The 206,177-nt window shown below is 34.8% G+C and overlaps 15 protein-coding genes, 1 non-coding gene and 3 pseudogenes across 21 annotated transcripts; 8 read left to right on the plus strand and 11 right to left on the minus strand.

The window, feature by feature from the left end:
- Nucleotides 1-2,168: 2,168 nt before the first annotated feature.
- Nucleotides 2,169-2,786, minus strand: LOC120133958. The gene has a single exon (XM_039150441.1). The coding sequence runs from the start codon at nucleotides 2,650-2,652 to the stop codon at nucleotides 2,278-2,280; it is 375 nt and encodes a 124-aa protein (XP_039006372.1). The 5' UTR covers nucleotides 2,653-2,786; the 3' UTR covers nucleotides 2,169-2,277.
- Nucleotides 2,787-3,281: 495 nt separating this feature from the next.
- On the minus strand, nucleotides 3,282-6,197 carry LOC120133955 (zinc finger transcription factor YY1-like). The gene is made up of 6 exons (XM_039150439.1): nucleotides 5,782-6,197; nucleotides 5,467-5,525; nucleotides 4,765-4,964; nucleotides 4,453-4,542; nucleotides 3,932-4,075; nucleotides 3,282-3,825 (listed from the first exon to the last, which is right to left on the minus strand). Exons 1-6 carry the CDS (start codon nucleotides 5,865-5,867, stop codon nucleotides 3,286-3,288), a joined length of 1,119 nt encoding a protein of 372 aa, XP_039006370.1. The 5' UTR covers nucleotides 5,868-6,197; the 3' UTR covers nucleotides 3,282-3,285.
- Nucleotides 6,198-8,067: 1,870 nt separating this feature from the next.
- LOC120133957 (serine/threonine-protein kinase-like protein At5g23170) lies at nucleotides 8,068-9,326 on the minus strand. The gene has a single exon (XM_039150440.1). The coding sequence runs from the start codon at nucleotides 9,289-9,291 to the stop codon at nucleotides 8,209-8,211; it is 1,083 nt and encodes a 360-aa protein (XP_039006371.1). The 5' UTR covers nucleotides 9,292-9,326; the 3' UTR covers nucleotides 8,068-8,208.
- A 27,059-nt stretch (nucleotides 9,327-36,385) lies between these two features.
- Nucleotides 36,386-38,313, plus strand: LOC120133833 (transcription factor TCP8-like). Its single transcript, XM_039150343.1, has one exon. The coding sequence runs from the start codon at nucleotides 36,438-36,440 to the stop codon at nucleotides 38,022-38,024; it is 1,587 nt and encodes a 528-aa protein (XP_039006274.1). The 5' UTR covers nucleotides 36,386-36,437; the 3' UTR covers nucleotides 38,025-38,313.
- Nucleotides 38,314-40,404: 2,091 nt separating this feature from the next.
- LOC120133998 lies at nucleotides 40,405-43,803 on the minus strand (annotated as a pseudogene).
- Nucleotides 43,804-69,859: 26,056 nt separating this feature from the next.
- LOC120134015 (WEB family protein At1g75720-like) lies at nucleotides 69,860-94,442 on the minus strand. Its single transcript, XM_039150493.1, has 3 exons — nucleotides 93,584-94,442; nucleotides 72,893-72,902; nucleotides 69,860-69,871 (listed from the first exon to the last, which is right to left on the minus strand). The coding sequence occupies exon 1, from the start codon at nucleotides 94,301-94,303 to the stop codon at nucleotides 93,596-93,598; it is 708 nt and encodes a 235-aa protein (XP_039006424.1). The 5' UTR covers nucleotides 94,304-94,442; the 3' UTR covers nucleotides 69,860-69,871; nucleotides 72,893-72,902; nucleotides 93,584-93,595.
- On the plus strand, nucleotides 77,499-80,680 carry LOC120134259 (annotated as a pseudogene).
- LOC120134260 (F-box/LRR-repeat protein 14-like) lies at nucleotides 94,302-100,214 on the plus strand. Its single transcript, XM_039150723.1, has 8 exons — nucleotides 94,302-94,374; nucleotides 97,608-97,679; nucleotides 98,316-98,387; nucleotides 98,746-98,817; nucleotides 98,904-98,975; nucleotides 99,237-99,308; nucleotides 99,536-99,607; nucleotides 100,009-100,214. The coding sequence occupies exons 1-8, from the start codon at nucleotides 94,302-94,304 to the stop codon at nucleotides 100,212-100,214; spliced, it is 711 nt and encodes a 236-aa protein (XP_039006654.1).
- A 12,096-nt stretch (nucleotides 100,215-112,310) lies between these two features.
- On the plus strand, nucleotides 112,311-135,648 carry LOC120134385 (DExH-box ATP-dependent RNA helicase DExH7, chloroplastic). 3 transcript variants are annotated; one of them, XM_039150816.1, is made up of 35 exons: nucleotides 112,311-112,718; nucleotides 112,836-112,941; nucleotides 113,244-113,434; nucleotides 113,577-113,630; nucleotides 113,897-114,047; nucleotides 114,131-114,537; nucleotides 114,814-115,032; nucleotides 115,940-116,051; nucleotides 116,303-116,500; nucleotides 116,936-117,015; nucleotides 117,737-117,859; nucleotides 118,019-118,105; nucleotides 118,586-118,686; nucleotides 119,850-119,907; nucleotides 120,915-120,980; nucleotides 121,278-121,360; nucleotides 121,494-121,677; nucleotides 122,038-122,184; nucleotides 122,271-122,372; nucleotides 122,468-122,620; nucleotides 122,741-122,845; nucleotides 123,571-123,711; nucleotides 123,805-123,894; nucleotides 123,979-124,035; nucleotides 124,331-124,414; nucleotides 125,076-125,174; nucleotides 125,270-125,410; nucleotides 125,745-125,815; nucleotides 126,339-126,408; nucleotides 126,487-126,579; nucleotides 127,171-127,377; nucleotides 134,647-134,739; nucleotides 134,837-134,959; nucleotides 135,164-135,273; nucleotides 135,342-135,504. In XM_039150816.1, exons 1-34 carry the CDS (start codon nucleotides 112,407-112,409, stop codon nucleotides 135,239-135,241), a joined length of 4,386 nt encoding a protein of 1,461 aa, XP_039006747.1. In that variant the 5' UTR covers nucleotides 112,311-112,406; the 3' UTR covers nucleotides 135,242-135,273; nucleotides 135,342-135,504. The 3 variants fall into 3 exon arrangements, with proteins under 3 accessions (XP_039006747.1, XP_039006748.1, XP_039006749.1); XM_039150817.1 differs by lacking the exon at nucleotides 135,342-135,504 and adding an exon at nucleotides 135,525-135,648 and having other exon boundaries at nucleotides 112,407-112,718; nucleotides 135,164-135,254; XM_039150818.1 differs by having other exon boundaries at nucleotides 112,407-112,718; nucleotides 135,164-135,254; nucleotides 135,346-135,504.
- A 1,464-nt stretch (nucleotides 135,649-137,112) lies between these two features.
- LOC120134442 (uncharacterized protein At5g49945-like) lies at nucleotides 137,113-140,316 on the plus strand. Its single transcript, XM_039150876.1, has 3 exons — nucleotides 137,113-138,210; nucleotides 139,564-139,767; nucleotides 139,854-140,316. The coding sequence occupies exons 1-3, from the start codon at nucleotides 137,221-137,223 to the stop codon at nucleotides 140,079-140,081; spliced, it is 1,422 nt and encodes a 473-aa protein (XP_039006807.1). The 5' UTR covers nucleotides 137,113-137,220; the 3' UTR covers nucleotides 140,082-140,316.
- A 1,233-nt stretch (nucleotides 140,317-141,549) lies between these two features.
- LOC120133866 (embryogenesis-associated protein EMB8-like) lies at nucleotides 141,550-148,148 on the minus strand. 2 transcript variants are annotated; one of them, XM_039150364.1, is made up of 14 exons: nucleotides 147,829-148,148; nucleotides 147,314-147,403; nucleotides 147,148-147,209; nucleotides 146,875-146,981; nucleotides 146,664-146,753; nucleotides 146,430-146,552; nucleotides 145,758-145,835; nucleotides 143,594-143,679; nucleotides 143,459-143,507; nucleotides 143,104-143,160; nucleotides 142,908-143,038; nucleotides 142,566-142,649; nucleotides 142,202-142,268; nucleotides 141,552-142,082 (listed from the first exon to the last, which is right to left on the minus strand). In XM_039150364.1, exons 1-14 carry the CDS (start codon nucleotides 148,071-148,073, stop codon nucleotides 141,645-141,647), a joined length of 1,707 nt encoding a protein of 568 aa, XP_039006295.1. In that variant the 5' UTR covers nucleotides 148,074-148,148; the 3' UTR covers nucleotides 141,552-141,644. The 2 variants fall into 2 exon arrangements, with proteins under 2 accessions (XP_039006296.1, XP_039006295.1); XM_039150365.1 differs by lacking the exon at nucleotides 143,104-143,160 and having other exon boundaries at nucleotides 141,550-142,082.
- A 62-nt stretch (nucleotides 148,149-148,210) lies between these two features.
- TRNAK-UUU lies at nucleotides 148,211-148,283 on the minus strand. Its single transcript has one exon. It is a non-coding gene; the product is annotated as a tRNA-Lys (tRNA).
- Nucleotides 148,284-159,368: 11,085 nt separating this feature from the next.
- LOC120134200 (putative DNA (cytosine-5)-methyltransferase CMT1) lies at nucleotides 159,369-160,816 on the minus strand. The gene is made up of 5 exons (XM_039150679.1): nucleotides 160,710-160,816; nucleotides 160,589-160,632; nucleotides 160,432-160,501; nucleotides 159,813-159,916; nucleotides 159,369-159,546 (listed from the first exon to the last, which is right to left on the minus strand). Exons 2-5 carry the CDS (start codon nucleotides 160,615-160,617, stop codon nucleotides 159,372-159,374), a joined length of 378 nt encoding a protein of 125 aa, XP_039006610.1. The 5' UTR covers nucleotides 160,618-160,632; nucleotides 160,710-160,816; the 3' UTR covers nucleotides 159,369-159,371.
- Nucleotides 160,817-162,566: 1,750 nt separating this feature from the next.
- On the plus strand, nucleotides 162,567-164,025 carry LOC120134091. The gene is made up of 5 exons (XM_039150566.1): nucleotides 162,567-162,849; nucleotides 162,934-163,137; nucleotides 163,249-163,340; nucleotides 163,431-163,538; nucleotides 163,651-164,025. The coding sequence occupies exons 1-4, from the start codon at nucleotides 162,832-162,834 to the stop codon at nucleotides 163,483-163,485; spliced, it is 369 nt and encodes a 122-aa protein (XP_039006497.1). The 5' UTR covers nucleotides 162,567-162,831; the 3' UTR covers nucleotides 163,486-163,538; nucleotides 163,651-164,025.
- Nucleotides 164,026-165,876: 1,851 nt separating this feature from the next.
- On the plus strand, nucleotides 165,877-169,430 carry LOC120134088 (bromodomain-containing factor 2-like). Of its 2 annotated transcripts, none has more exons than XM_039150562.1 (8): nucleotides 165,877-165,988; nucleotides 166,437-166,852; nucleotides 166,942-167,019; nucleotides 167,399-167,642; nucleotides 167,939-168,032; nucleotides 168,142-168,265; nucleotides 168,395-168,811; nucleotides 169,126-169,430. In XM_039150562.1, the coding sequence occupies exons 2-8, from the start codon at nucleotides 166,523-166,525 to the stop codon at nucleotides 169,294-169,296; spliced, it is 1,458 nt and encodes a 485-aa protein (XP_039006493.1). In that variant the 5' UTR covers nucleotides 165,877-165,988; nucleotides 166,437-166,522; the 3' UTR covers nucleotides 169,297-169,430. The 2 variants fall into 2 exon arrangements, with proteins under 2 accessions (XP_039006493.1, XP_039006494.1); XM_039150563.1 differs by lacking the exon at nucleotides 165,877-165,988 and having other exon boundaries at nucleotides 166,022-166,852; nucleotides 168,395-168,571; nucleotides 168,605-168,811.
- A 534-nt stretch (nucleotides 169,431-169,964) lies between these two features.
- On the minus strand, nucleotides 169,965-170,303 carry LOC120134261 (protein PELPK1-like). Its single transcript, XM_039150724.1, has one exon. The coding sequence runs from the start codon at nucleotides 170,301-170,303 to the stop codon at nucleotides 169,965-169,967; it is 339 nt and encodes a 112-aa protein (XP_039006655.1).
- A 1,017-nt stretch (nucleotides 170,304-171,320) lies between these two features.
- On the minus strand, nucleotides 171,321-176,382 carry LOC120134090 (tRNA pseudouridine synthase A-like). Of its 2 annotated transcripts, none has more exons than XM_039150565.1 (10): nucleotides 176,063-176,382; nucleotides 175,757-175,813; nucleotides 175,371-175,448; nucleotides 174,966-175,019; nucleotides 174,709-174,788; nucleotides 172,480-172,579; nucleotides 172,331-172,393; nucleotides 171,876-172,160; nucleotides 171,589-171,649; nucleotides 171,321-171,474 (listed from the first exon to the last, which is right to left on the minus strand). In XM_039150565.1, exons 1-10 carry the CDS (start codon nucleotides 176,294-176,296, stop codon nucleotides 171,377-171,379), a joined length of 1,110 nt encoding a protein of 369 aa, XP_039006496.1. In that variant the 5' UTR covers nucleotides 176,297-176,382; the 3' UTR covers nucleotides 171,321-171,376. The 2 variants fall into 2 exon arrangements, with proteins under 2 accessions (XP_039006496.1, XP_039006495.1); XM_039150564.1 differs by having other exon boundaries at nucleotides 174,709-174,791.
- Nucleotides 176,383-176,769: 387 nt separating this feature from the next.
- On the minus strand, nucleotides 176,770-180,310 carry LOC120134087 (leucine-rich repeat receptor-like serine/threonine-protein kinase BAM3). The gene is made up of 2 exons (XM_039150561.1): nucleotides 177,370-180,310; nucleotides 176,770-177,274 (listed from the first exon to the last, which is right to left on the minus strand). The coding sequence occupies exons 1-2, from the start codon at nucleotides 179,936-179,938 to the stop codon at nucleotides 176,910-176,912; spliced, it is 2,934 nt and encodes a 977-aa protein (XP_039006492.1). The 5' UTR covers nucleotides 179,939-180,310; the 3' UTR covers nucleotides 176,770-176,909.
- Nucleotides 180,311-204,038: 23,728 nt separating this feature from the next.
- On the plus strand, nucleotides 204,039-205,894 carry LOC120134262 (annotated as a pseudogene).
- Nucleotides 205,895-206,177: the final 283 nt, after the last annotated feature.

The following is a 206,177-nucleotide window of genomic DNA, read 5'->3' on the forward strand; positions in this document are numbered from 1 at the left end:
TTGGCAACCGAAATATTTTATTATTAACCATTCTCCTTAAAGTGATATTTTGTTCCTCCAAGGTGACGTTTTTTTCTTGAGAGTAATAACATTAAATATCTAATAATTTAATAATAAAATAATTGTTATATTTAATATCTAATAATTTAATGAAAATAATTTAATAACTTAGTCCTACTACTTTATAAAATTACATTATTTAATGAAGCAGAAATAAATACATAAACGCATTCGACACTATGAGCTAGTCTTTTTTTCTTCTCACGGCGACGCAGCCGATTCCAAGATGATGGCCTCCAACTCTGCATTTAAATGTATATTTAAGGGTTTAGGGTCTGTACATGCTGGCTTTTTGGACATTCCAATACAAGTTGCCTAGCACGTGCTTTGAATTGGAAGGCAACGTTCATGTATATGAAAAAAGTGTCGTAGGTTTCCATGAACATGACTCAAATGCTGGTTATAGTATTATCCCTGACCTTAAGTTTTAGTTATGCCATGTCTAATCATGATTAAGGCATTATTCAAATACCATGAGTAATGATAGAACAGATCGAAGGGTAAAATATAATTTACTTAAAAAGTGTAGGGGGCAATCTGTAATTAATCCATAATTTGTTTGAGGGCTTGGCAACCAAATTGGGCTTCCACTTTTTCAAGCGCAAACACTTTTGACTGGAAATTAATCTGCTGGACTCTAAGCTGCTTTCAAATCTTTTATATATAATTCAATGGTTTGGTTTGAGATTTCGGTGTTTATGGGATATTATTATTAATTATTTAATATGTTGAAAGTGAATTTCTTTTATAAATAATCTTAATTTATCATTACATAATCAAAATAGTAATAAAAAAATATATGACCTATATAAAAAAATCATGTATTGGGTTGACATCCTCAGGCAATGATGGTCTCAGTTTCAAAGATCAAAGTTTGAAACTTTCTATATTAACAGCCAACTCAGCACCGGAAATTTCGTCCTTCAAAACCTCATTATTTTCAGCAACCCAAGTACCTCATGCCCTCCGCTGCTTCAATTTCTTTATTTCACGCTTGACCCTTTTATCCAATTACATTTTCAAAAATATTTTTGAGAACAGTCATATATATATATATATTAATAACAAAAACATTTTATATTAAGTATATATAAATAAAATTTTAAGCTGGAGACTATCAGTAAAATAAATAATTAACATAAAAAAATTTGAATTTTAAAGTGGATATGTGTTCACCCTAGACAATAAATATAATAATAATAATTTTATAATTTTTAAAATTTTAATAACTAAAAGCTTATTTTAATATAATTTAATTACTTTCGTACTTTACCCATTAATCTATGACTTAAAACGTTAAACAAAGCTAATTCAGCTACTTGAGTCCTTATTGTATGAATAATAATATTAAGCTCCTTGACGACAAAAACAGGTTTAGACATTATCCAAAGCAAACATGCATGCAGTCTACCTTTTCTTTTAATTTCTTGTTCATTAATGGAAGCGGCAAGTGGGGGGTAATACAGATTTCCAAGACAAATTAATAGTTTATTTTGTTGGCAACTTTGAATCCCGGAATTCATTGTCAGTGGTCTAAGTTGATGAGATGAGAGGACTGGTTGACTGCATCTTTTAATTATTTTCTTTTTTGGTGGGACAAAATTAATATTTGTTTTGGTTGAATAGAAAATATGGACTCATATTTGTTTAATTACTCAAGCATATATGATACCATGAATCATACAGATGAAGTTGCATCACTAAATATGACCACACTGGCGTTTTCTTTAATGGTTGCCATATCAAACATTAACAATGAAAAATATATATATATTATAACCATGATTTAATAAAGTAATATAACATCAATTTTATATTTCAGTTCAATATACCAAATAAAATAAGATATCATTTTTTGTAATCTTATATTTCGTAATTTTATTTTAAAATTAATCTTACTTCCCAAGAATCGAACTCATTCTATATATTAGAAGTGGACTATTCAATCAAATAAATTATAAAAATTCATAATCAATGATGGATCAACATGATCTATTTTAACCACCTACTAAACTGCCTTACGCATCGTAATCTATTTTACTTTTCATGTATTCATAGAAAATTGTGATTTGAATTTTAAAAATAGCTCAAAATATACGAATTTAGTAGGGAATTGAAATCAATCGAAGTGCCAAATCCATGAAGAATGAAAGCAAATTACATTACAAATTTGCCAAAGAAAAGCAAGACATATTATGACACAATAAAAGGTTACCCTCACTCAGCCTCTTCCAAAGATGCTTCAATTCGAAGAAGAACGAACCCCACAGCAACTCCAACAAGAACAAGTCCATTCATGATCGCTGCAATCCTGAATATCTCACCCACCGCATTACAGGTCGAAGACAAGGCGCCGCCGCCTCTCCCTTTCCCCTTCGGAGGAACTTTGAGCGAGCTCATGACCTTTGCAAACGACTGCTCGAGGCACACCGACTGGCCTAGTGAGACCACATTGTTGTGAGCTTTTAGCCCATCAAAGGAATTCAATTCTGTGATGTAATTCACATTGACCGAAGCTCTTCTCCTCGGACCGCCAACCGTGGCAGCAGCCAATGTGGGTTGAGACAGTGCGGCTGAGATTGTTGTTGCCATTGCTGTATTTGGTGTAGGAGAAAGGTAAGGTTTAAATTTTATGAACTAAGAGATGAAAATTAATGAAAAAGGGATCAGAAGAGAGAGGGGATAAGGTGAGGTGAGAATGGATGGTTGATAAGGCGATTAGATGAACTTGAGTGGAGGAAAGGATTCCGTAGCTTTAAATGGTGGCCATAAGAAATTTGAGATTCAGAGTCGGATCGAATTGGATTTAAATTCGAAATACTTTTGGTTCAGAAACTGTCTGAATATATTTTGATCTCATATATTTATGTGTAATATACTAACGACAATGTCAATCAAACTACATTTTGTTTAGGTTAAATAACTATTTGATCAGATACAGGGACTCGAAAACAAAAGAAACTTAGCTCATTGTTTGATATGTGATTATTCCCTTGATGTTGATCACATACACTAGAAAAACTCAAACAGAGATATGCATCATCAAGCAAAAAAAAAATAATACTAAAATATATTAATAAATCATACCCTTAAACTGTAAAAGGCAAAAGAGAAGCTAGGAAGAAAAAGGTGAGGGATTAATTCTCTTTTCCCCAACATCATAGCTTCCTGTAACAGATGCTAAATACCCAACACCACATTTATTGAGTACTATGTAAGTCTGCTCTAGTCTTCGTATTCCGTCTCTTCGTCATCCTCTTCATTGTTTTCCCTATACCTCCATCCATCCTCTACATTGTTACGGTCTTCTTCTGTTTCTTCGCTATCCTCTTCCTCAAATACTTGTTCTTTGACTGGCCTTCGCTTTTTGGGTATAGGCAAAGTGGCAGGGGAAGGGCTCGAGCCTTTCTGCCTTGAAATCTTTGCAGGGGGCATCTTCACCTTTGGCTTGGCCCTACTCTGCTTCCGACTTTTTCCATTAACTCGCTTTCCAGCATAAGTATCATGATCGCTGCCTTCATCCATCTCATTATCGGCATTAGGTGTGGCATTCTCGGCATTCTCATCTGACATATGACCTGGATGCTCTCTCCTTAAATGGAGTTTTAGTTTATATTCATGTATGTAAGCTTTCTCACAACCTTCATAAGGGCAGGCATAAGGGCGATCAGATGATGCAGAACCATAGGCACCACCAGCAGACTTTGATGTTTTAATTATCTTCTCTACAGGCTGGGTATATTTTGCCACTTCTGATGTCGAGTTCTATCAAATGCAAAGGTGAAAGGATGTAATGTCTCAAGGTTAATAAGATGGCATGTATGTCATGTTATACAAAATAAGACCATGATATGACAGCAATGTTGCAAACCTTTTCATGGTGGGATGCAATGTGGTTCTTTAGCTTGTACTCATGAGCGTATCTCTTTGCACAATCTTCGTATGGACAGATATGGTAGTTTTCTTGTGAATGTGTTCTCATGTGCGACCTCAGGTTGAAATCCAAGGAGAATGCCTGTCATTCTCAACCAAATCCGTCAGAACTTGGAACAAATATAAAGGGCAAGCATGTTATGTCTATAACTCTATATGCCCATAGCCATAAAAGCAAATTAATAAAGAAAGCCTCTAAAGCAAAAACAACAGTTCTAGAAAACCTTATCATCAGGCACTGTACAAAACTACGTTTAAAAAATCACAATGTTCCACTTAGCGATTTCAACAAGTTTATACGGTTTAAAATTAAGGTTCAGTTTTCCCATCTCCTGCTATAAAAGAGCAATTCAGAATTTCACATCAAAAGAGAAGATGCCCAAGACAAGTAACAGAACAAGAATGTAAACTATACATATTAAAAAGAAAATGTTTAACAGCGTGAGATAGATTTAACACCTTTCCACAACCTTCATGTGGGCATATAAAATGTCTCTCTCCAGTGTGAATGAGGAAATGTCTTTTCAGTTTTGAACTATCCAAAAATTTCTGCAGAGTTAACAAACAGTATACCACATTAGCAACTACCAATGGAACAATATACATATATGCCACAAATACACAGTAACAAACATCAATGAAACACTTTAAAGGTGAAATTAAGCATTTACATAGTTCCCAAGAAAGCATAAATCAGAACTGCTTCATCATGTAACAGTGATTATTTAGGAATTTATCATTCATCAGAAGTAGAAATCTTAAACAAGATACCTTCCCACAACCCTCATAGTGACAAATATATTGTCTCTCTCCGTGAATGTGTGAATGCTTTCTCAAAGCACCAGCATCAATAAACGTCTTTCCACAGCCTTCATAGCTGCAAAGGAAAAGAACTTCAGTAGTAGGCTCTGGTTCAGGCTCTGGTGCTTCAGACTCTTTCTCCTTATCATCCAAAGCCTTCAAGGTGTGCTCTATAAACCAAACAATTGGGTGAGGAAGGTTAGGTCGGAGAAAAGTACAAAGAAGAAGATGAAAACAAAAATCCCCTATGGGATGATTCTTTCACCACTCCTCCCTATGGCCTTTAAATTATGCACAGAATCTATTATTTAAAATAAAATAAACTGTACACACAAGATATTAACCTTCCAACCTACAATGTAATGAAAATATAGTTAAGGGAGTCTCCAAGACATGCTAGAAAACCTAATCCGAAAACGAATATAGACCATATATCTATCACCAAACAAAAACTGTCAAGAGCTTTGGATTTAACTCATCACAGGCACACTTAAAGATTATATAAGAAACAATACTGCTTTTATCTAAATTCTATTCCAAAGCTAAACAAGTCGTGACACTTTGTATAGGAACTGTATATTTTTCCATTGCAAAAGAAAATAACTCAGGTCAAAGTTACAAATAACTATCAGATAACAGAAAAACATATGGGGAAAAAAACATCGAACTCACCATTTACCCATTTCAAAATCATGCACTTCCCACCAGTTGCTACAACATCTTGAGGTACCCTAAACAAAATTCCGGGTCAGATCATTGACATTGTCTATGATACAAAGAAAGAAATTGATAATTAAATCATGTCACAATCTTGGTTAAGATATCCAATTTGCATGCATGCTACATAAAAAAAAAATTGAGCGTACTCGAAATATCAAATCAATAAATAATAGCTCATTCAAATGAAAAATAACTCTTCAATTTGCAAAATAATCAATAGCAGAAAGCAATTAAAAGGATTTGATGACAAAAAGAGGTTTAATTTACCATCTTTTGAACCATTTAACAGCAGGAGCCTTAGATTTGAGAAGAGGCCGTCTCTCAAATATATTGTGAGCGTACTGCATCTCCATCCGTTGCCTTTACGATTACTAGGTTTTCTGTAGCAGTGTCGCGGCCGCTATTTCACAGTAGAGGCGCCGTCCGCCACCTTTGAAGAACCTAAATAGCGGTGTGAACAAATTTCACACCAAATAGCAGCGGATCGCGGCCGCAAATAGCAGAGTAAAGGAAAATAGTGGAGATATTTGCTATACCGGTAACTGTGAAAAAATTCTCCTTCAAAAGAGAGGGTGCAGATGAGACAGAGTAACAAAGCAGTAGAACCGAAAACAGAAAACCAAATATCATGACACGATTAGAAATCAATTTTGGAGTTAATTTTAGGGTTTCAGAAATCAACTTGTTTAATTCCCTCGTGTGTCGGAAACTTGAAGGAAAGAGAAGAGAAGGCTTGGGTCAGGTAATTTTGCAATTTTCCTACTAAGTTGGTAATAGGTTAACCGTTGATCAGGGATGAGCAAAAATTGCTCAATCTAAAATATTTTATTTTTAATAACAAAAACCTGACTATTAATTGAATTTGATTCATAATTTTATAAATTTAATTTATCTAAAAATTAAATAAAGGTTGAATAAAAAAATTATTAACTTAAAAATTTTAATAATTATTAAGTACAAGTCGAGTCACTCAACTTTGAATGATATACATATATATATATATATATATATATATATTAAGAAATATATATTTATGTTGTATGTGGTTATAAAAAACGTTTAAATTAGAATCAATTAGTATCATAACATTATAAATATTTACAATAAATTTAAGAATAAATTCAAACATCTTGACTTAACTTAATTCGATTTAAATTTCATAAACACTCAAAAAACTTTGAATAAAACATGAGTTATAAAAGAACATTCATCAACTCCATTAACTCAAAAAAAAATCAATTCGGCTCGAACGAATATTCACCCATTATTATTGATATTAAACTCAACTAAGAAAAAAAGTATGTTTAGTCGCATTATTACATTTATTATGGCGATCAGAAGAATAGAAAAAATGTAATTGAATGCCTCTAATTACATTCAAGAGTCATAAATTATAATAATTGATGAAACAAATCTCACGTGTATAATTACCTTCAATCATATACAAATTCAATTACATGAGGCTTTCCAAACACATTCTAATAATATATATTCCTTTTAGACTAAATCATATAATTAGTCTCTCAACTATTAAAATTTTTCATTTTGATCATTGAAAAGGAAATCAAACAAGTCACCAAAATTAGGATCTACTTCATTTTAGTCATTCAACAATCAAAAACATCATGGTTAAAGTTTATTTTATTTTATTTTACAGATTACTTGATTTAATTTTTTATTTAGAAAAGGAAATCTTAAAGCACAATTCTAAGAATAAGTAACTAATTGGACAGTTGCACAATGCTTACGTGCCGAAAGATACATCTTCCCTACCAAGCAACTAATGTTCAAAATGTGATGCCCAAAAACATATTTTAATGTCCATTACCTTTGCTTTCATATTTCCAACCCTTCACTTTATTCATTCTCTTGCATTTCTATTATCTTATAACAGTGTTGATTTTCCAAAATTAAAAAAAAAAATTATTATTAGGAAATACAAATAAAAATTTCTAAAATATATGAATCATTTAAATTTTTTATTGTCAGTCCATCATTATATCCAGAGATAGATTAAAGGATGTTGATATAACATCATATTTTTTGAAAATTTTTGAATTTATGTAATTTAGATATTTTTAAATTTTTAATAATAATTTAATTTTACACCCCTAAAATTTTATAATCTCACACCTCTATATTCTTAATAAATTCATTATGCTTCCTTCCATCTTCTTAATTGTTTTTATACAAAGTACAAATGTCTGATATATTACAAGTGCATAACTTATATATAATCAATGTATTATAAATGATATATCATTAAAATATTAGTAGATGAAATCAACAATATTATTAATGTATTATCCACTTACGTTTAGTGTAAATTTTTTAATTTTATATCATTTATGATCGTTATATGAGTAATTATTAAAATTATATTTTTTATGAATATATTCTCATTATCTACCGTTAATCTTAACGTTTATTTTTATATATTCAAATCCGCTTTTATATATATAAATAAAAGAAAAGGAATGGAGAAAAAGACATGAAGAGGGGGCATCCAACAAAGCTTTCAGGCTACCAACTTTTTGGGAACCTTCTGCTTGGAATGCCTGTATTTTTTTTAATTATTAAAACCTGCATTCCATATCCACAAAGCCAAAACCAGAAACCATTGACTCATCTCCCTCAACTCATATCACAAACCGAGTCAACTCATCCTTCACAAAAACAAAACTTCATTTCAATCTAACATCTGCCAGCTAATATCTCCTTTAGCAACACTACTTTCCCCGTCGAATTAACATAACCGCTATTCACATCACCTTGTTGGGTCGAATAAACCACCCTGCTGCATTTCCTACTCACCTTTCGCAGCCTCTTGAGTTGAACCAAATAATTTAAAACGCCTGTCCACGCGGTCATATTCCCCAGTCTGACTCGTTCAACGGAACAAGTCTCCATTGCCACGACAATTTCTCCAATCGGAGGACGGCGCTCGTGGTCGTCTAATAAACAACGTGACGCCACGCTCAGTATTCTCCTTATCATGCTCTCCATCATGTACGTCGGAAATGGAATCCTGGGGTCGTAGATTTTGACCATTCTTTGCTTTTTCACCAACGGAACCGCCCATTCAACGATGGAAGCCGGTGTTTTTGTGAGATCAATAACTCTTCTGCAACTAATGATTTCTAATAACACAACCCCTAAACTAAACACGTCGTTTTTAGTGCTTAATTCGTTAGGGGAAGTGTAAGAAGGGTCCAAGTACCCGATCGTACCGGCAGGCTGAGAGGCCTGACTCGACGAGTCCGCCGGCGAGATCGCGAGTCCGAAATCAGCCAGTTTAGCAGTCCAGTTCGAATCGAACAAGATATTATCCGATTTGATATCTCTATGGATAACCAAAGGCTTGCCTTCGTGTAAAAACTGAACCGCCCTCGCGATTCGCATAGCGACTTCCACACGTTTAGGCCACGACGGAGGCGTGACGGCGACGTGTAACAAGTCATGCAAAGAACCATTAGGCATCAACTCCATGACCAGAAGCTTGTCGTTCTTCTCGGCCGAGCCGTGACTCGCTCCGAGGTAGCCGATGACATTAGAACTTTTACTTAAAGATGACAATATGGATATTTCATTATCCAGCTTCTTCAAGTTGTCACGTTGCGCCTCGACGCCATTGATCGATGGCCTCTTCACGGCAACCACTTGATTATCTAGAAGAATGCCTTGATAGACCGCTCCATGACTGCCTTTCCCGATCAGCCTCGACGGAGAGAAACTTTGGGTGGCTTCCACAAGTTGTTCGTAACCAAACTCCGCCATTGTTACTTGTTTGTTCAGAAAAGAATAAGCTCTGATGAAGGAACATTAAAGGACTAAACAATAAATAAATAAATAAATAAAGGGGGCATTAAAAGGATAAATTATAATGGATGGATTATTGAGAGAAGAAAAAGTGGAAGAAAAAGTAAAAGGAAGTCTTACAAGTCCTAGTTAAAAGAGAAGTGCTCTGACAAGGCGAGATGAGTTGCTGATCCACCATAGCTGCTTCTTGGGACCCTTTTCTTTTCTTTCTTTAATTTCCCTTTTTCTTTTCTAATTCTAAGTGATATTTATGTTCAACATAATGAATCGACTGAGTATTTAACTGAGTTTGATGTAAGTTGATTGGTATTTAACTGAGTTGGAGTGATTGAGTATGATTCACCTGTGTGTATATATTGATCCAAACTTATAAATCAAAGCTTCTGACTTTTTAAAGAGAAGATAATGAAGAATTTTTTCCGAATATTGTGTTGAGTATTCAAGAGAATCTAAACAATATATATATATAGGATAATTATTATATATGAATTCGATTGTATAGTTTTTTTTTTTGGTTTCATTACCTGTTATAAAATAATAAATATTTAATTTTAAAAAATTGAGAATTTGGTTACCTTTTAACAGTATTCTCAATGCATAAAATAGAGATATCAGATTAATTTGAAATTTTACGTAATAAATACAATAATCCAATTAGTAGAATATTAATAGTGCAATGAGTCATGAAAGTATGTAAAACTATACTAATTGACACTTATATAAGTAAATCATTCCTTTATATATATATAAAAAAGATAACTTTAATAAAGGAAATATTAGGTGAAAACGTATGTAAAAATAAAAATAAAAAAATTGGGAACCAGCAGGGAGGCTAAAAATAACAGTTGCAAGTGTTTTCATGCACTAATCAGGTGATTCGAATTCTATATATATAAAAAAGGAAAGTAAAAAGAATAACATTTAAATATAAAAAAGATTACTTAAAGAATATATAAAAGTTGCTTATTTGGAATGGTAAATCCATTACTCTCATGCGTTGGGTGCATGACCTCTTTATACCTTTTGGAATCCCCGAGATTATCCACACACAAAATAATATTTTAAATATCACAGGTTGCTTTCGAATTTTGTGTTTATATAGATTTTTTTTAGGTTGCTTTAATATATTGGGATGTATTCTTAATTATTTATTTAAATATTAATTAAATACATCTATTATTAAGTTAAAGTTGTTAGCGATTCTATTTATTCTTAGTATATTTAGAGTTTAGGTTTAAGGTGCTCGAAATTCTAAACATTTATTCAGAAATTAATTAAGTTTTTCGAAAGAAAATTGTACTTAATTAAATCTTTTATACTTTAAATTTTTATCGATTTATCTTTAAATCAATATTGATAATTAAATCTAATATATATTTAGATTAATTTATATCACATGCCATGCCATAATATTATTAAGTGAAAATTCTAGAAATTTATTAATTTTTAATAATGTTTAGAATTTTAATGACTTGTTTTAGATTTTCTTTATATATTCTACAAATTCTATATGGCATATTATCAGTGTACTATATGGTATTAATCTCTCACGAAAAAAAAATTAAGACATAATAGTAAAAAAATTCAAATAACTTAATCGGTTTAATTTTTTTATTTGAGGTTTAATTGATTTAGTTTTTTCATTCGAGTACTTGACTGATTTAATTTATTGGTTTGAGAATTTAATTGAACGAAAGAAAAAATCATGACCTTAATTGGTTTTTTTCCCAAAAGGTTGATGGCTTCAAGTATTCTTAAGCCTATAATTTATATTAGATTATTATTAGGTACGAATTCATGTCAGGAGATACTCACTTAGGATATTATATTAGAAATTTAGAAAATGTGGTCTTATATCATCAGTATAAAAAAAAATAATACCTAGATTATATGAGGATTAAAATTTTCTAAGATACAGCTGCATCCCAGCATCCTATTGATCTATCTCTGATTATTATTAAGTATATTGAGAGTGAAAATTTTTATATCAGTAATATTTTTTGATTAATATGTAATAAATATAAGGCAATATCTATTCAAATATAACTTTCAATCTCTTGATATTGAACGTTTACAACCATGACATTTATGGTGCTGGAACCCGAATCCAAAAAGAATAACAATAATATCTTTATCATAGATATTACTTGGTTGGTACCTACGAATAATATTAAAATGCTGACAATTATTACATTTATTTATGTTTTAGTTCATTTTATATGTTCACGCACTTGATTTACTTAAAATGAAAAATCAGACCTAAATTCATAATAAGTCAATAACCCAACGTAGAGGCCCATTACAATTGATATAATTGGAGATGGGTCGTACGTTACTTCATAAAAGTTTTAGAATAATTAAACTGGATATTACAATAATGAATTGTCTGTCCAGCTCAGTTGATAGAGCGTAAGGCTCTTAACCTTGTGGTCGTGGGATCGAGGTAGGCAATTCATAATTCTGACTGCCGGAGGTCTTCCACGGAAGCTGCTCTCAACCTAGCGTTGGGAGCAGCCTACTACTCTACCTCCCTCTTACCCCATTACATATGGGAATAGAGTCAGCTAATTTTAAACTGAATATTACAATAAAGCACATTCCTTATCCACTCTAGTATGTTTATGATACTTATAAATGTGTTTATCTCATATGTATATGATAAGAGATTGTTGATACTACTTTATTTGTCTAATAAATATATTATAGCTAATGTTTAAAAAAAAGTAGGTAAACTATATTCATGACCATTAATGATTACTTATTTTCATTTTAACCCTTGATCTTTTAATATTATCAACCATATTATTTAATTATTCAAGTGTTACAATCAAACCATTAACTGTTAACATTAAACAGAAGAATTGGCGTAATTGTTAAAAAATATAATTAAATATTTAGTCCTCATTACTTATATATTCTATTAACTTAATCATAATTTTATTTAATTTATGGCAAAGTACATAAATAATCCCCAATTAAATGGTTCAATTTTGTTGAGTCCTTGATTATTGAATGTTACAAAATGATCCTTGATTTTAGAACGTCACTTTGTTGAGTCCCCTGACTATTAAAATGTACAAAATGATTATCCGATTATTCATATGTTCTAAACTTGTCCTTTTACAATTAAAAAAATTGATGGTCGTCTGAGCTGCACGTTAACATGTTGATTGAGATATGATAAAATTGTATTTTAATGATGTCTAATAGCACTGTTGTTGTTTTCAAACACTGGCTCAACCATATAATGAAAACAGAAGTTTCATCCTCAAAATACAACTCAAACAGTTATAGGATCATATTTTATCATATCCTGGTGAGCATGTTAACGTCAATCTCAAATGACCGCATATTTTTTCACAAAAAAAGACGAGTCTGGAATATATAAATAGTCAGACGACTATTTTGTAACTTTTAATAGTTGAGGGATTTAACAATGAATATCTTATAGTAAATGAATCATTTTGTAACTTTTAATAATCATAGACTTAACAAAATAATACCTTATAATCAAACAATTATTTATATACTTTACCATTTAATTTGATAAAATTTAATCTTTAATTAAATGATGATATATATTAATTAACTGTTATCTAAGTAATGAATTATTTAGCGGTAATATTTGAAATCGGTGGCATTTCGTCAAGCTGTTAACATCATCAAAATTAAAACAACAAACTTTTTAATAATTGTTTCAATAAGATTAGGATGAGAATTGGAATTTTCCACGTGGTCCCCGCAACGTAGACCTTCCGCACAGACAGTTCCCATCATCATTGATTCTTGTCTCTCACGCGCCTCTTAAATTCGTCAAGGATAAATAAATAAGGGTAAACTCTATGTTTAGTATACCAACTATCACTTTTGTTTTGTTTTCATCACCCACCTATTTTTTTTTAAATTAGTTTCATTTTGCTCACTCACCGTTAAAAAATGAATGGTGATGTTAATGTATCAGCATAAGATAATGACACGTTATCTTTGAATAAATTGGAAAATGCTACATTATTAGTTTTGTTAATTTTTTAATGGTAGATGACAAAAATAAAATCAAAAAGTAATTTTAGATATTACTTTAAAAATAGTTAGATGACCAAAAAAGAATAAAAGTGATAGTTGAGATACTAAACATGCAGTTTTTTCAATAAATAAATAATCACTTTTAATTTTTTATGGGTAAAATAAATGTTTAGTATTAAATTATCAGTTTTAATTTGTTTTAGTACCTAAACTTTTATTTTTTTTCAAAATCATACATAACGTTTAGTTTATGTTTCATTTTAGTATCTCGCTGTTAAAAACCTAAAGGGTGATTTGCATTAGCACCTTTTCTATGGGTAAATTGCATCGTTCAACACTCAACTATCTTCTCAATCAAATTTTGGTAACTAAAGTTTAATTTTTTTAATTTAATTACTTAACTTTCAAATTACTCCTTATTTAATCACTTTAGCTTTCAAATTTATTTTTAAATTTTTAATTATATATTAATTAAAAAAATAAAAAATGTCATTTTCAAAATGTCAAATTTTCCCATAAACAATAGTACTAAATGTCAAATTAGTAATTAAAAAAATAAAAAATAAATTAGAGTGATTAAAATAAGAGTAATTTGAAAGTTGAGTAGTTAAATTGAAATTTTTTAAACAATAGTACCAAAATAGTAGTGAAAAGATAGTTGAATAGTGTATAATGTAATTTTCCCATAAAAATGCAGTGTCAAAATGAAAAAAACTAAATGTTAGGTATGAATTTAAAAAAACTAAAAGTTTAAGTACTAAATGCAGAGTGTGCCCTTTCGTATTACATAAAAAGGAAGAATAGTCTCGTATCCGTGAAACTACGGGAACGGTGGTGAAAAAGACTACATTTATAAGCAATCAACCAAACAAAACTTTGCCTAATCAAGTGAGGGTCTATCGAATCGCACGTGACCTTTTTTATGATTAATATTTAATCATTACCTCGATTATGTTAAATTCTCTTACCTTTTTTATTTTTCAAAAATTTAATTTCGTAAGGTCAAATATGTAAACGAATTTATACGGTGGTACATTATTTGCTGAATTTTTACTCTCAACTCATTAAAAGTGATCTTGAACAATGAATTTTAAAAATTTAAAGATATTGAAAAATTAATATTTTTAAATAAATCATTTCATAGTGATATTTTATTTCGAGTCAATAATTTTTTATTAAAAATAAACTATTTTAATTTTAACATTTTCATATGTAAAACGAGGAAAATCTGATTATTGAGTTAGAAATTTAAAAAGAGGAAAAGAATCAGTGTCGTTTATTAGGATGGGGCTACTTTTTTGGGTGAATTTGTATTTAGTCATCTACTATTTCTATGGTTTTATTTTGGTCATTTAATTATTTTTTAAGTTATGTTTAACACTATATATTTATTTTATTTTGGTCACTTATTGTTAAAAGATTAATGATCAAGCTAATGTGATACCATAAGATAATACCATGTCATCATTGGGAAAAAAATAATCACATCAATAATTATATTTTTTTTAATACAGCGCATGACCAAAATGTAACTAAATCATAACGTAAAATGTGAAAATAGCTGGATGACCCGTTTATGTAGTTCACCCTTTTTTATCAAATAGGATCAAATTGGTCCCCGGCTAGACTGCATCATCTTAAATGCATCCACATGTGTAGCTCAAAGTACATCAATAGCTCTTATCGATGGTGACAAAGATAGCAGTAAATATCCAATTTTTTTACTGCTTATTTATCCATGTCAAAAAGGGGAAGTTTATTGGAACAGAAAGAAATCAAGATTCATTCAAGGCTGGAAATGTAGGGTATGGTAAAATAAAAAGAAATTTTATGGTCATTAGTGGGATTAATCATGGATTAGATTAGATGATGATCTGTTCCATTTCGGACTACTTCTTTATGTTTATTTTAAGTATAGAAAAAAGTGGGTCCATGGGGGTATTAGCTGGCTGGCTATTTGTAACAACCCGGAATAAAATTTAGAGAAAAAAAAATTTAATTAAGTAATTTGGCAAAATTTGAGGATTAAATCGAAAGTTTTCAAAATTGTAGGCCATTTTAGAAGTTAAAGGAAATTCAGGGACCAAGCCCTGCATTACTCCTTTTAGTGTCGGCAGAAAATTTCATTTAAACGTATGAATGGTTTTCTGTTTTCAAAACAGAAAACAATTGTGAAATTCCTCCTCCCGCACTCTACTTCAAAGCCGATTCCGACGCCGTCCGAATTCCGATCGTTGTTTTGAAACCACCGTTGTGTTCATCATCGAGCGAGGAACAAACCCTTCAAATTAATTGAAGCGAAACGCGGCCAAACGTCGGGAAATTCCAGTCAAAGTAGCGACGGTTTTGTTAGCTCTATCGCCGAGGAAATCTTAAATTCACCGCTGATCGTTGCTCCGTTTACGACACCTCCCGCACCATCGTGTTCCTTGTGCCGTTCCGAGTTCACCGGTGTCAACCTTGTCCGCCGTAGACGGCGGCGCGTGAGGAGGTGGTGCAGTCAAAGATTCGGCTGATTTGAAATCGAGCTCTCCGCCGTTCAAAAATTTGAACTGATCGTTGTAAGTATCTTGAAATCGCTCAAAATAATTTTTAGAAATTTTTCCGGGATTTTTAGGGCCCCGGAGGACGCCTCACGCGCCACACGCGCCGCCGCAGGGCGAGTGGCTGCTAGAAACCGGTTTAACCGGTTTTCAACCGGTTCTGACCGGTTTCAACCGGTTCGAACCGGTTTGACCGGTCTGAATCGGTTTGACCGGTCTGACCCGACCCGACCGTTGACCCGACCCGACCCGACCGTTGACCCGACCCGACCCGACCGTTGACCGTTGACCATTGACTTTCTTTGACCAAAACTTAAAATGGCTTTGACCGAGCATTAAAAGACCGTTAATCTTTTCCGAGTATACCTATCCTGATAGTTTTCGACGTGCCGAATCCGTTTCCGTGGTCCGTTTTGTCAAATTCGAATCCGAAGGTCTCCAAATCTACGGTCAAAGTGGTTGACTTTGACTTTGACCAAGAATTTGAATTTTCGAAAAGTCATAATTTATGTTTTTCGACGCCCTGATTCCGATTCCGTAATCCGTTTGGCCAAATTCAGACTCGAAATACCTCAAATTGATAGTCAAACCCGAAAAATGCGTATATACTTAAGAAGTTTAGCTTTGAACAATTAAATAGGATTTGAGACTGATAAATATTATTGTTTGAAGGTACAAGAGACTCTCCGGATCGTTCGACAGCTCGACCCAGCTCTTCTAGATCAGTTAAACCACGTGTGCCAGTATTTACCCGTTCGAAAACTGTAGCAGAGCGTGGTGAAACCAGCAATCAATAGATTTGTTATTTGAATCTATTATCGAGGTGTGTTCCCTACTTGTTATTGAACTGTTTTATTGGTTTTAATACGTGGTACACCGAATTCATTGGCTATTGTTTTATGGATGCACCAATTTAATGTGACAATTTATGGAATATGGCTGCTATCTAATTTTTGTTTTGAAATGGTATATGATTACCATGTTTTTGGATTTATGGAGTTTATGTCACGGTGCAATTGAATTTTGGAATTGAAATACGATGGAATAGCTCTGATCAAGCTAACTGGGCCTAATGTGACTCTTGAGGGCCCCAAGATGTTTCATTAGGTCGGCTTTCCTTTGCTGTGTGCTTAGGGTAAGCTATATGGACTTATTGACTTGGGCTTAAGGATACAAGCTTCAGAGCCTATCCTTAAGTCGGCTTTCTTTTTGCTATGTGCATAAAGTAAGCTATATGGAAAATAATTTTGGGAACTACTGATGGTGTACCAGAAAAGGGTTTAAACTATGATTTTCAAAAAGTTAAACTCTTTTACGAATTTGTGAGATTACTGGAATATGATTTGTACCTATTGTGATTTTATGGAAATGTTGGGACACACTGAGCCTAGCTCACCTTTTGAAAATGTTTTCCCCTTTCAGATACTGTTGGGTAGATACCTTGGTTCGAGCACTTGGAGGATCAACATATCTCTTGAAGTAAATCAGATTGTAATGTTTTTATCTGGCAAGTTTACTTTATTTTGGTGACATGGACCTTATTTTAAAATATCGGATTTTATAATGATAACACTTTTGCTACTACTGCTCGGTTTATTGTGATTTTGAATTTGAAGACATGTTTTAAATTAAATTATTATTTATTTGTACTATATTTACAAGTTGGATTTTGATAGTATAAATTGTTTATAATTTCATGTTTTTATAATGTGATTTTATATTGATGGAATAACGGTTGCGAAAATGTCTTTAATAATTATAATGTGATCCACTAGACTTAGTCGAAACGCATAGGCCGGGTCTAGGGGGTTACATTTATTGGTATCAGAGCTTTTGGTTTTTAACCCTCGGACTGTGTATGAGTCCACATTGAAAATACGGTTTTGAAATATTTTACAAAACGAGTTACTAAGGCCATGTCACAAAGTTATTAAGATTTTAACTATGTTTGAGACTCCAAGTGCTTATCTAACCCTAAGTTTTATCTTCTGTAGTAAACTTGAGATCCATCAAAATGAGTGCTAGACGTAGTCGTCGAACTAGCCGTGGACGAGGTCGAGTGGCTAGATTCGCAGATCCGATCGATGAGATACGGGTAGATCCCCCACCTCCGATAGGTGATCATGCTCCTACGACCCCAACGGATCTGCCTCCTGCCGCTGGTATTGGCATGACTACACCGATAATAGGAGCGACCGATATTGAGTTAGAGTCTACCGGAGTTGCTTTGGATGAGAATTTTGGTAGACAATTTCTGCAGTTAATACAGGGAGCAGTCAGAGCTACTGGTGTTGTATCTGAGGTTCCTATTTCGCAGACTTTGATTGCCAATGGAGTTAGAACTTTTGGGGGACAGATAGGTGGAGCTCCTACTGAAGCTGAGGATTGGCTCCAGGATACAGAGAGACGCATGGATCAGTTGGGTTTGGACTCAATTAAGAGATATCAGGGTGCTGTGGCGATGTTAGATGGCAATGCCTACACTTGGTGGGAGTCAGTGACCAGTAGTGTTCCTACCTATCGTTTGACCTGGAATTTCTTTAAGGATCGCTTTCGGAGCCGTTTTCTGGGAGAGCGCTACTTAGCTCAGAGACGACAACAGTTTCAAGACCTGGTTCAGGGAGACATGATTGTTTCTGAATATGAGATCGAGTTCCTGAAATTGCTGAAGTATGGATTCAGTATGGTACATACGGAGAGAGATCGATGTCGTAAATTTGTCCTTGGACTCAGATACGAGCTGCGTAGGCAAGTTGTAACCCATCAGGATGAGATATTTGATGTGCTGGTGGGCAGAGCCAAAGATGCGGAAGAGGTGGAGTTTTTAGTTTCTGGTAGAGAGCTTGTTGATCAAGATCGATCTAAGAAATTTTCAGGCTCGATGGAGTCATCAGCACAGTCCGGAAAGAGGACTCGTACTTCAGCTCCTCAGAGAAGCAATACACGTTTCAGGCCTGCAGCATCCTCACCTTTAGCTGTCAGTCGAGGCGGTTCCTCGTCGTATTATAATGGGCCCCTTTGTGAGTATTGTGGTAAACAACACTCAGGAGAGTGTCGTAAGAAGATGGGTCTTTGCTATCAGTGTGGATCTAGTGGTCATTATCGGAGGGATTGTCCTCAGTTAGTTTCGTTTGAGCAGACCACTACCCAAACTCCTGTGCGTTCGCAGACTACAGTACAGACCCCAATTAGAGATCGTAGTCAAGGAAAGACTCGAGGATCAGCGTCCAGGACAGACAGTAGAGCCCGACCTCAGCAAAATAGAGGGCCAACAGCTTCTGAGGCTAGACAGCCAGCTTTGGTTTATGCAACTAGACGTCGTGATGACAGAGATGAGCCTGAGGTTATTGCAGGTACATTTACTATTTATTCTATCCCATACTTTGCATTACTGGACAATGGCTCCACTCACTCCTATGTATCGAGCTCAGTATCTCGAAACCTTCAGATTCCGATAGAGAACACTGAAAATATTGTTACAGTTACGAGTCCAGTAGGACAAGCAGTATTAGTGAATAAAGTATTTCGGCGTTGCCCTCTCGAGGTTCAGGGAGAAATTTTTCTCGCTGATCTTATGGAGCTTCCTCTAGAGGAGTTTGATCTAATTCTTGGAATGGATTGGTTGAATAAACACAAGGTAAAGCTGGATTGCAAATACAAGCGGGCTACTCTGAAGACTTCAGATGGTCGGACTATTGTGTTAATTGGGGAACGGCGTGGCTATCTCTCCAATATAGTTTCAGCGATGGAAATTGATCGTATGATCCGAAAGGGATATGAGACCTTCATTGCTTGTATTTTGAACACCAAAGGTGCATTGTCCACGATCGAGGAGATTCGTACAATTAGCGAGTTTCCTGATGTTTTTCCGGAGGAGTTGCCTGGGTTACCTCCTGATAGAGAGGTAGAGTTCGAGATTGAGACTTATCCAGGATCTTCACCTATTTCTATGGCACCTTATCGTATGGCTCCAAAGGAACTTAAGGAGTTGAAAGTCCAATTGCAAGAATTATTCGATCGAGGATTTATCCGACATAGTACTTCACCATGGGGAGCTCCAGTTCTATTCGTGAAAAAGAAGGATGGGTCGCTAAGATTATGTATTGACTATCGGAAATTGAACAAGATGACGGTCAAGAATAAATACCCATTACCCAGGATTGATGACTTATTTGATCAATTGCGAGGAGCTACTGTATTCTCTAAGATTGATCTTCGTTCGGGGTATTATCAATTGAAAGTTAAAGGATCTGATGTTGCAAAAACGGCCATTCGCACTAGATATGGTCATTATGAATTTTAGTGATGCCTTTTGGTTTGACGAACGCTCCTGCAGCTTTTATGGATTTGATGAATCGGGTGTTCCGACCATATTTGGATCAATTTGTGGTGGTCTTCATTGACGATATTCTGATCTATTCTCGTACGGAGGCAGAGCATGACGAGCATTTGAAGATCGTTCTGCGGACTTTGAGAGAGCATCGTCTATATGCCAAACTAAGCAAGTGTGAGTTTTGGCTTCAAGAAGTGTCATTTCTGGGGCATATTATTTCTGCGCGAGGTGTTCAGGTTGATCCCAGCAAGATAGAGGCTATTATGAATTGGAAACGACCTAAGAACGTATCTGAAATCCGCAGTTTCTTGGGCTTGGCTGGTTATTATCGACGTTTTGTTGAGGGCTTTTCGATCATTGCTTCTCCTTTGACAAAGTTGTTAAGGAAGAATGTGTCGTTTGACTGGGGCGAGGCACAACAGGAGAGCTTTGAGAAATTAAAGGCGGTTTTGACTCAAGCACCGGTGTTGATTCAACCACAGTCCGGGAAGGATTTTACAGTGTATAGTGATGCTTCACATTCAGGACTTGGTTGTGTTTTAATGCAGGAAAGTAAGGTGGTGGCTTATGCATCCCGTCAGCTGCGACCGCATGAGTGTAATTATCCTACTCACGATTTAGAGTTGGCAGCAGTAATTTTTGCCTTGAAGATTTGGAGACACTATCTTTATGGAGAGAAGTGTTACATTTTCACAGATCATAAGAGCTTAAAGTATCTTCTGACCCAGAAGGAACTTAATTTGAGACAGCGTCGCTGGTTAGAGCTTCTAAAGGATTATGATTGTGTGATTGATTACCACCCTGGTAAAGCTAACATTGTAGCAGATGCTTTGAGTCGAAAGACGGTATCGGAGTTGAGGTCTTTAATGGCCAAGATGAATTTATATGACGATGGCACTTTGTTAGCAGAATTGCAAGTTAAGCTGACCTTGGTTGATGAGATTAAAGCTAAGCAGCCCCTTGATAGCTCCTTGCTTTCCATCTTTGAGCAAGTAGAGCAGGGGACAAACACAGATTACGCAATTGATCAGGATGAAGTTTTATGCTTTAAAGGTAGATATTGTGTGCCTGATGACGCTGAATTGAGGCAGACTATCCTTACTGAGGCTCACAGTAGTCCATATGCTATGCACCCCGGAGGAGATAAGATGTACCGGAATTTGAGAGAGAGGTATTATTGGACTGGTATGAAGAAAGACATATCTGACTTTGTGGCTAGGTGTTTGACTTGTCAGCAAGTTAAGGCAGAACATCAACATCCATCAGGTTTGTTACAGCCTATCAAGATTCCTGAATGGAAATGGGAGCGTATTACTATGGATTTTGTTACTGGCTTGCCTATGACTCCTTTGAAAAAAAATTCAGTTTGGGTGATTGTTGACAGACTTACAAAGTCAGCTCACTTCATTCCTGTGCGAGTAAATTATACTTTGGATAAGCTGGCAAGATTGTATATTTCAGAGATTGTCAGATTGCATGGTATTCCATTGTCTATTATTTCTGATCGAGATCCGAGATTTACTTCGAGATTTTGGAAGGCGTTACATACGGCTTTGGGAACAAGATTGGATTATAGTACATCCTTTCATCCACAAACTGATGGTCAATCTGAGAGAGTAATTCAGATTCTGGAGGATATGTTGCGGGGTTGCGTAATCGATTTTCATGGTAGTTGGGAGAACTTTTTGCCGTTGGCTGAATTTGCTTACAATAACAGTTATCAGACCAGTATTCGTATGGCACCCTATGAAGCACTCTATGGGCGTAAATGTCGCACTCCGATCTGTTGGACTGAGTTGCGTGATAGGAAAACGTTGGGACCTGAGTTAGTGCGAGAGATGGAGGACACAGTCAGATTAATCCGTGACCGTCTGAAAGAGGCATTTGATAGGCAGAAATCTTATGCAGATCAAAGAAGGAAGGATATACAGTTTGAAGTGGGAGATCAGGTCTTTTTGAAAGTTTCACCCTGGAAGAAAGTATTGAGATTCGGGCGTAAGGGTAAATTAAGTCCAAGATTTATTGGACCATTTCGTATCTTGAAGAGGGTAGGACCTGTTGCATATCAGCTTGAGTTGCCTTCTGAGTTAAGTCGTATTCATGATGTTTTTCATGTATCAATGTTGAGGAGATACCGTCCAGATCCAGGTCACATTATTCAGGTTGAAGAAGTAGAGCTAAGACCTGATTTGTCATATGAGGAGGAGCCCATTCAGATTTTAGAAAGAGATGAAAGAGTTCTTCGGAATATGCGAATTCCAATGGTCAAAGTTCAGTGGAGTAATCGAGGCCCCTCAGAAGCTACTTGGGAGACATTGGAGTCAATGGAGGCTCAGTTTCCTCAACTATTCTCATAAGGTAAATTTCGAGGACGAAATTTCTTGTAGAGGGGGAGAATTGTAACAACCCGGAATAAATTTAGAGAAAAAAAAATTTAATTAAGTAATTTGGCAAAATTTGAGGATTAAATCGAAAGTTTTCAAAATTGTAGGCCATTTTAGAAGTTAAAGGAAATTCAGGGACCAAGCCCTGCATTACTCCTTTTAGTGTCGGCAGAAAATTTCATTTAAACGTATGAATGGTTTTCTGTTTTCAAAACAGAAAACAATTGTGAAATTCCTCCTCCCGCACTCTACTTCAAAGCCGATTCCGACGCCGTCCGAATTCCGATCGTTGTTTTGAAACCACCGTTGTGTTCATCATCGAGCGAGGAACAAACCCTTCAAATTAATTGAAGCGAAACGCGGCCAAACGTCGGGAAATTCCAGTCAAAGTAGTGACGGTTTTGTTAGCTCTATCGCCGAGGAAATCTTAAATTCACCGCTGATCGTTGCTCCGTTTACGACACCTCCCGCACCATCGTGTTCCTTGTGCCGTTCCGAGTTCACCGATGTCAACCTTGTCCGCCGTAGACGGCGGCGCGTGAGGAGGTGGTGCAGTCAAAGATTCGGCTGATTTGAAATCGAGCTCTCCGCCGTTCAAAAATTTGAACCGATCGTTGTAAGTATCTTGAAATCGCTCAAAATAATTTTTAGAAATTTTTTCGGGATTTTTAGGGCCCCGGAGGACGCCTCACGCGCCACACGCGCCGCCGCAGGGCGAGTGGCTGCTGGAAACCGGTTTAACCGGTTTTCAACCGGTTCTGACCGGTTTGACCGGTTTCAACCGGTTCGAACCGGTTTGACCGATCTGAATCGGTTTGACCGGTCTGACTCGACCCGATCGTTGACCCGACCCGACCCGACCGTTGACCCGACCCGACCCGACCGTTGACCCGACCCGACCCGACCGTTGACCATTGACTTTCTTTGACTAAAACTTAAAATGGCTTTGACCGAGCATTAAACGACCGTTAATCTTTTCCGAGTATACATATCCTGATAGTTTTCGACGTGCCGAATCCGTTTCCGTGGTCCGTTTTGTCAAATTCGAATCCGAAGGTCTCCAAATCTACGGTCAAAGTGGTTGACTTTGACTTTGACCAAGAATTTGAATTTTCGAAAAGTCATACTTTATGTTTTTCGACGCCCTGATTCCGATTCCGTAATCCGTTTGGCCAAATTCAGACTCGAAATACCTCAAATTGATAGTCAAACCCGAAAAATGCGTATATACTTAAGAAGTTTAGCTTTGAACAATTAAATAGGATTTGAGACTGATAAATATTATTGTTTGAAGGTACAAGAGACTCTCCGGATCGTTCGACAGCTCGACCCAGCTCTTCTAGATCAGTTAAACCACGTGTGCCAGTATTTACCCGTTCGAAAACTGTAGCAGAGCGTGGTGAAACTAGCAATCAATAGATTTGTTATTTGAATCTATTGTCGAGGTGTGTTCCCTACTTGTTATTGAACTGTTTTATTGGTTTTAATACGTGGTACACCGAATTCATTGGCTATTGTTTTATGGATGCACCAATTTAATGTGACAATTTATGGAATATGGCTGCTATCTAATTTTTGTTTTGAAATGGTATATGATTACCATGTTTTTGGATTTATGGAGTTTATGTCACGGTGCATTTGAATTTTGGAATTGAAATACGATGGAATAGCTCTGATCAAGCTAACTGGGCCTAATGTGACTCTTGAGGGCCCCAAGATGTTTCATTAGGTCGGCTTTCCTTTGCTGTGTGCTTAGGGTAAGCTATATGGACTTATTGACTTGGGCTTAAGGATACAAGCTTCAGAGCCTATCCTTAAGTCAGCTTTCTTTTTGCTATGTGCATAAAGTAAGCTATATGGAAAATAATTTTGGGAACTACTGATGGTGTACCAGAAAAGGGTTTAAACTATGATTTTCAAAAAGTTAAACTCTTTTACGAATTTGTGAGATTACTGGAATATGATTTGTACCTATTGTGATTTTATGGAAATGTTGGGACACACTGAGCCTAGCTCACCTTTTGAAAATGTTTTCCCCTTTCAGATACTGTTGGGTAGATACCTTGGTTCGAGCACTTGGAGGATCAACATATCTCTTGAAGTAAATCAGATTGTAATGTTTTTATCTGGCAAGTTTACTTTATTTTGGTGACATGGACCTTATTTTAAAATATCGGATTTTATAATGATAACACTTTTGCTACTACTGCTCGGTTTATTGTGATTTTGAATTTGAAGACATGTTTTAAATTAAATTATTATTTATTTGTACTATATTTACAAGTTGGATTTTGATAGTATAAATTGTTTATAATTTCATGTTTTTATAATGTGATTTTATATTGATGGAATAACGGTTGCGAAAAATGTCTTTAATAATTATAATGTGATCCACTAGACTTAGTCGAAACGCATAGGCCGGGTCTAGGGGGTTACACTATTGTTGTGAGATTATAATTTATAATAAGCTTTTTTATCAGGTACATTTGCATTGTTAATTTTAAATATTATTTGTTCTCTTCTAAAAAATATTATTTGTTTTGAATCAGTTAAGTAATTTTGTCACACCCCAATTTAGGGGCTAAAAATTAAGAATTTTAAAGTATTGATTTTAATTGGTATCTTGGGAGAAATTGAGGATTAAATTATAAAATTTCAAAGTTGGCAGATCATTTAAGAAGTGCAGAAAATTCAGTGGCTAAACTTATAGTTTAACTATTTTTCTTATATGTTGAAAATATAAACTCATTTCCCATATGTTTCTGCAAAAAAATGTTTATATTTCCTCTTCCCCTCAACCCTCATTTGAATTCCGATCTACTCACCGTCCGATCACCGTTTGATGAACCGAAATCACCATCGTGTTCGTTGTCGACCTATGAACAAAACCCCTCAAGCATCTCGTCGTGAATCGCCGTCGTTCATCGTTAATTTCAATCGGAATCATCGTCGGTTTTAACTCATTTTCTGTTGGTTTTCTGTCGATTCACGTAATCCAACCATCCATTTCGACACCTCTTACATCATCGTGTTCCTTACATCGTTCCGAGTCCACCAGTGTCCTCCGTGTCTCTGTCGTCATCGGCTCATGGAGGGGTGAGGAAGTCAAAGTTTTTGATGTTTCGGAATCGAGATTTCCGCAGTTCAAAATTGTGAACCGAGCTTGGTAAGTGTCTCAAAATGCCATAAAATAATTTTTGGAAAATTTTTAGGATTTTTTCGGACACCATAACACTGTTCACGTGCCCCCACACGCAGCCCCTACGAGTGGGGGAGCTTCGGAAATTGTTGGGGCAGTTTGACCCGTTTGACCCGACCCGGTTGACCCGACCTGTTGTCCCGACTCGTTGACTCGACCTGTTATCCCGACTTGTTGACCCAACCCGTAGACCGACCATTGTCCGTTGACTTTGATCATTGACTTTGACCAAAAAGTTAAATTTTTCGAAAAGTTCAATTTTTCAAAAAGTCATATTTTATGTTTTTCGAAGTTCTGAGTCTGATTCCGAATGTTTTTTTTCAAAATTCGAACCCGAAAGCCTCGAAATTGTCATTCAAACCCGTTAACTATGACTTTAACCAAAAATTCAAAATTTTCAAAAAGTCATATTTTATGTTTTTCGACGTCCTGAATCCGAAATTCGTTTCGTCAAATTCGAAGCCGGTAAGCTATTTTTGACTAATTAATCACTGATTCGATCCATTTTTCGCAATTAAACTCCGTTTTTAATGAAATTTCTGTTGATATGTATCCAAAGAATTATTGGAAGTTGATTTCAAGATCGAAGATATGGAGTTTAAATGGTCGATCAGTATGACACATAAATCGAGGTAATATATTACTACATGTTTATGCTTTATAGAACATGTTGAAAATGGAAAATGTATGGATGTATATGATTGGACTATTATGAATGTTTGTTTATGGATGAACTCGAACCGAATACGGTTTAAGCAATAAATTATGAGAATAATTTAATTAGATAAAATTATGAAAATACCCTTATGTCGTAAAAAGACAAGAATTGACCATGAAAGTTGGATAAGAAGTTGTAAAGACATATTGATCTAATCAAACTACTGATGTGTATAGAAAATACTAGCTTTGCTTAGAAAATCTGGATAATCGATTTCTAAACGCAAGATGATTTGTACAAGATACTAGAAGTTTGATAAGGAATATTTGTAAAGTTTAAAGATTATCCGGAAAAGAGATAAACCTTAAAATCTCTGAATTATAATTATCTTTGTTAAGATTTTTAATACCTAAATTATATGGTTAATAAATTATGAAATTACCCTTGAGAGAGAAAAGTAGTCCGAACTAACCCTGAATGGAAAAATACTCAAGAAGTCATGCCTAAATCGATGAATTACTAGTTTTATCGTTAAGTTATACGTTTATACAGAAAAATCCTGATAATCTGTAAATCTCCGAGTTATGAGTAAATACATGAAGAATAATTTATCGATGATGGTCTTTTGACAGAATTGTTCGAAATGACTGAAATAAATGATAAGTTTGAAAAAAATAATAAGACCGGACTGAAGGAAATGATTGAAATACCCTGTAAGTGTAAAATGACCAAAATGCCCTAAAGTGTAAAATGGCCTAAAGTATCTCTAAAACATGGAATTTCTAATACCCATAGCTTTGAAATGAACTGAATGGAAGTATTGTATGTATCTGAATCGTTAAAAGGACTTAATTACTTTGGAAACTCTGAAGTGACCGGGATAGACTTGACTAATAAATAAACTTAGCAACTTCAATGATTGAAGATTAAGTAAATGATTTTGATAAGTCTGGAAACTATGATGAACTTACATGATGTACCATCTCTATGGGTTATGAACCACAAATCAAGTAAGTCGGTATTTCCTGATACAGTTGAAACGTAAAATTGAAATAAAGATCTATGGAATATATGTTTGTCTCCTTAAGATATATTCATCGATGATTCTAAAGATGATCTATGAACAAGAATTGTTGGTATTAAATAGTGAATACACTAGAAGGATAATGAATTGACCATTCGACATACATCAGTTTTGGGAGTTGTTCGATAATCCGATAAATCGACACAAATTATAAGTGCCCTAAATCTTCGTTTCTCCCTTATCAGCTCAAATCACTACGGTCATATATGAAAACACAAGTAACTCTGATGCAAATGATTCTGAATACCCCATTTGGTTCAATTGGACTAAAATCTTGTTAATTCAATACACACCCATGAATACCCTGATTGTTGGGTAACGAAATCAATCTCAGTAAATTTGAATCTAGAATTATTTTCTATAAAGGTTCCTAAACACTTTCCTGATGCACATGAATCATAGTGTGATTCTAAAAAATCAACCTTAAATATTAGATTAGTTCGGTTAGCAATCGATTCCCTTCAATAGGATCTCGTTCCTGGAATCTGATCAAACTACAACAGTTACATGTTATCCATTTTGATAACTATCAATTGTCTCTGAGAAATACTTGAATATCCTAGTGTGTTCCACATGTACTACATGACGATTTTATATGTTTTTAAATGAGTTTCATCGAAATTATTGATTTATTGGTTTATGAACCATGACAACATGTTATATGTTTTCCGATTATGGTTTTCACCGAAAAATATGAATTATTCCTGATTTACGACATCATGGAATATACTGTTTTATGATCTATAGTTACCTGAAATATGTTATCGGGTTTCCTGTTTTCACTGGAAAATATGATTCTGATAAATCACATACTGAAGATTTTTATGAGATAATACCCGATGTTCTAAATACAGTTTATTTTGATATCTAATTTACCACATATTTCTGATATGGTTTCTGGTTACGATATGTTTGTACCTGGTTTCTAAATATGGAACATTTTCATATTTTAATGGATTAATTACCGTTTTCACTCCAATACATACATGTTTATTATTGTCATTGACTGTATGATTGGAGGAAGTATTTCAGGCTCCTCTGCTATGTGCAAGGGTAAGTCCTTACCGTTACCGTATGCTCATTTGCTGTGTGCAAGGGTAAGCCTTATAGTTTCCCCATGTTCCTTTGTTGTGTGCAAGGGTAAGCCTTATAGTTTCCCCAGGTTCCTTTGCTGTGTGCAAAGATAAGCCTTACAGTTTCCCCAGGTTCCTTTATTATGTGCAAGGGTAAGCCTTATAGTTTCTCCAGGTTCCTTTGTTGTGTGCAAAGGTAAGCCTTACAGTTTCCCTAGGTTCCTTTGATTTGTGCAAGGGTAAGCCTTACAGTTTCCATATGCTCTTTTGCTATGTGCAAGGGTAAGCCTTATAGTTTCCCCATGTTCTTTTGCTATGTGCAAGGGTAAGACCTTATCGTTTTTGCATGCTCTTCTGCTTTGTGCTCAGGGTAAATATGTTTTAAATTGCTGTCGTTTTAAAAAAATCTGTATCTTTTCACTGGTTTTATGGGAACACACTAGATAACCTATTCTGATTTCCTGAACTCAATCATCCGAAATATTTTCTCTGAATTGAAAGCTCATGGTTCGTTACCACCTGAAATATCAGTAGGATATCCGCTCAACATAAAAATCTGTAGATGTCAGAACCAATAAGGAAATATATGTTTATCTATATCTGCACGTTCTTCAGCATCATCTGGTAGTTCTATATTACTGAGCTTTCCAAAGCTCACTCTGTTACTCATATTTTCAGGTTGAAAGAATCATATCAGTGCAATTATCGACTTCAGTAAGGGAGTTCTTTCGGCGTTGTTTGCAGAGTATGATACATATGATTAGGGGGCATGTAATTATATTTTGTTCTATACACGAGTCTGAAAATCTGTTTTATTTCTGAATACTGATAAATTTTATTTTGCATAAATCATTTTATGAGTTACATGTTTTGACAAAAGTTTTAAATTTTTCGAGATTTTTACAGTGGGTCGCTCTGGTGGCCCTAATGTGACACTCTAGATCGGACCGGGTTACCGCATCGGTCTGAGGGGGTTATAAATTTTAATAGTTAAAGAGGGTTACAAATTTTAATAGTTAAAGGGGGCGTTCTTATTCTTTGAGGTTTTGAGTTTGAATAGTTACATTTATAGGTTCGTACTGTCAATGTAAAAAATTGTAAACAAATACTATCATTATAATCACCCTAAATTATTAGAAAATATTATTTATTTTGATACGTCAGCTGGTGTTGGAAGATATGCAGTTCTAAGGATAATTTTCTAGGAAAATTATTAGGTTGAATCGAGATAAGGTTGAGAATTGACTAATTTGAGATGTACAATAAGTATAATGTATTCTTTAGGAATTAATAAGCTCTTCCGTATTTAAAATGAGATTCAGGAACAACAATAGTTCTCGACATGAATACATTATGAACTCAAGCGGTGGAGAGAATATGTAAGAGAGAAGACTGTTACACTAGGTGAAAGGTCATATGCATATAACCACACCTCATGTCTATAAGAGTATTCTAAAATAACTTAAACTCTTTGACACCAAGAGAACTTCCAAAGACATAAAGAGAATATACCCGAAATAATGATACCAAATACCTAACATCTCTTGAGAAGTCACGACTAGTTGATATGACCTCTAACAAGTCTATGTGACCTATGAGAGCCAAATCTATCGCTACATGATTGTACCCACATAGACAATCAACCTATGAATAATTGTAACCCTGAAGCTGACACACATACTAACAAGTCCTTATATAAGCCCTCGAGTATAGGGGTGAGCAAAACTCATATCGACTTGAAAAAAATTAAACTTTTTTTTATTAAACTCAAAGCTAAAAATGTAACACCCCAACCCGTACCCGACCCGGATACGAGTCTGAGGTGTCACATTGACTTTTCAAACTTTGACTCTTGATAAAATTCAAAGAATTTTTAAAATATTTCATTAAAGTAAAAGAGGTTTAGTTACATAACTTACCACAATAACCAAAATCAATCAGAGCATATTTAATTCAACCAATTAGTACATGCCAACTATACTCAAAATAACCAAAAACATTTAAATCCTCTATTTTTTGATCTGAAATTTTGTAAGGGAGGTGCTGACATGTCTTACTCTTCTTCTCTTCTCTTCTTGCTTCTGTACCCTACGTGTGAAACAATCACACGCTAAGTCGAAGACTTAGTGAGGCATAAAAACTTATAATGCACTTTATAACATATATCAATACATGCATGTTCTGTTCTATCATGTTATACCAAATTACATGATTTCCTCGTATCATATAAAATCATATCAGATTAATTACAGTAAATACATACATACACATAACTCATCATTAATATTTTATCATGTAATCACATACTTTTATGCTTAACCTTTTCAATCAAACACTATACACACACAACATCATATCATTTATATAACATTTATCATATCACTAACATATATTTGTTTATATCTCTTGATTAGCCCATGTACATATGTGAGAACTATAGATATGTGAGTTTATGGAGGTTGTGCACTAATGTTGTCACCACAGCTCATATAAATGCACCGAAGTGCCACATAGAATTGCACCGTAGTGCCGCGTAAAATTGCACCGTAGTGCCATATAATAATGTCCATAATGACCACATATCATTCCTTAAGAATCATATACATATACTAGGGATCAAGTATGTGTCTCACCAGACTTCACACATGTTCCAAAGAATACATATATGTCCCGAAGGACCACATATCATTCCTTAAGAATCATATACATATACGAGGGATCAAGTATGTGTCTCACCATACTTCACACATGTTCCAAAGAATACATATATGTCCCGAAGGACCACATATCATTCCTTAAGAATCATATACATATACTAGGGATCAAGTATGTGTCTCACCAGACTTCACACATGTTCCAAAGAATACATATATGTCCTGAAGGACCACATAGACCCTCGACTCTTGACATGCCAACTATACTCCTAGCTCTCATGACACATAACATGGGCATTGTCATTTATATCATTTCATATTCACACATGCATATTAATTATCTGTTATCACATGTCTGATCTCTTATAATCATGTAATCACATAACTCATGTCATTTCTTGTAAAATCACATATATCATGTAATACATATAACTTATACACTTTCTCATATGTTCACATGGTTCACATCACATGAATCATAGCTTTTCATATAGTTTATGCTTTATTCTCTTATATTCCCATACATGTAATACATATCAAGCATGGTTACACAACTCCTTTCGATATAACTTGCATGTACCTATATTCTTTTTCATATACTCACATAGTCATATAGTATAATATTTCATATAACCTCATGAAACAACTCACATGGATACATACTCAAATACTCATAGTTACATATCACTTAAATTATTCATATTTACCTAATCCATGGCCATATAGCTTTTATCACCAAGTCACTTATCTAATCTCTTATTCTCATATGTTCATATTTATCATATAACACATAAGTTTTATTGCATATTTATATCTCATTCCTACATCACTAATTCATAATATATTTTACATCATATCATCTACCTTATTCTGTATTTCTTATATACACTTACATTACCTAACCTACATTATACTTATAAACCTGAATATATTACTTCTATTATTTCTTTTATGTACAATTTAATATATTTACTTAATTCAATTCCGTACAACTCCTATAATCATTTCATATCACTCCATAGCTTCTATTATACAACTAATGTATCATAATTTTATTTAAGCATATGAATCTTTCTCCTCTATCTTATCTTATATGCTCATAGTATCACTGAAGTTCAAGTCTCCTAGTTAATATATTATTTATGTAACCTTTGCTTACTTAGTTCATATCATTTCTCATAAACTCACTTTTACCATATTCTCATATTATTACTTAAATTATCTCATAACATGTATTCACGTAGTAATATTTCATTTATATATATATATATCAAAGATCTTATCACATAACTTATCTTTTATATTCATATAATTTATTATCATATCATATGGTTTATATCATCATAACATATCACATATTCACATCAACCATATAATACATATATACAATAACATGTCAACACATATAAATCATACACATATATACTTCTATTTATGAATTCATGCATTTTACTATGGAAATAGACTTGTCGCAAGTCTTATTTCCATTTAACATCATATAATACTAATATGCACTCACCTGGCCTCACTAGTCAATTCCAATATCTTATCTTCCCTTTTTATCGATCTTACTTGTCAATGATTCCGGAACTCGTTTAGGCTCTGAATCTACATAACTATACATTTTAAGACAATTATTAGATACCTACACCTTGTAATTTGATACTAGCAACTTAAATGAACTTATTAAACCAATATTTACAATTTTCCTTTAGGGGGAATCGGTTCTCTCCTGTGGGGGTATCGGTTCCCCCTTGACATTATGTAAATTCTGGTTCGTTTAAGGGGGTATCGGTTCCCCTTGAATGGGTACCGATTCCCCTTGCCCAGAAATCACATTTTGAGCTAGAAAATCACTTCATTTTTAGCTCAACACTACATACTTCACTCCCTTTAATATTCATAACTTTCATACACATACTTAAACCAATAAATTTTCATTCAATATCTCTTCAACTTAAAAATTCACTCTTCCACATAGCATTCAAGAATCATACCAATTTTTCCATGTTATTCAAAATTAATTCTAACACTTATAACTTCTTACTCTTCCATATGACAAGTCAAATTCAACTTCAAAATCTATTAACTCATTCTATTTCACTAATTCACTTAAAAACTCTTCATATTTAATCTTTCATAACTCATCCATTTTTTAAGTTTCAACCTACTTTAATCTCTAAATAATCTTTCTTAGCACCCCAATAATCAAAACTAAGCTTAAAACTCAAGAATTAACCAACTGGAATTAAACTTACCTTTGCCATAGAGCTTACGGGAAGAGATGAGGAAGAAGATGACCCAAGCTCCAGATCTTTCTTTTCTTCTCACCCTTTCCACGTTTTTATCACCTTAAAAGAAAGATAAAAATCTTTCTGGTCAAATGACCATTTTACCCTTAATTTCCTTTAATAATTACTAAATAACCTTCATCATATATTTTCCAATAATCATTAAATTATTTCATTCTTCTACGTTAGTCACCAAATTTTGAAACTTTTCAATTTAGTCACTAACCCGGTATTGCGGATGTTACAAAAAAGCTCAATTCGATTTGACTCGTAATTTCATAAACTCGACTCGAAAAAAATTAAAATTCGAGTCGAGTTATAAAATAAAACTCGAATGACTCAAAATTTTTTTTATAATTAATTGATTAATCTTCAAGTTTAAGCCGAATCCATCAACTCTGATATATGATATCACATATGAATATATATATATATATATATATATATAGTTGTAAGTATGTATGTATATACACATATATATGTATGTATATTTGTTTGTATGTATGTATGTATGTATATCATATATAATTATAAAAAAACATTTAAATTATAATCAAATAGTACCATAACATTATAAATAGTTACAATTAAATTTAAATATAGACTCAAATAATTTAACTCGGAAATTTTGACTTCTATCAAATACTCTACCTCTATAATTTATTGACATCTACCAATGACAAATTTTCATCCAACTGTTGTTATTTGCTCAAACTAGAAATGATGAACGTAACGTGTTTGGGTTCAAAAACATGCATGAGTTGTTTAGTATAATTTCGTTAAAGATATAAGAAATGAATGAGCAGTAAGAGATGTTATATATATTATATGCATTTCATATCATATGGATTTTATTCCCGCTTGCAACAAACAGAAAATACACACACAGATCAGAATCGATAAACTTGTTCAATATAAAAAGGATGCAGTTGTTTCTGCAAACTTCTTTCACATGGGTATATAAACACGTTGGAGTTCGGCAATCGGCATCTTTTTCTAGAATGTAAAGCGAGGACAATTCGGTCATTTCAAGAAAAAAAATAAGTGGGCAGCTTATTAAAATAAGGGGTACCTATATTGACAGCAATCCAAATCCAAAAGCAAAAAGATATTATTTATTTTTATTTTTATATAACATTAAATAATCAACATCAATGTGGGGTAGGGTTGGGATGAGGTGTCCGACTTGCATTTGATGCTTTGTTATCCGATGTTTACCTTAAACTCTGCCCGTTGCTGACTTCATGGCATACTATTATTATTATTATTACCATCACAGTGATTTTATTTTATTAACACATTTTTTAACCTTTTTTATTTTTTTCTTCCCATAACAGCTGGTGTAATTTGCAAACCTTAATTGGAAACTAAGAAAGAATATTTAACCTCGGGATTTTCAAAACAACCGTAGAAAAGAAATGTTCCCAAAATGAAGTCCTGCAATTGTCAGTAGTTTAGTAATTTTTTGTTTGTCGACGACAGTTATTTTTACAAAAAGGGATGATTAGGGTTAAAAGTCTTTTAAGTATACTACGACAATGATTTGGGCAGGGGCACATCAATTTCTGTCTGAAAAACCAACTCACTGAAAAGACAATGTTATCCATTATGTGGACTGCCTTTGCTGAAAGAACCCAAGGTTAGCCAGGGCATTTCGCTTTTTTTTTTGGGGGAAAATCTTAGTCTAATTTTGAAAATCGATGGTATTCTTTTTCAATATATTTATTAAAACTCGATTAAATTTAAATTTTAGTTAAATAAATTCTTATACAGGAAATAAATTCAACGAAAAAGCTTGAGATGTATTATTTTTATCTACAAAATATTTAAATTATGAGATGTGATGTAATGTTTGATGATAATGTATACTAATCGTATAACATATTTTTACTTATAATAATTAATATGTAAATGAATCAATCGTAAACGAATAAGTTTGTGTTCGTATTCGTTTTCTATTTTTAAAAACGTTCATATTCAGTTTGTGTTCACTTAAATTTTTTGTATAATATTCACGTTTGTTAATTTATTTTTTAAGGTGTTTGCATAATTATATTTAATTTGTTTTAGCATTCATAAACATATTTTCTTAACGCCTGCAAATATGTTTGTTTAACGTTTGTGAACATGTTCATTTATATTTTTGTCAGCATACTGTAATCCTTAAGTTCCTTAAGCTTCATTGTTTGAACTGTAAAGTTCACATTTTGTTTATAATTATGTATCTAACTTAATAAATAAATATAAAATAAACATTATAAAAATAATTTACGAACAGATTGATTCATCGAAAGTTATGTTTAATTATACCCTTAAAAATAATAGATAAATTATTGTAAAAAATTGTTTATCTATTCAAAGATTACATGCCATAAAAGAATTAATCATTAATATCTATAATAAATATCATAATTTAGAAGGAAAAAGAAAAAGTGAAAGATTTACAAGACTACTTTACGAGACCCTACGAGTGGACTTCTTCTTGTACATGGCTAGACCATGTTCCCACCTAGAAGTAAAGGTCCCCAACCTGGTTGAGTTAGCCAGGCTATTAGATTTAACCCGGTGTGCGACTCGTACCACTTTAGTTCTTAACTCAGCCAAAATACAACACAGTCAATCAAAAAGCAAAAAAGGAAAGAAACCCGACAAACTCTTAGTCTTACTTATGTTCAGCCTCTGCAAAGAGAGAAAAAGAATTTAACTTTTTTATTTTATTTTCTCTCTCTATATTTTTTTTCGAGAAAGAGAGAGATTTGGAGAGAGGCAAGAAAGAAGAGAACAAGATGGGATTGATGATGGAAAACACATTTTAGTATATAAAAAAATCCTGCTCTTTCAAAAACCTGGAAACCCCACCAGATGGAACTTACAGATTTGCAAAACAATAAGCAAACCAACAACAATTCCGAAGAATCGAACCGCCATCAGTTGCAGCAAGAGCACCTGCAACATCAAAAACAATCTTCTTCTTCTTCTTCTTCTTCCCACTTTGTGGTCCCTTTTGATGGCACCAGATCTTCGGTTCCTTCTTCTGGTAACCCTTTTAATATGGGCTCCATTTCTCAACTTCATCACCTTCTTCTTCGTCCCACGACTAAGACCACCACCTCCGCCGCCGCAACGCTGCCTCTCCCGTCTTCTTCTTCATCGTCCTCAACCACTGCAACGAACGCGTCACCTCAGCTCGTTGACGCCTCTCTTGCTATCGCTACCAGATCTAGTTCTCTCAACATAGATTCCAAGAGCCAAACGAACTCTTCACTTTCATCCACGACGACGGCGACGGCGACAGCAGCCAACCCACCGGCGAAGCGCTCCACTAAGGACCGGCACACCAAAGTCGATGGTCGAGGCCGCCGTATCAGAATGCCAGCTACTTGTGCGGCTAGGGTTTTTCAATTGACTAGAGAATTAGGTCATAAATCCGACGGGGAGACAATTGAGTGGCTTTTACAACAAGCTGAACCGGAAATAATAGCAGCCACCGGAACTGGTACTATACCCGCCAATTTTTCAACTCTTAATATTTCTTTAAGAAGCAGCGGATCCACGCTTTCAGCCCCACCTTCAAAATCTGCTCCTCACTCCTTCCATGGCGCTGTAGCTTTGGCTTCTCATCATCATCATCATCACCCTTACGACGAAGGGTTCGCTCATAGCGCTTTGTTGGGTTTTCATCAGCAACAACAGCAGCAGCATCTTTTAACGGCAGATCAAATAGCCGAAGCTTTACCCGTCGGCGGCGGCGGAGTTAGTGGGAGTTTAAGTGAGAATTATATGAGGAAACGTTTCAGAGAGGATTTGTTTAAGGATGATAATCAGCAACAAGGCGAAACTGGCAGTGGTGGCGGAGATGATTCTCCTAATAAGGCTTTCAAAACCGGTTTAAGCCAATTACCGAAACCGCAACAACAAGATGTCGGATCTTCGGGTCTACTTCGACCGTCGAATTTTGTGCCTGCTACTGCCATGTGGGCAGTGGCACCAGCACCGAGCAGTGGAGCCGGAAGTACATTTTGGATGTTACCCATGACCACTGCTGGTGCTGGTGGCCCATCAATGGCTTCGGTTACATCTGGAACTGAGCAGGGTCAACCCCAGATGTGGCCATTTGGAACAGCAAGTGGGAACACAATGCAAGCGCCATTACATTTCCTGCCAAGATTTAATCTTCCAGGTAACCCTGAATTCCAAGGTGGTAGAGCCTGTCCTTTGCAATTAGGTTCAATGTTAATGCAGCAGCAACAACCTCCTCCTCCTCATCACCTCGGTCTAGGCATGTCCGACACCAATTTAGGCATGTTGGCCGCTCTTAATGCTTATTCTCGAGGCGTTCCGAACATTAACTCGGACCAAAATAATCCAATCGAACATCATCATCAACACCACCACCAATCTCAAGGTACAGTTAGTGGAGATGATGAAGACCCTAATAATTCTCAATGATGGACGGAGAATTAAATATACAAAGTTGGTCAGTAGGGTTTTTAATTAATTCCCATATATGTGACATGTTTGAATGCCTTGGATTTATTTCTTTTCTCCCTTGAGAAAAATGAATGCATCGAGTCTGTGCCAAGTGGGTGCCATTGTTAGTATTGTTAGTCCATTTTGTTTCTGGTTTTTATCAAGTCCGAGTTTGTAATTTATGTTTCATGTCCGAAGGGGACACCACAGAGAACAGTAATGAGAGAAAAGAGAGTTGTTTTGTATAGGAGGATATTTGTTTTGTGTTTTTAATCTGATTCGACTTAAATATATTTATCAAAATTTTAAAAATGGGAAACAAAGGCGCCACCTTTATCGTTTTCAAATAAACAATTCTATAAAGTGTCAATTTACTCCTTTTTCTTCTTCTCAAGTTTCAAAGTGATCCCCGGAAAGCATGTTCTGTCAGTAGTGTGTTGTAGTTTTTCCAAGTTCCAAGCCTTTGCCACTTTTTAATTTGGCTTATTTAATGTTGTTTTGTTTACACTGCTGTAAGCATGTTTCTTTTATTTCTACATGGGCAGTAGGCATGCTAGTTTCTTGTATTTTTAAACTAATTAATTAAGCAAACCCCACTTCTCCTTAGTGGTTCGGTCTGCCTGATTTCCGGCGGGGCGGGGCGGGCCGGGGGGGGGGAAGAAAAGAAAAAGGATTACTTTAATTGGGATGTTGCTTGTCAATGTTCCAAGGAAAACTAGAAATGGACGAGAATGTCTTTTCCCAATAATCAATATCTATGCAATCTTTTTTAATATGTGAATACATATGTATATTTTTGGGTTCTGATAACTTTATCTAGGGTAGACGTGGGAATTATTCGAGTTGGATTAATTTTGAATTAAATTAATTAAAATTTTTAAATTTGAATTGTTGCATGTTTAAAGTGTGTTACATTTTGAGTCATTTGAAATTTCTAATAATGTTGCTCGAGTTGAACATGGATAGAGCTACGTTGTAAGTGGAGGGCCATGATTCCAACTATGATGATTTAATTGCATTTTTTATTTAAATATTTTTAAGGTCTTATTAATTTTAAACTAATGAAATTAAATTTTAACTTTTATTTTTTTAATTTATTTATTTTGAAATATTTAGTTCTAAAATTAGTGAAATTAAGTTTAATTTCTTTAATTTTTATGATTTAATTATTTTCTAGGAATATGTTTGTTTTAAAATTAAATAATTTAGCTTTCTTATAATTTAATCTTAACTGTGTTCCTGACACCGGGTCATATCAAATTCAAGTAATTTAGCAAATGAGAGAAAATACAACGCTGGTAGGATTTAGAAGTATTGTTTCTTTTTATTTAGTAACATGTAATTAGGGGCGGATAAACTTGACTCTCTAAGGGGTAATCACGTCTCTATTATTTTGACAAAAAAAATGAAAAAAATAGTTTAAAGTGTTGAAAAAAAGAAATTTGCATAGTCGATATTTTTAAAAGAAAATATATTAAATTTTAAATCCTTATTTTTGAATTTTAAGATGTAAATTTGAAGTTGTTTGTATTATATTTATAAAGATATTTATAGTTTAGTTAATATTTATTAAATATTCTTTTAATTAGATTTAAATAACATTAAAAATAATTTCTAAATTATTAAACCCTGAATTGATTTTGCCACAGTTGTCGAGGGTCAGCCGCCTATTTTGAAACGCAAAAACCCATGGGTAATTTTAGTACAAAAAATAATACAAAAAGTCAGATTTCATTAGATTTGTGGTTATATCAGACAAATCTCCACTTTTATCCACTTAAACAAACAAACAAACTTGACATACTAAAATAAGATGAGTTGAAGCAGATTGTCCCATGGAAATTTGGGCATTGCCGTGAATGGCGCCGCACATTTTCAATTACCTCTAAAGTTAAAAAAAAACAAATTATTTTTGAAGTTAGCTAAAAGTTACGCGTTTTAGAAAAGTTAGATCCATATTATATGACAAAATAATTCCATCTACCGTTAGAGTCGAATTTTAAGTAAAAGAAATGATAATTTACTTGACATACAACTTTATCACACTGATTCAATATTTTGTCAATTATTCAACACTCAAATTGTTAAATATCAATTATATACAAAACTATGAAAATATATAAAATTCATTTGGTGAATCTCTCTTTTTATACAATATTACCACTTAATTATATTTTTTAACAAAACATTATTTCATTAAATATAAATATAAACCCACAAATTTAACGTTACAAAATTCTATAAATATAAATACTTATAATTTGTTTTTAATAAACATGATTTTATCTCACTAGATGAATTTGGATGAAACAAAATACTGAGCAAACAAATGGAATAAAGGCAAAAGATATGGGACTATATTGCATTTGATTTTTTTTTCTAAAGCACTCCTTGTTGGCACAGGGAGGCAGAACAAAGCAAAAAATGTAAAACAATAGCCACAGTGCTCAACATTACATATGGCCATATTTCCTGTATACAAAGGCAAAAAAAGCTTCAATCTACATATATATTTTCTCATGCTTCAAGCCAGAGTTAGAGAGGACCAATGAACCAAACAAAATCTCACCTTCTTCTGTCTCCAGAGAAATGAAAAATTACAAGTTGGCACCGAACAGGTTTCTCCATTGTTGATATTTTGAGCTTTTTAAGTAACGGGAGACCAACCTTATATTTCAATTACCATATTTCTCAATGTCTCCTGCCGCTTAAATGGGATGCCTTCACCAAAGCTATCCTCTTCTTCATGCTTTAATGACCTCATTGACAAAGATGATGATAAACCTGGACCTGATTAGACGCAATCCATCGATTGTTTAAGCGAAAAGTAGAATGATAAATGTTTCTTAACTTGCATAAAACATTCTTCAACGTCCCTGAGAACATACCCTCAACCATATCTTTGGTTTTGTGCAGAAGAAAAGTTCCCGAAAGGATGGTCACGAACCCACATATCTCGGTTATGATCTGAGTCGGACTCTGCCCATCCCGGTCCTGATATAAAAGAAGCTAAACATCAATAAGGTAAATTCAAGTTCTATCCAATTAAAAAATCTGAGATCTAAGTAAGCTGCTCAAACTATAGCAGCTCTAAGGGCTCAGCATCAAACTAAAACCATAAGGGAACCAAGTAGGAGTTCACTTTCATATCATAGCAGTCACAAACAGGCCCACTATACGAAGCCAAACAAGGGTATTACAACTTAGAACTGCCAGAATCACCAAAAGATTCTGCACTTCAGCGCATAAGAGTTCCCTTCCCCTAAAAAGAGCATCCACCGTACATACCGGGTTAAGCAACTCATTCCAAGACAATTTAATTGAGATAATGCCTGAAAAAGAGCTTGTGGAAGGTGGTAGGCAGTATCCAGTAAGATATTTTGAACACGATAATTTAGTATACTTTTCGAACCATTCTGATAAAACCAATGACTAGAAATTACCTTAAACATGATTACACTAGCCAGAAAGGTCGGTGACGTGAACATAACATAGTATATGGGAGAAACCACAGCGGGGTTGAAAGTATCAAGCGCCTGCAATTATGAAGAAAAAAAAAAGGAATCAAGGGTGAAACAAAACCAAAGTAATAGGATATTGTTTCCCGGGGCAAGAAAATCATAAATAGATAAATTCCAATTGATTTATTGTTTAAATCAATGATAAAGAAAACCATAATTGCAGCATTTGACACAAAAGTGTACTAGACCTTGAATCAAAATGATGAAATTCAATTCTCTTTGTTTGAAGGGCGATGTCAGAATTATTCATAAAAAAGGGCAAGAGTTTACAATGAGAGAAAGAGAGGGTACCAAAAAAGAGGAAAAATAACCATTACCTTGTTTAAATAATTCATTTGGGTAAAGCACGCAAACAATCACAACTAAAGTAAAGGCCCCCGTCTGTGGATATATGAGCTGATTCATTCCTGAAAAGGTTAACTTCAAGGCAATACCAAGTGCTTTAACACTCATCACCTGTCAAAGGATAATCTTAGAAGGGGGGAGGGGACATTGGAATGGAAACAGAATTAAGTTGGAGTATAATGGGTTGGGAAGGCCGCCCCATTAGTCGGCACAAGTGATTATACCCAAAAAAAGAAAACAGAATTATGTCTTCAACAGCCTAGTATAAGTATAACATGTGTATGTCCATATTTTGGAACAAATTGGAGTATAAGTATAAAGAGAGCTGTTAAGACCAAAGCTGTGTAAAACAGAAACCCTGAAAGAAATACCAAAGAGGAACTAGAATTATTTTCTTCCATTGCAGTTGAACAATTTACGTTAGAAAATATGCAAAGAGCTAAGAACAATATTATTAAGAAAATTGAACCTGGCTCCGTGGCAAGATCCCAAAATTCTGTTACAGATTCAATCTGGCGTTCTTGGGGAGCCTGCAACACAATTGTTGTAGAGCCACAACACACAAAACACAACCAAGAACCCCAAAAATAAGTAACCTTTCCTGCAAAATGACAAGGGCAAGTGCCGCACTGCAAGAGAAACAATGATTAGCAATCAACACCGAAACCCAAACCTAAATATGAGTAAAAACTTTCTTGCCTGATGATGATGCTGAGGGCACCTAGAGGAGTGACCAGTATAGCTGGTGCAAATGCATAAGATGCAAAATTAGCAATTTCCCCCATGACCACTGTTGCAAAGCCAGTTACCAGTAAAAACCACATTTTTCTTCAATAATCATGAACCTTTAGCAACCAAACAAGTCATTATATTTAAAGAGAATGCAGGGTTTGATCACATTAAGAAGTACAGAATGAAGAACTATTTTTTATAAATGCATGATATACAACTGATGAGAGCATTCCACTTTTAATTCGTGCTAGATAACTTATATTAGATCATCTTTCAGGGATAATATTTGAAAAGGAAAAAAGTGAAAAGGAATATAAAGAAAAGAGTTTTCAATATGAATGAAAAATTCATGAGTAGGAGTTAATGATCAACGAGAAATCCATAAAACTTACTCGTTATCATGCCTGGCCACCAAAGTGGCTCAAGCAAGTAAGAATACCCTCCAAATCCTGCATAAAAAGCAATAAAACAAAGTCAATTCACTATGCAATGCATTAGAACAATAAAAGACTCCTCGTAAAAAATGAGCAGCCGAACAAGCAGTAAATGGTATCAATCAAGCAAGTAATAATTGATGAATGGAAAAAAAAATCTATTCAAAAGCAACAAATTATGCATGAAAAAACAGCAATCATCTGGAATTTAAAACACCCAAGCATATCATTTTCTCCAGTTGCATCCCATAAAGACATATCATTAAGCATAATTTCTGCACAAAAAAAAAAAAAAAACATCGGGAGATGGCCATATTCCAACAGTTTGAAATCAATAAGTTAAAAGATATAAAATCAAAGATGCCAAGCAACTCAAAGTTCAAAAAGGATGGGCACTAGATTGGTAATAGCGCAAATCAATAAATTCAAAGGGAAAATTAATTTCCAACATTTACGGTTCAATCAGTTTCATTTTCTGGACGAGGAAACAATTATTCAGTATCCATGCAAATCATTTTACAGCAAAACATTAAAAAAAAAGAACAATTAAGTATAAAACTTTGATAGAATTACAGCACCTGCCCCGACACCGGAAGCAGCAGCTTTCTTCAAACCTTTTTTCTTAACGATGAAACTTGCCCCGATAAATAAACTATACGAAAGCGCTAAAACCAAACCCTTAATATTATCCGAGGACATACCCTCGCTCCACTCACGGAGAGTCTCCGTACTCGAGCCCTAAACTTTAAAAAGAAAACCCTGATTCTAGAGGGAATGCTGCTCTATTCTATGTCATCGGAACAGGGACACGATCCTCGATTAACTCTGAAATTCGACTGAGTCTAAGAAACGAGTTCATGGATCGCGAAAGAAATCGCAATTCAACCCAATATTGGAATCCGATTTACACTTGAACCATGTCAGGAGAACACGGGATAACGGATCTTGGCCCCTCGAAATGGTTGTCGGCGGGATTTGGTGGGAAACATAACTTTATGCTAAAACGGAAGTACAATATATATAGGTAAAATATGTACAATTGAGTACAACTTTATGCTAGAAACTAATTTTGTTGAAGTTAAAATATAAAAAGTAAACTAGTATTTAAACTATTAATTTTATTTTATTTTAGTATTTAAGCTTTTATTTGTTTTAAAATTAGACCTATCATTTATTTTTTTTTCATTTTAATGTCCCGGCGTTAAAAATTTCTGTTGCACGTGGTATTTTTTATGGGTAAATTATATCATTCATCACTTAACTATCTTTTTACTCCTATTTTAGTCACTAAAGTTTAATTTTTTTTAATTTAACTACTCAACTTTCAAATTACTCATGTTTTAACCATTATAATTTATTTTATTAATAATTTGTGTGTCATGAAATTTTTATTATTAGTTTATTAATATATAATAAAAATTAAATTTGAAAGTTAGAGTGATTAAATTAGGAGTAATTTGAAAGCTAAGTAATTAAATTAAAAAAACTTCGATGACCAAAATAGGAGTAATAATATAGTTGAATGATGAATGATGTAATTTAACAATAAAAAAGTGTATTGTTGTAATAATTTCGTTAAGTTTTTAACAGTGATGTACTAAAACGAAATAAAAAGTAAACATTAGGTATGATTTTGAAACAAATGAAAGTTTAAGTACTAAAACAAAATAAAACTGATAATTTAGGTACTAAATATGTAGGTTACCCAATATAAAAGGAAAGTATAATATATATAGGTAAAATATGTAGTAATATGCAGTGCGAATGGTTAAAGTGATTAAACAATTTGGTTGTGGATTTCAGTGTGTGCGCGGATATTATTATTATGATTTGGGTCGGCATCTTGTATGCGGATATAGGGGCTTGAGCCATGATGTGCCAAAAGAAGAGAGACGTGAGTGAAAAGCTCTCCACCATTCATCAATGCTACAGCATGCTCCTTCCACGAACACCTTCTGGCTGAATCAAACAACACTATCATCCACAGATCACACAGAAATCTCCATACTCCACCATCAATCTCGCTGGAATAATCTAACAATTGAGTGCAAAATTCGTTTCCCTTGACAAGTATATCATCAGGATATGGAAAAAACATTTTCCTTGCAAATACCTGAGACATGAATCGAAGAAATGGATGATGCGGAACAACATTAAACCTTGGAGTTCTACCGCGAAGCACTTGTCTGATGCAATCAGGTCTTTTTTTGTCAGGTATAAAACTTTCTCCTGTCATATCCCCAAAGTCTTTGGGCATCATCATAGCATGCACTAGAACAAGGTACAACATATAATCGGACAAGATATTGCTTTTCCGGCGCCATGATAAATCATCAGGTCCTTCATATCCAAATTCATTGTTAAACCACTTGGTAGTAATATAGAAAATAAAGATGGCCTTCGTTGAACTTGTGGGCATTTGTTTGCTTTCATCCTTCCCATGTTCCAGATATTGCCGCAAAGATGCATCTAGTTCCTCAACCCGCATCCTCCGTGGGGCATTACACGATAAAGAACCCGTAAGCTCCTTTTTCAAACCACTGTAGATGAGTTCCTTCATATCACTATCGATTTCCATCCAAGTTATAGAACGATACTTGCTTACAACTTCGTTGTTGTCAATAAGATTTATGAGTGGGGAGAAAATCTTAATCCAACATGTAGGTGGAAAATCCTCGAACAAATCATACCGTGCTATTTTTGGAATTGTTATTGAACGCAACTTGAAAGAAACCAACCGATTGTACAACTTACCGCCGGACTTACTACCGAATAGAACCATTGTCAGATAGGACCACATGTACAAAACAAGTGCAAAAATGTCCAGGAAAATAGCCCCAACCAACAGCATGTAGGTGATGGTAATGTCAACACTTGATATGTCCCTCTTACTCACACCACCAATATTATTTTGCATTGAGAAAGCAATCAGTACGTATAAAGGAGACAAAATGTAGAAGCCACGAAGAAATGCACTCAGTCTCCTGTAACGGTGTTGCAAGGGATTATTGGTGAAGAACAAATCATAAAGGAATTGTAGCTCAATGTTCACCAATCGGAAGGCTTCCTCAGCAGTTTTGTTTTCTAAGAAAACTCTCCCCTCATGGTACTTATTGGAAACCATAAATGGGAGGTCCAAAAACAATGGTTTAAAAATTTCAAACGACTTGCAAGCCTCACCAAGAAATCTCAAATGTGGATCCATCTCATTTTTTTCCTGTCTCAGGCTGAGCCGACTCGAACAACCCCGTTCTAATCATTTCACTTCCATGATTACGTTCTGCTTCGGAGTACAAGGTATTCCGGAGCTGTTCATTGCTTGCGGATCTCAATGCCACTATCCTTTCCGCATACTTGAGAATTCCAACAACTAATAACAGAACCATCACAAGATCAAGGTGATAGAGGCTTCCATTCATTGACGAGCCGCCTGTTCGAAACTTGACGTAGATGTAAACTGCTTCTGCAACATTGGAGACTAGTCCAAGAAAGTGCCTTAGCCACAACTCGTTGTCTTCTAAGGAATAAGCCGTGATGTTAGCAGGCTGCCAAGGTGCCATAGAAGGAACGGTACCCAAAGCACCATAACCGCACTTTCCTCAACAAAGGTGCCCCTAAGAATGGTGGTCATGGCCAAAGTCGCAACCCAATCAGCTCCCATATATATTGACCACACAATCGCTGCTACGTAAGGTAAGCATCGTCCCTTGTAATTTTGTCGACCGTAGGCTGATAGGATGAGAAGCAGCTGCAGGGAAAGACTCAACGTAACTAAACACCGGACTTCCCATTCGCTCCAATCTTCTGCCAACTCTTGAAATGATTGGATTTTCCCCACCGCCCAATTTTTTATTTCCACGTAAATAAGTTAGAGGGCAACTGAAAAATAAAATAAATATACTTAATTCATAAATAAATGTCTAAATTATACTGCTTATTTATTTTAAGTATCTAGTTTTTATTTGTTCAAAGTACATGTTTAACGATTATTATGTTACCATTTTCAGTGCCTAAAATTTTATTTTGATATCATTTTAATATCATCCCGTCAACGACTATTTGAAAAAATAATAAATTTCTATAAAAAAATCTTAACTCTTCTCAAACCCTAAATCCTCTTTAGAGATCATGCAACGAGAGACGATCGAAAATTCGAGCAGCTGTGTAGCCTCACTGATGGCAATGAACAAATAATATTTGGGTGAAAAATGATTTTGTGCGACTAATTTAGGGATAATGTGTGACGTTCTATGATTTCGGGTGACAATGTGCAACGGAAAAGGGAGGTAACCAACCGTTTGGAGCCTTTCAATAGAACGAGTGACCAATGGTGGTTAATTCGATAATGATATATGAGATTTGGAGATTTAAGCTTAGGGATTTTAGAAAACTAATGATTTTAGGATTTTAAAAAATAAAATTAAAGGAAAAAAATATGTTACATGTCTAATACTTATTGGATAATATTATTTCAACTGTAGTTAATATTCAAGTACCTTAAATAATAACTTTGAAAATATTAGACACATATTTTGACAAAAAATTGAGTATGTAAAATAGGTTAGCTTTCTAACTTCAAACAATAATTATGAAACTATTTAGGATAAATTATATCAATAGTCATCAATCTATTATTTCTTATAGTTATCGAATTAAACATTTTTTGACAAAAACATCATCAATATTTATTTTTCTATTTTAATCACCGAAAGCTAAATATTTATCGAGAGCATTTATATGTTTTTCTTAAAATTTTCACATTATTTTATTAATATTTTATTTGACCAATACAATGATGACACATGGCATTGTTGTATTATTAACTTATTTATACTATGTCACCACCTTAAATTCTTGTCAAAATGTAATTTGGGATGGATCAAATCAGGGGTCATTGCGTAATGGATCAAACGTTTAAACACTAGATCAAGCTATATAATTATTATATTTCTAATCGAACTAATATTTAACATAAATTATGATTAAAATTAAAGACCGAATTAAAATTATTTTTTCACTTCATTTTAGAATAAAATAAACCAATTAAATAATTATTTTTCTATAAAATTAATATTAAACTATTCTAAAAATCAAATGTACACATTTTGTTTAATATACAATTTTTATTTTTTAAAATAAAATTAAAATCAATCATTTTAAATATAATTAATTGTATGTAGGGATATGAACATTCAATGTCAAATAATTGAATATTTGAACAAATATTACCTTGTATTCACCCAAATTAATAAAAAAATGTATTCAATAATATGAAAAAGTACAATATTAAATACATAATAATTATTGACAATTATAATATATAAATATGTTATTTGAAAAAAGCCAATTTCTATTAAAAATTATTATATAGTGTATTTTGTGAGATTTAGTCCATTTTTATTTTAATACTTTACATTTTAAAATATATATTTTCAGTTTGAAATTATTTTTAATATAATTAAATAATTTGATATATTTTTTAAATGTGACATTTACCATAATATTATTTGATGAAATTAATAAAAATATTAATTTTATAACTGATGATACTCATATAAAAATAAAATATCAATATAAAAAAAACTAAATCGTCATAAAAATAAATAAAAAAAGAGAGTAATTTTTTAAAACGAATTATTATTATATTTTAAAAATAAATAAAAATATTTGATTAATTTATTATATTACTAAATGAAGTGAGAAAATAATATTAGTTTGGTCTTCAATTTTAATCATAGTTTAAGTTAAATATTAATTTAGTTAGAAGTATAATAATTATATAACTTGTTCACAGGCTAAACATTTGATTCCTTTTGTAAGGAGCTTTTGATTCAATATATTTTGATTGTATTTTGATAAAATTTTAAAGTGATAATATAATATAACTATTTTTGTTAACTCATGATAAATATAAGGTAATATATGTTCAAAAATAACTCTTAATCATTTTACATTGAACACTCATACTCTCTTTACATTTCTGATACTCGAACGTGGAACCTGAAGAATAACACCTATTCATAATATGACTTAAATGTAATTTTTGATAAAATGTTAACAAAATACTAATCCAGCTTAATGGCTAGGTGTAAGATCTATATGTATATGGTCTAAGTTCTAAATCTTTTCCTTATCATTCAAATAACTTTAATTTTCTTAACAGTATTATCGTTAAATTTTTAACTACCTACGATAAACATATAATATTTAAAACACTTTAAAAATAATATACAACGAATATAACTCATCTAACTATTTTTTTATAAAAAGAAAAAGCATATTTACTTATAATTCATAAGGAATCGTTTTTTCAAAAACTATGTTGCACTATTTAACTTAGTAAGATAATTAATAAAAATAATTTTATTTTGACTATTAATTAAATTATGTAGACACACGTTTTTGTCCGGATAAAAAATATTATTAAATATTATTATTATTACCCTACCCACTCAACTTTCCACCATACCTAGAAAACCCATTACCATTATCCACCAAATCATCCACAAAATATTAAAATTATACCCCCACTATACCCACTAAAGCCACATTCCATAAAATAACATGATATCACCATTGAAAAAGGGGAAGCCATACGTGAGAGAGAGATAAGAAAATTAAAGGAAGAAATAGAAAGAAAAAAAAGAGAAAAGGGTATTGAATTCTGTCAGATTTTCGCCGGTGATCGAGATGTCCGATCAACGTCCCGAACGGTGAAAAGTTGCACAAGGCCAAAACGAACAACATACTGAAAAATCAGAACGATCGGACGGTGGATGACGATGGATCAGAGAAAATAAATCAGAACGGTTTTAGCCTTTTTACGACAAACGAAGCCGATTTATGCAAAACCGACTTTAGATCCAAGATTAAGAGGCCAAGAAGGACTTCTCGATAAAATTTGGCAACCAACAACCACCGGTGGCGGTGGCGGCGCGGTGATGGCACGACGATGGTGGCCGGCAACTCTTTTATGATGATGTTATGTATTTTTGGTATAATTTATGTTTAGTCCATGAACTTTTATGCATGTTTTCCATTCCAACATCTAAATATATGTGTTTTCCTGATTTTGACACTTTAGTTTCTGTTATTTTATTTTAGTCACTTAAGTTTCTGTTTTTACTATTTATGTCTTTTAAATTTATGTTTTAACTATTTTAGTCTTTTAAGTTTCTGTTCTTACCATTTTTAATCCTTTAAGTTCATGTTTTTGCTAGATCTATTATTCAAGTAAAACAATTTCTTTAATTAATTAATTTAAAGCAAGTTAATTAATATTTAATAAATGGATTATATTTTAACTTGATATTTGATTCAGGATTTCCACCATTACGACAACATGTAAGCGACACAGTACCACTTTTGGGGGTTGTGGGGGTGCTAATCCTTCTGTTGAGCTATGTTTTGATATAACAATTTAAGGCAAAATGGTTTTTGGACTTGAATTGAATTTACAAAATGTTTTTGGACTTAATTGAATTTATTCAAAGTTTTAAAAGGTTTCAAAAATAATTCAAAGTCCATTAAAATTCGAATTTGAGCAAAAATGCTATAGGGTACCGATACCCCCTGCAGGGGTATCCATACCCCCTAAAGGCTCAAATTCCAGATTGCTCGGAGGGTATCTATACCCCCAGGGGTATCCATACCCCGGGTATCAATACCCCCAAAGTATCTATACCCCCTGGCTGCAACGGCTAGTTTTATTTGAATATAATAGAGTACCAATACCCCCTATTATGGGCAACCTTTTTGAGCAGAAAAATCATCCCCAAATGGCTCCAAAACATCCCCAACGGCTATATACGATTTCAAACACATTTCAAGCTATAAATACAAGCTGTGGACACTTGATGAAAAAGAGAACAACTATCCAAGCAATCAAACACAAGAGAAGAGTTTTTCATTCTTATTTCATCTTTCTATTGTAAATATTTTGTTCTTGTGAGCTCAATCTTGTAAACACCTACCTTAGAGAGGTTTTCTTGTTTACATCTTTCATCATTTTGTAAAGGGGAAAGGTTCTAGCTTAGCCCGTGTAAAAGCTAGAGAAAGGTTCTAGTTTAGCCCGGAAAAACTAGGGAGTTTGTAAGGTTACTCTTTGTCCTCAAAAGAAAGAACAAATTAATGAATTTGTTGGAAAATCCTTGGTGAGGAGCTAAAGTAGTGGATGTAGACTTGGTTGAGAAGTCGAACCACTCTAAATCGCTGTGCAATTCTCTATCTTTTAATCTTCTTACTCTCTAAACACAAAAATCGATCCCGACCCTTTTTACAAGCAATTCTGATTATCGATTCGAGCTTCCGAAAATCCCAATAATTGGTATTAGAGCCTAACTCATTAGAAGGTTTAACCACCTTGAGACGATCCTAGAAGAAGCTCTACCAATTCCGACACAACCGAGAAGATGGCTTCCACCTCCGGCCCGTTCCACATGGAAGACTCCCTACCAACCGACAAACCTCCATACTTCAATGAAGTCAACTATCATCATTGGAAGAAATTAATGAATGTATTCATACAATCCAATGATCTTGATACATGAGAGATAATCGAGAACGGCTACTCTTCTCCAAAGAAGAAGGAGAAGAAGAGGAGTGACAAAGAATGGAAGAAAGCTAAACTTAATGCCAATGCCATGCACATGTTGTTTGTGCATTTGGTCCTGAAATCTATGAAGGGGTTTCTTCATGTTCAAGTGCCAAGGAGCTTTGGAATAAGCTCGAGGAAATCCATGGAAACAAGAAAGAAGAACCAACAAAAGTGGTGTCTTTAATGGCTCGTAAAGAGCCCGAGGTATATTCTAACTCAAATGAATTTAATTCATATATGTTTGATGAGTTACAAGATGCTTTTAATAGATTATATTCGGAGTTTGAGACCATGAACTCCAAATATAAGAAAATGATTTCAAAACTTAAAATCGAAAACGATTTTCTTTTAAAAACAAAAATAGATTTTGAAAGCCAAAATGAAATTTTGAAAAATGATTTAGAGCTTTCAAAAATAAAATTTGATTGTTTTGAAAAAGAAAATTTTGATTTAAAAGTTAAGCTGAATGCTTAACAAAAGAAAAAGAAATCATTTTAAACAATTCATTTAGTTCAATAATGAAAATATGCTCACATTGTCATTATCATGGTCATTTGGAACATACTTGTCATTTGAAGAAATGAAAGCGTTTTAAAATTAGGCAAGTATGGGTTCCGAAAGGAACAATGGGCATTGAAACTAACGTCCAAGGATCCAAAGCAATTTGGATACCAAAATCGAAATGAATGTCTCTTGTAGGTGTGTGGGAGCAATGGTGATGAAGATGATGATATTCAAGATGCTCTAGCCACACATGAAAAATGAATGGGTAACCTCTAAGCTTAATGCTTTTAATTTTGGTTGCTCATTTAATTTTAAACATGCATGAGTTTTGATTTTAAATAATTATGTATTATTTTTAATCTCATGTATGTTAAAAGGAAGTTATGATGAACATTTTAATGTTTTAATAATTTTTCAGAATTTTTAGTTCATCATAATGAATTTTGGTCAAAATTGGTTTTAAATGCAAATTATATCTCTCTAACAATTGATATCAACTTTTCAAATGTTTTGAATTTACAAATTTTAAATTTTTGACCTAAATTTAAATGATTATGCATATGGTTTAAATGAAAATGATATCTCTCTAACAATTGATATCAAAATTTTCAAAATGCATAATATTTTTGGAAAACTTTATGCAAATGCACTTAATTTTAAACAATTTGTATTAATATCAAATTTCAACAATCGATATTGCATAGAGTATTTTAGACTTGGATACATTGAATTTCATGTGCTACTAACATGTTTGTTATTCTTTTTTGAAATTCAATTTTTTTAAAAAGTGTCAAGACCTTAAAGCTTAATTTTTGTTTGAAATGCATTTATTGAGGGGGGGAGCTTTGATTTTTAAAATGATTTTTAAAATGCCAAATTTATCACTTACTCTCCAAAGTTATTTTAAACTTTAAAGATTGAATTATTTTTTATATAATAAAAAGGGGGAGAAGTTTTAGTTTGAAAAATTCAATTTCTTAATGAAAAGGGGGAGCTTAACATTTTCATATATTTTCCAACGATTGGTAAGAATTGATTATCTTTTTGACAATTAGTATCCTTTTGTAATAATTGGTATATTTTTCATTAAACATTTTATTAAGGAGGAGTTTTTCCAAAAACAATTTTTCAAATGTTTTGTTATATCAAAAAGGGGGAGATTGTTGAACTATGTTTTGATATAACAATTTAAGGCAAAATAGTTTTTGAACTTGAATTGAATTTACAAAATGTTTTTGGACTTAATTGAATTTATTCAAAGTTTTAAAAGGTTTCAAAAATAATTCAAAGTCCATTAAAATTTGAATTTGAGCAAAAATGTTATAGGGTACCGATACCCCCTGCAGGGGTATCCATACCCCCCTAAAGGCTCAAATTCCAGATTGCTCGGAGGGTATCTATACCCCCAGGGGTATCTATACCCCCTGACTACAACGGCTAGTTTTATTTGAATTTAATGAAAGAGTACTGATACCCTATGATAGGGTACCGATACCCCCTATTATGGGTAGCCTTTTTAGCAAAAAAATCATCCACAAACGGCTCCAAAACATCCCCAACAGCTATATACGACTTCAAACACATTTCAAGCTATAAATACAAGCTGAGGATACTTGAAGAAAAAGAGAACAACTATCAAAGCAATCAAACACAAGAGAAGAGTTTTTCATTCTTATTTCATCTTTCTCTTGTAAATATTTTGTTCTTGTGAGCTCAATCTTGTAAACACCTACCTTAGATAGGTTTTCTTGTTTACATCTTTTATCCTTTTGAAAAGGGGAAAGGTTCTAGCTTAGCCCGTGTAAAAGCTAGGGAAATGTTTTAGTTTAGCCCGGAAAAACTAGGGAGTTTGTAAGGTTACTCTTTGTCCTCAAAAGAAAGAACAAATTAGTGAATTTGTTGGAAAATCCTTGGTGATGAGCTAAGGTAGTGGATGTAGACTTTGTTGAGAAGTCGAACCACTCTAAATCGCTGTGCAATTCTCTATCTTTTAATCTTCTTACTCCCTAAACACAAAACCCGATCCCGACCCTCTTTGCAAGCAATTCCGGTTGTTGATTCGAGCTTCCGAAAATCCCAACACCTTCCCTACGCGTAACAGACTCCCGAACTCGTTTTAATCGAATTTTTGGTAAATGCATACCAACTTTTGTCTTAAAAACGATTTTTTTCTAAAAATTGTTTTTAAAAGACGTTTTTAGGTATTCAACCTACCTAACCCAAAGGTTGATGGCGACTCTATCCAATTTTATCCAATTTAATTCAAAATCACCCATTTTCCAAAATTAAAAGTTGTAATTGTTTTTAAACAATATTTAATTGTTCCACCTAAAAACGATTATGACAACTTGGTGACTCCACTGGGGACGTTTTAGAGAGTCAGGCTGTAAGTCGCTTACACATTGTCGTTGTAATGGAAATTATGAGTTCGAGTTTTTAGTTAATTTTTTATTCATTTATTGAAGTTTCTAATTGCTTCATTTTTTGTTATAGTAACATTTTGATTTTTGCTTTCAGATATGTCCAAGTTTTTATTGAGTGGTTTCGTTTTACTTTTGAGTCAAAGGGTTGAATGTTCCTCCTCACACACATCATGGGCATTTACATAACATAAGCTCTATACCCGAGCTCCGAACCCTTTCTAAGTGGGGGCAAAAGCGACGCCTTCGTGAGAATTTATTATCCGTGTAGGCCTAGCAAGTAACCTTTGGGATTCATATACCTTATGTCTTCGTGTGAATTTATTCACCGTGCGGGCATAAGGGAATGTATCCTCTCGAATTGAACTCGATCCATTTAAGCCTATAATGGGTGAGGATCGAGAGTTTGACAGCCCAAGGGGGCACCGACATCAAGGACAATTCGAGTATATTTTTCTTCATAGAGCCGAAACCATACATATAGTGAACCGTAGAACGATTACCATAGGTATAGTCAAATCGAACCTCTGTCCGTAAGTAGGTAGCCAAATTAAGTGTACACAAAGGAGGATCATTTCTGAACCTTTTATTTTGCTTTAAATTTGGTTGAATGACTGCATGCGAATTAGATACCATGCGGTTAGGATTAATTTCTTGTAAATACATCTTTATGGGTAGAAAACATGTTTCAGTAGGATTACTATCTAATAAAAGCATGCTTGGGTAGATATCATGACTGGGTAGGTGTTATATTCATCTTTGAATGACATTTTAATCTGTACCAATTATCTTACATGTACTAACTAATTTCATTTTTTTGTTTGAGTACACTAACTTATCTCGCTTCTTTTGTTTGTGTCATTTTTTTCATTATTATCTACATTGCATTTGCATTGTCATAATATAATGCAAGAGGTGTTGATCCACAAAAACGTGTTTGTTAAACATGAATAATTTGCATTAATGGACAAAGGGGTTGTAATACAATAGTTGAAAAAGCACAAAGGTCCGGTTAGGGTCAGAGAGACAATCTGCAAGACCATTCAACCAAGAAGATACGGTACCCACAATTGAACAGTATACCACTCTGATGCATTATAAAGGACTCAAAATAAACCGATTTTACACCGAGCACATCAAAAGTCAACCTTTTGAATTGGAAAAATTTGTAGGGGCAAGACGAGAAAAATGATACTAACCTGGAGAGTCACTTCAAAGACAAAAAGAGCAGGATGACAAAACGATAGCTGAAATTGGAGGCCATTGTTGACGAGTTCAAGAAGCAAGCAAGTGAGGTCCAGATAGTTCCTTTTGATGGAGGGCTCCAATGACATATTCGTCGGGAACAAGTTCAGCAAAATATGAAAACCATAGATGCAGCCATTCGAGACTTTTTGGAACAAGTACAAAGAGTATCTCATCACTTGCACAGTTTAACCAGAGAAGCCGGAACGGTTCGACAGGGTATCCAACCGGCGACAAACAAAGGGAGAAGACTACTCAACCTGTTAGAAGCCCTTCGGGGTCTAGAGGATTTATTCAGAATATACCTTTGATATTTTTGTCTCTTAAAAGATAAAATACTTTTGTCCCCAATAAGGATTATTTATAATAACATACATGTTTTCTGATCAATACCTCGAGCATTTCATACATTTTTGCATCTATATTTCATTTTAAAGCATTTTTATAAACATGGAATCTCTTAATGGAGGATTTGATGGAGTGTTCTTAACTACATGACACCAAATAGAAGTAAGATTTGATTAATTAAAAAAACAGAAATCAGTACAGTGGGACCCTATTCAGCTGATTGTAGTGCTACGCTTGCCAGGATGATCTGAGAAAAGAGTCCCCATATCCTAAGGGCTACGATGTTGAAGTTGTGTACAATTACCACATAGGAAGCTCCGGACATTCCTCTGAGAAATATAAGGCACTGAAGCGCTAGATCCAAAACATGATGGATTCATGAGCATGGACAATCGAAGAAATGGGCATTGCATCTACCTTTAACATTGAGAGCATTGTTTTGTTTGAAATCGTTTTTGTCCTATCTTTCATATTTGTTTAATCTTTTAAACGACTAAATTTATGCTACATTCTAAAGTGAAATAATTGAACGAGTTTTAATCTTTAGTTCTTCGAATATTAAATGAATTAAATATTCTTTTAATTCTTCAAGAATTATAGATTTTTGACATATAGCAAGAATAGACATTTCTTATCCTATCTAAAACCAAAAAAATCCCTCGATTCTTTACCCAAAATAATCCATGGAGAGTCATACTGATACCTTTGAGTCAATTAAGTCACACCATCGTCATTTTAGACGTAAACCCAACAATTTTTACCAATAAAACCTAAGACATTGAGTGCAGGATGTTCACTTGAACATGAACCTTTCTACCAGAAGATACACCTTGGGGTATCTCGCATCGATTTTCTGAAGTTGAGCTTGTACAATTGAAGCATGCTGGGAGCAAGAAGCATAAAAAGAGAATTAATTCGAAATAATTCTATCATGCATTAATTACAATTTTTCATGTGAATATGATTAATCCTGAAAATATATCCCCTAGGGATACCTTTTCTGCGAGAAATTTTGTGTATGAGATGATGAACGACTTTGTTTCATTTATTCATATATGTATATATATATCCCTTGTTGTCCCCTTTTGAGCCTATAGTATTTTTTTCTAATTCAACCCTAACCAATGATCACCCTCCACACTGGGGGCAAGGTGGAAGAAATATGCTCACATGAGTGAAGACATCAAATCATAGGAGATATCAAAAGGTGAATCAAATGACAAGTGCGAAGATCCAATAAAGAAAAAAAAAGAAAAAAAAGGGACGAGAATCGACTCAAATGACACATTGAGCATCAAACTATGAAATTGATAAAACACAGTTATTCCAGAATCACTTTACTCGAAGATCATAGAGCATCAAGAGAGAGACATACGAGCATATTCAAACTGAGCAATACATGATTGAAGGCATCAGAATGAATTGATCCTTGGTTCAATACCCTGAAACACTTGTTTGGGCCCATTTCTCATTTTCTTTCATAACCATGAACCATGGCCTACATTACGTGCCTTAAAAAGTCCCTTTTAATCATACATGAATTTCTAAACAGAAGAGATTATCCTCAGATTTCATCCCACCCATCAGGATTAATTTTTATTTGCAAAAAGTTTTCTAAAATCTTTAATGCATGATAGAGAAAAATAATAAAGGGGGTTCAATATGTAAATTTTGAATGACGTTTTGAAACCAAAAGAGGATTCAAGTTGAAAACCTGAACATGCGACTCGAATATAAAAATGGTGCAACTGAGGCGATCACACAAATTCTTTGATAAGGCATTGCATAATCCGAGTGTGACCATGAGAGTTGGGAGCCGGAGAACACTTCCAGTAGATGAGCATACAAGCTACCCCATCAAATCAGTGAACATCAAAGAAATAAGAAGGTCAAACCATTGACCAAACACAATAACTTGAGACTTTTTTTATCATTTCTTTACTTAACCATTTCCCAAAAATAGCTTTGATATTGACATTTGTCAAATAGCTATAATTTATTGAAGGATTAATAGTGTAATTAATTCTTTGATGTCCAATGAAATCTAGTTTTATGATTCATCTCAATTATGAAACCGAGATAGGGATAATATTTTCAAAACTTTTTGATCAAACATTTTTCAAAACTCTTCTAATTGATATTTTCAGATCTCGAAAATAAAATAAAAGAAAAACACTTTTCAAACAAGACAATCTCTCTAGAGTGGATCTTGGTATTTGACATGTGACTCTCAGATATAAAGGTTATGCTTAGAATTAGTGCTGAAGCAATAGATGAGGAACGATGAGGGCATTTTTGAATCATCAAATGTTAGGGCATCTTTTGAGATTCAACATCGAATATCGGGGCATCTTTGGGAATTCAATATCATGGTGCGACTTATCAGATCTTCTGAAGGTCTTTCCTCCACATGCAGGAACAAGAAGACAAAGCACGCATGAGATAAAACAAGAGTTAATTCATATTACATGCATCTTAGGCATACTTAAGAGTACCACATTCATCAATTTTTGCACACATAATTTTTTGCAGCTTTCAAAGCCAATTTCAACTTCACATCGAATGATATTGGACTCAACAAATAACTTTCCAGCTTTCAGAGCCAATTTCAACTTTACAACGAAGGATATTATACTCAACAAACAACTTTCCAGTTTCATTCAGAGTCAATTTCAACTTCACAGCGAAGGATATTGGACTCGAATCAACACCATTTACTCGAGATTTGATTTTAACTTCACAACGAAGGATATCCAACTCAAAGGCAATTCTTGGATTTCAACTTCACGACGAAGGATATGTCCACCAGGAAGAACGAGCAGCCTATCGATCGCCTTTGAGATTGTTTCTCTCGAAACAAAGTGTTGTCTCGCTAGAGATAGTTTTTCTTGAAAAATAAAATTTTGTCTCACTTGAGACAATTTCTATCAAAACAAATTACGTATCGCTCGAGACAATTCTCCCTTGAGATGCAAATTTTGAAAACGAAGTTGATCTCACTTGAGATTGTTTTTCTTAAAACAAACTTTGTCTCACTTGAGACAATTTTTACTCGAAAGAAGATATTTCATTTCACTCAAGATTGTTTTTAAAGAAGATTTTGTCTTGCTTGAGATAGTTTCCCTCGAAACAGAAAGTTTTGTCTCTCTTGAGACAATTTCCCTCGAAACATAAACTTTGTCTCCTTTGAGACAATTTCTCTTGAAATATAAACTTAGTCTCCCTTGAGACAATTTCTTTTGAAACATAAACTTTGAAAACATTTCCCTTGAAACGAATTTTGTCTTTCTTGAGATAGTTTCGTTGAAACGAATTTTGTCTCTCTTGAGATATTTTCCCTTGAAATAAATTTTATCTCCATTGAGACAATTTCTCTTGAAACATAAACTTTGAAAATGTTTCCCTTGAAACGAGTTTTATCTCTCTTGAGACAGTTTCCCTTCAAACACCCACATTTGAGACATTTTCTCTTGAAACATGTTTTGTTCCCCTCAAGACAGTTTCTTATGAAACACCAAACTTTGATATTGTTTCCCTTGAAACAAGTTTTAGTTTCTTTGAGATCTTTTCTCATGAAACAACAACCAAACTTTGAGATGTTTCTCTTGAAACAAATCGTATTTTCTTTGAGATCGTTTATCATGAAACAAAAAATATCTTTGAGATTGTTTCCCTTGAAACAAATTTTATCTCTTTTGAGAAGCTTCTCTTGAAGCATCATCTGTGAGTCAGTTTCTCTTAAAATCGTGTTATCATCCCTAATGATGGCCTGTCGTCCTCATCACGTAGGAACAGTGTCATTACCCGACCTAATCTCCTCATCACTTAGGAGCCGTGTCAACCACAGATAACCAGACATCCTCATCACGTAGGAACCGTGTTATCACCCTTAGATGGCATGTCATCCTCATCACGTAGGAACCGTGTCATCAACCGACCTGATCTCTTCATCACGTAGGAGCCGTGTCAACCCCAGATAACCAGCAATCCTCATCACGTAGGAACCGTGTTATTACCCTTAGATGACTTGTCGTCCTCATCACGTAGGAACCATGTCATCACCCGACCTGATCTCCTCATCACGTAGGAGCTGTGTCAACCCCAGATAACCAACCGTCCTCATCACGTAGGAATCGTGTTATCACTCTTAGATGACCTGCGTCCTCATCACGTAGGAACTGTGTCATCACCCGACCTGATATCTTCATCACGTAGGAGTCGTGTCAACTGTTAGATGACCAGAACTCTTCATCACGTATGAGTCGTGTCGTCCCCACAACACAAACATATAAAGTCTCCGAAACAAGAAAGCGAATCGGACAAAAATTGTTTGTCTTTTTCGTCTTTGCCATATTCTTGTTAATATAAGAATGTGCAAAGAGGGGTGGCTGTAGACACACGTTTTTGTCCATGTCAAAAAAATAATAATAATAATATTATTATTATTATTACCCTACCCACTCAACTTTCCACCATACCTAAAAAAACCCATTACCATTATCCACCAAATCATCCACTAAATATTAAAAATATACCCCACTATACCCACTAAAACCATATTATTCTCCACTCAAAAAGACCCATAAAATGACATGTAATCACCATTGAAAAATGAGAAGCCATACGTGGGGGAGAGCCATACGTGAGAGAGAGATAAGAAAATTAAAGGAAGAAATAGAAAGAAAAAAAAAGAGAAAATGGTCTTGAATTCTGCCGGATTTTCATCGGTGATCGAGATCTCCGATCAACGTTCCGAATGGTGAAAAGTTACGCAAGGCCAACATGAACAAGATATTGAAAAATCGGAACGATCGGACGGTGGACGGCGACGGATCGGAGAAAATAAATTTGAATGGTTTTTGGCCTTTTTACGACAAACAGAGTCGATTCATGCAAAACCGACTCTAGATCCAAGATTAGGAGGTCAAAACAGACTTCCCGGTGAAATTTGGCAGCCAACAACCTACGGTGGCGGTGGTGGCGCGGCGACGGTGGCCGATGACTCTTTTTATGATGATGTTATGTATTTTTGGTATAATTTTTGTTTAGTCCATGAACTTTTATGCATGTTTTCCATTCAGCATATGTATATATATGTTTTCCTAATTTTAACACTTTAGTTTATGTTATTTTATTTTAGTCACTTAAGTTTCTGTTTTTACTATTTATGTCCTTTAAATTTCCGTTTTAACTGTTTTAGTCTTTTAAGTTTCTGTTCTTACCATTTTTAATCTTTTAAGTTCATGTTTTTGCTAGATCTATGATTCAAGTAAAATAGTTTCTTTAATTAATTAATTTAAAGCAAGTTAATTAATATTTAATAAATTGATCATATTTTAACTTGATATTTGATTCAGGATTTCCTCCATTAAGATACGTGTAAAAGAACAAAAGCTCTCGCCTTTGCAGTACTCAAACTGGATTAATCGATCAATAGATCAGATACCAGTGATTATTTAAAAAAACAAAAGCTCTACTTTATTGATCTAAATGTAACGCTGCATAAAGCCATAGCCATCGTGAAGCAAAGTATTATTCTAGATTTAATATTTTTGTTCATAAATTATTTACTCGCGTGAAACATAAAATAGGCTGATATCATAAGTAAGTTACTAAAATTTATCAATTTTTTATTTGAATATGTAAAGTATTTTTATCAAAATAAGTATTTAAAGTTGTATTTTCTTGTTAAAATAGATACTTAAAGTATTTGATCTTTTTCATATAAATTTTAAAAAATTGACACGTGTTATTAATTAAAGAGTACTTTAGATACTTAGATGAAAAAGACTTAATATATTACGTATCTATTTTGATCAAAAAAATACTTTAAGTACCTATTTTGATAAAAAAAAAGATCTACCTATTTTAACCAAAACGATAACCTTTAAATATTTACTTTGATAAAAAAATGATATACTTTAAATACTTACTTGATATAAACCTATAAAATAATACATAATACATGTACTGATACAAGGTTTACAAATTATAAAAAAAACAAACTACTTTATACAATATGCTTGATTATATCATCTTTGTCTGTGTTGGTATCGTATTGCTGATGATCAAATATCAACAGTTTAAGCTCTCCTCCTCGGTAACATCGTCATGCTTTTAAACACTATATATATAGCTTTTGAGTAATACTGAATCAACACACAACTGTTCTATTCTGCTCTGTTTTCTTTCTTCTTTATAAAAACTCTGACAAATTTTGAATTATTTGTGTCCAGTTTTTAATGTATTTCAGCAGGATGATTGGTATGGACAATGAGGAAAAAGGCACCGATGATAAATGCTATCAGGAACTGTGAAAATGTTATGAAATTAGTAGGAGAAAAGGTTAACCGATCAAACCAGAAATCAACATGTATTACTTTTCGGTGTATTTACCAAGGCATTTTAGAACAGAATCACGACGTGTCCTACAACAACATAGTAAAACAGAGCTATGTATAGTATAAAGTTCACTAGACGTAAATTAGGATGGGCGGAACAATCATACTTTTAAAAATTTCAAAATCTCATATAATTGAAATTTTCTTTATATATTTTTGTTAATAATCAATTTTGGTCACACTAAAATTTTATAGACTTCGTCCGTTCATGGCCAGCATAAATTGGTTTGTGACCAAACACCACACCAAATACTTTAACTCCTTTTTCTATTTTGACACGATACTTAACACTGCCGGCAGGTTCTTTGTCCATGTAAAACGCAACTCTATCACCGATACAAAGCTGTTTGCTGCAAACGAACTCTCGCCATCCCTTGGTAAGAACCGGCTTCGGGTACTTTTTGTTCGTTTTACGAGTGTAGATTCGGAACTTCCAAACATGACCGCACTCGTCTCGCACTTGAAAATCAACCATGTGCCTGTCGCCACTTAAAGGAGGGAAACACTTGAGGGACTTGCTCGGGAGGGTCATTCGCTTCTCGATATCGGTCTTCTTAAGATTCTTTAACACGATTGGTGCCATTGTTGGAGGAGGAGGACAATTTGCTTATGTTTTGCCTTTTGTTACTTTAGCTGGAGATAAACGATGGGGCTTAATATAGAGAGAAAGCGCCTGAAAATGATGAAAATATTGGGCAGTCGGCAGTGGGTAGCGCGGTTTTGCTACGGTTTCTGGGAGTGGCTCGCGTTTCTCTCTTCTTTTTCGCTATTCACTAGTCAACATCTTGAAGTGCTAAGTTTTGAGATATTGGTTTTTGGTTCTTTACTATGATAACATCTTGAGACATGGGATCAGGGATCTAAATGCGTCGTATCAGATTAAATTTTGAGTTATTTGAATTTTATCTGAATATAAACTAAATTTTATAATTTAAATTCAATTTTTCAAAAATTATTTTTTTAGGCCAAACTATATGTGTAGTATCTCAACTATCACTTTTGTTATGTTTTGATCACTTAACTATATTTTGTTTTAAAATCATACCTAATGTTACGTTTTTGTTTCATTTTGGTCACCAACCGTTAAAAATTAATGGTAATGTTGATGTGTCACCATAAGTTAATGTCACATCAACATTGAAAATTTTTAAAAATGTCACGTGAACAGTTCTACTTTTTTTTTAACCGTAAGTACGTGGGGAAACTTATTGTATTATTTCTCAATCACATGACTTTACCCCTTTTTTAATAGTAGGAAGAAAAAAAAAAAGAAAATTCCAAACTTGGGACCAAACTTGTGATATGTAGCGAGATATGGAGTTAGATTGAGTTGTAAGAATGTTATATCGCGCGATGTTGGCGAAAAGATAAGCCGATAGCGTTTGAAAAACAAAGCAATGTGTTATTTCTGGATCGCACGGCCATAGAGGTACCGCGCGAGTGCACGCAGTTGCTTTATTCTCTTGTTTTCTTATTGCGTTATATCCAATAAATAACAATGAACACATTTATGAGCCACGACAAGTAGAGCAGAACATTTGTCAGTTTAAACTGATAAAATCCACACAACTACTATTAGGGATGGGTATGGGCCGGATTTTTGTCCACCCGATCCAACTCGAGAGCAATGATTCCTCTCCCGAGATCTGACTCGACCCACATGAAATAAGATTTCACCCGACCCAAACTCGATCCGATATATAACTTAAAAAATCGACCCGACCTGAAATAATAAAAAATATTATTTTTATTCAATAAAAACGACTTAATTGAAAAAAAATATTTAGAGGAAAATTATTGTAATTATTCCTAAATATATAAGATAAATTTTTCCCAGATCAGATCGGGTATTTTTCACCCTAAACTCAAACCCGACCCGATTTTTTAAAAAAAAAACGACTCGATTGGGTCAGGTCAGATCAGAACCCTTCGGGTTCGGGTCTCATACCCATCCCTAACTACTATATTCAATTAAAAAAAGAGATGCTTGTTAGGGTTCTATCATGATGTGGATTTACAAAAAAAGTTTTAAGAGTTACCATGGTTTTTCACTGACCATCTTTCGATCATGCATGAAATTGACGTTAGTGCATATGGATCTCGAGGAAGGGTGGAAATTAGGGATACTTTCAGTACGATATATATTGATGCTCTGTGTATATATGCAAGGCATATTAGCCAGAATTACAAGTGTCTACAAGTTGAAACCAAACTCAACAGAGGGTTTGTTTCTCATGTTATATATAAAACATACACTAAACTATGCTAGCAGTGAATTGGCTTGTGACCAAATACCACACCAAATACTTTAACTTCCTTCTCCACTTCCACATTATACTTAACACAGTCGGCTGCTTTGTTGTCCATGAAAAACGCAACTAGATCACGGTTTAATTATGTAATTATGTAACATGTTTTTTATTATAAATAGAGATGTAACCTAAACCTATGAGACATTAAATAAAATTTCTAGTGCCGCCTAGACACCGAGGACGTAAGCACATTGCCGAACCTCGTTAAAATTCTTGTGTTCTTTCGTTTACTTTTCCCGATTCTTCAACAATTGGTATCAGATGTCAGGAACAAAATTCGAAGTTGCAAAATTCGATGGTCAGGGTAACTTTGGATTATGGCAAACGAGGGTGAAGGATCTGTTGGCGCAGCAGGGGATCCTGAAGGCTTTGCGACCTACAAAGCCTGTGTCGATGAAGGAGGACGATTGGGAAGAATTGCAACAGCGAGCGGCAGGAACCATACGATTATGCTTGGCGGACAAGGTTATGTATCACGTCATGCATCTGTCGTCTCCAGACGAAATTTGGAGGAAGTTGGAAAGTCAGTTTATGTCCAAATCTTTAGCGACAAAATTATATCTAAAGCAGTGGTTGTATGGGCTGAAGATGCAGGATGGTCATGATTTGATGCAACACGTGAATGTCTTCAATCAAATCATTTCTGATTTGGCTAGGCTTGATGTGAAAATTGAGGATGAAGACAGAGCGATGATTCTGTTGTGTTTGTTTCCTCCCTCTTACGAACACAAGGTGACTACTCTTACATATGGGAAAGAGACTATCAATGTTGAGGAGATTACTGCAATCTTGTTGGCTCACAACCAGTGGAAGCAGAAGGCAGGGTCTGGCAAGTGGAATTCCAGATCCAAATCTAGGGATAAGAAGACAATTCACTGTTACAAGTGCAAAGACGCGGGACATATGAAGCGAGACTGTCCGAAGTTGAAAAAGAAGACTGATGAGAAGCGTGATGATTCATCCAAGTCTGTGAATGTGGTCGAGGATGACAATTTTGATTGCAGTGAGGGTGATATGCTCTCTATTTCAACGACTCAATTGACGGATGTTTGGATTCTTGATTCTGGATGTTCCTATCACATCACGCCAAATAGGGAATGTTTTTCGAAATACAAGTCGGTTAATTATGGTTCTGTTTATTTGGGTGATGATCGATGTTGCAATATTGTTGGTATTGGTGATGTCAGAATTAAGATGTATGACGGCTCTGTTCAGACGTTGAGTGGTGTTCAACATATCCCATATTTGAAGAAGAATTTGATTTCTTTGGGCACTTTGCACAAGAATGGTTTTATCCCTAAGGCTGATGAGGATAGGGAGACCATTCGGATTGTTAAAGGAGCTTTGATTGTGATGAAAGGAAAGATGACGACGGAGAATATTTACATATTGTTAGGGAGTACCGTTGTAGGTGGAGTTCATTCTATTGAGTCCTGTGATGATACTACAAAACTGTGGCATATGCGTCTTGCTCATCTTAGTGAACGTGGTATGGCAGAATTACACAAAATAAATTTGTTGCATGGTGTCAAAAGTTGTAAGCTCGATTTTTGCAAGTATTGTGTTCTTGGTAAACAGACTAAAGTCCGTTTCAAGACTGCGAAGCACACAACTCAAGCGATTCTTGATTATGCACACTCTGATGTATGGGGGCCTTCCACGACATCGTCTCTGGGTGGATATAGGTATTATGTTACTTTTATTGACGATTTTTCACGGAAAGTTTGAGTGTATTTTTTGAAACAGAAGTCAGACGCTTTTGAGAAGTTCAAGCTATGGAAAGCTGAGGTAGAAAACCAAACAGGACAAAAAATCAAGTGTTTACGGTCTGACAGTGGTACGGAGTACACAGATTCACAATTCTTACACTTCTGTAAGGAGCACGAGATTAAGAGACATTTTACAGTGCGCAAGACACCACAACAGAATGGTGTTGCGGAACGGATGAACATGTCATTGAATGAAAGAGCCAGATGTTTGCGGTTGAATGTGGGGCTTCCCAAACACTTCTGGGCCGAGGCTGTTATTGTAACATCTTCAATACCGGGTTAGTGACCAAATTGTAAAATTTCAGGAATTGGTGATTAAAGTGGGATAATTGAATAATTTAATTATTTATTGGAAAAATGATGAAGGTTATTAGTAATTATTGAATTAAGTAAAGGATAAAATAGTCATTTGACATGGAAGATTTTTATTTTTCCTTTATTAGATAAGGACGCCACGTGGAAGAGAAAAGAAGGCAAAATAAATTTCCAGAGTTCTCTTCTTATTCTTCAGCCGTGAGTCACCATGGCAAAGGTGAGTTTTGTGGTTAGTTGATTATTTGTTAAAATAAAAGTTGGTTTATGGTTATTAGATGATAACTAAGCTTAAGGAAAGCTTAAGTTATCTTAAAATCAAAGTATGATGGAGTTAGGAGGGATTAAAGATTTGAGGTTCTTGGGTGAAATCTTGAAATAGAGTTCATAACTAGAGTTGGAAGTTAAATTTGACTTGTCAATGGCCTAATTAAGAAGTTAGAAGTCATAGAATTGGAATTAAAACCTATTGCAAAGTTGGTTTAATTCTTGAGTTACATATGAGGAAAAGAATTTTGAAGTTAAAGATGATTTATATGGATATAAATTGGTTTAAGCATGTGTATATGAGTTAAGAACATGAAAGGGGTTGAAAGATGAAGCATTTGAGTTGATTTGAGTTGATTTTCGGGCTTAAAAATGAATTTTGGGCTATGTGCATCGATGCACATTCGAGGTGCACCGATGCATCAAGGGTAAATTTCCAGAAATTGTTCAGAGTGTATCGATGCACAGGAAGTGCATCGACGCACCCATTAAAAATAGAAACATCGAATGCAATTAGTGCATCGATGCATAAGGAGTGTATCGATGCACATGTTAAGGGATGCATCGATACACTGTAGAATGCATCGATGCACTTCAAGGGAAATAGAATTATACCTTTCTTTTGGTCTAAGAAATGATATATTAGTGTATATCAATTGGATACAAATATGTATCAATGTATGATTATATAGATATCGAGCACGAACAAGTCCCAGAGCGATTATCAAGTTATGATTCGATCGCCAGAGAGGAAATTATAAAAATGGATTGGAACTTAATGAGGCCAAGGTGACTGCGTATTATTTTATATATGATGTTTAATGGGAAATAAGACTTGTGACAAGTCTAATTTCTATAGTATTGTGCATGAAGCATGAACATGAACATGTGTTTGTTATGAGTGTCTGAGTTATATGTTATGGTATGTGTTGACATGTTATTGTATATGTATTTCATGGTTGATATGAATATATTCTATGTTATGATGATATGATAAGAAATTATATGAATATAAAAGAGAAGTTATGTGATAAGATCTTTGAGATATAGAAAAATGGAATATAAGATTATGCGAATACATGATATGTGATAAATTAGGTAATAATATGGGAATATGGTAAAAAGCGAGTTTAGAAGAAATGATGGGAATGAAGTACTCAAGTGTAAAGGTTATATAAACAATAAGAATGTGAGTTGGGTAAGTGAATAGTGGTATGAACATTTATTTGAAATAGTAAAATAGAATTATATCATTGAATGAGAATTGAAACAAGATAGATAATATTGACCTATATGATGATATGAGACTTGAACATAAGTGATAATAGGAACATATAAGATGAGTTAGATGGGAAAGATACATATGCTTCAATAGAATTATGATATATGGGTTGTATGATGGAAATCCATGTAATCATATTAGAAAGTTATAGGTACTATATGAATTGAATTAGGTAAATAGATTAGATTAGTATATAAATGAAATAATAGAAGTGACATATGTTTATGAGTGTGACAGATGTGATATGATCTAGGTGAATATCATAGAATGAGGTATAAGCTATATGATATGAGATAAGTTATTTTATACATATATGATATAAGCTATTAATCAGGACATATGAGATTATGAGAAGGAGAATATAAATGATGTGAATACAAGTATAGGAAAATGATATATATATATATATATATATATGAAGATGAATTATATGAATACACATTTAGATGATGAAATGATGGATTATATGAACATGAAAATATCTATATATATATAGGATAAGACATAAAAATAAGATATAAGCAATGTGACAAGGAATGTGAAATAGTATGAAAAGTGAATATGAGCTACGTGATATGTGAAAGTGATTTACGTGTTTATATGTATATGTGATTCAACTTATGTGACATAATCTACGTGCTATGTGAAAGTGAACTACGTGTTTATATGAAAATGTGAAATGACATAAATGATTATGCCCATGTTATGTGTCATGAGAGCTAGGGTATAGTTGGCATGCCAAGAGTCGAGGGTCTATGCGGTCCTTCGGGACATATATGTTTTCTTTGGAACATATGTGAGGTCTTTTGAGACACATACTTGATCCTTGGCATATGTATATGATTCTTAAGGAATGATATGTGGTCTTTAGGGACAACCTTATATGGCACTTCGGTGCATTTCTATGCGGTACTACGGTGCAATTCTACATGGCACTTCGGTGCATTTATACGAGCTGTGGTGACAGCATTAGTGCACAACCTATATAGACTCATATATCTATAGTTCTCACATGTGTATATGGGCTAATAAGAAAAAAAACAAATATATTACATGTGATTTGTATGCTTTTGTGATATGAATGGTATTATATGATGTATATGATGATATGTGGATTGTATGATTAAATGAGGCAAATGTTGGTTAAAATGCTAGGTATAAGAGGATATGTATTAAGTGATATAAATGATAATAATATTGATAATGAAATAAGGCTAAAGATGGAAATGATGAGTGATGAATATATATGTGTATATGTTTTTATATGTAATTATATATATTGCATATGTGTTATAGGGATTTGTTACATGAATAAGGGTATGAGTGATAGTAATAATTGTTCATGCATGATTACAAGCTATAGTTATATTTTATGTTTATTGCCTCACTAAGTCATCGACTTAGCGTGTGATTATTTCACACGTAGGTTACCGAAGTGAGAAGAGTAAAGAGCAATGTGGAGCAAGATAGGTCAGTTCTCCTTACCAAAGGTCAGATCAGAAGAAAGGTGAATAATATGTATTTTAATACATAAAGTTCTAGTTGGTGTATTTAAAATAACATATTGTATAAGCTCAGAATAGTTCGATAAAGGTTTTGAATAAGTTATATGTAATAATAAATTTTAATTACTCACTATTTTATACAAGTAAAGGTTTTTGAAAAGTCAATGTGACACTTCGGACTCGGATCTGGGTCGGATACGGGTTGGGGGTGTTACAGTTAACATGGCGTGTTATCTTATCAACAGATCGCCAAGGGCATCATTGGCTGGGAAAGTTGTATAAGAGGTATGGACTGGTCATGATGTTAGTTTTGATAACTTACGGATTTTTGGTTGTCCTGCTTATGTGCATGTACCTGCTGATGAGAGATCCAAACTTGATGCAAAATCGAATGAGTGCATTTTTCTTGGTTACAAGAAAGGTGTCAAAGGATTCAAGTTCTGGGATCCAATTGCGAAGAAAATTGTGATCAATAGAGATGTTGTTTTTTATGAATAATCCATGTTGTAGCAGAAGAAAGACACAACAGTGGTGGATTTCGAGCTGTTTCCAGTTGAGAAACCAGAAACTTCTCAACCGACTTCTGGTGGTTCCGCTACGGATGATTTACAGGATTATAGTCTCGCCAGAGACAGGGTGAGATGGACGAATATAAAGCCCCCGAGTAGATTGGGTTTTGAAGACTTGGTCTCTTTTGCACTTACTGTTAGCAGTGATGATCCGGTTCTTTTCATTATGTCGTTACTAGTCAGGAAAACGACAAGTGGATGGTTGCCATGGTTGAGAAGATAGAGTCTTTGAATCACAATCGTACATGGGAGTTAGTTCTCCTTCTTGAGGGTAAGAAGTCAATTGGTTGCAAATGGGTGTATAAGAAGAAACCAATAGTAACAGAAAAAAAGGAGGAGAAGTTCAAGGCTCACTTGGTAGCAAAGGGTTTTTCACAGAAGAAAGGAGTTGATTATGATGAAATCTTTTCTCTTGTGGTCAGGCACACTTCAATCCGAGCAGTACTTGCATTGGTGGCTAGTTGGGATTTGCATTTAGAGCAGATGGATGTTAAAACTGTTTTTTTTTCATGGTGATTTAGAGGAGCAGATCTACATGCGATAGCCTGAAGGTTTCACTCAACTTGGAAACGAGCATTTAGTTTGTAGATTGAAGAAATCTTTGTACGGGTTGAAACAGTCTCTGAGACAGTGGTATAAACGGTTTGACTCATATATGATCAAGATTGGCTACAACCGATGTGAGTATGATTGTTATGTCTATGTTAAGAGCCTTGATGATGGTTCTTTTATTTTTCTGTTATTGTATGTTGATGATATGTTGATTGCTGCGAAAAACATGGATGATGTTATTGGTTTGAAAACCTTATTGAGTCAGGAATTTGATATGAAAGATTTAGGTGATGCAAAGAAAATTATTGGAATGGAAATTTGCAGGGACAAAGACTCAAGGAAACTGTGGCTATCTCAACAGGGTTATATTGAGAAAATGCTAGAAAGGTTTGCGATGAGCAGCGCAAAACCAATTAACACTCCATTGGCGAATCACTTTAAGCTCTCATTAGAACAGTGCCCGAAGACAGATAAGGAAGCTGAAGATATGGCAAAGGTTTCGTATTCTAATGTTGTTGGCTGCTTGATGTATGCAATGGTATGTACTCGTCCTGATTTAGCTCATGTTGTTAGTCAAGTTTGTAAGTACATGTCTAAACCTGGTAAGCAACATTGGGAAGCAGTCAAGTGGATTTTTTGGTACTTAAAGGGTACTGTGGGACATGGAATTGTTTTTGGTAGTCAGCGGGATAATCCTTTGGTTGTAGGATATGTGGATTCAGACTATTCAGGTGACTTGGATAATAGAAGATCTACGGCAGGGTATGTGTTTACTCTTGGTGGAGGGCCTATTTGTTGGAAGTCTATTGTTCAATATGTTGTGGCACTATCTACAACTGAAGTTGAATACATGGCAGCAGCTGAAGCTGCAAAAGAAGCTTTATGGGTTACTGGTTTAGTGAAGGAGTTGAGCGTTCAACAAGGTGGAGTTCAGTTGTTTTGTGATAATCAAAGTGCTATTCACTTGGCTAAAAATCAGGTGTATCGTGCTATAACTAAACATATTGATGTAAGGTTCCACAAGATCAGAGAGTTGGTTGCATCTGGAGAGGTTTTGTTTCAGAAGGTACATACTGATGAGAATGCCGTTGATATGTTCACCAAGCCAGTTACGACAAACAAGTTCAAGCATTGCTTGGACTTGTTGAATGTTTTGAGTTGTTAAAGAAGTAAGGTTACTCAACCCACATTGAAGTTTCCAAGGGGCAGGATATTCGCCAAGGTGGAGATTTGTAAGGTATGGCTCATAAATGTACCAAGTTTTTTATTATAAATAGAGATGTAACCTAAACCTATGAGACATTGAATAAAATTTCTAGCGCCGCCTAGGCACCGAGGACGTAAGCACATTGCCGAACCTCGTTAAAATTCTTGTGTTTTTTCATTTACTTTGCCCGATTCTTCAACAATCATCGATACCGATCTGTTTGGTGCAAACGAACTCTCGCCATCCCTTGGTAAGAACCGGCTTTGGGTACTTTTTGTTCGTTTTACGAGTGTAGATTTGGAACTTCCAAATACGACCGCAATCGTCTCGCACTTGAAAATCGACCATATGCTTGTTTCCACTTAAAGGAGGGAAACACTTGAGGGACTTGCTCGGAAGGGTCATTCGCTTCTCAATATCTGTCTTCTTAAGATTCTTTAACGCGATTGGTGCCATTGATGAAATAGGGTGTTAAAAGTTTATTGTACGTTTGGTAGAGAAACGATGGGTCTGGAAATATATAGAGAGAAGAACAAGAGTGGCTCAAGGACTAAAGTTGCCTACTATTTTTCTTCCACGGATTTTCCTTCCCAACCGCGCGGTTTCTATTTTATGTTGTTGTGAATCGAATGTCTTATTGTGAAGTAGCGCGATCTTACTGCAGTTTCTGATTGTGACGCGCTTTTGTTTTCTTTTTATAAGCTCCAAATACGTCATTATTTAAAAAATGTTGAAGTTACAAGTTCCCCGCCCAAACAAATTATATTTAACCTTCCAATGACGTCGATGATCACAAGTTTAGATGCTTCTCAAACGTGGGACCAAACTTGTCGTGTCTTAATTCAATTCTAGCAATGAACTCGCGCAATGTTTGCCAAAAAGAAGCCCTCATATTGCGCTTAAGTGCGTTCCAAAGACAAAACAAATCTTAATTATCAATACATCTGATTTAGATGGTTAATCAAAAAATATTGTACCGGTTATACTAAAACAAACTAGGGTAGATTATAATGATAGTCCCTACTTTTAGATTAATTTCACATCAGTTACTAGACTTTTAAAAAATTTATTATGATCACTAAACATTTAATTTATTTTTATTACATGCATAACAGCTAATTGTTGTCCAGAAAACTTGAATTGACAACAAAAAAATTAAGGTATTAAATTGACAGTTGTCATAAATGTCAAGTTTTAGATGAATAAAATGGCCGTCGGTCAATATCAATTTTTAATAGTGAAAATATTTTATTTGATTAAAAGATTAACATGTTCTAATTTTAAGTTGATTCTGCGATTTACAATAGACAAATTTAAAAGTTTACACTTTTGGTTGTAAAACAATCATAAGATGACATTCATAATAATAGTTGATGATGAATAATGAGAGTCCCAATGCATTACCTACATATTTAGAAATAACATGCTTTTTTAAATGTTGTTGCAAAGAGCTTAATTCATGACCTGGTGACGAAAGGAGATATGGTGAAATGAAACAACGCTATTTAGAAGAAAGAAGACAAAAACAAATATGCTGTATCCATCGATGTACAAAGCAAAAGATGTCGCAAAAGTTGTCATAATTCATTTTATTAATGAAAAAATTACAGGAACAAAAGCAACTGGAAATGACATCGCGATGCGATAGGCGTACCGCACGAGTGCGCGCGTGGTTTCTTTATTTTTCCGTCTTCTTTTGCTAGACCAATCACGCTGACGCACCGAGTCAATGCCCGATAAATAACACATTAAGGAGTCACCGCGGGACAAGAATAATAAAAACATGTGTGAGAATGGCGTCATCTCCTAGATAAGTATGAAACTAGAATCTAATAAGTTTTTGATACGATTCGATTTTATCCTATCAGATTTTTGAAAAATTCGAATTTAGATCTGGTCCGACTCATGCCCATGTTTACTCATCTCTATTACAAAATTATCTAATGTAGAAAAGAAAACGTCGCTTTCCAATTCTACTTTAACTTCTTCTATACAATTTTTTTTATTAATTTAGAGTAATTAAAAGGTAGTATTTATTCTAAGGTAAATATCATACTCATAACATTTCTGATATTCGAACACGAGACTTCAAAAAATAACAACAAATCATTTACCACTGAAGTCGTTTGAGTTTACACCTCCTACACAAATTAGATCTCATAAATAAAATACTTATCATGGAGCTATCATTAAGTATGGACATGGGTCGGGTCGGATTTTCGGTCAACCCGATCCGATTTGAAAATTATACAACATTCACACGAACTCAACCTGACTTTTTGAGATAAAATTCGAACTCGACCTGAAATAATATATTTATTAAAAATTATTTTTATTCGATAAAAATAAGAATTTAATTGAAAAAATAATATATAGAGGAACATTATTCTAATTATCCCTAAATATAAAGGTAAAATTATATATTTTTCTCGCATCAAATCACATATTTTTTACTTTAAATTTAAACCCAATTCGATCGAAACACAATTTGCAAAAAAACTCGATCTGAACTCAAATTTTTTAAATGTCCATCCCTAGCTATCACACGTACCTTTAGCGAGCACTGTGATAAAATCTAACAATCGCGCGTTCTCAACATTGGACTAATTAATTATTTAATATAACATCATCTCATATTATAATTTTTGTATAGTAAAGGAGGTTGAGGCGGCCATTACATTATCGCTTTATATAGAGATCATCTTTATATATTCGTATTTCATAAGCACTCAAAAAATTTAAAAAATTTAAAAAATTTTAAACCTTCGACATTTAGGGGTTTCGAAGAACATACAAAATAATTTCAGAAAAGATATATTGAATATCTAATATTCTTAAAAAACAATTAATTGATATGATCTTTAATAACTACATGTAATCTATCATAATCAAATTTATCAACTAATTTGATCTTATTCATCTAATTTGATATCATATAAAAAATTATAATGATTCAACGACTAACACACGTGAAAACCTATTATAAAACATCTTAATTAAAATTGAAAGACAAAATATGATCTTAATAAAATCATCTTACCCTCATTCATCGTTATTCTATCTCTTTATGAGGATAAAATATTTTAGCATTGATTAATGATCAATCCACCACCAATTATAAGATGACGTTTGATTGTCATGAATCCTTTGGAATTAAAGAGAATTGGAATTCAATTCCACCATTTTCTCATGTTTGGTTCAAGTTTTCCAAGGGAATTGGAATTCCGCATGGCTTCAACTTTCCATCAAATGAGGGAAAGTGAATTGATATTTGACCATACTACCCTCATCAATCTTTTGGTAACTTATTCATATATTGAATAAAATTATTTTTTTATTATTTCGGGTCGGGTTTCTAATTTATATATTCGGGTCGGGTCGGTTTTTTTAAGTGTGATATTCGGGTCGGGTCGAGTTCGGGTTTAGGGTGAAAAATACTGACCCGAAAATATATATAATTTTACTTTATATATTTAGGAATAATTACAATAATACCCCTCTATATATAATTTTTTTCAATTAAGTCAATGTTTTTATTGAAAAATAATAATTTTTTATTATTTCGGGTCGGGTCGGATTTCTAATTCATATATTCGGGTCGGGTCGGGTGAAACTTTATTTTGGTAGGGTCGGGTTCGGGTTTAAGGTGAAAAATACCCGACCCGACCCAAAAAATATATAATTTTACCTTATATATTTAGGAATAATTATAATAATACCCCTATATATATATATATATATTTCCAATTAAGTCACTGTTTTTATTGAATAAAAATAATTTTTTTATTATTTCGGGTCGGGTTTCTAATTCATATATTCGGGTCGGGTCGGGTGAAACTTTATTTTGGTCGGGTCGGGTCTCGGATGGAGGTTCCCTTGTTCTCGGGTCGGGTCGGGTCAGGTGGACCAAAAACCCGACCCAACCCGACCCATGACCATCCCTAATTTGGATAATTTAACTTGTGATATTTATTAGCATGATTTTTATAATTTATTGAAATGAATAATCAATCAATAAAATTAAAATTTATTTTTTAAAATTTTTTATAATATATTGCTACATGTAATTTATAAAACAAACTAAAATTAAGCAAAAAAACAAGAAGGGCAATCATGTCATTTTACATTACTGAAATCAAATTCATCTGACATGTCTGCAAACCAAACAAAATATGGAATTGGATTCCAATTCAATTTCTTGCCAACCAAACAGAATATGGAATTAGATGTCAATTCCTGACAGATTCTAATTCCCTCAGAAACATTCCAACGAACCAAACGTTACCTAAGTCTCTGTTCAAATTGAAAAGAAAGAACCGTATGTAATTATCACAATCAACCTATTACAATAAACTACATTATTATAGTGATATTTTTTATTAATTATATAAATTAATCATATAGCGTCACAAGTTTATAAATATAAAAAATTCTTAAAAATATAAAAAAGTTTAAAATATTATGTGGTGTGACAAAGCCATATCCATACAAGTCAAGTGGGGCCGTTCTAGCTGAAAGGAAAAAAAAGTGCGGCATTTTTTTTCCTTCTTAATTTCTTCGAACGCTGTCGCGCGATCGCCTCTATTTAGCGAATGATGGCCAAAATATCAAGCAACACCCTTGGTTTTAGAGATCAAACACTTAAATTTAAAAGAAATGCTAGTAAGAGAAGATCGACAGATCAAGCTAAAATGCTATCAACGATGTGAAAAATTTCTGGGTAATCAAACTGTCACGGTAAGAGGAGAAGCTATAAGAATCGGAGTAAGAGAATTGGGGAAATCAGAAAAAGGGTTAGAGATTTAAAATTGGGACTGGACCTAACACGTTTTACAGCTCACTAAGGATAATAAACATCTTGCTTAGCTGTGTAGGTGGTTATAATCAGTACAACAAGAACTGCCAGCTGTAGGGTAACTATGAGAACACTATAATTATATAAACCATGTACTAGAGGAGGAGAAAGTATACTTTGATTGAATGAATTCTAAGCTTCTTAAATCTATTCTTTTCTCTCCTTAATCTTAATTCTCTTAATTTTTTGTCTAAATTCCTTCTCTAATCTCCTAGGGTCATAACAACTGGTATTCAAAGCCATCATTTACTGGTAGCTTGAAGCAAAGAAACAAACCATGGCTGAATCTTCTGTTCTCTCTGCAATTCAAAACCAGATTGACGAATTATCAAAGCTGGTGAAGCAAGATCAGTATATGGAGACAAGGATTACAAAGAATAAGGGTTATTTCGAGCAGATTTTAAGGGTCTTGACAGGAAAGACGGTAGAGCAAGACCAAAACAGCCCTAAAACGGGGTCGTTACTTGCTGCAATTGAAGGCACAAATGATGGGTGTCAAGTGTTTGATAAAATGTCATCCATCACTAGTACTCAATACTTGGAAAGTGGTTCCGACCGTGAGTGGACTGAAGAACAAAAGCTGGAATGGATGATTACGCTTGATGCTTCGGGTTTTATTTCAATTATGCAACATGCTCGTAACCGTGCTTTGCGTGAGGAAGTTTACCGTCCTTATATAAAACGGGCATCAAGTGATGATTTGGATAATACACCAATCATCAATCATATATTGAAACTTCGGTTGGAGATGGCTAAGCTTCTCAATTACAATAATTATGCTGAGGTAAGCATAGCAACAAAAATGACAACTGTTGATAAAGCTGAGGAACTATTAGAAAAGCTTCGGAGTGCTTCGTGGAATGCTGCTGTCCAGGATTTTGAAGACTTAAAAAGTTTCTCCAAAAGTTAAGGTGATCCAGAAGCTGATAATTTGAGCCATTGAGACATGAGTTTCTGGAGTGAGAAGCTTTGTGAGTCAAAATACAACATCAATGAAGAAGAACTCCGACCATATTTCTCATTTTCAAGGGTTATGGATGGCCTTTTCAACCTTTCCAAGGTACTTTTTGAGATTGATATTGAACCAGCTGATGGTCTGGCTCCTGTCTGGAACAATGATGAGCGGTTCTACTGTGTCAAAAACTCTTCAGGTAGTCCAATTGCCTACTTTTATTTTGTTCCATACTCTCGTCCATCAGAGAAAAGAGGAGGTTCATGGATGGATGAGGTCGTTTCTCGAAGTCGAGTATTGTCACGTAATGGTACCACCTCAAGATTACCTATTGCCCACATGGTGTGTAATCAAACACCACCATTCGGGGACAAGCCAAGCCTCATGACATTCCGTGAAGTAGAAACTGTCTTCCATGAATTTGGCCATGCACTTCAACATATGCTGACTAAGCAAGATGAGGGTCCAGTAGCTGGCATTCGGGGAATTGAATGGGATGATGTTGAGTTGTCATCCCAGTTCATGGAAAATTAGTGTTATCACAGGGATACACTGATGAGCATTGCAAAACATTATCAAATAGGGGAGAGCCTGCCTGAAGAGGTATATTTGAAGCTTCTTGCTGAAAGGACTTTCTGTGTTGGTTCTCTAAGTCTTCGTCAGATTAAAATTGCTAGCCTGGATTTGGAGTTGCATACAAAATATATACCAGATGGGTCTGAATATGTTTATGATGTTGATCAGAGAGTTTCTAGAAAAACACAAGTAATCCCTCCATTGTCGGAAGATAGATTTCTTTGTGCTTTCAACAATATATTTGCAGGTGGATATGGTGTTGGATACTACAGTTACAAGTGGGCAGAAGTTTTGTCTGCAGATGTTTTCTCAGCTTTTGAGGATGTTGGATTAAAAGACAACAAGGCGGTTAAAGAAGCCGACCACAAGTTCCGAGAGACTATTCTTGCTCTTGCGGATATAAGATATGTTGTTGCGAATGTGTTAACGGATGCGACATCAGTTTTAGGCGGCGATGCAACGCTGCAAATTCTGTATGTGAAGCTATTAGAGGCAATATCTTGTTGTGGAAATGAACAAAGTGAATGGCATACAGCTGAGGCTGCTTTATTTTGCATTCGAGCTATATCAAGTTATGTGTCTATCGTTGAAACAAACGTAATGCCTCATGTTATGGATCTGCTTCCGAAACTGCTTCATCAGCCGCAGCTTCTCCCAACGGTTTGCTTAATAATTGGAGCATTTTCTAAGTGGCTTGATGCTGCATCAAATGGTTTCTCTAAGTTGCCTTTGGTGATTGATATTCTCATAAGTTGGGTGCGTAACTCTGAAGATTCTGCTGCAGCTGCTGCTTTGGCATTTAGACACTCTGTGATGATTGCAGTAAAAAGCTTTCTACATATTGTAAAGAGATTTTCCATATATACTATACAACAGTTAATGGCGAAGGTAGTTTTAAGGGCTCTGTTGAAGATTCATTACACTTAGTTGAAACTTTAAGCATGGTTATTACTGAACTTCCACCAGAGCCTGCTAAGGCTGCTTTGGAGGAACTATACGCATCATTTGTTACTCCTTTACAGGCAGTTATTAACCAAGGTCCAGAAGTTTTAGAGAAGAAACATGCTAGTGAATTAACAGTTCACATAGATTGATTTGCTTATATCTTCCGGTTTGTAAATCATCCTGAAGCAGTTGTTGATTCAGTTCACAGGCTTTGGCCAATATTCAAAGCCATTTTTGATCTTCGCGTTTGGGACATGAGGACCATGGAGTCTCTTTGCCATGCTTGCAAATATGTTGTGAGAACTTCTAGAAGGTTTATGGGAACAACAATTGGAGCAATGCTTGAAGAAATCCAAGGCATGTATCAACAACACCACCAGTTGTGCTTCCTTTATCTCTCTAGTGAAGTTATAAAGATATTTGGCTCTGACCCTTCTTGTGCAAGTTACCTAAAAAATATGACTGAAGTGCTCTTCAAGCACACAGCGTCCCTTCTCACGAGTATTAAAGAATTCACTACAAGACCAGACATCGCATATGATTATTTTCTACTGGCATCAAGATGCATTCGTTATTGTCCTCAATTATTTGTCCCTTCTGTTGTATTTCTGGCAAGGGCATTACCGAGGAAAGATAGAGGTATAAAGACAGAGGACATAATTTACTTGAAGTTTCAGTCTTACCATCAAACCTCAATTGCTCTTCGAAAGGGATTAAAGCTGGCAGCAAGGTTCTATGGTTCTATAATGCTCGACAAACGTCGGGAGCATGAACACAATCAAATACAGTGGATGAAATTAGGACTGGAAAATGTCACTGTGGTAAATTATATTGTACTTCCAGCACAATTCTCAGATTTTGATCCTTGGGGAAAAGTATCATTTCGTGGGGAGGGTATTGTCACTATCAGAGGAGAAACGATAAGAATCGGAGCAAGAGAATTGAGGAAATTAGAGAAAGGGTTAGAGATTTGGAATTGGGACTGAACCTAACACGTTTTCCAAACCACTAAGGATAATAAACATCTTGCTTAGCTGTGCAGGTGGTTATAATCAGTACAACAAGGACTGCCAGCTATAGGGTAACTATGGGAACACTGTAATTATATAAACCATGTACTAGAGGAGGAGAAAGTATACTTTGATTGAATGAATTCTAAGCTTCTTGAATCTATTCTTTTCTCTCCTTAATCTTAATTCTCTCAATTCTTCGTCTAAATTCGTTCTCTAGTCTCCTAGGGTCATAACACAAACTTAGACGATGTTGGGTTGGGAGGCAAAAATCCAGATTCAAAAACTCTTGGATTTAATATACTTAAGTGACAATGTTTGCTCCGCCGTTAACAAGGCCAAGTCCTTCAAAAGGGAATGCAGTGAGGTAGGGAAGCCGGTGAATCAGCTGTCTCAAACGATGAAGATTCTTCTTTGCTGCATCCGTTCAGCTCGAGCTCTACTTTACTTGCGCCCGCTTCATTGCATACTGCCCGAGGTCAAGCGTCACTTTGAGCTCGCCCTCTCCCTTGTTCACAAATGCAAGCAGCGGAACTTCATATGGCGGCTCTTCACCGGCAGCAATGGAATCCAATTCAGGGAGCTCTACAATTTTTTACATGATCCCATTGAGGATATGGAATGGTTGTTTTCTATATACGTCGCAGGCCGCCACGAAACGCCGTGCAAGAAGTCGCCGAAGTATCTGGTGTGGTCTTACATTGCTACCGTCAAAATGGGGCGTGAATTAGACGATCGGATCAAGGCGACGGATTCTCTGACGTTTCTCGCTCTAGAAAAAGATGAGTATAAGAACATTGTTTATTAAGAAGGTGAAGTACCTCCTTTACAAAAGCTTCTGAAAGAAAGCATTTCTTTAGACGCTCAAATCAAGGTTGCCAAAACACTTTGCCTTCTAGCTAATGAGAAGGGAAGGGAAATGGTGATCATGAAGGAAATGGTTTCTATGATCTTAAACCGTTTATCGAGAACATCTCCGATATGGGATCGAATCGAAGCGGCCGATTTGGTAGCCAGCATTGCGGAACATAAGCCGAAAATAAAGGAATATCATTTAATCGGGGAGAATGTCATATGGAGACTGGTTGCATTGTTGTCATCTGCTAATGATCATACGCCGACTTCACTTAAGCTGCAGTTGAAACTCAGTTGTTCCAAGGCTTTGCTGATCCTTGTTCGAGGGAGCGTTCAAAATTGTTCGACATTCACCGAGACGAAAGGTATGTTGTGCTTGGCTAAGTTGTTGGGAATGGAAAAGAATGAATTACAGTACAATTGCTTAATGATTATAAGGGAAATTACAGTACAATTGCTTAATGATTATAAGGGAAATCACAGCCATTGCTGAATCAGATAACGATTTCAGACATTCCACTTTCAAGAGCTCTTCTCCGGCTTCGAAGGCGATTGTTGATGAGCTATTGAGGGTGATCGAAGAATATGACATCACTAAACTGCGAATCCCGGCGATCGAATTGGTCGGTTCATTGGCAAGGTCTTTTTCAGTAAAAGAGAGCAGAGTAATTAGTCCATTGGTAGCACTACTAGGCCATAAAGATCGAGAAATTGCGATCAAAGCTTCTATAGCCTTGCAGAAGTTTGTATTCTCAACTAATTACCTTTGTTCCGAGCGTTCAAAGTCTATAATCGAATTCAACGGCGTACCATTGTTAATGAAGCTATTACTTAATGACTGAGATAAAGAGTTGCAGTCGCACGGATTAACTCTCCTGTGCCACATAGCAATACACGAAGGGGAAAGCGATGTTCTAATCAATGCCGGAGCATTGAATGTTCTTCAGACAACCGGTCGGGCAGTTGCCGAAGAACATCCCGAATTAAAGGTATTGATTACCGAAGCAATATCGAAACTACAATCCAACAACACAGAGAAACAAGAAGCATCGGATAGCTCGCCGGGCATTAAACGATCTATTACAGAACAGAGTAAAATGTTTTTCAAATTTATGCGACGTCAATCGAAGATATTGTTACAGAGTCTTAACATATACCTTCAAGGGATATTGAATCTCCTGAAAGAATCATGTAAAAAGGGAATTGCAGAAGCAATACGTTCATTGAAGAACAGGAGAATTCGGAGGCTTAAGAAATCAAAATGCTTGGAACTGAGTTTAACTAGAAGGCCGGTGATGGATTCATGGATGAAGGAGATTGCACGGAAGCTTAGAGTGATGAAGAAAATTGTTAAATCAATGGATAAGAAAGAGATCAGACGAAGATTTGGATATATATTTCATAAAATCAGAACCGGCAATCGAACGATTTCTAATGAGTTATTTCAAATCCACATATTCTTGAGTTTGGATATTTTGGTAAGTTTTCTGGGATTCGGATTATTTTTTATACAGATTCAAATTCGAATTGCTCATATTAAATCGAATTTGAATTCGAACTCATTTTTCTAGGGATTAATTCTAGGTATACATTAAATTATGTAAATTTTATTACTATTTAATATAATGATCTTTTCAAATCTTTTATTTTATTTTGTCAATCGTTTAGGCCCAGAATTTAACAAGGGTTGGAGATGGGCCGAACAGGTAATATAACCCGCGAACCTCCCTTGTAAATCCGTACATGAAGAAGAAAATGAAGCTGCAAATATAAAAAGCCTTTGATTTATTTAATTACGAGAGATGGTGGTAGTAAAAATTAAATGCTTAAGATATAAATTGGTGCATGTAGTTATTAATTCTCATTAAAATTGCTATCGTAAAGTTATGACTGAAACTGATAGCTTGGAAGTAATGCGACTGTTAAACAAAGATTCAAACTATTCATGTAATGTCCCTTTGGTTGATACTATTAGAATGACTTTAGAAAATTATACATAGATCAATCCCAATAGGTGCAAACGGCTTAGCTGATATATTAGCGTCAATTTCCTGTGGGAAGAGTATTGGGGAAATCCAATTTGTCCAACCTCCTCTCGAAGCTGTCAACCTTATTATTCGAGAAGCTAGGTGTTAAAAATAACACGTGTAAAAGAATTCCTCAATATTATTCAAACAATTATACTATTACAATACAGTATTTATATACAAACTAATGAAAGTAATTGTTCTACTAACTAATTGCTAACTAAATGTTAACAAACTGTAACAAACTAACTGAATGAACTAAATTATTTCTTAACACCCCCTCAAGTTGGTAGTCTAAAGATATCTTTGACTCCCAATTTGGAAATTAAATATCCATGTTGTTGTGTTCCCAAAGCCTTGGTCAAAACATCAACCAATTGATTTGCCGACGAAACATGATCTGTTTGAATTATCACTTCTTGTATTTTCTCCCGAATAAAGTGACAGTCTATTTCAATATGTTTTGTTCTTTCATGGAACATTGGATTTGCTGCAATCTGCAACACTGCCTTACTATCACAATAGCGTTTAGCTAGTTGCAAGTCCTTTTACTCTCAATTCCACCAATAAACCTTTTAACCATATAATTTCAGCTGCTACCATTGCCTTACTTTCTATATTCTGCCTCTGTTGATGACCTTGCTATGGTATTGTGCTTCTTTGATTTCCAAGAAACCAAAGAATTTCTAAGCTTAACACAAAAATCAATAATTGATCTTCTTGTCATCAAACAGGCTGGCCAATCAACATCACAAAAAGTTGTCAACTGACATTGTCCTGTAGAAGATAGCAAGATTCATTGACCGTGATTCTTTTTAATATACTTAACCACTCTAAGTGCTGCTTCTAAATGTGATCTTTTGGGCTGCTACATGAACTGACTTAGATGATGTACCACATAAGTAATATTTGGTCTTGTATGAGTAAGATAGATTAATCTTCCTACTAACTTTTGGAAGGCTTCTTTTTCATTCTGCAATATTTAATCATCAACCTTTTGCTCACTACTTTCAGCCAATTGAGAGTAATAATCAATAGTAGTAAATTTAACATTCTGCTCCATAGGAGTGTAAGTGGGTTTGGTCCCTCCTAATCCTATTTCTTCAATGAGCTCTAGTGCATATTTCCTTTGGTTTAACAAAATTCTTTCACTTGATCTGAGTATCTCAAAACCATGAAAATACTTAAGTTCTCCTAAATCCTTCATTCTGAAATTAGCATGCAAGATTCCTTTCAATTCATCTATCATTGCAGCAACATTATCAATAATCAACAAGCAGAAAAGAAAAAACAAAGAAATCACAAAGGTCGAGCAAAAGATCGAGACATTTTCTCTGATACCATGTTAAAAATAACAAGTGTAAAAGAATTCCTCAATATTATTCAGTCAACTATATCGTTACTGTTAAAAGTTAGTTCAAAGTTTGGCAACCAACTTTGAAAAATGTTTTTCAAAATTTGGTAAATGTTTCTTTGAAAAAATGTTTTTCAAAGTTTGGTAAAGTTTGGTAGATGGTTGTTGAAAATAGGAATGGGTAAATTCACTTTAGTCATTTCACTTTAGGGTATTTTCAAAGATTAGTCTCTAAGTTTCAACTATAAATACCATAGCTCATTTAGCTTCAAAATCATCCCAAAATCCCAAAAATCATTTCTTTCTCCCAATACTAGAGAGTTTTCTTGTGAGTAGTGAGTGTTTTGTAAACACCTGTAAATTTTCTCTCTTAGTAAAAGATCTGCAGCAGTCCGGAGATGTAAGCACAATTGGCTGAACTCCGTTATCAATTTCGGGTATTATTTTTCCGCTTTTATTTCGCATTCTCACTAATCTGGTTATAGGGAAATTACTCGTACTCGATTTATTTCCCAACAACTGGTAATCAGAGCTATTGGTTGTGAATTTTGTCAATTTTTGCGAGGTTACTATTCATGTGAATAGTGAATTTCGTGAATAGTAAAAATTTTGTCGGCGATACGAGTTTGTCGATGGAGGTGTTATAATACACGGTGGTTCGCACAAATTGTCAGAAACGATTCGAAGAAGCCAGATTCGAGTGGGAGCGATGGCTGCAGACGAAGGGAAGGTGAAAATTGAAAAGTTCGATGGTGCGGACTTTGGCTTTTGGAAGATGCATATTGAAGATTTTCTGTACCAGAAAAATCTATATCAACCTCTATCAGGAAAGCAACCAGAGGGCATGAAGAATGAAGACTGGGCTCTTCTCGACAGACAAGCCCTCGGAGTTATCCGACTGACGTTATCCCGCAATGTTGCTTTCAACATAGCAAAGGAAAAGACCACGGCGGGTCTTATGGCGGCTCTCTCCAGTATGTATGAGAAGCCATCAGCCTCAAACAAAGTTCATTTGATGAGGCGATTATTCAATTTGCGGATGACGGAAGGGGCATCGATGGCACAACACCTAAATGAACTCAACACAATCACAACCCAGTTGAGTTCAGTGGAAATTGAATTCGATGATGAAGTTCGAGCTTTAATTATCTTATCATCTCTACCAGACAGTTGGAATGCTACTGTTACAGCAGTCAGCAGCTCATCGGGAAACAGCAAATTAAAATTCAACGATGTTCGGGATCTGGTATTGAGTGAAGAAATTCGACGGAGAGAATCGGGTGAAGCATCAACCTCCTCAGCCTTACACACGGAGTCCAGAGGGAGAACTTCAAAAAGAAATTTAAATCGTGGCAGATCCAAATCCAGAATGGGAAAATCAAGAACGGGAAAGAAAGATTTTACCTATTATAACTGCAGTAAGAAGGGTCACTTTAAAAAGGATTGTCGAGCACTGAAGAAAAATATCGGCGCACAGGAATCTGCCAACGTGACAGAGGATACAGGTGATGCCATGATTCTAAGCGTCAACAGTCCGATTGAATCATGGATATTGGATTCAGGAGCATCTTTCCACTCAACCCATGCTGATAAATCATGGAGAACTATGTCAGCAGTGATTTTGGGAGGGTTCATCTAGCTGATGATGAAACCTTGAAGATCGTCGGAAAAGGAGACATCCGATTAAAGCTGCCAAACCAGACCACCTGGAAGCTGACAGGAGTGAGACATATTCATGGCCTCAAAAGGAATTTGATTTCTGTAGGACAGCTTGATGGAGAAGGATATAGAACCTTTTCAGGCTGTGAATGAAAGATTACCAAAGGAGCACTCGTCATTGCTCGTGGTAAGAAAACTGGTACTCTCTATATAACCTCAAATTTAGAGAATATCATTGCAGTAGCAGATGCTGATGGAAAATCAAACCTATGACACCAAACGCTTAGCCATATGAGAGAGAAAGGGATGAAGACACTTTTGTCAAAGGGGAAGTTATCGGATCTAAAGAATGTAGACATCGGACTATGCGAGGATTGCATCTTTGGCAAACAAAAGAAAGTCAGCTTTGCAAAGATTGGTAAGACACCCAAGGCTGAAAAGTTAAAGTTGGTTCATATTGATGTATGGGGACCATCTCCAGTTCCATCTCTTGCAGGCTCATTATATTATGTCACCTTCATCGATGATTCTACAAGGAAGGTGTGAGTTTATTTTCTGAAGAAAAAATCAGAAGTCTTTGATACCTTCAGAAAATGGAAGGCCATGGTGGAAAATGAGACTGGTCTGAAAGTCAAGCGGTTGAGGTATGATAATGGAGGAGAGTACAAAAATCATAGATTCAGAGAATTTTGCGCAAACAATGGGATCAAGATGGAGATAATAGTTCCCATGACACCGCAACAGGATGGCGTAGCAAAGCGCATGAACAGAACTCTGAATGAACATGCCAGAAGCATGAGGATACATGCCGGATTGCCAAAATTTCTATGGGCTGAAGCTATCAACACTGCAGCTTACCTGATCAACCGTGGGCCCTCAGTTCCTTTGGATGGCAGAATACCAGAGGAAGTTTGGAGCAAGAAAGAAATAAACCTTTCACACTTAAGAGTGTTTGGTTGTATTTCTTATGTACACATAAACTCTGCTGAAAGAAGTAAACTTGATGTCAAGTCCAACAAATATGTCTTTGTTGGTTATGGTGGTGATGAGTTCGGCTACCGGTTTTGGGACTATGAAAATCGGAAGATCATCAGAAGCAGAGATGTCATTTTCAATGAGAATGTGATTTACAAAGACATGTCAACTGTAGAATCAAGCAGCTCCGATACCAAAGTTGAAACAAAGGAATTTGTTGAGTCCGAGGAGATTTATGGAAATGATGTTCAGATCAGTCCTGAAGCAGTTCAAGAAGAACCATGCACACCGAAACTAAGACGCTCCTCCAGAATTCCTAAACCAACCCAATGTTATTCTCCTTCTTTGCAATACTTGTTGCTGACTGACAATGGTGAACCAAAGTGCTATGATGAAGCAATGCAGGTGGAGGATTCAGTCAAGTGGGAGTCTTCCATGAAAGATGAGATGGACTCGCTTATGTCAAATCAGACGTAAGAATTAGTTGAATTATCACCAGACAAGAAAGTGCTCCACAAAAAGTGGATTTACAGGATCAAGGAAGAGCACGATGGGAGCAAACGCTACAAAGCAAGATTGGTTGTCAAAGGTTTTCAGCAAAAGGAAGAAAATTTATATATTGAGCAGTTAGATGTAAAGACATCTTTCCTTCATGGTGATTTGGAGGAAGAAATCTATATGAGGCAGCCAGAAGGCTTCATAGAGGCAGGCAAGAAAAACCTGGTATACAGGTTGAAGAAGAGCTTGTATGGTTTAAAATAAGCTCCTAGACAGTGGTACAAGAAGTTCGATAACTTCATGGGTAGCAGTGGTTTTACCAGATGCCAAGCAGATCATTGTTGCTACATTAAGAGGTTCGATAATAGCTTCGTTATTTTATTATTGTACGTTGATGACATGCTCGTTGCAGGCTCAAACATACAAGAGATTATACACTTGAAGCAAAAATTGTCGAAGCAGTTTGCTATGAAGGATCTGGGTGCTGCAAAGCAGATTCTTGGGATGAGGATCAAAAGAGACACAAAGTCGGGGACTTTGATGTTATCACAGGCTGAGTACATCAACAAAGTACTCTCCAGGTTCAACATGCAAGATTCTAAACCCAGTAAGTACACCTTTAGTTGTTCATTTTAGACTCTCCAAAGAACAGTCACCAAAGACGGAGGAAGAACGTGCACACATGGTAAAGGTGTCGTATGCCTCAGCAATTGGAAGTCTGATGTATGCCATGGTATGTACCAGACCAGATATTGCTCATGCAGTGGGAGATGTTAGCAGGTACATGAATAATCCGGGCAAGGTACACTGGGAAGCAGTCAAATGGATCCTCAAATATCTGCGAGATACCACAAACAAAGCACTTTGTTTCAAAGGTGGAGATACGATATTGGCAGGCTATGTAGATGCTGACTTAGCCGAAAATATTGACATCAGAATGAACACTACAGGGTATGTCTATTCTCTAGGAGGAACTGCAGTGAGTTGGGTTTCTCAACTACAGAAGATAGTTGCTCTCTCCACAACTGAAGCAGAATATGTCGTTGTTACGGAAGCTAGCAAGGAGATGGTTTGGCTCCAAAGTTTCTTGGAAGAGTTAGGCAAGAAACAAGAAAACAATGTCTTATATTGCGACAGTCAAAGTGCTATCCATCTAGCAAAGAATCCGTCTTTTCATTTCAGGACGAAGCACATACAATTGAGATATCATTTTATCCGATCTCTTCTGGAAGATGGGATTTTGAAACTTGAAAAGATTAGTGGAGCTCAAAATCTGGCAGACATGTTGACAAGACGGTGACTACGGACAAACTGAAGTTGTGTTCAACTTCAGTTGGCATGCTAGAATAACAAGACCAGAAATACTGCTGCATTGATCGAGGTGTGAAGACAGATTAAAATCAGTCTTCAAGTGGGAGATTGTTAAAAGTTAGTTCAAAGTTTGGCAACCAACTTTGAAAAATGTTTTTCAAAGTTTGGTAAATGTTTCTTTGAAAAAATGTTTTTCAAAGTTTGGTAGATGTTTGTTGAAAATAGGAATGGGTAAATTCACTTTAGTCATTGCACTTTAGGGTATTTTCAAATATTAGTCTCTAAGTTTCAACTATAAATACCCTAGCTCATTTAGCTTCAAAATCATCCCAAAATCCCAAAAATCATTTATTTCTACCAATACTAGAGAGTTTTCTTGTGAGTTGTGAGTGTTTTGTAAACACCTGTAAATTTTCTCTCTTAGTAAAAAATATGCAGCAGTCCGGAGACGTAAGCACAATTGGCTGAACTCCGTTATCAATTTCAGGTATTATTTTTTCGCTTTTATTTCGCATTCTCACTAATCTAGTTATAGGAAAATTACTCGTACTCGGTTTATTTCCCAACAGTTACAATACAATATTTATATACAAACTAATGAAAGTAATTATTCTGCTAACTAATTGCTAACTAAATGTCAACAGACTGTAACAAACTAACTGAATGAACTAAACTATTTCTTAACACTATGATAATAGCTTAAGTTTTTTCTGCCTCCTGTGTTTGCAAAAAAAAATGCTACATAAACTTTCTTCTATCTCAAATTTATGTGTTAATTTTTGAAAATTTCTTAAACCGATATTTAATTTTAATGTGATATTTCGATAAATAATCAAATTATGAGATATGATATTTAATGGTGTCAAGATTTTAATCACGTATGTAATCTAATTGGTTGTTGAAGTGATATGTCATGACGGGGCTAATTTGAGAATTTGGAAAAAATCCAGAACCACTTTGAAATTTTTACCAACTTCAAGTACCAATTCGTAGAATAAGCAAAACCCAAAACCGAGTCACCCAGTTCAGCCAAATGATCAGTCATCACCCAAATTTTCAAACCTCTAGAACTAGTTTGAATCTTTGGTCATTGAAAACGATGCGGATGCCCACACCAATCATTTACACTTCCAATATATAACAAAAAGATATATAATAAAATATAATCACACTGAAAACTATGAGAAGTCATATGATCATGCATTCCTGCTATCCTCATATTCCGATGTTTTTTTGATGTCAAATGACATAAAATTATGTTTTAAGAGTTTATTTTGATGTTTAAATAACAGAAAATTTATTTTTATACATTTTATTAAGTGATTAGTTATATTTTTAGACATTATTATAGGAAGATGTTTGAAGTTGTGTTTTCTTAAATGGATTTTGGAGAACAAGTCGAAAGATAAAATATGATCTTAAGATTATGTAAGGTATAAAATATTTAGTGTAAGTATTACACGATGATTCGAATAAGAATTTAATAATAATACAACTTCAATTTAACTCAAACTAGAGATCTTATTTAAACGATATCAAGTTGTTTATCACTTTTATCAATTCATATTGATATTAAAGATAATTTTTAATTGAAATGATTAATGTGTTAATTATTTAAATTAAATGTACGATATTATAAAAATAAATAATTAAATTGTTTTGAATTAAAATAGATTGAGTGGACTGATTGAGAATTAAAGTATTTGAAATTAATGGTTTCATCTAATTAATATGGTAACTAAGAGGGAAAAAAGGGTAAAGAAACGAGTGACTGATAGCTTTAAGACGCCTCCGTCAAAGACTGAAAATTTGGAGAGATTTTACGAGACAAACTCCATCAGAATTGGCATTCAACGGTAAAAGATGTAAAACGCACGTGCGGTGGACTTGGGTACTCACCTCTCATCACTTGGTACTTTAACCCCCCTAAAATCCAGCATACAATGATTATTCTACATAATTATTAATAAAACATTAACAGTATCGGTGGCCCAATGTCAAATCTAAATCGACAAAATTCCCATGAATCGGTTGACCGAGAATTTGATCGGTTCTGTAAAATGATGTGTTGCAGCTATGTCGGTCACGAACCACCGTGTTACCACCCGCAGTCAAACCGAGACCGAAATGCTCGAGCAACGCAGCCGCCGTCTCTTGTTTAGCACAGTCATTAGCTCTGCCATTACTATCGACGAGTTCACCGCCGCCGACATTAGGTAAGTCGGACTGCTTCGGTTCTCTCTTCACTTGAACCTTTTTTCCCCTACTTGCTGCTCTCTCCAATTCAACCCTATAATGCAACGAACTCAACTCATCCTCCTCCTTGTGAAATGTGATTCGATCACCGACGTTCAAGCCGTTTCCAAGAACGAACCGCCTCCAACCCTTGGAGAGAACCGGTTTCTTATATCGTCCTTGCCTACGAACGGTGCACACAAGCGGCCACTCGACGGTCTCATACGTGACTAGCAATTCCACTGCATGGCCGCCATTGAACTCGGGAAAGGAGCTTAAAACCCTACTTGGGATGGACAATCTTTTGAGACGATCGGTTTCAGTTAGGTATTTTGAGAAGATCTTCATTCTTAAAAAGAAAGAAAAAGAATCAGAGTGGGTTTTGGTAAATATAACTTTGTTGGTGAGACTAATCCCTTCAGTTCAGTTATTATATACATATGTGTGGGTGACTTAAGTGATATAAATTGAGTTCACTAAGGAAACAAGTTGGGGGAACCCAACGCTATCGCACGATTGTGTGGAATGAGCAATGGGTTTTGTTAGCTACTCGAACGCTTATCGCACGATTCTCTCTGACGTGGCATTAGGCATGCTGTGTCGCACAAAATGTTGTCAACTGCTATCGCAAATGATATTTTTTTAACTTAAGAAATTAAAATAAATTAATTTTATTTATGATTTATTTTAGTCAATAGAAGCAAGTTGGACAATGTTCGAGGGTCAAGATAATCAAAATATATAGGACTCAAAGTGATGCTGATGCAACCGACATGAGCAAGCGTACTTTGAACGACATTAAAATCACCCTCTGCCGAATGTAGGGTCTATTTTTTCCTACTTCTAGAACTCGAGGGAAAAAAGAAACTCTTTCCAGAACATCCATCCATTCCAGGCCACGTCTCTGCTTATTTCTGCTTGCCTCGATTTAACGGTTCGTCAATGAACAGTGAACGGCGTCATATGTTAACAAATCCAATTTGTTCACGCAAACTCTGGGAAGACAATTACCTTCCTAACCATGATTTATTCCACATTCCACCACAGCTTACAGTTTTCTTTGTCAACATATTTAAACTAATTTCATATGAGAAAGTCTAAAATATTCACACAGACTAATACACAGAGAAAATATTAAGAGAGATTAATTTACTTTATAATAAGAAAAATAAAAATCTATTAGATATTTAGATTTAAAAATTAATAAAATAAAATTTTTCTTCAAGACTCCAAATACTATTGTACCCAAAAGAAAATATAAGGGAGAAGAGACTCTTTTTGTGAATTGAACTGCTGCAATGCTTGGAATTTTGTGTCGCAATTTTTGAGCAACAGCCACTCTCACAGTCTGCAGGACCCGTGATTCGAACTTTCACTATTGGCTCATCCAAACCCAACTAATTCAAGATATGATTTATAGATTCTTAGTTATAAGTTGAGATTCATATAAAAATAAGTCCATCAACCATTAAAATAACGTTGTACATTCACCAAGGATATATGTGTTCTCATCCATGTACTTGAGGTTTTGATCAGAAGAAACCAAAACAATTGACAAAAATGGATACGAAAACACCATCTCACATCCATCCGGTTCAATTGACATCTATATCAGCTCTTTAAAAAGATTCTTTAATTATACATTGGCCATTGGCCATTGGCCATTGGGCTTCGGCCGCTTGTTTAGACAAAGGCAAGGCAGAAACGTGATGAATTTCTTTAATTATACATTGCACAAATACAATTACAAAACACCCTCAGGATATATATTACACATGAACTCCCACAACTTTTACAAAAAAACAAAACAGCCATGCTTTCGCTCCATATTACGACCAACGTTTACCTTTGCGTTCCAACTTTACAAAGATAGAACATGTAAAATAACAAAATAAAACAAACACTTCAAGAGATCAATCGATATTTTTAAAAAGAAAAATTATAATTATAATTATAATTATAATTAAAAGATACATTTCATGATGCATAAAGAGGATTCTGAAGAGTAGTATGCGACCCTTTCTTCTTGAAAATCCAATCACCCACCAGAGGAACAATGGGCTTCTTCTTCATCAACTTCCTCTCTCTTTTCCCCGCAAAATACCCTTCTTTTTCCCCTATACTCAGTATCTGAGACAACGTCGGGTTATTCTCCATTCGTTTCATCAACTCCTTTCTTTTCGCTTCTTCCCTCGCTATATCTTCTCCCTTCCCCATCTCCAAACTCACCGTCCTCGGCATCGGCGTAGTCTCCGCCGCCTTTTTAGCTGCAGCAGCCTCGGCTATAGCCAACTTCGACATGTTCTTATGGAGTTCAGCGTTCAATGAAGCCAACGCAATCTCTGTTTCGGATTCCCTTTCCTTCAGAAGCTTCAGCTCCGCCTTTGTTTCCTCAAGTTCGGTCTCGAGCTTCTTCAAGGTATCGAGAACCTCTCGGTGATGGGTATTATTCTCTCGTTGATCATCTTTACGGCTTAGAGGAGTACCGGGTGAAAACCAGGTGATCTCTTGGCTTGGAGGGCGGCTGTAAGTGTAAGGCTTCGGAGTGTATATCTCTCCGACGAGAAGCCGCTCGCCGAAAACGGCAACAGCTTCTTTGACGGTGCGAAAAGGACGGGAAGTGTCGACGTTGGAGCGATAGTCTTTTGGTGGTTTTGTAGCCGGAACTTGGACTTGGGTTTCCATGGAAGAAGCTGGAGATGAAATGAGAAGAATTGTATGTGTTTTCGCGTGTAGATTATGGAGAAGGAGAGGATGTATTTGATAATGAGTCTGAGATTTCTTTGCTTTTACTGCAAAAGGTTACAGAGAGAGAGATTTGTTGTTTGAAGGTTAAGCCTTGGAGGTAGTGGAAGTGGACTGCTTAACTACTGGGTCAATGAATGAAGGGGTATAATTCTGATTTTAGTTTCCATAATTTTGTCTTTTAATTTTATACTAGTACATTGAATTATTAATATCTTAAAAATATTAATAATTTTAATTTTTTATTGACTTATCAAATTCTTTTATTAAAAAATAAAATATATAAAATTAAAATGAATGCTTATAATTATAAATGTAAACTAAACACTTAATTATGATATTTTCTTATGATTACAAAAAAATAGTCACTTAAAATTACATAATGAGCATACAATAAAAATGTTAAAAACCTAATAAAAAATTCAAACAATATATATATATATATATATATGAACAAAATGAGATAAAACTACTGAAATACTAATAAATAACCATAAATCAGAGTCGAGCAATGTGAAAAAATAATCAACGAACACAAATTACGTATCTAAATCCAATTTAATAGTCTAAAACAGATAAGATCATCATAATAACAAATAAGTATCATCTTAATTAGTCACGATGATGTTAATTTCAAAAATGAAAAAAAAGATAAACTAAAACAGCGAACGAAACGTATCATAAAAACAGAAGAAAAAAAACATACCATAAAGATATAAAACAAAATCTCATAAAAATAAGATTATTAAAAACTAAAAAAAGAAAAAATGTGATATGAAAAAAAACAAGAAATATTAATAACGATAACAAACACAAATATTAATGCTACCGCATGTTAACCAAAATACAAAAATAATAAAAGACTTTAAAATTTTTGTGAGGTAAACTGGTAGAGTTTATAAAATATAAACAAAAATTAGGTTAAAATTTTCAATAAAAATATTTACGAGTGTTATAATTTAAGCCTAGTCGAATGAAGTGTTACATAATTGAAATAATCATAAAAATTTAAATTATAATATTATAAATGATATAAATTAAGTTATAATAATCATTTTATTAAATTAGACTGAATTAATAAATTAATTAGATATCATTTATATTAAAAACATCAAGATAATAAATCTTCAATTTTGACATGATAGAGGGACTAAAATCATAATTAAACCTTATAATGGCATTACATGCGGAATATCTGAGAGACAATTATAGAGCTTTCCTAATCAAACAGCAGCTTAATTTTAGGTGCTTGTAACTTTTGTAATTATAACTTCGTAATCATTGTTTGTGTCACATCCTGGAACAAGACAACACAACGCGAAACTCGGAATTTAATACAAGAGTGAAATTCATTGTTGTCTGTTTGAGAACAACTGGATTGATTTAAGTAAGCATAATGAAATGTAAAATTATCCGTACGAATAAGATTATTGAGAATATTATATTTTGTGTTTGGTTGATTTAGTAAGAATGTAATATTATCGTATTTGATTAAAGGAATAAAAGATTATTAGAATATATATTTGACCAAATTATTCTTATTATATATTTATTTTTTAACAAGTTGAAAAATATTTTTATATTTTATTTAAAAAATTTAAATTTATATAATTTTTTTACAAAATTAAAAATATTAAAAGATTTAATAAAAGGGTAAAATTTTATTTTAACCCCTGAACTTCATATAAAAGTTTAATTATATATATATTTTTTAAATCTAAAATAGTTTAAGGATAAATTTGTAATTTAACATTCGTAGAATTTTTATTATTCAATGACATAATAAGGATATTTTTGAAAAAAAGTAAGGGCATTTTAGTCCAAACACCGGTAATCCAACAATACATAAGGGAAGGGGTAATGATATTCCCGGTAATATACCCCAAAAAATTCACTATTAATAATAAAACATTACCGAGAATGAGATTCCCGACCAACCAAACGAGGAAATACAAGTGTTTGATATACATTAGAAAATTACTTGAAATTATGGTACCGATTAGTTGGATAAGGGATGAATGATGTGAAGTGAATTGGGCACTCCTCTCTTATAAGTTTTATATATTTTAAACATTTTATTCATATCTTTTATTATAAATTCATTTTTATTTTTTAAAATTTATAAGTTTATCATTCTTTAAAATTTTATAAATTTATTCCATTAACATAAAATAACATGTTCGTCGTCAATTTTGATCATCTAATCAAATTGAATCGGAGACAAAAAAAAGTATTACATGACAAATAAATCATTTGGAGAATATAGTAGAAAATTATGAAGATTCATAAATTTATTGGTTAAAGGGATGATTGTTATCCTTAGAGATCTTATATCCGAGTATTAAAGACTATAAGACCCCGTTTGATTCACATCATATTTCATTCCTGGAGGGTATGTTTTTTCTTGGGTAATGATACCCATATTTGGATGAGCTTCATTCCCAAGTGCAGGAAAAGAAGAAATACCAACAGTGGTATTTTTTTCCCGTTTTCCCGGGAATATCAATTCCCATTCTCTCTTAGGTATTTACTTATTCTCGGTTCTCATGTATAAAATACCCTTCTCCCCGCTTGGTTCTGGTTGAAAGAAAATATGTTTCTTCTTTGATTTGGCGTTCAGATTTGCTTTTAGCGTATTAGTCTCCCTCTCCCTTTTAGGTATTTGCTTATGGCGTTGATATTTCAATTTGTTTCATTGTTCAATTTTTATGGGTTTTTCACTCATGTTTATGTATTTTTTTCTACTACTACACTGATCTGCCCATTATTTTTCTAATTTTTATGGGTTCGTGGGACTAATTGAGATGCACCATTTTTCAATTCACCCATATTTGAGCTCACTTGAGTTGTAGCAGTTAAACCCATTCAAAATCTAAGGAGTTATCCATCTTTCATTGAAAAACCAGGTATATTTTCATAGATGTGAACTTTTTCTTCTTCGTTTATGAAACTGATGCCATCTCTAATTCTTTCGTTCTCTTGAGTCTTGACCTCTAGTTGGCTATATATGTTTCCCAACAATTTCAAATCTGTTACCTTTTTAATAGGATCCAACTGTTCAGACCTGTACATATCTATTAAGGCACATCTTTATTTGACAAGATCATTGCATTTCAACTTTCAAAAGGCACTCAAAGAATTGTACACTTTTTGAAAGTATTTTCTCTCTTTTGATTTTCCTTCACCTCTATTTTTGCTTTTCCTTTTTGTGCTAATGCATAAGATTTCTCTTGTCATGTTTTAGGGCTTACAAACTTGAAAAGCTTACAAATATCCTGCAGTAAGGTCACAGATTTCGGCATCACCTGTTTAAAAGGTACCTTGCCAATACTTTCTATCTCACTTGCTATCATTTCCATAAAAAAAATAAGTTGCTATCATGACTTAGTATGAAAAAGAATTTTTCATCTAAGATTGCTAGTTTGTTGTTGTTGGATTATTGTGCCTGCGAGAGGATTTTATTATTGTACTGCATGGTGTGGAATGTTATGGTGAAGTTATCATTCAACTAAGAATATACATCATGCCAACAAACCTTGGCCCCTTAAGTTGTTCAAAGAAGTCAAAATTTTTAAACCTTTTAAGTATGTAGGTTGAATGATACAGAATAAACGTCTTTCTTTTTTTTCTTTAAAAAACTTCCTATTATTACTTTGGGAATCATTGATTTATTTTATATTTAATCTTGTTTATTTTGATGTAATCTGTGATACATTGAAATTTTGTTCTATGACAACTGTATTTGTACTAACATTTTATACTTTCAATGTTCTTCACCATAATTTTGGTGGTGGTGTCATTGACCTGTGTATATTATATGCCTGTTCAATTTAATAGTTAACACTCGACCATTTTCTACTTATTATCAGGTTATAGGAATCATGGAATTGGTTGTTACTGATTATTAAACTTCTATTCCTTGAAATTATTTATACTTTCAAATCTGTTTCAGGCCTGCAAAAGCTTTATATTTTGAACTTGGAGGGCTGCCCGGTTACTGCTTCATGCCTGGATTCTTTTTCTGGTATATATTCTTGGCATGTATATTGCAATCGTTTTCCTCTTAAACTGATTGCATCAGGAGCTGCTGACTGCAATTTTGCTTTTGCATTAAAAGTTGATATTTCATTTAAATAATCTTTGTGCTTTTCTTTTCCAATTTTAATATTTTCCTGCTGATGACAGAAACTTGTGCATTTTCAATTTAGAAACTAGTTTTTGTAATCTCCTGACGGTCTTCCTTCTTTCAACATACATCATGTCATTCTGAGGAAATATTCAAAATGATTGATTGACCATAGAAACTCTACTTGCATCTTCTTTTGATTACTTTGTCTTCTACATTAAACATGATATTGACTTGGCCTTTTTACTTTGCACAGTTCTTGTATCTCTGTTATATTTGAATCTTAGCAGGTGCAATTTCTCTGATGATGGATGTGAGAGGTTTTCTAGTAAGTTGGCTTCATGCTTTCCCCATTACGCATATGTAAAAATTCTTAGATGGCGTTTGGCTTATTGCATTTTTTTGTTTTGACAGAGCTAGGTAATCTGAAGATATTAAACTTGGGTTTCAATGACATCAGTGATTCGAGTTTGATACATCTGAAAGGTGTTCTCCCTCTTCCCTTGTGTTGTTTGGTAGAATATTGATCTATATAATGTATTTGCTTCATATATGCGTGTTCCTTATTTTGGAGGACTGATAATGAAGTGAATATAATGGAATAAAAATTATTTATCTAAATAATGAGTGGTTATTCTTTGCAAAACATATAATAGGATCTCGTGATATGGTTTTCTTTATGAAATTTGTTCCATGTTTTTAGTGGTGGTTGCCATCCATAATTTGATTTTTTTTGCTTGGATCCAGGTTTGACAAATTTAGAGAGCTTGAACTTGGATTCATGTAGAATTGGTGATTATGGGCTGGTTCATTTGTCAGGTTGTTGGTCTAACTGCTACCATCTTTCTTTGTTTATATATTTGTTCATTTTGAAATAGAAATAATTAATTTAATTTAAATGTTTCTACCTACGTTATTTTTCTTCTGTTGTGGGAGGATTGTCATCTTCATTAAACCATCCTATTACCTCAACTCATAATAATTCTCCGCTATCTTATAAAAAAATAGACGACAGTGGCTGAAAACAACCGCTTTCATTTGTTTAGGTCTTCAACGATTGAAATGTTTGGAGTTGTCTGATACTGAAGTTGGAAGCAATGGCCTTCGCCATCTTTCAGGTTAGATATCCTCCTTTCTCATAGTATGACATTCTCTATATTTTGCAGTTGTTGTTACTTTCTGTTTCTAGTTTTGGTGGTAAAGTGCTTCTTTAACTCTTTTGTTGCATATAATTATTTTCTTGATTTGATTCTCTGTTATCGCTACCCTGATTTGCTATCCTTCTTTGAAGACTTCTCAAAACTCAGATGATTCTACATGGAAATTTTTTGAAAACAATTGAAGGCACCTATGTTAGACATATACCTGGATCTGGCATTCTCATATGAGTCTGCATAACAACATTGTTCATTTAGTAGTATGAGGAGCTTTAATCATTGAATAAGCATATAAAACTGATATCTTCTCAAACAATTGATTCTTATATATGATCATTCGATTTCTTTTGGTTTACTTGTAGGTTTGGTTAATCTGGAGAGCATAAACCTGTCATTTAATGGAGTTACAGATGGTGGTTTAAGAAAATTGTCTGGACTCTTGTCTCTGAAATCACTCAACCTGGATTCTCGTCAAATCACAGATGCCAGACTTGCAGCTCTTATCAGTATGACTGTTCGGAGTGCCTATTTCAGTTCTTTGAATTGTCCTTTTAGTTCTTTAACATGATTCATTGTGAAATAATAAGTTTTGTCACTTATTATACTGATGATTTAATTTTATTGTTGTCAAAGATAATAAATTAGTTCTGATTAGTCCTTAGTTTATTGTTGAGAAAGAGATTACTGAAACATTATTTTTAGTAATTATGCTTATAAATATGTTTTTTATTATTATAATAGCGATCATGCCAATCAAAGTAAATATTTTAGGTTATATAATAAGGATAATTCACAGCTTGAGAAAGAAAAAGTAAATTATTAGTTTTAAATAATTTTTAAGTAAAATAATATTTTTAACCAATCAAACAGGGCCTTTAGGTTATATAATAACAATTAAAATGATTAATTAATTATATTTTTTCAAATAAAAATTTAATTGATCAATAAATTTTCAAATATGAAATATTTTTGTTTAATACTGGCTTATAATTAGATGTAACGTGAAACAATAAATTTAAACAACTGTACTCGGTAATAATGTGCCAGAACTAAGATTGACGAATTTGAAAGTACTTCATTTGAAAGACAATTTCTTCAACAGTAGCAATATATCATCTTTTGGCAAACTTCCAAAAATAAAGCCTTTGTCTTTTTAATACTACTAATTGAACAGACGACACAGTTAAATGTTGATGTAAAATTTTAATATATTTTTATATAAATTATATAAAATTTAATATTAATTAAAATTAAAATAATACATGATATCAAGTAATATATTATCAACAAATAAAATTTTTATATAAATAATTTTTATTTAAATATTTAGAATTTCACTTGTTAAAAAATATAGAACAAGGACAATATGGTAAAATATACATTCCAGTAATCTTTTATTCCTTCAACCAAACACTGTAATCTTACATTCCTGCCAAATCAACCAAACACAGTAATGTAACATTTTCAGTAATCCTATTCCCTGGTAATCTTTTATTCTCATTGGTAATTTTACATTATGTGAACAAAACGCACCCTAAGAGAATATGAACTTTCATTGTCAAATTGTTAAGAATATTTAAAACATATATTATATTGTAATCATCTTATATTAAATAAAAAATATTAGACAATAAGGGGTGGAAACGAAATTTCCTTTACTTTTCCCTAATAAACCGAGAGAGAGGGAGGGAGTGAATAATCCTTCATCTTCCCAAGCTTTCCCATTGTTGAATGTTCAAACATTCAAATGAAGAAAGCTCAATTTCGCCCAATTTTCATAAGGAATCCAAACATAGTTCTATAACCCTTAGGTCATTGTCTATCCTTTTAGCACCTTTTATAGTAGACTCATAATAACAAGTTTAGTAAGTAAAACCCTAGACCCTAAATTAATATTTAGGATGAATAAAACATGCTAACTCATAGTATGAATTCAGATTTTTGTTGTTTATATTTGGCATTGGTTGTGTTTTTATTTTTAAGAACAATTGGAATTGGTAAAATCCTCCAAGTAACGAGAATTCGTTAATCTGAGAAATGTTATAAATTCGAATCAGGTGAGTGTAATTAAAATCAAATATGTATTTGTGTTTATTAACAAATGGAGACTATAGACGTGTCATTGTCTTATATTACTAAGATTCATTATTATTGTTAAACAAATAGGGAATTTATTGAGTGATAAAAGTGATGAAAAAGAATATTATTTTTCTTCTAAGATTCGAGTTTAAGTAACTATGTATATTACTCTGGAGTGATTGTCTATCGTTTTAGCACATTAATTTATAGTAGGCTTAATGTAAAAATAAGTGTCCAAACTATACACAAAGTTAACTTTAGGTGTTTAAAAAAATTTCGTTAAAAATAAATGATTAACTTCAAACGTTTCTTTTTTTGTAACACCCCCAACCCGTATCCCAACCCGGATACTAGTCAGAGATATTACATTGACTTTTAAAACACAACTCATTACAAATAATAGTAAAATACTTGAACTTATATTACGAAAAATACAATAATATACATATGGTAATATAAGTTTACCAAAATATTCAGAGCATACACAACTTAACTCTAAAATTACATGCCAACATCTATTTTCATAACAAAATGACCTACTGATTAAGTTGCTTCTGATCTTATAGTTGCAGGAGTAATGTTGTCCAGCTGCTTAACCTCGATCGACTTTATCGGATCCTACGTGTGAAACACTCACACGCTAAGTCATCGACTTAGTGAGGCAATATAATAATAATATCAATAAATATAAAGTAATTGTCAAAATGAGATGGGTTGCAATAATAAGATGTATGTAAACAATGCAATAACCAAAACCATGTTTCTTACACATATACTTATCACATTCACATTCATAAGTTTGCCTTAGTAAGTTCATTAGCCCATGGTACCATACAGAGAACCTAAGGTATGTGAGTATTGTGAGGTTGTGCACTATGCTGTCACTACAACTCATATAATTGCACCTAAGTGCCACGTAGAATTGCACCTAAGTGTCACGTAGAATTGCACCGGAGTGCCGCGTAGAATTGCACCGTAGTGCCATATAATAATATCCATAAGGACCACATATCATTCCTTAAGAATCATATACATATGCCAAGGATCAAGTATGTGTCTCACCAGACTCACACATGTTCCAAAGAATACATATATGTCCCGAAGGACCACATATCATTCCTTAAGAATCATATACATATACCAAGGATCAAGTATGTGTCTCACCAGACCTCACACATGTTCCAAAGAATACATATATGTCCCGAAGGACCACATAGACCCTCTACCCTTGGCATGGCAACTATACCTATAGTTCTCATTTACACAACATGGGCTTTCACAATTTATCTAATTTATATCACGTAGACATATTATTTCCATACCTTTATCATATAACTCATGTAACTTTTTCTTTCATATTCATGTCCCATAATGCATATGGTATGGATTCATGTCATATATCATCATATGAACTACGATCATGTATCAAAATATTGAATTTAGACTTATCACAAGTCTAGAACTGAATAAATTACATATTCATGCTATGCATATGCACTCACCTAGATTTCTTTGTCTTTCCCTCGATTGATCCTACTTGTCGATGGTTCCGGAACTCGATTAGGCTCAATATCTACATAAGTAAAATTTTCAAGATGATTATCAGATGCCTAAGTCTTGAAATTAACCTCTAATAGCCTACCAATTTAAGGGATTGATAGTTTAGTCTCTCTTCTTTCTTTCTTTTTTTCATTATGGGGGAATCGGTTCCCCCCTGGGGGTATCGATTCCCCTCTAGCATTCTGGAAATTCATATTCGTTTGAGGGGGGATCGATTCCCCTTGAATGGGTACCGATTCCCCTAGCCTAGAAATCCCATTTTGAGCTCGAAAATCACCTTATTTCAGCTCAAACCTTCCTATTTCACTTCCTTTAATACTCCTAACTTTAATACACATACTTAAACTTATTTCTATTCCATAATCACTTCTTTAACTCCAAATCTAGTCATTCCTATGTAATTGCAAAAATTATACTAGTTTTGCAACATGTTCAAATTTCTATTCTAACACTTCCTATCCCTTAATTAACTTGATGCCAAGTCAAATCTCACTTCCAATTCTTATTATGAACTCTAATCTAAGATTTCACTTTTCTACTTCCTTTCTTTAATTCTTCATATACTTCTCATCTTGAGGTTTTAAAACAATTTAAACTTCCTTTAAGCTTAACTATTGCCTAATGGTCATGAATCAACCATAAATTCATCAAGAAATTCACTAACAAGAGAATCTTACCTTAGCTTGGGTCTCACGTATGAAGAAGAAGAAAGAAGAAGAGGACTCTGGAAGCTTATTTTTTAATTTCCTATACTTCCACGTGGTTAATATAATACTAACCCCAATAATTATATTACTATAAAAAGACCATTTTGTCCTTCTAATCTTCATTCTTTATAATTCAATCCTACACAAAATAACTCAAATAAGTCATTGAACTTTTCCATCATTCTACTTTAAATCACCAAATACTGAAACTTTACAAATTAATCACTAACCCGGCATGGAGGATGTTACAAATCTCTCTCCCTTAAGAAAATTCATCCTCGAATTTTCAATAAGAAAAGAGATGGGGATACTGATTCCTCATATCCTCCTCACACTCCCATGTTGCTTCCTCTACTTCGTGATTCTTCCATAAAACTTTAACCAATGGGATAATCTTGTTCCTCAATTGCTTAACCTCATGAGCTAAAATTTGAATCGGTTCTTCCTTATAAGTCAAATCCGGTTATACCTCGATCTCTTCTGGGTTTACGATATGGGAGGGATCCGATCGATATCTCCGAAGCATTGAGACATGGAATACATTGTGAATCTTTTCCATTTCTGGTGGTAAAGTCAATTGGTATGCTACGGGTCCCACTCTTTTTACAATCTCATATGGTCCAATAAACCGGGGACTTAACTTTCCTTTCCGACCAAACCTCAACATATTCTTCCATGGAGATACCTTTAAAAACACTTTATCCCCAACTTCAAATTCAATCTCCTTTCTTTTAAGATCAGAATAGGACTTTTGCCGATCAGAGGCCACTTTGAGGTTATGCTGAATTTCTCAAACTTTCTGTTCTACATCTTGAATTAAATCCGGACCAAGAATACTTCGATCTTTGAGTTCATACCAATTTAATGGAGTACGACATTTTCTTCCATATAATGCTTCATATGGGGCCATCTTTATACTAGACTGATAACTATTGTTGTAAGCGAACTCTACCAGCGGTAAATACTTTTCCCATGATCCTTTGAATTCCATTACGCATGCTCTCAACATATCTTCCAATATCTGAATAGTTCTCTCTGGTTGCCCATCAGTCTGAGGATGAAAAGCCGTACTAAAGTTTAAACGAGTCCCCAACGCTCCATGCAAAGATTTCCAGAATCTAGAAGTGAATCGAGGGTCTCGATCAGAGACTATGGAAACAGGTACTCCATGCAATCTAATAACTTCTCTAATATACAACTCTGCATACTTTTCCATAGAGAAATATGTTCTAACCGGAAGGAAATGCGCTGACTTAGTTAATCGATCAACAATTACTCAGATTGATTCTCTTTTGTTCGGAGTCAAGGGTAACCCTGAAACAAAATCCATCGTAACATTTTCCCATTTCCATTGAGGAATGAAAAGCGGTTGCAATAATCTTGACAGAACTTGATGCTCAGCTTTGACTTGTTGACATATCAAATACTTAGACACAAATTCGGTGATGCTTCGTTTCATCCCTGACCACCAAAATCGATCCTTCAAATCTATATACATCTTGGTTCCACCCGGGTGCATCGTTAACGGACTGCAATGAGCCTCTGTTAATATTTCTTTCTTTAAGTCGTCATTGTCGGGTATTACAATTCTTCCTTTACAATATAGATTTCCATCTGACTTAATCTCAAAGTCTTTAATCTCTTTGCTCTTTACTTGCTCAATTATTTTCAAACACGTTTCATCTTTACTTTGCAATTCTCCTACTCGTTCCAACCATGCTGGTTTAAGGGTTAACTCTGCACAAAGACCACCGTCTCCCGTTAAAGATAATCTTGCATCCATAGCTTTTAAAGCTGCAAACGTCTTTCTACTCAAAGCATCTGCTACCACGTTAGCCTTTCCGGGATAATAGTCAATTATCACATCATAATCTTTTAAGAACTCTACCCATCTACGTTGCCTCAAATTCAACTCTTTTTTAGTCATCAGGTACTTCAGGCTCTTATGATCCGTATATAAGTAACAACGCTCCCCATAAAGATAATGACGCCAAATCCTGAGAGCGAATACTACAGCAGCCATTTCTAAATCATGAGTGGGGTAATTCTTTTCATGTGGTTTCAACTGTCTCGATGCATACGCTACCACCTTCCCTTCTTGCATTAATACACACCCCAACCAGTTCTGGGATGCGTCACTGTATACTACAAAATTCTTGCCAGATTCCGGTTGAACCAATATCGGAGTTTCTGTCAGAATTCTCTTTAAAGCTTCAAAACTTTCTTGACATTCAGAAGTCCAAACAAACGGTACATTCTTTCTCATCATCTTTGTTAAAGGCAGCACTATCATCGAAAAATTCTTAACGAATCTTCGATAATAACCGACAAGTCCAAGGAAACTCCAAACTTCAGATATATTCTTTGGAACTTCCCAGTCCATTATAGCTTTAACCTTCTGAGGGTCTACTCTAATCCCAACTGCCGAGATCACATGCCCTAAGAAAATTACTTCGTTTAGCCAAAATTCACATTTGGACAATTTCGCATAGAGATTTTTATCCCTGAGAATTTGCAAAACTAGCCTCAGATGTGCGCTGTGCTCTTCAATGGACTTCGAGTAAACCAGTATGTCATCAATAAAGACAACAACAAACTGGTCCAAATATGGCTGAAAAATCATGTTCATGAGATCCATGAAAGCAGCTGGTGCATTCGTTACTCCGAATGGCATTACGATGAATTCATAATGACCATATCTCGTTCTGAAAGCCGTCTTCGGAATATCTTTCTCCTGAATCTTCAATTGATGATAACTCGAACGTAGATCGATCTTCGAAAATACCGAAGTTCCTTTTAGTTGATCAAACAAGTCATCAATGCGCGGAAGGGGATACTTGTTCTTCATGGTCACCTTATTAAGTTGTCGATAATCAATACCTAGATGCATTTATCCATCATTCTTCTTAACAAATAACACCGGAGCTCCCCAAGGTGACACACTTGGTCGAATAAATCCCTTTCCTAACAACTCTTGTAATTGATTCTTTAACTCTTGCAATTCTTTCAGAGTCATCCGATAAGGTGACATTGCAATTGGAGCAGTTCCTGGCATTACTTCAATTTGAAATTCTACCTCTCTATCTGGAGGTAATCTTGGCAACTCAGTCGGGAAAACTTCAGGGAATTCTTAAACTATTGGAATCTCCTCTAGCCCTTTCTCTATAGCTCTTAAATCTATTACATTTTCAAGAAATCCTTGACATCCCTGTAGCAATAGCTTCTTAGCTGACATTACATTTTCTAAGGGATTAAACTTTTAACTGCTCACACTTATCTTTGTTTCTCCTGGACTTTTCAGGGTTACCTTTTTCAATCTGCAATTAACATCTCCATAGTAACGGAACAACCAATCCATTCCCATAATCACTTCAAACTCGTCAAAGGGTAATTCCATCAGATTAGCAGGGAATTCAATTCCCTGAACCTTTATGGGACACCCCTTATAGACTTTATTCACCCGAGCACTATGGCCTAACGGAGTTGTTACTATAATCTCATTACTTGTAGCTTCTAAGGGAATCCTCAATTCCTTTACTAACTTACTTGTAATATAAGAATAATTAGAACCCGGATCAATCAGTACCAATACTAATTTATCGTACAACTGAAAAGTACTTGCTATAATATCAGGGTCATCACGGTCTTCACTTGTCTTTAGATTGTACACCCGTGCAGTTGATCGAACTTCAGGTTGAGCAGAGAATTCAGACGGGTTCCTTCCTCTGCCTCTTCCTCGTCCTCTTTGTGAGGAAGAACCAACTCTTTCAGATGGTGCAGGCTCACCAACTATCAATGGACAATCCCAGATAAAATGTCCGGCATCTTCGCATCAAAAACAAGTCCCAGCAGCCATCCGACAAGCCCCAGAATGGTTTTTCCCACAATGCTGACACTGTCTCGCTTGACTCGGAGTAGATCTCCCAATACCATATCCCACTGACTGCGTCTGTCTAGGTCTTGCCTGACTTGCTCCCCTAGCAGACGATGCAACTGATTCTGATCTAGCTTGTGATCGAAATCCTGAGTCTCTTCCCCTTTTTGATGGTACTGAGCTAGAAGAAACACCCGTTCTCTTTGATGTCTGAACTCTAAAATCCCCAAATCTCTCATTCTAAGCTCTTTCAAGAGCCTTGGCACGATTGATCACCTCTTGGAACGAGGACAAATTCAATACTATCAGCATCGCTTTCAATCTAGGGCGTAAACCCTCCACAAACCATTCACAAGCCTCTTTTTCAGTAGGCACATGCTCGGATGCAAACCTACTCAACTTGTTGAACTCACATTTATACTCATATACAGAGCGGTTCATCTGTTTCAAATTCAAAAACTCCTGCTTCATTTGTCGAATAAATTGATCTCCAATGTACTTGTTTTTAAATTCATCTAAGAATAAAGACCAAGTCAATTGGTCACTGGGCATCCTCATGGTGACGTTAGTCCACTATATTATCGCCTGACCCGTCAACAACGAGACAGCTCCATCTAACTTCTCCACTTCAGAACAGTGGAGACCATCCAACATGATTTTTAAATCATTTAACCAAAGATCTGCCGCAACCGGACATTCTTCGGTTTCTCCCTTAAATTCGGAAACTCCTAAACCTCTCAACTCTTTTTCTACATTCATCATTTGAGTTGATGGAGCAGGAGGTTGAAGACGCATTAGAATAACGTCTAACGTTCTGAAGAACATATATTGATCTTGCACAGGCACTCTTTGAGATGTCTGTTCTTCACCTTGCATGGCCAGGGCAGGTGAATTACTGCTTTCAGCAGGCCTATCTTCTTCCGCTTCACTTCGGGAGCTATTATGTCCGGACATCTAATAAGAATAAACACATTGTTCTATTAGCAAAACAACATACTCATACTATACCAGATCAGAAGTTCTCACTATTTATTGGCATGTATTCCATTTAAAGACTCTATAGACTCTGGTTTATGCCTAGAATCGGCTAAATCATAGCTCTGATACCATTAAATGTAACACCCCCAACCCGTATCCCAACCCGAATACTAGTCAGAGATATTACATTGACTTTTAAAACACAACTCATTACAAATAATAATAAAATACTTGAACTTATATTACGAAAAATACAATAATATACATATGGTAATATAAGTTTACCAAAATATTCAGAGCATACACAACTTAACTCTAAAATTACATGCCAACATCCATTTTCATAACAAAATGACCTACTGATTAAGTTGCTTCTGATCTGATAGTTGCAGGAGTAATGTTGTCCAATTGCTTAACCTCGATCGTCTACTTTATCGGATCCTACGTGTGAAACACTCACACACTAAGTCATCGACTTAGTGAGGCAATATAATAATAATATCAATAAATATAAAGTAATTACCAAAATGAGATGGGTTGCAATAATAAGATGTATGTAAACAATGCAATAACCAAAACCATGTTTCTTACACATATACTTATCAAATTCACATTCATAAGTTTGCCTTAGTAAGTTCATTAGCCCATGGTACCATACAGAGAACCTAAGGTATGTGAGTATTGTGAGGTTGTGCACTATGCTGTCACCACAGCTCATATAATTGCACCTAAGTGCCACGTAGAATTGCACCGGAGTGCTACGTAGAATTGCACCGTAGTGCCATATAATAATATCCATAAGGACCACATATCATTCCTTAAGAATCATATACATATGCCAAGGATCAAGTATGTGTCTCACCAGACTCACACATGTTCCAAAGAATACATATATGTCCCGAAGGACCACATATCATTCCTTAAGAATCATATACATATACCAAGGATCAAGTATGTGTCTCACCAGACCTCACACATGTTCCAAAGAATACATATATGTTCCGAAGGACCACATAGACCCTCTACCCTTGGCATGTCAACTATACCTATAGTTCTTATTTACATAACATGGGCTTTCACAATTTATCTAATTTATATCACGTAGACATATTATTTCCATACCTTTATCATATAACTCATGTAACTTTTTCTTTCATATTCATGTCCCATAATGCATATGGTATGGATTCATGTCATATATCATCATATGAACTACGATCATGTATCAAAATATTGAATCTAGACTTATCACAAGTCTAGAACTGAATAAAATACATATTCATGCTATGCATATGCACTCACCTAGATTTCTTTGTCTTTCCCTCGATTGATCCTACTTGTCGATGGTTCCGGAACTCGATTAGGCTCAATATCTATATAAGCAAAATTTTCAAGATGATTATCAGATGCCTAAGTTTTGAAATTAACCTCTAATAGCCTACCAATTTAAGGGATTGATAGTTTAGTCTCTCTTCTTTCTTTTTTTTTCATTATGGGGGAATCGGTTCCCCCCTGGGGGCATCGATTCCCCTCTAGCATTCTGAAAATTCATATTCGTTTGAGGGGGGATCGATTCCCCTTGAATGGGTACCGATTCCCCTAGCCCAGAAATCCCATTTTGAGCTCAAAAATCACCTTATTTCAGCTCAAACCTTCCTATTTCACTTCCTTTAATACTCCTAACTTTAATACACATACTTAAACTTATTTATATTCCATAATCACTTCTTTAACTCCAAATCTAGTCATTCCTATGTAATTGCAAAAATTATACTAGTTTTACAACATGTTCAAATTCCTATTAACACTTCCTATCCCTTAATTAACTTGATGACAAGTCAAATCTCACTTTCAATTCTTATTATGAACTCTAATCTAAGATTTCACTTTTCTACTTCCTTTCTTTAATTCTTCATATACTTCTCATCTTGAGGTTTTAAAACAATTTAAACTTCCTTTAAGCTTAACTATTGCCTAATGGTCATGAATCAACCATAAATTCATCAAGAAATTCACTAACAAGAGAATCTTACCTTAGCTTGGGTCTCACGTATGAAGAAGAAGAATGAAGAAGAGGACTCTGGAAGCTTGTTTTTTAATCTCCTATACTTCCACGTGGTTAATATAATACTAACCCCAATAATTATATTGCTATAAAAAGACCATTTTGTCCTTCTAATCTTTTTTCTTTATAATTCAATCCTACACAAAATAACTCAAATAAGTCATTGAACTTTTCCATCATTCTACTTTAAATCACCAAATGATGAAACTTTACAAATTAATCACTAACCCGGCATGAAGGATGTTACATTTTTAGATACCTAGACTGTAATCGCTGTTAAATTTGATCGTTATGTAACATATATCAGGCAAGTAAAATTACAATTTTTTATTAAAAAAAAAGACACTTAAAATTTTTATTTTAAAAAAACTCAAAACTTGTTAAAAATAAAAAAACCCAAAATCCCGAAAATCTATAATTTCAATCCCCCATCACCATTGACAGCCACAACCATCACCAATTGGTCAAAATCTCAACGGCTCACACCTAACGGTCGAACCCTCATTATTCAAGCGATGATTGTAGTAAAAAATTGACGATTGCAACAACTTACTAATTCCTACTAAGGGCGATGATTCCAACGATTTAGGCGACGATTCCTCCCGTCATGCATTGAGATCCGATTAGATAAAGTGACCGATGATAAAAGACGACAACCAAGACAATATCGTCGACGATCGACACAAGTAAAGGAGTTTGGAATTAGAGTTTTTAGAGTTTATAATCCTTTTTAGATTTAAGAAAAATTTAAGTTTTTTTATAAACAAATTATATATATATATATATATATATATATATATATTAAAATATATTTTTTTAAATATTTTACATGTTACATATTATTTAACATCATCCAAGTGTAACTATGAAAATGTTAAATACTTAGGGGTTGTTTGTTTGGTTCTGAATGGAACCATTCAACGTTGAATGCTGAATCGTTCAATATTCATCGCGTTTGTTTCGCACCTCTGAATAATTCAGTGCTGACTGATTTAGCAAAACAATGTTGAATGATTCAGCACAGAAGTACATTTTGAATAATTCAGAGCCATTATCAAACAACATGTCACATTCAGAGCTAATTCATACAGAACCTCTGAATCATTCAATATTTGAATCATTCAACGCTTAATCATTCTGAAGTAAACAAACATCCTCTTACTTTTTAACTAAAACTTCTTTTTAAGACACCTAAGAAATTTTGCGTATAGTTGTACAATTATTTTTGCATTAAGCCTGTCAAACAAAGAAATGTGCTCAACTGTGGCGTCGGATCCAAACTTTTACCGCAAGTTTTTGAAAAATGCACATGAAAGCCGACTTCAATAGGTTAGCAATTTAACGGTTACAATATTTTGCCTCTATAAAGTAGACGCGGCTTTTGGAAATTTGGACGGTAGGGTTTCGGTCATCGCTCCAGAAATTTTCTCTTCCTCTTGACCGATTTCACTTCAATCATTCACTGCGTTTAACGCAATCCCAAAGTGAAGCGAGAATATGGCCCCGAAAAAGAAGCCGCAAAACCAAAGCAGCCGAAAAGCCACTTCCGCTTCTTCTTCTTCTTCATCTAAAGGCAATCAATCGTCATCGTCTGCCCCGCGGCTTCAGATATCGGCGGAGAACGAGAACCGACTCCGTCGACTTTTACTCAACTCCGGTCACTCCACCCAATCACAAAGCGATCCGAATCATCCTCAAGATTCTCTATCCAAAGCTCAAAAGGCAAAGAAACTCAAAGCCGTTTACGAGAAGCTTTCTTGCGAAGGTTTTTCTAATGATCAAATTGAACTGGCCCTCTCCTCTCTCAAGGTTCTATTATTTAAGTTTTTGATATGTTTTTTCTTATAATTTTCTTCTTCTTCTTCTTCTTCTTATTTTTCCTTGTGAATATATTGATTGACCAGTTGACATGTTTTCATTGAGTAGGACGGTGCTACTTTTGAAACCGCTCTCGATTGGTTATGCTTGAACTTACCTCGACATGAGCTTCCTCTGAAGTTCTCGAGTGGAACTTCATTGCATTCAGATGGAGGTATATTATAAATGTATATGTGCATTTGTATGTGAATTTCTAATAAAATGTGATGATCGCGTGCAATGCCTAATGCGTCTCGTCACTGATGTTTTAAGATTATGAATTTTTATTATCTTTATCTCTGGATAAATTTTATCTTCCAGTATAATATTTTATTAGTAGTTAGTTACAAGTGTTAAATAGGGGACATATGTATACTATTACGGCAGATTAGAAAGGAAGTAGAACTTCAGTTTTTATTTTTCTTTCTGTTTCTCTTCTGTTTACTGTAGTTTAAATAATGCGATTTAATCTGTTAGGAGGGAATATTGGTGTTATATCAGTCGAAAAGGAAGACTGGACTCCTTCGGTGGATGCATCGACAAGGATTAAAGAAAACTTACATGGACTTTCTGTTAGAACCAAGGGCAGTGAAGATGAGGATTCTCTAAACACGTGTCAACCATCACAAGCAGATTGGATTCGGCAATATATGGAGCAACACGTGGAGGTAAGGGAACAGAGTCTAGTGTCACTGATGTTGTATTCTGTTGCTGTCTATGCTGTTTTGGTTTAGGGTCTATTTAATTGAATGCTTTATTCCTTTGCTGGAATTTGTTTAAAATAGTTTTGACAAATAGTTTGTCCGTCAGGATGAATCCAAAACTTGGGAGGATGATGCAAGTGATGAAGGTTCAGCCAAAGAGGTATTGCTAACTTCTTTTTTCATTTTTATTCTTTCCCTAGCTTTTAATTATAAAATAAAGGAATCAAAGTGAGTTCCACTTGATGACTAACATTTCAGTCATTTATAATTAATCATGATGCAGCTTCTAGAATGTATTTTGCATTAGTTTTGTTGTCTTTTTTGTCGCCCTCCCCTAATAGTAGATACTTAGATTTTAATTAGTTACTATGACAAGGTCTAATTTAATTCTTTATGCAATCTCTCTCTCTCTACATATATTAATAGGTTTCTGGACCAAGGCCTTATGATGTTATTGCAAAAGAATACCATGCAGCACGATTAGAAGCGACAAAAGCTAAGGAAAAGAGGGATAAAAAGGGCCAGGAAAGGGCAGGCAGTATAATCCGCAAACTCAAGCAAGAGTTATCTGCCTTAGGTGATTTGTAGTTCTTTTTATGATTTATGTTAAAAAATGTCTCTTGATTTATTTGTAATGAATTGTTTAATTTTTCTGATCAGGATTATCAGATGATATCTTAGCATCAGAAATTTTGCATGAACGTGCATCTGCTTGTGTGTCTGAGGCCACAGCCACTAGTTCCATGCCTGAAGAGCAGGCTGAGATAATATCTTTTGGGTATGAAGAAGGCAATTCTGCAGCCTCTGTGATAACTTTGGGTGACACAACAGGCAGTGTAAATGTCACAGAGACTTCTACCAAATCTGTTCCTTCTTTATTGCCTGATCAAGAAAAGGGTGACTCCGAAAATATGTCAGAAGATGTGGAGATCGGTGATTTCTTCTTAGAAGAATCTCCAATTAATGATGCTGTTGCTTCTGAAGTACTAAAATTGCAGAAGAAAGAAAAGATGAAAGAACTATACAATGAGAACAATTTGGAGAAATTGGATGGAATCTGGAAGAAGGTAATGCCCAAAATGCAATGATCTTGTGAGGTTAATATTACTGATGATTGGTGATAAGGTATTAAGTATGCATCTTTTTTAACTTTACATATATATGACTGTGAACTTGCAGCGCGATGATTTTAGAACTCTGCTGAGTATGAGTCCTGATTTTTATATTTTCAGTTTCATATGTGTGCCTTATCAATCCCTTTCTTAACTTCAAATGTTTTACTTTGGCCTTGTTATATCCAAATTCATTCTCACTTTTTTAGGATATGATCTAAATAATGACAGGGAGAATCAAAAAAGATTCCTAAGGCTGTTCTTCATCAATTATGTCAAAGATCAGGGTGGGAGGCACCAAAATTTGATAAAATACCTGCCAAAGGTAAAGGTTTTGCTTATTCTGTTAGTGTGTTACGTAAAGCTAGCGGGAGGGGCAAGAGCAGAAAAGCTGGGGGGCTAATCACCCTTCAGCTTCCTAATGAGCAAGAAGCTTTTGAATCTGCTGAGGTACTTGTTTGTCCTTATGCTTCATGCTGATAATAAACTGTGATTAAGAACGAACAGTGCAATGCTATTGGTGTCAAAACAATTAGAAGATGAAAAATCGTGGAGAACATTGGAGGAAAGTAGCTTCCCAGAAACTTGGATGCATTAGCCATTTATTCTTTCTGCATACAGACATGTTGATTCACAAACTTGTTCTGAATGTGAAAATGACAAATAAACATTTTTTCTCTTCAAGTGAATGCCTTAAATGGTAAATTCAGTCCTTTTACTCTGATTCGTGGTTTCTGGTCCTCAGATTGGTCAACCGTAATTTTTGGTTTATGTATTCCATAGAAGTGGTGATGGACTAGAAATATTATTTTCTACATTTTCTAAGGATTGGTAGCAATTTTTTTTAGAAAAACATGTCTTTTTTCTTTGATATAGGGTAGGTACTGAAAACTAGTTTAGTTTCATCCTTCAATAAAGTTTTTATGAAAAGTCTCAGGTGCTCTGTAAACATGCTAATTTTATATTACCAACTCTCTTCACCTTCACTTTTTTACTTCTTAATATTTATTATTGTGAATAACATTTTTATTATTAATGTGTGAAATGGCTTGTCTGAGTATGCTGCGCGAGAGGGTGTAATCTAACAGTGTGCTTGAAATTTTATTTGACAGTTACAAATGTGATTTAAGATATATCCTTCCTTCTTTTGGACTGGTCTTTGTCATGCTATCTTGTGTCCCTTTTTTATTTCCCCAATCTATGTTGCGTCTGTTCTGTTAAGGCTGTGTTATGTTAGTTCTCTGTTATTGGTATATGACTGAATGTGAGCTTTTTCCTTTCTCTTCTCTAGTAAATATGCATGACTTACAGGTAAAATATTTAAAAATGGTTATTTACCTCCTTGATTTAACTACAGGATTCACAGAACAGAGTTGCAGCATTTGCTCTTTGTCAGTTGTTTCCAGATCTTCCAATTCAGCTAATAGTCACTGAGCCATATTCTTCTCTCATTTTTCAATGGAAAGGAGGTGATGATATAAACATTCATTTTCTATTCAGAAATGCAAAATAACTCCAAGCAACTTTGTGTTATTTATGTTAATGGTGTTATGGCATCTTTTCTAATAGTGTGCTGGATCTTCTTTTAATTTCTGGTTTAGTTCATATGCGTTGATGATTTCCTATCAAATCAACATAAGAATAAAAGAGATATTTATCAGATTGCTAAAAGCAAGGTGTCACTGCTTTCGATTTTATTAACATATTTGAACACTTTCAGGGGAATCATTGACCAAAATAGAAGACAGTGAGGCAGATCGAAGGGCTGGTTTTGTGGATCGGTTATTGAGTGCCGATGATTCCAGGTCAAAGGCTCCTAGTCATGATACTAATTATTTTGCTTTAGAAGAGCTCCAGAAGACCTACATTGAAGATAATAAAGTCCCTATTTCTTCTGTAGCTGATCCAATATCTGAAAGTATGCTATTTTATTCTTTTGGCACATTTATAGTAGATTATATGGCCAAATTTGCTGCTGACATTGGGATATGAAACGTTTTAAGTTGTTTAACCCCAATGTTTTTTTTGTCTTTTCAGTTTCTTTTTCCATTTTTCCTTTTCTTTCCTCCTTAGGAAGTGCTCTTTTAATCCATGTATGAAAGACCCTTCGCAAAATAGTTAGAATTGACTAGGAATTGTGATGGATATTCCGTTCATGAATTTTTAGATATTGTTTGGTAACTTTGAATGTGCTTACATACTCGATTAAAGGAGGAAATATTGGGTAGATTGCTATGAGGATCGTAGAAAATAGTGTAATGGTTCAATTTGAGCTGAATATCTATAGTGGTATTTTGACAAACGGTGTTGTAATAAACTAATAATCTCTTCAATTTGACACATCATATTGCAGGGAGAAGCCATGCAAAAGAAGCAGAAAGTTTATATTTGAGACAGGAAGCAGAAAAGATAAAGCATACACAGAAATTCAAGGTTGGTGTATTTTTATAGCTCTCTCTGGAAAATAGTAATTGGATTCATTAAGAATTGAGTATAAACTATATATTTACTTGTTTTTTGAACCGATTCTATTATTTTTGTTGCTATTTAATTGAATTTTCTTTTGAATATTGGCTGGGGGGATCTAATAGTTCAATTGCACCACATTGAAGTAGTTTTAACTTACTATCTGGTAATGAATATTATGAAGTTAACTAGCTTCCTTCTGCTGAAATACATGTTATAGTTTAGTTTAGCTCTGATTCTGTTGGAGGGAAAGTGGGGGGATAGATTCTGAATTTTGTGGTTCCAATCTCATTATCTAGAATCTGATGTCAGAATTTATTGATGTATGTACACCAAGAGACTAAAAGTAAAAGGATATGATGTTTGTTGTAGTAGATTATCAACCTTCCACATGTAATTCTTGGTATAGTTTTATAGCTGCACTTGTATAGTTCTCAAAACTAAAGTTCTGGTGTTTTGGGAATGTTATAAACACCTTGACACTTAAAGAGCAATATGATCCAACTTGGTAGTGATTTAGTGATCTAGGTAGTCTAACTCATGATTTCTTTTCTGATTCATATTGAGCATTTTATGTTGTTGATGTGAACATCATGCCTATTCTTGCAAATTGTACTGTTACTCAGTTTGCAATGCATTTGATTATGGCCATTAAGAGTTCTATACCTTTTCTTGTTATTGTTTTCAGGAGATGTTGAAAACTAGAGCTGCTCTTCCTATTGCTGGGTTGAAAAATTACATTTTGCAACTGCTAAAGGAAAATGATGTTCTTGTTGTTTGTGGTGAAACAGGATCTGGAAAAACTACGCAGGTTTAATCTTTTATTTTCCTTTTCTGTGTGCAAACCCTTATTTATGAGCATCCTTGGCTCACATAGCTTGAGTTTCATGTTTTTGGTGAGGTTTGTCACATTACTAATATCTTTTTTCCTTTGAAAATTAGAGTTATGTTTTTTTTCCTCTAAATGTAGGTTCCTCAGTTTATATTGGATGATATGATCGAATCGAGACATGGTGCAGATTGTAATATAATATGCACGCAACCAAGGAGAATAGCGGTGGGTGAATAATATGCCAATAAATGCTTAACTCTAAATTTTCATCCACCCTCATTACTAATTCACTCTTCGTTAAAAATTCAATTACTTATGAGAGGTTAATTCTATCCACCTTTCTCCTTTATCTTCTCTTTGTCGCTCTAAGATGTTTCTGGAAGATTTAAATACATTATGCAGATATGATTATAGAATAGAAGAAGCCTGACTCTGTTTTCACAAAGAAAGGAAACTCATAAAGTACCAATTGTATAGTACTGTCACTACTGCACATTAAGTTTCAAATAATGCTTCTCATAAAGTACCAATTGCAACTAGAAAATCTGATGTAATATATTGTATCAACGGAGTTCTTTTTGTTTTTCGAGTTTGCCCCTGTTATGTGTTATTGCAAATTTCATCTATGTTTTCACATATAAATATAGATATATATATTTCTACAGATTTGGTAAAAGTTTTGTGTGGTTTGTCTTATCATTGCAGGCAATTTCTGTTGCTGAGCGAGTTGCTGATGAGCGTTGTGAACCATCTCCTGGTTCTAATGGGTCTTTGGTTGGTTATCAAGTTCGTCTAGAAAATGCTAGGTGTTTACCTCCTTATCTCATAAGTTACTATAATGTGCTAATTGCAATTATTATTATTTTGATACGTAAAATTTTATTATCCAAATAGAAGAGTTCAGTACAAAAAAATCCCAATCATTGGTGACTTTGCTCTCAGAAATGAGCTGCAATGATGAATTCTGCCTATATTCTTTAAACATTTTCTATATGCTATTTCTTAATTAAATCTATTTGGTGTCAGATTTGTTTTGTGCATTGTGGTTTGTTCAGGTTTTTTAATCTCACAATTAGTGGTTATACGATGAATACTTTTTGTACAATCATTCTTCATATACTGATTTTGCTAACTGCATGATGGTGGTTAGGAAGGCTTAAGATAGTTGCTTGTTAAGGAGCATGAAAAACATTTCCTTTGATTTTCCACCTTTTGAATTGCTTAGTGGTGCTGACATTTTGTTTATGTTAATTTATGATGATTTTTCTGTCTTTTGAATCATTCTGTAAGGTAACAAACATTGTGATTATGGCAATAAAGAAGGGCTTATCTTTCTTCGCTTTGATTCATCAGAGGTTTAAAGAACGTTTAATTGTTGAATCAGACAGTAAACTAGCAGTGGAGTGGATAAAAAATTATGATTGTTGTCCTTGTGTCTATAGAGTCTTTGTGAAAGACATTGTTATTCTGTTAAGAGATCTTAATGGTATTATTAGATGGGTTCCTAGATCAGCCAATGTTGAGGCTGACAGCTTAGCTAAAGCTGGTATTGGCTAGTTACACAGCTTTCTATTAGGCTTTAGTTAGGATTTGGGTTGATTATTGTAAAGGGTGTGTTTTGTTTTTAAACATTATGTATCTTTCGGTTTTTAATGAATTAAGGCACTCTTTTCCTCATTCCGCTGATTAAGGAGCACTTTGTGCTCCATTAATCATGAAGGGGTTTTTTAACGAGGCCTACCTTCTTATAAAAAAAAACATTGTTCCTACCATTTTTTAAGCTCTACATTTCTTTTCTTATGTTGTAATTGTTCACTTTGTTTAGGTAGAATTGTATTTGCCTTTATAGCCCACTTGTTTTTTTCACTTATAAAGTGCATATAAAAAAACCATAAAGACTAATGTGCTATCTCTCTCTCTTTCTTTTCTTGAATAACAATTTTCTTATTGGTTATACTGTACTTTCTAGGAATGAGAAGACAAAGCTTCTTTTTTGTACAACTGGTATTCTTCTGAGGAAACTTGCAGTAAGTCCTTGTCAGACAATTTTTTTTTACTTACCGACTGCTCTGAATCTGTCATGGCTGATTTTGAATGAAATCTTTTCTTGTTTTAGTTTAGACCATTTAACATTTGATTCTGGCAGTCTTAATACTTATTTTATTTATCTGTTGGGCCTGTTCTGTTTTTCTTTAACATGGCCATCTTTGTGATCAATTTGTTGGCAGTTTAATAACATGAGGTGTATGCTGGCTTATCATTTCATGAACTTGCTAGTCATTACATTATTCAACATTAGTTTGGCCTTTTAAGCTGTTACTTCTCTTCCTAATTCTATAGATGTGAAAGTTAGCATTGGTTTGAGCAGTGAATTTTAGACCTGCTTCCTAGGAAGTCTGCCTTGAAACTTGACATGGTAGAATTGGCATTAACCACACACACTCACTAGCTTTTAGCGTAATGTTTGACCACTTCAACATATTTCTGTTTCTATTGATTTTTGGACAAAATGTGAAATCGCTTTATCTTGTAATGGAACTATGGAAGTTAAGACATATATACAAATGTCCCACTTAAAACTGCTTATCAGATAAGCTGCTGCTTTTGATGTTTGAAGTCTTCTTCTCCTGCTTTTACTTGTGATGCTGAAATGTGATATTGGGACAGTGAACTGAATCTTTTTGCGAAACCAGAAATCATCGGCTAGTTGTTGACATTTTCACTAGTAGCTACTGTCTCTAGGTTCCTCCTCTTATGATTTTAATTTTAATATACCATGGGGATTATTTAATACTATACAGAAAATATAGTTCATACTAGAATATGTTTCTATGGATGCTGATATAGCTCTGGGATTTTATTTTGACCTATAGTCTCGGTTATTATTTGTGGTCATGTATTTTACGTGAAGAAACTTAGATGGAACTCGAGTGGTTATGTCAAGAATTTTTTTCAATATATGTATATTGTAAAATTAGCATATAGAGAGCTCTCATATTAAATTTTCATCCTCAACTTCCCTTAACATTCACAGGGGGATAAAAGCTTGACTGGTGTTACTCACATTATAGTTGATGAAGTACATGAACGGTCTCTTTTGGTAAGTGGATGAATTTTAAGTTCAACTAACTATGGCTATTTCTGGTGGATTTTTTGTAACACAAGTTTCTTTTGGTTTACAATGTTGTTTAATGAATTAACCTGACTTTGTTGAGAACATTTGTAACAATCATCTCCAAGTTCCGTCCATAAAAAAAATAACTCCATAATATAATCATAAAGAATGTGTGGGGGATGAACAATCTGCCAATAAGGGAAATGAACTTTCAATTCTAAATTTTTAGCCAACACTGAACTTTGTAAAATTAACTTGACTTTGTTTCTTTTTCCTTAACAGGGTGATTTTCTACTCATTGTTCTGAAGAACCTGATTGAGAAGCAATCTGCCTCTACCACACCCAAACTGAAAATTATTCTTATGTATGTATATGTTTTTTTTAATTTTCTGTAAAATTTAATGGGTTTCTTTTGGTCGTGGTTGTGTAAGCATGTCTTGTCCTCCATGCCGGCTTCCTTTTTCTTCTGTTTTCTGAATTATGCTCTAAATGTTTAGGTCTGCAACGGTTGATTCTGATTTATTCTCAAAATATTTTGGTCTTTGCCCGGTGATTACTGCACAAGGCCGGACACATCCTGTGACAACTTGCTTTCTTGAGGATATATATGAAAGTATCAATTATCACCTTGCTTCAGATTCTCCTGCTTCTCTAAGAAATGAAACATCCACAAGGGATATGGTAATTAAAAATTGCTTTTTATTATCCTTACTGTGTGTTAGCTATCTACTTCTAGAATTTGGAGCTGGATAAAAAGTACACTATTAAATGACTATGTGATCAGACACATGTCTTGACTGCACTTGTAAGTTAAAAAACCAGCTAGGTTAGGTGTGCCAATTGTTGGTGATGCTTTAATTGTTTTCTTGCATTTTGATGTTTTTTTCTCATTGTCTACACATGTTAACTAACGTTTGCATTTTAAGCATCATGTATAAGTCATTCTAAGTTATCTCTCTGATAATTTGAGTGTGTTATGAAATACGAAGAGTTATCTTTATTTCTGTCATGCAAGTAATGAACTCTTGCATCCTCCTGCAGAGAGGTCCGGTGAACAATCGTAGAGGAAAGAAAAATCTTGTCTTGTCTGCATGGGGTGATGATTCCATGCTTTCGGAGGAGTATGTAAATCCTAATTACATTTCAAGTAATTATCAAACATATAGCGGGCAAACACAACAGAATTTGGTAAACTCTTTCAGAACAAGCAACTTGGTTTATTCTATTTTCCTCAATGATTGGATGAGTAATAGGCTTACTATTTTTAAAAACAGAAAAGACTGAATGAAGATATTATTGATTATGATTTGCTTGAAGATTTAGTTTGTCATGTAGATGAAACATGTGACAAGGGTGCTATACTAATCTTTTTGCCGGTAAGCTATCCTAAGTGCTTTTGATGTCAATAAATGTCACGCTTTGATTTTTCATGTTTTGATATTAGTATGAGACATATTCCATGGTTTAACAGGGAGTTGTAGAAATTCATATGTTACTTGATAGGCTAGCTGCTGCTTATCGATTTGCTGGACCATCTTCTGACTGGCTTCTGCCTCTACATTCATCAATCGCATCGGATGAGCAGAAAAAGGTTTTTTTAAATCCTCCTGATGGTATACGAAAGGTCAGTTCTTCAGTCTTGTTTAAGATTTTCATTTGTTATCAGAACTTTCACTAAGACTGATTTAAATTCTTCCAATATTTTTTTTTTTGATAAGATTCTTCCAATATTTTTCAATTTCAGATTATTGTAGCTACAAACATTGCGGAGACTAGCATAACAATTGATGACGTAGTCTATGTGATCGACTGTGGAAAGCATAAAGAGAATCGTTATAATCCCCAAAAGGTTTGCATTCATATGTTTTTTACAGTGTAGTAACCTCCCTTTTCATTGATGTTTATGTTGCATGGAGTGCAAATGGTTTGAGTCAGGCCTATACTATTTTATGTTTTTAAGTGCTCATAAAGAGGTTTTGCTGAGAGAATCTTAAGTTTAATTCAACTTTTGTATCGATCTATTGGAATAATTAATTTCTACTTTGAAAACTAATTTATATTCGTCAATTTCCTATATTTTGGCTATAGAGTATCACTGTAATTGCATCCTTTCGTTGACTGAAGCTTATGCTAGATGCCATGTTGGGTGTCTTCAGTAGTCAAGAACGTCTAATTACGAGTATTAAAAGAAAAAGTACAGAGTTCTAACAGGAGTAAACATCATTAATTGCTAGTCTGAGGAAGGAAAATTCTGTCATTTCTGCTTTGGGCTTTCAGTTTGGACTTGAGAAGTTATTAGAAAGTGGAGAAAGACTTTTGTAGCTGGTAATGCTTGTTTATATTGGAGAACTCGGAGGGCTGCATGCTTATGAAGTTGTAGGTATAGCAAGTTGAGCAGAAATTTGGAAGTAATGCTTAAGCATTTTACCTCAATTATAGTTGAATTGTTGCCTCTATGCTTGCATCTCCTTTGTATCAAAGAAAAAAATGTCATGTGTTGCTATGTATGAATCCCTTCTATTAAGTCACCACTTATAAGCTTAGTGTTCTTTTCCCTTCAAATTGTTTCTGTAGAAATTATCAAGCATGGTTGAAGATTGGATTTCTCGAGCAAACGCTAAGCAACGGAGAGGAAGAGCTGGCCGTGTTAAGCCTGGAATTTGCTTCTGTTTGTATACACGGCATAGATTTGAAAAGCTCATGCGTCCATATCAAGTGATTTCTTTATAAACATACATCTTAATGTGCTAATAACTAGGCATTTTTTTTGCCCTGAAGCTTTTAGTTTTTTCCTGAATTATTATCTAGGTGCCTGAAATGCTTCGGATGCCTTTAGTAGAGCTCTGTTTACAAATTAAGCTACTTAACCTAGGTCAGATAAAGCCTTTCTTATCCAAGGTATTAATACATATTTACAGTAAACATAAATTGTCATCTATGTTCTCTTCTTTGGTGTTCTAATGACATATCTTTTGATTTCAGGCTTTGGAGCCACCCAAGGAAGAAGCTATGAACTCTGCCATTTCATTGTTATATGAGGTAATTTCCCTTAATTTAACTAACAAATTACATACAGTTCATGGTGATTAAAATTTTGGGCTTCAAGGAAGAAGTCATGTTTTCATCTTGTCTTCACTACTTGACTAAGGTTTTCCCTGTTTAGGAGCATTATTATTTGCTCATCTTTTCATCCTGCTCAACTAGCAGTTAAGTACCTGGGCTTTGTAGTGGAGGAGCCTAAATTAATAATAGTATACCAATTGCTGCTTTAGTTTATTTCTTGTTGGCAAATGATGATGGCCTGTGAATTTTGGTAATAAGTGCTTATTTTCAGGTTGGTGCCGTTGAGAGAGATGAAGAGTTGACACCTCTAGGGCATCATTTGGCAAAGCTTCCTGTTGATGTGTTGATCGGAAAGGTGTGCTTAATATTTTTAATCCCCCTCAATTCTTTTGATTTTTTTACTATGGATGTTGTTTGCTCTCCATTAAAAAATTTTGAGTCAGGAAATGTTGTTAATGATATTTTTGTCTCTTCTTTGTACCTCTTATTATGTTTAAACTCATTGTCATCAATTTTTGGAAAAATGTTATTTCTTTTGAATGAAATTACGTCTTTTCTGATCTGCACGCTATACATTTATAAAGTACGTACTATTAGGAGTTAATTTATACTGCCGGTCTGCCCCCTGATAGAAGGAATGCTAATGGGACATGCACAGAGCTAAAGTGTTTTAAAATAGTACAAACATAATAAATTAATAATATTGAACCTAGATTTTAAATTAGGGCTTTCTTGTCAAATTACCTAGAGAACGTGCCAAATCTGAAGATTTTTATAGGCCGTGAGTCAAGCTATGTTAGCTGAATTTGAACTCCATCCTTTTGTTTATTCTTGTCAAAGACTGCTGCCTTTTGTTTGCTTGAAGTTCTTACATGATGAGGGTGAATGGTTTTTGTAAACCCCAAAATCCTCTCTATATAATATGGATTCTCAGATCTTTTAATCTTTTGTTGCAATAAACTGTTATAGTATTTCTGTTTACCTGAATTTACTAATTGTTCTTGGGTGAAGTTCAGATGCTGCTCTATGGTGGAATATTTGGCTGCTTATCGCCCATTCTGTCTATCTCTGCATTTCTCAGCTATAAGTCTCCATTTTTATATCCAAAGGATGAGGTAGTTCTTTTATTTCTATATCAAGCTTCTGCTGTTCTTGCTTTCAGAAAAGAAAGAAGTAACAATACCATCATTATCTTCTTTTTATATTACAGAAACAGAATGTTGAAAGAGCTAAATTGGCTTTGCTAAGTGACAAGCTGGACGAATCTAGCAATTTAAATGATGCTGAGAGGCTGTCTGACCACTTGCTAATGATGGTTGCATATAGGAAGTGGGAAAAGATTTTCCGTGAGGTATGTCAATGATTGTGTTAGGCCTTTTGGCAGTTATTAGCTCAAAGGAAAAGTGATCAGTGTTGTCTGCTTATTAATCTAAAACAAAAAAAAACGAAGAGTCTGCAATGCTATAAAAGTTTACTTGTTTGGTATATAGCACCCTGGTTGATCTGCACTCTGATATTTAGAACCTTTATCCAGCAAAATTTGGGGGGGAAGAGAATCATGTTCTATTTTGGGAGGGGTTTCAGTTCTAACTACCCATTTAATTTAATGGGTGCTTGTAATAGATATATCTCGTGGCACTTCAAACAGAATGACTTACTCATATGTAAAATTTATATCCTTGCAGAAAGGAGTAAAAGCTGCTCAGCAGTTTTGCAAGAAGTACTTTTTAAGCAGTTCGGTTATGTCCATGACAAGGTTCAGCTTTATTCTCTCTCTCTCTCTTCCACCGCCATTGTTGAGATGCTTACTTGGCTATTTGTTTCTGCGTCCAACCTGTATCATTCTATTTTTGTCATTTTATGAATATGGAATGAATTCTCTAACTTACAGTTGATAGTTTTGAGTTCTGTGCAAGTTCTTAAGTTATCAATTGTAATGGGATGTATTGCCTTCTGGTAGTGGAATCTTTGCCAATTTGCAGTTAGAAAATATGCCATGGTGCCTGCTTATTATTGGTTATTTTCTTTAGTAGTTACAATCCTTTGGATATCCCACTTAGAAGTGAAAGGAGTAAATTGCTCCTCATCATATTTGTCATGGCTATCCGAGTCAAAGGTAGCAAGTTAAGTGTCAGTATGATAGTTGCCCGACTTGCTTCTTCTTTCTAGCCCTCCCATATGCATAAGAAATAACCTATGTAATCATGATAATATCTACTGAAATATTCTGTTTCTGTGCGCTACTAATCTTGAACTTTTGACTTTTCTTAAATTCTCAGAGACATGAGAATACAATTTGGAACACTGCTAGCAGATATAGGATTCATCAATCTTCCAACTAATCTTCAGGTATGCAACCTGTGATTTAATTGATACAACTTATATGGCATTTGATGCAATGTATGTTTTCTCGCTCTTATCTTACAGATTGGGAGAAAAAGGAAGGAGAACCTTGATGGTTGGTTTTCAGATTACTCACAACCATTCAATATGCATTCACATCATTCTGCAGTTGTGAAGGTAATCATGAACATTTTTGTCTGGCTGCTTTTGAATTAGTTTACATTTTAGTTCTACTTTTGCAGTTACTCAAATCTCTTATGTTATGGCAGAGGTCATCTTTTTGGTCCTTTATTCACTTCATTTGTTTGGATTATGTATGTCCTCTATTTTATTTTTCACGATGCTATTAGGTGCTTAGTTATATATCTGTCCCCAAAGGGAAGTTGCATGTCCTTTGTAAGTGTGTGTTAGAGACATTCTATACGCTACCCACTTGTAAACTGGGGCCCTCTTTTTTTTATTATTACTAATTTTGTTTTTCCTGTTTTCTTATATCACTAAATTTTCGTATTTTGTTTTTGTAAAATTCTATATCTTAATTTTCCTGTAAATTTACATATATCTGTTGAACCACCATTCTCCTCATGTGTGTTCGATAATTTGATAAAGGGCTTGAAATATCCAGAGTTCCTACTTTCATCTACCGACTTATGAGCATGATGATGTGCCGTTAAGTGTGGTTTATTTACAAGGTGTATGTAACAAAGGATGATTATAACCACAAAACTGCATCTAATTCTAGATATAATTCTAATATTATCTTTGAAGGCAATACTATGTGCTGGTTTATACCCCAATGTCGCTGCTACGGAGCTGGGCATTACTGAAGCAGCTCTCAACAGACTTAAACCTAATCCTACAACAAAGGGCCATCCAGTCTGGTATGATGGAAGACGAGAGGTTCATATACACCCTACTTCCATTAACAGTAGCTTGAAATCCTTTCAACATCCATTTCTCGTCTTCCTTGAAAAGGTATGTAGACTTCTATCTTGTGGATTTAATTTAATCCACTTTTGTCTTCTAATTTTCTCATTTCTCTAATTTGTGTCTTCTCCGATTTGTGAATAATACTTATTTCATAGACATACATAGGGTTGACAAACCAGTGCATGGTCATTTCCTATTGAGAGAAAGAACTAGCCTAACAAAGGCTAATGTAAAAGATTAGCTTCCTTTTTCCTTGAAAAGTCTGTTCATTCATTTACTATATTTGTTTGTTATAGTGTAAGTTTCTTTTTTTTTTTGATAGGAATAGTAGGCCTCACTAAAAACCCCCTTCATGATTAACGGAACTTGAAAATAGTTCCTTAATCAGCGGAAGGAGGAAAAGAGTGCCCTAGGAGTTCATTAATCTTAAAACATTACAAAGTAATACAAAGTCTAATCTCCCTCCAGAGATAAAAAGCCAAAAAGAACCAGCCCTTAACAGAACATAATACTCAACCAATACCAGCCTTAGCTAGAACATCCGCCTCTATATTGGCTGTTCTACTAACCCATCTAATAAGACCTTCATAAACACTAAGCTTTTGAATAATTTCCTTAACAACTTGAACATAAACGACAGGACAAGAACCAACATCCTTGACCCAACCAATTGCCACCTTACTATCACTCTCGATAATCAATCTCTCTTTAAATTTGTGGCGAATAGATTCATAATAAAATAACCCCTTTAGGATAGCTTTCAATTCCTTCAAAGTTGGAGGTCCCGGACCAGCAGGGTCTTTGAAGGAGCCAAGAATCAAACCAGAACTATCTTTCAGAACACCACCTAAACCACTCCTCTTCCAATCACTAGAAGTAGCCGCATCCACATTAAGTTTAATAAAACCCTTTGGAGGAGGGGACCAAGGAACCTTAGTTGAAATCCGATTAGTATGAGACGAGCAAGAATCCACTAAGGACGGGTCGGCAATAAGAGCATCCTTGGAAATAGAAATCTGAGTTTCCCTAGCTAGAAACCATGAAGCAAGCCTGCACCTAGCTAGATAGAATATTTCTGCTCGATCAAACTTCCCTCCTTCAAACACTATATAATTCCTAGTTTTCCATATTGTCCATAAGACCACTCCAGGGATAAATGACCACATCAGAGAGTTGGTCTTTAAGTTAGTCCATGCTACTAGGAATTTTTTTGCATCTTCATGAAAAACAGACTGAAAATTCCAATAACCCATGAATTTAGTCCATATTGGCCAAACAACCGAACAGGAAAAAAATAGATGAGATGAAGACTCTTCTTCTAGATTACAAAAAAGACACATAGAATCATTTATGCCCTGAACACCTCTCTTAACCAGAGCTGTCTTCACTGCCAGCTTCTTTAAGATAACTTGCCAAAGAAAAGTCTCCACTCTTGGAGGCAGCAGGCCCCTCCAAACAATAGATTTCCAAAAATTAGCTTCCTCCAAATCAGAAATACCCGAATAATATAGATTGGCACATGATTTAACATTGAAAACCCCTTCTCCATTCCCCTTCCACAACAGTCCATCAACAGCATCAGTAGAAACAGAAAAATCTGAAATAACAGCCATCAAGTTTGACCATTGTTCAAATTCCCAGTCATTCAACTCCCTTCTCAACTGGACGTTCCAAAACCAGCCCCCAGAACTGTAATCCCCAAACTGAAATAATCTTCCAGTTTTGTTCACTGCAATAGAGAATAGTCTAGGGAACATGACCATCAAAGGATGATCCAATGCCCAATTGTCTTGCCAAAACCGAATATTCCTCCCATTGCCAATTTTGTAGCTATAATTGCTTCTGATACTACAGCCCATCGAATCATCTTTAAAATGATTATTCACCAAAGATCTCCATATCCAAGAAAATTTAGGAGAAACCTTACTATCAAGCTGCATCAATGAAGAATCCATTTTGTATTTAGTGCAAATCATTTCCCTCCAAATCGCCTTCCTCTCAATAGCAAACCTCCAAGCCCACTTTTCCAATAAAGCCCTATTCATCGTATTTATATTAGGAACTCCCAAGCCTCCTTCAATTTTTGGTTTACAAACGCTGGACCAGCTTACCCAATGGATTTTCTTCCTCCCACCTCCTCCACCCCATAAAAAATTTGACATAATAGAGTTTAGGGTCTTGTATACTGAAGCTGAAACCTTAAATAATGACAAATAGTATATAGGAAGTGAACATATGACTGATTTAATCAAAACCAGCCTGCCCGCCAGTGACAAAGAAGAGCCTTTCCAGCCTGCTAACCTCTTATTGAAGCTTTGAACCACTGGATCCCACAGAATGTTAGAGTTCCTGTGTGGACCAAGAGGGAGTCCCAAATATTCAGAGGGAAAATAACCCACTGAACATCCAATCGTAGCTGCCCAATCCTTAATTTCCTCTTCCCTTAAATTCACCCCAAACAATTTGCACTTCTTCAAGTTCAACTGAAGTCCAGAAATAATCTCAAACACTCGAAGCACCCTCTTCACATTCAAGATCTGTTTTTTCGACGCACCACAGAAAATTATAAGGTCGTCAGCAAATTGTAGATGTGTTAAATTAAAATTCTTCTCCTCATTTCTAATCATCAAACTCGAAAAGAGACCCCCTGAAACAGCTTTAAGTATCAATAAATTCAATAGTTCCCCAACTATATTAAACAACAACGGAGACAAAGAACAACCTTGACGAAGACCCTTAGCCATTGGGATTTCCTCGGTTGGAACCCCATTCACCAAGACTGAAACAGTTGCTGAAGTGATGCACTTCGAAATCCACCCTATCCATCTAGAACCAAATCCCATTTCCTTCATAATTCTGAACAAAATAGGCCAGTCAAGTGTATCATATGCCTTCTTGAAATCAGCTTTAAAAACACATCCTTTTAAACCATTCTTCTTCCAAAAGTCAATCCCTTCATTGGCTATAAGGGAACAATCCAAGATTTGTCGACCGGGAATAAAAGCGAATTGACATGGACTGATCAAATCTGAAATGCAGCTCCTAAGTCTCCTTGACAGACATTTAGAGAGGATCTTGTACAAACCACCAACTAAGCTAATAGGTCTAAAATCGTCCAAACCGCCAATGTTTGAAATTTTCGGAATAAGAGTGATGAAAGTGTGATTTATTCGATGTTCCCAATCCTTCCCCAAGTAAAATTTCTTAAAGAAGATCATAATATCTTCCTTAAGGACCTGCCAAAACCTCTTGAAAAAACCCATATTAAAGCCATCAGGACCCGGAGCTTTGTTACTTCCACAAGACTTCACAACATCCCAAACTTCCTCCTCTGAAAATTCCTGCTCTAAGAACTGATTCTGCTCCAAAGAAATTCTGGAAAAATCCAGATTTAATTCATCAATTTCTAGAGTAGATCGGTTATTGTAGATTTTAAAAAAATAATCCTTCACAATGTCCTTAATAGCAATTGGGTCTTCAACTATTTCTCCTCTAAAATTAAGTGCCACCAGTGCATTCCTCTTCTTCCTAACCGTAGCACAGGTATGGAAGTATTTAGTGTTGCGATCCCCGTCTTCAATCCATTTAGATCTCGAATACTGAAACCAAATCTGCTCTTGGATCTTGTGCAGCTTCCACAATTCTGCTCTACAATTATTCAACTCAGTTAATACCTCACTATCGACAACACCCTGCTTTTGTTGAATATCAGCCTCTATCTTCGAAATTTTCTTATCTAACTCAGAAATCAAGTCTCCTGGATACTTATCTCTGTTTCCAGACCACTTTTTAATTGCATGTTTGGCACTCCTTAAAAGACTAAAAGCACCTGCCTTCTTCCGACTTTTCTTAGAACTTTGAATAGAAGAAATAACCATATCCTCAAAACCCTCCTCATCCATCAAATAGTTGAACATTCTAAACGGTTTTTGACCCCAGTCCACTCCTTTATTCACAAGAATTATGGCATTGTGATCTGACAATGATCTTGGTAGAAGAGACTGTAAAATGTCCGGAAATAACGCTAGAAATTGACTGTCAACCAAAAAACGATCTAATCTTACAAACGTGGGATTCTCTTGGTTATTACACCAAGTGAACCTTCCCCCATTCATAGGAAGATCAATTAAGCCCGTATGAAGAATGAAGTCATTAAAGATCTCCATTGAGCTCCTACTTTGGCCTCTGCCCATCTTCTCATTTTCTTGTAAATAAACATTAAGTCCCCTCCCACACAAACGGGAAAATTCTGTCCACTAAGAAAACTGCTTAATTCTTCAAAAAAACCAGCTTTCTCTTCCTCCACTGCTGGACCGTATACATTGATGAAACCACAACTGAAGTTTTTATTCCGGAATTTACCAAAGGTAGCTATAAATCTCCTACTAATAAACTGACTCTCCAACTCAAAGATATGTTCATCCCAACAACACAACAGGCCCCCCGCTGATCCAACTGAAGGAGATTCCAAAACTCCTTTAAGCTTATTAATCCCACTTCTCCTAAAGAAAGACCTCTTAAATTTTTCAGTCTTAGTTTCTTGCAACCAAAGGAAAGTAGGATTTAAGCTAGTGACTAAATTCTGAACAGCCCTCTTTTTTTCATTTTTCCCCAGACCCCTAACATTCCATGAACATATTATTAACTTTGACATCTTCATAAAGGGAACAAGGTACAAACAAAACCCTCAATCAACCAAACCTTGATTAATCCCAATTAATCCTTTCTCTAGAGCTATGATTTTTTCCAAAAATGCTTCTTTCCCTTCCTTAAAAGATACTCCCAAAAGCTTACTAACCTCCCAAGTTTCTACAGCTTCTTTCAATAAACTCGAGAAAGCTGAGGAGGATGCTGTATCAATGCTCACCTGGTCAAGAGCTTCTCGAAACAGGATCCTTCTAGCTCTCCTCTTCCTTCTAATTAACAAACTAGATTTGGGTCTTAAGCATTCACCTTCAGAACAGTAACCTTCAATCTCCCGCTCTACGGTCCCATCCCCAAGACCATTAACAAAGCTAGGAAGAAGACTCCCATCAGCAATGAGCTCTGTTGAAAAACAAATTTGTTTTGCAGTGCTGGAGTCCACATCCAACTTCCTCTGCCCAACCTTGGTGCCATCTATTTCATTCGTAAAGTTCAACAAATCTCCATACCAATATCTTCTTTCCCTCGACCTGCTATAGACCCTTTTGCAACTGCTCAAACTTCTAGTTTCCAGCACCTCACTCTCAGATGAGACCTTTCTTCTAGAACGGTGTAACTGTCTCCCCCTTGAGATGTTTCCTAAATTAGTTGTAACCGGTTCAACCAACCTTAAACTTTCTTCTTCAGCCTCTATTTCTGCATTAACCACCTTCTCTGTAATTGGGCTCTTCTCCAATACTCTAAACGTTTTCCTGTTTTTTCCTGCTAAATTAAGGTTCTCCACAAAATCCCCACACTTATTAACTATATATGCTGGCCCAGAAATGAAACCCGAAAAATCTTTTGACCCAGACTGCCCAGAGTCTTCAGAATGGGCCTGAGACCCATCAGCCGAATAATGTTGACTTCTAATCCCCAAACCTGCAAACTCACCAACTTTTAAACTCCCAACCTTTTGACTTTCTGGCAGACTACATTTAATACCTTTCCTATCTAAGGGAAGCCTTGCTAGCTGTCTATTCTCACTAACTCCTCCAGAACCACTGAACACACCCTGCTCAATCCAATTGTCCACTGACAGACGATTTCTCCTTGCTGCACATGCCTCCCCTTCCCCATGATCTGACAACAACCTGTCTACATCCTCCTCAGACCTAATTTCTTCAGAAAATGCCTCATCGGAATCCTCCACCGGAAAATTACTGAAAAACGAACTTGAATACTCACTTGCTGATCCAATCTTAATACTTACTTTGAATGATCTTCCATAAGATCCAAGAGTGATCACCTCTGGAACATCAAAGGGGCTTTCCACCCTCAATAAAATTCTTGCCATTGTAAGGTCTTCTCTTTTCCTTGTACTCTCATGAATACCTACCACTTTGCCCCATCTCCCAGCCATTTTCTCGAAGAAAGATTCATTCCAGCATAACAAAGGAACCCCTATTAATTCTGCCATGCAGAAGGCCATGAGAACTCCGGCCTCATTCAGTAAAGGTTCCACTCGTTCAAACCACTGTTTTAAAACCTCTTCCTTTTTGCTCCACAAATCCAGCATCTCCTCATGGGAATTGAGAACTAAAACGCAAGAGTTCCAAACATAACCCAATCTAGCAATTTGAACATCATAGCCTTCCTTAAATAAGGCATTCCGAATGAACTCAACTTGAAACGAGTATTTGAGAATCCCTGTTAACGACCTCTTCACCCAATTGGCACTTTCTGATGGAATATGCATCTCCATAATGTTTTTCTTGACATTCCTCCTTTGGACATCCTCAGACAATAGTTCTTTGTACCCCCTTGTAATCCCATTTGACATCAGAGCATCCCTATAAGTTCTATCGTCCCTTCTACTTCTGATAATATTTTCTCTTTCTCTTGATTTCGAAGAATCTGCATTAATCTGACCAGAAGCCTCGTTTGAAGAAGTATGCACCACCCTTGACCTTGAACGATCATCCTTAAATCTGGCAGGACTAACTAAGATCTTCCTTCCATCAATCACAACCCCGTTTAACTCATCAACAGCCCTCCTTAAATCTTCCTCCCTCTTAAAATGAACAAAAGCAAAGGTGGAAAATCTGTACTTAGGATTTCTAATTTGATTGGGAATGAAAACTCTCATAACCGGACCATGGACTAAGAATAATTCCTTAAGAGTATGACGAGAAACCCTCCTACTCAGGTTGTCGATAAACGCCGACCAACACTCATCGGGAACTGACTTTTTTTTAAAATTCTCTCTCTCTACGTTTTTCTCTCTCTCACTCATTTTTTTTCCTACGATTTCCTTTCTTTTTAGTGAGAGCCAGGTTTGAAATGCTAAATTGCTCTTACTAATTTAATGGCGTCATGTTGCGCAATTTTATCGATTATAAGAATAAACCATCCTAGCTAAATTATGAGCTGCAATATAGAAGAGGCGCATCATTTTGGTTCTTACTTCTTACATGTTTAAGGTTCAACATAATGATTTATCTTTTTACTTATGCTTGTCTAGAATGTTGCACTTCCTGATTACACTACCAGTTTTGAGATTTTGTAAGACTGAAAATGGTGAAATTCACTTTTCCATGGTTAAAAATGGGAAGGAAAATGAAAAATTGTTAAGAGCAAGCTCCATCTTCAATTTGCTTTTGTACTGCAATCTAATTTTGGCATTAACAGGTTGAAACCAACAAAGTCTTTCTGCGAGATACTACCATCATATCTCCCTTCTCTATTTTGCTGTTTGGTGGGTTAATTAACATTCAGCATCAGGTATTTTCTGTAATCCTTAGTATTTATTCAAAACTCCTGTTTTATATGCCGCTCCATTTCGGTTTTTAGGTTTTTAACATCTTTTTTTTTCTTTTAGTCTGGATTGGTTGCTATAGATGGATGGCTAAAGTTGACAGCGCCTGCTCAAACTGCTGTTCTGTGCAAGGAACTTAGATCTGCTCTTCATTCAATTTTGCAGGAGCTGATTAGAAAGCCTGAGGTTTGGTTGTGTGTGATTATTCGTAGTTTAGCCATCTTCTCTGGATTGCATAGAATTTTGAACTATGTTTCTTGGTTATCTAACACATACGGTTGCCTCCATATAAGTTTCTCATTTGTTTATCGTCTCTCTCTGGTAAAGCTTGTGTGTTCAATGCTGCCTGCTTAACTAGTTCTTTTCTTTTTTTTTTTTTTGCCTTGATAGAATGCTACGATTGTAGATAATGAGGTAGTGAAGTCTATGGTTCATTTGCTGCTAGAAGAAGACAAACCTCCAAAATAGTTCAGCACCGTAGGTATGTTGCTTCGAGCTTTCATAATTCAGCTCGAGACTATGTGGCTAACTCGCTAAACTTTGCCTTGTGGCTTCGTTTTCATTGTGGTAAGTTATGGTGGCTAAACTGCAACTACATATATTTTTGAGAAGTGATCACTGGAAGTATGCAAGTGAGGTTGAGTTTAAAGGCTCGCCCTTGGTAGCATCCGAGTTCTCAAAGGAATTTTCTTTCGCTTAAATATTCTGTTGGCCTTGTTTATTTATTTCATTTTTTTCGTATCCTTTCTTGGCATGAACGGTTAATGAAAATGGTTGAAATTTTCATGCAAGTACAATCAACTTGGATTGTCAATTTATAATTAGGGTGTCTTTGTTTCACATAATATAACAATATGATTAAAATTAAGATTACGTAATGTAAGATTATAAAATAGCATTATGTGTAATCTTATATTATTTTATTTCGTTAATCAATTTGGTTGAATTGTAGGATTACGATGGCTGGTTAGAAGAATTTACAATATGATTTAAAATTAGGTTGTATAATGTAAGATTACAAAATAGAATGATGTGTGATCTTGCATTATCTTATATGGTTAATTTGGTCTAAATATAAGTATGATGGTTGATTAGAAGAATCCAAGATTTTAACTTTAAGTATGATTTTTTTCAAAATTTAAAAATAAAAAATATATTAATATCTACTCAGAAATTGACACGTCATTTTTTCTAAGAAAAATCTATTTACGTAGGATATAATAGTAAGATTATTTCTCAATGTTCCATTTAAGATTATTTCTCAATGTTCCATTGATTCTTTTTATTTTCACTTTTAATTTCTTTACAATATTAATCTCACTATTAAAAAATTTCAATATTCTTTTATTATTTTCTTAAAATTTTCAATTAAACAAGTACAAAAAGAATTTTCAATTAAAACCAAGCTTCCTTTTTTATATTCTCCAATCTAACTAAACCAAGCATTCAAACCATTCACATGTAACACAATCAATATTCAAAATTATTCTCATTTTGTAAAGTGCATTTTATAATAAATCTTTGGAGACAAAAAGTAAACTCCCAATTCTTGATAATTATAAATCATCTTAGATTATCAAAAAGTATATTTGATATATCTCTTCTGATGTTTAATCATTTTAAACATTATATCATAACTAGAAAGTCATAAAAATAAATAAGAAATGCTTAGAAATGAATACACTTTTGTTCGAACGAAAACTCATAGCTTTGTTGATACATAATTCACGACTCAAACAAAAAAATGCACACTCAATGCTCTCCAAACTCAAATACAAAAGAAACAACATTAAGAAAAATCAACAATTTTTTTAGAATATTTTTTACTTTAGAGAAGGGGAAGAGAAATTTTGCTACAAATGAAAATTGAATCCACAACTTAAAGAAGAGAGAATGAATTAATTGAGAGTTTTTAATTTCTTATTCTAGAGAATATTGACAAAGATATCCTATCTAAACTCATTCAAATACAAGAAGCTGAAAAATCATATTAATACAAAGTTATTTACAAAAAGGAATATATTTTGCGAAGTACAATCTCACGGACTATTATGACAATTTTTTATTAGTATAAAATAATTATAAAACAATATATTTTTTAATTATTTAATAATAAACGTTTAAATAATTTTATAAATATAGTACAAAAACTCAAAACTTTAAAAATGATAATTATTTTTTTATTATTGAAATAAATTGATTCGTGTTATAATAATAATAATAATAATATTCCACGAGCTATGATCGTTCAACGTCGAAGTGTAGAGTGCGGTGACAGCTAAAGATGGGTCTAATATCCGACTGTCTTATCTCCATCACTTGGGCCGTCTCCTAATACATCGTAGCCTCAGGCTCTCAATTCCATAGCCGCTAACGAAGCCTTTCCCTCTTAAAATAACGAATCAGATACTCAAAAGAAAAGAAGAGAAAAATCTGAGACTCCAAAAATGAACTTTTCTCTCTTCCATCTGCTTTTCCTCCTCTCTCTTTTGATAACCTACTTCTCTTTCTCTCACGTCCTTGCTGACTCCCACTTTGAAGGATTCGACGCCGAAGATGATGAAACTATTGAAGAAGAGATCTTAGATCACCACTCGATTCGATCGCCGCCTGTGACTCAGTCAGATTCACAGCCCCTTACGGATCTTGAAACCCGAACCGACCCTGATCCCAACCCTGTTCCCGCTTCGGATACTCCGTCCCAATCGGATCTTCAAAAGCCATCCACTACATCATTTGAGTACTGGGATGAGGACGAATTCGAGGGTTTGCCTGTTGAACAACCGCCACCCGAACCTATAAAGGATACTGAAAACGCTACTCCCAAGGACCTAGATCCGAAAACGACCTCGAAATCCCAAGACGCGACGGTTTCGAAGAAGTCGTTTACGGTGGAGATTGTCTGTGGGTCTTTCCTGATTGTTTTTGCAATCAATTACTTCACTGGTAAACGTGAAAACGAGAATCTTGCTTTGGCATGGGCTGCGAAGTTTGCCACGAAAGGTTCTATATTTGAGAAAAATTTCAGTCTTTTGGGTGTTGGAGAAGGGGAGGACTCGCCTTTGTTGTTGAAAGAAGGGCAAACCGTGTTCAAATTCTATGCGAGTGGGCGAAGGTACTGCCAGGGATTGCTGGCAACGATGGAGTTAAAGAGCAGGCATGATTTGATATCGAGATTGTTTAATTTGGTGGTTCCCTGTAAAGATGAGATCACTTTTGAAGTTTATATGAATGATGAAGCCATGGATCAAGTGATTTTAGCTGTGGCAAAGAAGAAGGCGGCCAAGGGGATGCAAAAAGAGGTGCGAGATTTGCAGAGGTTTGCAGGGTTGATGCCGAATCCTAGTGGAAGGAAATGGGTGGTGGGTGAACTATCCGTGATTTCTGAATCGAAGGAGGTTGCTGGAGATTTGATTACCGAGGCTGTGCTTGAGCAGGTTAGTTGGTCTAGCGTATTCATTTGATTTGATGGGATAGTTTTATCTGCTAGTGCGTTGCAGGATTTGGATTTCTGCCGTATAACAATGGTGATTTTAGTATTTTAAAGTGATAAATTATAGTTTTTAATTTATTAGATTCTATGGCTTTCTTTGTGCTACATGCATGGCTCGTATGGCTTGATTGTTTTTAGCTTACAGTTTCATGAAATAATCTTCTCTGAGTTCTTGTTGTGCTCATGTAATAAGCAATTCGTTAGTGCTGTAGGATATTTTGTATTGGCTGCATGTTAGCCAGATTAGTGACGCGTATCAGTTAAGAGGTTAGTGTTGAAAAAATAAGTCGACTATATTCGAAGAAGTTGATGCTGAATGAAACAATACTCGGTTTTGTGGTAGTGTTGAAATTATTTAAGGGTGTATTTTCTTTAATAGTGTTTTGAACATACATGAACATGGATCTATTTGAAATAGATTAGTGCCTTACCTAGAAGTGGAATTCATAACCCTTTTTAGTTGTTAGTTTGGTGTTCCGTTGTGTGGGTGGGACGTTCTGTATGTGTTAAAACACTCTGCAGGTTGTGTGGAATAGTTCACTGTAAGTTGGAACCAACCAATAGGATTTTCATGTAGTTCTATGTTTTGTGGGGGCTGGCGGCAAACAGTCGCATTTATTTGTTTTGAAACATGTATTTATGCTAGTATGATGGAATGAATATAACATCGCTGCATTAGTAGCTAAAATCACAAGTTGGAATGGTGGTATGTTTGCTTGTGATTTTACTTTGTAATTAAATTTCTAGTGATCAGACTTTATCAAGAATTTCTTCCCTGTTAGATTCCTAACTTTGTAAGGTATGGGTTCTTGACTTGATCGAGAAAACAATGGCTACAGACTTGTGACAGTTCGTATTAGTTTTCTTTTTCTTCATATTTTGATGGTCTTCTGTTGCTTCCTGTTATCTCTTCTAAGTTTTTCTTACTAAATCATGGTATAAGTTCTGTTTCAACTCCATGCCTTATGGATAAAGGCAAAGTTGACCAGTTATTAAGTTGCTACCCGACTATCATACATATTATTACTATCAGTCGTAGCAGATTTTGGTTGGCGGAGTTGAAAGAGTGGGAGATACGAAAATTTTACTAGGATTCAAGAGTCCATATGTTTAGCGAGGATTAGGACCTTGTTGTCCATTACATTTTGTGGTTCTTGTGTATGCTTTGGTTGTTCCTACTAATTCTTTCCCATAATATCTGACCTCTCATTGTTCTTTTACCATTTGCACTGAGTTCTCTTGGCAGCTCTACCATTTTTTTTAACATTCAAAATCTATTGTGATTGTCAACCTGCAGGTTTTTGGTGACAAAGCTTATGAGAAATACGGAAAGAATTTCATTTCGATGCATTTTTCAGATCAGCATCTCGGCATCCACAGGAAGATGCTCGTCTTTAAGTTTGCCCTCCCTGATGCCAACAACATGGCTGACATGACTCGCTTGGTGGCTCTTGTACCATACTACATTGATTTAGTTGGGCGATATAAGCTCAGCTCACAGGTTTTCCAGCTGGAAGTTAGATTATGTATCAAATGCTCAATATATGTCAACTTGTTAATCTTCTCAAATTCTTTTTCTTATCGCAGGCTCGATCCAAAACCGAAACTGCAAGAGTGAAAGCTGCACAAGAGGCATACAAAGAACTTCAAAACGCTAGGCAAGAAGCATTGCAGAGAAAGAAGACAGAGAAGAAAAAGATGTTGGAGGAGGCAGAGGCGAAGCTCAGCGCAGAAGCGGTTCGCAAGAGAGAAGCGAAAGAACGTGCTCGGCAGATGAAGAAGGCAATGCCGAAAATGAAGATGACCCGTGCTTGACGTTAGTGGTATTAAATCCTTACTCCGTAGTTGGCTATTATTTCTCCCTTGTCGACACTGGGAATGTATTTTAGTTGTCAACTACTTTAGCTACTATCCAACATCACCATATGACTGGGATTTTAAATCTACTTGAAGATGGTGCTTCTGAAACTTAATAATCTTTTTTCCATGGATGACATTTAAGCTTTTGTTTGGGGCAATTCCGATTAATGATTTTGATGTGCTGATCATCACTTTTCGAAAATCGAACCAAACTCATTAAGGTTGGTCCGCTCAAAATTATTTAAATCACATTTTTTATTATTTATGTAAATAACACTTGAAGAATTTTTTTTTAAAATGACATTTTTTACGGATTAAAGCACTTTTTAGTTCTTAAATTATATCTTAGAATACAATTTGGTGTTTAAAGAATTTTTTACTAAAAATAGGCGATTAACGCTTTTTTTGTTATATTTTTAGGTGTTTAATGTTATATTTTATAATTTTTTAATAATAAAAATATTGTTAAAAAAATCAAACCACCTTGTATTGTCCCTCTCCCTCCCACCACCTCCAACAGCAAGGAGTCACCACCTATTGAATTTTGTTTTAAGCAAGGAATTCAATGGTGGCGGCCATATAACGTACGGATGGCTGTAATTGTCGAAATTATCAGAAAATAGTAACGAACAACCTAAAAATTCGACGATCCTTTGTGGTGTTTTTTCACGATGATCGGTGCAATTTTACGGTGGATGAGAGACTGAATTTTGATAATGATGGAGAGACGATTCTTATGGTGTCAACAGTGACGGCCACGGACTAACAATGATCGATTGACGGAGGAAGATGTAAAATTTAGGGGGTTTTAAGTTTTTTAAGAAAAATTATAATATTAAGTTTTTTTAAATAAAATAATTTTAAAATTTTATGAGTAACGCGTGTCAGATAACGATTAAATTTAACGATTATTACGGTACATATATCTAAAAGTATTATATTAAAAAAGTTAAAACACATTTTTAACGAAAAAATATTTATCCATTAAATCATATTTTAAGATATAATTTATTACACACGGGACAAAGGCTACTTCAGTGCTCTATAGAGTGCGTCCTTTAATAGGAAATGAGGCAGAATTTTCCCGACAAGTTGATGAGGAAAAAAATGGAAGAATAAAAGTTGACAAAAAAAATGTAGAACGTTATCTAAAAAGAAAGAATGCTTATGATAAAGACGTGTTTATGACAAAACAAAATGTAGAATATATATTCTAAATATGTCGGTGTTAATGCATATTGCATTTTGGGGGAGAGAGTATAAGTTTAAATTTAAAATATAATACTATAAAAAGAGATAATCACAAACTCTAAATTGATGAACTTAACATTATAAGGTCAAATTCTACGTTTGAAAGGAGACTAGAAGCTACAACAAGATGAATGCCACTTGTAATCATATAACAACTGATACTTACTGATCAGAGCAGAGCAGTTAGTATCTTTTATTGTCCCTCAAGTTTTGGGGCATCGATGGTTTTCTATAGATCGTATTTGGTGACCCCTACTAGAAGTAACTCTATTTTCTAAGCAACGTGCCTGGTATAAAAGTTTTGAACCTTTTCTTGAGAACTGAAACAATAATGGAGCCGACGAACGGCCAAGTTGTTATGACGGCAATGTATGCAAGTAACCAGATCGATTGTCTGCTCCGCCGTGAAAGCTTATCGATGCGTGCTTGAACAGGGACGATCAAATCCTTAACGTTTTTCTCCACTTTCTGCTCGATTCGCTCGTCGGAGTTTATTTTATCTATTGACTCGAAATTCGTTCTGTTATCGGAAATTGTACCTTCTTCCTTACTATGAATCATATGCTCGTTGTTCGACGTGTCTTCTTGTAAAGCATCTGTTGGTTCATTGCTCATTGCGGTCACCATTCCATCTCCCATAACATTCAAATAAGGTGCCCGATCAATTGAACTCTGCAGTGGCTTGGGCACCGGAGAACCCTGCATCTGCAACAAAACATAGAAGTCAAATGATCGGATCCCAAAGTCGAACGGATATCGATATGTCCTTTTTTTCAAATAAAGTAAAATTGTTTCCTACGAAATTAGATTACTGAGAGGTTTACCCTCTGTCTTTTGATAAGAGGGCTAGTCCTTAGAACACCAAAAAACTCGTTAACAGCTCTTACCCACCTGCAATTCAATGAATAATAAACCATGTAAATTGACACAATGAACCTTACATTACAACTTGTGCCATAATCAGAAAAGGCTGCTTGTATGACAAATTTATGTCACACGAGATGCACAGTCACGAATACTACGGGTTAATTTTCATTAACAAACCCACCAGCTCCAGGGTAAAGTAGAAACTTGAATACGAGTTTTCTGGTTAGATATGTGAAATTGTTAAAATGATATACATAAAGATGTGTGTTTATATTATTGAACATGCCAATTATAGGTATCTTGGGATAAAAAAGGGATTACCATATGCCAGAAGCTGTTATCCCCTCATAGTAAGCCAGATGTCCTCCATGTGGCGTAGTAGCTAGGACAATATTTTCATTGACCCTAGACGTAAAACCAAATGGATGGTTAGCTTTTAAAGAAACAAGTGAAGTATAATGTTATCCTTCTTGTAACTGCTTTATTAATTGAGATGTCATGGAGGACATATAAATCTATAATGTCATGCTCATACTGGAACTGCAAATTTAATTCATTAATATTATTAAGGAATCAAGTGGTTTCTCTCACTAGAATCAAGTGCCCCTGAAAAGGGAGACGGCAAAGAAAAGGTAAATCAGAGAATGATGAGTCATTTCTTACCTACATTCATCCCATGGAATAGCTTCACTGGTGCATACTGGATCATCCATGGCGCTGACACAGAGAAGAGGCACTGACACATTTTCTATATAATTAATACTGCTTGATCGCCTATAATACGTATCCACAGTCTGACACACAAGGAAGCCTTTATTAGATTGGAAGTATGGAAAGAAAAAAAAATAGTTTTTTTTACCTCAAATTTTCCAAGAATTCGAGTAGCATGGTTGTCAAAGTCCCTAAGAGAGCTTGACTGCGAAAACAGAAGAAGAAAAGAATTAGGAGACTTTTCAGTGGGATAACTGACAAGCAGAAAATTTCTTTCAAACAATGTTACGACTAAAGTAGTATGAAATAATATGAGGTGAGGCATTTGATTTGGTGCAAGAGTTTATTGCCATTTGAGGACCTACTAAATTTATTTCTAAATAAATACTATCTGCACTAAAGAAGGAAGCAATTTAACACCAACTTATTGTATTATCCCTCTAAAATGCTTCTGCTATGTGATTGGCTTGCTTGCTTTCACATACAGCAGGAAACTTGAGTACCTTTTCAACTCCTTCCCAATTTACAAGACGAGACAAGATAGACTGATGTCTGCATGAAACCACAAAGTATATTATGTAAATGTAACCTCTAAAGTAAGTAAAATGATTATGCAAAATGAAGTAATGCGGACGTACAATTGTGCATAACCTTGCAGGCCAACTGTTAGTGCTCTATCATAAATTTTCTGCATAGGTCGACGGTTGATGAACCTATCACATACCTGCAGGAAAAATATTGACAAACCTTACTAAAACAGGAAGAAGTGGCAGCATCTTGGTTAGGAGTTCGTGAGATAAACGAAGACACAGAGTAAGATAGATTGATTTTAAGCAGAAAGTGGTCCTACTGCTGCCACTACAGCCATTGGCCATCCATGACAGACTTGGCAATGGTGGCAGTAGCAGAACTGCAGAAGGTGTTCTCTCCTTATATCTGCATTAAGAAATGATGACACATTTAAGCGCAAACGAAACAGCATGTTTTCAACTGATATAGTTACTGTAAGGCAGGGAATTAATTGGTTACTAGGTTAGGTCATCAAGGACCATATTTTTTTTTATAGGAATATTAGGCCTCATTAAAAACCCCCTTCATGATTAATGAAACTCTGAAAAAGTTCATTAATCAGCGGAAGGAGGAAAAGAGTGCCTTGGAATTTATTAATAATAAACTTAATACAATATATTACAAAAACCTAAAACTCCTTGAAGGAAATCAAAAACCTAAATAGTTACAACCTTAAAAACAACATAAATATTAACCAATTCCAGCCTTAGCTAGAGCGTCCGCCTCTAGATTTGCTGCCCTATTAACCCATCTAATAACACCTTCACACAGTCTAAGTTTTTCAATAATATCTTTAACAATGTAAGCATAAACAGCAGGACATGAAACGAAATCCCTAACCCAGTCAACTGCCACCCTGCAGTCACTCTCAATTATCAATCGATCCTTTAATCTGTGTCGTATAGTGTGAAAGAAAGATAAGCCCTTTAGGATAGATTTCAATTCCATCAAAGTAGGAGGACCAGGACCTGCGGATTCCTTGTAAGAGTCAATGATTGTCCCGTTATCATCTCTCAAAACACCACCTATCCCACTTCTCTTCCAGTCAGTAGTAGTAGCAGCATCGACATTTAATTTGATGAAGCCCTTTGGGGGAGGGGACCAATTAATCACAGTTGGAATCAGTTTGGAGTTAGGAGAACATGAATCCCCTAAGGAAGGATCTGAAATAAACAAATCCTTAGAGATCGAAACCTATTTGTACTTAGCTAAGTACCATGAAGCTAGCCTGAATCTAGCTAAAAAGAAGAGTTCTGCTTGATCTACCTTTCCTCCTTCAAAAACAATATAATTTCTGAATTTCCAAATTGTTCATAGGACAACCCCTGGAATAAATGACCATATGGTTGAATTAATCCTCAAATCAGCCCATGCTAGGAGAAATATTTTTGCATCAACATGAAAGACAGATTGAATGTTCCAGAACCTAATGAATTTATTCCAAATGCTCCAAACCACCGAACAAGTAAAAAATAAATGGGAGGGTGTCTCATCAAACTGCTTGCAAAAAGGACACAACAAGTCATCTATACCCATCATACCTCTTTTAACAAGAGCTGACTTCACTGCCAACTTCTATAGAACAACTTGCCATACAAATGTCTCCACTCTTGGAGGCAGTAATCCACTCCAAACAACATTCTTCTAGAAATTAACATCTGATGAACTTGAGGTCCCTGAATAACACTGACTAACACAAGATTTCACAGTAAATACCCCATCTCCAGTGCCTTTCCAGACCAATACGTCAGATGAATCAACCGAAAGGGAAATATTTGAAATAATTGTCATCAAATTAGACCACTGCTCATATTCCCAATCATTCAATTCCCTTCTTAAATGTATATCCCAAAACCAGCTGCCTGAGCTAAAATCACCAAACTCAGATAATTTTCCAGTTTTGTTTAAGTCATCAGGGACCATATCAACAAAATGCCAGTTAACTCTCCCTGTTTGTTCTTCTAAACTTCAACCATCGGATGGGGTTTTGAAGAGCAATTGCCTCACAACAAAATGCAGGGAACTTTATTCTCAATAAGGATAGTTAAGTTCACTTATTATTTATCATCTTTCTCTCTCTTTACCTGTTCTTCTATTTTAGGGGAAAAGTGGATGTATTATTTGTGATAAAACTTTACAGAGAGTAGGAGCAAAAGAGGATATAAAATTTGAAAAATGCAGATGAAATAGAGATCAGAGACTTGGTTGTGCGATAGTAATAAAAACACTAACCAAGAGGTCCCAAGGAGAGCATATAGCCGCAGCCCCAACAACAGGAGTATTTGCGCCATCCTCTCCAAGATATTTAACCTGAAAGGAGAAAGCATATATTTAGGCTTTCAAACAGTATATAAAACAATTAAACAACTCTGTATTTATAAAAACAAAATGTTAAGAATTTAGAAGTACGGAGATCATTAGTCAAACAGGACAAGGACATTACAACAATTACATTGAACCTAAAAGGCTTGGTCTAAACCACAATTGTCTCTTATAGAAAATATTGTGCATTACGAACAAACAGAAAATGGGTTTATATTCATAATTTAAAATTAAAACCAGTATAAGATTTGACATTTCTTTTACCTAGCCTGACAGGAGCAGATGGGACAAAAAGTAAATATTCATCTTAAAGTTAAAAGTAGTAAATTTTCAGCTAAACTGCAATAGATCTTCACAGATTATGCAGTTAGAAAAGAAAAATAGAAGCACGATCATGTCCAAGGAAAATTTTCAAGATGAAATGAAAGTTCTAATGCTTTTCCACTTTTTTTTTTTGATAAAAATAGGAGGCCTCATTAAAAAACCCATTCATAACCATCAGGCTACGAAGATAGCTTGACGGACATTGGATCTTTTCCACATTTGTGATTCTCATAAATGTAATCAGAAGAATTCATATACCAGAATATTGGCACCAATGCTAGTTCCGACAGCATATAGAGGAGCTTCTGGATATTCACAACGTATATGGTCAATGACTTTCCGTACATCTTCAGTCCATCCAGCATTATAACAGCAATCAGACTGAAAATAAAATCATTTAGGTAGACTTCAGAAATTTGAAAATGGTAATTTCTCATAAGACTAAGATGATTCAGAATCTAGGCCAAAAAGGGGGTTCCATAAGAAACTCACTGTTAGAGATACACCTCCTAGACCACGATGATTGCTTACAACAACATTCCAACCCTGTCTTGCCATGTTGAATGCAAGATGCTTCACATACTGTGAACACAGCAACTCTTCTTTAGGTACTTCAACGGAAAATATAAATAAAATATCATATCATATATATATAAACTTCTATCAAAAATATATATATATATATATATATATATAAACCTACCGCAGCAATAGAATCGCTGGTCAAGCCAGGAATGACAATGACAATAGGAGTTTTATCATCTTTACGAGCAGTGGAACCATCAATTACGCCATCGGAACCCTCCAGAACTGTTATTAGTTACAGATTCATAATATTAAAACTTAAGTCGTATCTATCATATTAAAGAGGGAACTCACCCCCATTCTTTAAATTTGAATTACATAAATGTTCTAAATGACCAAGCTAATTAAAAATAAAAGAAATAAAATAACGGGAAGATGAATAAAATCTAACCATCCGAATAAGTTAGCCAGTCCAGAGCAATTGTTCCACCATCAAAAGCACGGAATAAATGTCTAAGAATAAAAAACACTTTGCATATTAACATTCCATTCCTCCCAAAAAAAATGAAGTTCAAAACATGGATTTAAAAAATGAAATATAAAAGAATTGAACTAACCGTCTATAAGTAACTGGAGGAGGCCTTCCGTGAAAAGTCAAGAAGGCCGTCTGAATATGAGGACTTGAAAGCCATGGAGTGACCAAGTACCTGCACAGTTGTTGAACAAAATCGCAAACAAGTAGAAGATGTAAATTCTATTTCGACTAATTAACAGAGAAATCTCGCCACAAAAGTAAAGGTATAATTATGAAATTCATCCTACACTTTACGAAAACTGAGAAGCTAATCCTCAAATTCGTCCGAATGTAAATGTAATCCTCAAACGCTATGAAAACTGAAAAAAATAGTTGAAACAAGTAATACCAAACCTTATTGTTAAATAGCTAATATGAAAATCCTCTCAGTTCAGTAATGCCAAAAATAACAAAAATCGGCAGTTCAGTTCAATAATTTTATATAGATAATTATTGAGTGTAAATCAGCTGTTAATACTAAAGTTGAGGACTAATCTCTCAGTTATCGTAAAGTAGAAGGATAGAATTGATAAATAGACCTAAAACTAATAGTGTTACCTTTGTTGGAATATCTTACACTTGGCGGCTACTGATCGGCCGAGGTCGGAGCTTGAGTTGTAAGTTAATGTAACGGGATCGCCTCTGAAAAAAGTGAGCAAATCGTGAAGGAAATGAATCTCCAGAAAGTTGTACAGAAAAACGAGGAATACAAAGAAGGCGGCGAGGAAATAATGGGAGACGGGGATTAAAGCAAGAGCTTGGAAGAGAAGATAGTAGGGAGAGATGGCGGACTCGCAATCCATTGTTTTTTGGAAAAGAAATCGAAAGCTGAGAGACAGCTTTTGTTATTCTCAGAAATAAGCAAAAAAGGAAATCCAAGAATATTGGGTGGATAATAGGAATTGCTAAATTTTGTCTTTTATGGGGAAAACTTTAAAAGCGCCGTCTGTGGGAATCGAACCCACGACCACGTGGTTAAAAGCCACGCGCTCTACCGGCTGAGCTAAGACGGCTTCGATTGGTTTCTGACTTCGTTTTTTATAGTCTATTTGTAAATAAATAGGAGAAAATTACATGTGTAGTACCTAAATTATCATTTTGGTTTCAGTTTATCCCTTGAACTTTATTTTTTTCAAAATTATACCTAACATTTAGTTTATGTTTCAACTTGGTATCCTACAGTTAAAAACTTAGCTTAAGCGATGATGCAAAATTATTTTTCCATTTTTGATATTCTACATGTCTTATAATGTAACTTTTATGTCATCATTGTCGTTAAGTTTTTAACGATAGTGTATCAAATTAAAATTTAAACTAAATGTTAAATATGATATAAAAAAGAATAAAGTTTAGGTACTAAAATAGATAAAAGTGATAGTTTAAGTACTAAAATGGAATAAAAATGATAGTTTAAGTACTAAACATATAGTTTACCCTTATATGTTTACATAATGATTATAAAAGAATCAAGGCAGAAACCAATCGAAATCGTCTAAGCTTAGTCGGTAGAGTTAGAGTGTGTGGCTTTTAACCACGTGGTCCTGGACACGTCATCGATGCCATGAAGTTTTTAATGGCGGGTATCAAATTAAAACATAGACTAAACGTTAGATATGATTTTGAATAAAAATAAAATTTAGCTACTAAATGAAATAAAAAAATAATTTATATACTAAATGTGTAATTTACCTAATAAATAAATCTAAAATTTTCCCAAATACTCTTATCTTGTTGAAAGGGGGCAGCTTTTGGCTTTTCTCATAAAGCAGTAAAAGAAGGAAATTACCTATAACTTATCTTAAAAGCTGTCCCTAAGGCCTAAACTATGTAGGATTTGAGTTCTCAATTAACTGCTGCTATGTTACAATTCTCTTCTATTAAATTCTTATTTGGGTAACTTTGAAATTTTCTTTAGGTTAAATTATAAGAGAAAATCGCCTCAGTGACCAAAAAAAAGTTATAATATACGATTTTAACCAACTTTTTTTGGATTTGCCAAAATGACCAACAAAATCGCAACGCGAAATAAAAATCGCAACGCGATCCCCAGAATCGCAAATCAGTTTCCAAAATCGCAACGCGATTCTTGAAAATCGCAATGCGATAGTACAAATTCGCATTGCGATTTTCCAAAATCGCAACGCGAATATGAAAATCGCAACGCGAACACATAAATCGCAACGCGTATCCGTAAATCGCAACGCGTATCCGTAAATCGCAACGCATATGGGTAAATCGCAATGCGTATCCGTATATCGCAATGCGTATCCGTAAATCGCAACGAGAATCTGTAAATCGCAACGATAATCCGTAAATCGCAACGAGAATCTGTAAATCGCAACGATAATCCGTAAATCGCAACGAGAATCTGTAAATCACAACACTGAAATTTTGGGTATATAACACTGAAATCATAAACTAAATCCCTAAATCGCAACTCATTCCATCTCCATCTATCACTCTCTCCGGCGACATCCGTTCCTATATCCAACGACATCCTTCCCAATCCGGCAACAGGTTTTAGTTTCGCAGCTCGTCTGTTTAGTAAATTAATTTACAACCATGAAATCATCTAATGTTGATCATGTTTGGATAGATTTGTGTTTTGGAGGGTCATGGGATAATGTTCATGGTGTTTTACAATATATGCCTTTACCCATGAATCTTCAACTAAAATTGTCTTTACAAAAGTTAACTTATGAAACTCTAATGCTACGTGTTTCAAATAAATTGAATTTAGAGCCCCTAAGTGGATTTAGGCTATCTTATCAGAGAAATGGTAAAGTTTATTTGTTAACCGACAATGAAGATGTTGAACGATTCATTGCTTACATTAGTGTTTCACAAGATGATGTTACATTGTATGTTGTTGAACCTAGAAGTAGTATTGTTGGGTCAGTAGCGGGTAGTAATCAACTAAGTTTTTCTCAAAACCCACAACCTTTCTCTAATCCAAATCCCAATCAACTTTCAGCACCAAATTCCGGTTTTCGTATTGACCAGTTAGACGATGATGAGCCAACAGAAAAAATTGTGAGTACTAGTCAGTATTCGAAATTTGGTCTTGGTCAATATCCGGACTTTGATATTGGTCAATACACGGATTTTGATGATGTTTCAGAAGAAGAAACAGACCATGTGTGTAATGATTTTCATATTGGTCAATACCCGAATTTTGATGATGAAACACCCGTTGCCGAGGAAGATGTTGTTGATGATAATGAGGAGGAAGTTACGACTGTGAATGAACATGTTGAACATCTTGGTCAAAAGTTGCTCTTCATTTAAACCAAGATGATTCAAGCGCATACGCTATGGATTGCTACACTACAGAAGTTTATCGACAGACTTATGCCGAGATTGTCTACCCTATTCCACATCCTTCTGAGTGGGACATACCAGATGACTTACAAACAGTTTTGCCACCAGCCATGGACAGAAGGCTACCTGGCCGACCAAAAAGTCACGATCGTATACCGTCTAAGGGTGAAGAGAAGAAGAGATCGACATGTAGTCGGTGCAAGGAAAGTGGTCATACAAGGTTGACATGTGGATCACCAGTGCCATCAAAATCATCTTTTCCTCTACCAAAATATGGATCCTCATCAAAATCCAAAGCTCATATGGTGTCAAGCAAAAGGCAACCATCTTTAAAATCCCAATCACAATTGGCTTCACCTTTTGGGACTGTTAACTTAGGTGATTTTTAAATGCAAACGTTGTATTATGTGGATTTTATGTGTGAACTTTTAACATTTTCAGTTGAATTAATGACTCAGGCCAACCATTTTGACTTAACCAACTCTTGTTATTCAGTTGTTATCACTATTAGGCATGCATTTGACTATCGCAACACGGAAATTACAATCGCAACGAGAGAATCGCAATGCGAAATGAAAATCGCATTGCGATTCTCTCGTTGCGATTTTCATTTCGCATTGCGATTTTCATTTCGCATTGCGATAGTCAATTTTGCCTTCAACATAATGCAGATTGAAATCAACAAAATCAACCATTACATTTCGCAATGCGGAAATGAAAATCGCAACGAGAGAATCGCAATGCGAAATGAAAATCGCAACGAGAGAATCGCAATGCGAAATGAAAATCGCAATGCGAAATGAAAATCGCAACGAGATAATCGCAATGCGAAATTAAAATCGCATTGCGATTCTCCCATTGCGATTTTCATTTCCGCATTGCGATTTTCATTTCGCATTGCGATTCTCTCGTTGCGATTTTCATTTCGCATTGCGATTTTCATTTCGCATTGCGATAGTCAATTTTGCCTTCAACATAATGCAGATTGAAATCAACAAAATCAACCATTACATTTCAATCAATTAAACAAGCACAAATAAGAATTATATTCGCATCAATTACACAAATCAACTTTTACAAATCATCTTTTACAAATCAATTAAACAATCAAAAAATAAGCAATAATTCTTATTTCCGATCATCTACTATTGAATCAACTTTTACAAATCAATTAAACAATCAAAAAACAATCAATTAAACTATTGAATCAACTTTTGCAGCTCGACATCATTTTCACGCAGTTCACTTCTGAGATTAACCTGCAGAAACCAAACATTTGTTCAAACAACACTTTCTACACATCTAAAACCTACAAACAGCAAATTATTGAATTCTAGGTACTTAACCAAACATTTTCAAACCAAAAGTATATAAACTTACCAATTGTTTATGGACATTTTTATAACGCGGATGCAGGTAGGCAGCGTCTCGTATATATCGATTTAGCCATATAATGTCGAAACCACAAGCCTACTGCAGCTTTATCTCTATCGGTGGGAGGTAGATACTTGATGCTTCCCGTCGTCAAACGCTCCAACGCCAAGCATACGAGAGGACCACAATCTCCTCTGGCTCCGCTCGTTTGTTGTGGCGCGGTCTCGTCTCTAATAACTGTAATATTGAGCTTCTTTGGCTTCTTGTTTCCAGAACGAGTCCAATAATTGATCGCATCCAAGAATTTAGCCAAATGAGAGCTCCATCCCTTAATAACATCTCTTAAATCAGCCAATGATATGTAATTTATCATGCTGTCATACACTATTGTCTTAAGGGATGGGAGCTGAAGCTCGACGAGAATCCAATGTTTACGTTCCAAAACAGGGATAAACACCTGCAATCATAAGTAATAATTCATTCATTTGCGCACTTATTTCATAAAACCTTTAAACTCAATCTAAAATAAATACTAACCTTATCGACCTCCCACCATGCAGGATAAAGTTTAGCTTGTCCATTGCCCAAATCAAATGATTCATTTCGTGCATTCTTCAAGTGAACGGCGTGAAAAGACGTCGGCATAATTGTATATCGTATATTTTTATTTTTCTTAAGTTTTCTTATTATTAGAAGACGTGTCACCCACGCATCGATATGCTGTTTTACAAAAAAAGACATATATTAGTGACTTACATAAATTTAAAAAAAAAATTAATCAAATTGAAATATAAGAAAAATATAAGACTTACCCCCCCATCGAAATAGCCATTGTCTTCGACCCCTAATAATACGCCCCACCAAGACCGATCAAGCAACAAATAGATATCATCGGTGAGCTTGCATATGTCAGTGAAACACCCCTGGCTCCGCTCATGTAGATAAAAATCAACAGCGGTCTTAGCCCAAAGGGTGTTATCCAGAATTGTGTCCGGTAGTTGTTCCCTCTCCTCTTCAGATACCGGTATGGTACTGGCCGGTAACTCATACAAGAGCCAACTTGAATCCATCATGTCCGGCACGTCAGAGGGTTTCTCAAGAAGCCTACATATGACGCCATGTGAATCGGGCTCTTGAATGGTGGGAGGGACCTCTTCAATGATGACAGTGGCCTCTTGAACGGTGGGAGGGGACTCTCGAGGAATGATAGGGGGGGCCTCTTCAACGATAGGAGTGGACTCTTGAGGGATGACAGGCGAGTCGGGCTTCTTCTTGCGGTGTCTTCGCACTATTGGGGTGTACGGAGACTTAATAGCACGTGCACGCTGTCTGATGCGTGAACTCCGTCGTGCAAGCATAACCCGACGTAAAGCATCCACTCTATCGGGCCGCTAAATAATTAAATACAAAAATCAGTAAATAAACAGACATGATATTTAAACAGTGAAAACAAAGACAAATATGTTTCAAACTTGCATTGTATTCACCCAAGTCATTATTCTATCATAGTTCACAAAATGCATCAGATAACAAAGAAAAATATGTTTCAAACTAATACCCTGAAGTTAGTATTTGTCTTTGTTTTGTCTTTTGGTTGAAAGTAAATTTATCCATTCAAGTTTCAATTTGCAGAAGAAGAAATAGTTTACTTTCGCAACACGAAACTTAAAATCGCAACGCGAAACCAAAATCGCAACGCGAAATGAAAATCGCAACGACAGAATCGCAATGCGAAATGAAAATCGCAACGAAAGAATCGCAACGCGAAATGAAAATCGCAATGCGATTTTGGTTTCGCGTTGCGATCTTGTCGTTGCGATTTTGGTTTCGCGTTGCGATTCTGTCGTTGCGATTTTCATTTCGCGTTGCGATTTTGGTTTCGCGTTGCGATTTTAAGTTTCGTGTTGCGAAAGTAAACTATTTCTTCTTCTGCAAATTGAAACTTGAATGGATAAATTTACTTTCAACCAAAAGACAAAACAAAGACAAATACTATTTCACAGTGTTAAAGAATACACAGTTTAGCAGAATTGGCAGTAACCGAACAAATTTACTTTCAACCAAAAGACAAAACAAAGACAAATACTATTTCACAGTGTTATAGAATACACAGTTTAGCAGAATTGGCAGCAACCGAACAAATTTACTTTCAACCAAAAGACAAACAAAGACAAATACTATTTCACAGTGTTAAAGAATACACAGTTTAGCAGAATTGGCAGCAACCGAACAAATTTACTTTCAACCAAAAGACAAAACAAAGACAAATACTATTTCACAGTGTTAAAGAATACACAGTTTAGCAGAATTGGCAGCAACCGAACAAATTTACTTTCAACCAAAAGACAAAACAAAGACAAATACTATTTCACAGTGTTAAAGAATACACAGTTTAGCAGAATTGGCAGCAACCGAATAAATTTACTAAGCAATCTAAGTGAAATGGCTAATCTAAGTGAAATTACGAGTAAATTTATCATTAAGTTAAATATGGAAAATCTTAAACTTACCTCGTTGCGTAGAGTATGAACCTCATTCTGCAACGATACTATCATCTCACGTAGAGCGGCAACCTCACCACGTAAAGTTGACACCTCCACACGCCATGCACCATCGTTATCGCGTAGAGTACCGATCTCCTCACGCAAGGCATTGACCTCATCACGTAACTCCCTTGACTCATCCCGTTGAGGTGGAGGTGGAGAACAGGGAGATAGGAGTCGTGGCATCTTTGCCGGTCGCCTATCATGAGGTGATGGTGGAGAAGAGGCTCGATGATGTGACGGGATAGGTGATGGCTCTCGTTCTAGAGGTGTATAGTCGGGTCGATCGGGTGATGGCTCTAGGTGAGGTGATGGCTCTCGAATTGGAGGAAGTGGATGCTGCTCATCATCCGTGCCATCAAAAAAATTCAGACTAGCTTGCCACCAATCAGTGGCAAGCTCTTCCTCCGTGGGTGTCAGTCTTTGTAATGGAATGTTAGCCTCCTAAAATATAAAAACTCAAACAAAGTTAAACGTCTACTATTAATAACTTGTTTATATATTATATGAAAGTATTTGTGTTAACTTACATTATTTATTGTGGCATATGGTATTAAGTCTTCCCAATCCAACAGAGTTTTCCTCTTCCAGGAAATAGCCCTGGGAATATCATTTGACGTTTTTATTGCATATGTACGCATGCTGGGGAAAGCCTCGAATATCCAAATCTACAAACAATATAATAACAAAATTAGTAATTGTTAAATAATTAATTATAATTTTAGAAACATTATATAGAAATTCTTACCTTAAAGGCCCAAACAAAGCCTGACAAAGTGTATTTGGACCCATCGCCCCGCAAACTTTTGCGGTCATCAAAGGCAGACGACAACTTAGTCCAAGTAGCTTTCCATATATACGAACCCCACGGAAACAGATTCCATGCATTCAGGTCCTCTACCAATATTATTAGCTCCCGATGAATAGGTTGTCTGGCCTCTCTGCCTAAAAAGCCGGCATACACAAGTAGTAGAAGGCATACTCGGACAACATCGACGTCATCCATCCGAGTGAAACCAGCTTTCTTATTAAACAATTTCTTCAGGTCGTCGACATGTAGGTTCGGCTTCTCCATTGACTCATCCGGAAAAACCCGGGATAACCATGATGGGCGGGCGATATGACGAGTGTACCGGCCTACATCATCGTGTCCGAATCGTAGACCAGTGATTAAGCAGAACTCCTTCCGCCCAAAACAAGTATACGCTGGTGGAAAATGAAACCATATCTCTTCCTCACCACGTTGTATACTGTCGGGTAGATTTGATGTCATGGTCTGAAGCCACAAATGGGTCAAATTAGCATCTCCACCCGGATGTTGTACTCTCAGCCATGGCCCGAAGCAGGTTTCCTCAAACAATTGTCTTTGAGCAGGTGAAAGCTTCTTTGCAATTGTAGTGGCCAGGCTGACTTTATTTCTCAAGGTCAATTGAGCCGAAAAAAATTTCTACAAAAACAATAAACATACCAAGTTAGATATACCAAAAACTACACTGTGAAGATATAACAAAAACAATAAACATAAAAGTAGTAGTTTATTCTTGAAACTAAAATTTGCAACACTGTTTTGTCTTTTGGTTGAAATGAAAATCGCAACGAGAGAATCGCAACGCGAGATGACAATCGCAACGAGAGAATCGCAACGCGAAATGACAATCGCAACGAGAGATTCGCAACGCGAAATGAAAATCGCAATGCGATTTTGGTTTCGCGTTGCGATTCTCTCGTTGCGATTTTCATTTCGCGTTGCGATTCTCTCGTTGCGATTGTCATTTCTCTCGTTGCGACAGTCATTCTCTCGTTGCGATTTTCATTTATCTCGTTGCGACTCTTCTGCAAATTGAAACTTGAATGGATTGCATTACTTCAACCAAAAGACAGAACAAAGACAAAGACAAATACTAACTTGAAAATCGGAACGAGAGAATAGCAACGCGAAATGAAAATCGCAACGACAGAATCGTAACGCGAAATGAAATCTAAGTGAAATGGTTAATCTATTATTGAAATGACCAATAAACTTATCATCAGTTTCAATATGAAAAACCTACAATAATGCAAACATTTCAAAATAAAAATAATTAAAAAAACTAACCCTCGGAGGTTGATTTTCCATTTCTGAATATTGTGAGGGATTTCTGACCGTGAATGGTTGTGAGGGATTTCGCCGGAGATGGGGACGGAAATCTTCGGAGATGGGGACGGATTTCTTCGCCGTAGAGAGTGAGAGATGGAGATGGGACTGAGTTGTGATTTTAGGTTTTAGGTTATGAGTTGCGATTACGGGATTTTGTCTTAATATTCTTTTTGTAATTTGAAAATAAAATACGCGTAGCGATTATAATGGCGCTTTAAATATCGCGTTGCGATTTACGGATTATCGTTGCGATTTATAGATTCTCGTTGCGATTTACGGATACGCGTTGCGATATACGGATACGCGTTGCGATATACGGATACGCATTGCGATATACGGATACGCATTGCGATTTACCCATACGCGTTGCGATTTACGGATACACGTTGCGATTTACGGATACGCGTTGCGATTTATGTGTTCGCGTTGCGATTTTCATATTCGCGTTGCGATTTTGGAAAATCGCAATGCGAATTTGTACTATCGCATTGCGATTTTCAAGAATCGCGTTGCGATTTTGGAAACTGATTTGCGATTCTGGGGATCGCGTTGCGATTTTTATTTCGCGTTGCGATTTTGTTGGTCATTTTGGCAAATCCAAAAAAAGTTGGTTAAAATCGTATATTATAACTTTTTTTTGGTCACTGAGGCGATTTTCTCAAATTATAATTGTGATTCTTCTATTATATATAAATTTAGAATTTAATCCATATGCTTGAATCTAATATAATTTAATCTTATTTTTCATATTGTCATTCATTCATCCAAATAGATAATAACAATATTAAGGGCTGCTGTTAAAATGCTAAATGTGATATTAAATATTTTTACATAACAATAAAGAAAAATGTTGTTTTAATTAGTAAATAAACTTTTGAAACGTTAATAATATTAAATAATATTTAGATAACTTCAATAATTAATACGATCCTTATAATTCAATTATTCAGCAAGGAGCCTAAGATGTTAAATAATATTATTGAAATAATATTAAATAACATTTAGATCACTTCAATAATTAATACGATTTTCAGTCCATAAACATTCTTCCTCTTAATCGAATATTGACCGTTTTATCCAAAAAGACGAAATTATAGTCCTCTTCTTTTCTAAATATTAAATTAGACTGCCTAGTTTTAATTTATTTTGATTTTGTACCTTTATTTTTTATAATTAATTATATTTTATCCCTAGAACTGATATTCTATCTTCGTCCTTGCATTTGTTCCCACTATTTTATAATTTCTCACTTCTATTACGCAATGCATTGAAATCTCCTCCAAGTATTTATTGTCTTCCCAACGAACCTTTGAGCTCATTAAGATTATTCCATAGTGATATTTGATCCTGAACTTTATTTGAATTATATTGATATCAGGGACGAATGTATTTGGCTCCTAACATACTCATTATTTTAAATAATTTATTAAATATAGTTCAATATATTAAGGGAGTGAGAAAAAACTACATACCCATTTTGTTAAAAAAAGCATTGAAATTTTTGGACTCCATTTTTAAATATGTGGATCCGCCACTGATTAATATAGGTGATCATTTACATATTTCAATACATTAAAAGTGAATTTCTCAATGCAAATAGAGTTCATTGTAGGAGCAACTTATTCATCGTTGTCCTCTGATGAAAGAGCACACTGTCGCTTGATGAAGATGCATGTTCTTCATCATCGCTTGGTGGAAGAGCTTCATCATCCCCTGATGAAGGGGCAAGTTCTTCAGACTTCCATTCTCCTGATGGAGCAAGTTCTTCATCATTCTCCAATGAATCCTTTTCCTTGTTTTCCGTTGAAGCACCGCTAGATTAATTAAAAATTACTCCTTTAATTGAGAACTCATTGTAACAAAACTCATATTTACTTGTCTCCAACATCACTAATAAGTTCCACATCAACAAATTTCTTCAAAATTAAACAACTCAAAACATGTCTCTAATACCAATTATTAGATTTTTGTAAAATAAAATAAAAATAAGACAATATCAACATAGAACAAGATTGTTCACCCTAAAATTAGGGTTGAAACTTTTGAGAATTTGGTAAAATTTTGAATTTCAAGACTCAATTGAATTTTGAACTAAATTGAAAAGTATATAGAATTTTAGGGGTCAATCTGTATTTTTTTTAAAAATGAGCCACTTCTAACATGGTTTAACTTTATGTACGAATTCAACATGTATTATTATCTGGTAGGACTGAACAAAGAAAGAGAAAAAAAATGAAATTATATAGGAAACGGATCAAGCCCCGGCTTTAAATTAGTAGTTAAACAAAAATACAAATAAGATTATTGTCCATCAATGCATCATAGTTTAAATAATTAACTCATACAAGTCACCGAGAAGAGGAAACCAATGCTGTGATGTTAACAGAACTGATACTTGTTTGTAACTTTGTTCTTCAATCAGAACCATCATCTCCTTGTATGTGTGAAGACCGTGCAAGGCAATCTGGGAACTTGAATGGAAACTTTGTTCTTCAATCAGAACCATCATCTCCTTGTATGTGTGATGACCGTGCATGGCAATCTGGGAACTTGAAAGGAAACTTTGTTCTTCAATCAGAACCATCATCTCCTTGTATGTGTGAAGACCGTGCAAGGCAATCTGGGAACTTGAAAGGAAACTTTGTTCTTCAATCAGAACCATCATCTCCTTGTATGTGTGAAGACCGTGCAAGGCAATCTGGGAACTTGAAAGGAAACTTTGTTCTTCAATCAGAACCATCATCTCCTTGTATGTGTGAAGACCGTGCAAGGCAATCTGGGAACTTGAAAGGAAGAGTCATCAGAGGCTCGTCGTCGCATAAATTCTGGCAAGCCAAACCGAAAGCAAATCCCAATGCGGTTGCAACCGGAACAGCGACAGCGTTTCCCACCTGTATGTACCTGGTAAAAGCAAGAGAAAAGTGTGCTTATAATTGGCCTATGCTATGCTTCTCTGACCAAGATTAACAACTTATCTTAATATGTCTTTAATATCCCTAATAAAATTGATATTGGTAAATTTTTTATAACTGAACAACTCAAATCACGATCTTAATATCAACTGTTAAAAATTTGTAAGCAGAAATGAAAATAAAACAAGATCAACATAAAATAAGAATATCATATACCAAAATTGGGTTGAAATTTTATGTGCAAACGCAGCAAACCTCTCTTTAATAGTCCCAAAAAGTTTGTAGCGGTCCGGGAATCCTTGTAATCTCGCATTCTCACGGATTGTAAGCACCCTATCTTGGGAAGGATGGATGACCGTCTGCCAAAAAGGTTTGGCTTTTGAAGTGAGATACAATATATTTAAATAACACAAATATGGATGGCCTTGAGTTCGAGTAGAATTGAATTTTTACCCCACTCGAACCTGACCCGAAAATTGAAGTTTAGGAGAATCCCACTTATCTCAAATTTTTAGATTAAAAACCGCACATCCAACTCAACCTATATATATATATATATATATATATATATATATATTAGATAAAATAATGATTTAATTTAAAAAATAGAATATAAATTATTCCTAAACATATAAGGTATAATTATAATATTGTGTTAAATAAATTCAAATATTTTCATCCTAAACTCAAAGGTCAAACCCGACTACACCCTTTTAAAAATCATATTCAATACCAAATTTTCAAAATAGAAAACCGACCTAACCGGGTTAGGTCAGGTCAAAACCTGTCAGGTACAAGGGAAATGACCATCCCTACCCATAAACATCCTTAATCATGGCAATCCAATACATAAAAAGAGAAGGGGGAAAGGAACCTGATTGTGAGGTTCAGCCCTTGTTACCACTGTGTTGACAATTTCATCCAACCACAAACGACCGAATGGCCTAAATTCCAGTGATCACATAAGGTTGTGCAAAATATAGCATTGTAGCAAAATCAAAATTTGTCAATAATAGTTAAGCGATGCTTACTTGGTTGATCTCCCTTTGACAAATTTCATGGCATAATCTGGCACCTGTAAACATAATTTAAATGAAAAGACTTGAACGAAAACAATGTAATAAACAATAAGAGTTGTAGACAACATAATACCAATGGTTATCCAGATTTGAGCAACACTCTGTCCATTGTTGTGTCCCACTCTACTTTATTGTTTTCACCAACTATTACACCAGGCAAGTCCCTGAAATTCGCACCCTGGAAAAACAAAATATTAGCTATTGATAATGAGAAATATGTATCAGTTAGATCGTATCCCTGCCATTCTAGTGAATATGGCCAACGAAAAGTAAGTTCAAGGCTCTCTCCCCGCTGGAGGCCCTTGGTCTGCTTTTGTCATAATCTAAGTAAAAGAGTTAGTAGGAGAGCTTTGTGGGAACGGTTCAAGCTCCATGGCAAGGTTGTTAAGGTGTTTATCCCCATTGTTAACAAGAGACCGAAGTACAGGGATTCGACTTTTACTTTTGTCCACTTTGAGAGCCAGGAGGATCTTCTGCAAGCAGTAGCAAAGGTAGATAATGCAATGATTGATGGGAAGAGAGTTTCGGTCAAGGAAGCGAAATATTAGAAATCGGCAAGAGGGAGGGATGAGACTAAAACAAAGGGTACTGAAGGCAAAGGTTTGGTGTACAATAAGTTTCATGATGGGAGCTCTTATCGTGAGAAACTGGTGGGAAATAATAAGCTTAAAGTAGGGGCTCGTAGTAGTTCGAAGAATCCTTAGTATGTTTTCATCCCTGTAGAGGAGCGGTGTTGGTTAAAGAGGTCGATGACTGGCATACATAAACAATCATATGATGTGGAACTAATTCAGAAAGCTTTGCACAACGATGGTATAACTGCAAAAGTGGTGAGCTGGGGGTATGCCAGGAACTCATGCTTAGTCACTTTTCAGTCGAAAGAAGATAAAATGAAAGCTCTGAAAGAAAAAGCTCTGGAATTAAATTTCTGGTTCGATTGGTTGAGGCCAGTTTCCTCGGAAGGGAGTGTACCTCTGGCGTTTTGCGAAGTGTCGTTAATTGGAGTACCTCTGAACTGTTGGAATTAAGCTTTTTTCTCCAGTCTAGCTTCAAGGTGGGGGAGTTAGTGGAGATCAAGAAGGAAACACTGCAAAAGTTGGATTGCAGAGCAACTCAGATGGTTGTTAAGGCGGCTAGTCCTTTTGATTTCCCGGAATCGATTTCCATCAACACTAATGGTAGGTTGTATGTGATAAAGATCAAAGTAAGGAATCTCAAGATTGTTTCTTCACATATCTCCGACTATCTATTTTTCTTCCCTAGGACACTCACACTTGCTGCCTCAAGCAGATTATACAAGGTCCCGTGGCTACGTTTCCTGTTATCCAGTGGATTCCATGGTTCTCCCTGGCCAATCACATCCCATGCGGTCCCCATTGAGCCATGGGGAATCTAGTGAGCCACAGCAACAGCAAACGAAGACAAGCCGTTGCCAGCCTCAGTCGTCCCAGCTGCAAGATAATGTCGATATTGGTACCATCTGAATGCTGCTTTTGTGTCAATCTAGGAACTATCTGCTTACCCTTGTGTTTATATAAATTGTATAGATGGTCTTATCTTATATGCCATTTGATAATTTAACCATCAGCACCAGCAAGAAAGCAGTAGTGAACACAAATAAAAGCTAAACATGATTATCTGGAATAGCCTTTAGCTGCTTGTTAAATTGCTTCAGCTAAGAGTTATTTTGCTTAGGTGATGTGAAAGTTTGTAGATTTCCTTTATTTGAAAACGATTGATTCTTTCAATCTTGATGTAACTTCTTCATATTAGTGTTTCTTTTCGGGTGGCACATCTGATTTTCTTTCCCCTTCTTGCAGAACATTCTCACATGTCTCTTACAGATTCAACAGTGAGGGGTATTAGATGTGCACTTAAGTATTCTGCTGGCCCCAACAAATCTAACCGAGTAAATCAGGAGCAGTGCCAAATCCCAGCCCGAGCTGACCCCACAGAGCCTGGAACAGCAAAAGTTCACAAAAAGGAGGAGAGGAAGAGGTCCTACTCGCTGCCGCTTCTTGGACGACAAGGCAGAAGGTGAACGGATATTTGTCCAGATCAACAAGCTTGGACAGCCTGTTGGTCCAAATGCATACAAGCTAAGCTGCTTCCTGGCCACTATAGCACGGAATGGACACAGAGCACCCCTTACTTTTATTCACCGGAGGGCAGTGCCAGATTCTTATAAAGTGGACATGTGGGAATATGTTCAGGCATGATAAAACATTTGCTGTGTCCTTTTGTGTCATATTACTTCCTTTTTCATTGACATTTTGCCTCTTCCATTTGCTATATAGACGAAGTTTGACATTGATCCAAGTGGCAAGTCTTGGGTCATGCAGGCTATCGGTACAAAATGGAGGGACTGGAAAGCAGATTTAAAGGCAACATATTACGATTCTCTTAAGACGGATGAAGAGCGCTTGAAGGTACATGATCCAAGGGTTGTTCCTGAGCAATGGCCAAGCCTTATTTCATACTGGAACACTGATGAGACAAAGGTACACGCTAAGAAGTGATTGTCAATTCAAATTACCTCTATCCAGCTGCAAATTTTATTGGTAGTTAACGTTAAAATGTGTAAGCCTGTTGTCTATAATTTCCGTTTGTAGAAGCATTGTGAGAGAAATAAGGCTAATCGTAAAAAACAGACGTGTGGACATTCGTCAGGGACCAAGAGTTATGCAATCCATCTGAGGAGGAGGTGATTTCTCGTTTTCTGTAGTTACATGCATGTTTCATATTTTGCTTTGGCCATATTTGAAAGAAACTGTTGCTTTTGTTGTGGAAATAGCCAAACAAGAGGCCTGATGGGAAGGAACCAACTAGAGCTGAGCTTTATATATTAACACATACACGCAAGTATGGACAGCCTGTTGACGAAACTGCGGCAAAATTAATTGTATGTATAAGTGACTCAACCGTTCTTTTGCTAGTTGCAGATTTATATGTAAATCTTGTGCATCCGCCCTTGATAAATTTTGCAAGTTGAACAATTGTGTTTTTCTTTGCAGTCAAAGATCCGCGAACAAGAAGCTAAGAAGCAGAATAACTCACAACGTAGTGATGAGTCAAATGACACCTTGTGTCAAGTTATGGGAGAAGAAAAAGATGACTGCGTGGAAACTTCTGGAATGGGTCCCAATCGTACTGGTATTTTTGGCTCAAGGCCTAGCCGTGCTGCCCTTGTGAGGATGGCTTCCGAGGCCAAAAGTTCCGCAAATAAAGAGGTGCGTAAGATGGCGGTGAAAATGGAGGCCATGGAGGAAAAATATACCCTTATGGAAAACCACATGGCTAGAATGGCTTCAAACATGGAAAAGTTTCTACAGAAGATTGGTGTGTCTTCAAATATTTTGGGGTCGGAACTGGCAACCTCTTATACCAGTATTTAATGGTTGTTATTTTTTGTCATATGCCATACTATTATGCTGTTTGCATAAAAGTTATATGATACTCCTAAATGTCCCTAGTACACAATGAAGCTACAACATACAGTACATATTTAGTAGGGACAATATTTTTACTGGACATGTTAACTAATTAGCTTAGTCTTGGAAATGTACCAACCGCTAATAAAAACACAATGTTGTGACCAAGTGGGTTTGCAAAATAATGAGCTTTTAAGCATCTAGGGTGACCCAATATATTATGAAAAATGCCTTAGTTGATTGAAAGATTTCAACTGTGAAAACAAAATGATCTCAAAATAGAATATTTTAGGAAATAGCATGTCATGCATTTGTAGTTTGGTTGCAAATGTGTGCAATATTGTTAAGCATATTTCAGGAACGTACACGAGATTTTAGGTTAGAGGTGTGAACTTTTAGAAAGTTATATTATAAATTTGGGGTCTAAAATTAGATAATCAGTATAAAATACAAAAAAATACCTACACTATATGAGACTTTAAAACTTCGACGGGTGCGACTGTCCCCTTCGGTCCATCCCCGCCTTCCATATATTCCACCTGTCTCGCTTGCATTAACTTGTCAATGACATAAGGAAAACAAGACTTTCTTTGTTCATTGTGTATTTGCCTTTCAAAAACTCTGTACAGTCGAGTTTGCCGCGTTAGCTATACATCAGGCCAGACTATAGAAATTCAGTTTTGCCGATAACTCGGTTTAGTTTTCTTTTTCCAACACTTCCACTAGGAGGAAGATCCAAAAGATGATGATGTTTAACGGACTTTACCCACCGTTTTCGCCGTAGGTGGAATTATGCTGATTCAAATTGGCAGTGTTTTAATATTGAACTTCTGAAACATGAATCATTGAACGAATGAAGTTACTAAGCGAAACGTTATATTTTGTATGAATATATAGGAAGCTATTAAGCAAAATGGTCGTGGGGGGATCACCACCACCGTCTGATGAGTTGAATTGTTTTTCTCTGGTATTTTTTTTCCCTGGTGAGTTTATGTTTTCGGTAAGGTAAAGACAATGCCTGCAATTATTTAATCGGTTTCGACTTTTAAGTTGACATGGTTTCAGAGCCAGACTTTTATATGTATGTGTATATGTATATTATGGATATATATCACTATTTTCAGATGATATAAATCATGTAGATTTGTATAACTTTATATACTTTTTCCCCTTTATCATTTGTTGTAATCACGTACCCATTTATTACAAGAAATTCTCCTCTTTTGATATGGATGTATATGTATCTAGAAAATTATTTGGTAGATGCATGGTTAAAATTTAACTTTCACTTTTGTCAAGTTAATGATAAATTATTTGTTATGATAATAGAGAAATTAATTTATTCTTAAGTCTAAGCTAGTTTAATATAAAAATCATATACGATAATGATAAATTAAGTGTTAAGTTTCTAATTTCAATGCTAACAAGTGTGGAGTGAAATAGCATCAATACTAGAAGTGTCCATTTTTGGGTGTTCGAAGTGTTAGGTACCTATGAATTGTATGTGCTTTAATCCTAAAACTTGGGTATTTATAAAATTCGAATACCTATTAATGGTGGTAGTAAGGTATCTGATACTTATTTTAATTTTTGTAAAATTAAAAGTTTAAAAGTATAAATTACATAGTATAAATATAAAATTATAGAGATTTAATTGAAATATTTTGAAAATACGAAGAAGATGAATTTTGTTATAATAATAATAATTTAATTTAAAATAAAAAATAGAGTCGGGTAAACTTTGCTAAAAGGATGGAAATAACCTAAATATAAATACCACGGCGGCGAATCTGATAATTCTTTAAGGAACAACGTTTGGAAACTCAAATCCATCTCCGTTAAAAGTCAATAAATCTCCAAATACCTAACGTTAATTTCTTTACGGGATTTTTCAATTACTTAATTACACCCGCTACACAAGGTAAACACTCACTCTCTTTCTTCCCAAACTAATTATTCCCTTTTATTTGTTTCTTAATTTTAAAAGAGAAAAAAAGATCCTTTTTACTTAGTATTCCTTTTAAAATATTATTTTTAATATTTTTAAATTTTTGGTGATTGCTAAATTGCCCCGCCATTACTTGTTCTTCGGTGTTCAAACCACGATTTGCCCAAATTGCCATTTGAATTTTACTTTCTCTTGTTAAGTGTAGCGTTTCTTGCGTTTTCATTCCACCATGTGTTGTTTTTGAGAGAACAGAGAAGAACAGAACTTTCTAGGGTTTTTTGAGAATTGGGTTTCTGGGTATTTTAAACTGGGAAATTTTACGAGGGAAAAAGATCTAATTCTTTTAGTAAAAAAAGAAGTAAACTTTGTGTTAGTGGAATTGATATTGAGTTGATTTATGTTATTTTATGGTTGGTTGTAGTGTGTAAGAAAAAGGCCAATTTCTGTTTAGACAAATGAAGCGAAAAAAGGGCATAAGAAAGGAAACAAGGTGTGGTTTATGAGAAAATGGAAGACAGTGCTAATTCCGATGTGCCTTCGCATAGTGATACCGACAAGAGCAGTCCACAAATAGGGTTTGAGAGACAAGGTGTGGTTTATGAGAAAATGGAAGACAGTGCTAATTCGTCAGCCGAGATGAAAATGGGTGCTTCTAGTGGTGTGTCGAGGAAAGCTGGAAGTATCAAGATTAAGTCGTCTAGGATGTTGGCTGGTTCAAATGCTGATAAGAGTGGCAATGCCATAGCCGCAGAACGTGAGGGTTCTTTCCAGAAAGAAGCAAAGATGCATCGTCTAGGTTCTCGGTATAATAAGCTAGAATTAGATTCTGCTCTAACGGTATGCCGGAGGTTTTACTTTGTTTCTGTTACTGTTTACTCCCCCCCCCTATTTTCTTACCATTGTTTCTGTTTGTTGTTTTCTCTTAGGTGATCAAGAAAGTGATGAAAATGGAAGCAGCTGCTCCCTTCAATGAGCCTGTCAACCCTGAAGCTCTAGGGATACCTGTAAGTGTGAATAACAAGCTATACTTATAAGGTTTCAGATTTTGCAGCATTTTTTTTCTTTGGTATTCAAAAGTCGAGAGGTTTTTCGATGGTAGATAATTAGTAATTTATTCATATCTGGATTATCTATGCACTTTTATTATTATGGCTATTGATATTGTCCTCCTAAGGGAGTTAAATAACATCTTAAGAGAAATTTCATTGTAGGGAAGCCAATGGCTTTCTGTATTTATTGTTACAGCTCCTGCTATATGTGGCTTAATTACTTGGATGATACATTTATGTCTTGCCTTATATGCCATATAGTTTCTTATTCCCTTTTTGTTAAGTCTAACAAGATATGTTTTACTTGTTTAATTCTTTCTGTATCAAAACGTAGGACTATTTTGATATCATAGACACACCAATGGATTTTAGAACGATATGCAACAATCTTGAAAATGAGGACAAGCATATGGATTCAGAGGACGTGTTTAAGGACGTACAATACATTTGGGATAATTGTTGCAAGTACAACAACAAAGGTAATGCTATCTTGGACCTAATGAGGCGGGTGAAGAAGAACTTCATGAAGTATTGGACAGCAGCAGGATTATACACTGAACGGTCAAAAGGAGCAAATGGTGAGGACTGATGTTGACTTGTGTACCTAGTAGTTGATGCATTTTGTTTTTCTTTATACGGAATTTGTTTATTCTTCTGTCATTTTTAGTTCTTCAGGAAGGTTTTTTGAATTACAAGTATTCTTTAATGCATCTATGATGCTATAGGCCTTTCTGACTCTTGTGTTGGTAAAGACAAAACATCGAAATATTGTTTATTTTTCACATTAAAATTGTTTACCTATGTGGAGCTGAGGAATTTTTTTTTGGTATCACATACATGGCTTTACTAGAAGTCTTTATTTCCTTTTTATCAGGTGCTGATGGTGGTGATGTCGACGATGGTGCACTTTTCAGCCAGGGGAAAATGCATATAAAAGGCAGTCAATCAAAAATGAAAAAGAAACATGGGTATGTTGTTGGTGGGGTTTTCCCCTTCCTCTCCTGTGCAATGGACAGTTTCATCTGCATTCCCCCCAATATATATATCTGTAATTGTTTTTCATCCTTCATTTTGCAGGAGGAGACATAAAAGTGATTGTTTATGTGCTATTTGCGTCTTGAAGCGGCATAAGAGAGAGTGTGAGGCAAATGCTCGAATGGCTAATAAAGGTCAGAGTGGAGTCCAGGATTTCCAGCAAGAGGTATGCTGCTGCTAATTTATTGGACTGATGTAGTGATGTTTACATTTAAGGTTAAATCAATCGTTAAAAGAATTATGTTTCATATTCTAAACAGAAGATTGGCTTCTCTTCTACATTTCTTGAATGTAGGAATCTTCACCTGTTGGTAGTTTTTACGGTGATGATTTATCACCAAATATGGATGAATCAGTGGACCCATATGCAGATACCGAGGTGGAAGGTGAAGGAGAAAAGGTGAAAAGGGAGTTGTCTGAGCATCAATATAGCCATATGGAGGGGAGGCATGAGGAGGAGGAGGAAGATGACGTGGAAGAAGAGGAAGAGGAGGATGAGGATGAGGAAGAAAATGAGATGAAGCCTATGAACAAAGATGGTCATCGAACAAAAGAGCAATCACGGTTAAGAGGTAGCTTGTCAGAGCAGCCGAGTAGAAAATCTCTGCCTGAAGCAATGGATAAGTCCGGTGTAGTAGCCCTAAACCAGAGAGGATCTACTCCATCACAAAATGAGGAAAAAAGTAAAGAAGTTCAGCAGCAGAGATACAAGGTATTTCTCTTCTCCAATATCCCTTTTTTCCTTCCCCACCCCCTCTTGTTTCCGGTTTCCAAAATATAGTCATCCATTGTGTCCCTTCATCATTACTACAAAATATCCCATTTCCATTCTAGCTCGGAGAGTGTACTGCAAACTTTCTTCCTATTATTTTGGGACAAGGCTTAAGCACCTTATTAAGTTATCAGCAAAGTGATGCTTCAAGAGTTCAAGGTTTCTATTTTGCACATACGCATTTTTGCATTTCTATGACATGCTACTATGTATTTAGTTCGTGCACCGAGTTAATGGTGTTCATGGAATTACAGGAGTCTCAAGAAAGGCAACAAAGATCTAAAATGTTGGAGAGCTTCCGCTTCGAGAATCTCGTGCTCCTTAACTTATGTGGAATTCTCTTTCCTGGCCCTCATTCGTTGGCTCAGAATTGGGGTTCTCGAACTAGTTCAATTCATGCAGCTATTGAGACTTTCATGAAGTAGATTATGGTATTTCTCGTGGTCCCTTTGTCAAGTTGTATTTGACATAACTTTGTAAACTGGCATGGTAAACTAGGTGATATGCATATTACCACTGTAAATTATTAGATGGAAAACACAAGAATGCTCAGACACTAGGCATAATCTACATTTATGGTTTACAATTTACACCTCCAATCTAAGTTTCCTTTAGTTCCGCCATTTTTTTTAATCATATAACTATATTTTTTCATCCTAGATAAAGGGTTCAATCATTGTTTTCATCATTTGCTGTGTGAAAAGTCATAACCCGTTCTTTCACTTGAATGATTTCCAAGTGTTCTGAGATCTGTGAGCTGCTATTTTCAAAGGTGTTTTATGCTTACTGTTAACTATGTGATTTGTCTAATGAAATGGGAGAGACGCAGTCGATCATCGTCTGTTTTCTGTGGTGTTGTTCCATTAATGTTTTGGAGATTTGCCTTGAGAATAAGAGAAAGAGAGAAAGTAGGAATACACAAAATATAATCCAAATCCATAATAGAAATCACAAGGTACAAGAAATATCAATATAAGATGATGAAAATAAATGTCAACATAAAACAATAAGAAGTGGACTGAAATATATGAGTGAAACAGTGTCTACCATCTCCATACTAAGAAGTTGAAGCACTGATAGCAGCCATATAGTCTCAAGGACTGCTAGTTGATGGTGGTGGAGAGAGGAAAGGAATAGAGGGAATAGTAGTTGGAATCGTGGGGATCGAAGGAAAGTTTGGCAGTGGTGGCAGGGTAACCTTTGGGGCAGTAGGCAAGTTGGGAATGCTAGGAAGTGGCGGTAGTGAGCCAGGCTTCGGCAGTGCCGGTAAAGTTGGTGTCGCAGGCCGTGGCAATGGTGGCAGTACCGGTAAAGTTGGTATCTTAGGCATGGGTGGTAACTGCTGAAGACGACGAACTGCTAGACTGCCATCAATGCTGGAAAACGTCAGTGCTGCAAACAAGGCTAAGATGAAGCAATTGAAAGGTGCCATTTGCTAGTGAATCTAATGTATGAAACAATGAGTGATTGGAAGTTGAAGAAAGCCAATGCTGGTGCTGAGTTTTTATACAAAAATCCATGGATTGTAGCTTGTCTGGTTAGACAATTGAGTAGATCAAATTTGGGTTTGGTAGTTCACCACCTTATCTAACTTCGACTCTGCAAATATCAAATGCAGTTGTGGTTGGCTGGACTTTCAATTAATTATATTGCCAAAGAAATACAAATCCTTTTTGTTCTACATTATTTGGTTGGTCGTCTGACACTTAGCTCTGGACGTTATGCGTTGCTTTGATACATAGTTCACGTATATTATTCCGTAACAGCCGTGTATATATTTGTTACTTTATATAAAAATGTAAGGGTAAATTATACTGACGGCCATTCAACTTTTAAAACGTTTGTATTTTGATTATCAAAATTGAAATTATTTTATTGAAAAAAATTGTTTCGATCACAAGACGTTAGACCATTAACGAAAACTGATGACATGATACAAGAGTTAGCATGCATATATCATTTTTTTAATAAATTAATATCATCTAATAACTTAATGATAAAACAATACATGAAGACTGCATTAAAAATGCTAACTCAGCCGTCATTGATATCTTGATGTGCCATGTCATATAGTATTAATGGTTTAACGGTGCAAATATCAAAATGAAAATTTTATTTAACGAAAATGACTATAATGAAAAAAAAATTGATTTCAATGATTTTGATGATCAAAGTGCAAACACCTTGAAAGTTATGTGGCCATTAATATAATTTACCCAAAACATTAAATAAAAAATGTAAAAGAAAAGGAGGTTGTTTGTCTGAAGAAAATTTTCAACTGTTTAACTTGATGCAAGAGAATGTTTGGTTCACTCCATTACCAGATTTTTCTTGGTAAAAAAGAAGCAACTCCATAAAGAGTGATGAACTACAGCAAGAGTCTTAAATTAACCATACTAATGAAATTATAAATAAAGAAAACAAAAATTAGTGTATTTGTAATAAATCTCGTTCCTGTCCAAAATAAAGGTTCATGTAGGAAACAGCAGCTTAAGCGTCTCATGATCATGGCAGATCATACTTCACACGTCCGAGGTATAAACCACATGCAGGGGCCATTGGACTTGCAGCAGTCACCGTCTTTGCATTCAGAATTTTTTCCACTGTAATCATTTCATTTGATTCGATGCATGAACACCGACCCGGAAAAGATAACAGAGGTCAAAAACTAGAGCAGATTAAACAATTGCCTACGTGCACATATAATGAAAACATACCAGCAGAAGTTGTCAACTCTCCAGTGCCAGCACATTTGAGAACACCAACAAGCAGTCTAACCTGCATGAAACCCGGCAGATGATCAAAATATATACGTACATGTGTGTGTGTGTGTATAAGTGAAAAGCTATATCCCACAAAGATTAGTATCAGGAAGACAAAGGAGACATCAAAATAGAGATAATAAGTTATTAAATTGTTTTCTCCCTTAGACTGGTACAAAGTAATGAACAAAGCTCACAAACGGGCAATCAGAATCATATATAAAGGAGGCAACGACTGAAACCTGGTGGTAAAGAAAGGAGCGTGCACGTGCTGTTACCACATAGCAGCGGTGTCTTCTCCTTACTCCAAATTCTTCTAGATTACTTTTACCATTATTTGAGTCTACCACATCATCAGTATTGGAGAATGAATTAATGGGGAGCTCAACCTCAGGCTTAATAGAGCATAAATGAGAATTGCTTGAGCTTGAATTACTCTGTTCCCTCTCAGTGGTTGATGGGAAATAAGGAGTTGCAGGTACTTCACAGACATGAAGTTCATCTAAAGTTCTGATTGGCGAGTTTGCCTACACATTCATCTTCAAGTAGTCAACAAAACTAGAAAGATGGGAAGTTCATATTCTAAGCTGTTAGGAAATATTACACATGTAATTATGTCGTTTAGGCATAGACATGCATGTGTAGCCATGTAACAAACATGATAATGATACTTCATGCATGTGAGAGAAGTAACCACCTGGCAACCTGATGCCCTGAAGGAACTAAAATCATGATGTCCAACAAGAACTTTGCATGCTTCCTGGAAGTATACCAATTAAGTTCACTTTTTTTTTTTGAATAAATCAATAATTAAATCAAACAAGGAATCACAATGAAAAAACCCACCTGCATTGCATATAGATCTAGGTTCTCTTGTACATGCCACACCCGCTCTTTTTCAAAAGCAGTCAAAGGTTCAGGGCCAGAAACCAAGCGGTAAAAGTACCTACAAAATCATTTCCCGTAGATTCAGAGATATATCTTAGTTCAATTCATGGAATGCAATGAAATCAAAATCACTGTCTTGCATTTTTAGAACACTAAAGAAACATCAACGTGCTTCTAATTGTATTAAAGGGATTTTCTTGCATAAAGCATTAAATAATATGAAAAAAGCATTAAATAATAGTAAAAGTGTGTGCTGAAGAAGCTGGTAGAAACGTTAACTCATCGGAGGTGCAGTGTCCCGGGAGGTGTTCTGAGGAAGAAGAAAATGCTTTCTGTTGTATGGGGAGTGGGTCTAGAGGTTGTTTCTTGTCGGGTGAGGGCGAGGACGACAGGAACATAGGCGAGGAAATGATGATGGGTCTGAGGAGCGCTGTTGTGGTCAGGGGACGGTTCATTCGCAAATTGAGGAGGTGGGGGAACACGAGACAGAGCTGGTGCATGCGGAGAGAGAAGCAGTGGATGTCTATAAGGATAGGTGTTTGTCTGAACGTATGAGGGTTCGAAGGATTATTTTTCAGATTTCCCCATGTTGGATGGTCGAGTTGAGTCAAAGGTCGTGGAGGATGTGCTTAAAGAGGGCCTTATAAATAATAGTGCATTTAATAGATTAAATGGTGAGGCCATGCTGAACCGGGGAACAAAGGAGGTGGAACACGAGATAGTGCTGGTTTTGGAGGGGAGTGAGGCAGAAAATGCCAACAAGAATTATTGTATGACAGCACGTGCCAAGGAGGGAATGAAGGATTTTTTAATTGATTTTCCCATCAAAGGTGGTGCACGATCTTTGAGGGATGATTCATTCTCGCACATTTCCAGGCAGAAACACAGAGTGAAGGAGGGGAATTATAATAATTTTACCTCTCTCCATTCTTTTCATGACAAAAATTCGGCTCCTCAAAGGAAGAATTATCACTGCCGAAGCAAGTTTAAACAGAATAAGGTGCAACGCGAGGATTCTGCAGGCAGATTCCTTTATGATTTGGAATTTCCAGCATTGGGGCAGAGTCTAAAGAAGGTAGAGACAGACTCCTTAATGTTAGGGAAAGATCTGGATTTTGAGTCTGGAGGTTTTGGCAGATTACGGCAGTGGAAGTTTTGGCAGATGAATTACATATGATCTTTGCTTTTGGAGTTGGAAGTTCGGTTGCTCTCCGTCGACAAGTTGAGCAATATGTGCAGTTAGGAGGAGATTCGATGCTTGCTCCTCTGCATCCGTTTTATGTGGAAACTCTTGGTCTTTGTGGTTGATCTTGGTGTATATGGATTGAGTCGTTTGTTTTATTTGGCTTATATTATAGTTGTTTGGTGTTGTGGTGTCTTTCGGGCCAAGCTAAGGTGGATTAGGCAGAGTTTTGCTGTTTTTTAGGTTTATTTTCGAATGTTTCTGGTGTTCTGTTTATGTTGGGGGTGGATTTCTGGTTGTATCTGGTAATTTCTTATGTTCAATGAAATCCTAAGGCACTCTTTTCCTCCTTCCGATGATTGAGGAGTTTGTTTAAAACTCCTTTAATCAAGAAGAGGGTTTTTAACGAGGCCTTCAATTCTTATAAAAAATATGAAAAAACCTAAAATATCATGTGAATTTGCTTAAATTATTTGTTGCACTTGTTAGAAGTGGGAAAAATATCAATAACAAACATATTCTGTTCACATATGACAGCTAAAAATAAAATTAAAAAAAGCATGATGTAAGCTGACAGAATAAAGTATAACTGCTCTTAAAGTAATGATTCAAACATGCAGTAGTTTTTTTTTCATCTTTCATATCATGATATGCTTCCCTCAATCCTTGAGTACCAAGGTCCATTTCAATACACAAGTAAAGACAGCTGATTTATGTTTTAATTAAAACACAAGCACCATGCAATTGACAAACTCATCTACTAGAAAAGGGCTTTAGCAACAGGATGAACACATTTTAATCCTTTTTTTTCAAAACTTTCAAAAATGGCTAAATTGTAATGTCATGTTAACCATGATTCCATGTAACTGGAAGAAAGGGTAAAGTTGAAAGGTTTTAGAAGCAAGTGCCAACTTCCATCAAAGAATTATACCACCTAAAATATTTTTCAGCTGAGCTAAGTGGTCACATTGTAGAAAGTGAAATTTAGATCACAAAATACCGACGTGCGCTCCTCAGCTTTATATCTGGCATGAAAATCATTTGGAACACATCGAACATCGATCACACTGATATCACCATCATTCTTCTAAAGTAAACCAAATTAAACAATGTGTTATTGGACACTAAACACCAACATGATAATGTATATATGTTTTACAAAAAGAAAGAATAAAAGTTAGCAATCCTGGGTTGAAGACAACAGGAGTAGGAGACTCATACAACATCTTAACACAAACTAGAAAGATCAACAGGAACACACCTGTAAGAAATGGTTCACAGCTCTTCTAACAACAGATGGTTCATGAGGTGGTAACTGCATTTTAGCTTGATGACGTCATTATATAAGTCATAAAGACATAAACTCTTATAACCTAGTTATTTGAAAAATACTACTACAAGTAAAATGTACATTGAGGCATCCATATCATGCAATCAAAAATGCCATAAAATTAAACATCAGCTCATATACATGCACATGAGTTCCACCTAAGCCTCCATTACTTTAAATTCAAAGGAAAAAAGTAAATCAAACAATAAGAGAGAACGCTTCAACCATTTCCTAGTAAGAAATGAAAAATGGTAATCAGGGAAAAAGGGCCTAATGCAAATAATAAGGAAATGTATGTCAACACTTTTCAAGTACCAAATGGGAAATGATACTCACCACTTCGCCAGGCTTCCTTTTGCTTATTCGTTCCACATCTACATGGCAAACATTTGATAAGGCATGTACACCAGCATCCTACAATAGTGACAAAAAAATTTAATTGATACAACATTGAATAGCATACAGCCATGTCGCAATGGAACTATATGTCCAAATCAAGCAAATTAAAGTATATTACTTTAGAAAAATTATAACTACAAGTGAACTTTTTGGTAATAATACTGGTCAGCATCATTAGTATTATTTCAACCAAACAATGTCTGCACGTCCATTAATTCATGAAAGTAGTCCTTAAAGCAAATACAATTAACAATGGATAAGATGATTAAAGAGTATAATAACAGAATATAACAGAGAAGTAAGCGTTTGCAATGAAGACTTACGGTTCGGCTTGAGCAAAAAATTGAAACCGGCTGTCCAATAAATTTATGAAAAGCCTCCTGTATAACCAAAACATAACTATTTAAACCTGATCATTAACTCAACCAGAATATGTTTACCTTGCAATAAAATGAAACAAGGCACATGAAACTCGAAATGCACACTTTTCTCTCAAACTCCAAATCCAAGAATAAATAAATAAATCTTAAGATGCATACCAAATGACTTCGCGAAATTCGAAATTTCAGAGTTTTTTTTTTTTTTTTTGCTTTTTGGCGATTAAAAGAAAACATAGAACAAGGTACTACCTCTAATACGCCAACGACAGTGCGGCAATTGGGCTGCTGCTGCGAACCAGAGAAGCGAGTTCCAATGTACTCAATAGCTACTAAATAGCGCTGGATTCTTGGGCTTTTGCTCATGCTTGACTCTTGTAGTTGTTTATCTTCTAGATCTTGGTCGCGGTGATCTTGGGTTTTAGGTATCTTAGAAGGCCTGGATTCGGTGATTGTGCTCGGAGAGTGCTTGGGACTTCCCGTCATTTCATATAGTAAAATTTTCCCTCAGCTTCTCAGCCTCCAAACAGCACTCAAAGGCGATGTCGTTGTGGGATTTAAAAAGGGTTTTAAGTGAATTGTCTGGGCTTTAGACCGTATTTTGTTATTATTTAAATGTGAATAAATAAAAATATTTATAAAAAATATAATTATTTCATACATACATAGTGTAAAAAATTATTAAAATATAGTAACATATTTAAATTTATCCTTAAAATTCAATAAAATAATTATTTTAACATTTTTTGAATTACTTTAATTCTTAATATTTTAATTTTGATCAAAACAATTATTTTTTATAAAAACAATTAATTAACTAACTATTAATACTTATTTAATTATTTATGTAACACAACACCATTAGAAAATATCGTAATAATAATAATATTATTAATCAATTAGAACGACACCTAAAAAAATAATTTAAATATAAAACAAAACTGAGTGTGGCAGTTAAATATAGAATATAATACAAGACCCCATTGTTAAGGTTGCAATCCTTTGATATTATTCCTAATCCTATATATTTCTGGCTCACCAAATCTCCTAATTCATAAACTCAAATATCTCATTCATTTATTCAGTAATGTTCTTCTTTTCAAAACTTTTTTCGAATGACGGAAGAAGACGATGGTTGATAGTCCGGAGACTGTCGAGAGAACTCCGATAGCATCTGAACAACATCTCTCATGGTGGGACGTTCGATGCTATTTTCTTGTACACATAGCATTGCGATGAACAATAAGTGCATTGCTTCGTCTTTGGGCACGGATGTTAGTCTTGGATCTACGATGCTGCTAACTTCTTCTCTTCGACAATTCGTCACTCGTTTAGCCCAATGTACTATATCTACACCTTCTCCGAACTCTCCTACTGGTCGTCGGCCGGTTATCATCTCTAGAAGAACCACTCCGAAACTATACACGTCGCTTTTCTCGTCTACCCTCAATGTGTATGCGTATTCTGAGATTAAAATAACATAAACATTAACATTAATACCAATAAATAGTACTATCATGGCACACAATTTGACGAAGGGGATCAAGTTTAGTACATACCAGGAGCAATGTAGCCATAGGACCCTGCAATAGCTGACATGCACTCCGATGCACCCCCGTCGACCAAGAATTTTGCCAATCCGAAATCAGCAACGTGTGCTTCGAAGCTTGAATCGAGCAAGATATTATTTGATTTCACGTCTCGATGAACGATCAATGGCGAACAATCATGGTGAAGATAGCATAGGCCTTTAGCTGCTTCCACTGCAATTTTGTACCTCAAGTTCCATCCTAGGAATGCACCCTTTTTCTTCCCGTGTAACGCTTCTCCGAGGCTCCCGTTTCTCATGTACTCGTAGACCAAGAGATTGTTTTCCTTGTTGGAGCAAAACGCTAGCAGCCTGACGATGTTCCGGTGCTTGATGTTTCCTAGCGTCTGGATTTCGGCTCGGAAACCATGATCGTGTCTACTTGTGCCGAAGCCAAGAAGCTTTTTCACTGCGATTTCCATACCGTTCGGCATTTTCCCATGATAAACAATGCCTGCACCTCCTCTTCCGATCACATTGCCGTCTTTGACACATTCGAGGATGTCGGAGACGGTGAATTCAAGGTTTTGGAACGCAGTCATCTTCCAATAATCGGAACCGTTTTTCTTGAACGACTTGGCCTTGATAATAGCCGCAGAGGCGAATATTAGAGAGCATATTAAAAGGCCTATTGCAAATATTAGCTTGAAGTCCCCAGGGACCTTCCTAGGGGTGCTTGAGATTGCTGTCAGATTGCAAGGGTTGTTGAGCAGAGAACCACAAAGTTGAGGATTGCCTGCGAAAGATGAAGCGTTAAAGACGGCAAACTGGCCGGATTCGGGTAACTTCCCGGAGAAATGGTTGAACGAGAAGTCGGCAACCGTGAGGCTTTTCATTGATCCAATGCTTTTCAGAATGAACTCATTTAAGTGGTTCCTAGATACATTCAAGTAACTCAGGATATGCAAATTGGAGATCTCCATTGGAATTGAGCCAGAGAGGTTATTTTGGCTTATGTCAAGGTATGTAAGATGAAAACAGTGCCCAATTGCTGGTGGAATGATACCGGAAAGTGAATTTCTACTAAGATCAAGCTTCAAAACTTGCCTGAGTTCACCTATAGAAGGCGGTATCGGACCCAAGAATCGGTTTCCGCTAAGTAAAAGGATTTCAAGAGAAGACAAGTTGGCAAGTGAATACGGCAATGAACCTGAGAGGAGATTGTTTGACAAATTAAGCTGGCCTAACTTAACTGGTCTCGACGACAAGTTACTGTTTTCGGCCAAGGTTCCCGAAAGGTAATTGTTCTGCAACTCGGCTAAATTCAGCTCAGGCAAGTAAATGAAACCATTAGGAATAGTACCATTCAAGTAATTCTGCCCCAACCTGACTCTAGTGAGACTATAACATCTCCCCAGTTCTTCCGGAACAGACCCGAAAAGGAAGTTTTTCATCAAAACTAATATCCTTAACTGATTCGAATCACACAGGCCTCGAGGGATCGTACCGGTTAGCTTGTTGGACGATAAATCAAGCAACTGCAGCTTCCCATTTCGACCGAGATTCTCGGGTATAACACCGGTGAAGTTGTTCATCCATAGCCCCAACGTCTCCAAATTAGGCAAGTCAGCTACGAAGTCCGGAATAGAGCCATGCAGTCTATTCATGAAGAGATTGAATAGCCTGAGCTGCTTGAGATCGTCGAACTGAGACGGGATTTCTCCGGTGAGCGCATTGTGGGAGAGATCTAGGTTCACCAAGTTGGTCAAGTTGCCTAACTGCTTCGGAATCGGACCCAAGAGTCGATTGATATGGAGGTACAGAGTATCAAGTAACTGCAAGTTCCCCAGATGATGAGGAATTGGACCATCCAATTCACAGCTTGAGAGATCCATGTGAACCAAATTTATCAATTTACCAAACTCCGAAGGGATACCACCTTCGAAAACATTGTAATACCCCAAGTAAATCTCTCTCAGGTTCACCAGATTGCCTAATTCGCCAGGGATTTTGCCATGAAGATCATTTCCCGCCAGTGAAAGATACTCCAACCCGATCAATGTGCCATAGCTCGGGGGGATTGTGCCATAGAAATAGTTGCCACCGAGGTCCAAGTACCTGAGTTTCTTCAAGCCAACAACACCAACAGGCAGCAAAGCAGTGAATTTGTTGTTATAAGCATCCAACATTTCCAGGTTGCCTACACTTGCATAGTTCCAATCCAGGTGACCGTCGAACTGGTTGTTCGAAACGTTGAGGTATCGAAGATCACTCATATTTGCTATCTCCATGCTTCCGGTGAAGTTGTTTCCGGCTAGAGAAAGGTTTATTAGCCTATCGAGTATCGAAATCCGGGGTGAAACCGAGCCGCATACATTCATATCGGTCAAGTCCAAGGAAACAACTCGGCCACCGGAGCATCCGATTCCGGTCCATGAGCAAACAGAACCAGGGTCCGAAGAATTCCACGAGCTCAACAGCGGGTCAGGGAACTCAAACCCGCTTTTAAGTGCAACCAGGACATAAAAATCAGAAACTAATGAAGCAGAACATGAAGTGGTTACAAGAGAGAATAATGTCAACACAATGAGAGGGACCATGTTTGGTTCGTGGGAAAAAAATACTATGTTTTTTCTCAAGAGAATTGAGTTTGGAAGGACTTGAAGCAAAGACAAAGGGATTTAAGCGTTAGAACAACAAAAGATTTTCTAGGAAAGTAGGAAAGAAAAGTGAAAGGAATCTGAGAAACTTCAAGTGTGTGTAGGCTTAAAGAATCAAACATCTTGATAGAAAGAGTCTTGACATACAAGATAGATGCTAAGCCTCACCTTTTTCTTCTTTTCTTTTCCTTTCCTTTCTTTTTCTCTCAAAGACAAAGAAGAGATTGAATTTCTGCTAGTCATGGAAAATTTTAACTGTTCATTCTTCTCTCTCTTTCTCTACCCTAAGCTTCTTTAAGCAAAGAAAAGTGGATTTGGTTTAAAGGGTTTTACAATCCGAGTCTCTGGGTCGGTTCAGTTGGTTAAGACGAGTTAAAATTTTGATAAGTTCAGATTATAGAGGAGGGAAGGAAGAAGAAGAAAAAGGTAAAGTTGATGGACTCTTTATTTATATGACAAAAAAGAATGGCCTTTAGCTTTAAGCCTTAATCAAACAATGATCTTTATTGCTTTGAATGAGAGATAGATGGAATTGTTCAATCATTTTAAAATGTTGGCTTTCAAATCCTCGAGAATGATTCAAAAACATTGCTTTTACTGCAGAAATTTAAGGATGTTCAGATCAAAATATCCAATTTTCTCACTGTTTCAACCCAGTTTTGATTCCTTGGATTGGTTGCCAAATCTGGGTTCTTTATGCTAGTTTCAACACTAAACATATGCAGAATTTATCAAGAATCTATGTATATAATTCCCCTGATGAAGACATATCAGTTTCATCAGAAAATGGAGCTCAACCATATTGATTCTTTAAAAAGTAAAATTCTGTCCCCCCATGTAAACATCATCATGTTTAAAGATTCATGCACATGGAGTTGCTGATGTTATGTGCATCACAAATAGCAAAAAATTGTTAAAAGAAAATCAAGAACCAGTGGCTAGACTTTGAGTTAAACAGAGAAATTCCATTATCAACAGTGATGTCCAACAAAAATAAAAGTAACTTGGATGATGCATGCATGGAGGTCCCATTAAAAAAAATATTTTATAATAGTATCATGGTGTAAAGTGAGATCGGATTTTCGAACACATATATATATATATATATATATATATATGAGGAATCAAATTATTTTATATCAAAAGAATATGATTTTATTGAGTATTTAAATAGATGCATAAATATCTTATTTAAATAAAAAAAAAGACTTAATGTCATTATATACAAAAAAAAAAACATTAAGGAGAGATAACAATCCCTTCCAACCCCTTAATAGATTTGTTCCTGACTTATGCCAAAGAAAACAATTTCAGTTTATATCATTACAACTCGAAACAACTCATACCCCGTAGATTGAATTGAACTTAATCTTGATTATAAATTATATTAGAGTTTGTGGTTTGAATTCTATTTGATCCGACCGAAAAAGTAATTCATAGATTTGAGTATTCCCACGCAGAGTTTTAGGCAATTCTTGTGAGGAGTTTATAATATTTGAGTTGGAAACATGTGGGTGCAGCATAGTCAGAGATGATGATTATTAATATATGATTGCAATGTCTTGTTTGAATGATCAAAATATAATTATGCTGCATGAAAGGAAGGAACCACTGTAAGCTTTTCTTGGTTGTGTTTGATCAACTTTATTCCAATCTGGGACCAAACTGTATATATTAATGTGCAAAATGGAAGATGGGATAGTCTTAAAGAGAGGGCTCAAAAGCAAAAGCAAACTGATAAACACACACATATATCGGTATATATATTATATGCCTTTGATCTTCCAGTTGAAAATAAAAAGGGTAAAGTCCACTTTGATCTTCTATTTTTTCTAAACATTACAATTTAGTCATTCAATTAAAATATTATTACAAACAAGTCATTGACCAATAAATATTACACAAAATAGTATTGTGGCATGGTATAATAATACATTTTATCAATTTGATCATAATTTAAAATAATTTAAAAAAATATAATCCTTTATATTTAAAAGTTATGTTAATATAATCTTTATTCTTCTCTCGTAAGTGTTATACTAATTTCTTATTATATGTTTGGTATAATAACAATTTAACAATAACTTGATGTTATTTTATGGTAGATCAATACATTTATTCAATTATTGTTTTGATACGATCGACTCGCTTGATTTGGCGGTATCATAAAAAGGATTAAATTGATCAAATTTTAACAAATAAATCATTAAATTTATTAAATTATTTCAAATTAAGACCAAGTTGATAAAACTATATAAATCTTGAGATTAAATGGCTATTATATCAAACTACACTACACGATAATTTCAATTTTTACAACGAGTGGTTTGTTTGTAATAATTTTTTAGTTAAGTGACTAAATTATAATTTTTTAAAATAACCCATTTGTTATCAAATATAGAATCGAGTGACCTTATTTTACCCAAAGAAAAAAATCTAGGACCGCTCCATTTTCGACATGGAAAAGAGTGCTCTTGTATTAACTTGAACTCAAATATATCATTTGTAATTTAAAGAAAATAATGACTTACCATTACATGGGAAAGAGTGCTCTTGTTTTGTAATAGATTCATCTTTCGCTATTCATTTTCTATCTCTGTCATGTGGGCAATACCATAGAAAAATAGTGGTGTCCCTATCTGGCTTATTGATAGGAAGGTTGTGGACCCTTTGAAGGGTCACTATCCCTATGGCTAACCCGATTAAATTTGATAAAAGAAATTATATGATTTTTCGTTTATAATTCGGACATTATGACGTCATGGTAAAATTTGAAAGAGGGAACAAGGTCTCAACTTGGCTTAAAACGAAAGGAAATGATTGGTAATCCTAAGATGTTTAAAGCATAAAAGCATGTTAATTAGTTGACAAAATCCAGGGCATGGGACCATCTGTGATATCTTCTGGTCCAAATCAGGTACAGTTTCCATAGGTGAAGTTGTCATTTTGACTCTTGGTTATTAATGATTGTGCTGTAATTTTAGTTTGTCTTCCCCAACAAATCTTTGCAGATTTGAGAGAAGTCCCATTCCGAAAACTATAGTGGAAAATAAATTTAAAATGTCATATTTGAATCATCCAAATGAGATATCTTTATATTCTTAACAAAACTACCTATAAATATAATATTTTATTATGATTTGATAAAATTAAAAGGGATAAACCATTATTTTAAAGCATTCACTAGGGGGATAATTGTGATATCATTATGCTAATTATTGAACAACTCGAGAACATACGAGTAATAAACAAGGATTTCATCTCCAATCATCTGCATAAAGAATAAAATTAATATGTGAAACCTCAAGATAAAATTTTTGACTGAACTCGACTTACGAAATAGTCTTAGAATAAACATAAATTTCAAAAGAAATTAATTATAAATAAAAAAAACAAAATCACATAAGTTAAGATATTCATTTCTTTCTTTTGTAGACGACTCTCTACCTAAATTAAGAAAAGATAAGTTGTTCATCTCAAATTAACACCCTGCCGTATAAATCATCACAAATCATTATCTCAGTCGTTATATAATAACAATATCTATACGACGTGGGTCAAGAAAAAATATGACTTTACTATTTTTTGTAGGTACAATACACATTTGAGGGAAGCCATGACCTACTTACATGATATACATATATAATAACATCAGGCAGACAGGAATAAGCAAAAGAAAGACTATATTAGAAGACCAGTATGAATGGTTGACTTTGCATCACACTAGGAGTGTGGCAGAGCATCCAGAAAGGGAGAGAACCAGGTTCCATTTGCTTTCTCCAGGAGTACCTGTTAAAGCTGCTTTCATTTTGTTTATTGAATTATTCGTCGGCAGTATAATTGACAGTGTAATATAATACCTTTGCTGATTTTCGAACTAATGAAATTCGTTGGAAAAGAATAAAGTAATTAATTCCCAGAATTTCACCAACCATACTTTCCTCTTTCCACAAATGTTCAAATTGCTTAATAGATGAAGATTACTTAGAATCTTCTACTTAGTTATTTTTATTATAAGTATGGATTAACCACATAAAGAATAAATAAATTTGATTATAATCGAGTTTTTGTTCTTTTCTATCGTTATCAAAATTTTCAGATACAAAATTAATGATATAGTGTGATAAAAATGTTACAAAATACAGTATTAGTGGTAGATGCGCATTAAGTTTAGGGTAGGCGAGTGTTTATCCTAAAATTTGGATTTTATTTGATAATTATCTATTTTACTAATTTTATTCACTCACGTATAAAATTTTTGTAGTGTAACAACCCAGAGGAGGAAGATGGAGAAAATGCACATCCATGTCACCTGGTCCCTTGGCCATGCATCAACATGCACAAAAATGGAAGCGTCCTTGGAAAGAAAAGATGGAAAGGTGACAACTTCAGGAACACAACTTTCCTGCTTTGAGTACTGATTTTTTATTCATTATTAATCCCTGCTGAGTTCAGATGAACTAATGATTGAGTTGCGTACATTGCAATGTGACATGGAATTGTTGGAGTCGCGTGGTCATGACAGTGAAAGCCATGATTATTCAGTAAAAGTTTTGTTAATCTAGCTTTTGCTCTTATTTTTTTTATCCGTAGAATCAAGAGGAAAGTTTTCTCAATCTAAATATTTTCGTTCGTAATATAATTAGGGCCTGTAAACGAACCGAACGCACAAGAACGGATATATGTTCATATTCGTTCATTTAATAACTAAACGAACATAAGCAAACACGAACATAAACGAACAAAAAAAAATTTCACTCATGTTTGTTCATTAAGGAATATAGTTTATTCATGTTCATTCATTTAAATGATAAACGAACATAAACGAACACAAATGAACGAACATAAACGAACATAATAAATGAACATAAACAAAAATAAACAAACAACACAAACACAAAAAAAACTTATTCGAACACAACAAATGAATGTAAAAAAAAAGTAAACAGCAAGAATAACAACTTAAAATTCATTAATATAACATGGAACTTTAGAGTTAATTTGTTCAAATACGACAAAACATACATAAATCATATATAAGCTATATGAACATAATAAAATCTTAAAGTTAATTTGTTCAACAAAACAATCTTCTTGAAATCCAAACAACTTCAATAATCTTTGTAACATATTCAACTTGTCATCTGTTCGAACATAAATGAACATAAATGAACGAACATATAATCGAACGTTCACGAATGTAAATGAACGAACGAACCCTTTGTTCATGTTCGTTCATTTAATTAAACGAACGCAAAATCTTGTTCATGTTCGTTCATTTAATAAATAAACGAATATAAATGAACTTCCCGCCGCACGGTTCATAAATGATTCGCTGAACGTTCAGTTCATTTACATGCCTAAATATAATATATCATCTCATGAAATCAATTGATGTTTAATATAATTATATCTTCGAAATACGAAAGAGAAATACGAAAGATATCTTTGAGATAAAAAATTCATAAAAAAAAATAACTCGTTTACAGGGTGAGAGTTTAGGAATGATATGGTGGTGCTAAAGGGTAAAGGGGAAAGAAGTTAAAGTTGAAAGAGTACAAAAAGAAAGGGGAGCAATGAGCATGGGTGTCACTTTGTGGTGTAATTAAGGGGCATAATTATAGTGACTGAATCATGAAATCAGTATAGGAATGTTAAAATAAAGAACGTTATCATTGTTCCTTTGACTAATCAAAGTATCATCTCATAGACAAAAGGAAGTCTTAGGAGGTAAGGCCAATCACGCCTTGGAACTCCTTTCAGCTTTGGCAAATGCACCCCAATCATTCAAAGTTGAAATTTCAACACCAACAAAGTGATATTAATGGTTAAATATATTCTTGATATTCTTAAAGACGTCGAGTTCGAGTACAATATCTATAAGGGTGTTTGAACGTGCATTATTAGATAATTGAGAATTTTAGAATATATGCTACCTTATAAATTATATTTTTGACCACTTAATTATATGAGGATTTCGATCTAATTACTAATCTTTCAATTTTGTTAACATACCACTTAACTATTTAAATAATACAAATAAAGTCATTTACTGTTAACATTTGACACATGAGTTGACGTGACAGTTAACAAAATTAATATAATTACATATTTAGTCACAAAAGTTCTTTCGTCAAATATTAACATAAGTGACATGGATGACATCATTAAAATAGTTAAATGGTTTATTTAACGAAATTAAAAAAACGGTGATAAGATTGAAATCCCTTCGTAATAAAGTGGTCACGAGTGTAGTTTATTTTTTTTTAAATTCATTTCCCTTGAGAACTTTACTCAAAAAGATGATTGCTGCAGGCTTGTGTTTACTTACAGAAGTAAAGTATCTTTGGAAGGTGGCCTTGGTTTGGTCCTTCTATATATGGAGCCGTTGGCAAAGCAAAAGTAAAAGCAAAATAATGTATCTAAAAGATTGTAAATAAAGCAAACGAGTTCCTCTCAACTGTCTTTCAAGTTGTGACCGAAATAGATTCTCTTGCTATTTCAAAACTTTAATACAAAACTTTCGATTTTGCAATTTTTTTAAATGGTTGAATTTCAAATAAAAAACTCCACTGATTGTGTCAACTCGATTGATGTATCGGTAAGTACTAGAGTTTAAGTGTACCTGACATTTTCATTTGAGATTGTTATTAGTTAATATCATCGTTGGTCTCTTTTAAAATCTATGACATACTCTCATCCGAAATCCATATAATCTTCTCTCAACTAAATATAAAAATCCAAATCAAATTACTTAAAATTATGTCAACTCGATTAATATATCGATAAATATTAGAGTTTAAGCCTAATCGAGAATTCCATTAAGATTGTGATTAGTGAATATTAAACTTTTTTAAAGTTTATGACATGCTATCATCCTAAAACCGAATAATCTCCTCTCAACTAAACCAAAAGAAGAAAAGAAAACCGTAATCGAATAATTTGGGATAAAGTGAGCACATATAATTCATCAGCTAGCAAGGCAATATTGGAACTGTAGGCTGTTTAATTCAGATAAAAAGTGGAATCACACCTCCCTAGTAAGATAACACTTACTTGAAGTTCACAATGAGTTACTAAAGAGATATCCCCTTGCATGAGTGAATGCAAAAACTTTTGCTTTGGATGAACCAATAATGCCTAATTTTTTATAAATTAAAAGGGAAAAGAGAAAAGAAAATGCAAACTAAAGAGTTTATAATTATTTAGCATAAATCAATTTTGTACTCCAAAAATAATAATAATTCATGTTCCAATTTTAAAAATATATATATATTATTTAAAGAAATAGTTAGAAATAGTAAAATATATACAAAACATTAAAAAAATATCTATATTATATTGATATATTATATGCAAGCATCAACACCGGATCTAGAAATTTAAAAATAGGTCCAAAATTTTAATATTCTACTTAAAAAATTCAGGTATGTAAACTTTTATTTTATTTTATCATTTTTATTATTAAATTTAATATTTTTATCAAAATAATTAGAGTGCAATTGTTCTCATAGAAAGTCACGTACATCCGCCCCTACAAGCATGCTCTAAAACCAAGCAAAGCATCAGCGTTGAGTTTTTATATTATAAATAGGGTTTGTATTTCAATGTACTATCAACACCGACGACACTATACACTAGGGTAGACAAGAGCCTAAAAATTGGGATTGTCTCAGGAAAAACGGGCTAATATACGACTAATATACGGTGTTACAGGATACATTATAATATATTTAACAAATTCGGTTTAGCGCTACCTGAAATATCGAGTAATAACAATGTTGTAGGTGGAAATCATGAAGAAAATATTAAAAAATTTGGCAACCGGCAAACTTAGCTTGTCGGTTTGTGTCGATACAAATTAAAAATGTATCGGTCCATAGCAATATAACAGGTAAAAATATGATAAAACCGGTGTCATTATGATAAAACCGGTAAAGTGCTATCGGATATATTGAAAGTGTCGATAAATTAATATAAGTGTCGACACTTTTGTAATTTAAAAGATAAGAAGTTATAGCGCCTAAAAGGTGTAGATACTTTATAAAAATATGTAGATCAATGGCAATATAACAGGTAATAATATGACAAAACATGTCTCGAAATGATAAAACCGATAAAAAGCTACCGGATATATTGAAAGTGTCGATAAATTAATATAAGTATCGACACTTTTGTAATTTAAAAGAGAAGAAGTTATAGCACCTGAAAAGTGTCGATACTTTATGTAAATGTATCGATCCATAATAATATATCCGGTAATAATATGACAAAAAGAGGTCTCGAAATGATAAAATCGGTAAAAAGATACCGGATATATTTAAAGTGTCGATAAATTAGTATAAGTATCGACACTTTCGTAATTTAAAAGAGAATAAATTATAGCGCCTAAAAAGTGTCGATACTTTAAGAAAATGTATAGATCCATAACAATATAATATGTAAAAATATGATAAAACCGATATCGAAATGACAAAACCGGTAAAGCGCTACCGGTTATGTTGAAAGTGTCGGTACTTTAATAAGTACGCGTAAACAAGTATCGACACTTCACATAAAAGTATCGACACTTATGTAATTGTATCGATTAAATATAAATAACATATCCGATGTAAATATAAAGGCATAGCTAAATTTCCTCTGAAAATAGATATAGTTTTTGAAATCGAAGCGTAATTGTTGCTGCATTTCAGAAGGCGTTTCTACGTTGAAGTTTGTTTTGTTTGTTGTTGCATTTCAAATCGAAAGGTACGTTGTTGAAACCCTAGTTTTTTATTATTACAATAATTAGGGTTTTTATGTGTTGTTATTTGGGGTTTTCGAAGTAAAGAAGTATTTAGGACCGATTACATGTAGAAAGTGATCTTCTAGGTATATGATAAATATCTATACTTTTATTTAATATTATAGGTAGAAAATGATATTATAGGTTGTATAAATGTGCCGATACTTTGAGTATTGAGTGTTCCCATTCGTTTGAAGGAAATAGGGAGGTTTTGGGACCGATTATTATATAATATTATAGGTAGAAAATAAATATGGATACCCGTATATAATATTATAAGTAGAAAATGATATTTGAGGTTTGTATAAATGTGCCGACACTTGTTGTAGTGGCCATTAAAATTCTATTGAAAACTAACCGTTTTACCACAAGAGTGGTTATCGATTTTTGTATACAAGTATTTGATTTGATTTGCGTAAACTGATATATGAAGGAAAAATGAAGTCAATGGGTGGAAAGCAACCAAAGGGTGGATATATGTACTTCTAGTAAGTATCAATTTCTTTTTTGTTATTATTGTTGAAATGGTAATTGGATTAAAGTATTTAGGAACTTTAAATTGATTACAAATTTTAAATGTTGACAGTATGGATGAATGCAAAAGGATGAAGGAAGATGACACACACAGCGGTTCGATATGTAAAATGAAATTGACATTGAGTATTATTTAGCATTAATGTATTGATTAAGAAACGTTTATGCTTAATATTAGGTGAAAAAAGATGTGAGGTTGAAATGGAATTCGATGAGTGATGCTCAAAAGGAGCCTTACATCACACTGTCAAGGAATGATAGTAAAGAATACAAAGAATGGAGGAAAGCACATGAAAAGAAGGTATTCATTAAACTTGTAAATACTTTGATACAAGATATATAAGAACAATAACATTATATATTGTTAAAAAATGTAGGATGTGTCGACAAAGTGCAGCATAAAAAGGGTGTATTCATTAATTGATCACCTTAAAATGAATGATCAGTTGAATGTGCTGAGTGAAATGGGGTTTGGATCATTGATAGGAGTAAATGATCGACCAATTCAGAGGGAATTGTGTCGATCCTTGATGGAGCAATTTGATGTCAAACAATGTATTGCTAAATATGGCGATTATTCATTCCCTCTGGGGGTATCGATTGCTGCAGCCGTCTTGGGGGTACAAAACAAAGGCAAAAGTGTTGTAGAAGTCTATAGGAGTAAGAACTGGAAAGCACTTGCCTCCAAATATGGTTTGAATCATAAGGTGACATATGCTGAAGTTGAAGAGGATATCAAAAGCGGATCTTACCGGGGGGATGAGCTGAAGGCCCGAGTTCTATTGTACCTTGCAGGGATATTTCTTTGTCCAACGGGTGATACGTCAACGAACAAGGACAATATGAAGCTCATTTGCGATGAAGGCTTGAAGGGTGAATTCAATTGGGCTGGATATGTCCATTCGAGATTGATTGAATCAATAATCACCTTTCAAAAGGGCAGCCATAGATACCTCAAAGGGTGCATAGCAATCTTAGAGGTAACTGAGTTGAAAAATGTTTTTGTTTTTTTATATAAAAAGATGGTATAGTTATTATATAAAATGATTAATTTTATTATAAATGCAGGTTGCACTGTTCGATTATTGGTCAGGTTGTGATAGTTTGTCGGCTTATGAAAGACGCGGAGTGGCACGCATCCGTGCATGGGGGAAGGAAGAGGTGGTAAGAGTGATGGCGAAGTTGAAGGTGGATAGACCAAGGAAGCTAGAAATGGTAATAAATGAAATTAAATAATATTAAGAATATAATCAATTCTTAATACAAATTTAATTTTCAAGGTTATTTTCAAGGACGTAGAGGAGGCAGAGGAGAGGGAAGTAGATATGGTTGGAGGGGTGGATGACGGTCAGGGGGATTACGGTCAGGGAAAACAGAGTAAATTCGACATTTTGATGTCTGAATTGGCTGATATTAAAAAAATCGTTTTTGATATTCATTAAAGACAATCAAGAGTCGAAAGACACATGAAAGGAATAAGATGAAAGTGGAAGGAAAGATAGATGTATTGGTGAAAAAAGTTGAGGTGTTGAGTGGTGAAGTTAATATGTTGACGGGTGGAAAAATTGATGGAGTTGTCAAGGAGGTTGTGGAAATAAGGAGTGAACTTTCGGGGGTGAAGGAGGTGGTTAAAAAAAACTTGGATGAAGGGGGAAATTGAAGGGTGAAATAAAAGAGATGAAGAGCTATGTAGAGAAAAAATACGATGAACTGAGAAAATTTGAAGAAGAAAAGATTGAGGAAGAAGAAAAGATGGAGGAAATGAGGAGAAAAGATGTCACTAACATCTATACATCGGAGAGTGTTATAGATGCATATTTGGATTCGGAATGTCCTGCACCCCAGAAGAAGAAGCAGAAGGTAAGTTGAATAAAAGATAACTTAATTTGATTTTTATCATGTTGTTGTGATACAAATTTGTAAGCAAAACTGTAGGTTGTAAAAGCGGATATTCCAATCGGAATTGAACCGGTCGAAGCTGCAATTTGTGATTATTTATGGAATAGTGAGTTAGAATCGGGGTAAGTCACTTATATTGCTTTGTGAGTGATATTTAAATATTTCATGAAAAGATATTAATCATGAAAAGATATTAATCCTAATGATTCATACAGATATACTGTAATCTCAATGGGAAATCAATACGCACAAGTATCCGACATTGCAACGTTGAAGCCTATGGAATGGGTTGGCAGTGTGGTAAGTAGAAATCAATTAAAAGACAAAACCTATTCAATATGTTCTGATTGTGTAATTAATTTTGTTAGGTTATTGATTTGCTCGCCTGGACAATATGCTACGATTCTAAAAAGTCAGGCCGGATGATTGGCTACATTCCATACCACTTAGCGGTGAGTTAAATTAATAAGTGTTGAAAAGTAATGTTACAGACGGTAAATTAATAATGATTGTCGCGTAATTGCAGAAACAGACGTTGGACAACAACGGTAATGTTGAGGGTATTGCGAGCTTTTGGGGTGCCATGTTGCCTAACTATATGAAATTCACCAACTGTGAGAAGGTAAGACACCATACGAATAGGCTAAATGATGTTTTTGGATATATAATGTTGAATTTTGTCAAATTGTGTGTGAAATTTGTTGCAGATTATGATCACAATAAACTATAATAATTCACATTGGTATCTGTTGGTGTTGGATATGAAAAAATGTGTTGGAACTGTATATGATAGTCTGTTTAAATCTGAAGCAGCTAAACAGAGAGTGAAAGATGCCAAGAGATTGGTATGTATGAAATGAAATTATGTAAATTATAATGCATAATTTGTATGGATCATAACTTCATATTTTTTAATGCAGATGAAAATATTAGATAGTTATAATGAGAAACACATTTGGGTAGAAGCATGTGGCTCTCTAGGAAAAGTCTCCTTGCAAAGATTCAAATTCGTGGAGCATAAGATGACTGAACAATTGAATGGATATGATTGCGGCATCTATGTGATGATGTGGATGGAATCGATCGGTTCTAGCGGGGCTACTGGTGATTTTGTAAGTAGAATTAAAAATTAGTTTGCCGTTATATTGTTAAAAGTCGTAGATTGAATGTTGTGGTTTACAATACTTAAACGTACTGACAATTTGAATATAAGTTGTTGGAGAATGGGATCGTATGCGAATATTAAACGATCTCGTATGCCACAATCAAAATCAACTAAGAGAGAAGATGACAAAAGCTGCCATGCTACACAAGGATAACAAAAAGAAGGGATGATGTAAATGTAGGGTTAATTTTGTATACGATTTATAATTTTGTATGTGAATGTAATTATGTATGAGATGGGAAAAGTTATCAATTGGTTGTTGTACATGTTTCTTATACACAGTAGGATTCTGCATTATTCCAAGTGTCACTAACATAATTGTCATCATGTGCGGGACTGAATGGCCATTCCATATCTAGGTATGTTCAATAACTAAAAAATGCAATAACTTTAAAGTAATAGGTAAATTTACAATGTAGGTGGTAAAAATAGAAAATAACACTGAAAAAATTAATAAACACAGATTTGATTCCAACATTTTGTCCAAGTATACCGGTTTATGAGAAAACAGGTGTACATAAAGTATCGACACTTGTTTAATTTGTATCGATCCCAAAAACATCGAGAACCATAATTATAATGTAATAGGTCTATTATCAATCTAACCGGTCTAAATACACCGGTTTATGAGAAAACAGGTGTACATAAAGTATCGACACTTGTTTAATTTGTGTCGATCCCATACTTTGTGTCCAGAATGATTTCCTTACCAAGTGCATGGAAATGTGTCGATACATTTATAAAACGTATCGATCCCAAAAACATCGAGACCCATAACTATAATGTAGTAGGTAAATTATCAATCTAACCGGTCTAAATACACCGGTTTATGAGAAAACATGTGTACATGAAGTATCGACACTTTTTAAATTTATGTCGATACTTTGTGTCCAGAATGATTTTCTTACTAAGGTCACCATAATGTGTCGATACATGTATAAAAAGTATCGATCCCAAAAACATCAAGACCCATAATTATAATGTAATAGGTAAATTATCAATCTAACCGGTCTAAATACACCGGTTTATGAGAAAATAGGTGTACATAAAGTATCTATACTTTGTGTCCAGAATTTAAATGGTCAAAAAGTGCACACAAAAGTGTCGATACATTTATAAAAAGTATAGATCCTAAAACAATGAAATTCATAATTTGAATGTAATAGGTCATTTTGCAATGTAACCGGTACAAATATACCTATTTAATTTTAAACAGGTCATCATAATGTATCGACACATTTTATAGTTGTGTCGATACATTTTTAAATTACTCGCATTTTTTTCATTCATTATTTATATGATACAAACTCCAAATCGAAAAACCCTAAACCTTACTAAACATAAACCTAAAGGCAGAAGAGAACTCATCGATTCCGACGAATACCAGCGTTCATAACAGTTACGATCAGATATTCAGGTAAATTTGTCGATATTTTGCCATAAATTAGGGTTTGTTTGATTTACAGATTGGTCACTTTTGTTTCCTTAATGTGTTTGTGTTCCAATGTAACAGCATCCACACCGAAAATGGCTCCAAAATGTAAGTGTCAGACTCGGGGTTCTTCTCAACCCAGCTCTTCTCAACCCACCTCTTCTGAGGATATCAGGTCGTTCGACACTGAGAACTTTAGATCCGATGCAGAGAAAGAAAGATGGCAAAGGAGTTTTAAAGTAAGGAAGATTCGTCCCGAACGTGTCATTGACCTGGGTTTCTTGTTCGATGGTAAATATGATTTTAGTTTTAAATCAACATTTACATCGTGGGGTTGGCTTGAATTCCTTGGTGTATAACCAACATATTACCCCAACCTAGTTAGAGTATTCTACAACAATGCTTCCTTCCAGTATGAGCCTAATAAGAGTAATATAATAGGAATTAATACCCAAGTCATGGGGAAGGATATATATATATATCTCCGGAGACTATTGCTTCGGGTATAGGTGTCGAGAATAAAGGGGATTCAGATGAAACTGACTTAGATACTACAATAAAACGGGTTGATAGAAATAGCCTAATTAACCTAGATGTAGAGGTGAGAGTGTTTCACAAAATGCTGACTTGGTTTATTCGGCCTTCTGGGGGAAAACATTCAACGATTCGAGACAGCGATTATTGGTGGATAGCAAAGTATAGATCCAAAACGGCTCCAAACATTGCTAAACTGATGTTTAAAACATTTGTATATATGGTCACAAAGGGAGCATCAATTTCAACTTCACTACCATATGGATGTGTCATCCCATCTGTTGAAAAAGGAAGAAGTTGATTTTTCGTTTGACGCCCCTGTTCGATTAACCCGTAAGATTGACATGTTATTTATTAAAAAAACGGGATATGATTTTGTTGAAAAAGTCGGTTGGAAGCGTGTCAAGGATGTCGGATTGGATCTAGAGAGGGAGGACAATGAAGACGACCAACCAATGGGAGACGGGGGAGGAGACGCAATGATGGAAGAAGCTGCAGAAGCTCCATAAGCTCAAGTTGGACAGGATGTCACAATTACGACAGTGATGGAATACATGGTCAACTTTCGGGAGCATATTGATTCCCTTGTGAGCGGAATGTGAGCCGATATTTCATCATTGCGCGAGTCTCCATGTTGCGTAATGAATTACATCAACGACATCAAACGAGTTAGGTAATTAATTATTTATGTTTCTAAACATTTACACGTTCTGAAATGTATTTTATTTTCTTTTAACAGATGTGGATATCCAAGCGGTCAATGAAGATGACGATGAAGATTATGATGATGATGATCCAAACAAATATATCGTGTCTGCAACGCCGCCTTCAAGAAAACTAGTAATTTTTGATGTCAATGGTGTCCTTGCTTACATCCCAAGACATCCAGAAGGTTTCAATTCTGTTAATTTGTATCCATTATTTTAACATATAAGCGTACAACTTTAATCTCATTTTCTTCATGTTGCAGGTGTTATCCTCAGGAATGGATTATGTGAATTTATGCAATTTTGTACACAGAATTTTGTTGTTGCCATTTGGTCATCCAATATGAGGTTAGAACTATTTAGTAATTCAAATTACTATAACCAAAATGGTTAATATACAATTAAATGTTAACATTCAAACTTGATTACAATCTCAGGCATAACATAGACCGTGTACTTGATAAACTACGTTCGTTCTCTGACCACTTTCTATTCGTTTGGGTAAGATGATTGTCATTACACTTTTCTAACTTTAATTTGCCTAAGATCCCTACATATTTATGTTCGACTGTTTGAAACAGGATCAAAGAAAGTGCAAAACAACAAATAAGTTTACATACTGTAAAGATCTCAATGATGTTTGGAACAAGTTTACTGATTTTAATGTCTTAAATACACTGTTGGTCGATGATTCACCGCGAAAAATGATCCATAATCCGGTAAGTTACAGTTATGCCATATTTTTCCAGTTAAACAGTTGTTCATATATTGATTGATTAACAATTTATGTTTTTTATTAGATAAACAATTACATATGTCCACATTCTTTCGACGCTGCTTCCCATTCGGATGACGATGCTCTAAGTATGACAAAAATTTATTCCTGATTATGCTCATTTAGTTTCTTGTTAGTAAAATTGCACCTGATTAGTTTGATTATTGAAATTATTTATATATTTCCTCAGACAAAGGTGGTACCATACGCGAGTATTTGGAAAATTTGTTGAAGGCGCCTAATGTTCCGGACTTCGTTAGTGATAACCCTTTTCCATCAGATTAATTTCGTTGTAGGTACATTATTTGAACATTGTAATCCAGAAATTTGTTGTTTATATATGTTATGGTTTGAATATATTTTTTCATTCCATTCAAAAAAACTAAATCATATAACACAGTAATTGTGTAATTGTGTCTTTTAATATGAATATTACATTATAACATGTGACTTATACAGTAAATATTCCATTCCATGTGACCACTATGACAACCCATCAACTTACAATTTGAGTTTGAATTTAAATATAAATTTTGGCTCCACTATAAATATTAGCCCTAAACCGAAATTCCATCCATCCAAAAAATAACTTACTCAATGGATGCATATGGAGATAACATCAAATTCCATTGCTAAGGTAACAATGTTACTTATCTTTTTTCAAAACTTGTTGAAATATCAACACTAATTATATCAAGTGTCCATAATGTGTCCATATTTGATTCTTTGTACACCGATACATTTGAGGATTGTTAAAATATCAACACTAATTATATCAAGTGTCCATAATGTGTTTTCCAAACAAAACAAGTTCACAAATAAGTGTCGACACATTTATATCAAGTGTCGATCCCAAAAACATCGAAACCCGTAACTATAATGTAATAGGTCACTTTACAATGTAACCGATTTAAATTTACCGGTTTTATGAGAAAATAGGTCTACAATATGTGTCGACACTTTATTCATTTGTGTCGATACATGTTGTCCAGAATGTATTTCCAAACCAAGTGCACGAACAAAGTGTCGATACATTTATAAAAAGTGTCGATCCTATAAACATCGAAACACATAATTATAATGTAATCGGTAACATAATAATGTAACCGGTCTAAATATACTGGTTATTTAAAAAAAGGTATACATAATGTATCGATACTTTATACATTTGTGTCGACACTTTATGTCCATAATAAATTTTCCAAACAAGTTCACAAAAAAGTGTCGATACATTTAGAAAAAGTGTCGATCCGAAAAACATCGAAACCCGTAATTATAATGTAATAGGTCACTTTACAATGTAACCGGTTTAAATTTACCAGTTTTATGAGAAAATATATCTACAGAATGTATCGACACGTTTTAAATTAGTGTCGATACTTTTGAAAATTACGCGTGTTTTTTTCTTATATATACAAAACCCAAAATGAAAAACCCTAAAGGCAGAGAACTCTTCCACTCCGACGGTGATGACATTCAAATAGAGCCCCAGCGTATCAACATTGAAGAAAATCGAAAGCGACCAGTAAGTATCAATGTATTCATGTAATTGTTCTTGAAATGGTAATTGGATTCAAGTGTTTAAGATCTTTTAATTCATTACAAATTTCAAATCTCTACAGTTTGACTGAATGCAAAATGATAAAGGAAGCTCATAATCATGTTGACTGTATAGCTAATAAAACACCTTTTTAGGGTCCAAATGGTAAGCTACGAATTGGTAAGACAAGCTTTCTTTTAAGGGTTTAGGGACTGAATCCCTACAACATAAGGAGTACATGATTGAACATTACATATAATAGTTGTATTCAGTTGTTGAAGAATTGTTTTTAATTTTATATGAATATAGTTGTAATGTTCAAACATGATTGAATGATGTGGTTAATTTTCAATAACAATAGGTTGTTGTACATGTTTCCTATACACAGTAGGAGTCATGTTGATACTTAGGATATATGGAGATTGTTGTCTACATTATTCCAAATGTCTCTAACATCATGTGCAGGACTGAATGACCAGTCCATTTCGTCTTCAAAAAAATCAGTTGAAGTAGGTTGCGTGCTTGTATTCAAACCCAGCTTGACTTGAGGACATGTTAGTTTGTTATGTCCCTCACCGTTGCAGAACCCACATCGCCTAATTTTCTTCTCGACCTTGTTCTTTGTTACTTCTTTTTGCTTGCATTGTTTTCGTTGAGGGTCGCGAACGTTGTTTAATACACTGCTCCGATTGACTGAATCATTCAAACCAAACGAGTTCTCAAATTCTTCTGTTAATCTTTTCATCTCACCTCTTGTGGTTTTGAAAGACACGTCTGTCTTTGATGCAACACAGCATAACATACTTGTTGTTGCACGTAGAGAAGCAAACCTTGTCATTTGCATTATTTCTGGAGGCACATTAAAATCAACAAAACTGGGTGCAGAAGCCTTCGCATCCTTAGTCCACCTAATTTGAATCAAAGACCTGGGCAAATATGTGTAATCCAAGTGCTTCAAAACGTGAAGTTGATGGCAACATGGAAGTCCAACTGTCTTGAATTTTCTGCATGAGTAATTTAGGGTTTCCGTACGAGAATCAAAACTAATTTCAAATGTCCTATTTTTTCTTTGTACTTTTTCAAATAAAAATATTGACATTCATCTGATAATGACTCAATCTCTTCCTGAATCCGGTACAATGTCTCCCGTTGAAGTTCTTCTTGGAACGCACGAAAAGATTCGCGCATATAAATCTCAGAAGCATGACTTTCAAATTCAACCAGTTTTGTGATCAGGAAGGGCTTCTTCTGGGAACTTAAGTAATCCGCTTTCAACTCGTTCAGACGCATTCTACTAATTTCATCTTCAATTGCACGAACAACATCTAAATATGTCTTCTTGTGTTTCAATTACATCACCGAAGCATATGTAATCTGATCTCGGTGTAGAATCCGACCAAATAAGATTATGCAACGCCCTTGATTCGTCTACTGAGTATGTCACAAAAAACCCGGGATCATCATGTTTCTTATAATCAAAGTAAGCAATAAGCGCATTCACATCCCCATCGATGATTTCCTTTGCTTTTCCTATTTGAAGTACATTGTAGAGGTCTTTATGTGTAAATCCAACATTATGATAGCCCCCTGCCTGCTGCGTTAAATAGTTCATTACTTGTGACGTGCCAACGCCGACCTCTTTCAATGTTGTTGCCTCATCGATATCAGCCTTACTTACAGCTCTATTAGAACGCATAAATGGTTTCATAGCAGGTGTGCACAATGCATGATTATGTTTCTGATAAGACTTACTTATAACCCACTGATCGTTTGTATTTGTTGTTGTAACTACGATTCTAGCCTTGCATCCTGTTATTGTGATTGGCGTATGAGCACATTGACGGTCAATGGTAATGACTTTTGATATTCGAAACCCTTCTTTGGAACAACAAAATTCTTGTATCTTCACATTCCCTTCCATGTCAAGCCGTGTTGTTCCCCGACGTGCACTAAACCCATGTTCTCGTGCGAATTCCTTGTAAAAGTACCAAGCTTGATCACGTGAAGAGAAGAGCTTACCAACCAATATGTCAGATTCATCAACATTATGTACTTTATTGTATTCCTCGGTTGGCTTAACATTGTCTGCATCAGTATGATCCATGGCAAAAATTTTGTTGTGCAATTTCAGTGGTCCCAACATGAGTTGATGGAGATGTATGTAAGTAAAGGTTCATTGAACAATATGTTTCAGTGGTGCTTTCAATAGGATGTGGTATTGGTAGTAGTGGTAGTTGAAGGGTGGGTACAACATTAAATTTGCAGGACATATTCAGGTATGTACAATAACTACATAATTCAATAACTTTAAAGTAATAGGTAAAATTACAATGTAGGTGGTAAAATTAGACTATTTTAATGACAAATGATATAATGTAATAGGTAAATTGACAATGAAACCAGTACACATATACCGTTTAATTATAAAACAGGTTAACATAAAGTATCGACACTATTAGATTTTGTATCGATAAATATAATGTAATAGGTAAATTTCCAATGTAATCGGTAGAAATATACCGGGTTCATGAGAGAATAGGTCTACATTATGTATCGACACTCTTTAAATATGTGTCGATACTTTTTTCCAAAATAAAGCACAAACGAGTTGCACGCATAAAGTGTCGAAACATTTAAAATTGTATCGATCCTGAAAACATCGAAATCGATATTTATAATGTAATAGGTCAATTTATAATGTAACCGGTTTAAATTTACCGTTTTTATGAGAAAATATGTCAATATAAGCGCTACCTATTACATTATATAAGAGCTACCTAATTTGTTATTGTACTTTATAATATTTTCGGTTAAATGCCTATTTTATTATATAAGCGCTATCTATTACATTATCTAAGCGCTACCTAATATGTTATTGTGCTTGATAATATTTCCGGTTAAATGATATAACATAACTGGTCTAAATTTTAACCGGTCACTTGTTTAATCGGTCACGCCGTTTTTTAGGCACCGCACAGCAGAAGTTCCCCTAAAAAATGGTAAATATGTAGTCAAGTCCTTAAAAGTTATAAAATTATAGTTAAAATATGTTCCAATCCCTATACATTTTGTTCAATTGGAATTTAGTCTTCATAATTTATTTTTAGGAATTCACTCTCTCTACTTTTATTTTGTTCACTTGAATTTTAAAATTTAAAAGTTAATATAATAAATGTTAGATGTATGTATTATAATTTATGAACAGAGGTGCAAGGTTTGCATTTGAATTCCAAATATGTTATACACCAACTTTTAAAAATTATAAATAAAATTATAAACATTTAGCGAGAGATTGACATGTGTTGGGATGTGGTTGTATTATATTCACAAATAATTTTAGTATTTTTTCTATATTTTCGATTAATGAATTAGTTTTATGATCTTAAAATTTTAATATGACTTCTCAAAAATTCGTATTTTTTAACATAAAATTTTACGTTAACTTTATAGATACTCGGTATAAAAATTTAAAATTGTTTGTAACTTTTACATGGATAAAATATTTGAACGTTTAGTTGTTAAACATTTAATGGGAATTTGGGTCGATATTCTTATCTTTTTGGATTATCAAAATGCAGTGCCTTAAAAGCACAAAACCCGCAAGATTTATTGCAATAGAAGACAATAATATTTTTCATGGCGGGAGAGTCTTTACAAGTTTTGTCATTAAGCATCTCAAAATACCAAAAAGAAACCTCATAATCCGCAAACAATTTGTCTCTTCTTGCTTGATCCATGCAGCTTTCTTACAACTCCATATCTTTCAAAGATTACGAAACAAAATCTACTAAGAATCCATGGAATATTCTTCACACAGATTTTGTAGCAAAAGTTATAAACATTATACGCCTACAAATACACACAATTAGGGATGGAAACAGATGGATCAGAGTGATTTTTTGTTCAAATCTGACCGGATCTTATAATAATATAATTTGATTTTGATCTGATTCAAATTTAAAATATCTCATTAATCTTTAAATCTAATCTAAAATTTTGATTGGAAATCTGATTACGTTTGGACCCAATTTAATATATATATATATATATATATATATTATGTAACAATTCTTTTTATCAAAATAGACAAAAATTAAATAAAATAATAAATTTTCAAATTTAATAGCATAAAATTAAAGTGAAATTTAATTTTAACGACTCTTATACTAATTTTTACATATGTTTTATCAAAACGTAATTAATAATATATAAATATTAAAAGAGTAGTTTTATAATCATTCCAGGATCAGACGACTTCTCCTTAAACTCGATCCAACTCGGTTAACTTTGTTAAAAAGAAACTCAGTTAAATTCTGATTTTTTTAAAAAATATATATATAAATCCATCATATCATAACAAACCTATCAAATATAATACATATTATATATATAGGATGGCCGGCAAAAAGAAAAAGTCTAGCGAGATAAGGAATGAATTGAAATATAAACTCGAAAGGAAACAAAGGATTCTATCAATGATGTATCGAGAGAGGTGTTGGGTGCAGTGACACTACTTAGAAATTTTAAAATCAAATATAATTTATTTATTTTCTTTACATTTTTATTAATAATCTAATTTTATATTTCTTGAAAATTTTCAATATTAAACCCTTTAAAATTTTAATATAACTTTTTAAGTTACTACTTTTAACATAAATTCATATATATTCCTCCTTGAATATAATGGCATATTATATATGGAATGACCGAAGAAAACCTATAGAAGCAAAGTCTGCTGCATGGTATAAAATATATAGAGTAGCTGAGCTGACATAATAGGCAATATGCCCCATTCTACATAATGGGAATGATATCGATGTTGGAGTAGGTGGAAATCCAACTCATATTCAACTCGGATTGTCCACTCCTTGTCTCTCTTTGAATATCATTATCACTTAATATCCTTTTGCACCATCATTGCTACAGTTCTTCAGATGTTCAGATATGTTCAAACCATATATAATTCATATTTTATTATGTTACGGAATTGTAAGATACTGATAAACGGTCAATTGTAAATAAAATAAAAATACACAAACATATAAATTTATGTGAAAAATTATTGATAGTATTATAAGATGATTGAAAAATAATAACCCATCCTTAAAAAATATATATATATATATATATATATATATATATATATATATATAAACATTAAACCCTAAGCACTAAACTTTTTTGATACATTAAATTCCATTATTTGTTGGTTCAGCTCTAGGGATTGGATCTGGTACCTGATCTGAGAGATTGAGACCATTTAAATCATGAAGACCATTGGGCCATTTTTGTTTTCGTCCTTGAATATAGATTATACAGCCCATTTTATTTTATCGTTTTAAGAGTAAAGTACAACGGTGGTCACCTAACGTCTCAAATAGTTCTATTTTGGTCATCTAACTTTAAAATTTTTATTTCAATCACTGAACTTTTCAAAATTTTAATTTCCAATCACTCCACCAACATTTACACATTTTTGTAATAACTAAATAATAAAAAAAGTAACCCTTGTACTATTTAACGGCGAGTGACTGAAAATTAAAACTTTAAAAGCTGAATGATCATAAAAGAACTTTTGAAAATTAACTATTAAAATAAAACAAAATCCAAAGTTGGATGACCACCCTTGTACTTTACCCTTTTGAAATTACAAATTCTATAAAATTTAACTTCTTAATGTTGGATCCTCTCTATCCATAAGGAGGTAGAGGAGTGAGGAGTAGATAAAATGATCATAGCCCCTTTTTTTAGTTTTAGTTAAGAAATTTTATAATGATTTTTATTATTGAATTGTTGATTAATAACTACTCGTAGATTGAAATATTCGATTGACTCGATTGATATAATTAATTATAAAATAATTTTTTATTGATCTCGTTGACATGTGAAAAATCATATAAAAAATTCATAATTTTTCTATATTTAGAAGTGTTTTTATGGGACTTAAACTATGAACGAATTCTTTGTACGAAAACCGATTTTGTCGGGCCAAGACAACGTTCACTCATAGGCAACGATCAACCCATTGAGCAATCCAATGGCGGAGCCCATTTTTACTATTGGACAGACTGCGGCCTTCATCAAGCCCACTTCCATTTATTTTATCAACAGAAGAAGCTGATAGCCGCTCTCGAGCTTGTTCCATTTTTTATTTCACTTTCTCTCAGATCTCGAGGTATTAGCGTTCAAAGTTTTGTAGCGAATTACATTCCAAGTTTTTGAATTTTTTCCTTTAGTTTTTTATGTGAATGACTGATTTCGTTTGGTAATGCTCAGGGTGTATGAAAGCGTATTGATTTAACTTCAGTTTCTGGCGATGATTGAAATGGATTTCCACATGAAAAGACATTGTTGCGTAAATCAAGGCTGGAGTCTCGAAAAGAGCTCTTCTTGCCAAAACCCTGAAAATGGGGTTTTGGAAAGAAATACCAAAGGAGCTCGAGAATTGGCATGCTTAAAGTTCATGCCTTTGTTCATGACATTGTTCCTGATATGTTTTATCATCCAGGGTTAACTCTTTTTTATACTCTTTCGATTTAGAATTATATAGTTGGATTTTTAGTGAAAATTGTACGATGCTTGATTAGCTTCTATCTATATTCAAAACTTCAGTTTTGCTCGTTATGACATTGATTTGGCTAAGGACTGGAAATGAGTTGTTTGGAATTTTGCAGAATATTGTTTGTTGAAGAAACATGTCTCATCGCAAGTTTGAGCATCCAAGGCATGGCTCTTTGGGATTTCTCCCAAGGAAAAGAGCCTCTCGCCACAGAGGAAAAGGTTTTTTCTCTCTATGTTTCCATTTAATTGTTTTATAGTTAGAAAGTGTTGATGTTATGTTTAGTAATATTGTTGGATTATCCTATCATTCAAATGGTTTATAGCATTAGCCGTGGCCAAGTGGAAACCCTTTTAGTTTAATAGTTTGTCGTTTAATCCTACATAATCTCTGATGCAATGGCTGAGTGGAGCCCTTTTCCCTATCATGTGCAGCTTGCTAATTTAAAACATTTTAAGTCGCTCTGGCTATCTTAATTCCCTCTATGGTTTTGTTAATTAGAATCTTCTGAGTTTTTTCATCTCCTTTTGTGGTAGTTCAGTGAAGGCATTCCCAAAAGATGATCCTACTAAGCCATGCGGACTAACTGCATTCTTGGGATACAAAGCTGGGATGACCCATATAGTGAGGGAAGTTGAAAAGCCTGGATCAAGTAATTATTTTTTCTCTAGATCATGATTTTGAAACCTTGGAATTTATGTGCTTTTTTATGTCGTTCTCCTCCATGTTTAGTTGGTTAGTTTAATGTATTTATATTTTTTCTTCCAGAACTTCACAAGAAGGAGACTTGTGAAGCAGTTACTATCATTGAGAGACCACCTATGGTTGTTGTTGGATATGTCAAAACTCCTCGTGGTCTTCGTACCTTGGGCACTGTGTGGGCTTAGCATCTGAGTGAAGAGGTGAAACGAAGGTTCTATAAGCATTGGTGCAAATCTAAGAAGAAAGCTTTCACCAAGTACTCCAAGAAGTTTGAAACTGAAGATGGTAAGAAAGACATTCAATTGCAGCTGGAAAAACTGAAAAAATATTGCACTGTGATTCGTGTTTTGGCCCACACTCAGGTATATCCCCTCAAGTAGTTCTGTAATTTGTAATTATGTTTATCCTTCCAATTCTTGACGGTTGAACATTTTACCTTTATGTTTTTCTGACTTCTTTACATCTTTTGTTGTATATTGTTGCAGATAAGAAAAATGAAGGGTTTGAAGCAGAAGAAGGCTCATTTAATGGAGGTTCAAGTCAATGGTGGAACTGTTGCCCAGAAAATTGACTTCGCTTACAGTTTCTTTGAGAAACCTATTCCTGTTGATTCTGTGTTCCAGAAAGATGAGATGATTGATATCATTGGTGTGACCAAGGGAAAAGGGTATGAGGGTGTGGTGACCAGATGGGGTGTTACCCGTCTCCCACGTAAGACCCATCGTGGTCTTCGCAAGGTTGCCTGTATTGGTGCATGGCATCCAGCTAGGGTTTCCTTTACTGTTGCCAGGGCTGGCCAAAATGGCTACCATCACCGCACCGAGATGAATAAGAAAGTGTACAAGCTTGGAAAGGCTGGACAAGAGTCACATGCTGCCATGACCGAATACGACGGGTAGCCAAGCACCCTTATCCCAACGTTCTATTTATATTTGTATGCTAACTATTGCAACTGAGGCATTTTTAATACCTCCTTCCCTTTTCTCCAAATTTCAGGACTGAAAAGGATATAACCCCAATGGGTGGATTCCCCCATTATGGTGTGGTGAAAGAGGATTATTTGATGATTAAAGGTGGCTGTGTTGGGCCAAAGAAACGTGTTGTGACTTTGAGGCAAACCCTTTTGCACCAAACATCTAGGGTTGCTCTGGAGGAGATCAAGCTCAAGTTCATCGATACGTCATCCAAGTTCGGCCATGGTTGCTTCCAGACGACACAGGAGAAGGCCAAGTTCTATGGGAAGCTCAAGGCCATGGTGGCTTGACTCAGGGACATGGTTGTGAAAAAGTATGGGGAAGGATAAAAGAAGATATATGATATGAATTTTGTATTTTGTCTTGTTTTTCAAGACGAGCTTTAGTGTGCTTTCCTTATGCACGATCATATTTTAGAAATGTTTTACATGAGAATAGGAGACAATCATCTTTTAGAAATATGTCCTTATGCATGATTTTGAATTGCCCCTTTTGTTTTTTAATATTTGTCAAAAATAAATTATTGAAGGGCTTTTATTCACGTTTGAATGTGCCGTTGAATATAAATATGTA

Source organism: Hibiscus syriacus, unplaced genomic scaffold, assembly GCF_006381635.1.
Source record: "Hibiscus syriacus cultivar Baekdansim isolate YM2019G1 unplaced genomic scaffold, ASM638163v2 tig00110597_pilon, whole genome shotgun sequence".
NCBI classification, from domain to species: Eukaryota; Viridiplantae; Streptophyta; class Magnoliopsida; order Malvales; family Malvaceae; genus Hibiscus; species Hibiscus syriacus.

Excerpts from the sequence above, each read along its gene's own strand:
- LOC120133958 (XM_039150441.1), bottom strand. The coding sequence starts at position 2,652 with ATGGCAACAACAATCTCAGCCGCACTGTCTCAACCCACATTGGCTGCT.
- LOC120133955 (XM_039150439.1), bottom strand. The coding sequence starts at position 5,867 with ATGGAGATGCAGTACGCTCACAATATATTTGAGAGACGGCCTCTTCTC. Across the intron at positions 5,526-5,781 it reads GTTAAATGGTTCAAAAGATG|GGTACCTCAAGATGTTGTAG; the intron begins GTAAATTAAACC and ends AATTTTGTTTAG. Across the intron at positions 4,076-4,452 it reads CACATGAAGGTTGTGGAAAG|GCATTCTCCTTGGATTTCAA; the intron begins GTGTTAAATCTA and ends TGAGAATGACAG.
- LOC120133957 (XM_039150440.1), bottom strand. The coding sequence starts at position 9,291 with ATGGCGGAGTTTGGTTACGAACAACTTGTGGAAGCCACCCAAAGTTTC.
- LOC120133833 (XM_039150343.1), top strand. The coding sequence starts at position 36,438 with ATGGAACTTACAGATTTGCAAAACAATAAGCAAACCAACAACAATTCC.
- LOC120134260 (XM_039150723.1), top strand. The coding sequence starts at position 94,302 with ATGGAAGAAGCTGGAGATGAAATGAGAAGAATTGTATGTGTTTTCGCG. Across the intron at positions 97,680-98,315 it reads CGGCATCACCTGTTTAAAAG|GCCTGCAAAAGCTTTATATT; the intron begins GTACCTTGCCAA and ends AATCTGTTTCAG. Across the intron at positions 98,976-99,236 it reads GAGTTTGATACATCTGAAAG|GTTTGACAAATTTAGAGAGC; the intron begins GTGTTCTCCCTC and ends GCTTGGATCCAG.
- LOC120134015 (XM_039150493.1), bottom strand. The coding sequence starts at position 94,303 with ATGGAAACCCAAGTCCAAGTTCCGGCTACAAAACCACCAAAAGACTAT.
- LOC120134385 (XM_039150816.1), top strand. The coding sequence starts at position 112,407 with ATGGCCCCGAAAAAGAAGCCGCAAAACCAAAGCAGCCGAAAAGCCACT. Across the intron at positions 118,106-118,585 it reads CGCAACCAAGGAGAATAGCG|GCAATTTCTGTTGCTGAGCG; the intron begins GTGGGTGAATAA and ends TTATCATTGCAG. Across the intron at positions 122,846-123,570 it reads ATCGTTATAATCCCCAAAAG|AAATTATCAAGCATGGTTGA; the intron begins GTTTGCATTCAT and ends TTGTTTCTGTAG.
- LOC120134442 (XM_039150876.1), top strand. The coding sequence starts at position 137,221 with ATGAACTTTTCTCTCTTCCATCTGCTTTTCCTCCTCTCTCTTTTGATA. Across the intron at positions 138,211-139,563 it reads CCGAGGCTGTGCTTGAGCAG|GTTTTTGGTGACAAAGCTTA; the intron begins GTTAGTTGGTCT and ends GTCAACCTGCAG. Across the intron at positions 139,768-139,853 it reads GATATAAGCTCAGCTCACAG|GCTCGATCCAAAACCGAAAC; the intron begins GTTTTCCAGCTG and ends TTCTTATCGCAG.
- LOC120133866 (XM_039150364.1), bottom strand. The coding sequence starts at position 148,073 with ATGGATTGCGAGTCCGCCATCTCTCCCTACTATCTTCTCTTCCAAGCT. Across the intron at positions 147,404-147,828 it reads TGTAAGATATTCCAACAAAG|GTACTTGGTCACTCCATGGC; the intron begins GTAACACTATTA and ends ACAACTGTGCAG. Across the intron at positions 147,210-147,313 it reads CCTCCAGTTACTTATAGACG|ACATTTATTCCGTGCTTTTG; the intron begins GTTAGTTCAATT and ends TTTTATTCTTAG.
- LOC120134200 (XM_039150679.1), bottom strand. The coding sequence starts at position 160,617 with ATGAAATTTGTCAAAGGGAGATCAACCAA. Across the intron at positions 160,502-160,588 it reads GTCAAAGGGAGATCAACCAA|GCCATTCGGTCGTTTGTGGT; the intron begins GTAAGCATCGCT and ends ACTGGAATTTAG. Across the intron at positions 159,547-159,812 it reads TTTGGGACTATTAAAGAGAG|GTACATACAGGTGGGAAACG; the intron begins GTTTGCTGCGTT and ends TGCTTTTACCAG.
- LOC120134091 (XM_039150566.1), top strand. Across the intron at positions 163,138-163,248 it reads GGAACACTGATGAGACAAAG|AAGCATTGTGAGAGAAATAA; the intron begins GTACACGCTAAG and ends TTCCGTTTGTAG. Across the intron at positions 163,341-163,430 it reads GCAATCCATCTGAGGAGGAG|CCAAACAAGAGGCCTGATGG; the intron begins GTGATTTCTCGT and ends TTGTGGAAATAG.
- LOC120134088 (XM_039150562.1), top strand. The coding sequence starts at position 166,523 with ATGGAAGACAGTGCTAATTCCGATGTGCCTTCGCATAGTGATACCGAC. Across the intron at positions 166,853-166,941 it reads AATTAGATTCTGCTCTAACG|GTGATCAAGAAAGTGATGAA; the intron begins GTATGCCGGAGG and ends GTTTTCTCTTAG. Across the intron at positions 167,020-167,398 it reads CTGAAGCTCTAGGGATACCT|GACTATTTTGATATCATAGA; the intron begins GTAAGTGTGAAT and ends ATCAAAACGTAG.
- LOC120134261 (XM_039150724.1), bottom strand. The coding sequence starts at position 170,303 with ATGGCACCTTTCAATTGCTTCATCTTAGCCTTGTTTGCAGCACTGACG.
- LOC120134090 (XM_039150564.1), bottom strand. The coding sequence starts at position 176,296 with ATGACGGGAAGTCCCAAGCACTCTCCGAGCACAATCACCGAATCCAGG. Across the intron at positions 175,449-175,756 it reads TTTTTTGCTCAAGCCGAACC|GATGCTGGTGTACATGCCTT; the intron begins GTAAGTCTTCAT and ends TCACTATTGTAG. Across the intron at positions 172,580-174,708 it reads TATAAAGCTGAGGAGCGCAC|GTACTTTTACCGCTTGGTTT; the intron begins GTCGGTATTTTG and ends ATGATTTTGTAG.
- LOC120134087 (XM_039150561.1), bottom strand. The coding sequence starts at position 179,938 with ATGGTCCCTCTCATTGTGTTGACATTATTCTCTCTTGTAACCACTTCA. Across the intron at positions 177,275-177,369 it reads CTATGGCTACATTGCTCCTG|AATACGCATACACATTGAGG; the intron begins GTATGTACTAAA and ends TTTTAATCTCAG.